This window comes from Oncorhynchus mykiss, chromosome 27 (assembly GCF_057628025.1).
Source record: "Oncorhynchus mykiss isolate SJ-2025 chromosome 27, ASM5762802v1, whole genome shotgun sequence".
NCBI lineage: Eukaryota > Metazoa > Chordata > Actinopteri > Salmoniformes > Salmonidae > Oncorhynchus > Oncorhynchus mykiss.
Window position 1 is genome coordinate 22,129,786 of NC_143048.1, and position 224,343 is coordinate 22,354,128.

At 44.1% G+C, this 224,343-nt stretch overlaps 4 protein-coding genes, 3 long non-coding RNA genes and 1 pseudogene across 45 annotated transcripts; 5 read left to right on the forward strand and 3 right to left on the reverse strand.

Moving 5' to 3' along the window:
• The first annotated feature begins 42,941 nt into the window (after window positions 1–42,941).
• LOC149971276 (uncharacterized) lies at window positions 42,942–53,808 on the forward strand. The gene is made up of 2 exons (XR_016492453.1): window positions 42,942–43,130; window positions 49,595–53,808. It is a non-coding gene; the product is annotated as an uncharacterized LOC149971276 (long non-coding RNA).
• Window positions 53,809–76,321: 22,513 nt separating this feature from the next.
• On the forward strand, window positions 76,322–83,457 carry LOC149971277 (uncharacterized). 4 transcript variants are annotated; one of them, XR_016492496.1, is made up of 6 exons: window positions 76,350–76,552; window positions 77,567–77,656; window positions 77,790–77,884; window positions 79,465–79,511; window positions 82,713–82,856; window positions 83,141–83,457. It is a non-coding gene; the product is annotated as an uncharacterized LOC149971277 (long non-coding RNA). The 4 variants fall into 4 exon arrangements; XR_016492495.1 differs by lacking the exon at window positions 79,465–79,511 and having other exon boundaries at window positions 76,340–76,552; XR_016492498.1 differs by lacking the exon at window positions 77,567–77,656 and having other exon boundaries at window positions 76,340–76,552.
• A 1,655-nt stretch (window positions 83,458–85,112) lies between these two features.
• Window positions 85,113–89,119, forward strand: LOC110507758 (uncharacterized). 2 transcript variants are annotated; one of them, XR_002471180.3, is made up of 6 exons: window positions 85,113–85,415; window positions 87,283–87,375; window positions 87,523–87,629; window positions 87,726–87,769; window positions 88,111–88,253; window positions 88,752–89,119. It is a non-coding gene; the product is annotated as an uncharacterized LOC110507758 (long non-coding RNA). The 2 variants fall into 2 exon arrangements; XR_016492454.1 differs by lacking the exon at window positions 85,113–85,415 and adding an exon at window positions 86,703–86,779.
• A 7,269-nt stretch (window positions 89,120–96,388) lies between these two features.
• Window positions 96,389–108,576, forward strand: tada2a (transcriptional adaptor 2A). Its single transcript, XM_021587971.3, has 15 exons — window positions 96,389–96,873; window positions 97,783–97,889; window positions 98,008–98,067; window positions 98,205–98,296; window positions 100,041–100,198; window positions 100,750–100,838; window positions 101,158–101,230; window positions 101,360–101,423; window positions 103,674–103,717; window positions 105,592–105,702; window positions 106,263–106,334; window positions 106,525–106,657; window positions 107,103–107,146; window positions 107,522–107,601; window positions 107,951–108,576. Exons 1-15 carry the CDS (start codon window positions 96,849–96,851, stop codon window positions 108,134–108,136), a joined length of 1,338 nt encoding a protein of 445 aa, XP_021443646.1. The 5' UTR covers window positions 96,389–96,848; the 3' UTR covers window positions 108,137–108,576.
• On the reverse strand, window positions 97,380–97,718 carry LOC149971278 (cytochrome c oxidase copper chaperone pseudogene; annotated as a pseudogene).
• A 10,413-nt stretch (window positions 108,577–118,989) lies between the features above and the next one.
• Window positions 118,990–134,026, forward strand: dusp14 (dual specificity phosphatase 14). Its single transcript, XM_021587973.3, has 3 exons — window positions 118,990–119,201; window positions 119,457–119,587; window positions 131,852–134,026. Exon 3 carries the CDS (start codon window positions 131,974–131,976, stop codon window positions 132,604–132,606), a length of 633 nt encoding a protein of 210 aa, XP_021443648.1. The 5' UTR covers window positions 118,990–119,201; window positions 119,457–119,587; window positions 131,852–131,973; the 3' UTR covers window positions 132,607–134,026.
• A 5,754-nt stretch (window positions 134,027–139,780) lies between these two features.
• Window positions 139,781–185,731, reverse strand: synrg (synergin, gamma). Of its 26 annotated transcripts, none has more exons than XM_021587975.3 (24): window positions 185,646–185,731; window positions 173,356–173,396; window positions 172,350–172,486; window positions 171,488–171,615; window positions 171,226–171,331; window positions 170,948–171,062; window positions 170,025–170,285; window positions 168,625–168,903; window positions 166,176–166,253; window positions 165,815–166,011; window positions 164,616–164,870; window positions 164,319–164,455; window positions 161,837–161,952; window positions 161,526–161,591; window positions 161,271–161,303; window positions 159,716–160,711; window positions 152,817–153,389; window positions 151,549–151,715; window positions 151,271–151,324; window positions 151,069–151,165; window positions 149,771–149,919; window positions 146,646–146,756; window positions 142,244–142,276; window positions 139,781–140,958 (listed from the first exon to the last, which is right to left on the reverse strand). In XM_021587975.3, the coding sequence occupies exons 1-24, from the start codon at window positions 185,678–185,680 to the stop codon at window positions 140,827–140,829; spliced, it is 4,296 nt and encodes a 1,431-aa protein (XP_021443650.3). In that variant the 5' UTR covers window positions 185,681–185,731; the 3' UTR covers window positions 139,781–140,826. The 26 variants fall into 26 exon arrangements, with proteins under 26 accessions (XP_021443650.3, XP_021443649.3, XP_090079726.1 ...); XM_021587974.3 differs by having other exon boundaries at window positions 166,176–166,256; XM_090223600.1 differs by having other exon boundaries at window positions 170,025–170,160; window positions 185,646–185,728.
• Window positions 185,732–195,843: 10,112 nt separating this feature from the next.
• Window positions 195,844–220,279, reverse strand: hnf1ba (HNF1 homeobox Ba). 10 transcript variants are annotated; one of them, XM_090224064.1, is made up of 10 exons: window positions 219,595–220,279; window positions 216,756–216,955; window positions 216,152–216,422; window positions 215,559–215,794; window positions 204,179–204,330; window positions 202,500–202,626; window positions 202,027–202,203; window positions 201,593–201,711; window positions 199,820–199,864; window positions 195,844–198,136 (listed from the first exon to the last, which is right to left on the reverse strand). In XM_090224064.1, the coding sequence occupies exons 1-10, from the start codon at window positions 219,957–219,959 to the stop codon at window positions 198,116–198,118; spliced, it is 1,713 nt and encodes a 570-aa protein (XP_090080190.1). In that variant the 5' UTR covers window positions 219,960–220,279; the 3' UTR covers window positions 195,844–198,115. The 10 variants fall into 10 exon arrangements, with proteins under 10 accessions (XP_090080190.1, XP_021443661.2, XP_021443662.2 ...); XM_021587986.3 differs by having other exon boundaries at window positions 202,009–202,203; XM_021587987.3 differs by having other exon boundaries at window positions 215,547–215,794; window positions 219,595–220,265.
• Between the last annotated feature and the right edge of the window lie 4,064 nt (window positions 220,280–224,343).

Below are 224,343 nucleotides of genomic sequence, written 5' to 3' on the forward strand. Positions count from 1 at the left end.
CTCCGGTAGTCTACACCCAAGCTCTCACACTACAGTGTTGTTCCCTATAGGTTAGCTCAACCAGACTTTGGTCAACGTCAACGTGAGGAACATGAGTGGAGTGTCAGAGCAGGTTGGGTGAAAGGCTGAGTAAAGAGGGAGGACCCAGCACAGCCCATAAGGCTTTCCTCTGCCATAAAACACATCAAAGAGTTGTGGTGTGGGTTTGTGTAGCGATGCCATGCTGTCGTCTCCCTCATGTTGAAGTTAAACAATGACTGGTGTGGAGCAGGATAGAGGTTCAGTGGAGGGGTGTGTGGCTCTGCCCGGCTGTGTCCTCCAGCGGTGAGAAAACACATCCCCTGACTGATCAACATCTTAACTGAGAGGCTGAGGAAACAGCCCAGCACCGCAGTGGTCTCCTCAGAACTCTGACAGATGCCTTCCTCCTTGGCTACAGGCAATATGGTTGAAGACCTAGCTGATCCAACAGAGGTTTTCCAACTGTTTTTATATACAGTACTGTACTATACCCACAATGTCAAGTGCTGGTGCTGGTAATTTAAACAATCTAATTGTGGATATCATGCCACTTAACTCAAAATATGCATACAGCAGTTCATTCACTTTGACCTAAATTGATTCTTTCCTCCTCTGTCCCACATGTCAAATCTGTGATGTTCAGTGTTGTGGCTGACTGTCCTCATTAGCACACTGGCTCTTTTTCAGTTGCAGCTTTCAGATAGATCAGATAACTGCCCCAGGAGCACAGAGAGCAGCCCTCTCACTCTCTGCATACTGTAGCTGAGCAGAGCTCCCAAGACCAGAGACCTCGGGATAGACACTGCTTTGATTCAGGGAGTTATTCAATTGAAACGGCAATATCTTCTTGTTTCATACAGCACTACTGTTGTTGCTCAGTCATATTTATACAGTGCCTTGCGAAAGTATTCGGCCCCCTTGAACTTTGCGACCTTTTGCCACATTTCAGGCTTCAAACATAAAGATATAAAACTGTATTTTTTTGTGAAGAATCAACAAAAAGTGGGACACAATCATGAAGTGGAACGACATTTATTGGATATTTCAAACTTTTTTAACAAATCAAAAACTGAAAAATTGGGCGTGCAAAATTATTCAGCCTGTTTACTTTCAGTGCAGCAAACTCTCACCAGAAGTTCAGTGAGGATCTCTGAATGATCCAATGTTGACCTAAATTACTAATGAGGATAAATACAATCCACCTGTGTGTAATCAAGTCTCTGTGCAAAATTATTCAGCCCCCTTAAGTTAATACTTTGTAGCGCCACCTTTTGCTGCGATTACAGCTGTAAGTCGCTTGGGGTATGTCTCTATCAGTTTTGCACATCGAGAGACTGACATTTTTTCCCATTCCTCCTTGCAAAACAGCTCGAGCTCAGTGAGGTTGGATGGAGAGCATTTGTGAACAGCAGTTTTTAGTTCTTTCCACAGATTCTCGATTGGATTCAGGTCTGGACTTTGACTTGGCCATTCTAACATCTGGATATGTTTATTTTTGAACCATTCCATTGTAGATTTTGCTTTATGTTATGGATCATTGTCTTGTTGGAAGACAAATCTCCGTCCCAGTCTCAGGTCTTTTGCAGACTCCATCAGGTTTTCTTCCAGAATGGTCTTGTATTTGGCTCCATCCATCTTCCCATCAATTTTAACCATCTTCCCTGTCCCTGCTGAAGAAAAGCAGGCCCAAACCATGATGCTGCCACCACCATGTTTGACAGTGGGGATGGTGTGTTCAGGGTGATGAGCTGTGTTGCTTTTACGCCAAACATAACGTCTTGCATTGTTGCCAAAAAGTTCAATTTTGGTTTCATCTGACCAGAGCACCTTCTTCCACATGTTTGGTGTGTCTCCCAGGTGGCTTGTGGCAAACTTTAAACAACACTTTTTATGGATATCTTTAAGAAATGGCTTTCTTCTTGCCACTCCCCCATAAAGGCCAGATTTGTGCAATATACGACTGATTGTTGTCCTATGGACAGAGTCTCCCACCTCAGCTGTAGATCTCTGCAGTTCATCCAGAGTGATCATGGGCCTCTTGGCTGCATCTCTGATCAGTCTTCTCCTTGTATGAGCTGAAAGTTTAGAGGGACGGCCAGGTCTTGGTAGATTTGCAGTGGTCTGATACTCCTTCCATTTCAATATTATCGCTTGCACAGTGCTCCTTGGGATGTTTAAAGCTTGGGAAATCTTTTTGTATCCAAATCCGTCTTTAAACTTCTTCACAACAGTATCTCGGACCTGCCTGGTGTGTTCCTTGTTCTTCATGATGCTCTCTGCGCTTTTAACGGACCTCTGAGACTATCACAGTGCAGGTGCATTTATACGGAGACTTGATTACACACAGGTGGATTGTATTTATCATCATTAGTCATTTAGGTCAACATTGGATCATTCATAGATCCTCACTGAACTTCTGGAGAGAGTTTGCTGCACTGAAAGTAAAGGGGCTGAATAATTTTGCACGCCCAATTTTTCAGTTTTTGATTTGTTAAAAAAGTTTGAAATATCCAATAAATGTCGTTCCACTTCATGATTGTGTCCCACTTGTTGTTGATTCTTCACAAAAAAATACAGTTTTATATCTTTATGTTTGAAGCCTGAAATGTGGCAAAAGGTTGCAAAGTTCAAGGGGGCCGAATACTTTCGCAAGGCACTGCATATGGTTTTTTTTCAAGACAACCACAATTGTTGCTGCTCTCCTTACTTCAATGTGAAATAGTGAAACTACGATGAGAGATGGGGACATTGATAACCATCCAGGTGCTTTCACGTTGCCCTTGATCCCAAACAAACCAGACGACATGATGGTTATCTACAATGGACATTTTTTAAATTTTGTTTCACCTTTATTTAACCAGGTAGGCCAGTTGAGAACAAGTTCTCATTTACAACTGCGACCTGGTCAAGATAAAGCAAAGCAGTGTGACACAAACAACAACACAGAGTTACACATGGAATAAACAAACGTACAGTCAATAACACAATAGAAAAGTGTATATACAGTGTGTGCAAGTGAAGTAAGATTATGGTTGTAAGGAAATAAATAGGCCGTAGTGGCGAAGTAATTACAATTTAGCAATTAAACACTGGAGTGATAGATGTGCAGAAGATGAATGTGCAAGTAGACATACTGGGTTGCAAAGGAGCAAAAAAAATGGGGTGGGTGCTGCTATGGGTGGGTGCTGCTATGGTGACCAGTGAGCTGAGATAAGGCAAGGCTTTACCTAGCAAAGACTTATAGGTGACCTGGAGCCAGTGGGTTTAGCGACGAATATGAAGTGAGGGCCAGCCATCGAGAGCATACAGGACACAGTGGTGGGTAGTATATGGGGCTTTGGTGACAAAACACTGAATCAAAACAATAAAGCGACAACAAACGAAACAAAACAGTCGTGTACGGTGAATACACAAAACACAGAACAGAAAATAATCACCGAACTCAAGTGTGAAAACAGGCTACCTAAGTATGGTTCTCAATCAGGGACAACAATTGACAGCTGCCTCTGATTGAGAACCATACCAGGCCAAACACAGAAATCACAAATCACAGAAAAAAGAACATAGACTGCCAACCTCAACTCACGCCCTGACCATACTAAAACAAAGACAAAACAAAGGAACCAAGGTCAGAACGTGACAACAACAAAACACTTTTATCATGCCAACTGGTTTGATACATTCACCTCTGAAGGTAAATCATATTTTCATTTAGTAATCGTGCTCTGAGGGTCCCAGAGATATAATGTAGCATAAAATAAATTTGTATATTTATATTTGATAAATGTAGGAGCTTGATGCAAAATATTGTGAAGTGAGGTAAGTCTTCACTGGATCAGTCTGAAACTTTGCACACACACTGCTGCCATCTTGTGGACAAAATCTCAATTCTACCTAGGATCCTATGTTAATGTAAGGCCTTTCTCTTGCACTTCAAAGATGATGGAACAAAACAAAAAAATAGAAAACGCATTGTTTTTTTGTTTGTATTATCTTTTACCTGATCTAATCTGTTATATTGTCCTACATTAGTTTCACATTTCCACAAACTTCAAAGTGTTTCCTTTCAAATGGTATCAAGATTATGCATATGCTTGCTTCAGGTCCTGAGCTACAGGCAGTTAGATTTGGGAATGTCATTTTAGGTGAAAATGTAAAAAAAGAGTCCCATCCTTAAGAGGTTTTAAGCTAAAGGAGAGGGCTACTGCACACAGAGCTATCGCAGACAACCCTAAGACTACAGCTGAAGACAGGAACAAATACAAGAAGTCCCGCTATGGCCTTTGCAGAGTCATCAAATGAGCAAAGGGACAATATAGGAATAAGGTAGAATCATATTACACAGGTTCCGACACCCATCACATGTCAGGAGCTACAATCCATTACAGATTAAAATGGATGACCCAGACGTGATCTGCCCAACAATGCCTCTCATATTATGCATGCTTCAACCTTGCCGGGTGTGAGGGCCCCCACTGACCAGAGGACTGAGTGATCTCGCTCTCTGAGGAAAATATGATTAAGGTCTTTAATTAGGTCCCTCGCAAGGCCGAAGGGCCTGACAGTATTCCTCAGAGCATGCGCAGAACAGCTGACAGGCATATTAACGATAATTTTCTACCTCTCTTTTAACCAATCTGTAATCCCCACATGTTTTAAGATGACCACCATCATTCCTGTTCCAAAGAACTCTAAGGACTCCCACAATGACTACCGTCCTGTAGCACTCACATCTGTAATCATGAAGTGCTTTGAAAGGCTGGTCATGGCACACATCAACTCCATCATCCCAGACACCCATGACCCACTCCAAATGCATACCGCCCCAATGGATCCATAGATGACACAATCTCAATTGCACACCACTCTGCCCTCACCCACCTAGATAAGAAGAATACCTATGTGAGAATGCTGTTCGATGACTACAGCTCAGCATACAACACCATTGTCCCCTTCAAGCTCGTCACCAAGCATAGGAACCTGGGTCTGAACATCTCCCTCTGCAACTGGACCTTGAACTTCCTGACGGGCCGACCCCAGGTGGTAAGGGTAGGCAACATCACCACTGCTACGCTGACCCTCAACACGGGTGCCCCACTGGGGTGTGTGCTTAGTCCCCTCCTGTACTCTCTGTTCACTCATCACTGTGTGGCTACGCATGACTCCAGCACCATCATCAAGTTTGCTTATGACCCAAGGGTGGTAGGGCTGATCACCAGCAACGCCAAGACAATCTACAGGGAGGAGATCAGTGACCTGGCAGTGTGGTGCCGGGACAACAACCTCTCTGTCAACGTCAGTAAGATCAAGGAGCTGATCATGGACTACATGAAATGGGGGTGTCGAGCATCCACATTGATGGGGCTGCAGTGGAGCAGGTCGAGAGCTTCAAGTTCCTCTGTGTCCAAATCAGTAAGGACTTAAAATGGTCCACGCGTTTAGTTGTGAAGAAGGCATGACAGGGATTCGTCCCCCTGGGAGTCTGCCTGTAGATGGTAAATCGTTTAAAGCCCTCTGACCGAACATGGGAGTTGGGAACGGTAGCCTGTAGCCTCTGATGTATTGATCTCCCTAGGCAGACTGCGATACATCCAGCCAATGAGTGGTTGACCTGCTGTTTTCTACCTCTCAACAGCCAGCCGAGCAGGACCAGAGACAGTGACCTGGAACCAGAGGCCACGTGTGCATCCCAAATGACATCCTTTTGTCAAAAGTAGGTCACTAAATAGGGAATAGGTTGCCATTTGGGACACGTCCCAGGGCCTCCCTGACGGCCTCTCCTCTCAGTAAGGCCTGCCTGGATCAATGACTGACCTGCTTTACCCATTGGGGATAGGGTTGGGAGAGGAGGCTGTGAGAGGGAGGGGAGAGCTCTGAGGCCTCCCACTCCCTACCTCCCACTCCCTCCTGATTTCAATCAATATACTGCAAATTGTGTTCTGAGGTTTGGGTCTGCATGACAGGTTAGGCGGGGGATTTGTGAAAATACACATGCAGTGGGTGCAGTGTGTGATTAGGATTTTAAAAAGCATTTGTTTGTGTTTTTAAGTGCATAATGCGATGAATGATACTCTTCATTCCTGGGTGGAACATGTTTTGTGGGCTCTAAATTCCCTTGTATTTTGCAAATATCTGCATTAACAGCCATAGGGGCAAGATGTGCGGGGCAAGGCTGGGTGGTAGTCAATGTGTAAACAAACATCTTATATATGCTACTTGTCCTCCCGACCTCACACTAAACTGTTAAAACTTGAAACTTATGTTAGAACTTGCCTCTGTTCTTGCCCCATTTGGAAACACTAAAACATATTACTAAAGTTTTGTCCTCTCACTTGCCCTCTGTACAAAGGCAGCGCATACATACAGAGGTCAGGACCTAGGTCACCTGCTCCTAGTCTGCTCCGGGTACTGGGTGGTCAATGGCAAACATTAGGGAAAAAGGACATCCAGCTCAGGCCTTCCCTCCCACGCCTCACTGACAGTCCGGTGGATTGAAGGCTGTGAGAGGTGCTTGCTTTCTGTCTCCTGTATGGGGGTCAGATTAACCAGTATCTAACACCTCTATGAGGATTCCCCAACGACTCAGATGCAAACAAGCAGTACAGTGTCTAACTGGAAAGAAGCCATTCAGCCCATCAGGTTTAGAGATAGACAGGACTGGAGAGAGCAGGGTAGATAGATATATACTGCATATGATTGGGAATACATTTGGAAACTATGTCATATCCTCATAATGCCCTGGTTGGTTAAACAATTTAATCCATAATGTTTTTGGATGTGAATATTTAAGTGAGTCTCTTTGAGAGAGGGAACAAAATAATTGCATAACAAAAAACAAACAGAAAAACAACAATTTGGAATACATCATGATCCATGCTACTACAGCTGCATCATGATCCATGCTACTACAGCTGCATCATGAGCCATCCTACTAGAGCTGCATCATGGTCCATGCTGCTACAGCTGCATCATGATCCATGCTACTACAGCTGCATAATGATCCATCCTACTACAGCTGCATCATGGTCCATGCTGCTACAGCTGCATCATGATCCATGCTGCTACAGCTGCATCATGGTCCATGCTACTACAGCTGCATCATGATCCATGCTGCTACAGCTGCATCATGATCCATGCTACTACAGCTGCATAATGATCCATGCTGCTACAGCTGCATCATGATCCATGCTATTACAGCTGCATCATGATCCATGCTACTACAGCTGCATCATGGTCCATCCTACTACAGCTGCATCATGATCCATCCTACTACAGCTGCATAATGATCCATCCTACTACAGCTGCATCAACATCCATGCTACTACAGCTGCATCATGGTCCATGCTACTACAGCTGCATCATGGTCCATGCTACTACAGCTGCATCATGATCCATGCTACTACAGCTGCATCATGATCCATGCTGCTACAGCTGCATCATGGTCCATGCTACTACAGCTGCATCATGATCCATGCTGCTACAGCTGCATCATGATCCATGCTACTACAGCTGCATAATGATCCATGCTGCTACAGCTGCATCAACATCCATGCTGCTACAGCTGCATCATGATCCATGCTGCTACAGCTGCATCATGATCCATGCTATTACAGCTGCATCATGATCCATGCTATTACAGCTGCATCATGATCCATGCTATTACAGCTGCATAATGATCCATCCTACTACAGCTGCATCATGATTCATGCTGCTACAGCTGCATAATGATCCATGCTACTACAGCTGCATCATGATCCATGCTGCTACAGCTGCATCATGATCCATCCTACTACAGCTGCATAAACATCCATGCTACTACAGCTGCATCATGATCCATGCTACTACAGCTGCATCAACATCCATGCTACTACAGCTGCATCATGATCCATGCTACTACAGCTGCATCATGATTCATGCTGCTACAGCTGCATAATGATCCATGCTACTACAGCTGCATCATGATCCATGCTACTACAGCTGCATCATGATCCATGCTACTACAGCTGCATCAACATCCATGTTACTACAGCTGCATCATGATCCATGCTGCTACAGCTGCATCAACATCCATGTTACTACAGCTGCATAATGATCCATGCTACTACAGCTGCATCAACATCCATGTTACTACAGCTGCATAATGATCCATGCTACTACAGCTGCATCCACATCCATGCTACTACCGCTGCATCATGATCCATCCAACTACAGCTGCATCAACACCCATGCTGCTACAGCTGCATCAACATCCATGTTACTACAGCTGCATAATGATCCATGCTGCTACAGCTGCATCAACATCCATGTTACTACAGCTGCATAATGATCCATGCTACTACAGCTGCATCCACATCCATGCTACTACAGCTGCATAATGATCCATGCTGCTACAGCTGCATCAACATCCATGTTACTACAGCGGCATAATGATCCATGCTACTACAGCTGCATCCACATCCATGCTACTACAGCTGCATAATGATCCATGCTACTACAGCTGCATCAACATCCATGTTACTACAGCTGCATAATGATCCATGCTACTACAGCTGCATCAACATCCATGTTACTACAGCTGCATAATGATCCATGCTGCTACAGCTGCATCAACATCCATGTTACTACAGCTGCATAATGATCCATGCTACTACAGCTGCATCCACATCCATGCTACTACCGCTGCATCATGATCCATCCAACTACAGCTGCATCAACACCCATGCTGCTACAGCTGCATCAACATCCATGCTACTACAGCTGCATCAACATCCATGCTGCTACAGCTGCATCATGATCCATGCTACTACAGCTGCATCCTGATCCATGCTACTACAGCTGCATCATGATCCATCCTACTACAGCTGCGTCAACATCCATGCTGCTACAGCTGCATCAACATCCATGCTACTACAGCTGCATCAACATCCATGCTGCTACAGCTGCATCAACATCCATGCTACTACAGCTGCATCATAATCCATGCTAGTACAGCTGCATCATGATCCATCCTACTACAGCTGCATCATGATCCATGCTACTACAGCTGCATCATGATCCATGCTACTACAGCTGCATAATGATCCATCCTACTACAGCTGCATCATAATCCATGCTAGTACAGCTGCATCATGATCCATGCTACTACAGCTGCATCATGGTCCATGCTGCTACAGCTGCATCATGATCCATGCTACTACAGCTGCATAATGATCCATCCTACTACAGCTGCATCATGATCCATACAACTACAGCTGCATAAACATCCATGCTGCTACAGATGCATCAACATCCATGCTACTACAGCTGCATTAACATCCATGCTACTACAGCTGCATCAACATCCATGCTGCTACAGCTGCATCAACATCCATGCTATTACAGCTGCATCATGACCCATGCTACTACAGCTGCATCATGATCCATGCTGCTACAGCTGCATCATGATCCATGCTGCTACAGCTGCATCATGATCCATGCTACTACAGCTGCATAATGATCCATCCTACTACAGCTGCATCATGATCCATACAACTACAGCTGCATAAACATCCATGCTGCTACAGATGCATCAACATCCATGCTACTACAGCTGCATTAACATCCATGCTACTACAGCTGCATCAACATCCATGCTGCTACAGCTGCATCAACATCCATGCTATTACAGCTGCATCATGACCCATGCTACTACAGCTGCATCATGATCCATGCTGCTACAGCTGCATAATGATCCATGCTGCTACAGCTGCATCATGATCCATGCTACTACAGCTGCATCACGAGTCATGCTGCTACAGCTGCATAATGATCCATCCTACTACAGCTGCATCATGATCCATACTACTACAGCTGCATCAACATCCATGCTGCTACAGCTGCATCAACATCCATGCTGCTACAGCTGCATCATGATCCATGCTACTACAGCTGCATCAACATCCATGCTGCTACAGCTGCATCATGATCCATGCTACTACAGCTGCATCAACATCCATGCTACTACAGCTGCATCATGATCCATCCTACTACAGCTGCATCATGAGCCATCCTACTACAGCTGCATCATGATCCATCTTACTACAGCTGCGTCAACATCCATGCTACTACAGCTGCATCCACATCCATGCTACTACCGCTGCATCATGATCCATCCTACTACAGCTGCATCAACATCCATGCTGCTACAGCTGCATCAACATCCATGCTGCTACAGCTGCATCAACATCCATGCTACTACAGCTGCATCATGATCCATCCTACTACAGCTGCATCAACATCCATGCTGCTACAGCTGCATCAACATCCATGCTACTACAGCTGCATCAACATCCATGCTGCTACAGCTGCATCAACATCCATGCTACTACAGCTGCATCAACATCCATGCTACTACAGCTGCATCATGATCCATCCTACTACAGCTGCATCAACATCCATGCTGCTACAGCTGCATCAACATCCATCCTACTACAGCTGCATCAACATCCATGCTGCTACAGCTGCATCAACATCCATGCTACTACAGCTGCATCAACATCCATGCTACTACCGCTGCATCATGATCCATCCTACTACATCTGCATCATCATCCATGCTGCTACAGCTGCATCAACATCCATGCTACTACAGCTGCGTCAACATCCATGCTGCTACAGCTGCATCAACATCCATGCTACTACAGCTGCATCATGATCCATGCTACTACAGCTGCATCATGATCCATCCTACTACAGCTGCGTCAACATCCATGCTGCTACAGCTGCATCAACATCCATGCTACTACAGCTGCATCATGATCCATCCTACTACAGCTGCATCATGATCCATCATACTACAGCTGCATCAACATCCATGCTACTACAGCTGCATCATGATCCATGCTACTACAGCTGCATCAACATCCATGCTACTACAGCTGCATCAACATCCATGCTACTACAGCTGCATCAACATCCATGCTACTACAGCTGCATCATGACCCATGCTACTACAGCTGCATCATGATCCATCCTACTACAGCTGCATCAACATCCATGCTGCTACAGCTGCATCATGGTCCATGCTACTACAGCTGCATAATAATCCATGCTGCTACAGCTGCATCATGATCCATGCTACTACAGCTGCATCATGAGCCATGCAGCTACAGCTGCATAATGATCCATCCTACTACAGCTGCATCATGATCCATACAACTACAGATGCATCAACATCCATGCTACTACAGCTGCATTAACATCCATGCTACTACAGCTTCATCAACATCCATGCTGCTACAGCTGCATCAACATCCATGCTACTACAGCTGCATCATGATCCATGCTACTACAGCTGCATCCACATCCATGCTACTACAGCTGCATCATGATCCATCCTACTACAGCTGCATCATGATCCATGCTACTACAGCTGCATCCACATCCATGCTACTACAGCTGCATCATGATCCATCCTACTACAGCTGCGTCAACATCCATGCTGCTACAGCTGCATCAACATCCATGCTACTACAGCTGCATCAACATCCATGCTGCTACAGCTGCATCATGATCCATGCTACTACAGCTGCATCATGATCCATCCTACTACAGCTGCATCAACATCCATGCTGCTACAGCTGCATCAACATCCATGCTACTACAGCTGCATCAACATCCATGCTGCTACAGCTGCATCATGATCCATCCTACTACAGCTGCATCATGATCCATGCTACTACAGCTGCATCCACATCCATGCTACTACAGCTGCATCATGATCCATCCTACTACAGCTGCGTCAACATCCATGCTGCTACAGCTGCATCAACATCCATGCTACTACAGCTGCATCAACATCCATGCTGCTACAGCTGCATCATGATCCATGCTACTACAGCTGCATCATGATCCATCCTACTACAGCTGCATCAACATCCATGCTACTACAGCTGCATCATGATCCATCCTACTACAGCTGCATCATGAGCCATCCTACTACAGCTGCATCATGATCCATCTTACTACAGCTGCGTCAACATCCATGCTACTACAGCTGCATCCACATCCATGCTACTACCGCTGCATCATGATCCATCCTACTACAGCTGCATCAACATCCATGCTGCTACAGCTGCATCAACATCCATGCTGCTACAGCTGCATCAACATCCATGCTACTACAGCTGCATCATGATCCATCCTACTACAGCTGCATCAACATCCATGCTGCTACAGCTGCATCAACATCCATGCTACTACAGCTGCATCAACATCCATGCTGCTACAGCTGCATCAACATCCATGCTACTACAGCTGCATCAACATCCATGCTACTACAGCTGCATCATGATCCATCCTACTACAGCTGCATCAACATCCATGCTGCTACAGCTGCATCAACATCCATCCTACTACAGCTGCATCAACATCCATGCTGCTACAGCTGCATCAACATCCATGCTACTACAGCTGCATCAACATCCATGCTACTACCGCTGCATCATGATCCATCCTACTACATCTGCATCATCATCCATGCTGCTACAGCTGCATCAACATCCATGCTACTACAGCTGCGTCAACATCCATGCTGCTACAGCTGCATCAACATCCATGCTACTACAGCTGCATCATGATCCATGCTACTACAGCTGCATCATGATCCATCCTACTACAGCTGCGTCAACATCCATGCTGCTACAGCTGCATCAACATCCATGCTACTACAGCTGCATCATGATCCATCCTACTACAGCTGCATCATGATCCATCATACTACAGCTGCATCAACATCCATGCTACTACAGCTGCATCATGATCCATGCTACTACAGCTGCATCAACATCCATGCTACTACAGCTGCATCAACATCCATGCTACTACAGCTGCATCAACATCCATGCTACTACAGCTGCATCATGACCCATGCTACTACAGCTGCATCATGATCCATCCTACTACAGCTGCATCAACATCCATGCTGCTACAGCTGCATCATGGTCCATGCTACTACAGCTGCATAATAATCCATGCTGCTACAGCTGCATCATGATCCATGCTACTACAGCTGCATCATGAGCCATGCAGCTACAGCTGCATAATGATCCATCCTACTACAGCTGCATCATGATCCATGCTACTACAGCTGCATCAACATCCATGCTACTACAGCTGCATTAACATCCATGCTACTACAGCTTCATCAACATCCATGCTGCTACAGCTGCATCAACATCCATGCTACTACAGCTGCATCATGATCCATCCTACTACAGCTGCATCAACATCCATGCTGCTACAGCTGCATCAACATCCATCCTACTACAGCTGCATCAACATCCATGCTGCTACAGCTGCATCAACATCCATGCTACTACAGCTGCATCAACATCCATGCTACTACCGCTGCATCATGATCCATCCTACTACATCTGCATCATCATCCATGCTGCTACAGCTGCATCAACATCCATGCTACTACAGCTGCGTCAACATCCATGCTGCTACAGCTGCATCAACATCCATGCTACTACAGCTGCATCATGATCCATGCTACTACAGCTGCATCATGATCCATCCTACTACAGCTGCGTCAACATCCATGCTGCTACAGCTGCATCAACATCCATGCTACTACAGCTGCATCATGATCCATCCTACTACAGCTGCATCATGATCCATCATACTACAGCTGCATCAACATCCATGCTACTACAGCTGCATCATGATCCATGCTACTACAGCTGCATCAACATCCATGCTACTACAGCTGCATCAACATCCATGCTACTACAGCTGCATCAACATCCATGCTACTACAGCTGCATCATGACCCATGCTACTACAGCTGCATCATGATCCATCCTACTACAGCTGCATCAACATCCATGCTGCTACAGCTGCATCATGGTCCATGCTACTACAGCTGCATAATAATCCATGCTGCTACAGCTGCATCATGATCCATGCTACTACAGCTGCATCATGAGCCATGCAGCTACAGCTGCATAATGATCCATCCTACTACAGCTGCATCATGATCCATACAACTACAGATGCATCAACATCCATGCTACTACAGCTGCATTAACATCCATGCTACTACAGCTTCATCAACATCCATGCTGCTACAGCTGCATCAACATCCATGCTACTACAGCTGCATCATGATCCATGCTACTACAGCTGCATCCACATCCATGCTACTACAGCTGCATCATGATCCATCCTACTACAGCTGCATCATGATCCATGCTACTACAGCTGCATCCACATCCATGCTACTACAGCTGCATCATGATCCATCCTACTACAGCTGCGTCAACATCCATGCTGCTACAGCTGCATCAACATCCATGCTACTACAGCTGCATCAACATCCATGCTGCTACAGCTGCATCATGATCCATGCTACTACAGCTGCATCATGATCCATCCTACTACAGCTGCATCAACATCCATGCTATTACAGCTGCATCATGATCCATCCTACTATAGCTGCATCAACACCCATGCTGCTACAGCTGCATCATGATCCATGCTACTACAGCTGCATCATGATCCATCCTACTACAGCTGCGTCAACATCCATGCTGCTACAGCTGCATCAACATCCATGCTACTACAGCTGCATCAACATCCATGCTGCTACAGCTGCATCATGATCCATGCTACTACAGCTGCATCATGATCCATCCTACTACAGCTGCATCAACATCCATGCTGCTACAGCTGCATCAACATCCATGCTACTACAGCTGCATCAACATCCATGCTGCTACAGCTGCATCATGATCCATCCTACTACAGCTGCATCATGATCCATGCTACTACAGCTGCATCCACATCCATGCTACTACAGCTGCATCATGATCCATCCTACTACAGCTGCGTCAACATCCATGCTGCTACAGCTGCATCAACATCCATGCTACTACAGCTGCATCAACATCCATGCTGCTACAGCTGCATCATGATCCATCCTACTACAGCTGCATCAACATCCATCCTACTACAGCTGCATGAACATCCATGCTACTACAGCTGCATCAACATCCATCCTATTACAGCTGCATGAACATCCATGCTGCTACAGCTGCATCAACATCCATGCTGCTACAGCTGCAGCATGATCCATCCTACTACAGCTGCATCATGAGCCATCCTACTACAGCTGCATCATGATCCATCCTACTACAGCCGCATTATGATCCATCCTACTACAGCTGCATCATGAGCCATCCTACTACAGCTGCATCATGAGCCATCCTACTACAGCTGCATTATGATCCATCCTACTACAGCTGCAGCATGATCCATCCTACTACAGCTGCATCATGAGCCATCCTACTACAGCTGCATTATGATCCATCCTACTACAGCTGCAGCATGATCCATCCTACTACAGCTGCATCATGAGCCATCCTACTACAGCTGCATCAACATCCATGCTGCTACAGCTGCATCATGATCCATCCTACTACAGCTGCATCATGATCCATCCTACTACAGCTGCATCATGATCCATCCTACTACAGCTGCATCATGATCCATCCTACTACAACTGCTTCATGATCCATCCTACTACAGCTGCATCATGATCCATCCTACTACAGCTGCATCATGACCCATGCTACTACAGCTGCATCAACATCCATGCTGCTACAGCTGCATCATGATCCATCCTACTACAGCTGCATCATGATCCATCCTACTACAGCTGCATCATGATCCATCCTACTACAGCTGCATCAACATCCATGCTACTATAGCTGCATCAACATCCATGCTGCTACAGCTGCATCATGATCCATGCTACTACAGCTGCATCATGATCCATCCTACTACAGCTGCATCATGACCCATGCTACTTCAGCTGCATCAACATCCATGCTGCTACACCTGCATCAACATCCATGCTACTACAGCTGCATCAACATCCATGCTGCTACAGCTGCATTTCAATCCATGCTACTACAGCTGCATCAACATCCATGCTATTACAGCTGCATCATGATCCATGCTACTACAGCTTCATCAACATCCATGCTACTACAGCTGCATCAACATCCATGCTACTACAGCTGCATCATGAGCCATCCTACTACAGCTGCATCATGATCCATCCTACTACAGCTGCATCATGAGCCATCCTACTACAGCTGCATCATGATCCATCCTACTACAGCTGCATCATGAGCCATCCTACTACAGCTACATCATGATCTATCCTACTACAGCTGCATCAACATCCATGCTACTACAGCTGCATCAACATCCATGCTACTACAGCTGCGTCAACATCCATGCTACTACAGCTGCATCAACATCCATGCTATTACAGCTGCATCATGATCCATGCTACTACAGCTGCATCATGACCCATGCTACTACAGCTGCATCATGATCCATCCTACTACAGCTGCATCAACATCCATCCTACTACAGCTGCATCAACATCCATGCTACTACAGCTGCATCATGATCCATCCTACTACAGCTGCATCAACATCCATCCTACTACAGCTGCATCAACATCCATGCTGCTACAGCTGCATCAACATCCATCCTACTATAGCTGCATCAACATCCATGCTGCTACAGCTGCATCATGATCCATCCTACTACATCCGCATCATGGTCCATCCTACTACAGCTGCATCATGAGCCATCCTACTACAGCTGCATCATGAGCCATCCTACTACAGCTGCATTATGATCCATCCTAGTACAGCTGCATCATGAGCCATCCTACTACAGCTGCATCATGAGCCATCATACTACAGCTGCCTCATGATCCATGCTACTACAGCTGCATCATGATCCATCCTACTACAGCTGCAGCATGATCCATCCTACTGCAGCTGCATCATGAGCCATCCTACTACAGCTGCATCATGATCCATCCTACTACAGCTGCATCATGATCCATCCTACTACAGCTGCATCATGAGCCATCCTACTACAGCTGCAGCATGATCCATCCTACTACAGCTGCATCATGAGCCATCCTACTACAGCTGCATCATGATCCATGCTACTACAGCTGCATCATGAGCCATCCTACTCCAGCTGCATCAACATCCATCCTACTACAGCTGCATCAACATCCATGCTACTACAGCTGCATCATGATCCATCCTACTACAGCTGCATCAACATCCATCCTACTACAGCTGCATCAACATCCATGCTGCTACAGCTGCATCAACATCCATCCTACTATAGCTGCATCAACATCCATGCTGCTACAGCTGCATCATGATCCATCCTACTACATCCGCATCATGGTCCATCCTACTACAGCTGCATCATGAGCCATCCTACTACAGCTGCATCATGAGCCATCCTACTACAGCTGCATTATGATCCATCCTAGTACAGCTGCATCATGAGCCATCCTACTACAGCTGCATCATGAGCCATCATACTACAGCTGCCTCATGATCCATGCTACTACAGCTGCATCATGATCCATCCTACTACAGCTGCAGCATGATCCATCCTACTGCAGCTGCATCATGAGCCATCCTACTACAGCTGCATCATGATCCATCCTACTACAGCTGCATCATGATCCATCCTACTACAGCTGCATCATGAGCCATCCTACTACAGCTGCAGCATGATCCATCCTACTACAGCTGCATCATGAGCCATCCTACTACAGCTGCATCATGATCCATGCTACTACAGCTGCATCATGAGCCATCCTACTACAGCTGCATCATGATCCATGCTACTACAGCTGCATCATGATCCATGCTACTACAGCTGCATCATGAGCCATCCTACTAGAGCTGCATCATGAGCCATCCTACTACAGCTGCATCATGAGCCATCCTACTCCAGCTGCATCATGAGCCATCCTACTACAGCTGCATCATAATCCATGCTACTTACATATTTCATACCGTTTAGTTTATTGGAGAATAATGTTTTATTCACACCATAAACAATGAACAGTTACATACTGTACTGTACATTCTCTGCACATGCAAGAGAGTCCGTACCCCCCAGATATATAAAGACTGACTCTCTATCTCACAGTAATTAACATAGAAGCTAAAGCCCCACAAAACTGACAATGGTGGGATTAAGGACCCCTCTGTGGAAGACAATAAGGCTGTGAATCGGAGGGGATGGTGTGTGTGCTGAGATAACAGGCAGGCTCTGAGAGATCCTTACAGTAGAGTGAGTGTCACTTTCAGAGGAGACGGCCTTGGCTGTCATAGTCAGGGAGGACTGACTGCATTGTACTCCATAGAGAGAACACTTCATCTCAGTAGAGAGAAGGGTTGTTTCCCAAATGGCACCCTATTTCTTATACTGTATAGTGCACTACTTTGTATAGTGTATAGTGTATAGTGTATAGTGTATAGTGTATAGTGTATACTACATAGTGCACTTCCATCCCCCCACCCCAAGTGCACTGCATGATAGAACCAATGGAAAATAATCTCTCAGGGCCTCTGTGCAACCTGGCTAGCATGGTGATGAATGTTTTGCTCCATGTTAAACAGAAAGCTATTCCTCCTGAGCCAGGAAAGGTTTGGTCTGGGACTACATGAGGGGTATGACATAAAAGGCACCCTATTCATTAGTGCCTTCAGAAAGTATTCACACTGCTTGTTGTGTTACAGCCTGAGTAAAAAAATCAAACATTGAATATCCCTTTGAGCATGGTGAAGTTATTCATTAATCATTGGATGGTATATCAATACACCCAGTCACTACAAAGATACATGCGTCCTTCGTAACTCAGTTTCCAGAGAGAAAGGAAACCGCTCAGAGATTTCACCATGAGGTCAATGGTGACTTTAAAACAGTTACATGGCTGTGTTAGGAGAAAACTGAGGATGGATAAACATTGTCATTACTCCACAATACTAACCTAGACAACAGAGTGAAAAGAAGGAAGACTTTGCAGAATAAAAATAATCCAAAACATGCATCTTGTTTGCAGTAACGCACTAAAGTAAAACTGTGGAAAATAAATTTAATTATGCCCTGAATATAAAGAGTTATGTTCAGCGAAAATCCAACACAACACATCACTGAGTACCACTCTTTATATTTTCAAGAATGGTGGTGGCTGCATCATGTTATGGGTATGTTTGTCATCAGGCAAAGACTAAGGAGTATTTTGGGGGATAAAAATAAATGGAATAGACCTAAGCACAGGAAAAATCCTAAAGGAAAACCTGGTTCAGTCTGCTTTCCAACAGACACCGGGAGACAAATTCACCTTTAAGCAGAACAATAACCTTAAACACAAGGCAAAATACACGGGAGTTGCTTACCAAGATGACATTGAACATTCCTAAGTGGCCTAGTTACAGTTTTGACTGAAATCGGCTTGAAAATCTATGGTAAGACTGGAAAATGGCTGTCTAGCAATATATAAATGTAAACATTATTTGAAAACAATTTACATATAGTATATCGAAATGTTGTGGGACTATTGTAGATGAAGAATCAATATTTTTTAGATTTAGTATTTATTGGGTCATTATGCTAGTATATTATGTATGTTTGTAATAGTGTGTTATATGTGAAAGTGTGTTTGTATTATAAATTGTATATCAATGTTTAAGGACTCTTAGAAGATTAGTCGAAATGGGGACTAAAAGACATCCAAATAAAATCAAGATCAAAATCAACAACCAACTTGACAGAGACTGAAGAATTAAAAAAATATATAAAGTGCAAATATTGTACAATCCAGGTGTGCAAAGCTCTTAGCAACCTACCCAGAAAGACTCACAACTGTTATCGCTTTAAAAGGTGATTCTCAATCAATCTATCAATCAAATGTATTTACAAAGCGCTCTTTACATCAGCCGATGTCACAAAGTGCTATACAGAAACCCAGCCTAAAACCCCGAACAGCAAGCAATGGAGATGTAGAAGCACAGTGGCTAGGAAAAACTCCCTAGAAAGGCAGGAACCTAGGAAGAAACCTAGAGAGCTGAACCAGGCTATGAGGGGTGGCCAGTCCTCTTCTGGCTGTGCAGGGTGGAGATTATAACAGTACATGGCCAAGATCGTCAAACGTTCATAGATGACCAGCAGGGTCAAATATTAACAATCGCAGTGGTTGTAGAGGGTGCAGCAGGTCAGCACCTCAGGAGTAAGTGTCAGTTGGCTTTTCATAGCCGATCATTCAGTGTTAGAGACAGCAGGTGCAGTAGAGAGAGTCGAAAACAGCAGGTCCGGGACAAGGTAGCACGTCCGGTGAACAGGTCAGGGTTCCATAGCCGCAGGCAGAACAGTTGAAACTGGAGCAGCAGCAGGTGGACTGGGGTGGACTGGGGACAGCAGGTTGACTGGGGACAGCAAGGAGTAATCGGGCCAGGTAGTCCTGAGGCATGGTCCTAGGGCTCAGGTCCTCAGAGAGAGAAAAGAGAGAGAGAAAGAGTTAGAGGGAGCATACTTAAATTCATACAGGACACCGGATAAGACAGGAGAAATACTCCAGATATAGCAGACTGATCCTAGCCCCCCGACACAAACTATTGCAGCATAAATACTGGAGGCTGAGACAGGAGGGGTCGGGAGACACTGTGGCCCTATCCGGACGATACCCCCGGACAGGGCCAAACAGGCAGGATTTAACCCCACCCACTTTGCCAAAGCACAGCCCCCACACCACTAGAGGAATATCTTCAAACCACTAACTTACTACCCTGAGACAAGGCCGAGTATAGCCCACGAAGATCTCCCCCAAACCGGACAGGAAGGTCACGTCAGTGACTCAACCCACTCAAGTGACACACCCCTCCTAGGGACGGCATGGAAGAGCACCAGTAAGCCAGTGACTCAGTCCCCGTAATAGGGTTAGAGGCAGAGAATCCCAGTGGAGAGAGGGGAACCGGCCAAGCAGAGACAGCAAGGGCGGTTCGTCGCTCCAGTGCCTTTCCGTTCACTTTCACACCCCTGGGCCAGACTACACTCAATCATAGGACCTACTGAAGAGATGAGTCTTCAATAAAGACTTAAAGGTCGAGACCGAGTCAGCGTCTCTCACATGGATAGGCAGACCATTCCATAAAAATAGGAGAAAGCCCTGCCTCCAGCTGTTTGCTTAGAAATTCTAGGGATAATAAGGAGGCCTGCGTCTTGTGACCGTAGCGAATGTGTAGGTATGTATGGCAGGACCAAATCAGAAAGATCGGTAGGAGCAAGCCCATGTAATGCTTTGTAGGTTAGCAGTAAAACCTTGAAATCAGCCCTTGCCTTAACAGGAAGCCAGTGTAGAGAGGCTAGCACTGAAGTAATATGATACATTTTTTGGGTTCTAGTCAAGAATCTAGCAGCCGTGTTTAGCACTAACTGAAGTTTATTTAGTGCTTTATCCGGGTAGCCGGAAAGTAGAGCATTGCAGTAGTGTAAACCTAGAAGTGACAAAAGCATTGATACATTTTTCTGCATAATTTTTGCATTTTTGCAATGTTACGTAGATGGAAAAAAGCTATCCTTGAAACAGTCTTGATATGTTCGTCAAATGAAAGATCAGGGTCCAGAGTTACGCCGAGGTCCTTCACTGTTTTATTTGAGACGATTGTACAACAATCAAGATTAATTGTCAGATCCAACAGAAGATCCCTTTGTTTCTTGGGATCTAGAACTAGCATCTCTGTTTTGTTTAAAAGTAAAACAGTTGCCCTATCCACTTCCTTATAAACACAGGCTTCCAGGGAGGGCAATTTTGGGGCTTCACCATGTTTCATTGAAATATACAGCTGTGTATCGTCCGCATAGCAGTGAAAGTTAACATTATGTTTCCGAATGACATCACCAAGAGGTAAAATATATGGTGAAAACAATAGTGGTCCTAACACCGAACCTTGGGGAACATCGAAATTAATTTGTCAGAGGACAAACCCTCCACAGAGACAAACTGATATCTTTCCAACAGATAAGATCTAAACCAGGCCAGAACTTGTCCATGTAGACCAATTTGGGTGTCCAATCTCTCTAAAAGAATGTGGTGATCAATGTTATCAAAAGCAGCACTAAGGTCGAGGAGCACGAGGACCGATGCAGAGCCTTGGTCTGAAGCCATTAAAAGGTAATTTACCACCTTAACGAGTGCAGTCTCAGTGCAATGATGGGGTCTAAAACCAGACTGAAGCGTTTCGTATACATTGTTTGTCTTCAATACATTCTAACATGTATTGACTCAGTAGTGTGAATACTTATGTCAATTAGATATTTCATTTTCAATAGATAAAAACTAGATTAAAACATGTTTACACTGTCATTATGGGCTGTTGTGTGTAGATGGGTGAGAAAAATATATTTAATCCATTTTGAATTCAGGCTGTAACTCAACAAAATGTGGAATAAGTCAAGGGATATGAATACTTTCTGAAGGCACTATAGTAGACTACTTTTGACCAGGGCCATGCAGCCAGATCAAAGGTAGTGCACTACGTAGGTAATTAGAGTGCCATTTGGGACACAAACGAGGTCGAAGGGGGGAAATTACCTTCAGTGCCGGTGTACGATGAGGATGCATACATGATTGTTTGACAGGGAGATGGGAGAAGATGTGGAGGGTGGGGATGATGTTTACACAGTACTGTACAAGCAGCATAATAACATAACATGACTGAGTAATGTTGTGTCTATTGCCTACTCGACTGCACACATCAATTCACAGTTGTCTGAAAGTGATATGCCCCCCACTGTGTCCCTGTTCCGTTCACTCTACTAAGAAAGGCAGAAATGGCAATGAATATAGTTTGTTTAAATAGGCTGTAATGCCATTGAAACTAGCATTAGCCATTAACACTAAACTGTTACTCTGTAATATACCTGGGTTGGTTGATGGATTTTGGTTGCATCCCAATTGGCACCCTATTCCCTATAGAGTGCACTACTTTTGACCAGGGCCCTTATAGCTCTGGTCAAAAGTAGTGCACTGTATAGGGAATATGATACCATTTGGGATGCAGCCATAGGCTGTGAGAATCCTATGGTTTTGAGGTCATGATTAACGACAGTAATAATATTCTCCAGTCTGTACACTCAGTACTGTACTGTCTATCTATTTATATATATGGTCTGCTACAGCATGACTGCATGGGATGCCCTTGAAATGCTTCTCATCCTGCATTAGCTCTTGTGTCTGTAATCTGTGTGTTTGGGTTTAACCATTGTCCCTCTAGAATCCACAACAGCAGTGTTGTGCCTGCTGTGTAGGATAAATCTCTTTGGGTGGAAGTCAGTCGTCCTATAGTCAGTTAATCTAGACTCTGGGCTTTAGCCTTTAAGTGACTGCTCTGTAGTTCTGACCAGGGCTGGCAATAACCTTTTGGGGGCCCCCCACTTTGCGGAAAAACATTGTAGTGGCCCTCTTGACAGTGAAGAGAAAAGTACATGTTTAAAAGTAAATTTCCTGCATTTCTACACATTTGCCATGGGTTTTAGTTAAAATGTTTCAGTTTTAAAGCAAGTTTCCTGAAATTCTGCACATTTTGCAATGGGGCAGAGAGGAAACTTTTATAACACATTTCATGCAATTCTACTAATTTTGCAATGGGGCAGCAAGAACAAATGTGCAGTTTTACAGTTGATTTCCTGTGAATTTACCTATTTTGCCATGGGGTGGATAGACATTTTCCATGCAATTCTACACATTTTGTAATGACGTATGACATGTTAATATGATATCTAAGTGAGAATGACTAACAAGATTAATGGTGGCCCTCTGGAGGTCAGGGCCCCTGGACACATGCCCTGCGTGCCCGGTCGGTATTCGGCCATGATTAATACAAGTTTAGATAGCTGGCTAGACTAACTACCAATCTAAAAAAATGGCTAATTGAGTGACTGTCAGTGATTGACATAACAAGAGAAAACTGCTGATGCACAACCACATTTCAAAATTGCACCTGGTGTATTCTACTATTCATTATTTTTTTTATTTTTTTTTGGGGGGGGGGGGGCCTTAAGTGACCACTTATGCCTGGAACTCCCCCTGTTCTGACCTCACAACCCATAATCTGGCATTATGGGGAAGACAGAGCAGCATGAGGACACAGAGAACAGACACACAGCAGATATTTTACAACTCAAGATAAGCAGCAGCTAGCAGTAGCATAATATTGATGCATAGTGTTCACTCCAGACAAAACATAACTACTTCCCAAATGGCACCCTATATCCTACATAGTGCCCATAGTGCACTGGTCAAAAGTAGTGCGCTACAGAGGGAAATGTGATGCCATTTGGGATGCAACTTTGAGATGCTCTAAGGCCTCTATTGTAACTGTCTCTATACCAGATTATGTTTTGTCTCATTGTTTCTCTTTCAAAAAGCCTAAAATGACAGGATGAATTATTTAGGCCCTATTTGTTAAAGGTGCAATTTCCTGGTTGCGACAATTCTAATAGTTCGCCTAATTTCAGTTTATGTGATAAAAATATAATTGTGCTGTGAAATACATTTTCAATAACGAAAAAGTAAAATATGTTTGAAGCTGTGTACAAAACCAAAAGACGCAAAAATGTTACTTAAGAACTGGAAGCATAAAAATAGCGCACATAGAACAGATCTACCACTTTTTAGACTTGCTTTCAATAAAAATGACAGATCTATAACTCACATTTCTATGTGAATTTGGTCTCTCTCTCTTTTCTCTCTCTCTCTCACTCTCTCTATGCACACAAACACTCACTGACACCACAAAGCCTGTTCTATGCTCATTACAAATGTTTTCATGCTCTTTGAGTTTATTACACTCCTGCTGTCAAGAGGAGGTTAATCCTATTATAGCCACTTTCATCATAACCATAACATCTACAGTAGATTTCCCTGTCTCTCCACACTGCACCTAAACACACACACACCCACACGTTTGTTTTACTATACTTGTGGGGACCAAACAATTGATTCCCAATCAAAATCCTATTTTCCTGAACCAATCTCTAACTCTAACCTTAACCGCAAAACCCTAACCCTAAAACTAAACCTAAACCCTAACCTTTACCCTAATTCTAACCCTAATTGTAACCTTAACCCTAAACCCTAAGCCTAAATAAGCTTTTTTCCTTGTAGAGACTGGTCGAAATGTCCCAACTTGTCCAACTTGATTTACTATCCTTGTGAGAACTTCTGGTCCCCACAAGGATAGTGAAACCAAACCACACACACAACCGTCTATGTAACGTATTAGAGAGGAGCTATCTGTAACTAACCTATGACACTAATATGATATGATATCACAGTACAGTATACGTCTGGGACTCTCCGCCTACAGCCAGCCAGTGGTGTGACATGTTCAGTATGCCACCAGTGGAACTGAGAGCTATCCAACCTGTTCTCCCACCCTGTCTGCCTCAATTTCACTTTCAATTTCAACTGTCCCAAATGTTATGGTTGTTCTCCTGCAACGATAGGAAGAAGAGGTCAATCTCCGCGAGCACTTGAAATAGTTTCAAATTGCTGTCAGTGATTACAAAAGGAACATTTGATTTTCATTTAGAAAAAAGGGAGGAAACCAGAAATACAGAGAAAATAGAAAATCTTGAGCAGATGGTCAGAGGAAGATTATCCACTGAACATGGCCTGCCTGGCTCTGAGCCCCTAATGGGAATACTGTCATTTAAAGCAGAGATGTGCAAACTTTGATCGGGTGGGGGCCACAAAAAATCTGAACTCACAGTTTACGTACCCACATTCACACTATTCTAACTCGCAACAGTACGCTGTGATCCCGACAGAGTTTCTTTTCCAAGGGCCTTCAAAAAGGGGGCCAGTTGCCCATCCCTGATTTAGAGTAATCAGTAGAGGAACATACAATAGATGAACAGCCCACTCCATCATTGCCAACAACGAAGAGATGGCTCAGTGCATGTTATGTCTGTTTGTCTGTGTGTGTGTTTGGATCCATGTGTGGAATGCATGTGTGGGCGTATGTGTTGGAGTGCTTAGACCGTTGTGTGTGTGTACGTGTGGGCGCGTGTGTATGGTAAGGGAGCTGGTATATCAGAAAAGAGGGATTTGATGTTTTGATGTATTGAAACATGCAGCACCACCCATACTTGTCTTAAACAGTTTTCCTACATCTTTGCTGAGGCTAAAATGTCACAGCTTCCCCCATGAGCATCTGCTACAGGCACTGAACCCACCCAGGCCTGTGTGAATCTGCCTCACACCTCACACTATCTCACAGTATCAGTCTGAAGCCGAAAACAAAGTAAAACAAATAAAATAGTGGGGATTATGTATAATATAGTTTTCCGGTGGATGACATATAAAAATATCCATCTTAACTGTAAATATACAGTCATACAATGTGGGTAAGAAAAAAAGCTTACATTTTCACCGGGGGGTGGGGGTTGCCATAGTCTTCATAAAAGGGTTCATTCAATGGTAAATACTGTATACTGCCCACTCTGCCACATAACCTGCCCTCCAGGGTCGCTATGCTATATGAATCGGTCTCCTGCTCCCTCCCCTGCCAGCTCTTCCTTCAGGGGGAAAATCAGGTGGGTTTACCTGAGGAATGACCAGTTTCGGTTGGCCGGTGGGTGTCGATTTTGACCATCTGACAGAGGGAGTGGACTGACTGACTGTGTGAGAAGAGAACACATCAGCTGGGAAAAGGTAGAGTGGAGTGAGTGGTTGCCAGGGTGAGCATATTCTGTTCCACTAAATTGGCCTCTGATAGGCCAGAGCTGCCACTGAGAGAATGAAATCCAGCCAATTGAAAACAATTGATGTTTTGTTGCCGGTCCAAGCTGTCACGACAAAAAGCTGACTTTTGTTGGCAACAGGACTTGCCTTCAGGTTAAAAAGGTGACACTTCAAAAACAACACTGGTCATTCAGCTCATTAGTTAACTCTGTGACAAGCAGACAGCCTTTTCTCCACAGAAACTGCACAGTTACCGGTGTCATCTTCTTAGAATGGACTGGGCACCATTTACAACCTCCCAGTAGCCAGCAGCCAATGTTAGTAGAAAAAGGAGATTGTGGATATTATTACTTATTTAACAAGAGCCTGATCAAATTCTAATTGAGTCGCTGCTTGTGAAAAGGATGTAGCTGGAGCTCCTTCAACCTCAGTGTGCTCTTCTTTGGCTCTATTTACATATTTTATTGAATCAGAGCCACTTCGCAGACAGACCTCCTTTCTCACCTCATCTAGAAAATAATTAGATATCCCCCCTACAATATCCCCCCTTTGATTTTCTGCTTTTTGAAGTCACAGGACTTTTCTTAGGGCGCTATTCAATCCGTATCGGGGAAGTTCAGCGTTACAGACTGATTGAAATTTAAAGGCAATGTTCCCACGTTAGCGGACCCTGCATTCATGCCAAATACTACATATGTCGGCTCAATCGGAAATTACCATTACATTTCTAACGCGATACAGAGCGAATAGAGACCTTATTCTAGTCAGTGAGTGAATCCAATTGCAGAACACTGTGGCATTGGGACTTGTACAAAGCAGGTGAAACAATACAGTTAGCACGTTCCTCTCTGAGCTTGGTATCCATCAGCCTTTTTCAGTTTTGCTTCTATAAATGTCTCACCCAAAAACAGTTAAAGAGGATGCAAAGACAGACTTTGATTTCCTTCTTGTGGTGAGAAACTCTAGAGAGAGTTTGTTGTACGTAGCTTACTTCTGCGTGCAATCGCCAGTAGCTGTACTGTAGCACTGTTCAAATGCTCTATGCTACTCATCCATGTCACATTCTCATTACAGCGCGATGCTAGCTGACATTAGTAGAGAGAACATCAAAGCCAACCAACACCAAAGGGAGCTCTTTCTCTCTCTCTCTCTGATAATGATCCTCAGTACACACATGACAACACCCAAATACATTACACTATCTCTCATGTAATTGACCTCCTGATAATGAGCAGTTGTATTTTAATGAATATATCGGCTAACGACCCTAATCTTAGTTTTTTTGGAGGATTTTTTATGATTATGCAGATAAGACAGAACAGGTAGAGGGCAGAACACACACGGATCCCCTACCAAATCAAACCTACACCCCCCCCCCCCATGCTCTAACTGATCTCCACCCCAAAACCAGACTTAAAGCAGGCTTGATATACAATAACAACCCTAATCTAACACGAGGTGGCAGTGCATCCTGATTTGTGCATCTCAAATAGCCAGACGTTAATTGTCAGCTGCGCATGAGTAATTGAATTGAGCAGGCACACTTAAACAATGGGCTTTAATTGCATTACTCTGTTGGGCCATGACAACAATGGGTAGGCTGAAACCTGCCCCCTCAGAAGTGCTAATTGAATATGTAAATCAGTCATATTTGGCCTTAACGAGGGGGGAGAATGAATGTCCTGTAGTCAGACTACTCTGATCCATGTAAAGCAGGATTGGGAAGCTTTCCTTTCACTGGCATTTAGTGTGAGACTGAGGTTGAGCCCCATCCAGTTCCAGCTATCATCTGTGGGGACTGGATCTGATTGCCACATACATCGCCACAGAGCATGATGATATTATGGGCTCCATTTTGAATGATTTAGTGAACTAATCCAAACTTCCCAGGTTTTACTGGCTCATATGTCTGAGTAATGTGTCACGCTGGGTGGAGAGAGTGAGAGAGTGGAGGACCATGGGTAGTAAGAGGTCACAGCTCTCCATGAATTCCCCATAGGAGTTCAACCTCTCTCTCTTCCTCCTCCCTCATTTTTCCCATTCTCCTTCTCCTTTCAGCGCTGCTTGGAGCCAGCACCACATGCAATACACACACGTCACATGACCCACAAGTCACTGATGCTACATGGAGGTGACGTTGACTGGTTGGGTTACCATCCACAACATTATTACGTCCCAAATGGTACCCTGTTCCTTATGTAGTGCACTACTTTTGTAGGGAATATAGGGATATACAGTATATGGAACATGGTGCATATGCTCGTGTCTCTGGTGTAGTAGATACAGGATCTGCATCCCAAATGGCACCCTATTGCCTATAGTGTACTACCTTTGGCCAGAGCCTATAGGGAATATAGTGTGGGAGAGTCTTTGGCTTGTGGGATTCAACACCATTGTCTTGGTGGACTGCCTGACTGAATCCTCCCTCCTTTCCACAGAGCTGTGATTACTGCTAATTCGCTGTACAGAAATAATACATGGTGAAGATCACTCTGTAATTAGCCCTGTGGAAAGATGGATGGAATTTTCCCTTTTCAAGAGAATACATTGGAAGTTGACAGTGCATTTTTATGGCACTTGCAGCTCTAGGCTTTCAGACACCTCCCGAAATCCTCAACGCCATTTGGAAATGAAACATATTTGTCAGTTGAAATGTTAGTGTCCATGTCAATCTGTGCCTTTTTTATCAGCATTTCATTTGGAATGCCATTAGAAACTAAAGAGAAGGGAAGATTGCATTCTGTGCTACAAAACAACAAAACTGCCATAGAGATGTGTCTCTGTGTCTCTGTGTCCCAGAAGCCTCTACAGAACCACAAATCATGTTTCCCAACCCTCCCACTCCCTGACAGTCAGTGTCCCAATGGAAGAACATTGAGGAGACACAAGAGAAAGCCACAAGGAGGGAGAATACACAGCCCTCTGTCCCCCCAGCCAAGAGTCTTGTCTTTTACAGCCCATTTTACAGTTAATTTGGCTGTGGTGCAGTCCAGACAGACGGCTCTGAATCCGGGCTCTCTGCTGTCCCCCTACCTAGTCCCTACCTACATCCCAAATGGCACCCTATTCCCTATATGGTAGTGCACTATATAGGGAATAGGTGTCATTTGGGAAGCAACCCCTGTGTTTATGGGTACAGGGTAGCGTAGTGGGTGCTAGAGGCTGGATCAGACAAGGCTGCGGGAGGACAGAGGGGTAGGGGGGATGGATACGGGGACAGGGAGGTTAAGCAGTGGCTAGCGGTTCTCAGGGCTGATGGGACACCAGGGAGCCCTCCATCACTAACATGGCTCCCCATCCTGTTGTGCCTCAGCGCTCCCTCCCTCCCTCACCCAGTGTCTGTGTGTGTCAGGTTTCAAGCACATGGAGGACATTATCTGTGTGCTGCTAACAGGGCGTCCACTACACACACACTCACCGTGCCCTATCTGAGCCCTGAGCCCGGGCCTCCCAGCGCCTGGTCTGACGACCCCCTGGGTGTGAGGATGTCCCTCTCTGTTTTCTCTACAAACACAGAGTAGATTTAAGACTTGTTGTTGCAGGACACGGCAGGTTTACTACCGCTCAAACCCGTGTTGTAAAAATCAATTAACCGGTTAAGGAATGTTACTGGAATGTGGAGACACTTGTTAATAATGGTCAACTGTTGCATTTGGAGTAAACATCTCTAATTGAGTACAGTTGTGATGGATATTTTCATCAAATACTCTGACTCTGAGGTCAGTTAATTTGGCTAACCAAACGTCAAAAGACAACCAAAACCACAGCTGTGGACAAAAGGAATGAGCTCAAAACTCCTCGTTGGATTCGCTTGTCAGTTTTTTATGTCATAACAAGGAAATCCCTTCTGATTCCTGTCGCATATCAGCCATGTTCATCTCACTGTATCAACAGGGACTGAAGCACCACTCCCTCTCCCTCTCCTTGGCCCACAGGGCTCCCACAGGGCTCTGGTCAAAAGTAATGTACTATATAGGGAATAGGGTTCCATTTGGGACGAATGCCTTGAGTCTAATGTAATTGAATAACTCTCCAATGTCCTCCCCTTTTCCTGAATAAGCTGCCGTCACCACACTCAGTAAGCCAACGGAGGAGAGCAAAGCACTGTAACATGTGGTTCACTCCTCAATTACTCTGTACATTACTCATATATTGATTTAGGATTTTATTAGTGGAGGGAAAAATACGAAGGTGTATCCATCTATCAAGTTGGATTGTTCCCAACATTCTCACTCTTTAGCTAATGACTTCACTGTTCTTCGTTGTATACTCTCACCTTGATTCCCACATTCCATCTGCATAGACTCACACTTCATCAGCAGGAGAACAGTTAAACATTAAACAACGTTAAACTTAACAGGGAAAATCAGGGACTTTTCTGCTCGTCAGCCACCCTGAACTTGATGGACACCTATTATCTCACATCATTACATCAGTGACCCTCTTCCTCTGTATTCAAATGCTTGGCATGAACCTCAGGTACCTCACTATTCTTGGCTCTGGTCAAAAGTAGTGTACAATATTGGGAATATGGTGGCATTTGGAACTCAGCTTGTACCTGTAGCTGAAAAAGCAGCAAGGTGCCCTTCCACTTTAGCAGTGCATTATGAAGTGGTTGAGACAGGAATATGAGAGCTCAGTCAGCTTACACAGGAGGTAGCACCTGTTCCCCTGGTCTACAGCACTGAGAGAGGAGGGGGTGGAGGGATGTGTGACTTTGAGAGAGAGGCCATTGTGTTCCAACCCAAACGCCTGCAGTGTAACGCTAGGTGTCCAATTTCATGCTGTAATCAGTGTGCAGCTGAACACAACCCGTCGCTGCCTTGGGAGTTAAACGAAGGGAGGAAGCGGTCTTATGAATGCTGTAAGGGGTTTTACTCCAGTAATGTGTAAAAAGCACCACGAAGCCATCTTGTCATTAACAGAAGGGAGAGGAGGGCAGAATTCATAAGTGTAAGAAGGGGGACTAGACCTCGGCAAGTGACAAAGTACTGCAATTATATCAGCATCCTGCACATGTCCGACTGCTCCTGTTTAGCTGCCTGCCTGGCTGTAATCTTTGTCATGGTAGAGGAAGACAGTGTAGTGATCTGATCTCACCTGAGAGGAAAACTGATCAGACTTCTCCTATTCTGCACCCTGGAGCGGAGAGCTGTGTCTCTGACACATTTCTTCCGCCTGCCTAGACAGATCCCTGTCTCTCTCTCCGTCTCCTGTCTGCCTGCCTTTCTCCTCTCCTCCGCATCTCCGCTGTAAATGCATAATCATAGGGTGGCTTATGCAGAGCCCGCTCAAAATAGATAATGATGTGTAATCTCTGTCGTGATGGGCACCTCAGCAACAATGTACATAATGATGCCAGTGCCTACTGGGAACGTGGGTGAGGCTGGCTGACTGGCTATCTTCATGCATGTTCTTTTCCGTAAAGCTGCCTTTTTTAGGTCTTCCCTTCTCCTAACAACGTCTCCTCCTATGTCACAGTGAAGGGCTGTAGGTGTGCAGGAGGACAGAGCTAATAAGGTTGGCGTGGGACATCGGGACTTGAATGACGCAGACAATGTTATCTTTAGTCTGACACGCAGTGCTGTGGATGAGGTCACCATATATTCTCTCTCTGCTCATTCTCTAACACTTTCTTCTGCAACAATGAGTCTGTGTATGACTTTTGTTTGCCATGTGAGATATGGGGACTTGCATTTGTTTTTCATTTCTTGGATTGATGATTAAGAAGTGCTGCATGCATACATCATGAGGTTTGTTTTGTCAAGTGTTGAAAATGTTCCAGTATTTTTCCTGGACAGAAACAAACTACCATGTTGCTTTCATACCAATTGTAACTGTGTTGTTCATGGGCCAATAATAGTTACTTGGAACTTAATCCAAAGTTAGTAATACCAGGGTGTGCTATAACATTGGTATCATCTTACAGCTAGTAAAATATAGTAGATTTTTAGGACCTCAAAGGGACAGTTAAAATGCCCACCACCCCATGCTATAGAGTGGAGAGACACGAGGGTCTGTGCAGGGCAGCAACCATCCAATTAAATCACCCTGCATATTTTTGGGAGGCAGTTGTTGTTAAATTTGATAGCTTTTCTTGAACACAAGTTATAACAGACAAATCAAAGGGGATTAATCTAGCTATTATGCTTACTGCCCTATGCTTTTTCAGATACCTCATAGTATATATTTTAAAGGTCCCACGGTTTCATTTTATTTCTCACTCAGATATTCAGTCACAAAGCCAACTTGACAAGCAGTATTGTCTGGAAACTGTGCTATTTCAGAAATCAATATACAACAGGCAATACATTTCTATGCATTTCAATAGAAAAGGTTGGTGTCAGTAGAGAGAGATTGAGAGAAAGAGGAAGGGAACATATCATGTACGGCTCTATTAACAGCTGCAGTCCCTGAGCCCTTTTCAATATAGCTACAGCTTTTCCTACTACCAAACCCACAACTGAATTCAGTTGCATTTTTACTGATCGTTATTATTGTGGAAGCTTCAATTACTCTGGGAGGAAATGCAATACCTTGACCTTTTATTTCACACTGCCACCTCCCGTATGTTTCTCTCTCACGTCAACGTCTCTTTTCACACAGAGATAATCTATGTTCTCACTGTAATCATGATACAGGTAGCCTAGTGGTCAAGGGCTTTGGGCCAGTAACCGAGCAGACTAGGTGAAAAATGCTCCTGTAAGTCGCTCTAGATAAGACCGTCTGCTAAATGACTCAAATGTAAATACACCAATCTCTCAGACATAGGCGCTCCATGATGATGAGACAAAGTTCGGAAGAATGTGAGAACGAGAGAGAAAGAGACAGACAGGGAGAGAGAAGAGAGAGAGAGAGTGGCTGGTTGAGGAAATAGACTTGTGTGGTCAAACAAAGAGAATGAGAATCGTCGAACGAGGTTAGAGAGAGGGAACATCGAGAGAAGTGCCCCCATGTGCTCAGTTACTGCTGGGTGATTGACTCAATAAGTAATATGTCAAGAGGCAGTGAGAGATTGGACAATAATGGTGTAATGACCTTGAGTGGGCATAAAACTGAGGCAGCGAGGCCTCCTGCAGACAGCTGAGGATGAAGGAACTGGGGTGGTGAGGTTGTGAACTGTCTTTATGAACCTGCTGGTGACAACTGGAAAAAAGATGAATGGAGGCTACAGGAGGTGGCACTGTCCTATGCCCCTCCCCCTATCCAACATCTCCTCTGTCAGCGGCCCTACTACTCCCCCACACAGATACAATAGGACAGGTACTACTCCCCCCACACAGATACAATAGGACAGGTACTACTCCCCCCACACAGATACAATAGGACAGGTACTATTCCCCCCACACAGATACAATATGACAGGTACTATTCCCCCCACACAGATATACAGGGAAAGGTACTACTCCCCCCACACAGATACAATAGGACAGGTACTATTCCCCCCACACAGATATAAAGGGAAAGGTACTACTCCCCCCCCACAGAGATAAAAGGAATGGTACTACTCCCCCCACACAGATATAAAGGGAAAGGTACTACTCCCCCCACACAGATATAAAGGGAAAGGTACTACTCCCCCCACACAGATATAAAGGGAAAGGTACTACTCCCCCCACACAGATATAAAGGGAAAGGTACTACTCCCCCCACACAGATATAAAGGGAAAGGTACTACTCCCCCCACACAGATATAAAGGGAAAGGTACTACTCCCCCCACACAGATATAAAGGGAAAGGTACTACTCCCCCCACAAAGATATAAAGGGAAAGGTACTACTCCCCCCACACAGATATAAAGGGAAAGGTACTACTCCCCCAACACAGATATAAAGGGAGAGGTACTACTCCCCCAACAAAGATATAAAGGGAAAGGTACTACTCCCCCCACACAGATATAAAGGGAAAGGTACTACTCCCCCCACACATATATAAAGGGAGAGGTACTACTCCCCCAACACAGATATAAAGGGAAAGGTACTACTCCCCCAACACAGATATAATAGGACAGGTACTACAGCCCCACACAGATATAATAGGACAGGTACTACTGCCCACACAGATATAATAGGAAAGGTACTACTACCCCACACAGATATAATAGGACAGGTACTACTGCCCCACACAGATACAATAGGAAAGGTACTACTCCCCCCACACAGATATAAAAAGAACGGTACTACTCCCCCCACACAGACACAATAGGAAAGGTACTACTCCCCCCACACAGATATAAGAGGACAGGTACAACTTCCCCCACACAGATATAAAAAGAATGGTACTACTCCCCCCACACAGACACAATAGGAAAGGTACTACTCCCCCCACACAGATATAAAGGGAAAGGTACTACTCCCCCCACACAGACACAATAGGAAAGGTACTACTCCCCCCACACAGACACAATAGGAAAGGTACAACTCCCCCACACAGATATAAGAGGACAGGTACAACTTCCCCCACACAGATATAAAAAGAATGGTACTACTCCCCCCACACAGACACAATAGGAAAGGTACTACTCCCCCCACACAGATATAAAAAGAGCGGTACTACTCCCCCCACACAGACACAATAGGAAAGGTACTACTCCCCCCACACAGATATAAGAGGACAGGTACAACTTCCCCCACACAGATATAAAAAGAACGGTACTACTCCCCCCACACAGATATAAGAGGACAGGTACAACTTCCCCCACACAGATATAAAAAGAACGGTACTACTCCCCCCACACAGGTATAAAAAGAACGGTACTACTCCCCCCACACAGACACAATAGGAAAGGTACTACTCCCCCCACACAGATATAAAGGGAAAGGTACTACTCCCCCCACACAGATACAATAGGAAAGGTACTACTCCCCCAACACAGATATAAATGGAAAGGTACTACTCCCCCAACACAGATATAAAGGGAAAGGTACTACTCCCCCCACACAGATACAATAGGAAAGGTACTACTCCCCCCACACAGATATAAAGGGAAAGGTACTACTCCCCCCACACAGATACAATAGGAAAGGTACTACTCCCCCCACACAGATATAAATGGAAAGGTACTACTCCCCCCACACAGATATAAATGGAAAGGTACTACTCCCCCCACACAGATACAATAGGAAAGGTACTACTCCCCCCACACAGATATAAATGGAAAGGTACTACTCCCCCCACACAGATACAATAGGAAAGGTACTACTCCCCCCACACAGATATAAAGGGAAAGGTACTACTCCCCCCACACAGATACAATAGGAAAGGTACTACTCCCCCCACACAGATATAAATGGAAAGGTACTACTCCCCCCACACAGATACAATAGGAAATGTACTACTCCCCCCACACAGATATAAATGGAAAGGTACTACTCCCCCCACACAGATATAAAGGGAAAGGTACTACTCCCCCCACACAGATACAATAGGAAAGGTACTACTCCCCCCACACAGATATAAATGGAAAGGTACTACTCCCCCCACACAGATATAAAGGGAAAGGTACTACTCCCCCAACACAGATATAAAGGGAAAGGTACTACTCCCCCCACACATATATAAAGGGAAAGGTACTACTCACCCCACACAGATATAAAGGGAAAGGTACTATTCCCCCCACACAGATATAAAGGGAAAGGTACTACTCCCCCCACACAGACACAATAGGAAAGGTACTACTCCCCCCACACAGATATAAAGGGAAAGGTACTACTCCCCCCACACAGCTTTAAAGGGAAAGGTACTACTCCCCCCACACAGATATAAAGGGAAAGGTACTACTCCCCCAACACAGATATAAAGGGAAAGGTACTACTCCCCCCACACAGATATAAAGGGAAAGGTACTACTCCCCCCACACAGATATAAAGGGAAAGGTACTACTCCCCCCACACAGATATAAAGGGAAAGGTACTACTCCCCCCACACAGATATAAAGGGAAAGGTACTACTCCCCCCACACAGATATAAAGGGAAAGGTACTACTCCCCCCACACAGATATAAAGGGAAATGTACTATTCCCCCCCACACAGATATAAAGGGAAAGGTACTACTCCCCCCACACAGACACAATAGGAAAGGTACTACTCCCCCCACACAGATATAAAGGGAAAGGTACTACTCCCCCCTCACAGATATAAAGGGAAATGTACTACTCCCCCCACAATAGGAGAGGTACTACTCCCCCCACACAGATATAAAGGGAAAGGTACTACTCCCCCCACACAGATATAAATGGAAAGGTACTACTCCCCCCACACAGATACAATAGGAAAGGTACTACTCCCCCCACACAGACATAAATGGAAAGGTCCTACTCCCCCCACACAGATATAAAGGGAAAGGTACTACTCCCCCCACACAGATATAAAGGGAAAGGTACTACTCCCCCCACACAGATATAAATGGAAAGGTCCTACTCCCCCCACACAGATATAAAGGGAAAGGTACTACTCCCCCCACACAGATATAAATGGAAAGGTACTACTCCCCCCACACAGATACAATAGGAAAGGTACTACTCCCCCCACACAGACATAAAGGGAAAGGTACTACTCCCCCCACACAGATATAAAGGGAAAGGTACTACTCCCCCCACACAGATATAAAGGGAAAGGTACTACTCCCCCCACACAGATATAAAGGGAAAGGTACTACTCCCCCCACACAGATATAAAGGGAAAGGTACTACTCCCCCAACACAGATACAATAGGAAAGGTACTACTCCCCCCACACAGATATAAAGGGAAAGGTACTACTCCCCCCACACAGATATAAAGGGAAAGGTACTACTCACCCCACACAGATATAAATGGAAAGGTACTACTCCCCCCACACAGATACAATAGGAAAGGTACTACTCCCCCCACACAGATATAAAGGGAAAGGTACTACTCCCCCCACACAGATATAAATGGAAAGGTCCTACTCCCCCCACACAGATATAAATGGAAAGGTACTACTCCCCCCACACATATATAAAGGGAAAGGTACTACTCCCCCCACACAGATATAAAGGGAAAGGTACTACTCCCCCCACACAGATATAAATGGAAAGGTACTACTCCCCCCACACAGATATAAATGGAAAGGTACTACTCCCCCCACACAGATATAAAGGGAAAGGTACTACTCCCCCCACACAGATATAAATGGAAAGGTACTACTCCCCCCACACAGATATAAATGGAAAGGTACTACTCCCCCCACACAGATATAAATGGAAAGGTACTACTCCCCCCACACAGATATAAAGGGAAAGGTACTACTCCCCCCACACAGATATAAATGGAATGGTACTACTCCCCCCACACAGATATAAATGGAAAGGTACTACTCCCCCCACACAGATATAAATGGAAAGGTACTACTCCCCCCACACAGATATAAATGGAAAGGTACTACTCCCCCCACACAGATATAAAGGGAAAGGTACTACTCCCCCCACACAGATATAAAGGGAAATGTACTACTCCCCCCACACAGATACAATAGGAAAGGTACTACTCCCCCCACACAGACACAATAGGAAAGGTACTACTCCCCCCACACAGATATAAATGGAAAGGTACTACTCCCCCCACACAGATATAAAGGGAAAGGTACTACTCCCCCCACACAGATACAATAGGAAAGGTACTACTCCCCCCACACAGACACAATAGGAAAGGTACTACTCCCCCCACACAGACACAATAGGAAAGGTACTACTCCCCCCACACAGACACAATAGGAAAGGTACTACTCCCCCCACACAGACACAATAGGAAAGGTACTACTCCCTCCACACAAATACAATAGGACAGTTGATTTTTTATGTTTTATTTTTTAACCTTTATTTAACCAGGTTTGCTAGTTGAGAACAAGGTCTCATTTACAACTGGGACCTGACCAAGATAAAGCATTGCAGTGTGAACAGACAACAACACAGAGTTACACATGGAGTAAACAATTAACAAGTCAATAACACAGTATAAAAAAAATAGTCTATATACATTGTGTGCAAAAGGCATGAGGAGGTAGGCAATAAATAGGCCATAGGAGCGAATAATACAAATTTAGAGTGAGTGATGAATGATCAGATGATCATGTGCAAGTAGAGATACTGGTGTGCAAAAGAGCAGAAAAGTAAATAAATAAAAACAGTATGGGGATGAGGTAGGTAAATTGGGTGGGCTATTTACAGATGGACTATGTACAGCTGCAGCGATCGGTTAGCTGCTCAGATAGCAGATGTTTAAAGTTGGTGAGGGAAATAAAAGTCCCCAACTTAAGCGATTTGCGATTCGTTCCAGTCACAGGCAGCAGAGAACTGGAAGGAAAGGCGGCCAAATGAGGTGTTGGTTTTAGGGATGATCAGTGAGATACACCTGCTGGAGCGCGTGATACTCGTAATACTCGTGATACTCCTCCCACACGGATGCAATAGGACAAGGACTACTCCACCACACAGTAACAATACAATCGAAGGCTTTCACTAGTTTTACAACAAACCAGGGGACTCTATCATGGCAACCCAACCTAGACATGCTCTCAATGATTTCCAAATGTCACACACTGAAACCACTTGTAATAACAACAACCAGCAACCTCCACACAGGAGGATCTTCTTGTGGATGATCTCTCTCTGTGTCTTAGCCCCACTGGACAAAAACAGCAAACAGCAAACTGGGACAGAGTGGAAGCGTTGTGAAAACAGGGCCTCTCTCTCACCACCCACAAAGCTTGCACAGTAAACAAGCATCCATGTTTGAACTGCAGGAGCCAGAGAGGAGAGGAGGAGCTTGTCTGCATTTGAAATGGTACCCTTTTTCCCTATATAGTGCACTACTTTTGACCTCTGGTTCCATTTGGGATGTAAGCCCATCGCTCTGCCAATACATACATTTAATTCAACGTCTGACAGATGTCGTAAAGCTCTCAGAATAATCAATATTGTGTCCAGCCAGGCAGGTTCTGTGGGTGGGCGGGGGTTTTGCAACTTGTGACGAGCTGACGGCAGATGAAGACATTAGGTATTTCCTGTGTGATCTGGACATTTTGAAGACAGATGGCCGTTCTCCCGGTGTTCCTCATGTTGTCCAAACAGCAGTGTGGTAGCAGCAGGGGGATGAAGGGGGAGAGGGGGTTGGTGGCAGGAGAGCGTCCCAGGATGGAGGCGTCCTGCTGGGGTGAAAGGTTAGGGCACTACCTGCCAGTCTGCCTGGTGGGAGGAAAGGGGTCTGTGTTGACTGAGCACTGTGTCCATCTGCAGGCTGAACTCAATCTGCTAACAGGCTGCAGGGTTGTATAGGGAGCTCACGTTACATACGTGGGATGCATCCCAAATGTCACCCTTTTCCTTTTATAGTGCACTACATTTGACCAGGACCCATAGTGCACTATATAGGGAATAGGGTGTCATTTGGGATGCAAACATGGTCACAGGGGTGAATTAACCCCCTCTGCCCTGGTATGTTGATGAATACATGAATACAATACAAGTGAAGGATGTCTAATGGGTCCCTGTAATCCCCAGGTGAAATGTTGAACATTGTCATTGTGAGGATGGGATGGGTCAGGCAGATAATGTCATTGTGAGGATGGGATGGGACAGGCAGATAATGACATTGTGAGGATGGGATGGGGCAGGCAGATAATGACATTGTGAGGATGGGGTGGGGAAGGCAGATAATGACATTGTGAGGATGGGATGGGACAGGCAGATAATGACATTGTGAGGATGGGATGGGGCAGGCAGATAATGTCATTGTGAGGATGGGATGGGACAGGCAGATAATGACATTGTGAGGATGGGATGGGGCAGGCAGATAATGTCATTGTGAGGATGGGATGGGACAGGCAGATAATGACATTGTGAGGATGGGATGGGGCAGGCAGATAATGTCATTGTGAGGATGGGATGGGACAGGCAGATAATGACATTGTGAGGATGGGATGGGACAGGCAGATAATGACATTGTGAGGATGGGATGGGGCAGGCAGATAATGTCATTGTGAGGATGGGATGGGGCAGGCAGATAATGACATTGTGAGGATGGGATGAGGCAGGCAGATAATGACATTGTGAGGATGGGGTGGGGAAGGCAGATAATGACATTGTGAGGATGGGATGGGACAGGCAGATAATGACATTGTGAGGATGGGATGGGGCAGGCAGATAATGTCATTGTGAGGATGGGATGGGACAGGCAGATAATGACATTGTGAGGATGGGATGGGGCAGGCAGATAATGTCATTGTGAGGATGGGATGGGACAGGCAGATAATGACATTGTGAGGATGGGATGGGGCAGGCAGATAATGTCATTGTGAGGATGGGATGGGACAGGCAGATAATGACATTGTGAGGATGGGATGGGACAGGCAGATAATGACATTGTGAGGATGGGATGGGGCAGGCAGATAATGTCATTGTGAGGATGGGATGGGGCAGGCAGATAATGACATTGTGAGGATGGGATGGGACAGGCAGATAATGACATTGTGAGGATGGGATGGGGCAGGCAGATAATGACATTGTGAGGATGGGATGAGGCAGGCAGATAATGCCACTGTGAGTAATAATCTAATCCCCACCTGTAATGAATGCACTGGGATCTCAGTAATCCAGGATCTGCTGTGCAAAAGCATGTTCATACACACAAATTATGGTAAAACTACTGAACAGGCTTCCAATAAAGGACAAAACACACCGTGCCAATAAAGGACAAAACACACCGTACCAATAAAGGACAAAACACACCGTGCCATTAAAGGACAAAACACACCGTGCCATTAAAGGACAAAACACACCGTGCCATTAAAGGACAAAACACACCGTGCCAATAAAGGACAAAACACACCGTGCCAATAAAGGACAAAACACACCGTGCCATTAAAGGACTAAACACACCGTGCCATTAAAGGACAAAACACACCGTGCCATTAAAGGACTAAGCAGCGTGCCGTGTTAGAGATCACCTGCTGGGTGTCAACGAACAGTGGCCATTCAACATGTAGAATCATCGGGAAATGAACAGAAAAGGATGGCCGATGTTCTAGTCAGAGGCGAAGGGACAGCCACCAGCAGCTGTTAACTGTTTGTTGACACAGTGTGTTTGGTCTTTAAGCCCTCATTCTGACCCATATAGTCATTGTCGAACAGGTCCCACAGCACTCTTTGAATGACTTACAGTCTAAATGAATGATCAGTGATTCATGGACTGGCTATGCCCTGGGAGAGAGTACTTTGATCATCTCTCTATCGGTATTAGGGGGACTCTGGGATGACCGACTGCCTCACTGAATGGGGCATCACTTCACATGCACTGTGGATATGTGGTTTCCAGTTCACACAGAGTCGGTGGGTGATGTGCTCGTCTACGGAGCCTGACCAGAAGACCGCTCCGTCTGCCCCTTCGGCGGCGCCGCTGTTTTAGCTCGCTGGCTGGGATCCGATTCATTGTCCTGGGTGGTGGACCAAACAGAGGATCTGCTTCGGGAAAGTCGTATTCCTGGTCGTAATGTTGGTGAGTTGATGTTGCTCTTATATCCAATAGTTCCTCTAGACTGTATGTAATAAAACCTACGATTTCCTGGGGTAACAATGTAAGAAATAACACGTAAAAAAACAGAATACTGCATAGTTTCCTAGGAACGCGAAGCGAGGTGGCCATCTCTGTCTGCGCCGGAAGCCAGATATGCCCACAGAGAGGGTTACTTCATTATCCAACAGCATGGAACATTTAGTAGATAACAGTACTTACTGGGCTGTGTGTGTGCATGCACATGCACTGTAGTAGCCCACACAGACTTAGCATTAATACACTTACCTCACCACACTGCAATAACAGTCTCACAAAGTACATTATTATATCCAGGGGTTAGAGCTATGGTAAGGGTTAAGCCAGAGTTGAACGTAAGGCTAGGGTTAGGTTTATGCCAATATTAGGGTTAGGGTTAGTACTTTTATTTTACATTCTGTCCAGCAGATGTCGGACATTAATTTGACCAGTATTGTTGTAGGAAAAATAATCCTGCCGCAATAGGATTTTATCATTTAGTCCATAGTGTTGCTTGATTGGTGGTAATGCTATTAGTTGGATTGTAGTAGGCTACATGAAAAGTGCAATACTGTTAATATAACCATGTTAATAACCCTCAGTAATGGCACATAGACAACCCTGGCTCATTTAAAACACTGAGCTTAACAGGCAACCTCAGCACTTCCCCCAAAATTGTTAACATACAGTATCGGCATTTTTTCACCAAACGTCTTTCTTTCCTCCCCATTCTTTCCTCTGCTCTGAGAGTGGGTTGTGCCAGAGTTTACAACGAGCGACGCTGCTTGTGGTCTTGGCAGGCCCGCCAGGGATTCCTGATGCCCAGGGAGGTCTGACAGGATGCTTAACAGGGGAGGTCAAACGATCACAGAGGGGCTGGGAATGAGGAACGAGATGAACCAGTGTCCTCGGTCTGCAGAGGCCTTTCATCAGGGAGGTAATATGTCACTGTCACCACCAGAGTACCAGGAAGTATATGTTGCATCCAAAATGACACCATATTCCCTATATAGCCAATGACTGGAACGAACTGCAAAAATCACTGAAGCTGAAGACTCATATCTCCCTCACTAGCTTTAAGTACCGCTGTCAGAGCACCTCACGGATCACTGCACCTGTACATAGCCTATCTGTAAATAGCCCATCCAACTACCTCCTCCCCATTCTGTTATCTATGTTATTTATTTTTGCTCCTTTGCACCCCAGTATCTCTACTATTACACTCATCTTCTGCTCATCTATCACTCCAGTGTTTAATTGCTATATTGTAATTATTTCGCCAATATGGCCTATTTACCCCTGTTATCCTACCTCATTTGCACACACTGTATATATACTTTTTCTACTGTATTATTGACTGTATGTTTGTTAATTCCTGTCACGGCCGTTGAAAGAACTGGACCAAGGTGCAGCGTGGTGAGCGTACATTTTCTTTATTAGCATGAAAAGACGCCGAACAAAACAATAAAAACTACAAAACAAACCGTGAAGCTACAGGCTGTGTGCCATAAACAAAGTCAACCTCCCACAAAGACAGGTGGGAAAAGGGCTACCTAAGTATGGTTCTCAATCAGAGACAACGGTAGACAGCTATCCCTGATTGAGAACCCTACCCGGCCAAACATAGAAATACAAATAATAGAACATAGAATACCCACCCCAAATCACACCCTGACCAAACCAGATAGAGGCATAAAAAGGTCAGGGCGTGACAATTCCATGTGTAACTCTGTGTTGTTGTTTGTGTTCCACTGCTTTGCTTTATCTTGGCCAGGTCACAGTTGTAAATGAGAACTCAACTAGCCTACCTGGTTAAATAAAGTTGAGAAAAAAATAGCCTATAGACCTCTGGTCGAAAGTAGAGCACTATGTACTGTAGGGAATAAGGTGCCAGTTGCAACACAGACATAGTGATCAAGTCAGGGTGTGAGGAGGTGAGGAGAGGCAAGCCAAGCAGGGTATCATCAGAAAGAGCTGAGTATTCTGTTTGGATGTTTTCCTTTGTAGTCTGTCCTTGTGGGCTCTGTTGTTTTTGGGCAATATGGTAACTAATTGCTACAACACCACATTTACATTGGAAAGCAACAGAGTATTTGAAGGTGCTGCTAGATCTAGCTTTCTCCACATGTCTAGCATGTACTGGCATGTACTGTATATAACCAATCCAACTGCTTCAGAGTATCAGCAGCTATAAGGTACAGTGGCTTGTGAAAGTATGCACCCCCCTTGACATTTTTCCTATTTTGTTGCCTTACAACCTGGAATTAAAATGTAGTTTTTGGGGGGGTTGTATCATCTGATTTACACAACATGCCTACCACAAAATATTTTTTATTATGAAACAAACAAGAAATAACACAAAAAAATTGAAAGCTTGATCATGCATAACTATTCACCCCCCCCCCCCCCCCCCCCCCCCCCCAAAGTCAATACTTTGTAGAGCCACCTTTTGCAGTAATTACAGCTGCAAGTCTCTTGGGGTATGTCTCTATAAAACTTGACACATCCAGCCACTGGGATTTTTGCCCATTCTTCAAGGCAAAACTGCTCTAGCTCCTTCAAGTTGGAAGGGTTCTGCTGGTGTACAGCAATCTTTAAGTCATACTACAGATTCTCAATTGGATTGAGGTCTGGGATTTGACTAGGCCATTCCAAGACATTTAAATGTTTTCCCTTAAACCACTCGAGGGTTGCTTCAGCAGTATGCTTAGGGTCATTGTCCTGCTGGAAGTTGAACCTCCGTCCTAGTCTCAAATCTCTGGAAGACTGAAGAATTTCCCTGTATTTAGCGCTATCCATCATTCCTTCAATTCTGAACAGTTTCCCAGTCCCTGCTGATGAAAAACATCCCCACAGCATGATGCTGACACCACCATGCTTCACAGTGAGGATGGTATTCTCAGGGTGATGAGAGGTGTTGGGTTTGTGCCAGACATAACGTTTTCCTTAATGGCCAAAAAGCTAAATTTTAGTCTCATCTGACCAGAGTACCTTCTTCCATATGTTTGGGGAGTCTCCCACATGCCTTTTGGCAAACTCCAAACGTGTTTGCTTATTTTTTTCTTTAAGCAATGGCTTTTTTCTGGCCACTCTTCCGTAAAGCCCAGCTCTGTGGAGTGTACGGCTTAAAGTGGTCCTATGGACAGATACACCAATCTCCGCTGTGGAGCTTTTCTGCTCCTTCAGGGTTATCTTTGGTCTCTTTGTTGCCTCTCTGATTAATGCCCTCCTTGCCTGGTCTGTGAGTTTTGTTGGGCGGCCCTCTCTTGGCAGGTTTGTTGTGGTGCCATATTCTTTCCATTTTTGAATAATGGATTTAATGGTGCTCCTTGGGATGTTCAAAGTTTATGATATTTTTTCGAACTCAATCCTGATCTGTACTTCTCCACAACTTTGTCCCTGACCTGTTTGGAGAGCTCCTTGGTCGTCATGATGCCGCTTGCTTGGTGGTTCCCCTTGCTTAGTGGTGTTGCAGACTCTGGGACCTTTTATATATATACTGAGATCATGTGACACTTAGATTGCACACAGGTGGACTTTATTTAACTAATTATGTGACTTCTGAAGGTAATTGGTTGCACCAGATCTAATTTAGGGGATTCATTGCAAATGGGGTGAACACATATCCACATCCACATCCACATATTTCAGTTTGACATTTTTTTTAATTTTTTGAAACAAGTAATTTTTTAAATCTCACTTCACCAATTTGGACAATTTTGTGTATGTCCATTACATGAAATAAAAATAAAAATTAATTTAAATTACAGGTTTTAATGCAACAAAATAGGAAAAACGCATGAATGGATGAATATTTTTGCAAAGCACTGTATAGAGACAGGGGCACAACACTATGTGACATCTCTGTTGCGGGTCCATAAAAAAATGGACGCTGTACGTGGTGCTGTAGGGTGGAATTGGTCGCTGGGCAGGCTGCCTCAGGAAGCATTTGGAGGAGAATCCTCTGCATCCCAAATGGCACCCTATTCCCTATATATTGTACTATTTTCAACCAGGGCCCTACGTAGTGTACTACTTTGACCAGGGACCATAGTGCTTTGGTCAAAAGTACTGCACTATATAGGCAATAAGGTGACATTTTGGACTGTATGTGTCTGGAAAAGGCGTCTCTCGCTGCCAGATAACAGCATGGCTAATGAGCTCATAATAAACTCAACCTGAGCCCATGCCAGCAGCCTTGGCAGGAGGAATTACTCAGTCAGAGTTTACAGTGTGTCCAGTGTCAGCCCTGCTACTGCTCCCCAAACAGACTGCTCAATTAAAACACAACAACTCTCTAACAGTAAACATACATTCCGGGTGCATTCTGGTTGGTGGTCAAGAGGCCTAGCGGTTATTGTTCAAACCAATGGCGCCTCGCCAGCTCGATAAGATAGTGTTGGGGTGTTAGACACCACATACTCACTTACTACAGTTTGTAAACACCTCTGTCTGTGTGTGTGTGTGTGTGTGTGTGTGTGTGTGTGTGTGTGTGTGTGTGTGTGTGTGTGTGTGTGTGTGTGTGTGTGTGTGTGTGTGTGTTAGAAACAGAAAGCAATAGCCTCCTGGATGTGCGTGTGCCTCGCTGTGTGTCCCTCTGTGTGTTTTGTGAGATAAATATGTTGTCCAAAACCTTGCCCCAACCAGGGGGCCATGCCGGCAGGAAGTCCTAGCCCACATGCAGGAAGTGTGTAAACTAATCTGAGACAGTGGGAACAGGAGTGAGTGATGGATTACAGGTTGTCTGTGATGGAAAGAGGGTGCTTGCTTCCCAAACCAAATCAAATTGTATATCCCCTAGAACAATCCGAAATTCCTTTTTGATACTGTCGCAAAGCTAGCTAAAAAGCAGCATTCCCCAAGAGAGGATGGATTTCACTTCAGCAGTGATACTTCTTTGAGGAAAAGATCATGATTATTAGAAAGCAAATTACGGACTCCTCTTTAAATCTGCGTATTCCTTCAAAGCTCAGTTGTCCTGAGTCTGCACAACTCTGCCAGGACATAGGATCAAGAGAGACGCTCAAGTGTTTTAGTACTATATCTCTTGACACAATGCTGAAAATAATCATGGCCTCTAAACCTTCAAGCTGCGTACTGGACCCTATTCCAACTAAACTACTGAAAGAGCTGCTTCCTGTGCTTGGTGTAACAGTATAACTTTAGACCGTCCCCTCGCCCATACCCGGGCACGAACCAGGGACCCTCTCAACAACAGTCACCCCACATCAACAACAGTCACCCCTCGAAGCATCGTTACCCATCGCTCCACAAAAGCCACGGCCCTTGCAGAGCAAGGGGAACTACTACTTCAAGGTCTCAGAGCAAGTGACGTCACCGATTGAAACGCTATTTAGCGCGCACCGCTAACTAAGCTAGCCGTTTCACATCCGTTACATTGGCACTCCTATGTTGAACATAATAAAAGGATCTCTATACAACGGATGTGTACTAAACTCACTAAAAGTGGCAGTAATAAAGCCTCTCTTGAAAAAGCCAAACCTTGACCCAGAAAATATAAAAAACTATCGGCCTATATCGAATCTTCCATTCCTCTCAAAAAAATTTGAAAAGGCAGCAACTCACTGCCTTCCTGAAGACAAACAATGTATACAAAATGCTTCAGTCTGGTTTTAGACCCCATCATAGCACTGAGACTGCACTTGTGAAGGTGGTAAATTACCTTTTAATGGCATCAGACCGAGGCTCTGCATCTGTCCTCGTGCTCCTAGACCTTAGTGCTGCTTTTGATACCATCGATCACCACATTCTTTTGGAGAGATTGGAAAACCAAATTGGTCTACACGGACAAGTTCTGGCCTGGTTTAGATCTTATCTGTCGGAAAGATATCAGTTTGTCCTCTGTTTGTCCTCAACTGTAAATATCGGTGTTCCTCAAGGTTCTGTTTTAGGACCACTATTGTTTTCACTATATATTTTACCTCTTGGGGATGTCATTCGAAAACATAATGTTAACTTTCACTGCTATGCGGATGACACACAGCTGTACATTTCAATGAAACATGGTGAAGCCCCAAAATTGCCCTCGCTAGAAGCATGTGTTTCAGACATAAGGAAGTGGATGGCTGCAAACTTTCTACTTTTAAACTCGGACAAAACGGAGATGCTTGTTCTAGGTCCCAAGAAACAAAGAGATCTTCTGTTGAATCTGACAATTAATCTTAATGGTTGTACAGTCGTCTCAAATAAAAGGACCTCGGCGTTACTCTGGACCCTGATCTCTCTTTTGAAGAACATATCAATCATATATTTTTTCCATCTACGTAACATTGCAAAAATCAGAAACTTTCTGTCCAAAAATGATGCAGAAAATCCATGCTTTTGTCACTTCTAGGTTAGACTACTGCAATGCTCTACTTTCCGGCTACCCGGATAAAGCACTAAATAAACTTCAGTTAGTGCTAAATACGGCTGCTAGAATCCTGACTAGAACCAAAAAATGTGATCATATTACTCCAGTGCTAGCCTCCCTACACTGGCTTCCTGTCAAGGCAAGGGCTGATTTCAAGGTTTTACTGCTAACCTACAAAGAATTACATGGGCTTGCTCCTACCTATCTCTCTGATTTGGTCCTGCCGTACATACCTACACGTACGCTACGGTCACAAAACGCAGGTCTCCTAATTGTCCCTAGAATTTCTAAGCAAACAGCTGGAGGCAGGGCTTTCTCCTATAGAGCTCCATTTTCATGGAATGGTCTGCCTACCCATGTAAGAGATGCAAACTCGGTCTCAACCTTTAAGTCTTTACTGAAGACTCATCTCTTCAGTGGGTCATATTATTGAGTGTAGTCTGGCCCAGGAGTGGGAAGGTGAACGGAAAGGCTCTGGAGCAACGAACCGCCCTTGCTGTCTCTGCCTGGCCGGTTCCCCTCTTTCCACTGGGATTCTCTGCCTCTAACCCTATTACAGGGGCTGAGTCACTGGCTTACTGGGGCTCTTTCATACCGTCCCTGCGAGGGGTGCGTCACTTGAGTGGGTTGAGTCACTGATGTGATCTTCCTGTCTGGGTTGGCGCCCCCCCTTGGGTTGTGCCGTGGCGGAGATCTTCGTGGGCTATACTCGGCCTTGTCTCAGGATGGTAAGTTGGTGGTTGAAGATATCCCTCTAGTGGTGTGGGGGCTGTGCTTTGGCAAAGTGGGTGGGGTTATATTCTTCCTGTTTGGCCCTGTCCGGGGGTGTCCTCGGATGGGGCCACAGTGTCTCCTGACCCCTCCTGTCTCAGCCTCCAGTATTTATGCTGCAGTAGTTTATGTGTCATGGGGCTAGGATCAGTTTGTTACATCTGGAGTACTTCTCCTGCCCTATTCGGTGTCCTGTGTGAATTTAAGTGTGCTCTCTCTAATTATCTCTTTCTCTCTTTCTTTCTCTCTCTTGGAAGACCTGAACCCTAGGACCATGCCTCAGGACTACCTGACATGATGACTCCTTGCTGTCCCCAGTCCACCTGGCCGTGCTGCTGCTCCAGTTTCAACTGTTCTGCCTTATTATTATTTGACCATGCTGGTCATTTATGAACATTTGAACATCTTGGCCATGTTCTGTTATAATCTCCACCCGGCACAGCCAGAAGAGGACTGGCCACCCTACATAGCCTGGTTCCTCTCTAGGTTTCTTCCTAGGTTTTGGCCTTTCTAGGGAGTTTTTTCTAGCCACTGTGCTTCTACACCTGCATTGCTTGCTGTTTGGGGTTTTAGGCTGGGTTTCTGTACAGCACTTAATGCAATAAATTTGATTTGATTTGATTTGGTCACATACACATATTTAGCAGATGTTATTGGCGATGTAGCAAAATGTTTGTGTTCCTAGCTCCAAAAGTGCAGTAGTATCTAACAATTCACAACAATACACACATACTGTATCTAAAAGTAAAATAATGATTTAAGAAATATATAGTGTCAGTCAAAAGTTTGGACAAACATACCCATTCAATGTTGTTGTTTTTTTTATTTCTATTTTCTACATTGTAGGACAAGGGAAAGGGAGTGTGGACCGATAAAGGAGCGGGAAAGACAAAATGGCTTCACTACACAGTGGATAATTATATTCATTGAAATGCTAATCCTTTGCACATGAACTCTCGCTCATTCGGGAATAATTGCAATCAATATATTTACACCTATATGTTGTTGTTGTCTTCTCTGTTGGAGTCGTTGGTCCGTCTGCTGGAGAGTCAGTTCATCAGAGAGTGATTGTAGGTCTATCTGCAGCTCCTGATAGTGTCTGTTGTTTTGGATACCTCAGGCGTCCATTGTTCTTAGAATATATGTTTCGGCGGTTGTCGGTATTCGCATCCCAGGTTCACATCATTTCTAGCTGCAGACTAGTTATTAGTATCTAAGATTTGCTTTTATTCTGTAGGGATCGATAGTCTCAGAGTTTAACCATTGTAGTTAATGTGCCACGTGATGTGGTTTTCTAGTCTTGGTACTCAACTATTTGCAATCACAGCTCATGCTGTGGGTTTGCTTAGTCTTGGTACTCAAACCTGTGCCACCTCAGTTTACACTGAGGTATGCGTGGTCTGAAGAGGATTTCCTCAGAAGGGGGTTTTATTTGTAAAAATAGAAAAGGCTCCATGACGCCAGATCATGTCTGTGCTCATGGGGGTGTGGCCGGTAATTAGTTAAACTTTACAGGGAATAGAATTCTCTCAAAATTAAAGGTTAACATCACATTACATCATTTCACAAATAGTTTCATCTATACTCATTCATTTTATACAAGAATTAGATGCAAAACCCAATAATTGAGAAATGTACACATTCAGAGATATAGTTATGTGTGTTTCCTGTCAATCATGAGGTCACAAAATTAAACACACTCAACATAACTGTGTCCACGGACCATTCCCATACTCTCAAAGGTATTGTTTAAAACTCCCATTTTGGGGATTTAGTAGTTTGGCCAAGTGAAATCCCTTGTTCACTCTGTGGTCTCTGTCTCTGCATGAGAAGGGGGAGAGAGTCTCCGCCAGGAATTTATGACCTGAGATAACAGAACCTGGGTGTAGGAGAGAGTTTTTTTTATTTATTTTACCTTTATTTAACTAGGCAAGTCAGTTAAGAACAAATTCTAATTATCAATGACGGCCTAGGAAAACTGGGTTAACTGCCTGTTCAGGGGCAGAATGACAGATTTGTAGCTTGTCAGCTCAGGGATTTGAACTTGCAACCTTTCAGTTACTAGTCCAACACTCTAACCACTAGGCTACCCTGCCGCCCCAAGAGAGGGTTAATAAGCCACAATCTACACCCAGAAAGGGCCACGTCATGACAGTAGCCACCCTTGGCCTTGGTGACAGCTTTGCACACTCTTGGTATTCTCTCAACCAGCTCCACCTGGAAGGCTTTTCAAACAGTCTTGAAGGAGTTCCCACATATGCTGAGCACTTATTGGCTGCTTTTCCTTCACTCTGCGATCCAAATCATCCCAAACCATCTCAATTGGGTTAAGGTTGGGTGACTGTGGAGGCCAGGTCATCTGATTCAGCACTCCATCACTCTCCTTCTTGATCAAATAGCCCTTACACAGCCTGGAGGTGTGTGGGTCATTATCATGTTGAAAAACAAATGATAGTCCCACTAAGCCCAAACCAGATGGGATGGCATATCTTTGCAGAATGCTGTGGTAGCCATGCTGGTTAAGTGTGCTTTGAATTCTAAATAAATCACTGACAGTGTCACCAGCAAAGCACCCCCACATCATCACACCTCCTTCTCCATGCATCACGCTGGGAACCACACATGTGGAGGTCATCCATTCACCTACTCTGCGTCTTATAAAGACACCGCGATTGGAACCACAAATCTCACATTTGGACTCATCAGACCAAGGACAGATTTCCACCGGTCTGATGTCCATTGCTAGTGTTTCTTGGCCCAAGCAAGTCTCTTCTTCTTATTGGTGTCCTTTAGTAGTGGTTTCTTTGCAGCAATTCGACCATGAAGGCCTGATTCACGCAGTCTCCTCTGAACAGTTGATGTTGAGATGTCTGTGAATAATTCATTTCTGACGCTGGCAACTCTAATAAACTTATCCTCTGCAGCAGGGGTAATTCTGCGTCTTCCTTTCCTGTGGCGGTCCTCATGAGAGCCAGTTTCATCATAGCGCTGGATGATTTTTGCTCCTGCACATGAAGAAACTTTCAAAGTTCTTGACATTTTCTGGATTAACTGACCATTCATGTCTTAAAGTAATGATGGACTGTAATTTATCTTTGCTTAAAATGGAGTTGTGATCTGATTTGCCGAAGGGAGGCGGGGGAGGGCCTTGTAGGCATCCCGGAAGGGGGAGTAACAGTGGTTAAAAAAAATTCTACGTGAGTACTATAGTCAATGTGTTGATAGAACTTCAGGAGAGTTTTCCTCAAATTTGCTTAATTAAAATCCCCAGATACAATAAACACGGCCTCAGGATATGTGGTTTCAAGTTTGCATAAAGTCCAGGTGTAGTTCCTTGAGGGCCGTCATGGTATCGACTTGAGTGAGAATATACACGGCTGTGACTATAACCGAATTGATATATCTTGGGAGGTAATATGGTTGGCATTTGATTGTGAAGTATTCACAATCAAATGGACTTGAGCTTCTGTACATTCTCACAATCACACCATGAGTAGTTAATCATGAAACATACACCCCCGACTTTCTTCTTCCCGAAGAGTTCTTTAATCCTGTCTGCACGAATAAAGCCCAGGTCAAAAGTAGTGTACAATATAGGGAATAGGGTGTCATTTGGGATACAGAGCAGACAAGGTATATACTGCATCCCCCACTCAATCAGGCACATGGTCTCCCAGCGTTTATACACTGTGGATGGGGCAAGACAGGAAGAAGAGTTGCTGTGGCCACATTGGTGCAGTCAGTTCATCTGGCTTTTTTAACTGGTTTGGAGAGTCACCAAACAATGTGTGGTGTGGAATTGTAATTACAAAACATTTTCCAAATAAAATGTGCAAGATTTCCCTTTGTTTTTTGCCAGGAATAATTTTGCATATTGATATTCTGAAATGTCAAGGAAATAATTGTCTCAGAGTGCAACCGAAAGTTTGGAGTTCAATAGCTTGAAGCTCTATTACTTTGAATTAGTCAAAGACTTTTAATTTTCATCCACCAAATGACTCCAGAATGTTCTGTTCTCATTATATTGACATATATTTAATCTTAAATCTATTGAAATCTTTACTTTGCTGAAAAAAAACATTGATCTGTCTGTACTGCATGTCTATAGGCATTATTCTAGTCAACAAGCTCAACCTTTCTGTAGCCCTTAACACTCGTACCGGTATACAGATTGAAAATGGCAGATTTGGGTATTTATAAGCGCCTAAATTGGAATGTAGTGGCTTTACAGTAACATGCTATATATGATGTTAGAGCTCTGTTTCTGCGCTTAACAGCGCTGTATGGGTTTTGAATGACAGTCATTCTGAATTTGCACACCGCGCGCAACAAGAAGTTGCCCCTATCCCTCGCGGTAATTGGGCAACGTGTGCACATTTTTTTTGTCCGCTTTGATATCATATAAGCAAGCCAAACACCTGTGAGTCCAAATGTGCACTTCACATTTCCAAATAAAAAAACTCACGTCATATACATCGTCAACGTTTCTGTTTCTCCAAATTTCCTTGTAAAAGCCTAACACTGTAAGATTGTATAGTATAATTTAGCTAGCCATTTTGGCAATAGAACAAGCTTTTAAATCATGCCCGAACATTTTGGGATTGCGTAAGCAGTAATTGTGTGATTGTGGGGAAGCAGAGTTGTGTTCCAAATGAAATAACTACAAGTGTGCTTGCTTTAGTTCCTCAACTGCACAGCTAGGAAAGCTCAAAAATGGTCCTTATAGTTGAAAAATCTTCTTTGAGTCATAAAGTTTCATTAAAATTGCTTAGGATGTGTGCACACTTTGGAGAGGTGTATGGCCACTTGGAGACGCCAGTTAGTCCTCTCACCTTTGTCATTTTTTTGTCTTATGTTGCACCTATCCCACATTTTCCAGAAATAGTATTATCATGTTACCGAATGTATCCAGAATATTTTCAGATTTCATTATCAACAAATGTAGCAAAAAGTACAGTAAATGTAAAATACACATAAAATCAACAGTGTAATGTTGTGTTAATTTTTATTTTAACTAGGCAAGTCAGTTAATATGAACAAATTCTTATTTTCAATGACGGCCTAGGAACAGTGGGTTGACTGCCTGTTCAGGGGCAGAACGACAGATTTGTACTTTGTCAGCTCTGGGGTTTGAACTTGCAACCTTCCAGTCCAACGCTCAAACCACTAGGCTACCCTGCCGTTTCAGTCTTGTGTCAGGTGAAAAGTTGTCTACTCACCTTTTGTCTAATAATTTCCACATCTCCAAACGGTTCCCTTTCAATTGCTACCATGCTTATGCATATGCTTTTCATATCTCTTCTGTAAGAAACATTTCAATTTTCAATTTTCATTGGTTCAAACAGGTCATCCTAACTCTGTGAAACAGTAACAGTTTCCCAGACCATGGTGGTCTGATGCCTAGGTCATGGCTACTTGTGCTGCTCAATAAAGACAGGTGCCACTGCTGGCTGCCACATTTATCTAAAGACAGTGCACCTGCTGCTGACAGGACAGGACAGGAGACCTAGCAGGCTGTTTCAGTCAACTGCCTCATAGAGACCCAGTCTTGTCCAAAAATGCACCCTATTCCCTATATAGTTCACTACTTAGGGAATAGGGTGCAATTCAATTAACACCGACAAGAGAGATTCCACACAGGAAGTGAGTGATGGATGACAGGTTATTCCACACTCATAGAGGTCTGTTTCCGTGTCAAGAAGATCCTGGCCAAACATAGCCTCATGGACAATCGATTCCTCAATGTCGAAAAGGTCTTATTACAATAAAGAACACACATGATGCAGTGCTTCATGAGCAGCATGCTCTGAAATACAGACTGTAAGCTTCAGGCTGTAGTCTTAAAAGTGGTGTTGAAAAATACTGTTGCTCCATTTTGAAGTTGTACGTGTTTCTTGCTGGTATAATATTAGGGCATACGGTCCAAGCAGCAAAACATAAACTCTTCTATGATAGTTTAACAATTGTTTCTAAGACCTACTGTAGGGACATAGAACGCAGGAATAATGCTTTGTTTATATAACCCCAGAGAATTTGCATTAACAATTTAGCCATAATACTCTCAGTATACATTAAAACCTGCTCATTAAATGTGTCATACAAGGGCTAAATGTGTCAATACAGGCAGTATTCTAAGTTGACACTTGACATAAACCATCTAGTTGGCAAATAAGCCACCTGACCACCCTGCTGGGTTTTGGTTAAAAAGGAAAATACAATTTGCATGTTCAAAAGATGTATACCAATATTGTGCCAAGTTGCCCCCCTCCAACTGCAGAGAATGGATTGTTCATAATTAATTTGGGAGTTAATTAAATATGGTTTGGGCGGGTCTGGGAGGGAAGAAGGGAGAGGGACAATGGGTGGAAGTGGCATGGTGCCTGTCCCTAGCTGTGCTATGCTGTGCTTTCTGTCTGTCTGGCAGCAAGTGGGGGTCTTAATGAGCTCTCTGCTTCAGAGAGATAACCCTGTTACAATTACCTCAATTAACAAGTCAGTCCATACCTGCTGATGGGACTGATACACCAGTGACTGAGCTGGCTGGCTGGCTGGCTGGCTGGCTGGCTGGCTGACTGGCTGAGCTGACTGAGCTGATTGGCTGGCTGGCTGGCTGACTGGCTGGCGGATTGGCCAATAGTTTCTCTAATCAAATCACATTTTATTGGTCACGAACACATACATTATTTAGCAGATGTTATTACGGGTGTAGCGAAATGCTTGTGTTCCTACCATATATACATATGAGATGAGTAAATATGTATGTAAAGATTATTAAAGTGACTAGTGTTCCATTATTAAAGTGGCCCGTGATTCCATGTCTATGTGTATAGGGCAGCAGCCTCTAAGGTGCAGGGTTGAGTAGCCGGGTGGTAGCCATCTATGCAAGAATATCCCGCAATAAATTACACACACATTTCCAAATGCAGATCTCTGTTTTCCTCAGTCTTTCAACAGCATTAACACACATCTATGATGTCACACATGAACAGTATTACCACAGCTGCAACACCAGTACGATTTCAGTTGATGGAAGCATTGATTCACCATGTTGTGTTTGGTAATCTGATGTTGAAAATAGACAATCAGTTTCACGAAGCCATCTGCTGGATTAGAGTGCACAACAACTGTCTTTTCAACCATTGCAATTGTTAATGACACACTGCCAAAATAAATTATGGTAAAATGATTATCTGTATATAGACACAGTAGACAATGCCACAGTAGACAAAGCTGTTTCACAACCCCACAGCTGTGTGTGCGTATGCATGTGTGTGAGTTCATGGTATGAACTGTCCATTAACTGTACTGATATACTCCTCAGGCTGTGTTCTAACATGCCTTTATGTGTATGTGCCTGGGGCTCCTAACCATCAAAGTTTACAAAAGGAAAGCCTGCCACATCGCGGTCACCAACGCCACCATACCGGATGAGTTAAATAACTTTTCTCAAGATTCGAGCACAATGACCCTGAGCTGCCGAAGAGAGCCCCCGATGACAGGGTGGGCTACACACTCAGTCGCCACTGAGGACGTACAGTACCAGTCAAAAGTTTGGACACACCTACTGATTCAAGGGTTTTTGCTTTATTTTTTTACTATTTTCTACAATTTTCATCCACCAAATTAAAGAACACATATGGAATCATGTAGTCACCAAAAAAAGTGTTAAACAAATCAAAATATCCATAGGATGTAGTGATCACAATATAGTAGCAATATTTCGGAAAACCAAAGGTCCAAAGACCGGGCCCAATATAATGTATAAGAAAGAGGTCATACAATAACTTTTATAGTGATTCATATGTTGATGATGTAAAGAATATTTGCTGGTCTGTGGTGTGTAATGAGGAGCAAGCAGACGCTGCACTTGACACATGCTTTTTCCAGTTACTAATAAGCACACACCCATTAATAAAATGACTGTAAAAATCCCCTTGGATTGATGAGGAATTGAAAAATTGTATTGTTGAGAGGGATGAGGCAAAAGGTATGGCAAATAAATCTGGCAGCCCAACTGATTGGCAAATTATGAAATAATTTGACTAAACTAAATAAAAATAAACTATACTATGAAACAAAGATTAATGACATAAAGAATAATAGTAAAAAGCTTTGGGGCACCTTAAATAACATTTTGGGGAAAAAAGCCAACTCGGCTCCATTTCATCACAAAGCCCACTGATGATGCCAACTACTTTAATGACTTTTTCATTGGCAAGATAAGCAAACTTAGGGATGACATGCCAGCAACAAACGCTGACACTACACATCCAAGTATATCAGACCAAATTAAGAAAGACAAGAATTATACTTTTGAATTCCGTAAAGTCAGTGTGGCAGAGGTAAAAAAAAATAATAATAGTTGTCTATCAACAATGACAAGCCACCGGGGTCTGACAATCTGGATATAACATTTCTGAGGATAATAGCAGACGATATTGCCACTCCTATTGGTCACATCTTCAATTTAAGCCTACTAGAAGGTGTGTGCCCTTAGGCCTGGAGGGAAGCAAAAGTCATTCCGCAACACAAGAATAGTAGAGCCCCCTTTACTGGCTCAAATAGAAGACCAATCAGCCTGTTGCCAACCCTTAATAAACTTCTGGAAAAAATTGTGTTTGACCAGATACAATGCTATTTCACAGAAAACAAATTGACAATGGACTTTCAGCACGCTTATAGGGAAGGACACTCAACAAGCACAGCACTTACATAACTGAAATTGATGATCAAATCAAATCCAATTGTATTTGTCACATGTGCCAAATACAACAGGTGTTAGAGTGAAATTCTTACTTACAAGCCCTTAACCAACAATGCACTTTTAGGAAAATACCTAAAAAATTAAAATAAAAAAATAAAATAAAATAAAAGTAACAAATAACTAAAGAGCAGCAGTAAAATAACAATAGTGAGGCTATATACAGGTGGTACCTGTGTCAATTTACAGGGGCAACGGTTAGTCAAGTTTATTGAGGAAATATGTACATGCATAGATAATAACAGAGAGTAGCAGCAGCGTAAAAGAGGGGGGGGGGTGCAAATAGTCTGGGTAGCCATTTGATTAGATGTTCAGGAGTCTTATGGGTTGGGGGTAGAAGCTGTTGAGAAGCCTCTTGGACCTGGACTTGGCTCTCCGGTACAGCTTGCCGTGTGGTAGCAGAGAGAACGGTCTTGACTAGGGTGGCTGGAGTCTTTGACCATTTTTAGGGCTTTCCTCTGACACCTCCTAGTATAAAGGTCCTGGATAGCAGGAAGATTGGCTCCAGTGATGTACTGGGCCGTACGCAGTATCCACTGTAGTGCCTGAGGATCTGAGGACCCATGCCAAATCTTTTCAGTCTCCTGAGGGGGTACAGGTTTTGTTGTGCCCTCATCACGACTGTTTTGGTGTGCTTGGACCATATTAGTTTGTTGGTGATGTGGACGCCAAGGAACTTGCGACCCTTCACACCCTACAGATTCCATTTCTCTTGCAGAGGAAAAACATAAGTAGTGCATAGGGCACCATTTTGGATTTTCATGAGTGCATGAGCTGTGCTCCAGCTCATGCTCCAGCTCTATATTATTCCAGTTCATTATAAAATAATGAAACATTCTAGAATCAAGGAAGCAGCAGGAAAATTGTTTCTTAAGGCTATGCCAGTTTATTACCAATAGGGTCCACAAAATAAGAAAAACTTCACACTAAGCCTGAGAGTACACTGTTCAACTGACGACCGAGTCACCTAGAGTGTGAATAGCCAAGTAAAGCCCCCACAGCCAAAACCTCTCCTATCCCAGATGACGCTAGGCTGATTGTGCGCCGCCCTATGGGACTCCCGGTCATTGCCGGTTGTGACATAGCCTGGGATCGAACCCAGGTCTGTAGTGACGCCTCTAACACTGCTAAGCAGTGTCTTAGACCCCTGCACCACTCGGGAGGCCCCACATAATTCATTTCTAACTGCGTTTGGAATATTTTCCCCAAGCACTATTTTTGTCAAAGTTAGGAAACCCCTCTCCTCTCTTTCCTATACCATACAATACATTTGAACTGAGTCAGCTCATGTGTTAGTTCTGTATTGCATAAGGCATTTGAAAAAGCCCAGGCCATTGAAACGTGCAGTGATCTGGTCCAAAGAGGTGCACTTTATAGGGAATAGGGTTCCATTTAGGACTCAGCTAGGGCCTGGATGTTCTGCAGCCATGCAGTGTTCCATCTTTATGGGCCGTCAGACACAATCACACTGGAACATGTGTTTCTGATCTGCTCATGTGCAAGGCTGCAGCCAGTTAAAGCCCCTATACACAATGATTATTCTCTCCACTGTGTGCCACGGCAATCACAACCACATGCCTCTCTCTGTCTGTCTCAACCCAAACGCCCCAACCAACCCCCATCAGTCCCTGCCTGCTCTGTTTACGATCCTGTCCCAAAGGTATTCTGTTCCTACACTCAATGCCTGCATATTCATTACATTCTAAAGCAGTTATGGGCCTGCCTTGTTCATTGTCATATTGGATTTTATTGGGTTTATGTTTATGTATAAATTGTTCTGGTTATAAAGAATTCGTAGGCTTGCTGTGAGAGTTTGTTACTAGCACTCGCTGCAGTTAGTATATATAGAGAGAGCTGTTATGTGATCTGCTATCCAATAGCTTTTACAGTGTTCATCTGTCAGATTGTATTTTCCCGCCCTTTCTCCCTAAGGAGAATGAGGGAGAATAATTTGTTGCGGTTGGATGTGTCGATATTTTACACTGTTAGATATGGGGTGTGAGACTGGGCATGTTGAATCTAAATCTGTTCAGGCTTCGTGAACTCCTCTTTCTCTTCCGCTCATCTGTTTATCCCCATATCGCCTAGTCCTCTCTCACAGATGCTCTGATTTCATCAGCACTAGTTCAGTATACACACTTCTCTCTCTGTCATTCTGTTCAAATCTCTATACAAAATCTCCATGCAATTAACTTGTCAATCTTCAGCAATGTTGATCATAAACCACTGATAGTGCTGGTTTATCCCAACTCACTGGCAGTTCCCGTTATCTGCTTAAATCTGTGAAGTCACCCTGGTCCCCCATCTCTCCCTGTCTGGACTGAGGCATCTGAGTCAGCGCGACAACATGTCGGCTGTTATGCTCTGCCAGCGCATTGATCAGCACTCGGATTGAGGTGCTCTAATTTAGTGCTGGGCTCATTGACCACCGCTAACAGTCTGTTATTAGCACTCTTTGTACTCCAGTGAACAAACACACCTTACCAAATAGAGAAATAAAACGGCTCTCTAAGGTCAGGGCGTGACAGTGGGTTGAATGCTGTAACAACACAGAATGAAAACAATTAACAAAAGTCTCATTATCGTAGTGACTGCCTATTACTGCTCATCACTTATTACTGCATCATTTATACACATTACTTTAATTAGATAAAATATGGGTTTCATTTGATGACTTTATTATTTCATTCCAAGTCATCATCTCATCTCTGTAGAGTTGCTGCCTATGCTGTCTGACAAAATCACTATTTTAGTAGTTCTTCAAAGTAAATAAGACATACTTTTATGACTGCTGAATACCAACTATCAATCATTTGGATCATGTATTTTCAGGCATGCGAAGCAACTGCTTTCTATCCCTCTCTGATTGAGCTGTCTCCCTTCTCTGTCTCTGTGTCTGCTCCGCACAGACCGTACAAGTTTAAGCGGGTGTGCAATGGATTATGGTCATTGTAGTTAATTACCATGTGTTCTGAGCTAAACTAAGTAGAATATTGGCCTGTTGGAAACTACAACTCCCTACGACATCGCACAGTTCAAGCTTGGCCTTATTTGTCTTTACAGAAACTGCACATTTTCAATGAATGGAATTCAAATAATTGAACCAACTTTGGTCAATTAGTTGTTTAAAAACGAAGAATAACAGACATGTTGGTTAATCGCTCAGCGGTAATGGAGAGTGCTGTGCCTGTGCTCCCTTGCTAGTGTTGCACATTTCTGCTGTGTGGTAGAAAGTGATAGGGTGGACAGGTCATGACCCCTAACTGGTGGCCTATGGGAAGGTGGGAGAGAGATGGGGCCTGTCCCTGTCAGCCTCACACTTGTGTGAGAGTCTGTCTGTGTACAAAATGGCACCCTATTCCCTTCATAGTGCAATCCTTTTGACCAGAGCTTATAGGAAATAGGGTGCCATTGTGCTGAGTGCCAACTCTAATCTGTGGTTACATTCCAGCTCTGACCCTGAGCTTTCATTGGTCACTTCTACTCCTCAACACTCTATATACTCACTTCAGAAGAGCATGTGGCAACTAAGAATATGTGCTCTCTCGTGATAGGTTGCATTCCGCCAGAGGGAAGACCTGGTTGATGACATGACTGACATTTTTCTCTGCTTGTTGCCACAAGTCATCACTGTTGTTATTTGCAAGGTTAGCCATATTTCCGAATGAGGACATTTAATCAAGCATGAGATACATTGTCACATTCCACTACAGCCATAACTTCAGGCAGGGCACAAAGTTATCTCTGCTCAGTGCAACAGTTTATCCTTAAGCCTCCTTCACCCATGCTGCCAAACATACCCTCGTAAAACTGACTATCCTACCGATCCTTGACTTCGGCGATGTCATTTACAAAATAGCCTCCAACACTCTACTCAGCAAATTGGATGCAGTCTATCACAGTGCCATCCGTTTTGTCACCAAAGCCCCATATAGTACCCACCACTGCGGCCTGTATGCTCTCGTTGGCTGGCCCTCACTACATATTTGTCACCAAACCCACTGGCTACAGGTAATCTATAAGTCTTTGCTAGATAAGCCCCGCCTTATCTCAGCTCACTGGTCACCATAGCAACACCCACGCGTAGCACACGCTCCAGCAGGTATATGTCACTGGTCATCCCCAAAGCCAACACTTCCTTTGGCCGCCTTTCCTTCCAGTTCTCTGCTGCCAATGACTGGAAAGAATTGCAAAAATCACTGAAGCTGGAGTCTTATATCTCCCTCTCTAACTTTAAGCATCAGCTGTCAGAGCAGCTTACCAATCACTGTACCTGTACACAGCCAATCTGTAAATAGCACACCCAACTACCTCATCCCCATATTATTACTTACCCTCTTGCTCTTTTGCACCCCAGTATCTCTACTTGCACATCGTCATCTGCACATCTATCACTCCAGTGTTGATGCTAAATTGTAATTATTTTGCCTCTATGGCCTATTTATTGCCTTACCTCTCTACTCTTCTACATTTGCACACACTGTACATACATTTTTCTATTGTGTTATTGACTGTACGTTTGTTTATGTGTATTTCTGTGTTGTTGTTTTTGTCGCACTGCTTTGCTTTATCTTGGCCAGGTCGCAGTTGTAAATGAGAACTTGTTCTCAACTGGCCTACCTGGTAAAATAAAGGTCAAATAAAAAAAATCACAACTCTTACATTGTCCCAAATGACCATTTGCTGTTATTCCTATACAATCTGTCAGACCTCACCCTAGATAATACCCCATGCACATCACCATTCTTCCCTCAGATTAGTGTTAGGGGGATATTGTGTTAGAGAGTGCGCTGAGACCCGGTTTTCCCTTTATAGTGTACTATTTTTGACCAGGGCCCTGGTCAAGACTAATGCACTATAAAGACAATATGATGACATTTGGGACACAACCCCAGAGAGGGTCAATGGTCTGGTGGGACCAGGCTGTCTGTGGGAGAGCAGGAGTGTGGGAGTGATCAAGCCCTCCTCTACTGATGTGCTCTGACAGTGTTGTGGCAGAGCCGCTCTGCCGTGAGAGGTACAGAGAAAACAACAGGGCCACTCACATCGGGTACTCTCTCTGTCTCTACGGCTCCAGTTGTAGCTTAACCTCCGTGGGGTGGACTGTGTGTGTTTGTGTGTGTTGTGCACAAGCGAAAGGAACGCATTTCTTCTTTTCAGAAACACACATTATCCACCAGTCCCTTCTAGACTCTCTTCACATTTGTCTCACTCCTCTCTCTCTGTGTTTCACTTAACCCAATGGCTCCTCAAAAACTGTGGTTCATTGGATGCAGCCCCAGGGCAGCCCTTTGGCATTCCGGTCTGCTGGGCAGAGGCCCGTCACGTGTATTCTCAGAGCTTATGTGTATGTGGAGGTGATCACCGTGTGGGAAACGCGCACATTCCAAACTCACTTGTTGACCTTCCTGAACTCTCACTCTCACTGGACCGACTCACGCAGAGTCTTCAGGGCTACCTTGGCTGCGGGGAGAGGATGTCCATCCAGCACTCAGGATTCAACATATGCTAGCTCTCTCTGTGGTCAATGAGGCCCCCCCACACACACACACACACACACACACATACTGTAGGGAAAATAAACACACAACACATCTGTGTGGGAGACCATAGGTTTAGTTGGCTCGCTGTGGATATACCGTCCCCATATAACAATGCCTGCAGTAACGTTACGTCACTGTCTGTGTACGTAGGAGATCGACAGAGGACAGATCCCTAATGATATTAACATTGCACTGTAGTAGTTGTGCCTCAGGGAACTTCAGCCCCAATCTTTTATATCGTAAATTAATTAAAGGGCATGGCATTAAGGGGGCTTCAAACACCCTCCCAGGCTTTGTTCAAGAGGTAATTAGTGACATCAAGTGACATATGTCATTAACTCAAGTGCTCATTAGACTATTAAGCACATCTCACTTCCTCAGCAGCAGGAAATACTCTATGTCAGAATATCAGGATATTGACAGGAAGTTGAGTTGAAAGCAAACAAGTAAAGTTGAAAGCAAACAAGTAAAACAGGAAGTCTCCAGTAGAAACTCTCACTATTTTCAGACTTAAACGTCAGGGTTGTATTCACAAAGAATCACAGAGGAGTGCTGGTCTAGGCTCAGTTTAGTTTTTTAGATCATAATAAATATGATTATGGGGAACTGATCTTATATCAGCACTACTAATCTGAGATAAATTACAGGCAGTATGTATGAACTTATCGCTTATGAAAGAGTGATACAGGGAGGTAATACCTGCAGTTATTTTAATACATTTCTGTTTCAAAGGGTTTCGCTACGGTGTGCCTTAGTGAACACGACCTGGGCTCCCCCCCCCTTGGGTTGTGCCGTGGCAGAGGTCTTTGTGGGCTATACTCAGCCTTGTCTCAGGATGGTAAGGCTGTGCTTTGGCAAAGTGGGTGGGGTTATATCCTTCCTGTTTGGCCCTGTCCGGGGGTGTCCTCGGATGGGGCCACAGTGTCTCCTGACCCCTCCTGTCTCAGCCTCCAGTATTTATGCTGCAGTAGTTTATGTGTCGGGGGGGCTAGGGTCAGTTTGTTATATCTGGAGTACTTCTCCTGTCCTATTCGGTGTCCTGTGTGAATCTAAGTGTGCGTTCTCTAATTCTTTCCTTCTCTCTTTATTTCTCTCTCTCGGAGGACCTGAGCCCTAGGACCATGCCCCAGGACTACTTGACATGATGACTCCTTGCTGTCCCCAGTCCACCTGGCCGTGCTGCTGCTCCAGTTTCAACTGACCTGAGCCCTAGGACCATGCCCCAGGACTACCTGACATGATGACTCCTTGCTGTCCCCAGTCCACCTGACCGTGCTGCTGCTCCAGTTTCAACTGTTCTGCCTTATTATTATTCGACCATGCTGGTCATTTATGAACATTTGAACATCTTGGCCATGTTCTGTTATAATCTCCACCCGGCACAGCCAGAAGAGGACTGGCACACATACCATGTTAATCACACGGAGGTTAAGCTACTTCTTCAGCTGAAGAAGTCTTATGAAACAAAAGAAAGAAACGTGGTCAAAATGTCAGGGAAAGAGGCTGGGAAAGAGGCTGACATTCCAACAGTGACCCTGGGCATGGCAGGGTCACATGGCAGGGACCATCACATGTAGGAGCACCTCTCAGTCACACAATACACAGGGTATGGTTCCTCTCTAGGTTTCTTCCTAGGTTTTGGCCTTTCTAGGGAGTTTTTCCTAGCCACCGTGCTTCTACACCTGCATTGCTTGCTGTTTGGGGTTTTAGGCTGGGTTTCTGTACAGCACTTTGAGATATCAGCTATATAAATAAATTTGATTTGATCAAAATATGAAATACTAGTGCCACTGTGTGTACCCTGTGCCACCCTGTGTATTGTGTGACTGAGAGGTGCTCCTACATGTGATGGTCCCTGCCATGTGACCCTGCCATGCCCAGGGTCACTGTTGGAATGTCAGCCTCTTTCCCAGCCTCTTTCCCTGACATTTTGACCACGTTTCTTTCTTTTGTTTCATAAGACTTCTTCAGCTGAAGAAGTAGCTTAACCTCCGTGTGATTAACATGGTATGTGTCTGAAATGGCACCCTATTCCCTTTATAGTACATACCTTTTTTGTTGAATTTTTCCCCCTAATTTCATGGTATCCAATCCTATCTTGTCTCATCGCTACAACTCCCGTACGGGCTCGGGAGAGACGAAGGTTGAAAGTCATGCGTCCTCCGATACACAACCCAACCAAGCCGCACTGCTTCTTAACACAGCACACCCGGAAGCCAGCCGCACCAATGCACCGGAGGAAACAGTGCAGGCGCAGGCCACCTTGGTTAGCGTACACTGCTGGTGCGCACCCCTACCGACCAAGCCCTCCCTAACCCGGGCGACGCTAGGCCAATTGTGCATCGCCCCACGGACCTCCGGTCGCGGCCGGTTACGACAGAGCCTGGGCGCGAACCCAGGGACTCTGATGGCACAGCTGGCGCTGCAGTACAGCGCCCTTAACCACTGCGCCACCCGGGAGGCCAATAGTACATTACTTTTAACCAGGGTCCATGGTCAAAAGTAGTGCATAGGGTGCCATTTGGGAAGCATACATGGCCTTTAGGATAAACTCCCATCTTGTTTTAATAAAGCACATGGTGGGTCAATGCATCGGTTCAAAGAGGTCTGTTGATGTTCAACCTTTGCATTTGTTTTTTCTTTATTACATACTGGGCCAAATGTAGGACTTTCATTAAAACAACTAGCTAAAGGAAAACAGTGAGATTCATGCTGATTAATGAAGGGGTGTTTCACACACAGTGATTCAAGACTAATATTAAATCCCAAAAGAAATCTTTGTGGCTCTGGAGCCCATCCATCAGATTGGCCTGGGGTCATGACATGCACATTACCGTCTCCTCCACCCGGCCCCTCCCCCAGCCCCGAACAATCACCACCAGAGAGTAATGCAGAATCCCTATTCCTCTTCATTTCTCCCAAGCCATGTCTGACATCATACTATTCCCCATGTTATTGTGCTGCTTTTTGTTCATGAAATATTGACTCCTGTTCTTTTCATTTTAGATATTTGTTGTGATGTTTGATGTATTTTGATGGATGGCCTGCTTTATTACCATAATGTATCTTTCTGGAACTTTTTGATCGTTTTCAACATATGAATGATGTATTAGGAGTCAGATACAGGATCTATATGTGTTTTCACAATGAACACAAGCTGTATGTCTCAGGTGAAACTGATAAAAATGCATGGAAACAAATGTGGAAATGAACACCCTTGGACACTGTTGCTGGTTGGTCATGATGCACGAGGTAATGTAGATTTGCTGAGATTTTGAGAGGTAGAGAGGTAGAGAGAGGTAGAGAGAGACAGAGAGAGGTAGAGAGAGGTAGAGAGGTAGAGAGAGGTAGAGAGAGGTAGAGTGAGGTAGAGAGGTAGAGTGAGGTAGAGAGGTAGAGAGAGGTAGAGGAGAGGATCAGACTGCTGGTGGAGGAGAGGTTGAGGGGGATGGAGGAGAGGGTGAGGGGGACGGAGGAGAGGTTGAGGGGGACAACGTGTGTCAGAGAGCATAACCCACTACAGAGGTGGTCACCCCCACAGAGAAGTCAGCAGAACAGGCCACCTCAGCACCCGACAAAAGTCTCGACACCACAGCAGAACAGTCCACACCAGACCCTGACCATAGAGTTGACATCACAGCAGAACAGACAAATGAAGAACCCCAAGCCCAGTGGCTCTCACCCCCTCTGAGCACCCCACCTGTCAGCCACCCTGATAGCCCTTCTGACAACCCCCCCACACCCACTGAGGACAAACACAAGACACAGATTGTACTACTTATGGACTCAAATGGGAAATATAGAAATAAGAAAAAAAAACTTTTCCCAAACACAGTGTGTCTAAACTCTGGTGTCCAAACACCCAGCGCGCCCTCGACCTTCTGTCTGAGGACCAACTAGGCTCACCTAGCCACATAATAATACACACAGGCACAAACGACCTGAGAGCACAGCAGGAAAGGGTGGCCACAGCACTGAAGGGAGTGACTGAAAAGGCTTCTTCTACTTTCCCCAACACACAAGTGGTTATCTCCACCCTGCTACCACAAAAAGACTTCCACCCTGCCACAATACAGCGGGTAAACGCAAGTATTTCCCGTGACTGTGCCTCAAAACCAAATGTTTTCCTGGCCCACCACTCCACCCTAGACTTGAACAGCCTCTATGACCAGGTCCACCTCTACAAGGCAGCAGTGCCCACCTTTGCCCGAACCCTAAAGGACATCGCTCTCAAACGTATCCCCAACACTTCACACAGGAGTAACAGATCAATAGACACCCCACCCAGACCAGCGAGACACCCTCCCAGACCTGCAGGACCCCCCCCTGGACCTACACATAGAGGACCCACGCCAAGAGGAATTACATCCAGACCACAGCACCCCCAGACACATCCACACCCCCACCCCAACCAATCAACACCCCCCCACGTCAACCATGCCCACACCCCATTTAGGCCCCCTCAGATCAGACCTATGCCACTCCTGCCCACCCCATGCACCCCACCCCCGCAAAGAGGGCCTCAACATGGAAGCCACACATACGCCCAGGTAGTGAGCGGGCAAACAGTCCCAACCCCCACTCTCACACTCGCCCAAGCCAATGGCATGTACCAGATGCTCAGCAGGCTCTGCTCACACTTACTGGCCTGAGGCCAAACCACAACCAACAACATTGGACACTCTATGGAACAAAAAGCCTTCACTATATCATCCTGGAATATCCAAGGCCTGAGGTCATCTGCCTTTGGCCTAAAGAGCATGAACCCGGACTTCACCCAATAAATCGGTAATACAGACATTGTCATCCTGCAAGAAACCTGGTATAGAGGAGACGGACCCACTGGTTGCCCTCTAGGTTACAGAGAGCTGGTAGTCCCATCCACCAAACTACCAGATGTGAAACAGGGAAGGGCTAATTTGGTATAGAGCAGACCTAACTCACTCCATTAAATTAATCAAAACAGGAACATTCTACATTTGTCTAGAAATTCAAAAGGAAATTATCCTAACAGAGAAAAATGTCCTCCTGTGTGCTACCTATATCCCCCCACTAGAATCCCCATACTTTAATGAAGACAGCTTTTCCATCCTGGAGGGGGAAATCAATCATTTCCAGGCCCAGGGACATGTACTAGTCTGTGGCGACCTAAATGCCAGAACCGGACAAGAACCTGACACCCTCAGCACACAGGGGGACAAACACCTGCCTGGAGGTGACAGCATTCCCTCCCACATATGCCCCCCTAGGCACAACTATGACAACATAACCAACAAAAATGGGTCACAACTCCTGCAGCTCTGTCGCATGATGGGTATGTACATAGTCAATGGTAGGCTTCGAGGGGACTCCTATGGTAGGTACACATATAGCTCATCTCTTGGCAGTAGTACTGTAGACTACTTTATCACTGACCTCAACCCAGAGTCTCTCAGAGCGTTCAGAGTCAGCCCACTGACACCCCTATCAGACCACAGCAAAATCACAGTCTACTTAAACAGAGCAATACTCAATCATGAGGCATCAAAGCCAAAGGAACTGAGTAACAGAAATGCTATAGATGGAAGGAATGCAGTTTGGAAACCTACCAAAAAACAATTAAGCAACAACAAATTTAATCCCTTTTAGACAATTTCCAAGGTAAAACGTTCCACTGTAATAGTGAAGGTGTAAAATCTTAACAGTATATTTGACCTCTCAGCTTCCCTATCAAATCTAAAAATCTCAAATAGAAAACCGAAGAAAATTAACAACAATGACAAATGGTTTGATGAAGAATGGAAAAATCTAAGAAAGAAATTGAGAAACCTGTCCAACCAAAAACATAGAGACCTGGAAAACCTGAGTCTACGCCTTCACTATGGTGAATCACTAAAACAATACAGAAATACACTACGGAAAAAGAAGGAACAGCATGTCAGAAATCAGCTCAATGTAATTGAAGAATCCATAGACTCTAACCACTTCTGGGAAAATTGGAAAACACTAAACAAACAACAACACGAAGAATTATCTATCCAAAATGGAGATATATGGGTTAACCACTTCTCCAATCTTTTTGGCTCTATAACAAAGAATAAAGAGCAAAAACATATACATGATCAAATACAGATCTTAGAATCAACTATTAAAGACTACCAGAACCCACTGGATTCTCCAATTACATTGAATGAGTTACAGGGCAAAATAAAAATCCTCCAACCCAAAAAGGCCTGTGGTGATGATGGTATCCTCAATGAAATGATCAAATATACAGACAACAAATTCCAATTGTCTATACTAAAACTCTTTAACATCATCCTTAGCTCTGGCATCTTCCCCAATATTTGGAACCAAGGACTGATCACCCCAATCCACAAAAGTGGAGACAAATTTGACCCCAATAACTACTGTGGAATATGCGTCAACAGTAACCTTGGGAAAAACTTCTGCATTATCATTAACAGCAGACTTGTACATTTCCTCAATGAAAACAATGTACTGAGCAAATGTCAAATTGGCTTTTTACCAAATTACTGTACAACAGACCATGTATTCACTGCACACCCTAATTGACAACCAAACCAACCAAAACAAAGGCAAAGTCTTCTCATGCTTTGTTGATTTCAAAAAAGCCTTTGACTCAATTTGGCATGAGGCTATGCTATACAAACTGATGGAAAGTGGTGTTTGGGGTAAAACATACGACATTATAAAATCCATGTACACAAACAACAAGTGTGCGGTTAAAATTGGCAAAAAACACACACATTTCTTCACACAGGGTCGTGGGGTGAGACAGGGATGCAGCTTAAGCCCCACCCTCTTCAACATATATATCAACGAATTGGCGCGGGCACTAGAAAAGTCTGCAGCACCCGGTCTCACCCTACTAGAATCCGAAGTCAAATGTCTGCTGTTTGCTGAAGATCTGGTGCTTCTGTCACCAACCAAGGAGGGCCTACAGCAGCACCTAGATCTTATGCACAGATTCTGTCAGACCAGGGCCCTGACAGTAAATCTCAGTAAGACCAAAATAATGGTGTTCCAAAAAAGGTCCAGTCACCAGTCACCAGGACCACAAATACAAAATCCATCTAGACACTGTTGCCCTAGAGCACACAAAAAAACTGTACATACCTTGGCCTAAACATCAGCGCCACAGGTAACTTCCACAAAGCTGTGAACGATCTGAGAGACAAGGCAAGAAGGGCATTCTATGCCATCAAAAGGAACATAAATTTCAACATACCAATTGGGATTTGGCTAAAAATACTTGAATCAGTCATAGAGCCCATTGCCCTTTATGGTTGTGAGGTCTGGGGTCCGCTCACCAATCAAGACTTCACAAAATGGGACAAACACCAAATTGAGACTCTGCACGCAGAATTCTGCAAAAATATCCTCCGTGTACAACGTAGAACACCAAATAATGCATGCAGAGCAGAATAAGGCTGATACCCACTAATTATCAAAATCCAGAAAAGAGACGTTAAATTCTATAACAACCTAAAAGGAAGCGATTCCCAAACCTTCCATAACAAAGCCATCACCTACAGAGAGATGAACCTGGAGAAGAGTCCCCTAAGCAAGCTGGTCCTGGGGCTCTGTTCGCAAACACAAACACACCCTACAGAGCCCCAGGACAGCAGCACAATTAGACCCAACCAAATCATGAGAAAACAAAAAGATAATTACTTGACACACTGGAAAGAATTAACAAAAAAACAGAGCAAACTAGAATGCTATTTGGCCCTAAACAGAGAGTACATAGCGGCAGAATACCTGACCACTGTGACTGACCCAAAATTAAAGAAAGCTTTGACTATGTACAGACTCAGTGAGCATAGCCTTGCTATTGAGAAAGGCCGCCGTAGGCAGACATGGCTCTCAAGAGAAGACAGGCTATGTGCTCACTGCCCACAAAATGAGGTGGAAACTGAGCTGCACTTCCTAACCTCCTGCCCAATGTATGACCATATTAGAGAGACATATTTCCCTCAGATTACACAGATCCACAAAGAATTTGAAAACAAATCCAATTTTGATAAACTCCCATATCTACTGGGTGAAATTCCAGTGTGTAATCACAGCAGCAAGATTTGTGACCTGTTGCCACGAGAAAAGGGCAACCAGTGAAGAACAAACACCATTGTAAATACAACCCATATTTATGCATATTTTTTTTATCTTGTGTCCTTTAACCATTTGTACATTGTTAAAACACTGTATATATATAATATGACATTTGTAATGTCTTTATTGTTTTGAAACTTCTGTATGTGTAATGTTTACTGTTAATTTCTATTGTTTATTTCACTTTATATATTCACTTTATATATTATCTACCTCACTTTCTTTGGCAATGTTAACACATGTTTCCCATGCCAATAAAGCCCTTGAATTGAATTGAATTGAATTGGTAGAGAGGTAGAGAGAGGTAGAGAGAGACATACTGAACCCTCTCCTGCCTGCATACATGTAGCTAGTTAAGCAGCAGCTGTGTGTTAATTAGAGCAAATGGGCAGGTATCTTAATTAATCAGAGGTGAAAGCAGCCTTTACAGAGGGATTACACATTTACTGCCAACATATCATTAGCTTAATCCTAAATTAAAGAAATGAAGACAAAAAGGGTTTTGGAGATAACCTTACTGTTTCATCCATTAAACACAGGATGTTGTGTTTGTAAACACAGGGATGATAGATCCATCTGTATAGCCACAGTGGGGTGATCATTTTGATCCCCTCCACACTAATCAAAGTGTATAGGGGAAACTCAACATCCACTGAACACTATGACCTCCAATAGAGCTGGTCATTAGGCCACATTTCCGAAGAGGCTAGTGGGAGGAGCTATAGGAGGACAGGCTCATTGTAATGGCTGGAATGGAATTAATGGAACAGAGTCAAACATGTGGTTTCCATATGTTTGACGTGTTTGATACCATTCCATTGATTATATTACAGCCATTACAACGAGCTCCATCCTCCTATTGCTCCTCCCACCATCCTCCTCTGATGCATTTGCTTCTCATGGTTTATTATGAGTCTGGATTAGAGGGTAGGTAGGCTTTTCTAGGCACTCTCAACCACTCAACCACTCTGTTAAACTGGTCTGATCTGATTGGCAGATGCCGTACTGATCAGAGACCCAGATATTGCTCGAGCTTCAGTCTGATAGAATAATTTGTATATTTAAGATAATGACTAAAGTATTCCACCCTGAAACCATATAATTGTATGAAATGTGTTAAGTGTGTTAAGAGTCATAATTCAATAATGTGTGTGACTAGGCCTTTGTGTTACTATTTCACAATATAAGCTGGGTATAGTTGAGACATTCAAGGCCAACTGAACTGTCGACTTGTGATAACTAACTGTTAGAAATGGCTAGGCTTGCAGAAGATTATAAGAAACTATGTGTTAGTATTGTGGAAATATACAGCCCCCCTAAAGAGAGGTGGAGTTTCTACTGATGTGAGTTCATCTGTGTGTGTGTGTGTGGGGGTGTGTGTGTGTGTGTGTGTGTGTGTGTGTGTGTGTGTGTGTGTGTGTGTGTGTGTGTGTGTCACGTCCTGACCTTAGTTCCTTTTTTATGTCCCTATTTTAGTTTGGTCAGGGAGTGAGTTTGGGTGGGCATTCCATGTGTTCTATGTTTTTGTATTTCTGTGTTTGGCCTGGTATGGTTCCCAGTCAGAGGCAGCTGTTTATCGTTGTCTCTGATTGAGAACCATACTTAGACAGCGTGTTTTCCCACTATGGGTTGTGGGTAGTTGTTTTCTGTTTTCTGTTGCTGCACCTTACAGGACTGCTTTGTTATTTTGATTAGTGTTTCTGTTCTAATGCATATAACATGAACACTTACCACGCTGCGCATTGGTCCGATCCATCCTATTCCTCATCAGAAGAGGAAGACAATCGTTGTGCCGTAGACCGCTGTGCCACTCTCTGACTGGCTGGTGCATTAATGCAGTGGTGAGGTTGTAACGCCATGCCATGCTCATCATCATTAAGAGACTGCATTGCTGTGAGGGACTGTAAAAGCAGAAAAGCATAATGGACCATATATGACCAGAGAGAGGAGAGATAATGAGATCTTTGTTAGTGCTATCCGGCTTCCTTGGGACGTCCCTACCCTAAACACTAACCCCTACCCTAATCTTAACCATAACTCTTACCTTAACCATTTGAAATGTCAACTTCAATGGGGTGGGGATGTCCAAAGGTACCGGATAGCAAGGACCATGAGATCATGGCAATGGGAAAGACTATTAATGATTGAACACATCATCCCTCTCTCTCAGCTGAATTGATATAAAACATTACCATACATACAGAACTTGTTCCAGGTACTTAACAAATTCAGTATTCAGTGCAGTGCTGTACACACTTCAAATATGGTTTCAGGACACTTGGTTTTGATCTTCTAGTTGTTTTGTTTTTTCAGCTGCCCTAACACAGCTCCATATCTAATCTATCATTTGGGGGGTAATGACGATCACATGACCCAGGTGTCTTTTGCTGCCATCCCTGTCCTAAAGCTTCAGCTCCAATTCAAACATATATGCACCCATCCATTCCGTTTTAGCCCACTACTTTTTCAAATGACTTAATCTTGTTACAGGACATCTCCATGAGAGGGACGCCTTTTTCTCTGAGGCGAGGCTCTTGGGCATGTGGCAGATGCCCTCCTTTCTTCATGGGGCCCTCATTTAAATCACAGCAGCTGGGTAGTGCAGGGGTGAGGGGAGACAGTAGGGAGGGATGGGGAGTGATGGGGGGTGGAGGAGGGGAATGTGGAGTGATGGGGGGTGGAGGGGGGGAATGGGGAGTGGGGGGCATCTGTTTGGCTAGTGCATAATTTGGCACACTTCTATACACTGGAACCCCAAGGCTTTGCATCCTTTGATCCACAAAGGTGCCTGCAGGCTGGGGCAGGGGTGTGCCTGGTCTGTCTTACCTTTCCCCAGGGCTCGGAGGCAGGGAGTGGGAGCCACAGGGTAGGGGCGGGGGGGGCATGGATGGAGAGATGGCAGGTAGTCTGCTCACAGACAGAGATGCTGCCGCGGGGGGTGTACAGAAGCACACGTGTCAGTCTGTGTGATGCTCACTTTATTCCCTTTGTTAGCCCACGCTGCACTCTCTAGATGTGATTTTATATGCCACCACATATGGTAACCCTGGCATGAGTAACGGAGAACTGAAGTGGCAATTTCATTTATTTTCTGAATAGGTTGACGCATGGTGAGTGCGTGCTCTCCTGAGGCAGATAGTAGGCTAGACTACATGTCAGGTTCCTGCAGCTTGTCTTTGTTATTTGTCCGTTGTAGCAGCATTTAAGCAGGCTTAGAAGGATTCAGGCATCTCACAAATAGTTGTATGAGTTCCAGTGCGCAGGAGCAATACTTCATGATCACAGAGAAAAACCATTGTAAACAATTGAGTGCCACAACATGCCACTTTTTAATTTAAGTATGCTCTCTAAAAGGTATTTAGTCTGTTATTTAGTCTGTCTCTGAAGGATAAATTGATCATGTGTTCTGAGAGGGTCGTTCAACACACTGAGGTCTATCAGAAAGTGGTTATCCCAGTGAAATTGTAAGTGCTATTGTCCTTTTTATTGTGCTCAATCTGTTGGGAGCCTTTTCTTGATGGTATAGGATGGCTCTAGGCACTCCCGTCCTGTTGCAGCTGGTAAGACGCTGAAGAGGTCTTGCCCCCCAGATTTGCATTTTTTGTACCAGAGGGGCTGTTAAAGTGGTAGAGGGGCTCAGGGACCCACTTGTCAGTGTTTGTCCCCTTGGTCTCAGTGCTGCCTCGGGGGGAAAGAAGAGGAGCCTCTCATCCTTGAGGGGCCTTTATTTTGCCTTGACGGCTACACTGCACCCATCGTAATGGGATTATGGCTCCTACTGGAGTAGATTTTATATATATAAAAGAGAGAGAGATGGGAGAGAGACAGAAGAGAGAAGAGAGATGAGAGAGAGATAGAGAGCGAGAGACTGGTTGAGGAAATAGACTTGTGTGGTCGAACAAAGAGAATGAGAATCCTCGAACGAGGTTAGAGATGGAACCTTGAGAGAAGAGTGAGAGGGAGCGAGAGAGAGAGAGAGAGAGTTGTAGTTCACCGCTCTCTGACTGGTGAGATAACTTGTGCACCATCAGAAAATGACTGGTGCAGTATCATCACCTTGTGGTAAGAAAGAGAATGGCCAGAAAGAACGTCAGGGACAACCAGGCTCAGTGGTCTCCCATTCCTAGTATTTACATTCTTTGTTCACGAAAACTAAAAGTCACCAAGTTTCCCACTGCTTTGCCATTATGATCAAGCGGAATGCCATAGTTTGACAAGGCAGTGTAGCTTGTGGACAATGGTCTCAATCAGTCTAAATTATACATTTAAGCCAGCCTTCTTTTTTATTATTTTTTATTTTACCTTTATTTAACTAGGCAAGTCAGTTAAGAACACATTCTTATTTTCAATGACGGCCTAGGAACAGTGGGTTAACTACCTGTTCAGGGGCAGAACGACAGATTTGTACCTTGTCAGCTCGGGGGTTTTGAATGTCCTACAGTCTAACCACTAGGCTACCCTGCCGCCCCATTCTGACCATATGTAAGAGTTACTGTATAAACAAGCCCATACATTCTGCAGTGAGCAATCTAATTATGTAACCACGTCCATGATAAGTATCTGTTCCTCTTCTTTAAGTATCTGTTCCTGGACACTCCTTGGAATTCAGAGTATGAAAAGGAAGTCTTGAAAATCTTTCGATCAACAGGCTCATGATCTCAAGCTTTGTTTAACCGGAGAAAAGGAACCTGAACAACATTTGGATAGATAATAATAATGTTTGACTGAGTCCGTGTGAACTGAAAGGTCATCTATGCAATAACTAGTGGAGTTTTATTCAAGGGCACTATTCTAAGGTAAGAAAACTGTGGTTACATACCATCTTCATTTTCAGCATTGGTGACACTTTATTTGGATAGTCTCAAGTAGACGATTTGTAGACGTTCGGTAGATGTTCAATAACTGTCAACAACATTTCTACTAACTATCCACTAACCCTAGCCCTAACCCTAACCTTCACCCTTAGCCAAACCAAGTGTCGCCTCAGCATTTCTTGAATAATTAATTCAACCGAACACTTATCTTATGGCCAAATTCAAAACAGGTACATTTTATTTATAAATATACACTTTTCAGCTTTTGAAAAAAATTACAAATTAGTATGGAGTTCAGACTACAGTAGTGGCATTGATGACGTAGGTCACAGTGACACTTTCATAGTGACACCATTTTGCATCCGCCAACAAAGAATGGCGGACGAGAGTGTTCTTGAAGAAATGGTAAAGTTTTGATTTTGAAGTATTATGCTTATTTTGGTCACTAAATGAATGAAAAATGAGGCAGAACAGGTTAACCTACTAGATTGTACATTATTGGAACACAGGTGTACATTATGGTGCCCCTAGAGCTCATCCTCTCAAACCTAAATCTACCGTAATGGCGGCAATACATAGTTGAATAAACCACTAATAAGCAGCTTGATAATAACATGACTATGTTCACTATAGTGCACTGCAAACATCAGTTTAGTCATTACAATCAATAATGACTCAAATATACTAGGCATATTTGTTCTTAGAATAATGTCTTGAGGACAACAACAGCAAAAGTAGGAAGTGGTGCCGATCGTGAATTATCTTAATTTTCCCAGTGTGACTTTAATATAACAGTTCAATTACACTGTGAGTGGCGCAATATGCTGTGAAACCAACCGCTTCAGACTCCCGAATGATACTATGATATTATTGCTCAGTTGTATTACTACCTTTTCGTTAGATTGGAAGCATAGCTATTTACTCCTTCGATCCTTCTTTTAAAAAACACCAGGTATTGTCTATATATAATTATGGATACATTGTGGCATATTACAGGACCCTACCCAGTGTGTGGACAATGCAGTGGCCTATTCATATGTAGTAGTTATTGAAACTGACACCTACCATTACTCACGAGATGCACTGGTATGTTTGTTTTACTTTGATGTATCATATACTTACTGAAAGAAGCTTGTAAAATACTTTCTTTGAATGACCGTAATGTCAGGACACTAAATATTGAACTAAAGATGGTTATGTTTTATACGTTTCATTGCAGTGTGAGGATGACCCATTTGGTTTCAATGGGGTTGTGGTTACAGAAGAGGTGTCTTTTCCAATACGGAGATGTACTCCATTTCTAAGCCATAACAGGTGAGTTGTCTGTACATTATTGTCACGTTCTGACCTTAGTTCCTTTGTTTTGTCTTTGTTTGTTTTTTTGTTGTTGAATTTTACCCCGTTTTCTCCCCAATTTCGTGGTATCCAATTGTTTTAGTAGCTACTATCTTGTCTCATGGCTACAACTCCCGTACGGGCTCGGGAGAGACGAAGGTTGAAAGTCATGCGTCCTCCGATGCACAACCCAACCAAGCCGCACTGCTTCTTAACACAGCGCGCATTCAACCCGGAAGCCAGCCGCAAATCAAATCGAATCAAATCAAATGTATTTATATAGCCCTTCGTACATCAGCTGATATCTCAAAGTGCTGTACAGAAACCCAGCCTAAAACCCCAAACAGCAAGCAATGCAGGTGTAGAAGCACGGTGGCTAGGAAAAACTCCCTAGAAAGGCCAAAACCTAGGAAGAAACCTAGAGAGGAACCAGGCAATGTGGGGTGGTCAGTCCTCTTCTGACTGTGCCGGGTGGAGATTATAACAGGACATGGCCAAGATGTTCAAATGTTCATTAATGACCAGCATGGTCCAATAATAATAAGGCAGAAAAGTTTAAACTGGAGCAGCAGCACGGCCAGGGGACTGGGGACAGCAAGGAGTCAGGTAGTCCTGAGGCATGGTCCTAGGGCTCAGGTCCTCCGAGAGAGTGAAAGAAAGAGAGAAAGAGAGAATTAGAGAGAGCACACAAATTGGCCTTGATATGTTCTTCAAAAGAGAGATCAGGGTCCAGAGTAATGCCGAGGTCCTTCACAGTTTTATATGAGACACACCAATGTGTTGGAGGAAACACAGTGCACCTGCCAACCTTGGTTAGCGCGCACTGCGCCCGGCGTCGCTGGTGTGTGATGAGACAAGGACATCCCTACCGTCCAACCCCTCCCTAACCCGGGTGACCTCCCGGTCGGTTACGACAGAGCCTGGGCGCGAACCCAGAGTCTCTGATGGCACAGCTGGCGCTGCAGTACAGCACCCTTAACCACTGCTCCACCCAGGAGGCCCTTTTGTCTTTGTTTTAGTATGGTCAGGGTGTGAGTTGGGGTGGGCAGTCTATGTTCTTTTTTCTATGAATTGGGATTTCTGAGTTTGGCCTGGTATGGTTCTCAATCAGAGGCAGCTGTCAATCGTTGTCCCTGATTGAGAACCATACTTAGGTAGCCTGTTTTCACCCTTGAGTTGTGGGTGATTATTTTCTGTATCCTGTGTTAGTGGTTTCACCAAGGGGACTGTTTTGGTTGGTTGGTTGGTTGGTTGGTTGGTTGGTTGGTTGGTTGGTTGGTTGGTTGGTTGGTTGGTTGGTTGTACTTTTGTTATTTTGTATTTCAGTGTTCAGTTTGATTAATTAAATATTAACATCATGAACACATACCACGCTGAGCTTTGGTCCTCACCTTCTTCCATTACAGACGAGCGTTACAATTATATTTTAATGACCAGGTAACTAAAAGATCTATGAGGTTTGTTCAACTTGGAGGGAAACAGCGATGAGCAGGTAGGAAGGACTGTGTGGTCCTGCTTTTATAAGCATATGGAAATGAAAGGTCGTTTATTTTTTTTAGGCCAAACAACCTTGCAGAAGCAGACAGAGGTCTGTCTGGAAATAATGGTGAGTTTACCAATTATCAGGAAACAGTTGTGTGTGTGTGATAGATATAGATATATATCCTATCTATCTCTCTCAAACCAATATTTGGCAAGACATGGATTCTTATAAAGCACTTTTTTTTCACCTGGAACTGCATTATGAATTCATGATAAATTCCTATGGTATTCCTCAAATCTAATTCATAAGAAGGTTTATGCTTGATCATTGAGATTTGATCTTCCCTCATATTCCGGAGAAATGTTAGATCTGGTGGCAGTAAATGAACAATCTTTTCCAAACTTCACTCCAAGACCATCTGACCATGTGCATCTAACTCATATATATCCTAGTGTGAACAGCTACCTCACTCAAGGTAAGGGGCATGGGAACTTCAATAAGCACATACAGTACAGCCAGAAGAATAGCTGTGTACTTAACAATCTTTGTCAGAATTATGTGACACAATATACAGTACCAGTCAAGTTTGGACACACCTACTCATTCAAGGGTTTTTCTTTATTTTACTATTTTCTACACTGTAGAATAGTAGTGAAGACATCAAAACTATGAAATAACACATGGAATCAGGTAGTAACCAAAAAAGAGTTAAACATATCAAAATATATTTGAGATCTGAGATTCTTCAAAGTAGCCACCCTTTGCCATGATGACAGCTTTACACACTCTTGACATTCTCTCAACCAGCATTTTAAAAAAAATGTTTAATTGAACCTTTATTTAACTGGGCAAGTCAGTTAAGAACAAATTCTTATTTACAATGACGGCCTACGAAAAGGGCAAAAGGCCTCCCACGGGGACGGGTGCTGGGATTTTTTATTTAAAAAAAATTGAAATATTGGACAAAACACACAGCACGACAAGAGAGACAACACTACATAAAGAGAGACCTAAGACAACAACATAGCAAGGCAGCAACACATGACAACACAACATGGTAGCAACACAACATGGTAGCAGCACAAAACATGGTACAAACATTATTGGGCAAAGTCAACAGCATAAAGGCAAGAATGTAGAGACAACAATACATCATACAAAGCAGCCACAACAGTCAGTGTCTATGACTGAGTCTTTGAATGACGAGATGGAGATAAAACTGTCCAGTTTGAGTGTTTGTTGCTGATAGTCACCTGGTTCATTATGTAGTCACCATACATTATGTAGTCACAATACATTTCAATTAACAGGTGTGCCTTGTTAAAAGTTAATTTGTGGAATTTCTTTCCTTCTTAATGCATTTGAGACAATCAGTTGTGTTGTGACAAGGTAGGGGTGGTATACAGAAGACAGCCCTATTTGGTAAAGTACCAAGTCCATATTATGGAAAGAACAGTTCAAATAAGCATAGAGAAACAACAGTCCATCATTACTTTAAGACATGAAGGTCAGTCAAACTCGAACATTTCAAGAACTTTAAAGGTTCCTTAGAGTGGGGTCGCAAAAACCATCAAGCGCTATGATGAAACTTACCCTCATGAGTAAGGAAGACCCAGAGATACTTCTGCTGCAGAGGATAAGATCATTAGAGTTACAAGCCTCAGAAATGGCAAAATAAATGCTTCACAGAGTTCAAGAAACAGACACATCTCTGAGACGCAGAGTAGGTGAACGGATGATCTCTGCATGTGTGGTTCCCACCGTGAAGCAAGGAGGAGGGTGTGTTATGGTGTGGGGGTGCTTTGCTGGTGACACTATGATTTATTTAGAATTCAAGGCATACTTAACCAGCATGGCTACCACAGCATTCTGCAGCAATACGTCCTCCCAAGTGCTCAGCATATGTGGGAACTCCTTCAAGACTGTTGGAAAAGCATTACAGGAGAAGCTGGTTGAGAGAATGCCAAGAGCGTGCCAAGCTGACACAAAGGCAAAGGGTAGCTACTTTGAAGAATGTCAAATATAAAATGTATTGATTTGTTTATAACCCTTTTGGTTACTACATGATTCCATATGTGTTATTTCATAGTTTTGATTTCTTGACTATTATTCTACAATGTAGAAAATAGTCTAAATAAATAAAACCCTTGAATGAGTAGATGTGTCCAAACTTTTGACTGGTACTGTACATTCACAGCCAGTTTATTAGGTACACCACCACGGTCATGAAAATTGAACGCTCCTACAGACAGTGAGTCACGTGGCCACCGCTTGCTATATAAAGCAGACAGACAGGCGTCGAGGAATTCAGACACTGTTCAATTGAATGATAGAATGGACAAAATGAGTGAACTAAGCAACTTTGAGCTAGAGCATTGTATGATCGTCGGTGCCAAGTGCACCGGTGGCCAGTATCTCAGAAACGGCTGGCCTCCTGGGCTTCACACACCATAGTGTCTAGGGTTTACAGAGAATGGTGCGACAAACACCATCCAGTCAGCGGCAGTCCTGTGGGCAAAAACAGCTTGTTGATGAGAGAGGTCAAAGGAGAATGGCAAGGCCATGCGGGCCACAAATAGAAAAATAACGGGGTAGTACAACAGTGGTAAGCAGAATGGCATCTCAGAACACACAACTTGTTGATCCTTGTTACGGATGAGCTATTGCAGCAGACGACCACACCGGGTTTCACTCCTATCAGCTAAAAACAAGAAGAAGCGGCTCCAGTGGACAAGCGATGACCAACGCTGGATAATAGAGGAGTGGGAAAACATTGCCTGGTCCGACGAATCTCGGTTCCTGTTGCGTCATGCTGATGACAGTCAGGATTTGGCATAAGCAGCATGAGTCCATGGACCCATCCTGCCTGGTACAGGCTGGTGGTGGTGGTGTACTGGTGTGGGGAATGTTTTCCTGGCACATGTTAGGGCCTTTGATACCAATTGAGCAACAATGTTTCCGACATTTTGTATAATCCATGCCCCGAAGAATTCCGGCTGTTTTGGAGGCAAAGGGGGGTCTGACCCAGTACTATATACCTATGTACCTAATAAACTGACCAGTGAGTGTAATTAGCTATGCTTTTCATCTTCAGGTGTTGGAGCTGTCCAGACTGCAGTACAAATAACTAGAGCAGTTGTATGTCATGGTAAATGAGAAGCATTTGATCAAGCATGATTGACCCCCCCAAAAAAACATTTTGCCCAATGTCTGCACTATTTCCTATGCATTCTTCTTAAATGTAGTTAACATAGTTTATATGAGAAGGTATTATGCTGTACCAGATTTGTGTTTGATCATCAAGCTTTTTCATCTCCCCTCCAGAAATAGTGGATCTGGTGGCAGTAGAAGAACAATCCTTTCCAAACTTCACTCCAAGACCTTCTCACCATGTGCATCTACCTCATATACATCCTACTGTGACCAACTATCTCACTCAAGGTCAAGGGCATGGCTCACTACAACAAGGTACATACAGCCACATATCTGTGCTCTAAATAAACAATCATTGACCTATAACTGTTACTACGAATGATGCCTGAAATATCTAAACATATAGTAAACCAAATGACTTAATCATTTGTGCTGTTATACAATCCAATACAGAGAAGCTAAATGGTCCACTGAGCAATCAGTCCAAATTATGTCAAGCAATATATGTAGCTAAACTCTGCATTTTCATTAGCTTTGACGCTGTCCAGAGAACAAATAACTAAAGCCAACCTGCTATGTCTGGTTGCATGTCTTGTTAGATATGGAGCCCTCAGGACTGATCGAGCGTTGGTATGAAGAATCGAACACGGTGGACGATGACAAACAGGATCGGGAGGAATACTGAGCTAACGTGGCATGATGTTGTCTGAGCATCAGAATAACGTAACATCACAGACAGCAAAATTATGTTAATCAGCAAAGGGGGTCATGAAGTTAAACATTTGACCTTAGCAAACACATACTGTAACCTTCCTGTTTGCTTTGCTTCCAGCTCCTGTGTTTGTATTGTACAGTTTAACGTTCCTGTAAATAATTAAACAACTATTGTAAGTTTAATAAAGAACAAAAATGTGAATGTTTTGTCCCTCTGGTTCCTAGGAATAGCTGTCAGTAGATCTGTAAAGTAATTTGATCATTTTACTCACCACCCCTAATAACTCTTGCCAAACATGATGTTTATTCATAAGTAAACAGTTAACAGCATATACAGTTGGAGTCGGAAGTTTACGTACACTTGAGACAAATACATTTAAACTCAGTTTTTCACAATTCCTGACATTTAGTCCTAGTAAAAATACCCTGTCTTAGGTCAGTTAGGATCACTACTTTATTTTAAGAATGTGAAATGTCAGAATAATAGTAGAGAGATGATTTATTTCAGCTTTTATTTATTTCATCACATTCCCAGTGGGTCAGAAGTTTACATACATTCAATTAGTATTTGCCTTTAAATTGTTTAACTTGCGTCAAATGTTTTGGGTAGCCTTCCACAAGCTTCCCACAATAAGTTAGGTGAATTTTGGCCCATTCCTCCTGACAGAGCTGGTGTAACTGAGTCAGGTTTGAGGGAAAAACTATTGTTTTTACAGATGAACGTGGTACCTTCAGGCGCTTGGAAATTGCTCCCAAGGATGAACCAGACTTATGGAGGTCTACACATTTTTTTCTGAGGTCTTGGCTGATTTCTTTTGATTTTCCCATGATGTCAAGCAAGTTGGAAGTTGGAAGGTAGGCCTGGAACTACATCCACAGGTACACCTCCAATTGACTCAAATTATGTCAATTAGCCTATCAGAAGCATCTAAAGCCATGACATAATTTTCTGGAATTTTCCAAGCTGTTTAAAGGCACAGTCAACTTGGTGTATGTAAACTTCTGACCCACTGGAATTGTGATACAGTGAATTATAAGTGAAATAATCTGTCTGTAAACAATTGTTGGAAAAATTATTGTGCACAAAGTAGATGTCCTAACCGACCTCCCAAAACTTTAGTTTGTTAACAAGAAATTTGTGGAGTGGTTGAAAAATGAGTTTTAATGACTCCAACCTAAGTGTATGTAAACTTCCAACTTCAACTGTAGCTATTCTGGATACCAGTCTGTTTAGCTATCATTCCACTCTTTGCAACTAACATACAGCATATGACACTGAATACAAGGAGTAGAATGTTAGCTAAACAGATTGGTACCTAGGCTAGCATATTGCATTATACGTCAGACGATTGTGAAATAGCAGACTCGGGCATAATGCAATGTCAGTGTGGGTCTAGAGTACAACTTCAGGGGAAAGGAGGGGAGCCTCTCACGCTAAACCTGGGTCTTTATTTAGCTTTTGAGTGAGTTTGAGCGTGAGCATGTTCGTTAGACCACCACTGTGCTGTGCCATTTTCTCATTTGACTTCAAGAGTGGCGAGAACAAGAATGGTCACATAAAGCTTGACAAGTAGTTCCCGCCAAGGTTGGAGTTGGAGTTAGTTATGTATGTTAACTTAATATGAATAGTTTCCCATGGCTTCTTATTGACATTATAACAAATACGTGGAGTCTTACCAATCAAGTCAAATTAAACAATTAATGATGATCAGCAAAATGTTGGTGGATCCACAGTTCTCCTCTGCTCCCACAATCATAGTCTATACAACCCAGTTTCTTTTAAATAACAAAGTAAGCCTAAAACCCGTTTGTTTCTCAATAATGCTGACCATAGTAGTTTACTTCTGAACAAGTTTCATTTCCTCTTGTAAAATAACTAGCTACAGATTTAACTCAATCATTACATGAATGGGAACTAAGCAGCATCGCACAGAGCACAGTCTATGTTATAAAACCAGAACATATTTTTGGCAAGAGTTAATTAGTGCAGTATTACCTATGTAGGCCTTTGAACATGCCTTCCAGGTTTTTATATATCGATCTATGAAGGAGGACACTAAAACAGGTTTTAGTTGGAAGAATACTTTTTCAAAAGCTCCCTGACAGCATATTAAGCCTTTATTTGACTTTGGAATTGGACAATGAACAACATTTGGCACAGTAAGTAACTTATACAAGGATTCATGTCAATGAGACTAAGTTTTCAGACGGGATCAACCCCGCGGTAAGGAAGCGATTGTATTGCATGGTTTCAATCAGTTTCATCTTGAATATTCAAAATACTGAAATTTCTTCAAAAAATCAAAATCAAATCAAATCAAATCAAATCAAATTTTATTTGTCACATACACATGGTTAGCAGATGTTAATGCGAGTGTAGCGAAATGCTTGTGCTTCTAGTTCCGACAATGCAGTAATAACCAACAAGTAATCTAACTAACAATTCCAAAACTACTGTCTTGTACACAGTGTAAGGGGATAAAGAATATGTACATAAGGATATATGAATGAGTGATGGTACAGAGCAGCATAGGCAAGATACAGTAGATGGTATCGAGAACAGTATGTACAAATGAGATGAGTATGTAAACAAAGTGGCATAGTTTAAAGTGGCTAGTGATACATGTATTACATAAGGATACAGTCGATGATATAGAGTACAGTATATACGTATGCATATGAGATGAATAATGTAGGGTAAGTAACATTATATAAGGTAGCATTGTTTAAAGTGGCTAGTGATATATTTACATCATTTCCCATCAATTCCCATTATTAAAGTGGCTGGAGTTGAGTCAGTGTCAGTGTGTTGGCAGCAGCCACTCAATGTTAGTGGTGGCTGTTTAACAGTCTGATGGCCTTGAGATAGAAGCTGTTTTTCAGTCTCTCGGTCCCAGCTTTGATGCACCTGTACTGACCTCGCCTTCTGGATGATAGCGGGGTGAACAGGCAGTGGCTCGGGTGGTTGATGTCCTTGATGATCTTTATGGCCTTCCTGTGACATCGGGTGGTGTAGGTGTCCTGGAGGGCAAGTAGTTTGCCCCCGGTGATGCGTTGTGCAGACCTCACCACCCTCTGGAGAGCCTTACGGTTGAGGGCGGAGCAGTTGCCGTACCAGGCGGTGATACAGCCCGCCAGGATGCTCTCGATTGTGCATCTGTAGAAGTTTGTGAGTGCTTTTGGTGACAAGCCAAATTTCTTCAGCCTCCTGAGGTTGAAGAGGCGCTGCTGCGCCTTCTTCACAATGCTGTCTGTGTGAGTGGACCAATTCAGTTTGTCTGTGATGTGTATGCCGAGGAACTTAAAACTTGCTACCCTCTCCACTACTGTTCCATCGATGTGGATAGGGGGGTGTTTATTCTTTAGTTACTAAAAACTAATACAAAGAGTTATGATTATGTAAATGAGGCACAGTGGCGCCAAACGTACAGTCACAGTACTTACGTAGGTTAGTGGGCGGAACCTTTCTTCATCCACAAACAACGACTGCAAACATGACGATAAAACATTTTGATGCCGAAAAGGTAGTGTTTCGTGTTTAAAACTCTTCTTCTTTTTTTTTTCTCTATACATATGGAAATGAAGAATGTTAATCTACATTAAACATAGACTATGTGCATACATGCGTGTAGATTTTTGGCAAGATAGAGGTCAACAACATATTGTGTGTGCTATGCTACTCAACAAGTGCAATATAATTACGTAACTGTATATAATTTTTTCTATAATTTCACAAGATATTTGGTAATTTTGCACAATAGTGTAGATGGGAGATTTGACCAAATTTTAGTCTATAGGGATCATTCGTCCCTCAGGGCATGGCACAGGAAACAGCCTCGGAGACGACAGTCAAAGTCAGTTTTGGTGAGGGTAGCACATGCTGACCTACTACAATATCTATTGAGTTCCAAATGAGTAAACTACAACAATTAAACTATATGATAAAGAAAATGAACTTCTTCACTTTATTATGTTTCATTCAGTACAGTGGTTATTAAAGTTATGAATGCATTTTGTGATATTGCAGACCCAGAGTGAGGCTCCGAATGAGGACAATCCAGGCGTCAGCCCCTCTGAGGTTGAGAATTGTGATGAACGGCATCCTCACCAACCTCTAACGGTATTGGTTTCAACTGCTAAACTACTGAACTGTCCAAGTACTTATCATTGAATTTCAAATGTTACAATAACAAATGAATTGAATGTGTAAATAAATTAGCACATATTTTCTGTAACATCAAATAACTGGCTATGACTATTTTTCTAGATCTCACAACAATGTGAAGAAAACCCATTTGCTTTCAATATAGAAGTGTATTATGAAAATCTGCACTTTCCTCGGAAGAGGTGTACTCCATTTAACATCCCAGCCATGTGAGTTGTCTGTGTATTTGTTTTATGACTGGAATTAACCAAAAATGTATAAATGAACTAATGTTTTATACCAAGGTCTACTTTTTTTCTTTTTAGAATTCAGAACAACCATATGGAGTCAACCATGCTTGAAAACAGCAGTGAGTAAACCTAGTGGAATTAAAATAGCCTACTGGGGTGGCAGGGTAGCCTAGTGGTTAGAGCATTGGACTAGTAATGGAAGGTTGCAAGTTCAAACCCCTGAGCTGACAAGGTACAAATCTGTTGTTCTGAAAATAAGAATGTGTTCTTAACTGACTTGCCTGGTTAAATAAAAAATACTAGAAAGTATTCTGTCTACTAGTATGTCTTAAAAAATATTTAGATTTCAAAATCTTATCAATTGCCCGTGTGAACATTGTATGATATCATATTACATACTGTTATCACTTTACCTTTAATTTCTTCTAATCAACTCACAACAACAGTGGTCCCATTTCAGACTGGGGTGGCTGCTGTGAATATACCTCCTCATCTAGGCTTCATCGCATTAGAACCATCTCCAGACTGTGTCCAGGCAGCTCGACCTCATAACGAAGGCTCTTCGTCACAGCATTCACCTCAACACCAGCTATGTTGATGATGGTAGGGTTTCACTATAGTTGAAAGTATGGTTGCACTAAAGCACAACCATACCTTCTATCAAGCAAGGTGTCTAGTTATAGCTTAAACAGCATGGAGGCACACAGAGCAGCAACATTAATGAACACAAGAATAACCAAATGTGTATTCACAGCTACCGCTACATGAAATGATACCACACAGAAAGCACACCATCATGTTACGACTGACCTATCATAGATCTAAAATTGAGATAAAACTGTGGTGGTGTTTAATATATGCATGGAGTCACTCTCAATTAGACATAAGCAGCTGTCATGTCATGAGGGCTTCTACCCCGTTCAGTCCTGTTGCTTCAGCAGTCAAAACACATCAGAGATAAAGAGATCCATTATCCCTGGAAGAAGAGATGAAGTGAAGGAAAAGGCTGCTTTTTACAGCATTTTCTGCTAATAATATGTATAAAACCGTCACACACTGATCTGTTTCATCTGTCTTTGTGATTGTCTCCACCCCCTCCAGGTGTTGCCCATCTTCCCCATCATCCCCCGTGTATTTATACCTGTGTTCTGTCTGTCTGTTGCCAGTTCGTCTTGTTTGTCAAGCCTGCCAGCGTTTTTCGTCTCATCTACTGCTTCTCCCCAGTCTCTGATTTTGACCCTTGCCTGTCCCATCTCCGAGCCCGCCTGCCTGACCACTCTGCCTGCCCCTGAGCCTGCCTGCCGTCCTGTACCTTTGCCCCACCTCTGGATTACCAACCTCTGCCTGACCTGACCCTGAGCCTGCCTGCCGTCCTGTACCTTTCCTCCACTACTCTGGTTATCGACCCCTGCCTGCCTTGACCTGTCGTTTGCCTGCCCTGTGGCCGTAATAAACATTGTTACTTCGACCGTCTGTATCTGGGTCTTACCTTGGTTCCTGATAAAAACACCAAGAGTGCTTTGCTTTGGTGGTGGGTCATTCCTACGTTGCGGTGCCTTTTGGACCACATACATTTTGTGAAAAAAAGTATATATTTTTCATTTGTTTTGAATTCGATCAGAAAAAAGACGTTTGACTTTCAGAAAAAGCTCAGGCACTTAAATCCTAATAAATATGGGCATGTTGTTCACACATGGACCATGGAATATTTCCACCTGTTAGGGACAAACACATAACTGTCTGAAAGTGCTATCAATGCATGTATATACATAGATTTAGATGTTCTAAGACATCAGATGTGCCTTACTCTATTGCTTTAATTTACTTCCTTCAAATAATTATATATTTGAAAAAAAAAAATGTTTAACTAGGCAAGTTATTTAACTAGCAACTAAATCAATGATTATTGAGAGAAACGTGTGTTATTTTCAGAACCAAAGCTTCATTTGCGCCACATTCTTCCTAATAAGAGTGAATAACAACAGAATTTGGTCACCATTTTTGCATTTGTAATTGATCCCATCTATCTCTACAAGTTACCACAAAGATATACATAACAGTTGATGGAATTGTTCAATTATGATTTTTAAAACACTGACCTAACAGGGTGGAATGAAGCATAACAGGGTGGAACTAACACCAGTAATGAGCAAAATATTTAAACAATTAAAGATATTTTATGAACTTTGACATCTGTGAAATGTAAAAAAAAATATGTTTTTAATTTAATTTCACTTCATCTTTTTAAAACATTGTCAACCTAAGTTTGTTAAACAACTGAAAAAGAGATTTTTAAAACACGAGTACTGCATTAGAAAAACAAAGCAAGATGTAAAACAATTAGATTGTTTTGAAAATCATTGTTGGTTCAAGTTTAATAACACTAATCAGGCATTTTATGATAAACAGTCCTACTCATTTTGCTCTTAATAATTCTGGGCTCACGGTTCACGCTTAATAAAATGGTTATTCAAAAAGTTTATAAAATATGTTATACATATAAGGATACATGAACCTTTAATAAGTGCCGTCATGTGGGCTTGGCCAGAATGATTTGTTTATTCCATTACGGTGCATGCACTTGACCTGGATGTTATCCTTCTCCACATCTGTTATGATTCCTGGGTATGGCTCATCGTCGTAGGACACCTCACACTAATGACCAATATGCTGAGAGTGAATGGCCTCTGGTCGCCACAGTGTTTCAATGGTGCACACAGATCTTGGCGCCTCGGCAGCTTCTAGAGTTGATCTTGGAGCCTTAGGAGCTTCTAGAGTTGATATTGGAGCCTCAGCAGCTTCTAGAGTTGATATTGGAGACTCAATAGCTTCTAGATTTGATATTGGAGTCTCAACAGCTGCTAAAGTTGCTTCTTTTAACTCAAAGCAGGGACAGGCCATGACCCCCTCATCTATTTTGGCAGGAACTGTCACGTTCTGACCTTTATTTCCTTTGTTTTGTATTTATTTAGTATGGTCAGGGCATGAGTTGGGTGGGCAGTCTATGTTTAATTTTCTATGATTTGGGGATTTCTATGTTTCGGCCTATTATGGTTCTCAATCAGAGGCAGGTGTCATTAGTTGTCTCTGATTGAGAATCATACTTAGATAGCCTGGTTGCGCTGTTTGTTTGTGGGTGATTGTCTATGTTAGTGGCTTGTGTTCAGCACAGGTCTCATTTGTAGCGTCACGGTCGTCATTGGTTTATTGTTTTTGTATAGTGTTGCAGTGTTCGATGTTTTCGTTATTAAAATTCACTATGAACACATACCATGTAGCATTTTGGTCCTCTGATCCTTCTCGCCTCTCCTCTTCAGATGAAGAGGAGGAAGACCGTGACAGGAACATAGTTTTGATGTCTTCACTATTAATCTACAATGTAGAAAACAGTAAAAATATAGAAAAACCTTTGACTGGGTAGGTGTTCTAAAACTTTTACACGGTAGTGTAAATATATATATATATATATATATATATATATATATATATATATATATATAGTAAAAAAAAGAAACGTCCTCTCACTGTCAACTGCGTTTATTTTCAGCAAAATTAACATTTGTAAATAGTTGTATGAACATAACAAAATTCAACAACTGAGACATAAACTGAACAAGTTAAACAGACATGTGACTAACAGAAATTTAATAATGTGTCCCTGAACAAAGGGGGTCAAAATCAAAAGTAACAGTCAGTATTTGGTGTGGCCACGAGCTGCATTAAGTTACTGCAGTGCATCTCCTCCTCATGAACTGCACCAGATTTGCCAGTTCTTGCTGTGAGATGTTACCCCCCCTCTTCCACCAAGGCACCTGCAAGTTCCCGGACATTTCTGGGGGGAATGGCCCTAGCGTGCTCAATGGGATTAAGATCCAGGCTCTTTGCTGGCAATGGCAGAACACTGACATTCCTTTCTTGCAGGAAATCACGCACAGAACGAGCAGTATGGCTGGTGGCATTGTCATGCTGGACGGTCATGTCAGGATAAGCCTGCAGGAAGGGTACCACCTGAGGGAGGAGGATGTCTTCCCTGTAACGCACAGCGTTGAGATTGCCTGCAATGACAACAAGCTCAGTCCGATGATGCTGTGACACACTGCCCCAGACCATGACGGACCCTCCACCTCCAAATTGATCCAGCTCCAGAGTACAAGCCTTGGTGTAACGCTCATTCCTTCGACGATAAACGTGAATCCGACCATCACCCCTGGTGAGACAAAACCTTGATTTGTCAGTGAAGAGCACTTTTTGCCAGTTCTGTCTGGTCCAGCGACGGTGGGTTTGTGCCCATAGGCGATGTTGTTTCCGGTGATGTCTTGTGGGGACCTGCCTTACAACAGGCCTACAAGCCCTCAGTCCAACCTCTCTCAGCCTATTGAGCACTGATGGAGGGATTGTGTGTTCCTGGTATAACTCGGGCAGTTGTTGTTGACATCCTGTACCTGTCCCGCAGGTATGATGTTTGGATGTACAGATCCTGTGCAGGTGTTGTTACATGTGGTCTGAAGCTGCAAGGACAATCACCTACACCGTCCAGTCTCCCTTAGGAGTCTCACAGTAGGAGTCCCTTAGGAGTCTCACAGTACAGACATTGCAATTTATTGCCCTGACCACATCTGCAGTCCTCATGCTTCCTTTCAGCATGCCTAAGGCTTGTTGACGCAGATGAGCAGGGACCCTGGGCATTTTTCTTTTGGTGTTTTCCAGAGTCACTAGAAAGTCCTCTTTAGTGTCCTAAATTTTAATAACTGTGACCTTAATTGCCTACCTTCTGTAAGCTGTTAGTGCCTTAACGACCGTTCCACAGGTGCATGTTCATTAATTGTTTATGGTTCATTGAACAAGCATGCAAAACAGTGTTTAAACCCTTTACAATGAAGATCTGTGAAGTTATTTGGATGTTTACGAATTATCTTTGAAAGACAGGGTCCTGAAAAAAGGACGTTTCTTTTTTTGATGAGTTTATATACACTACCGTTCAAAAGTTTTGGGCCACTTAGAAATGTCCTTGTTTTTGGAGAAAAAAAACTATTTTTTTTGTCCATTAAAATAACATCAAATTGATCAGCAATACAGTGTAGACATTGTTAATGTTGTAAATGACTATTGTAGCTGGAAACGGCAGATTTTTTGGGAATATCTACATAGGCATACAGAGGCCCATTATCAGCAACCATAACTCCTGTGTTCTAATGGTACGTTGTGTTAGCTAATTCATGTTTATCATTTTAAAAGGCTAATTGATCATTAGAAAACACTTTTGCAATTATATTAGCACAGCTGAACTGTTGTTTTGATTAAAGAAGCAATAAAACGGGCCTTCTTCAGACTAATTGAGTTTCTAGATCATCGGCATTTGTGGGTTTGATTACAGGCTCAAAATGGCCAGAAACAAAGAACTTTGTCCCTGAAACTCATCAGTCTATTCTTGTTCTGAGAAATGAAGGCTATTCCATGTGAGACATTACCAAGAAACTGAAGATCTCGTACAACACTGTGTACTACTCCCTTCACAGAACAGCGCAAACTGGCTCTAACCAGAATAGAAAGAGGAGTGGGAGGCCCCGGTGCTCAACTGAGCAAGAGGACAAGTACATTAGAGTGTCTAGTTTGAGAAACAGATGTCTCAAAAGTCCTCAACTGGCAGCTTCATTAAATAGTACCCACAAAACATCAGTCTCAAAGTCAACAGTGAAGAGGCAACTACAGGATGCCATAGCTCTGACTCAGAGATATATAAATATATATATATATATGCCTAGTCATTGTAAAGTAATTGGAAACAAATATGTATCTAATTATACTGTACATAACGTAGAAATGTATAATGTAAATGGTGATATATCATCACACACACAAAGGAGGCTGCTGAGGGGAGGGTGGCTCACAATAGTGGCTGGAATAGAGTGAAAGGAATGGTATCAACCACATGTAAAACATGTTTGATGTGTTTGATGCCATTCCATTATTCCGTTTTAGCCATTACTATGAGCCCGTCCTCCCCAATTAAGGTGCCACCAGCAACCTGTGATACACACATATTGTTGCTAATTACATTACTAATTATACATCATAATGACTAAATAAATGTGATATGTAATTGTATATATCACATTTAAGTAAATGTAAATAGGCCTAGTGTAATTAGAAACAAATATGTATCTAAATATACTGTACATAAAATATAAATGCATTATGTAAATGCTAATAAATATTTACATAAGTAAATCCTTTTCTATCTTTTCTGACAAAATGTCCTCCCTGATAGGTGTATGTTCCACCCTGTTAGGTGCATACAGTGCATTTGGAAAGTAAACCGACCCCTTGACTTTTTCCATATTTTGTTAGGTTACAGCCTTATTCTAAAATTGATTAAATGTTTTTTTTTCCTCATCAATCTACACACAATACCCCATAATGACAAAGCAAAACCAGATGCTTTAGAAATGTTTGCAAATGTATTTAAAAAAAACAGAAATATTACATTTACATTAGTATTCAGACTCAGTACTTTTTTGAAGCACCTTTGGCAGTGATTGCAGCGTCGAGTCTTCCTGGGTATGATGCTACAAGCTTGGCACACCTGTATTTGGGGAGTTTCTCCCATTCTCCTCTGCAGATCCTCTCAAGCTGTCAGGTTGGATGGTGAGCATCGCTGCACAGCTATTTCCGGGTCTCTCCAGAAATGTTAAATCGGGTTCAAGTCTAGGCTCTGGCTGGGCCACTCAAGGACATTCAGAGACTTGTCTCAAAGCCACTACTGCGTTGTCTTGACTGTGTGCTTAGGGTCGTTGTTCTGTTGGAAGGGGAACCTTCACCCCAGTCTGAGGTCCTGAGCAGGTTTTCATCAAGGATCCCTCTGAACTTTGCTCCGTTAATCTTTCCCTCGATCCCCTGACTAGTTTCCCAGTCCATGCCGCTGAAAAATCAAATCAAATGCTATTGGTCACATACACATGGTTAGCAGATGTTATTGCGAGTGCAGCGAAATGTTTGTGCTTCTAGTGCAGCAATATCTAACAATTCCACAACAAATACCTAATGGAATAAGGAATTGAATGGAATAAGAATATATAAATATATGGATGAGCAATGACAGAGCGGCATAGGCTAATATGCAATAGATGGTAAAGAATACAGTATATACATATGAGATGAGTAATACAATATATGTAAACATTAAAGTGGCATTATTCAAGTGACTAGTGTTCCATTTATTAAAGTGACCAATGATTTCAAGTCTATCTTTTTGACCTTCCCGTGACATCGGGTGCCGTAGGTGTCCTGGAGGGCAGGTAGTTTGCCCCCGGTGATGCGTTGTGCAGACCACACCACCCTCGGTTGTGGGTGGTGCAGTTGCAGTACCATGACAGGATGCTCTCAATTGTGTATCGGTTAAAGTTAGAGTTTTTTTTGGTAATCAAGCCTACTACTGTTGTGTCGTCTGCAAAACATCCCCACAGTATGATGCTGCCACCACACTTCACCGTAGGAATGGTGTCAGGTTTCCTCCAGACATGACAATTGGCATTCAGGCCAAAAAGTTCAATCTTTGTTTCATCAGACCAGAGAATGTTGTTTCTCGTGGTCTGAGAGTCCTTTAAGTGCCTTTACAGAGGAGTGGCTTCCATCTGGCTACTCTACCATAAAGGCCTGATTGGTGGAGTGCTGCAGAGATGGTTCTCCCATCTCCACAGAGGAACTCTGGAGCTCTTTCAGAGTGACCATCAGGTCCTTGGTCACCTCCCTGACCAAGGCCCTTCTCCCCCGAATGCTGTTTGGCCAGGCAGCCAGCTCTAGGAAGAGCGTTGGTGGTTCCAAACTTCTTCCATTTAAAAATGATGGAGGCCTCTGTGTTCTGGGGGACTTTCAATGCTGCAGACATATTTTTAGTACCCTTCCCCAGATCTGTGCCTCGTCACAATCCAGCCTCTGCGCTCTACGGACAATTCCTTTGACCACATGGCTGGGGTTTTTTCTCTGACATGCACTGCCAACTGTGGGACCTTATATAGACAATGTCCAATCAATTAAATTTACCACAGGTGGACTCCAATCAACTTAACAGGATGGAAATTTGGAGGCTAAGTTAGCCATAGCACTGTGAGTGATCAAGATCCAGCTAGCATAATGGGGAACACTTGAAGAGAATTTAAACTTTTATGTCAAACATAATTTGCCTAGTTAAATAAAGGTCAAATAACAAATACAAATATTTTGAAATTCAAAATTTTTATAACATGTTCATCTAATGTGGACTAACAGGGTGGAAATGTAAGAGTGAGACATACTGACTAACATCATGAAACATTAAAATATAGATTAAAATCGGGTGTTGATAATTGACACTTCCTGAACGTGATATCATTGTGGGAAGGGGCTGTTTTTTAAAGGAGTATTACTGCAAACTAACAGGGTGGAAAGTGACATCAGGGACACACAGGAAGAAATAATACTAATAATAATAATAATGAGAGAATTCTTTTTTATAGATGACAGATATTTTACGTAGGACTACAAAATAATGAATACATATTTGGAATATTTTATTGTTTAATTGCTTATATTTCTCGTTTAAATTGATGAATTAGCAACTGGGGACATGTCAAAAACGCCAACATACACTGAAAACAAAATGGTCAAAATGAATAAAATTCCCTTTGAGATCCATATCTTTGTATTTTTATTTCAAAGGACATCTAACTTTACATTTTACACTAAATAAGGTACCGCATAACACTAATGACCCTGGTAGTCCCCACTCTGGTTGCAGATACATGAGTTAGCCTTCAATTTGATTTATTTTTGAGCATGAACGGTGCAGCATTTGCGCGAATGCTGTGCATTGATCTACCCATATTTCCCCTCGATCATACCGACAGTGTTTGCGTATTGGTACACCAAAAGTAACGTTACATCAACTTGCAGCGCGTTCGGATTTTATCGAACAAATGCATCAAATTGAATGCGTAGACGGGTTTACAGAAATGGTAGCAGAAGATGAATGTTGAAGTTTTGTTGCACGCATATCAAGATGACGCTGCGTACCATTTTTCTCAAAACAGTGTAGGTGTGTTCCATGTGTAGAATCAACAAAGTTGCGCCAACGCTGCGTTTTCAGACACGCTTAATCGAACGCGAAGCAATACACATTGGTAACAAACAACAAATCCAGGCTTCAGCTGTTTGGTTGATCTTATGGACCACTTGGCATCTTTTGGAAGTAAGTGTTGACTAAAATGCACATTTAAAAACAGCGTACAAATACGGCTTAAATAGTTTGCACGAAATATCGGCATCCATCTAACTAGCTTATTGCTCAGCTCGTCGTGCTACATAGCTAGCTAACGTTAGCTAGGTAGAAGGCAGCTCAGCTAGCGAGATTTCTAACAATTAGCTTAGAGTTAGCCATTTAGCTAGCTAAACTATATGTATCAGTTTCTTTCATGTAATCCATTCAATCGGCTAACTAATCCATCATTTAATTGTCTCCTAGCTTCCGACTTGAAGTACCTAGCTAGCTACATTATCTAGCCAACGTTAACTGTGTTGTTAGCTACTGCTAAATTTGATGCTGGCTTTAAATCTGACCAATAACACATTTTAAGAGGATTTACAGTATCTAAAGTCTACATATTCTTACCAGTAAAACTGGCAAGTTTTGCGACATAACGCGGATTTATTTTCAGATAACCCTTTTTAAAATGATTATTCATAGGACATGCATTTAATTCTAATTAGCAGAACAAGTGCCAGCGCATTTCTCTCAGTGGAACATCATCATTACAGCGATCACATCTTCCATTCAGGTTGCAGTATAAATGAGGAATATCCCAGGTCTCCTTCCGGACAGCCGGCCACCAACGACACACTTATTATATGGAGTTTTATTGATTTCAAGCGCCTTCATACAATCCTTATGTGCCTCGATGAGATCTGTCCAACTTTCTTCACCCTTCTCAATGATGCAAACATTCCTGACTTCGTCTCAGGGCACACAACAGAGTTTCAGTGGTTTCTTCCCTGTGCCCTTAATGGCCCGACGCTGGCAGCATACACTGAGGACATTTTTCAGGTTAGCTAGCTAGCTGTTACGCCTTCATGCGCATGGATGCCGATTTATGTCTTTCAGATGACCCTTCTGACAAGCCCCCATGTCGAGGTTGCTCATCTAACCTGGTGGAACCCTATATAAAATGTGCGGAGTGTGGACCCTCACCTTTCCTTCTCTGTCTCCAGGTGAGGGGTGCACATTGCTTCCTCGGGCATGCACATAAAACTGTTTATACATTTTGCCTAGCTTGATAACTTTGCATCTCTGCTGACACTTGAATTGTTTAATCCAAATATGTTACAGTGTTTTACCAGAGGGTTTGAGTTCAAGAAACATGAGAGTAATCACAAGTATGAAATCATGGTAAGACATTGGAAATTGTGGTGTCCATTCTGATTAACATATATAATATTGACTCTTTAGTTATCCATTATTTACCAAAAGTATGCTTCTGGCAAGCTATTGTGATCATGCTCAATACCATGCCTCCTCCCTCACAGACATCAGACTTCCCTGTGCTGGAACCTAGCTGGACAGCACAGGAGGAGATGGCCCTTCTGGAAGCAGTCATGGACTGTGGCTTTGGGAACTGGTAAGTAGACACACACATTCTCTGACTCTCTCACTCTTGTCATATACAGTTGAAATCGGAAGTTTGCATACACCTTAGCCAAATACATTTAAACTCAGTTTTTCACAATTCCTGACACTTAATCCTAATACAAATTCCCTGTCTTAGGTCAGTTAGGATCACCAGAGAGAATGATTTTATTTCTTTCATCACATTCCCAGTGGGTCAGAAATTTACATCTACTCAATTAGTATTTGGTAGCATTGTTTAACTTGGGTCAAACGTTTTGGGTAGCCTTCCACAAGCTTCCCACAATAAGTTGGGTGAATTTTGACCCATTCCTCCTGACAGAGCTGGTGTAACTGAGTCAGGTTTGTAGGCCTCCTTGCTCGCACACACTTTTTCAGTTCTGGCCAAACATTTACTATGGGATTGAGGTCAGGGCTTTGTGATGGCCACTCCAATACCTTGACTTGGTTGTCCTTAAGCCATTTTGCCACAACTTTGGAAGTATGCTTGAGGTCATTGTCCATTTATTTGGAAGGCTCATTTGCGACCAAGCTGCCGCCTACTTCCTGACTGATGTCTTGAGATGTTGCTTCAATATACCCACATAATTTTCCTGTCTCATGATGCCATCTATTTTGTGAAGTGCACCAGTCCCTCCTGCAGCAAAGCACCCCCACGACATGATGCTGCCACCCCCGTGCTTCACGGTTGGGATGGTGTTCTTTGGCTTGCAAGCCTCTCCTTTTTTCCTCCAAACATAATGATGGTCATTATGGCCAAACAGTTCTATTTTTGTTTCATCAGACCAGAGGACATTTCTCCAAAAAGCACAATCTTTGTCCCCATGTGCAGTTGCAAACCGTAGTCTGGCTTTTTTTATGGCGGTTTTGGAGCAGTGGCTTCTTCCTTGCTGAGCGGCCTTTCAGGTGATGTCGATATAGGACTTGTTTTACTGTGGATATAGACACTTTTGTACCTGTTTCCTCCAGCATCTTCACAAGGTCCTTTGCTGTTGTTCTGGGATTAATTTGCACTTTACGCGCTAAAGTACGTTCATCTCTAGGAGACAGAACGCGTCTCCTTCCTGAGCGGTATGACGGCTGCGTGTTCCCATGGTGTTTATACTTGCGTACTATTGTTTATACAGATGAATGAGGTACTTTCAAGCGTTTGGAAATTGCTCCCAAGGATTAACCAGACTTGTGGTCTACAATTTATTTTCTGAGGTCTTGATTTCCCCTTGATGTCAAGCAAAAAGGCACTGAGTTTGAAGGTAGGCCTTGAAATACATCCCCAGGTACACCTCCAATTGACTCAAATTATGTAAACTAGCCTATCAGAAGCTTCTAAAGCAATGACATAATTTTCCAAGCTGTTTAAAGGCACAGTCAACTTAGTTTATGTAAACTTCTGACCCACTGGAATTGTGATACAGTGAAATAATCTGTCTGTAAACAATTGTTGGAAAAATGAATTGTGTCATGCACAAAGTAAATGTCCTAACCGACTTGCCAAAACTATAGTTTGTTAACAAGGAATTTGTGGAGTTGTTGAAAAACAAGTTTTAATGACTCCAACCTAAGTGTATGTAAACTTCCTTACTTCAACTGTATTACAAACTTGCAGACTAGTTGCCATTTGCAGTCTGATTTGTTCTGTAACATCACTCACTTGTACTGTCTGCCCATATCAATATAAACACGTTCAAGTTGATAACAAAAACATAACTGTCACTTTCCTGTTTGACTCTGCACAGGCAGGATGTGGCGTATCAGATGCGCACCAAAAACAAGGAGGAGTGTGAAGCCCACTACATGAAGAACTTCATCAACAATCCCCTGTTCTCCTCCACCCTGCTCAACCTCAGACAGATAGAGGAGGCTCGTACTGCAGACACAGCCATTCCCTTCAAACGTCAGTATACACACCACACACCTACTCCTCTGGACTTCTCCCTTCATAGTAATAAGGAGAGTTTGTTTGTCACACAAGTTATAGTAGAATTCTTAAGCCACACAACAAATACGATTTAGGATATGCTTTTGTGTATGACCTCGACTAACCTGTACCCCTGCACATTGACTCGGTACTGGTACCCCTTGTGTATATAGCCTCAGTATTGTTATTTTGTGTTACTTAATATTTTTGAACTTTAGTTTATTTAGTAAATATTTTCATAACTCTATTTCTTGAAATGCATTGTTGGTTAAGGCCATGTAAGTAAAGCATTTCACGGTAAGGTCTACCTACACCTGTTGTATTCAGCACGCATTTAATTTGATGTCCAGCTGATAAAGGCAGGGAGGAATACATGGCTTTTTTCATTTATCTGATATGCAACTACATCGTTCCTCATTTATGCTTTATTTCTTACACAGTAATAACTTGATTACTGTACTGTCATGTTTGTCATGAGGGACTTTTCAGATCACTAGGTAAAAATACTCTGTTGGTTTTCCTCCCAGCCACTGACGACCCCCCCAGGCCCACCTTTGACTCCCTGTTGTCTCGAGACATGGCTGGATACATGCCTGCCAGAGCAGACTTCATGGAGGTGAGAGGAACTAGGGTCTTAAAGCGTCCATGCCTTTAGTAGTTCCAATCACATAGTCGGACATAGACGTTCCGTTTTTCTGTTCTGCATGTTCAAAGAACATATCCCTATGTCATAATGAGTATGTTCTCATAATCTTGGCATATTATGATTGGAATCATAGGAAGTACTTAAAGATCACCAAGACAGAACCCTTGCCACCCATGTATGAATGAAGATATTAATTCTCCTGATGGCCGCCTCACTGCAGTCTTATTGTACTCTGACTCATCTCCTTGTACCTCTGTGATTCTTTCCTGCTATTTGTCATCCTGTCTAGGAATTTGACAACTATGCTGAGTGGGATCTGAAAGACATTGATTTTGTGGATGATGACTCAGACATACTACATGGTGAGTTGAAAGTGCTATCATTGTATTTGAATTGAGAGAAAAGTCCAACCCTGCTTATGTTTATTGTACATGTACTGTGTTTTAATATCATCATTGCCTTGTCTGACACATTTGTCTGGTTCTTTCTAGCGCTGAAGATTGCCGTTGTTGACATATACCATTCAAGGTTAAAGGAGAGAGGAAGAAGAAAGAAGTAAGTTGAAATATTTTGCGTTTAACTATAAAGATGTAATGGACTTATTCAGCTCAATTCTTAGAAGCTTTGCCCTTTATCATATGCCTGTAATACTCTGCAAATGTTGCCACAATAACATTTGGCTTTCCAAAATCAGTAATGTGATACCTACACAAGTAACATAACACTCTACACTAGCCTGTTCAGAATCACCGGTTGCTATTAATGCTGAAAGGCTTAAACATTACACAACTCAAATTTGAGTATTGTTTGACCTGGCCACCCTTTTAAATGAATTTGAGATGTTCATGGATTGTCACATTCCGTCCACTGCCCCGTTCAGTGTGTGTCAGTACTGGTCTTGGCCACGGTGGTCAGTCCATTCATGTGGTAATACATCCATCATTAAATCGGACTTAACGAATTGCTGCTCCCCTAACTCTGTGGAATGGCATGTGGGGCAGGTATGGTATGTTAGCTGGCCAGAGCTCCCAGGACCATGCATGCATGTGTGTCCCAAATGGCATCCTATTCCCTACATAGTGCACTACTTTTGGTGGGCCCTGGTCAAAAGTAGTGCATTATGTAGGGAATAGTGTGCCATTTGGGATGCAAACACTGCTAGCCTACCCCCAGCTGGTGACATATATTTTTATTTTATTTAACCTTTATTTAACTAGGCAAGTCAGTTAATAACAAATTCTTATTTACAATGACAGCCTACCCCAGCTAAACCCTAACCTGGACAACGCTGGGCCAATTGTGCGCCGCCCTATGGGACTCAATCACGGCTGGTTGAATAGAACCAGGGTCTGTAATGACGCCTCTAGCACTGAGATGCAGTGCCTTACACGGAACCCAAACCGGCTGCGTGCGTGCGCTATTGTGCATACATTTATTTTGTCCCCCTACACCAAACGCGATCCCGACATGCAGGTTAAAATATCAAAACAAACTCTGAACCGATGACATTCATTTGGGGACAGGTCAAAAATAATTAAACATGTATGGGAATTTAGCTAGTTAGCTTGCACTTGCTAGCTAATGTGTCCCATTTAGCTAGCTTGCTGTTGCTAGCAAATTATTATTTTTTATAAAAATGTTGGTATCCAATTGTTAGTAGTTACTATCTTGTCTCATCGCTACAACTCCCGTACGGGCTCGGGAGAGACGAAGGTCGAAAGCCATGCGTCCTCCGAAACACAACCCAACCAAGCTGCACTGCTTCTTAACACAGCGTGCATCCAACCCGGAAGTCAGAGGAAAAACCGTGCACCTGGCGACCTGGTTAGCGTGCACTGCGCCCGGCCCGCCACTGGAGTCGCTAGTGCGCGATGAGACAAGGATATCCCTACCGGCCAAACCCTCCTTAACCCGGACGCTGCGCCCGGCCCGCCACTGGAGTCGCTAGTGCGCGATGAGACAAGGATATCCCTACCGGCCAAACCCTCCTTAACCCGGACGACGCTAGGCCAATTGTGCGTCGCCCCACAGACCTCCTGGTCGCCCTGTTGCTAGCTCATTTGTCCTGGGATATAAACATTGAGTTGTTATTTTACCTGAAATGCACAAGGTCCTCTACTCCGACAATTAATCCACACATAAAACAGCCAACCGAATCGTTTCTAGTCATCTTTCCTCCTTCCAGGCTTTTTCATCTTTGAACTTTATATGGTGATTGGCATCTACACATTCACAGTATTACCACGACAACCGGCAAAATATTCAATCACCCATATGGGTATAACCAATGAGGAGATGGCTTCTATAAACCAATAAGGAGATGGGAGAGGCAGGACTTGCAGCGCGATCTGCGTCAGAAAAATTTTGGCCCTTGGCGTTGCAGACGCTCGTTGGCGTGCGCGAGCAGTGTGAGTGCAGTAATTGAATAACATGGATTTCTACATTTATTTTGTGGCGCACGTGACGTGTTCGGTCTGGTCAGCATGTTAGTCCGCTGCGCCACTTGGGAGTGGTCTAATGGCAAAGGCCCAAGGCAGTGACCTGCAGGCCACAGAGTTCAGACGCAGTAGGCCTCACTGTCCGGTCCTGTTTAACATCACAGGAAGGCTACTTGTTGCAAAGCTGTTCTATATCACAATCACAACTTCAAGCTATGTGGTTCAGGTTCAACAGCTATATGGTACCATCACTCATTCAATTAATGTCAGTCTAAACCCACTGCTGTTTTCATTCACTCTACCAGCCTGAGAGTTTGCTGGTATTTACCAATGGACGGTGTCCATATTAATGTTGTGTGTCTTCCAGGATAATCCGGGACCATGGACTGATCAACCTGAGGAAGTTCCAAAGTAAGTGCTCTCCTAACAGATTAGAGCTGGGTTGCATAACCACCAGCAAACCAGGCATTAATATAACACCCAGACTGAATATGCATTATGTATCCATGGTTGCAATAATGATCAACAGTAACCTGTGATCCCGGAGGCACTGCCAGTGCTCTTATTTACGATGAACGCTGAGACCAGTGCGACGAGTGCCAGAGTGCCACAGCATAATTATTGCTCCACTATGAATAGATGCCTATGAAATGAACACTGCAGGTCTAATGACCAACTGTATTGGAGCTTTGAGCTCTTATTGATCCCCTCTCCATGGGCAGCGTTTCATCTAGCTTGGTAATATAATCGATGTTCATGTCCCACTTTTTATTCATGGAAGATGGGAAGGCAAGAGACTCCCTGAATAGATGTGTCCAATCAGTCCTCTTTTTCCTTTACTGCCCAGTGCAGTACTATATCCAGGTCATGCCCTGGGAAATTGGCTGTAGTTTTATGGGTGGAGGAGGACACCCTTACGTTTTATTTATTATTTACCAGCCTCCAGTCACTACCACCCACCTCCTCCCCCTCTCTCCTCTTATCTCTAGTCTTTCAAGACAAAAGAGAACCCAGAGTTGCCGTGGAGCTGCAGCCTGGTTGTCATGGAGACTGTCAAAGTGTGTGTGTCACGGTAATAGAAGCAGTTTCCAAGCCTGGGTGGCTCAGTGTCGTGCCTGGTCTGATCATGCTGTTGCTCCAGGCAGTTTGACCAACAGTCTCACTCCCCTTATAGACATCAGGACCACCAGTCCATTCCTGTTATGGAGTGTTTCAAATCTTTGACTTCGCTCAGCAGGACATTGACTCTACCTGTGTGTGTTTTGCTGCTATCTATACGTTGCTATCACTGTACAGCCTCCAAATAAATGAGGAACTCAGCTGCCAGCTTGAAGACAGACACAGATGTGCGGGGCACCAGCCTTGAGCTGCTGTCATACTACTACCCCACATTCACTGTGAACAGAATATAGAACTATCCAAGAAATTGTCATGTCTGCAAAGCCACCAGAGTCCACTCAATATATACCATAGGTATACAGGTAGATTCTTACGGCACAAAGTATGAAGTGGCTTTGACTAAATAGGTAATATGCTGCCGTTTGGGACACAAACACTAGCAATGATTTGAAAGAAGAGCAGCAGCAGCCCTTGAAGGGGGGTGAGGTGAGTAGGGTGGTATGGGGTGACCTGCCCATCGGGGGAGCTTTTACATCGGCCATGGCAGGGTATCTCATTGATGCAAGGGGGTCACTCCATGTGCGATGTCTGGACATTTCCTCCTCTGGTGTTCCGCAAAAGCCTCTAATCTAACAATATTGAATGTGATACAGATCTCCAATACAGATCACTGCTGTCATATTCTCTACAACATGGCTGCCAGCCCCTTTTCCTGGAGATCTACCAAGTTTACAGTCCAACTCTAATTTACCAACTCATTCTAGTTATTAACTGCTCACCAAGACCTTAACTGGCTGAGTCCGGTATGTAGGGTTGGACTGAACCTACAGGGCGGTAAGATCTCCAGGAAGAGGGTTGGACTGAACCTACAGGACGGTAGATCTCCAGGAGGAGGGTTAGACTGAACCTACAGGACGGTAGATCTCCAGGAAGAGGGTTAGACTGAACCTACAGGACGGTAAGATCTCCAGGAAGAGGGTTGGACTGAACCTACAGGACGGTAGATCTCCAGGAGGAGGGTTAGACTGAACCTACAGGACGGTAGATCTCCAGGAAGAGGGTTAGACTGAACCTACAGGACGGTAGATCTCCAGGAAGAGGGTTGGGCAGCCCTGCTCTACAATAACAGCTACATATCACATGACCATTGTGTTTTTGTCTTCCAGTTCTGGAGCGTCGCTACCCTAAGGAGGTACAGGATCTGTATGATGCTATGAGACGTTTTGCCAGGGTGGTGGGCCCCATCGAACACGACAAGTTCATAGAGAGTCATGCATGTGAGTTTAACATTATGATATTGTACATGCACACACAGTAGACATGTTGATGTTAACACCAATATAATTGTTTCTTCCAACCCCTCCCCCTCTGGTCTACACAGAGAGCAGTCACACATCCAGTGTTCCCCTGTGTTTAATATTGTGGGTAACACTACGGTCATCAGCGTGGTAATGAGCCAGTCAGATTATCTCCTGTCCCTACGCAGCAGCAGACCCCAACGGGGTGACTGGATGTGTGAACTCCCTTTTGAGTGAGAGGCGTGTGTCTGTGCGTTTGTGTCTGGGGATGAGACATCATCTCGTTCTAATTAAAGGGCTGGGGCTTCAGAATAGCATGGCGCTACTCCATTGTTGTGTCAGAGAGAACAGCCGTAGAGTCTGCCTGAGCTACAACTCTGGTCTGATCAGCTCTGATGTTGGGAAGCACAGATCTGAGGGGTAAAGTGTTTCTCACTCTGTCTGCCTTTCTGTTCGTCCGTCTGTCCGCCTGTCTACAGTAGAGACCGTTGAGGTGAGTGTGGACAGGCCTCATTGACCTCGTCCTCCTTGTCTTTCAGTGGAGTTTGAGCTGAGGAGAGAGATCGGCAGGCTACAGGAGTACAGGAGAGCAGGCATCCAGTCTTTCTGCAGTGAGTCCAGTCTACCCATCTAACCCCATCACCAAGGCCCATACAGCTCTAAAAAGTAGTACAATTTGTAGGAAAATTGTGCATTTTGGGACATAGCCAGAGCCTCATTAGTAACTCCCTTGTGTCAGCCAGGACCCAGGGCTGACTGACTGCCCCAGTAACCCCCTCACTCCTCTATGTCCCCCTGCAGGTGCCAAGGTGTATGAGCGTGTGAAGCAGGTGAGGGAGGATGAGCGGAGGAAGAGGACCATGCTAGTTGATGTGCTGCAGTACATTCAGGACGGACGGGCCTGCCAGCAGTGGCTCAGCAAACAGGCTGCCATGTAATCCTTCCTCCTTACTCTTGTGTGGTGTTTCACTATCCATTGCTCTGGATCCTGTGGTTGTACATTCATGTTCAAGTCAATCACTAGCCCACCTGATTCCACTAATCAAGGGCTTGATAAGTTGACTAGTTGAATTAGGGGTGCTAGCACCGGACTATAACTGAGGTACCACCCACCTACTCTGTAGTTTATTACTGTGTGCTTGGCTCTAACGGCAACAAGTAGTGCTTGATTGTAAAAAAAAATTAAACAACAAGAATAGCAATACTTATCTTAAGCCCATCTCTTGGGTATTCTCCAAGTTCTGATAATTATTCTTCATGAAGAAAAAGAACAAAACTGCTAGTGTGTGTGATGATTCATTCTCTCTCTGGACGAGGGTCCCAGAGAGTGAGAATTGTGTGTGTGCTGCTTGTAGTGACGCTATTATCTCACTTCACAGTGACGCTGGTATCACTCCTGTTGTCACCACCATCACCACATCAGGTAAGGACTCTTCATCTCCCACTCCCTCTCCTTCTCTCCGACTTTTCTTGTCATGGCAACAGGTGGAGTCACGTTAATGCATTCTCAGAGATGCTCATTCAGAAATACGCTCGACAAACAGGACGAATATGTGTTTTTGTCTCTAGCTTTATCTTTCCGTTGTCATTCTGTAACCTCCAGTGCACAAGTAGGACACATCTATGTACACTCAGTCATTTCCATCCATTTACACTAATTTGCCTATTGTAAATATTTGTCTTTATTTTCCAACAAAACGGATTACCTGGATTCATCAACCTGTCAGGTTGTCATTTAAAACAACAGAACAGTCAGGTTTTACGTCGGTTTAAATGTGTGTGATTAATTGTTCCACAGCAACAGGCAGGAGATGCGCCCCTCCTCTCAACCTGACTGGCCTGCCAGGGACAGAGAAGCTCAACGACAGGGAGAAAGAGGTACAAATAGAATTGCATATAAAATACATTCTATTACATATGAATTCTAGGATCTTTATGGATGTAAGGCTCTCAGCCCCACCAGGAAAGTACATGCATTCCCTACATAGTGCACTACTTTTAGTAGTACACTCTAACCCGAGTTGTGACTAACCTGATTCACCTTATTGGCCAGCTAGATTAGGTTTGGTGCAAAAATCAATATTACATTAGCTCTCCGGGAACAGGTTTGGGGAACACAGTGGAATTTGGGACGCAGGCTTAAACAGCGGGTTGGGGTCATAGTGGGTCATGGTGACTGGTATTGTGTTGATGTAACATGGCGTCTCTGTCCTGTGGCTGTCTGCAGTTGTGCCAGGTGGTGCGTCTGGTGCCAGGTGCCTACCTGGAGTACAAGCAGGCTCTGCTGAACGAGTGCAGGCGGCAGGGTGGTCTACGGCTGGCACAGGCCCGGGCACTCATCAAGATCGACGTCAACAAGACACGCAAGATCTACGACTTCCTGATCAAGGAGGGCTACATCAACAAAGCCTAGGCCAGCCTGAGAGACAGGTTGTGTCCTAAATGGGACCATTTTCCCTATATAGTGCACTACTTTTGACCAGAGCCAGGTGTAATTTGGGACCCATTCAGAGTCAGGACTGTTCCAGCAGGGATCATGGCTGGACTGGACACTAACTGATACATTTTATACTCATGTTGTTTTGGTGAAATGATGTTGTCACGTGCTGTGAGAACTAAGTTTCAATGGCCCTCCTTTGTTTGAATGTTTGTTTTCCTATCGTATCTCTAAATTTGTCATCAACTTCAGGTCCTACATTTTGCATCAGTCTTGCCTTGTATATGTTCTAACTTCTAACCAAACTGACATACCTTCCTATTTGTACAGTACTTTATTGTCAGTGACACAGCAGCAGATAAGAAAATAACAGTGTATTTATTTCTCCTGTAATAAAATGTTTTATGTAAAAAGTATTACAGTATATGGTGTAGTATTTTACTTATTATTGTGTAATAGCAGTTACCTGTTTATTAATGCTATTACATGATAACCAACTTTCCATCATAGCATCAGTGCTGAGTTGCTTTATGTAAGCAGGTCCTGTTAGTGACACCTCTCCCAGACTCCCAGTTTGACAATGGGCTCCATCTCTGATTTGATTAATTCTCTGCCAGTGTAGTGGGTCTGGGGGTCGTATACATAAAGCGTTTCAGACCCCCTCCCCCATCCATATAACCTTATTCTTTAAGATGTAAAACTGATCCTTGAATCGGCGCTCTTACTTGGATGTTAAATGAATATACGTTTTGGTGTGACGAGGGAGAGCTAACTACCACCTAGATCCAGTCAGCCAGCTAGCCCAGCGGCCTCTCCCTCCTCTCTCTACTCTGATGGCATTATCAGAGCAGTGGCGTCACGTCAGAGCAGCGCTTACAATCTGATTACTGCCCCAGATCCCTCCTTTGATGATAAGGAGGAGGCTGCTTCCTGAAATGGAGGCCTTGGGCCTGGAAATGTGCTCCGCTTACAGGGAGGAAGAAGCCACACAGTCTGTTTTGCAACCTAATATTATTTCTCGTGAGGTTGTAGGTGTATGGGAGAGTTTTAAAAAAGGTGTCAGCATTTATTTAACCTTCTTTCTGCTGCAGGGCATGTTGGTGTAAGCGCTGCCTCCCAGGTACAATGTCTGGGCTCTCGATCAATGTGACTGCGGGGCAACGTGAGCCCTTATCTGCCTTCCAAGTGGGCCCAGGTTAAAAATAGTGCATTATATAGGGAACAGGGTGTCATTTTGGACATACACACTGCCACCCGCCTACCTCCTGGTGAAAAGATTGAGTGTGAAACAGGAAAGAGAGACTGTGTCCGAAATGGTACATTATTCTCTATTAAGTGCTCTACTTTTGACCAGAGCCCATAGGCCAGGCCTGGTCAAAAGTAGTGCACTATAAAGTGAATAGGGTGTCGTTTGGGGCGTAGATAGAGTCAGGTGTCATGGGAGGAAATCAGGATGAGGTTCTGTGGGCGAGAGAATATTTATCAGGCAGTAAGAAGCTCTGGGACATTCATTTTGAAACCAGGGTCTCATGGCCAGGTAAACAAGTTCATTTGTTGGGTTGTCTGGAGTTCTCTCTGGATTTATTGCAGCAGTTGAGTTAGATGAGTGCTGTATACCAGGGTTTCCTAAACTCGATCCTGGGGCCCACTGTGTGCACTACACAGCTGATTCAAATAACCAACTCATCATCAAGCTTCAATTATTTGAATACGCTGTGTAGTGCTGGGGGGGGGGGGGGAATGTGCCCCCAAGGGAGGCCCCAGGACCAAGTTTGGGAAACCCTTCGGTATACAACGGCTAGATGTTATTTGGAATAAAAAACTCATCAGTAAGTTTAGTTGTTCAAATTACAACAAAAGCTGTTGACAACGAGCTGTTGCTTGTCTTGGGGGGAGTGTAAAACCAAGCCTGCTGGGCCCAGCTACAGTGTAAAACCAAGCTGGCTGGGTTTAACTACAGTGTAAAACCAAGCCTGCTGGGCCCAGCTACAGTGTAAAACCAAGCTGGCTGGGTTTAACTACAGTGTATAACCAAGCTGGTAGGGTTTATCGACAGTATAAAACCAAGCAGGCTGGGCCCAGCTACAGTGTAAAACCAAGCTGGCTGGGTTTAACTACAGTGTAAAACCAAGCTGGCTGGGTTTAGCTACAGTATAAAACCAAGCTGGCAAGGTTTAGCTACAGTATAAAACCAAGCTGACAGGGTTTAGCTACAGTACAAAACCAAGCTGGCAGGGTTTAGCTACAGTATAAAGCCAAGCTGGCAGGGTTTAGCTACAGTATAAAACCAAGCTGGCAGGGTTTAGCTACAGTATAAAACCAAGCTGGCAGGGTTTAGCTACAGTGTAAAACCAAGCTGGCAGGGTTTAGATACAGTATACAACCAAGCTGGCAGGGTTTAGCTACAGTATAAAACCAAGCTGGCTGGGTTTAGCTACAGTGTAAAACCAAGCTGACAGGGTTTAGCTACAGTATAAAACCAAGCTGGCTGGGTTTAGCTACAGTGTAAAACCAAGCTGGCAGGGTTTAGCTACAGTATACAACCAAGCTGGCTGGGTTTAGCTACAGTATAATACCAAGCTGTCTGGGTTTAGCTACAGTATAATACCAAGCTGGCTGGGTTTAGCTACAGTGTGAAACCAAGCTGGCTGGGTTTAGCTACAGTATTAAACCAAGCTGGCAGGGTTTAGCTACAGTGTAAAACCAAGCTGGCTGGGTTTAGCTACAGTATTAAACCAAGCTGGCAGGGTTTAGCTACAGTGTAAAACCAAGCTGGCTGGGTTTAGCTACAGTGTAAAACCAAGCTGGCTGGGTTTAGCTACAGTATCAAACCAAGCTGGCAGGGTTTAGCTACAGTATAAAACCAAGCTGGCTGGGTTTAGCTACAGTATAAAACCAAGCTGGCAGGGTTTAGCTACAGTATAAAACCAAGCTGGCTGGGTTTAGCTACAGTATAAAACCAAGCTGGCAGGGTTTAGCTACAGTATAAAACCAAGCTGGCAGGGTTTAGCTACAGTATAAAACCAAGCTGGCTGGGTTTAGCTACAGTATAAAACCTAGCTGGTAGTGTTTAGCTACAGTATAAAACCAAGCTGGCTGGGTTTAGCTACAGTATAAAACTAAGCTGGCAGGGTTTAGCTACAGTATAAAACCTAGCTGGTAGGGTTTAGCTACAGTGTAAAACCAAGCTGGCTGGGTTTAGCTACAGTATAAAACCACGCTGGCTGGGTTTAGCTACAGTGTAAAACCAAGATGGCTGGGTTTAGCTACAGTATAATACCAAGCTGGCAGGCGCAGCAGGCAGATGGAGCAGATGTTAGTGTCAGTGCTCTGTGTGTGGAGATCTGCCATTTCTCTCTTCACCCACACACTGTCTGTTCATATGCACTCACCATCCCTCCCTTCCCCCGTCCATCCCTTCATCCCTCCCTACAAAGGTGAAGTGGTACTGACTTCCTTTTTGGGAAACTCTACTCTGTACATCCATTGAAGCTAAAGTGCATGTGATAGCTCCACTTTCTGCATTTTGCATAAAGCACAGAATGCAAGTGGAACCTGTTTTCCCCAGCACACAGTACTGTTGTTTTTCATTTTGCAGCTGTTAATATACACTATATATACAAAAGTATGTGGACACCCCTCAAATTTGTGGATTTGGCTATAAAATTGAGCACACAGCCATGCAATCTCCATAGAGAAACATTAGCTGTAGAATGGCCTTACTGAAGAGATCAGTGATTTTCAACGTGGCACCGTCATAGGATTCCATCTCTCCAACAAGTCAGTTCGTCAAATTTCGGCCCAGCTGAAGCTGCCCGGTCAACTGTGAGTGCTGTTATTGTGAAGTGGATACGTCTAGGAGGAACAACGGCTCAGCTGCGAAGTGGTAGACCACACAATCTCACAGAACAGTACCATTGAGTACTGAAGCACGTAGCGCGTAAGAATTGTCTGACCTCGGTTGCAGCACTTACTACCGAGTTCCAAACTGCCTCTGGAAGCAACATCAGCACAAGAACTGTTCATCAGGAGTTTCATGAAATTGATTTCCATGGCCGAGCAGCTGCACACAAGCCTAAGATCACCATGAACAACTTTGTGGCAACAGTTTGGGGAAGGCCCTTTCCTCTTTCAGCATGACAATGCCCCCGTGCACAAAGCGAGGTCCATACATGATTTGTGGAAGAATTTCACTGGCCTGCACAGAGCCCTGACTTCAACCCCATTGAACACCGTTGGGATGAATTGGAACGCCAACTGCGAGCCAGGCCTAATCGCCCAACATTCTAAGCTCAATAATTCTCCTGTGGCTAAATGGAAGCAAGTCCCGGTAGCAATGTTCCAACATCTAGTGGAATGCCTTCCCAGAAGTGTGGAGGCTGTTATAGCAGCAAAGGGTGGACCAACTCCATATTAATTCCCATTGCTTTGGCATGTGATGTTCGACAATCAGGTGTCCACATACGCTTGGTCATGTAGTGTATGAGATGGATTGAAATGGATGGCATCAGTGCCCTTGTTCTAGTAGTCTCAACTACTAGATTAATCAGTTAAATTCTGTCTGCCTATGTTCAGTCATCAAGGAAATATGATCAATCAATAGCTTGCAATACATCTGACAAACATATATTTGGATGAATAGCACTCACAGCTCTGTTGTGTACGCATACACAGTAAGCACAAGACACTGTAAGATAAGATAAATTGACTCTTCAGGATCATGCACAGGAAGTAATGTTTATTTGCTGATATTTTGAGTCATCATTCAGTGCCTGTCAGGTCTCACCTCACATGATCTCGTTCTGTGCAGTTCTCAGTGTTGAAGTGAGGAAGCATTTTACAAAGCCATAAGTATTGTGTAAACTCTGAAGAGACATTGGATAAAAACACAGCTCTCCTAAAGAAATGGGCATCTTGGTTTTAAAGCATCCCCCGTCTTCCTCAGTATCGATTTTCAACTTTGCTTTGAACTGCAGTGTTATTCGGTGAAAAGGGAAGAGAGATATTTCCTTCCAGTTGGTTGAATAAACAAGCACTCTTGGCTTTTTTTTCTGGTCAGTGGAGTCCTAGGCTGTGTGCCAAATGACACACTATTCCATATATAGTATACTACTTTTAACCAGGACCACTAGGGTCCTAAATCCTATATAGTATCCCACTATTTAGGGAACAGAGTGCCATTTGGGACATACAGTGCATTCGGGAAGTATTCAGACCCCTTCCCTTTTTCAAAAATCCTCATCAATCTATACACAACACCACATAATGACAAAGTGAAAACAGCTTTTTAGAATTTTTGAAAATGCATTAAAAATAAAAAACTAGGGCCACAAAGTATTCAGACACTTAGCAATGAGACTCGAAATTGAGCTCAGGTGCATCCTGTTTCCAATGATCATCCTTGAGATGTTTCTACAACATGACTAGAGTCCACCTGTGGTAAATTCAGTTGATTTGACATGATTTGGAAAGGCACACACCTGTCTATGTAAGGTCCCACAGTTGACAGCGCATGTCAGAGCATAAACCAAGCCATGAGGTCGAAGGAATTGTCCTGAGAGCTACAAGACAGGATTGTGTCGAGGCACAGACCTGGGGAAGGGTACCAAAAAATGTCTGCAGCAATGAAGATCCCCAAGAACACAGTGGCCTCCATCATTCTTAAATGGAAGAAGTTTGGAACCACCAAGATTCTTCCTAGAGCTGGCCGCCCGGCCAAACTGAGCAATCTGGGGAGAAGGGCCTTGGTCAGTGAGATGACCAAGAACCCGATGGTCACTCTGACTGAGCTCCAGTTCCTGTGGAGATGGAAGAACCCTCCAGGACAACCATCTCCGCAGCACTCCACCAATCTAGGTGTTTATGGTAGAGTGGACAGATGGAAGCCACTCCTCAGTAAAAGGCACATGACAGCCCGCTTGGGGTTTGCCAAAAGGCACCTAAAGGACTCTCAGACCATGAGAAACAACATTCTTTGGTCTGATGAAAACAAGATTGAACTCTTTGGTATGAATGCCAAGTGTCACATCTGTAGGAAACCTGGCACCATCCCTACGATGAAGCATGGTGGTGACAGCCCTGAATTGAACCTGATCAAACATCTCTGGAGAGATCTGAAAATAGATGTGCAGGACACTTCCCATCCAACCTGATAGAGTTTGAGAGGATCTGCAGAGAATAATGGGAGAAACCCCCTAAATACAGGTGTGCCAAGCTTGTAGCATCATACCCAAGAAGACTCGAGGCTGTAATCGCTGCGAAAGGTGCTTCAACAAAGTACTGAGTAAAGGGTCTGTATACTTATGTAAATGTGATATTTTCGTTTTTGCTTTGTCATTATGGGGTATTGTGTGTAGATTGATGAGAGAAAAAATACATTTTAGAATAAGGCTGTAACATAATAAAATGTGTAAAAAGTCAAGGGGTCTGAATACTTTCTGAATGCACTGTAACCCTGCTTCTGTTCCTGCTGAAAGGAAAACCTCCCTGCTCCCTTCTGCCAGGACCCTTTCCACCATTATTACTAGGCAGTGATTAACACAGAGGTGAACATGTCTGCCATTGTCAACACGCTGGGTTCCCTTGGCAACCAGGTCTCAGGCAATGAGGGGAGCTGTGTTGATAGCCACATACTCGTATATGCACAGCCACACACACACACGCACGCACGCACGCACGCACGCACGCACGCACGCACGCACGCACGCACACACACACACACACACACACACACACACACACACACACACACACACACACACACACACACACACACACACACACACACACACACACTCTTTCTCTCTTGCCCTGTTGCTCATGCTCATCTGCTGGGCAAAAGAGTCGTGACTAACCAAAGCAGAATTGGAGTCTGCTGTAGCACCCCCCCCCCCCCCCCCCCATCCCTGTCCGTGTTTCTCCTCACTAGCTGAGTCTGTAACCAAAGCCGAAGAGCAAGCAGCTGCATTCCATTAAACACATAACACAGTGTTTTTACACTCAATGTGGCACGCTTATTGAAGACATTTACTCTCAAGCATATTAATTATCAATCAGTCAAATCGTTATCCTATTAGGACAAAGAGCAACAACGAAGCTTGCAACCTCCCTCCTTTAGAGCTCTTTGATGCTCTGGCATCACTGGTTCTGCATGGTTTTCTTTGCAGTAGCTAGCAGCAGGTAAATGTGTTGTTTGAGATGGGAGTAGTCCTGGTCACAGTGACAGGGAGACACCATGCTGAGCCCAGACTTTCCTGCTCTGTTGCCAATGCAAACACTTACGATCCCAGGTCTATTTACTGCGGTTACAGCTGGAGCAATACTGGGAGGGAGGCGTCTGCGGGATCAATGGCAGCAGCCAGGGCTTAATTTAGACCGCCAGCCAAGTCCAGCACATCTACTCTCCATCGCTGACCACAAAACACTTTCCACACGCCTCGTCTTACCACCTCCCTGCCAAGGAGGATAATGCGTCAATGGCAGTCCCAAAATAAATGACAGAACAATCCGCAAGTGGCTCTTCCCTTTTGGTTGAGATAGTGTTGCAGCAAGGCTATGTGACAGAGCAGAGGATCAGGGTGGATCAGACTGTATTTTCTCAGATATCATAGTATTATCAGAGTATCAGGTGCTGTCTGAACTTTGTCCTACTAAATCATCTTTACACAGGCCTTTAATTCCACTATAGAGACTGTACTGTACCGACGTAAAACTCTGTGGAAAGATGCCATGCTGTCTAGAGACATGCCCACCTAAACCATTGAAGCTCCCTGGCAGACCCCCATACCCAAAGCCAGTCTCCTCTCACTCTAACCCATCTGGAAGTCTCTCTTTGTGGGAAAGCCACTCAGCTTAGAAAAGAAAGGTGCTATGTAGAACCTAAAAGGGTTCCTTGGCTGTCCCCATAGGAGAACCCTTTGAAGAACCCTTTTTGGTTGTAGGTAGAACCTTTTTGGGTTCCAAGTAGAACCATTTCAACAGATGTTTCTACATGGAACCCAAAAGGGTTCTAGCTGTAAACAAAACAGGTGCTCCTATGGAGACAGCCGAATAATGCTTTTTTCTAAGAGTGTACTAACGTCTCTTAAGGGGCAGATCTCTCTCAGCTCCTGCCAATGCTTCTGGAATAACACTTCTATTTCTTCTGTAGCGCTCTCTCTCACTGGGACACTAAAATGGGTTAGCTATCACGTCCAACATTCTTCCTAAATGATTAAATTGAACCTGGCTATCATGCCATGTTTTAATGTTCTTAATTTATTAGTGGGATTCAAGGTTCTCTGTATGAGCCATTGATAAGCCATAGAGAAACAAACTGCATTGTTATCTAGTAGTTATACCCCACCAGTCTTCATTATTTACGTGGTTACATACTACAATGTTATGTGAAAAGACGCCTGTGTGTGAAATGTTTGACACTCCAGCAAGTGTGACAGACGTCACTGTGCATGCTTAACAGCTTTGCTTCCACAAGTCTGCTACAAACAAACTCTGTTATATACAGTAGGCAGCCGGATTCAAGTCATTGTGGCCCTAGTGCAACCTGAACCCTACGACTCATCTGAGCACTTCTCTGAGTAGCGGGCAGTGGTACCGCCCACCCATTTGGACCAGACAGCTCCATTGAAATGAGGTTGCAGGTGCTTGTTGTTTTGGGGTGACAGTGAGTGTACATTCTTAGCCTCCATTGCAGAAGGCTCTGGAACCCTATTAAACCACCTCACCATCTCACCGCAATGCTTGTGACACATCTGACATTTCTGTCTCAATCGAGTCTCTCTCCCCCTCTCTGCAGCCTCCAGCACTCATACATGCTTTCCTCTCTGTGACTCTCTGTCTCTGTCCCCAATGGCACCCTATTCCTGATATAGTGCACTAAATAAGGAATAGGGTTCCATTAGGGATGCATACCCTGTCACTCTCCCTCTATCTTTTTTCAGTGTTGTCCTCCCCCTCTGTCCAAACACTCCTTATTAAATCTTACTGCTGGCTTGTATTTCCTTCATTCTATTGGCAGACATTACTATTTGCTCTGCTATCACAATTAGCTCCTTTCCAATGCATTTCTCTTGTGATTCTTTGATTAGCACGGACATGTAGCATGAGTTAATACCTGTCTCCTGCACCTCGTCCTGCCCTGTTCAATGAAATATGACATGACAATATAGAAAGAGGAACAATGTATGACTAGCTTTCAGCACCCTGTGTGTGTCCCAAATTGCACCCTATTCCTTATATAGTGCAATACTTTTGACCAGGGCCCATAGGGAATAGGGGACGTACAAAGCTTTTCACTCCCCCCTCCTCCCTCCCCCTTGTTTCTTTGCCGTCCTGCCCATCCAATCTAGCCAGGCAGCCAGCTCTAAATCACCAGTGTTGTGTTGTGTTGTGGCTGCACAGTCAGGTAGACAGACCACTGTTTGTTTCACAGTTGATTGACTTTGGTGATTATCAGCATTGAAGGTAATTAGGAGGGACTTAGAGCAGGGACCATGCTTGGGTTTATGGCTAGGATAAAACCCCCCTCAGGATCTCTTTAAATAACATTAACTTTGACTGCATCCCAAATGGCACCCTATTCCATACATAGTGCAATACTTCACCAATAAGGCTCTGGTCAAAAGTAGTACACTTTATAGGAATTACGGTCCCACATGGGACGCAGACTTTGGCATGCAGCAGCCCTGATATAGGCTGTGTATGGATGTAGTGAAGACAGTATAAATCGCAATGGCTTTATGGAAAGCCGTACAGGGGCAGCTTTTCTGCCTGGTCTCTGAGCTGTGCCATGGGTCATGTACGGTCATCTCACCCAGCCAGCAGACTGCCTCAGCACAGCTCACAGCTTGGGCTGCCCCCGTCTGCTCCGCTCTACAAGGAAATCAAACAGATTACTCACAGGATAGGGCCTATAGTAACAGGCCTATGGAGTCCAGTCTTTGTGAAATAAATGTACCTCATTGCTTGCAGTTATTGTGTGTTTGTTGTTACGTTTCCTGAATCACATAATTCAAATGTAATGTGAAGAATGAAAGGATACCCAAAGGCAGAATAAGGTCAAGCAGTACACTGTAGTGCATGGAATTCTCCATCCTGTGTTCATTCTCTGAGCCTTTCGTTCAATCCCCTAATGAGACCAGCCAGACCTTCACAAGGGCTTGGTAACTGTCCAACAGCAGTCATAGAACTGGGATGTCTATGGTTGTGTGCATTCCAAATGGCACCCGTTTCCTAATGTAGTGCACTACTTTTGACCAGGACCCACAGGACTCTGGTCAAAAGGAGTGCACTATGTAGGGAATAGGGTGCCATTTGGGATATAACATAGACATCACAGATCTGATTCCTGCTAAAGGTATCAGGTTTTCCTCTAATCTTTTCTCTTTGTTTTCTTTGACTCCTTCAAACTCCGACCATGAGGGCCACTGGCTGTTCTTACAAACAGCAAACACTGGCATTGTGTCTTGGTTTGGAAAGTTTCAAGTTCAAGTATGCTTCCTTGTAGTTATATTAGTAGACATCGGTCAACTATGGCAGCCACAGGCATGAAAGATTATGGCAAAGATTGTGACATTTTTTAAAAGATGCAGTTGTTCCTGTCTATGTTTTCAAAGGGAACTTCCTTTTGGAGAGATGTCCCATGTGACCAGCTATGTGATGCAATTTAGGTGAAGTTCTGTAGACTACCTAGTAGCAAGTCAGATTTCACCACCATTTCATGAAAAATAATGTGTGGTACTCCCAACCTATTGTACCCTATCCATTGCAGGTTACACTGCACTAGATTATCTCTGCCTGTATCAAAGGCAATCATCTGGAACTAGCCAGCCATTTTGTTTTTCCCCCTAAAGCTGATGAGACTGAGTGAGGACATTTGCCCCATCTCAATGAAGACAATTCTGATGGAAAAACTGATGTTTTTGCAATAGACAAGAATAACATTTCAGCATTATGCCCACAACCAAAGCATGTATTTCAGTGGTCCAAACTCTACGTTTCCTTACTGTAGCCTAATTCACAATCATGAGTCCGAGATTAGATGGTGAGTGTAAACATCTCTTTCTAGCTGTCTGACAGCTTCTTCGACTGCGTTGTTTAGAGGGGAGGCGCTTCATATCTACCACCTAGGTTTTTGCTTCAGTACCGAATGTTTTCCTGCGCGACACAGTTGCTGCGCAAACGTTGGAGAGCTGGCTGAAAACATTTCATTCGCATGGAGTTCTCTCTCTGCTCACTTTGACGTTTTAGTGATATTGTTACATAATAATTCATTAATATTCTATTTATTTCCCACAAGGCTACGACTGTGAATTCTCTGCTTTGCCTAATGTTCAGAGTTTTAATCATCTGCAACCGCATGCCTGGAGTGGTTGGTGTGTTAGCAACGCGCTTGGAAAATCACCGCCTCAGGCAAAGTAAAGTGGTTTGGTAAGTTGGTTTTATACTCTATGCTATCAAATTTCTAGATTTTGTTTTATTCTTGTGAAGATAATATTTTATGTAAAACTCACATATTATGCAAAGCATAGCCTATGCATGTCTTTCTGAATGATTTTCTACAATATCTTATAGGAAACAGAGAAGGTAGGATATACTGCTTATCAAAGCCTGACAGTAGCCTATTAGTCAAGAGACCAAAACATGTTATCAAGCCTATATCGCTCTATATATATTCGCAATTCATTTGCATAATTTGTAGTTATTTTATTATATCCTGCTCATTTGGTGTGTGACTAAAAGGGGAATAATGTGTTTGCCCTTCAATCAAATAGACTACTGTGTGATTTACAGGACATTACAGAAATCACAAGTCCTTGTATTCTTGTTGTCTACTGGAATACTGTTCAACACATGGCATACACGCACACCTATTCACTTTGCGCGCACACACACGAGCGTGCACACACACGCGCACGTACACAAACAAACTGTAACAGGTTGAGGTTTCCACTCTATGAAAGTAGAAGGGATGAAAAGGAGAAGACTACTCAATGAAACAACCTTCCATAAGAAATACAGTTTCCTCTTTTCCATGTATTTCCAACCTCTTTTTTAATACTGTACAATGTCATAGTCTGATCATCACAGGTAATACTATACCTGTGACATAAATAGTAGGAGATTGTACAATACTCACTCACTCACTCACTCACCCCCATCGTGCCAGCTGGCCATAGGGCAGCAACAAAGGCTCTCCATGTTAGCAAATGCATTATAAATAAAGTGATACCTATCATATCATTTATACGGTATATTTTGCCACAACACCAATGTGTTCATTCTTTGTGTCTGTATCGACTAGAGAGAGAGAGGGATCAAATGATATACATTGAACAAATCAAACAGCATAGGCAAAAAAACAACAACAACATTTAAACATAGCCTTATCTTATGGTCACTCCTCCATAATGTCCTGTCATTAAATGAGCTGGTGCTGCAGGTGGCTGTAGTCCACTTCTCTACCTGGGAGAGAGAGGGACTTTAAAACCCCAGGGCTGGACTCCCTGTGTAGCCAGTTACACGGCAGCTTCCACAGACAAGCGACAAATTGGTGGTGTGAATGAGCAGCACCCAGTCGATGGTGTCACAGGGAGGTGGTACTCTGCTCAGACAGGTGCCAAGATAGCCTAACCCTGACCTCAAGTGTGAGGTGTCATCTCTGATATACTGGAAAACATACATAACCAACCAGACCAGATTCTCATCTAGCACTTCAAGTTAGGCTGAAGAGGTTCACTAATCGATGGCTGACCCGGTGAAACAACACATTTCTATGCATCTATCTGGTGTAAGTAACAACAATATATCATCTTTAAAAAAATATCAGAATCAGCTAAACGTATAAGTGCAGAGCCCTTTATTGTACATAGAAGGCTCTGGGTAGGTGTACAGTTTCTCACAGCTCCCATTTAGCGATAGAATAAAGAGTAACTCTGTGGGAACACTGTCTATGAGGGTGATGAGGGTAATATGGATTGCATTGTGGGAAAACAGCACACTGCTGCTTACATCCCTTTTTGTTCCATTCAGACAGCCACTTGTTGATTCAGGAATTTTCAGTGTTTTCAAACACGTCTTGTCCGGTGGGTGTGATTGTCATTGAGCTGCTAAGCTAGCTGCACATGCCCAGTTCAGATCTGGTTTTGAATGTCCACATTTGGTGTGGGAGAAGAGCCAATTTATGAGGCTCCATTTTCTCTGCAATGTCGCTCACATTCCCCATTCGTGCTGTCGGAGGTGGAACCAGACCTGCGCGAAATCTCCCCATGCAGAGAGAGAGAGAGTCGAGATGTGCATCAGAGAATCTGTGATGGGCCCTGTGTTGACAGGCCCTGAAACGCACACTGAGTGATGGGCTGTGTGTTTGCAATGCAGATGTAGGAGAGCCAAGTAAAGTCAAGCACCAGCCACATGGCAGGCCCGTGTGGTGAGAACGGGCCCTGATGTGCCTCCAAAGCGGATGGACAGATAGATATTAATGTTAACACTGTGGAAGGTGCTAACCACTTGTATAAGCATCCTGTAAATGTGTCTCAAGCTGCTCCCTCTCTCAGCTCTATTTTCCGCTGACATATTTATTCTGGAGAATTAAACGACAGAGCAGATTCGATTGACAGAGAGACATCTCTTTGCCAACATATAGTAGGCTCATTTCTGTGATAGCCCCTGCATAGTCTCCTTCTCTCCTCTTCTCCACTCCCTGCCTCCTCAGCCCCTCTGCCCAGGCCAAGCCAGATATAAATAGCCATGTGGATGGAGAGAATGTCAGCAAAGCCAGTGCCATGGCACATCAGCACTTTGGAAGAGCCAGGCAGGAGTTTTGTGCTTATTTCCTGTTTTTTCATTCCCTCCATTGCCCTGTTTTTGGCCGGCAGGTACTGCCTCACGCTGGTCACATGAGCTCTGTTTATACCTAGTTCTAACATGCAGCCTTTGTCCTGATCTTCAGGTGTTGATGATTAAAAGACGCATTTCGATCTGATTGTGATGAGATCTTATAAGTGTAAACAGACAAGATCAGGTCATGACAAAGGACGGATGTTAACCGCAGGTATAAACAGGGCTTGGGTCACTGCAGCAAAACAGTTAGCCTTTATTCTGACTATGGACTAAACTTAGCCTTAAAAAAGACGCACAAAATGAATCTCAGGCCAGTCGGTGTGTGTGGTATGTCCCAGGGGAGTCATGTACCTCAAAAATCTGAGGGCACACAACGTACGTAAGCATGCCGAGGGGGTGGTTTGATAATTTTGCTTTTTCAAACACCTGAAACAGCTTTTTCCTGCAATCTAGAGCCAATACTCATATCATACTATGTCAAAAATGTATTTTTCTGCATATCTAAGCATACCTCATATCTCAGCATACTTCCTGTTTGTATCCTCCTGACTGGTGCTTATTATGCTTCTCTCCATCTCTTCTAAAAATCTGGTAAAAGATTGAAAGGAATGTGAGTCTTATTCAGTACATTCAGTAATGCTTCAAAGGTCTACCAGCCTTGCCAGCAGGCATGCAAGATAAGATAAGATAAGCTAGCTACTCTAACTTGATTGACAGCCTGAAAGGTTGGGAGATTGGGAACCTATCTGGGTTAGCTAAAGCCAACTTCATAAAATTGCTCGGTGGACAGAAGTATTACAGAGAAACAATTTTTTTTCTGTTCATAAAGATAAAATAAATTAAAAGAAGAGGACAAATCTGAGGGGACACGTGCCTCTGTGCCCCCTATGGGCATATCCTGTCCACTTTCTCCCATTAAATGTAATTTTGAATCAGTCACTATCTGTCTATACACAGTCATAAACTGCTCCTAGTATTGCTGTCACTGCAGGTATTTTATCACCAGCGGCAACTGTGAGAAAGATTGTGGTCAGCTGCACCTAAGTGTTTCATGGCAACCACTGCATGTGTGAGCAGGCAAGGTGCAGACCAGAGTGAATGGTAGCTCGGGAACCGGGCTGAGAAGATTTCTATGCCGTTAGCATCGGAGGGGAATAGGATAGCAGGATGTGTATTAGTCCTGGGGAGGGAGAGAAGGCAGTGGGATAAGGGAGACAAACAACTTGCTCAAACTGGGCCATATAGGTTCATTGATGGGAATGCAGCCTCAGCCCCCAGGCAGAATGACATTCCTGTGCTGTGCACTAAAGCAGAAGGATATTCCTGTTACTACCATTAAAACTAAGCTCTCTGGTAGACAGCAGGCGCTATCTGTCCTGGTTAGTGGCATTATGATATGTGTGTGTGTCATACAGAGAGAACCTCAAAAAACAACCACATTGAGGTGGAGGGTGACATGGGGTGTGCAGGTGCTTCCAGCACAGACGGCAGATTTAATTCCTATTTAATGTGTTTGATTTGATCCGTGTGGCTTGTTAACCAGACTGTGGCAGAGAGGGAGAGAGACAGCTCCCCCGGCTAGTGTGCAAGGTGTGGATGGGATGGCGCACAACGGTGCAACAGTGTGTGAAGTAGTGCCTTAAGCTCTGTGCTCCCCCAGATAACTAACTTCAATTTAAATGCAGATGGATGAAGGGTCCTACTCATCAGAGACTGGAGCGATATGATCTGTATGTAGGAGATCTGGAGGAGCTGGTGTTGTGTATCTGCCTCCAGAGGACTAATGTCCATATGGTAGGTGGAGGCAGGGGGAGAGAGACAGACAGAGGGAGATATAGAGGGTCAGAGAGAAACAGGGGGAGTCAGAGAAAGACAGAGAGAGGCGGAGAGAAACAAGGAAGAGGGAGGCCAACCGAGTCAGGGGGAGACAGGAAGACAGGGGGAGACAGGGGGAGACAGGAAGACAGGAAGACAGGAAGACAGAGGAAGACAGAGGAAGACAGAGGGAGATAGGGAGAGACAGGAAGAGACATAGGAAGACAGAGGAAGACAGAGGAAGACAGAGGGAGATAGGGAGAGACAGGAAGACGGAGGGAGACAGGAAGAGACATAGGAAGACAGGAAGACAGAGGGAGACATAGGGAGATACGGGGAGACAGGGAGACAGGAAGACAGAGGGAGATAGGGAGAGGCATAGAGAGGCATAGGGAGACAGGGGGAGATGGGGAGAAACATAGGAAGACAGGGGGAGATAGGGAGACAGGAAGACATAGAGAGGCATAGGGATACTTTATTTTCTATTTTTATTTTACCTTTATTTAACTAGGCAAGTCAGTTAAAAACAAATTCTTATTTACAATGACGGCCTACCAAAAGGCAAAAAGCATCCTGTGGGGACAGGGGCCTGGGATTTAATTTTTAAAATAAATACAATATAAATATAGGACAAAACACACATCGCAAATAGAGAGACAACACAATTCTACATAAAGAGAGACCTTCGACAACAACATAGCAAGGCAGCAACACATGACAACACAGCATGTTAGCAACACAACATGACAACAACATGGTAGCAACACATGGTAGCAGCACAAAACATGGTACAAACGTTATTGGGTATAGTCAACAGCATAAAGGACAAGAAGGTAGAGACAACAATACATCACAGAAAGCAGCCACAACTGTCAGTAAGAGTGTCCATGATTGAGTCTTTGAAAGAAGAGATTGAGATAAAACTGTCCAGTTTTCAGTGTTTGTTGCAGCTCGTTCCAGTCGCTAGCTGCAGTGACCTGAAAAGAGGAGCGACCCAGGGATGTGTGTGCTTTGGGGACCTTTAGCAGAATGTGACTGGCAGAACGGGTGTTGTATGTGGAGGATGTGGGCTGCAGTAGATATCTCAGATAGGGGGAAGTGAGGCCTAAGAGGGTTTTATAAATGAGCATCAACCAGTGGGTCTTGCGACAGGTATACAGAGATGACCAGTTTACAGAGGAGTATAGAGTGCAGTGATGTGTCCTACAAGGAGCATTGGTGGCAAATCTGATGCCGAATGGCAAAGAACATCTAGCCGCTCGAGAGCACCCTTACCTGCCAATCTATAAATGATGTCTCCGTAATCTAGCATGGGTAGGATGGTCATCTGAATCAGGGTTAGCTTGGCAGCTGGGGTGAAAGAGGAGCGATTACGATAGAGGAAACCAAGTCTAGATTTAACTTTAGCCTGCAGCTTTGATATGTGCAAAGAGAAGGACAGTGCACCCTCTAGCCATACTCCCAAGTACTTGTGTGAGGTGACTACCTCAAGCTCTAAACCCTCAGAGGTAGTAATAACACATGTGTACACCATAGGGAGACAGGGAGAGAAAGGGGAAGACATAGGGAGACAGGGAGAGACCGAGGGAGACAGGGAGAGACCGAGGGAGACAGGGAGAGACCGAGGGAGACAGGGAGAGATCGAGGGAGACAGGGAGAGATCGAGGGAGACAGGGAGAGACCGAGGGAGACAGGGAGAGACCGAGGGAGACAGGGAGAGACCGAGGGAGACAGGGAGAGAAAGGGGAAGACATAGGGAGAGACCGAGGGAGAGACAGAGGAAGACGGGGAGAGACAGAGGAAGACGGGGAGAGACAGAGGAAGACGGGGAGAGACATAGGGAGACGGGGAGAGACATAGGGAGACGGGGAGAGACATAGGGAGACAGGGAGAGAAAGGGGAAGACATGGAGGGACCGAGGGAGACCGAGGGAGACAGGGAGAGACCGAGGGAGACAGGGAGAGACCGAGGGAGACAGGGAGAGACAGGGAGAGACAGAGGGAGACAGGGGGAGACAGGGGGAGACAGGGAGAGACAGGGGGAGACAGGGGGAGACAGGGAGAGACAGGGAGAGACAGGGAGAGACAGGGAGAGACAGGGAGAGACAGATGAAGACAGGGAGAGACAGAGGAAGACGGGGAGAGACAGAGGAAGACGGGGAGAGACAGAGGAAGACGGGGAGAGACAGAGGAAGACGGGGAGAGACAGGGGAAGACGGGGAAGACGGGGAGAGACAGAGGAAGACGGGGAGAGACGGGGGAAGACGGGGAGAGACGGGGGAAGACGGGGAGAGACGGAGGAAGACGGGGAGAGACGGAGGAAGACGGGGAGAGACGGAGGAAGACGGGGAGAGACGGAGGAAGACGGGGAGAGACGGAGGAAGACGGGGAGAGACGGAGGAAGACGGGGAGAGACGGAGGGAGACGAGGAAGACGGGGAGAGACGGAGGAAGACGGGGAGAGACGGAGGAAGACGGGGAGAGACGGAGGAAGACGGGGAGAGACGGAGGAAGACGGGGAGAGACAGAGGAAGACAGGGAGAGACAGGGGAAGACAGGGAGAGACAGGGGAAGACAGGGAGAGACGGGAAGACAGGGAGAGACAGAGGAAGACAGGGAGAGACAGAGGAAGACAGGGAGAGACAGAGGAAGACAGGGAGAGACAGAGGAAGACAGGGAGAGACAGAGGAAGACAGGGAGAGACAGAGGAAGACAGGGAGAGACAGAGGAAGACAGGGAGAGACAGAGGAAGACAGGGAGAGACAGGGAGAGACAGGGAGAGACAGGGAGAGACAGGGGAAGACAGGGAGAGACAGGGGAAGACAGGGAGAGAAAGGCGAAGACAGGGAGAGACAGAGGAAGACAGGGAGAGACAGAGGAAGACAGAGGAAGACAGGGAGAGACAGAGGAAGACAGGGAGAGACAGGGAGAGACAGAGGAAGACGGGGAGAGACAGAGGAAGACGGGGAGAGAAAGGGGAAGACGGGGAGAGACAGAGGAAGACGGGGAGAGACAGAGGAAGACGGGGAGAGACAGAGGAAGACGGGGAGAGACAGAGGAAGACGGGGAGAGACAGAGGAAGACACGGAGAGACAGAGGAAGACGGGGAGAGACAGGGAGAGACAGGGGAAGACAGGGAGAGACAGAGGAAGACAGGGAGAGACAGAGGAAGACAGGGAGAGACAGAGGAAGACAGGGAGAGACAGGGGAAGACAGGGAGAGACAGGGGAAGACAGGGAGAGACGGGAAGACAGGGAGAGAAAGGCGAAGACAGGGAGAGACAGAGGAAGACAGGGAGAGACGGAGGAAGACAGGGAGAGACGGAGGAAGACGGGGAGAGACGGAGGAAGACGGGGAGAGACGGAGGAAGACGGGGAGAGACGGAGGAAGACGGGGAGAGACGGAGGAAGACGGGGAGAGACGGAGGAAGACGGGGAGAGACGGAGGAAGACGGGGAGAGACGGAGGGAGACGGAGGGAGACGGAGGGAGACAGGGAGAGACGGAGAAAGACAGAGGAAGACAGGGAGAGACAGAGGAAGACAGGGAGAGACAGAGGAAGACAGGGAGAGACAGAGGAAGACAGGGAGAGACAGAGGAAGACAGGGAGAGACAGGGAGAGACAGGGGAAGACAGGGAGAGACAGGGGAAGACAGGGAGAGAAAGGCGAAGACAGGGAGAGACAGAGGAAGACAGGGAGAGACAGAGGGAGACACGGAGAGACAGAGGAAGACAGGGAGAGACAGAGGAAGACAGAGGAAGACAGGGAGAGACAGAGGAAGACAGGGAGAGACAGAGAGAGACAGAGGAAGACGGGGAGAGAAAGGGGAAGACGGGGAGAGACAGAGGAAGACGGGGAGAGACAGAGGAAGACGGGGAGAGACAGAGGAAGACGGGGAGAGACAGAGGAAGACGGGGAGAGACAGAGGAAGACGGGGAGAGACAGAGGAAGACGGGGAGAGACAGAGGAAGACGGGGAGAGACAGAGGAAGACAGAGACAGAGGAAGACAGGGAGAGACAGAGGAAGACAGGGAGAGACAGAGGAAGACAGGGAGAGACAGGGGAAGACAGGGAGAGACAGAGGAAGACAGGGAGAGACAGGGAGAGACAGAGGAAGACGGGGAGAGACAGAGGAAGACAGGGAGAGACAGAGGAAGACAGGGAGAGACAGAGGAAGACAGGGAGAGACAGAGGAAGACAGGGAGAGACAGGGGAAGACAGGGAGAGAAAGGCGAAGACAGGGAGAGACAGAGGAAGACAGGGAGAGACAGAGGAAGACACGGAGAGACAGAGGAAGACAGGGAGAGACAGAGGAAGACAGGGAGAGACAGAGGAAGACAGAGGAAGACAGGGAGAGACAGAGGAAGACAGGGAGAGACAGAGGAAGACAGAGGAAGACAGGGAGAGACAGAGGAAGACAGGGAGAGACAGAGGAAGACAGGGAGAGACAGAGGAAGACAGGGAGAGACAGGGGAAGACAGGGAGAGACAGGGGAAGACAGGGAGAGACAGGGGAAGACAGGGAGAGACAGGGGAAGACAGGGAGAGAAAGGCGAAGACAGGGAGAGACAGAGGAAGACAGGGAGAGACAGAGGAAGACAGGGAGAGACAGAGGAAGACAGGGAGAGACAGAGGAAGACAGGGAGAGACAGAGGAAGACACGGAGAGACAGAGGAAGACGGGGAGAGACAGAGGAAGACGGGGAGAGACAGAGGAAGACGGGGAGAGACAGAGGAAGACGGGGAGAGACAGAGGAAGACGGGGAGAGACAGAGGAAGACAGGGAGAGACAGAGGAAGACAGGGAGAGACAGAGGAAGACACGGAGAGACAGAGGAAGACGGGGAGAGACAGAGGAAGACGGGGAGAGACAGAGGAAGACGGGGAGAGACAGAGGAAGACGGGGAGAGACAGAGGAAGACGGGGAGAGACAGAGGAAGACGGGGAGAGACAGAGGAAGACGGGGAGAGACAGAGGAAGACGGGGAGAGACAGAGGAAGACGGGGAGAGACAGAGGAAGACGGGGAGAGACAGAGGAAGACAGAGGAAGACAGGGAGAGACAGAGAGAGACAGAGGAAGACCGGGAGAGACAGGGAGAGACAGGGAGAGAAATGGGAAGACAGGGAGAGACAGGGGAAGACAGGGAGAGACAGAGGAAGACAGGGAGAGACAGGGAGAGACAGAGGAAGACGGGGAGAGACAGAGGAAGACGGGGAGAGACAGGGAAGACGGGGAGAGACAGAGGAAGACGGGGAGAGACAGAGGAAGACGGGGAGAGACAGAGGAAGACGGGGAGAGACAGAGGAAGACGGGGAGAGACAGAGGAAGACGGGGAGAGACAGAGGAAGACGGGGAGAGACAGAGGAAGACGGGGAGAGACAGAGGAAGACGGGGAGAGACAGAGGAAGACGGGGAGAGACAGAGGAAGACGGGGAGAGACAGAGGAAGACAGGGAGAGACAGAGGAAGACAGAGGAAGACAGGGAGAGACAGAGAGAGACAGAGGAAGACAGGGAGAGACAGGGAGAGACAGGGAGAGAAATGGGAAGACAGGGAGAGACAGGGGAAGACAGGGAGAGACAGAGGAAGACAGGGAGAGACAGGGAGAGACAGAGGAAGACGGGGAGAGACAGAGGAAGACAGGGAGAGACAGGGAAGACGGGGAGAGACAGAGGAAGACGGGGAGAGACAGAGGAAGACAGGGAGAGACAGAGAGAGACAGAGGAAGACAGGGAGAGACAGGGAGAGACAGGGGAAGACAGGGAGAGACAGAGGAAGACAGGGAGAGACAGGGAGAGACAGAGGAAGACGGGGAGAGACAGAGGAAGACGGGGAGAGACAGGGAAGACGGGGAGAGACAGAGGAAGACGGGGAGAGACAGAGGAAGACGGGGAGAGACAGAGGAAGACGGGGAGAAACAGAGGAAGACGGGGAGAGACAGAGGAAGACGGTGAGAGACAGAGGAAGACGGGGAGAGACAGAGGAAGACAGGGAGAGACAGAGGAAGACAGGGAGAGACAGAGGAAGACAGGGAGAGACAGAGGAAGACAGAGGAAGACAGGGAGAGACAGAGAGAGACAGAGGAAGACAGGGAGAGACAGGGAGAGACAGAGGAAGACAGGGAGAGACAGGGAGAGAAATGGGAAGACAGGGGGAGACAGGGAGAGACAGAGGAAGACAGGGAGAGACAGGGAGAGACAGAGGAAGACGGGGAGAGACAGGGGAAGACAGAGGAAGACAGGGAGAGACAGAGGAAGACAGGGAGAGACGGAGGAAGACGGGGAGAGACGGAGGAAGACGGGGAGAGACGGAGGAAGACGGGGAGAGACGGAGGAAGACGGGGAGAGACGGAGGAAGACGGGGAGAGACGGAGGAAGACGGGGAGAGACGGAGGAAGACGGGGAGAGACGGAGGAAGACGGGGAGAGACGGGGAGAGACGGAGGGAGACGGAGGGAGACGGAGGGAGACAGGGAGAGACGGAGAAAGACAGAGGAAGACAGGGAGAGACAGAGGAAGACAGGGAGAGACAGAGGAAGACAGGGAGAGACAGGGGAAGACAGGGAGAGACAGGGGAAGACAGGGAGAGACAGGGGAAGACAGGGAGAGAAAGGCAAAGACAGGGAGAGACAGAGGAAGACAGGGAGAGACAGAGGAAGACACGGAGAGACAGAGGAAGACAGGGAGAGACAGAGGAAGACGGGGAGAGACAGAGGAAGACAGAGGAAGACAGGGAGAGACAGAGGAAGACAGGGAGAGACAGAGGAAGACGGGGAGAGACAGAGGAAGACGGGGAGAGACAGAGGAAGACGGGGAGAGACAGAGGAAGACGGGGAGAGACAGAGGAAGACGGGGAGAGACAGTGAGAGACAGAGGAAGACAGGGAGAGACAGAGGAAGACAGAGGAAGACAGGGAGAGACATAGGGAGACACATAGGGAGAAACAGAGGAAGACAGGGAGAGAAAGGGGAAGACAGGGAGAGACAGAGGAAGACAGGGAGAGACAGAGGAAGACAGTAACAATCTTCTGGTTCCACTTACTGGAAGCCACTGTGTGACCTGTTACAGGAATAAGTCCCCAGCCCAGTGCATATTTTTAGTTTGCTGTGTTGTTCAGTTTGTTCTTGTTAGCCTCTCCTGTGCTGTGATGGGGCATCTGGCTCTCTAGCTCCAATCCATAAATGCCTTCGAGGCGTTTTACAGCCACTGACCCACCACCATACCTTCCCTGAGGGGGTAAAAAGACCCTGGCTGGTACTGGCACTGCAGGCCACACACCCATCTCTCTCTCCTGGAAAAGCGATGGATGACTTGGCGCAACATTTGCCATAGACAGAACTGTTCTGTCACAGCACAAGGTCATCCAAAAAGATCAATATACCTAATTTGATGAGTCATTGCAAATAGCTTTAATGGCACCATCCGATGTAATTGTGTAGGTAACTTCCAAAATAATGGAAACATTTGAGTAAATGAGGGATACCAAGTATATTGAAAGCAGATGCTTCCACATAGGTGTGGTTCCTGAGTTAATTAAGAAATTAACATCCCATCATGCTTAGGGTCATGTATAAAACATGTATAAAACATGCTGGGCAGGCCATTATTTTGATCCCCATAGGATGACAATGCCTCCATTCACAGGGCACAAATGGTCACTGAATGGTTTGAGGAGCATTCAAATGTCAACCATATGCCATGGCTGTCTCAGTCACCAGATCTCAACCCAATTGAACACTTATGAGAGATTCTGGAGTGGCGCCTGAGACAGCATTTTTCCATCATCAACAAAACACCAAGTGATGAATGGTGTCGCATCCCTCCAATAGAGTTCCAGACACTTGTAGAATCTATGCCAAAGTGCATTGAAGCTGTTCTGGCTCATGGTGGCACAACGCCCTATTAAGACACTATATGTTGCTGTTTCCTTTATTTTGACAGTTACCTGTATGTTTGCCAGTTGAATAATTTATTTTTATATATAAATGGAAAAAACTGATGCCCAATTTGGTCTGAAATTGGGATGTGTGCCTTTGTTGTTTCAGGTGAATCTCCTGCTGTCTGCTTCTGCTGTTCCAACATGACCTCAGGCCTCTGAAGACCTTTCTGTTATTCATCCTCCTGCTCTCTCTGTACCAATCTCCTGTCACTCTTACTCTATTCTACAATGGGTTCCCGCAGTCAAGGCAGCTTTTTCCACCATCACCACCACCACCACAGCTCGGTGGTGCCTACGGCCGTGCCAAGGCTTCTCACAGAGAACAGCAGTCTGCTAGGGGGCATCGCCCAGATCACCCCCAACCTCTTCCTGAGCCGGGGAAACGTGGCGTCCAACCGCAGCCTGCTGCTGTCCAAGGGCATCACCTGCGTGGTCAACGCCACTATCGAGCTGCCCAACTTCAACTGGCCCCACGTGGAGTATGTAAAGGTACCCCTGGCGGACATGCCCCACTCCCCCCTCTCCCTGTACTTCGACAGCATAGCTGATAAGATCCACAGTGTGGGGAGAAAGCGGGGGGCCGTGTTGGTGCATTGTGCTGCAGGGGTGAGCCGCTCAGCCTCCCTGTGCCTGGCCTACCTGATGAAGTACCACCGTGTGTCTCTGGCCGAGGCCCACGCTTGGGTCAAGTCCCGCCGGCCAGTCATCCGGCCCAACGGGGGCTTCTGGCGTCAGCTCATCGACTACGAAAGGAAGCTGTTTGGCAGGAACTCTGTGAAAATGGTACAGACACCTTACGGGGTGATACCTGACGTCTACGAGCGGGAGCGCAGGAATCTGGCACCCTACTGGGGCCTGTAGAGGAGAGCTGGGGCCTCGCCAATGGGAGGGAAGGAGACTGAGATTAGAGTGAGCAGGGCGGATGACCGACTCTGTTGCATCCCAGTCCTTCTCCCCTCCAGTCCTCCAGGGCTGCCGGTTCATGCATGTTCCCCCAGCCAGAGATGCAGAGTGAGATGAAGCGTGTGACTGTCTGTCTTTGTGAAGCTTAATTAATGAATGCATTGGGATGTAGGGAGTCTTAGTAATCAGTCACTACACTGCAGACTGGTTACTGGTGGGTGATGCTACACTACACTGCATCAACCCCCATCTGTCTGTCTCTGAGAGGGAGCAAGCCCTCCTCAAGTCTGGAATCCTCAGGACCAAAGGAGTAACAGAACCACGACCAAGCCAGACCCCAGATCAGCTGAAATGGCCAGACCCAGACTGTGACTTTGGAGTCTAGCTTGACTCCCCAGACTCCAAAGAACAAGAGCATTCTGGGAAGGTGTAGGTGGTGCTTTAGACTCAGCAATTCTGACAGGCAGCGGTGTGACTCACTGAAGTCCAGTCCCGACGTAAAGTCATGTGATAGTTTTGTGCCAGTTTTGCTGTTGTCTTTAATGTGAGAACTAGCAGCAGTCCTGTTCTGAGTTTAAAACTGTACAGAAATGTTTTGACAAATTGAATTATGCTCTTGGGAGATATTTGAAATCAAGAAAATAAAATATATGGTGCCCAATGAATATTTAAAGCTGTTAGTGTATACACATTTTTAATCAATACATCTAAGGTTTAGTGTATACACTTAAAGGTCCCTATTTACTATGGGGATGATATTGCAGAATATACTGTACTGGTACTAATATTGTACAATATTATGCTGTTTTAGAATGTCACCACCCTCTGTTAAGAGGAAGACAGTACTGTGTTAGAGACTTGGGAGAAACACTTTCTATTTCCCTCTTTTTGCCTCATATTGATGTTTAAGTGAAAAGAGGTCCTAGAAAGAATACAACCAGAGAGTCCTGGCCTTAACTGGTGTACTGTCATTGATAAACCTTCCTCTTTTTGGGGTTTTGGAAGAAGTCTATACTCTATACATGAAAAGATTTTAGATAAAATACTAATATTACTGTAGCAAGTGAACAATGCCCTTGTCACAGGTGTAAGCAGAAAGCCAAGTTTACATGAATTTAGTGCTCCATTCAATCTATCGCTGAAGCGTTACAGATTGTGCAATAGAAATGTAAAGGTCATTTCCGAATATGCAGCGTTTACCGTGAATGCAGTCTCTGCGGACATTGCCTTTACATTTGTATTACGCTGTAACTCTGAACTTCCACGATACGGATTGAATAGAGCCCTTAGTTTCATACCCTAAGGCATTGAATGATTGACAAGCTAATGTAACTGTTTGTGTTTGAAATTTATGACAAAATAAAATAAATTACTGATATGCATTGTCAGTTTATACTTTGCCTTGTAAATATGGAATAATACTGAAGCAGAGTAACATAATGGATCCAGATACAGTGTGACTGCACTAGTGTATATACAAAATATAATATATACACTGGGATTACCAAACATTAGGAACTAATATTGAGTTGCCTTTTGCCCTCAGAACAGCCTCAATTCGTCGGGGCATGGACTCTACAAGGTGTCGAAAGCATTCCACAGGGATGCTCCTCCCCTTCATCTACACTGATTGAAGTGGATTTAACAAGGGATCATAACTTTCACCTGGATCCACCTGGTAAGTCTATGTCATGGAAAGAGCAGGTGTTCTCAATGTTTTGTTTATGGAATGTTTCGGTAAGAATTTGGGGGACATTTTCAAGTCCCTTACTCAAGCACCTGATTCCTTTTTTGTTTTAGCTGGGCTCTTATTTTTTTATTTGATTGATAATGGTCAATATTCATCCTTGGTGTTGGTAAAGTCATCATCAGTTTGAGAGCTAATCAGTTAATTGTAACTGACCATGTAGATACTCATTGTAATATTCATAGTGATACTCACGGCCATGACATTGTTTGTCAGGTTTATTATTCAGACCAGTGGCGAATAAAGACGTAGTGAGGTTAACAGGACAATCAGTTTAGAATAATTGCAGCATTTTTCACTTTTGATAGATCCTGTTAAAGTCCTGCTATCCAGCCGTGCCAACAGTGAGGTTGGAATGATTATAACGTGGCTCTCTATAGCAACAAGAAGTTGCTGTAAAACATGATTGAATTTCATGGCTAATTTCAAAATGTACATTCCTACAACTTAACCGTGTGCTCTCTGTGTTTCTGTGACTTTAAATGTCTTTAATAGAGAGGTTGATATAAAAGTACTCTGTACAGCAGCCCCTTCAACAGAAGACCATGGGTGCATCCCAAATGGCACCCTTATCCCTATATAGTGCACTTTGTTTGACCAGAGCCCGATGGTGTCTGTTCGCAAGTAGTGCTCTAGAAGGGGAATAGGGTGTCATTTGATTTGGGATGCAAACTATTGATGTTACTCACAACCATTTCCCCACAGAAGTCTTCAGATGGCACAGAAACGGTCTTCATTTGGCATGGCCACAGAGAACCAGACAGACAGTGATGGGGACTGTCTTGTGGCCCATTCTACTGAGGGATCTCCAGAATGGCCTACACAATAAACACCATTAACCACCCAGACACTGCCTCCATCAGATGACAGGCCAGGCATGATGAAGATGCAGGAGGGATGGATCCAAGTGATACATTTCTGTACCCGCTTGCTTTCCCCAATGGATTGACGCTCTGTGTGTGTGTGTGCGTGTGTGTGTGTGTGTGTGTCTCTGATTCTCAGGGAATAGTTAGACATCCTAGAGTAAACACATCTTTCATTAGCAGAATATGACTATTAATCAGGAAACCAGTAAGCAGAGCGATCTACATCACCCTGAACATCAAAGGCAGTAGACTGGGCAACAGTGCCGTAGTGTGGGCCATGCGGAACAAACTGCTGTGATGAACTTGGATGAGATGTCATTAGGCTGTAGGAAGGAGATGTGACCTGCCTGCCTGCAGATTATTTTGCTCTGCAGAGCTTGGAAGGTTGCACCCACACTGAATTTGTCTCTTAGAAGATCCTCCATTTTAAATTAGAATATGATTAAATGCAAACGATGTGAACAAGCAAATAATATTTCTCATGACACTAACATAGCAGTAATAGTAGTTATGTTATGTTGCATCGCCTCTCTGTAAAAAAGGAAAGCGTTCCTATTCCATCAACCTTGAACTTGAATTGATGCCCTGAACACTACAGATGTAGAATCTTAATTTGAGACAGTTTGTTACAGCAGGAAATGTGAATTAATTAATTATGTGCATTACAATTCATGGATATTTTTTGTAGAGGTTGATATTTACGTTAGGGAACATCAAGTGTCAAATGTTAGTGTAAATTACAAACTCTAGAAGCCTTTTAAAACCTTGATTTCACGACAAGTTTGCATTTCCTGCTGTGCAAGTAAATTCTCAAAATAGTGATCAAATTAAGATCCTACATCTGTATAATTCGATTTAGTGTTTTAATTCATTTTAATTAAAGCAGCTTATACTGTTTTTTTCCTGGTATATATCATGCTTTTCTATTTACTAACCAGGTACAGACGAGAGCATAGCCACAATATTCGGACAAATAATAATCACGCTTGTCACACCATTGATGGCATAAGAGAAGACTGCCTAAAAGGGACATGATCTAAAAGGGGTCACTTTGTGTGACAATACCTTGACAGTGAATTAAAACTACAGTAACCTTGGTAACCATCACCAATGGCAACGGTGCTGTTAGCGATGAATATTAACACTTAATCAATGCCTGGGCACAGTAATCAATTGCTGTGGCAAGTGGGCGTTGTGGAGGAAAAAATGGTGGAAGAGGAAGAGGAAGAGAGAGAGAGAGTGTATTGTATGAATGATAGACTGAGTTCATGTGCATTTGAAATTGAAAGTCAATAAAAAAAATTGAGACAGAATGTGATGGGTGAGGAATAGCTCAAGCATCATCAAAGCACTGTGACAAATACAATTTGATTGGATATATTTGTCCATTACGAAACACTCTCTGTGTGTTCATTCCAAAACCATTTGGTACAACGACAATCATGGATGTTTCGGGAACCGATCAAAGAATTCTTGCTCCTTCTCCATAGTCATATAGTTAAAGATTGAAGTTCAATCGAGAGAGAGACTAAGTAATTCAATTTAAGCAGGGTTGGATAAAGTCATTCTTTATCAGTCAGCGTTTGACTGTGATTCTAGCCTCTCTTCGAGACTGCCTTTCACTCCTCTATCCATTCCCTTTTAGAATGAACTCACTGGGTTGTCTGGTTCCAACTATAGAAAGGACATAGATGCTGAATACTGCTATCTATTTGAAAGAAAACATTTATAATAAATGAATGATTAATACATAGTAAGGAATTCTAATAGTTCCATCTTGTTATAGTTAAACTGAACAATTGAAAGTGTCTATAGGAGATATGACAAATCTTGTCCGTGCTTTCTTCAAATACCCATATTTGACCAGACTTGGTCAACTGAACAGGGGTTTCAAATCATTCATTTCAAAGTACAAGATCTTGGACACTCAAGTGAAAATATTCACAGATCTCAAGCCCTTTATGCCTCAAGCCTTTGAACATCTGCAAAACTACAGCTTAGTCTAAATTACACCCAGATTAGGCTGTGAACACTAGCTTTTATGGCCAATAGGATTACAAAGACAACAAAAATTATCTAGGGACATCAAAGTAATAAAAATACTCGCTAGAGAATTAACGATAAAGGCAATTATTTATATCAGGTGACTGACAATGGGCAGAAAATATGAAAGAGCCTGAGGCTGAAGAATAGCAGTCAACACAGTAGGGTAGCACTCCCATTCTCCCGAGGTGATCCTCTGAGGCACAGCCCAGCAGACAATACTAGGCATGAAGACAGGACATGGGGAGAGACGGGTGGATATGCATTTCAAATTTACACAGCCTTATTATTCAATAATTGATTTGTAATTTTCTGTAATCCAACAGCTCACAGTGAGTAGAGGACACGACAGAGAGAGGAATTCATTTTCAGCAGGATGTTCAATTAGGGAATGGTGAGAGATAAAATGTATGTTGGAGAACACACACACACACCTGTCCTGGACACACGAGACAGAATGATAATGAGACTGGTTCCATACATGGTGCCACTGTAGGCATCTTTTTCATTTGATTGTTTTAGCGCGCTGTCCTCCAGCAATGGCCCAGCAGGCTTGTCTGATGATAATGTACACTGCTCAAAAAAATAAAGGGAACACTTAAACAACACAATGTAACTCCAAGTCAATCACACTTCTGTGAAATCAAACTGTCCACTTAGGAAGCAACACTGATTGACAATACATTTCACATGCGGTTGTGCAAATGGAATAGACAACAGGTGGAAATTATAGGCAATTAGCAAGACACCCCCAATAAAGGAGTGGTTCTGCAGGTGGTGACCACAGACCACTTCTCAGTTCCTATGCTTCTTGGCTGATGTTTTGGTCACCTTTGAATGCTGGTGGTGCTTTCACTCTAGTGGTAGCATGAGACGGAGTCTACAACCCACACAAGTGGCTCAGGTAGTGCAGCTCATCCAGGATGGCACATCAATGCGAGCTGTGGCAAGGTTTGCTGTGTCTGTCAGCGTAGTGTCCAGAGCATGGAGGCGCTACCAGGAGACAGGCCAATACATCAGGAGACGTGGAGGAGCCCGTAGGAGGGCAACAACCCAGCAGCAGGACCGCTACCTCCACCTTTGTGCAAGGAGGAGCACTGCCAGAGCCCTGCAAAATGACCTCCAGCAGGCCACAAATGTGCATGTGTCTGCTCAAATGGTCAGAAAGACTCCATGAGGGTGGTATGAGGGCCCGACGTCCACAGGTGGACACACCGTGCAGGACGTTTGGCATTTGCCAGAGAACACCAAGATTGGCAAATTCGCCACTGGAGCCCTGTGCTCTTCACAGATGAAAGCAGGTTCACACTGAGCACATGTGACAGACGTGACAGAGTCTGGAGACGCCGTGGAGAACGTTCTGCTGCCTGCAACATCCTCCAGCATAACCGGTTTGACGGTGGGTCAGTCATAGTGTGGGGTGGCATTTCTTTGGGGGGCCGCACAGCCCTCCATGTGCTCGCCAGAGGTAGCCTGACTGCCATTAGGTACCGAGATGAGATCCTCAGACCCCTTGTGAGAACATATGCTGGTGCGGTTGGCCCTGGGTTCCTCCTAATGCAAGACAATGCTAGACCTCATGTGGCTGGAGTGTGTCAGCAGTTCCTGCAAGAGGAAGGCATTGATGCTATGGACTGGCCCGCCTGTTCCCCAGACCTGAATCCAATTGAGCACATCTGGGACATCATGTCTCGCTCCATCTACCAACGCCACGTTGCACCACAGACTGTCCAGGAGTTGGCGGATGCTTTAGTCCAGGTCTGGGAGGAGATCCCTCAGGAGACCATCCGCCACCTCATCAGGAGCATGCCCAGGCGTTGTAGGGAGGTCATACAGGCACGTGGAGGCCACACACACTACTGAGCCTCATTTTGACTTGTTTTAAGGACATTACATCAAAGTTGGATCAGCCTGTAGTGTGGTTTTCCACTTTAATTTTGAGTGTGACTCCAAATCCAGACCTCCATGGGTTGATAAATTTGATTTCCATTGATCATTTTTGTGATTTTGTTGTCAGCACATTCAACTATGTAAAGAAAAAAGTATTTAATAAGAATATTTCATTCATTCAGATCTAGGATGTGTTATTTTAGTGTTCCCTTTATTTTTTTGAGCAGTGTATTTCATTTGGTCACAAAGTGATAGAGATGAAGTCTCTCTGGTCTCAGAAAAAGCGTGCTACTGAGTGAAATAGAAAAGGTGAGAATCTCAATCCATTTGGCATTTTAGAAGTACTGCTTATATATTGCTGCAATAGACTCTGAACATAATTGGTCCAGATTAAACGACTGGTGATATTGGGACAATAGAATGCCTTCAGGATTCATGTTGACATTCAAACCAACCTTCTCAATTATATCAGAAAAGATTAGTAACAAAAAACAATTCGGCCGAATTGTGTAATACTCTGTAAATTGATTAGTATGGTAATAGGCTTCCAGGTAATACATTAATTGATCAATGACCATGAAAAGTATTGAATTTATGCATCAATGTATTATTTATGTAAATATCATCACATCCCCATCATCAGAGGGAGTATATATACACTGGCACAGCAAGACAGAAAAACAAAACCTACAGCCAACAATCTTTAAGAGTCAAGACTCCCTTTCAAGTCCCAATGTCACAAAAACGTTCAAAACAGCACATGAACATTAATTTAGATAAAGCAGTCCTTATCAAACAATACAAAGACATTAAAAAGCAGTCAATGTCACACATACTTAAAATGGTAAATATAAATTAAAATGTTAACAGCCATGGACTATGCTTTTAGAGACCCGACCATCAAAGTGATTCAGTACCAGCAGTGTAATCAAGTGACATCAAGGCAAACAACAGATCGCTTTATATCTCAGTCTGTCTCCATGTTCCTTCAGTCTTCAATGTTAGTATATTGCAGTTTTAATAGTTTGGTATGGACTTGTTGAGAACAGAAAGAGTGCATTACAGAAAGTGTTGAGAGACCCACAATCATATTCATATAACTGTCCACATTTTCTCCTGCTGACATAGGGACTAGACCTCCATTGGGTTAACATAGCACAACATTGGTTAACTATCTGAATACTGTTTGCTGAAATAAATCAAGCCTGCCAAAGAAGTCACAAACATCAATGCTAAAAGGCTTCCTGTAACTTATATTGCATTATACTGTATATGAGACCAGACAAAGGAAAAAAGTAGCAATGACACCATTAATAAAGTACAATTGTACAATACATTATGATACAGAATAGGCTTTACTGTGTCAAGCCTTGAATTTGTACAAACTAGCAGATTTGCACTTCTTCACCACTGCAAAGAGCATGGAGACTCCCTCAGAGAGAGAAGGAAAAGGAGAGAATAGAAGGCTAATAAATAAGAGAATTCCAGTGACTTCTGAGGTCTCTCTCGCTCTGATCTCTGCGCTCGCAGCCCAAGGTGAGAGGCTGTGCGGTGTGCAGGGAGAACCCGGCTGCTGAACCTCGTCGGTGTTGATTACTCGGCGCCCGTTGCCATGGCAATGGTGTCCAGCACTCAGAGCAGGTCGGGCAGAATGAGGCCCGGTGGTTTGGGCTCCACGCAGTTAATCCAAAAATTGGCACAGCTGGCGTGGTACTGGTGGCCCCCGTACAGCAGCTTGAAGTTGTCTGTCTCTGAGTTGAAAGCCTGGCGGAAGGGTCAAATAAGGGCGAAATGGGGGTGATGGTTAGGACAACAAGGTTCAACTGAATAGTTAATAAACAGATGAACCTGGCAGGAGCTCTGGCTAACAAATAGAAAGCAGTGGTAGAGATAAATCAACAGGAACTAAATAATTCATCTATGAGAGTAACGCTAGAAGCAGGGATTTGTGGGCAGCTTAACCTGCATATCTCCACTGTGGCACACAAACAAGAGGTCAACAAAAACTGACCCTTTGAAAAAATATGACTCATGTTTGGCACAATGCTCGGTCTACTGATCAATAAGAGTGTTGCTCATTGCTCGATCTCCTGACAGTTAGTTGAATCTATCGAGATAGCTGAATGGCACTCCCACATAACATCTGAATATAGCCGTTGAGAAAATTGAGTGAACTGAGAGGGACAGAGAGCTGTTATGTGAGCTTGCATTTAGTTAGCTGAGCCCAGGTTGGTGATAAGGAGGAGATGCTAATGTTGGTGTTGTGCAGTTTAAGAGTTTGCATCCCTGATGAAATTTCCGAGCTAAAGCATGAAAGAGAATGTGGTGAATCATATCCTCCCACAGACAGACTGCATATACAACAACCTGGGAACACACACACACACATTATAGTATACTCATACCTGTCCACATGCTCACAAACCATTTACAGTACATTTACTATGCTGCGCACATCTGTTGCCTTTCTCACATACTCTGACACACACTCAGGTTTCACAACGTATTCTCGTTTCATCTGCCTCATCCAACTTCTTTCCTACAACCTTTATTTAGCCCGCCTGCCAAAGCCTGGTCTGTTGGAGAGGGAGTGGGTAAAAACAGAACACAAAGGCATAACCCCTTGTCTCCTTCTCCTCTCTCTTCTTCAATCCCACCCCCTCTCCCTCCCCAGTCCTTGCCTGCATAACCGGGATTATGTGCAATTTACCCATCAAACATGATTGTGCCAACAGACATGTAATATGGGAGAGACATAACAGAAGTAGAAAGTGCTGGAGAGAGGATATGCTTGGAAGAGTTAGACCATTGGATGGTAGAATAAAACCAAAATGAAAGGTCAGCATGATTAATCCTAGGTGTTAATTCTAACTGTAATCTAAAGGTTAATGACCCTCCATTAGGAAACCAAGACGACAGTGCTGCTCATGGTGCTATAGGGCTACAGACTAGAAACACCACCTGTTAATGCGAGGGGCATCATGCATAAAGGTGGAGGCTACAGTCTACTGCTGCTTAAGAGGCGAAAATAAGTGAAGCATACCCTTACCCTTAACCTCTTGTCATGGTCTTTAGCCAGTGCCTGTAAGTAGCACAAGAGGTGTCAGCATTTTTCTGGTTTCATGCATTGTCCTGAGTAAGCAAAGTGAAACTGTACAGTAACTGAGTCCGTCAGTATGAACGTAACCAAAGGAACAGAAAAAGCAACCCGTCTCCAGAACATTCCAAGAGCCCCAAAGTGAAAGAATCTAAAGTACCACCCTACGATCATCCATCTCATTTTCCAATAAACATCAAACAGGGATGGGCATCTTTGAAGCAGGATTCCAGACTCTGCAATAGATTTGAGAGAAATACTGTGCAGTCTGCAAACCCATTGAATTAGGCACCCACTGCCAAGTAAACTTCATTTAATGTTATCGGCCTTTTCCAGAGAAAGCCATAACCAAATTAAACTAAAAGATCACTTCAAATCCTTGAGATATTTCAGAATCTGACATTTATGAATAATAATGCAACATGCTGCATAAATTATTATTCTGAAAAAAACGTCACTTCTACTTTTAGGAATAATTACACTCATTAGCATTTATTATTGGGAGAAAATAGCAATACTTCATTAAACTCAAACGATCACAGAGTTTTATAGCTTGCTGCAGTCTCCAAGTTTATTTTTCATGTATTTATTTAACCTTTATTTAACTCGGCAGTCAGTTAAGAACAAATTCTTATTTACAACGACGGCCTATGGGACTCCCAATCGCGGCCGGATATGATAGAATCTGGATTCGAACCAGGGACTGTAGTGACGCCTCTTGCACTGAGATGCAGTGCCTTAGACAGCTGTGCCACTCGGGAGCCCAAGTAACAAACTATGTTTAGATCCAGATGCTATCGGTTGCTTAGCCTGATAGCAGATACACTACATGTCCAAAAGTATGTGGACACCTACTCGTCAAACATCTCATTCCAAAATCATGGGCATTAATATGAAGTTGGTCCTCCCTTTGCTGCTATAACAGTCTCTACTCTTCTGTGAAGGCTTTCAACTAGATGTTGGAACATTTCTGCGGGGACTTGCTTCCATCCAGCCACAAGAGTATTAGTGAGGTCGGCACTGATGTTGGGCGATTAGGCCTGGCTCACAGTCATCCCAAAGGTGTTCGATGGGGTTGAGGTCAGGGCTCTGTGCAGGCCAGTCAAGTTCTTCCACATCGATCTCGACAAACCATTTCTGTATGGACTTCGCTTTGTGCTCGGAGGCATTGTCATGATGAAACAGAAAAGGGCCTTCCCCAAACTGTTGCCACAAAGTTGGAAGCACAGAATTGTCTAGAATGTCATTGTATGCTGTAGTGTTAAGATTCCCTTCACTGGAACTAAGGGGCCTAGACCGAACCATGAAAAACAGCCCCAGACCATTATTCCTCGCCCACCAAACTTTACAGTTGGCACTACGCATTGGGGCAGGTAGCATTCTCCTGACATCCGCCAAATCCAGATTAGTCCGTCGGCCAGCCAAACGGTGAAGCATGATTCATCACTCCAGAAACCGCGTTTCCACTCCTCCAGAGTCCACTCCAGCCTACGCTTTGCATTGTGCATGGTGATCTTTGGCTTGTGTGCAGCTGCTTGGCCATGGAAACCTATTTCATGATATCCTGACGAACAGTTCTTGTGCTGACGTTGCTTCCAGAGGCAGTTTAGAACTTAGTAGTGAGTGTTGCAACCGAGGAGAGACGATTTTTTACACGCTACGAGCTCCAGCACTGGGGCGCTCCCATTCTATGAGCTTGTGTGGCCTACCACTTCACGGCCTAGCCGTTGTTACTAGATGTTTCTACCTCACAATAACGCCACTTACAGTTGACCAGGGCAGCTCTAGCAGCGCAGAAATTTGATGAACTGACTAGTTGGATAGGTGGCATCCTATGACGGTGCCATATTGAAAGTCTGAGTTCTTCAGTAAGGTCATTCAACTGCCAATGTTTGTCTATGGAGATTGCATGGATGTGTGCTCAATTTTATACACCTGTCAGCAACGTGTGGCTGAAATAGCCAAATCCACTCATTTGAAGGGGTGTCCACATACTTTTGTATATATAGTATATTTATGTGCTTTAGCCAACCCCTTTGTCATGCCATGACGTCAAACATGACTTAGCAGACCAGTCTGGGTTTTAGCTAACAGGCTACATGTGTAGCTGTTGCCCATCCCTGACTCAACATATGAGGATGATTGGACGAAGAACATGGAGACAGGCCTCCAATGGATAAGATAAAACCCAGACCCGAGTCAGCAGTATCAAAGACCAACAACCTAGCTCCAGTCTCTCAATGGTGCCCATCATAATATTATGCCAGTGATGCCATCACCACCACATGCCTATCTCTAGTTGGTAGACAGACAGAACCTACCTGTACTCTGAAGGACAATAGTATTATCGGCTTCTGTATTAAAATGCTTTCTGTGATTTCATTATTCTCAGAGGGGATGCTATTCTGTGTTTAGCTTTTATGCTTTCTTACGAATGCTCCTCTAGACAAAAATGTAATTAAAAGGTGAGTTATTCATCTGATGTCAGGGGAATACAAAAAAACAACAACTATTATTTAGCCTGACTCACTCCACACGAGAGAGCGAGAAAAGCACAGAGTGTGTGAGAAAGATAAGATAGAGAAACAGAATGATAGAGAGAAATTGCATTAGACAGACAGACAGACAGACAGGCAGGCAGAGAGAGAGAAATACCCTAACCCTCAGCAGATTTCTTAGCACCTAAGCTCCCGGCTCCTGCCTGGTCTGATGCGTGAGGCTGTGAGCCACATCTGCTGTCTAAACTCAGTCCAGACTCCAGAGTCACATCCCTCTCAGCCATCCTCCCTCTGCCTCGCCTCCTCAATCTATCTGGCTAAATGATGCAGGGGAACAACGCAAGAAACAATCAAAGCAATCTTGCCCTGCAGACCGTACAGTCAAACTATATTATAAATGGTCCCCAATTTGACACCTAGTTACTGATGATCAGGTTTTGACAAGTGGAAAAGAAAGTGTTACAATAAACACATTTTAAGCCATAGTAGAACTCAAATGATGAGATGAGTAGTTAGAACACACAGATATTGATGCGTATGGCATAGACTTGCTGTTAGTAGCTGGTAAGAGGTGAAGTGAAAGGTGGCCGTCAGATGAAGGCATGACCCTCCAGAAACCTACCAACAATTCCCTCAGCCCAACCAGAGGTGCCAAAAGTACAACTTTACTCTTATCCCGTCTGTCTCCTCTAACTCTATTTTTACCTCCCTCTTTTTCAATTCAATTCAATTCAAGGGCTTTATTGGCATGGGAAACATGTGTTAACATTGCCAAAGCAAGTTTTTCTCCTTCTCTCCCTTCCAGCAGAGTTATCATCTTAACAGTTATCATCATCTCGAATAGGACTCAGAAATGAAGATGACCTGAAATTATTGTGGAGTGGAATTTGGTGTAATAGGATAGCCTGGTCATTTCTAATGCGTCTGTGCATGAGCACAGTGCTGCGTCTGTGCATGAGCACAGTGCTGCGTCTGTGCATGAGCACAGTGCTGCGTCTGTGCATGAGCACAGTGCTGCGTCTGTGCATGAGCACAGTGCTGCGTCTGTGCATGAGCACAGTGCTGCGTCTGTGCATGAGCACAGTGCTGCGTCTGTGCATGAGCACAGTGCTGCGTCTGTGCATGAGCACAGTGCTGCGTCTGTGCATGAACACAGTGCTGCGTCTGTGCATGAACACAGTGCTGCGTCTGTGCATGAACACAGTGCTGCGTCTGTGCATGAACACAGTGCTGCGTCTGTGCATGAACACAGTGCTGCGTCTGTGCATGAACACAGTGCTGCAGCTGTCGGCACTGGTAACGTCTCAAATGGCACTCTATTCTCTAAACAGTGCACTACATTTGACCAGGGCCCATTGGGAATAGGGTGCCATTTGGGATGCAGACAGTGTGAAGGGAGGGGGCTGTGAGAAGAAAAAAGTCATTTTGGCACCCCATCGCCTGTCTGTCAGTGGCGAATTTGGCCCCCAGGCCCCCAGTAGGAGAGACTGAAGTGAGATTCAGTTGACAGTTCACTGCATCATACTCTTTTAAACAGACATCCAATAGTTGTCTCTTCTTTGCTCTGCAAAATGTTCAAAGTCAAAGAAATGATCATTTAGTTATTATTAGTTATTATGCGTCATCCACTAGTTTAAAAACAACTGGCAAAATGATTCATGGTTTATTCAACTTGAGAAATGTGTTGGAACATATTTGTAATCAAATGTTTCAACAGTTGTTGGGTCCATCTGTTGAGGGATTGAGGGTGTGTTGGTTGGCAATCGTGATTGTGTGTTGACTGAGAATTAGTGTATGTTTACAGTATATGTGTTGACTTGACACAAGTGTGTGTCTGTACATGAGTGTGTGCAGACCTTGCTGCGTGAGTCCACGTTGAGCAGGCACACCCCACAGGCCAGCTCTTTGGCGTTCTTGATGCCGTGTCTCAGGATACAGGAGGAGAAGTCCAGCGAGCTCTCATCAGGCTGTACAGAGAAACACACAGATGCACACACATTTTAAATACTTTATTTGAATCCACAAATCAAATTACATTCAAGAAGGATTCAAAACATTTCAAAGGTCTTTGTATGCATGGACACTTAAGGACAGCTGAATAACAGAGCCATTTTTTTTTGCTTTAGGCAGGCCTGCAATCTGGAGGCCACGTACTGTAAGCCTATATTTGTGATTGAGACACACACACAGGTTGGTGTCAGATTGATCACCTGATCATAGGAATCTGCTGTAGGGCACACTATGTTGCTATGCCTCACATCAAGAACCATTTGTTACTTCACAAAACACTGCATGAAATGAGGGATCTATGGTTGAAATTTGAGGAAATGTACCATATGTGCAAGGATTTTAGTCGGGTGCCAACCAATTTACATTTAAAAAACAAGTTATTTAAGCAATAAGGCCCGAGGGGGTGTGGTATATGGCCAATATGTCATGGCTAAGGGCTGTTCTTAGGCACGGCACAACGCATCAGGGCGCAACGTGTTCAGGGCGCGAACGACCCGGTTTATACCTGGATACAGACCACAGTACACATGGATTTTGTGTTGTAGATACAGTGGGGCAAAAAAGTATTTAGTCAGCCACCAATTGTGCAAGTTCTCCCACTTAAAAAGATGAGAGAGGCCTGTAATTTTCATCATAGGTACACTTAAACTATGAAAAAAAAATCCAGAAAATCATGGTGGAAAATAAGATTTGGTCAATAACAAAAGTTTATCTCAATACTTTGTTATATACCCTTTGTTGGCAATGACAGAGGTCAAACGTTTTCTGTAAGTCTTCACAAGGTTTTCACACACTGTTGCTGGTATTTTGGCCAATTCCTCCATGCAGATCTCCTCTAGAGCAGTGATGTTTTGGGGCAGTTGCAGGGCAACACGGACATTCAACTCCCTCCAAAGATTTTCTATGGGGTTGAGATCTGGAGACTGGCTAGGCCACTCCACGACCTTGAAATGCTTCTTACGAAGCCACTCCTTCGTTGCCCGGGCGGTGTGTTTGGGATCATTGTCATGCTGAAAGAACCAGCCACGTTTCATCTTCAATGCCCTTGCTGATGGAAGTAAGTTTTCACTCAAAATCTCACAATACATAGCCCCATTCATTCATTCATTCATTCCTTTACACGGATCAGTCCTGGTCCCTTTGCAGGAAAACAGCCCCAAAGCATGATGTTTCCACCCCCATGCTTCACAGTAGGTATGGTGTTCTTTGGATGGAATTCTTTGGCCTCCAAACACGACGAGTTGAGTTTTTACCAAAAAGTTATATTTTGGTTTCATCTGACCATATGACATTCTCCCAATCTTCTTCTGGATCATCCAAATGCTCTCTAGCAAACTTCAGATGGGCCTGGACATGTACTGGCTTAAGCAGGGGGACACGTCTGGCACTGCAGGATTTGAGTCCCTGGCGACGTAGTGTGTTACTGATGGTAGGCTTTGTTACTTTGGTCCCAGCTCTCTGCAGGTCATTCACTAGGTCCCCCCGTGTGGTTCTGGGATTTTTGCTCACCATTCTTGTGATCATTTTGACCCCACGGGGTGAGATCTTGCGTGGAGCCCCAGATCGAGGGAGATTATCAGTGGTCTTGTATGTCTTCCATTTCCTAATAATTGCTCCCACAGTTGATTTCTTCAAACCAAGCTGCTTACCTATTGCAGATTCAGTCTTCCCAGCCTGGTGCAGGTCTACAATTTTGTTTCTGGTGTCCTTTGACAGCTCTTTGGTCTTGGCCATAGTGGAGTTTGGAGTGTGACTGTTTGAGGTTGTGGACAGGTGTCTTTTATACTGATAACAAGTTCAAACAGGTGCCATTAATACAGGTAACGAGTGGAGGACAGAGGAGCCTCTTAAAGAAGAAGTTACAGGTCTGTGAGAGCCAGAAATCTTGCTTGTTTGTAGGTGACCAAATATTTATTTTCCACCATAATTTGCAAATAAATTAATAAAAAATCTTACAATGTAATTTTCTGGATTTTTTCTCTAATTTTGTCTGTCATAGTTGAAGTGTACCTATGATGAAAATTACAGGCCTCTCTCATCTTTTTAAGTGGGAGAACTTGCACAATTGGTGGCTGACTAAATACTTTTTTGCCCCACTGTATGTGGTAGTAGAGTGGTGGCCTGAGGGCACACACTTCATGTGTAATATTTTTAAAATCGCATAACTGCCTTCATTTTGCTGGACCCCAGGAAGAGGAGCTGCTGCCTTGGCAGAACACTGCTCTAAGGAATACACATTTCTCTTTTCATTTATTCATTAACCAGCTTAATAAACTGAAGTAGAAATGTGTCTTTAATCTGGGAAATGAAATGAAATACAGTCCATTAGTCTGTTGGCAGCAGAGCTGTGTGAACAGGTGAGTGTGCCCAGACAGCTCCTCTCTCTCTCTCTCTCTCTGAGGGCAGAGCCTGCAGAATCAGAAAGCAGCTGTGGGTCTACGGTCTGAGATAACTCAGATTACTACTCACTCACTCCGTCTCCCTCTACCTTCCCCTGTCCCTCTTCCTCTTTGCTTCACTAATTCTCTCTCTTTCTGTACTGACATTATCTCGAGTCAGGAGATGGCCAGTCTGTTTTATCTGCTGGCATTTGAGAAGCAATGTTCTTTGTGAGGCTGACTGAGGCAGTGAACTGTCAACTGAATCTCACTGCCTCTGTTCTCCACACATCACTACAGCCTACAACAGACTGCTCTACACTCCCCATCCACACAGCTACACACACTAACAAGTACCACCATAGGGCTTGGTTTAGTACACTGTCACACAATCAAGGTTTCATTGACAATCCTACTTTGCATGAGTCAATGGTAATCCACTCAACATTTCATCAGGAACATTTTCTAGACAAAGCAGTTAGTTACAATTAAGTGTCAATTTCTCAGGTCTATGTGTAGCCTAACCCACTGCATTGGAGGAAGGGAGGTCTGTGTGTGTGTGTGTGTGTGTGTGTGTTGACTGTGTTTCTTACCGCCAGGTTGGCCAGGGACATGAAGCCCATGAGGTTGTTCCAGACGCGGCTGATGTCCTTCAGCAGCTGCTGCAACTTCTCAGAACACACGGCTGTGGCCTTGATACCCAGCTCCACACGCTTGGTCACGCGGTACACCTCCACCACACCTGCCACATAAACACACTTCGACGTTAACACACAACCTTAACACACCTGCACCCTGTTCTTTCCCACAGCCAGCTCCAACATCAGCCAAGGTTAGACAGTGAGAAATACAACAGGGACAATAAAAAAACGTTTCCAGGAAAACAGCTAACAGGTCTACAGTCCCCTATGTTGAAACATGCTCTGAAGTTGTATCATTAGACTTTTGGCAGTGCCATGAGAAATACCTGGAGTATAACAGCAGCAAACATATTAAAATAGCCCTCTGAAGCTGGATCAACCTGACATAATGTTGGCTGTAACACTACGCTCTCTCTAAGGGTTAACATGGAACGGTGATTGACAGAGTTGTTGTTCTCCGTTGAAAGGGGGACAGCTCAGAGTTTTATAATGGTGTGTTTTTGGAAGAAGACTCACAGCAGTGGTGGTACACTGTGTTCTGTTCTCAGCCCCTCACAATGGTATGTGTGCCTGTACCAATCTCACAGCTCATTAAAAAGAGACACCGCTGTCTGTTTGTCTGTGCGTACCAAATGACACCCTATTCCCTACAAAGTGCACTACCTTTGACCAGAGCCCTATGGGGCCCAGTCTAAATGAATAAGGTGCCATTTGGGATGCATCCACAGTTAGGCCGAGCACAGATAAGCCATCACTAGTATCCACAGTGTGTCAGGCCAGCGAAGATAAGCCATCACTAGTACCCACAGTGTGTCAGGCCAGCAAAGATAAGCCATCACTAGTATCCACAGTGTGTCAGGCCAGCGAAGATAAGCCATCACTAGTACCCACAGTGTGTCAGGCCAGCAAAGATAAGCCATCACTAGTATCCACAGTCTGTCAGGCCAGCGAAGATAAGCCATCACTAGTATCCACAGTCTGTCAGGCCAGCGAAGATAAGCCATCACTAGTATCCACAGTCTGTCAGGCCAGCAAAGATAAGCCCCCACAAGGATCCGCAGTCAACTCTGTAGTGCTGGACAAATCTGCCAGAGGGGATCAGGCAGTGTTTGGGGTTCTAGCTGAAGACTGTTGGGCCTTTTTAAAGCTCAGGACCTCCCTGTCGGCGGGTGTCGGTGTGTGTGTCAGTGATGTATGTGTGTCAGTGTTGTGAGTTTGTCAGTGTGGTGTGTGGTGTGTGTGTGTCTCACCCAGCAGGTACTCCATGCCCTGAGCAGACTGGATGACCTCAGTGCAAACAGTAGAGCTGCTGATGCTGTTCAGGGTGTTGTTGGCTTTAGTGATGACCTGGGGACAGAGACGGACAGCAGAGTGGGTTAGGGTTACACACACAAACACATGTGCGGATATAGCAAAAAAGGAGAGGGGGAACATTCCTGTACAATATCTTACCTGTAGAGCACTCACCAGACACCTCTGCCACTCATATGCATAGCGCTCACTCTCCTGAAACAACATGCAATAGTTGTTAGAATGAGTTCAGATATATGAGAAACATTTATACATTTCCATTAAAAAATACAAAAAAACAAAGTTATTAAGGCCAAAGCCTCTGTGGTTTGCTACTGAAATCAATGTCTACTGAATATGTAAACCCTCCACAGAGCATCTGGATAATTGGCAAATGTAGTTAACATGTCTGGGATAGTGTGACTGTGTGTGGGTCTCACCTCCACCTCCCCAGTCAGGTCCTTGTACTTGTCTCTGATGACGGGCAGGGCAGGCTTCTTCTCACTCAGGGTGCTGGAGCGGTCTCTGAAGGGCTGCTCCGGGGCCGGGGAGGGGGGCGAGCGCCCAATCTCCTTCTCCCCCAAACTGTGGCTACGCTTGTGGGAGCCTGAGGCAAGGACAAGAGTAGCGAGTGTCTTGATACGTACATAAATAATATATACAGGCAATGTCTGGCATACATACAGTACATACAAATGCCCTTTTAAATGGTCACTTATACCAACCCAGAGATGTTGGCTAATTCCAGATATGCACCTGTTTGTTTACTATGGCATAATTGGGACTTTTTACCCAAGCTCATATTCTGTTGTGGCTAATTACTTCCGGACAAGGACACAGACGACAAACACTTCATTTACAACAAATGATAATTATGTACAAAACAGCGCCACGGCACCCAACGCAAGTATGAATAATTAATGAGGGCTCACTCGCTCAAACACACAGAAAAAATGGACATATACATACACACAAACACGAAAATAGACAGGCACACGAAAAAAGACAAACACACAGTCACATGCTGAGCCCAAACTATTCAACACGGGCTTTGTCTGTCTGAGTCTGTGTGTGTGTGAGAACCAGGTAATCTTCTCCTGCAGAGACATGCATCATCTTCCCCACAATATGACAGCACTAATACATTCCCCCACTACCACACACACCGATCAGATAACCATTCAATAAGGACAGGGGAATAACAACTGAAAATTAATTACATTTAACACTGGGAGAGAAATCAATGAGGCAAATTAGCTTTTATCACTTTGGAGGTAGAAAAAGCTAATGAACTATGCATGAAAAGTAACACTGGAAAACGACAGTGAAAAATGAACACCCAAGGAGTGAATACAGTTAATTTCGTATAGGCACGGATTTCTGGGCTGTGTTGTTAATTCATCTCATCTGCCAGTGTACCAAGAATGTCCACAACACTGCCATCTATTGTCTGACAGTGGAACTGCACTGAGCTGCCGGAGGGGCCACAGATGCTCCAATAAGAGGTGATGAAAGTCCTGACATCCGGGCCAGCTGATCTGATTCACACCACTACATCAGAACTAGAAGGCATGTTGTAACTGGATACAATTTACATTTTGAAACCAGCATTTACTGACTGAGGATCAGAAAATTAATGTATATCTACTTATCAGTTGACTTCCAAAAATAAATCATTGAGAGAGAGAGTACAGGTCAGATGACTCACCTTGTACAGAGAGGTCAAAGGTGGCGAGTTCGCTCTTGATCATCTCTTCACTGGACTTGACCTTGGTCTGAGAGCTGGCCTTCAGAAAGTCTGACTTCCCAAACTTGGCCTTGTCCCCATGAAAGGCCCCGAACTCATCTGAGGCCTCGTTCAGGTTCACCTCAGAGCCTGGCTCAGCCGCGGGGGAGTCTGACTTCTCCGACACAGTGCTGGCAAAGTCCCCAAAGTCATCATCTTCATCCCCACCCAAACCTACTGGCTCACAAGATCCAAAGTCAGCAAAGGCCTCAAACTTGCTGTCGGTCAACACACTATCGTCTGTTGAGAAGGTGGTGATCTTCGTCTGGCAGGTGTGTGTGATGGGGATGTTTTCTGTGCTGCCGAACGGCGTCTCCTTCCTGTGGACTACGTCTGAGGAAGGGAAAGAGGAGGAAACACCAACACCGTCCAGGACCAGATGCTTCTTGGCCTGACCCTGAGCAGACAGGCATTCCTCTCTTTCTGACCAATCATAGCTGGCCAGCCTGCTGACTGCTGACGTTCCGAAGGGGTCAAACTTCATGTCGTCTCCTTCTGTAATGACAACACAAAATACACACTGGTGGCTCTAAGTGGGAAAAGCATAGTGTGCTGAAATGATAGCAACTAGTCAGTCAGCCATGATAGAGTGACAAGGCATCTGGCGAAGCTTTGATATGTTATACAAAACATACTTACTGTGGAAGCCATATTCTGTTTCTGATGCTGAATTTGTGTTACTTTGGTCAGAGTAACACCCCATCTACCCTACATTGTGACAGTGAGATCATATGCACTGCATTTAATCTAGTGCTGCACTATAGTGTGTGTAAGGGTTCACTTATTAGGATGTGATCACCAGATTAAAGGAGGGATAAAAAGCTGAAATTGATTGTGTTCTAAAAATGTCTATTTCCAATTGGTGACATAGATGACAGAAAATATAGGGGTACACCATACGTCGCTCACATACAGATACAGACTCACTTGATCTGTACAGTCGTGGGCAAAAGTTGAGAATGGCACAAATATTAATTTTCAAAGTTTGCTGCTTCAGTGTCTTTAGATATTTTTGTCAGATGTTACTATGAAATACTGAAGTATAATTACAAGCATTTCATACGTGTCAAAGGCTTTTATTGACAATTACATGAAGTTGATGCAAAGAGTCAATATTTGCAGTGTTGACCCTTCTTTTTCAAGACCTCTGCAATCCGCCCTGGCATGCTGTCAATTAACTTCTGGGCCACATCCTGACTGATGGCAGCCCATTCTTGCATAATCAATGCTTGGAGTTTGTCAGAATTTGTGGGGTGTTGTTTGACCACCCGCCTCTTGAGGATTGACCACAAGTTCTCAATGGGATTAAGGTCTGGGTGGTTTCCTGGCCATGGACCCAAAATATCGATGTTTTGTTCCCCGAGCCACTTAGTTATCACTTTTGCCTTATGGCAAGGTGCTCCATCATGCTGGAAAAGGCATTGTTCGTCACCAAACTGTTCCTGGATGGTTGGGAGAAGTTGCTCTCGGAGGATGTGTTGGCAACATTCTTTATTCATGGCTGTGTTCTTAGGCAAAATTGTGAGTGAGCCCACTCCCTCGGCTGAGAAGCAACCCCACACATGAATGGTCTCAGGATGCTTTATTGTTGGCATAACACAGGACTGATGGTAGCGCTCACCTTGTCTTCTCCGGACAAGCTTTTTTCCAGATGCCCAAAAAATTGGAAAGGGGATTCATCAGAGAAAATGACTTTACCCCAGTCCTCAGCAGTCCAATCCCTGTACCTTTTGCAGAATATCAGTCTGTCCCTGATGTTTTTCCTGGAGAGAAGTGGCTTCTTTGCTGCCCTTCTTGACACCAGGCCATCCTCCAAAAGTCTTCGCCTCACTGTGCGTGCAGATGCACTCACACCTGCTTCACAACAATTGAACCGCTCTCTTTGAAGTTCTTGATGAACCGATAAATAGTTTATTTAGGTGCAATCTTACTGGCAGCAATATCCTTGCCTGTGAAGCCCTTTTTGTGCAAAGCAATGATGACGGCACGTTTTTCCTTCCAGGTAACCATGGTTGACAGAGGAAGAACAATGATTCCAAGCACCGCCCTCCTTTTGAAGCTTCCAGTCTGTTATTCGAACTCAATCAGCATGACAGAATGATCTCCAGCCTTGTCCTCGTCAACACTCACACCTGTGTTAACGAGAGAATCACTGACATTATGTCAGCTGGTCCTTTTGTGGCAGGGCTGAAATACAGTGGAAATGTTTCTTGGGGATTCAGTTCATTTGCAAGGCAAAGAGGGACTTTGCAATTCATTGCAATTCATCTGATCACTCTTCATAACATTCTGGAGTGTATGCAAATTGCCATCATACAAACTGAGGCAGCAGACTGAAAATTAATATTTGTGTCATTCTCAAAACTTTTGGCCACGACTGTAATTGTGACAGTGGAATATTTGTTTTGATAATACCAATAGGTTTAGGCTAAAGGGATACTTCGGTATTTTGGCAATGAGGCCCTTTATCTACTTCCCCAGAATCAGATGAACTTGTGGATACCATTTTTATGTTTCTGTGTCCAGTATGAAGGATGTTAGAGGTAGTATGGTGAGCCAATGCTAACTAGCGTTAGCACAACGACTGGAAGTCCATGGGTATCTGCTAGCATGCAGATAGCGCAATGACTGGAGGTCTATGGGTAACGCTAGTTAGCAATTGCACTAGCTAGCAACTTCCTTCAAACCATATGCCGAGACATAAAAATGGTTCATCTGACTCTGGGGAAGTAGATAAAGGGCATCATTGCCAAACTCCCAAAGTATCCCTTTAATTGCTACTGAAAAGGAGAACATAGCATTGACCTCTATTCATTTGATGTGTCACATGTAAATTAACCAAGGGTTGAGTTAGCTATCCTCTGATACAAATTAATTAGATGTCCTGAGAGGGTTGGCTGCTGGGGCTGAGGTAGATTGGAGATCAGACAGTTCTGAGGCAGATAAGACAGGACATGAGGCCCTGCTGTAGAAAACCTCTCCGTGGTTTTATCTAGGTGTGTGACAATACTGTAGCACAAACTATTAGGAGCAGACAGTTCTGCTAACATGACGATACAAAATGACATCCATTTCATGAGATTGCCATGGCAACGTCAGTCGTGGAGTGGAGCAGTTCTGTCTGTATTGATTATCTACCCCACAAACTGTGTTGTACAAGCAGAACACTGTTCAATTTGGAACATATCAGGCAGGAATTATAATTACTGGCAACACAAACAAGCACACATTCTTACAAGTGCTCACAGTCACACACTCAGAGATACACACACTTCTAAGATATAGTATAACCTGCAGGCACGTGTGGACCCCCGTCAGCGTAGCCTAATGCGTGACACAACCCTTGCACACAAAAAAGCAATTTGTGAAATTGACAAGGAACTAGTGTAGTAGTAAGCCGAATGTAGATAGATCATAATCTGCCCTCAGGATAGGGAAGGGAGAAAATAAGACGGTACGCATTTCAGCAATACCAATAGCAATATTTATTACGACAACATGGGTAAAGAGAGAAAGATCACAAAATACTCTGAGAGGTCTATTGTTACAAGAGGTTTGTCAAACTAACACTTGTAAAAGTATATTTGAATCATTTAGAATACTACGGCATGCAGAGTCAGAAAAGAAGAAAAACAAACGGTAAAAGAAAGAAAAGCCCCAGAAGAATATAGATGCAGAATGAGAAGGCACAGTTACAGACTAAAATGAGTAAATCTCGGTAGAAGACGACACACTGTAGTTGTACTAATAGGGTGGAAAGCAACAGGTTGATTGATAGAAAGATAATTGAATACAGAACACTTGAAAAGCCAAGGTGATTTAAAGGACAGGTTCAAGGCAGGAGAGTGATTAACCCTTTGAGGACCTGAATGCTTCTCTACTGTTCTCGCCATGATAGTAACTCAAATGTCAACAGCAGACTTTTGAGATAAAATAAATAAGGGTTTTGTCATTTTTACATCACAACTGTTTGTGTCTTACTACAATTACATAACGTCAACATCATATACATAGGATATATTTCAATGGTCTAATACATTCCATTGCTGAGAATTTGGAGGAGAGGTACGGACCTCCAAATCCATTATTTAGCACATGTAAACTTGTCAAGTGATCCAGCTACATTTCTCTCCATTTGTGTTTTTTGCATGATTCTTTATAAAACCATTCTGCTCAAGCTCTCAAAGGGTTAAATAAAACAAGTGGACTATCCTACCACAAGACCTTAGAGAGAGTATTCATCTTGTCCAATCACATGTGACAAAATAGATTTAAAGAGACAGTATCATTTTTCTCTCGCTACCTGTTAGTTCTAGGCTCCTGTGTACAAGCTCTTAATAGTAGCCATTCAATCACTAACAACAAGATGGGGTTTCTCAAGACAACAATCTGAACCAACCTAAAATATTTTCCATAACTTGCCTATCCTCATATATACATTTAATATTCAAATAGTTTACACAACACATTGTTTAAAATAATATCAGGAAGTCTATCTAGTTTGAAAATAAATATGAATTTTCCTGTAATAAAAATACACTATTAAATCTGTATACATAGTATTTTTTTTTTTTCTTAATAAAAAACAACTCGTAATACTGTTATGCATAAAAATGTCATCCTATAATATGTTCTTGTCAATTTCACAAATTGAACAGGCAGGCAAAAAAAAGCAAGGCAGGGAGGGTATCACTAACTTCAGTGTGTTCTCAGAGAGCCTGTTCGTAGACCAACACATAACAAAACATACCTGAATATCAAAGACAAATGAAAAGGCTTCCTTTTGAGCTGCTCTGACCCAAAGGAGCACCGGGTGGGGAAAATAGATACTGTCTCTTTAAGGTTGGTTACATTTTCTCCAGGATTGAACACAGTGCAAGCATGGTGAGGCTTTCACACTCCAAGGCCTGCTACTGTACACTTTCTCAGCGATGAAATTTGATTGGTGCTGTCCAAGAACAACAATACTGATTGGATGAACGTGGGTCAGAATAAAAGGAAAAGCAATTAACAGGTTCTGGGGAATGTTTTCAATGCTCCACTACACTATCTTCATCATATTAATGGCAACCATTTTGCTGCAGCTCTGGGATCAGTTGCCATTGGTTATTGTCTTACTCTCTCCTTCGAGAGTAGCCTAACCATTTCAGTTAAACTGAAAGTTGATTTATTCTGATGTGCAATAAAACTGAAACAAATAAATTGGCATCATTACATCGATAATTTCCGATTTAGAATAACTCAAATGGTCAATTCCTAGATGAAATTTGATTGAGATGCCCCTTGCCCAAACTGATAAAACCAATGAACTGATATGTCGGCTAGTGTTGAAATATTATAGTTTATATAATAAGGACATCTCACTGCAAACTGGGTGCTAAAAGGAGTGTGCTGCTCAAACACAGAGGCTGTAAGGAGAGACCTTGAACTTGAAGGAATATATAAGACATGACATGGAAGATGAGATGCTTGGTAAATTAATTATGATCATGGGAAGGGAGGGGAGAGGGTGCTGATATGGACAATGCCTGGACATTAAGGCTAATTAGATTCAATGAGAGTGTTTCCATTTAGAGGTTCAGGGCAGGGCAGACCCTGAGAGCAGTGCCTTTGTGCCTCTGTCTGCTATGCCGACCTTTGACCTCTTTGTAGTGATGTGGGTTGTGTGAGACCACTTAGGTTAAGGGAGTTGGAACAAAAGCACTAAGGGAGATTGGATATCAACACTGGGAGTGCCAAGGTATACTATATGGGTACTCTCACACACTGTAGGAACAAAAAAAAAAAAAAATCACTCGTACACATACAAACACAATCAACCAATCACAATCACACATACCAACACACAATGAGCAATCAAAACAATTTTCTCAATGCAATATTAAACTGTAGAGGTTGAGGTGATTTCTGCCATTCATAAATACATTCTGCCTTTTCCTAAATACTTTCTTTTCACATAATAAGTATGTCCACTATCAGGGAACATCTTTACACATGTTTCTTGTACGCCTCGTATTATCATCATGCTTGATTTGATAACTGAGCATTAAGCGTCAACATAATATAATCAATCTGAGGAAGAATCTGGCTTGCTGTGATTAAAATGAAAGCCTATTGCAGCATACAGGAACTGGCCATTCTGAAAGTGATGAGAATATATAACATCTCCTGGTACAAAGGCCCATCACCATTACATGGCCCTGTGTTCATCTGCATTCAGCTATTTTAGTCTCATCACTCAACACACACATAATCACGACTGGGGAGACAACAGGTGCATTGAGGTGATGAGCAATGTGGGCTATGACAGCACAGACAGGGAATGAAGGCCAGTGGTAGCATAGAGCAGACTGACTACATCACATCAACCTGACTGTCTCTCATCAACTCTATATGAATGGAGCTAAGAGGAGGCAGAGAGGCTTGTGCTTTGTGTCTGTGCTACAAACGCTAAACAAATTAACAATAAATTAATTAATCTAAAGTACCTTAATATGTTTAATAAATAATAAATAAATATTAAGTGAATAAATACGCTGAAATGAATACCAGGTAATGATGGGTTTGGGAATGAATGAATGACTGGTGGGTGTGATGAGATGATATGATAATAGTGTGTGGCGTTTGACTGTCTCATCATGATTCAGCAGTGATGTGGATGAGCTAGCTCACTGCTTTGCCTTCTAGTCTAACTCCTGGTTTAGTGCGAGCTAAGGGGCATTGAGGGGGGTGGAGACAAAGGGGCCACCGCCAGGGCTACGATTGGTTCTTTATGTGTGACTGGGCGGGGTCTCACCAGAGGAGGCGCACTAGTTCCTCACCTGTGGCGGGGGGTTGGTGGGCCGAGAGGCCCGGCAGATCCAGAGAGCTGTCTGACATCACGTGCTTCAGGTCTCCACCCATGTCTGACAGCTTCATGTCCAGCTGCACTGACAGAGCGTCCTCAGAGTCCTCCTTGCCCACGCTGCTGCCCCCGATGGATGGGAGGTCTAGGGACTTGACTGAAGCAGAGTCCTCCTTGCCTCCTTGTTTGAAGGCTGCCACCTTATCCACCAGGCTCTTCTCCGAGGCCCCCAGCGCTGTGCAGAACTTGGACGACTGGAAGTCGGTGAAGTCATCTGCTTCGCTCCTAAGGGAAGAGAACGAGCCGCCGGCGCTGTGCTTGTTGTCGTCATATGCCAGGCCTCCTTCCTGAGACAGCTGCTTGAACACGTCATACTTGTCAGAGCCCTGCTGGGGGCGCTGTGGAGTGGTGGTGGTCTCTCCTCTCCCCCGTGCCCTCCCCTCTCCAGACCTCAACCCCTCACCCTTGGCCTCCCCCCCAGAGCTGCCGAAAGCCATGAAGTCTGCAAAGTCATCATGAGACGCTGCCACACCCCCTCCTACATCAGGGCCAATAGGAGCAGCCTCCGAAGAGGAGGTGGGGCCAAAAAGGGAAAAGTCACCAAAGTCCTCGGCCCCACCCCCGGGTGGCTTGGCCCTGCCTGGTGGGAGCACTAGGGAGGGGGGCACAGAGGGGAAGGGGCTGGGCTTGATCTCAGCAGGGGTGGGGGCTGTGGGAGCCATAGAGAAGAGATCCAGGTCAGCCATGTTGAGAGGGTTTTTAGGCTGAGAGAGAGAGACTGCTGGTTGTTGTTGTTGATGTAGCTGGTGTTGTAGTTGCGGTAGAGACTGAGAGTTCGGGAAAGCAGGAGGGAATGCTGGCTGAAACATTTTGGCCTGGTCTGAAGGTTCTAGTGGAGAGATGCTGTCGGCGGTTTTAAAGTCTGTGAAGCCATCATCCACACTGACAGACTTGAAATCGGCAAATCCTTCCCCTGCGAAACAAACAGAACAATTGAAAGGCATTGCAAAAGCATTTAACACAGCAGCCAGACAGGGAGGACATTGGCATGACACAAAGTAACATCAGTCGCCTCACTTCCAGTTTTTTTCTAATTTCACAATCCTACAAGAAAGAGAGGGGATTAGTTACGCGTCTGTCACATAGCGGAGGCTCGTGGTGAATTTCAAGCTGTGGAGAGACCTGCGCTGGGCTGTAGTCCGAGACACTGCTAAGAGAGAACAGCAGCAGCAGACATCAGTGCACAAACCAGGCTAGGCTGTCTACAGAGACAACACCACCACATGCACTTGCCATCTGTCAGTCCCTAACTGGGACAGCACATGATTAAGCTGCGACTTCAGAGGAAAGAAGTCCCTTCCTACAATCTACAAAGACTTCCTCAGTACGTTTTTAGATTTTTAGAACCACACAATCATGACAGGAGGGCTATAAGAAAATCCACAAAGGAACTAATGGGCTCACTATGGAGAGTGAGCCTGGCAGGCAACACACAGGAAAGGTCACTGCAATCAGACTCAGGCAGGACTTACTGGAGTCGTGGGAGCTGCTGTCCCCATCAGAAACTGTTCTAGTGAAACAGGGAACAGCAGGAAACAGACCAACATCAGGGATACTGCTGAATGTACTGAGTACTCTGGAAATGTGTGCAACATAAAAGCACACAGACCACTCAGATATTATACAAACAGCATTCTTCTTGGTACACAGTCTCTCTCCAACCTATTTCTGTCTACCTACAAAAACAAGTCATCCAAATTATTAGGAGGAGGGAGAGCTCTACTTACCTACTGGTTTCCTGTCACCTGGTGGCTCTAGCTGTCGGAACACACTGTATTTGTCTCCGTCAAAATCTGGGTCAAACGAGATAAACAAAACAGGTACGCTTTCAACTGAATGATAAATGACAGCATATTTGGCAGGCAGGCAAATGTACTGTACTACAATACCACTCAAATACTATTAGGCAAGTATTCTACGACAAACATCAGAAATGTCTTCTATTTTCTACACATCTGTTAGTTGTGGTGGAGGATGTGTATCAGTAGTGATTAGTTGTTGAGGTGTGTGTGTGTTGTAGGGCCAGGTGAGTGTGTACCTGAGGCAGGCTGAGTGGGCTCTGGAGGCTCCTCCACAGAGAGCTGCTTGAAGACAGCATACTTATCAGAGGATGACGAGGAGGAGCCAGAGACCGGTGTCAGAATGGCAGGAGCACTGCAGACAGACAACACACCATGCTCAGTCCACAGGGGAGTCTGGGGCTGTGTCCCAAATGGCACCCCATTCCCTACATAGTGCACTACTTTTGACCAGGGTCCTGGTCAAAAGTACTGCACTATGTATGTAGGGAATAGGGTGCCATTGGGGACACACCCTGGGGTCAATGCTGCGCCCATCTCCTCTACCTTAATCCCCTTAAGCTGCCTGAGCTGATTGGACACATACAATGGTGAAATTCCACTGCAGTTGTACACCATACTGGACCGCAGATAAGACCCAGGAATCAAAAGCCTGGAGGGAATGAGGGATCTCTCCTGAAGCCTTCCACTGAACATCATCTCGTTAAGAGCCATTGTACTGCTGCTGTCAGAGTACACCTTTCTATCCTGACTGGCTGAAGATTCAGCATGGGGCTTCCTTTAAATTAGAAAGGGATCTGAAACCAGGGGGATTGGAGATACGCAGGAGGAAACAATTAAGCTTTTGTTTTTGAGGAAGTGGAAGGGGATTGTAAGTGACTATGCCACTCAGGCGTTAGATCCTTTATTTCCACATTCTCTTTGTCTTATAAAATAACGGGCTTTGGGCTGCCTCTCCCTGAGAGACAGACTCCCCACGCAGGGATTGAAAAGTAATATTAAGCAACTCTACTGTCCATTGAAATGGATTCATTAAGAGATGGCGAGGTGCAATTGTTATGCTGGAGAAACTACTACAAGCAACTAAGTGACCATGTACTTGTTACCCACAATACCTGTATAAGATGTAGAATTCAGCTTTACTTCCATACAGAATGTGTAATCTGATTTAAAGTAATACCAAACACTGATCCAGCCACTGAAGTCAGTCACTCCAGTCAGTCAGTCACTCAAGTCACTCCAGTCAGTCACTCACTCCAGTCAGTCACTCACTCCAGTCACGTCAGTCAGTCAATCCAGTCAGTCACTCCAGTCAGTCAGTCAGTCACTCCAGTCAGTCAGTCAGTCAGTCACTCCAGTCAGTCAGTCCGTCACTCACTCCAGTCAGTCACTCCAGTCAGTCACTCCAGTCAGTCCAGTCAGTCAGTCAGTCACTCCAGTCAGTCAGTCAGTCAGTCCGTCACTCCAGTCAGTCAGTCAGTCCATCACTCCAGTCAGTCAGTCCGTCACTCCAGTCAGTCAGTCCGTCACTCCAGTCAGTCAGTCCGTCACTCAGTCCGTCACATCAGTCAGTCAGTCACTCACTAAAGTCACTCACTCACTCCAGTCACTCACTAAAGTCACTCACTCGTCAGTCCGTCAGTCCGTCACTCCAGTCAGTCCGTCACTCGAGTCAGTCAGTCAGTCCGTCACTCACTCACTCCAGTCAGTCACTCCAGTCAGTCAGTCAGTCCGTCACTCCAGTCAGTCAGTCCGTCACTCCAGTCAGTCACTCCAGTCAGTCACTCCAGTCAGTCACTCCAGTCAGTCAGTCAGTCCGTCACTCCAGTCAGTCAGTCAGTCCGTCACTCAGTCAGTCAGTCAGTCCGTCACTCCAGTCAGTCAGTCAGTCAGTCCGTCCGTCACTCCAGTCAGTCCGTCCGTCACTCCAGTCAGTCAGTTCGTCCGTCACTCCAGTCAGTCAGTCCGTCCGTCACTCCAGTCAGTCCGTCCGTCACTCCAGTCAGTCAGTTCGTCCGTCACTCCAGTCAGTCAGTCCGTCAGTCCGTCACTCACTCACTCCAGTCACTCAGTCAGTCCGTCACTCCGTCCGTCCGTCACTCAGTCAATCAGTCCGTCTGTCACTCCAGTCCGTCACTCCAGTCCGTCACTCCAGTCCGTCACTCCAGTCCGTCACTCCAGTCCGTCACTCCAGTCCGTCAGTCAGTCCAGTCAGTCCGTCAGTCCGTCACTCCAGTCAGTCAGTCCGTCCGTCACTCCAGTCAGTCAGTCCGTCCGTCACTCCAGTCAGTCAGTCCGTCCGTCACTCCAGTCAGTCCGTCCGTCAGTCACTCCCCCAGTCAGTTAGTCAGTCACTCCCTCCAGTCAGTCAGTCAGTCAGTCACTCCCCCAGTCAGTCAGTCAGTCACTCCCTCCAGTCAGTCAGTCACTAGCTCCAGTCAGTCAGTCAGTCAGTCACTAGCTCCAGTCAGTCAGTCAGTCAGTCACTCCCTCCAGTCAGTCAGTCAGTCAGTCACTCCCTCCAGTCAGTCAGTCACTCCCTCCAGTCAGTCAGTCACTCCCTCCAGTCAGTCAGTCACTCCCTCCAGTCAGTCAGTCAGTCAGTCACTCCCTCCAGTCAGTCAGTCAGTCACTCCAGTCAGTCAGTCAGTCACTCCAGTCAGTCAGTCAGTCACTCCAGTCAGTCAGTCAGTCACTCCAGTCAGTCAGTCAGCACTGTACCTGTTCTGGTGCAGAGAGGATGTGGTGGTGGGGAAGGTTTCCCCTGACTCCCCCTGGAACTCAGTGAAGGGCTGATCCCCTCCTCCTGCCCTGGGGGCCTCCTGGAAGTCCTGGAAGTCATCATCGTCTGCTTTCCCCTAAACACACCACCAAGACGATGGACACATGAGTGTCTACTAAAAGTGTCTACTAAATGGCATAAATTAAACATACTATTATAAATAATGTGAAATGAAACCACATGTATCTGTATATACTATGGAGAGGCTTGGTTGGCCCATTGGCTGGATGTGTTACCTGTACATGTGGGAAGTTGGTGATGAAGTTGGTGGGTGGTTGGGCGGAGGGTAAAGGAGCAGCAGGAGGAGCCCTGCCCATGACTGTTGTTGCAGGCATGGCCATGGACACAGGGACAGGGGGCTGAGTCATCATGGGCTGCTGGTGTTGGTGCTGGATGACAGGGGCCATAGCCATGGCCAGGGCAGGCAGGTTGGGCACCGGGGGAGAGGGGAACTGGCTCAGGATCTCCACATTCATGGCTGGAAGACCACTCTGCAGGGGAGGGATGAACAGGGATCAGTGGTCAGGTTCAGATGAGGCTGCATCTCTAGAATGATGGACTGTTAGTGTGACATCACTGAAAGTCCAAGTTAATGTGCTTAATGCGTTAATGTGGATTTTCATATGTTAGACATTTACAAAGTTACTTAAACGGGTGCATTAAACATCGCAAAGTCACCGTGATCATATATTATACAGACAATACTGTCAGTATGAGTGCATCGTTATTATAAAGCAGTGATGCTGGAAAATGTTGATTTTTCTTTCATCCAACTCAATCATCCATTAACATTCTATTCCATCCAGCAGGAGATGGAAAAACAGATGTTTTGCTGAAATAAATAATTCATTAAAGTCAAGTTCCATTTTAACAGCCTCCACTGGCGCGGCTTCCCAAACCTTTTCATCACTCTACAAAGGATGCAGCTCATGGCGGCACTACCTCAAGGCTCTTACATTTACATAACTAAATAAGTGTTATTATTCTCGCTGTGGCAGGTGGAGTGCAGATTGAGTTGTGAGGTGCCTGGGATTGTCAGTCTCCCAGGGGTGCTGGTGAGCGGCAGGGCAGATAAGAGGTCTGCTGTCACACTAGGCTGAGAGGAGATCCAGTCACCTTCACCTGGCTGCCTGAGCTCAGTCACACCACCACCACCACCCTCCCAGAGCAGAGATTCAGCACAGTCACTCACTATCAGTCTCAACTGCACACGTCATAGCATGTCTCAACTGCACACGTCATAGCATGCAGTAGGCCTAACTACTGAAGTAAGGTGCAATGAAACATAATATTAGAGACTGTCCTTTACTTCACATGAAGAAAATATCACAGTGAAGGATGGTCTTATGTCCCCACTGACAGAAAAACACCTCAAATCTTTCTGTTGTTAATAACTCCGACTCTTTAAAAAACACAAGGTGATGCAAATGCCTACCTGTGCCACACCAATCAGAGCAAGGACTGTGTAGAGCTCCTCCTTGGTCAGCATGCCAGGCGTGGTGCGATTGGCTGAGGCCCAGATCTGGCCCAGTGCTTCCCTGGGCAGGCCTGAGGACATCAGGATGGGGTAGAGCTTGGCTGTGTCGATACCCCCCGGAGTCATGGTGAACTGCAGGACCTTTTTGAACATCTCTGGAAAGGAGAAAGAGAAGGCATAGCAACAGATCAAACATATTACAGAAAGAATGGGTAGAACTAGGAAGTTATCTGATTGACTTGTTGGAAAGGATCTGAGTAGACACGATAGACCATAATACATAAGTGGTAGAAATCTATTCAAAAACGTAGGCGTTTACCTGGGATGAGGCTGTCGTTGTAGAGCCAGCCTGGAACCATGGGCTGGATGTGCTCTTGTTGAGGGTAACCACCAACACCTGCTGTCAGCAACACAGGGACAGTTGGGTTAGGAGCTGAAGCAGAGACTTAGGGCTGGGTGTACTACCTGCTCTGCATCTCACCAGACCAGAGCCTGCCTGTATAGTATTCTCCACCTGTCTGGAGATCTAAGTAGAAGTGTAATGCTGCTCTGCACTGATTCACTAAGGATGCATCCCAAATGGCACCCTAGTGCATTACCTTTGACCAGGGCCCATATGGATCTGGTCAAAAGTAGTGCACTATAACGGGAATCAGGTGCCATTTGGGATGCCACATCCTAAGCTTCCTGGTGCTTCATACAACTATTCATCTTTCCTTGGACCAGAACCAACTACTCCAACAGCTCCTGAGAGGGAAGAGAGGGTTGGATTTGGGTTGTCAAACAAAATAAATTAGCCTGTCTCTTCAATTCATACCAACATTGATCTAAATCTTCTGTGCAACCATGAGGTCATTTTTTCATTAGTGTACTAGGGTGGAGTTAGTGTAAAAGCAGGTGTAAAAGCAGCTCCTAAAATACACTTAACAATGTGCATTTGGAGAGGAAGATGCCTCAATGGAAGCCTCAGACTAGTACGTCGAAATGACAAATGTTGACTCAAGCAGCAAATCCTCTCATCAGACCTCTATGATGAGGAACCTCCACATTTCCCTGGGACAGACAGCGAGCGACTGAGGAGAAAGACAAACAAACGAGAGAAAATAGATAGTAGCAGAGTGTCAGAGCGGCAGAAAGGCTGAGCGGCAGAAAGGCAGGGCGGCAGAAAGGCAGGGCGGCAGAAAGGCTGAGCGGCTGAAAGGCTGAGCGGCAGAAAGGCTGAGCGGCTGAGTGGCAGAGCAGCAGAAAGGCAGGGCGGCTGAGTGGCAGAGCAGCAGAAAGGCTGAGCGGCAGAAAGGCTGAGCAGCAGAAAGGCAGAGCGGCTGAGTGGCAGAGCAGCAGAAAGGCAGGGCGGCTGAGTGGCAGAGCAGCAGAAAGGCTGAGCGGCAGAAAGGCTGAGCAGCAGAAAGGCAGAGCGGCTGAGTGGCAGAGCAGCAGAAAGGCAGGGCGGCTGAGTGGCAGAGCAGCAGAAAGGCAGGGCGGCTGAGTGGCAGAGCAGCAGAAAGGCAGGGCGGCTGAGTGGCAGAGCGGCAGAAAGGCTGAGCAGCAGAGGGGCTGAGTGGCAGAGCAGCAGAAACGCAGAGAGGCTGAGTGGCAGAAACGCAGAGTGGCTGAGTGGCAGAGCAGCAGAAAGGCAGAGCGGCTGAGTGGCAGAGCAGCAGAAAGGCAGAGCGGCTGAGTGGCAGAGCAGCAGAAAGGCAGAGCGGCTGAGTGGCAGAGCAGCAGAAAGGCAGAGTGGCTGAGTGGCAGAGCAGCAGAAACGCAGAGCGGCTGAGTGGCAGAGCAGCAGAAAGGCAGAGCAGCTAAGTGGCAGAGCAGCAGAAAGGCAGAGCGGCTGAGTGGCAGAGCAGCAGAAAGGCAGAGCGGCTGAGTGGCAGAGCAGCAGAAACGCAGAGCGGCTGAGTGGCAGAGCAGCAGAAAGGCAGAGCGGCTGAGTGGCAGAGCAGCAGAAAGGCAGAGCGGCTGAGTGGCAGAGCAGCAGAAAGGCAGAGCGGCTGAGTGGCAGAGCAGCAGAAAGGCAGAGCGGCTGAGTGGCAGAGCAGCAGAAAGGCAGAGGGGCTGAGTGGCAGAGCAGCAGAAAGGCAGAGCGGCTGAGTGGCAGAGCAGCAGAAAGGCAGAACGGCTGAGTGGCAGAGCAGCAGAAACGCAGAGTGGCTGAGTGGCAGAGCAGCAGAAACGCAGAGCGGCTGAGTGGCAGAGCAGCAGAAACGCAGAGTGGCTGAGTGGCAGAGCAGCAGAAAGGCAGAGCGGCATGCAGAATCCGACTGAGGCACCAGCTCTAGACCCACGGGACTCCAGTAGGTATGGGTCAATCCAAGCGTAGCATCTCATCCATGTTAAACCCAAGCAGTCAGCAGCACGCGTGAGTCTCTCTCTGACGGCGTCAAATGACACCGATTCCCTACAGAGCTCTATTTAGGGAATAGGGGCCAAGCAGAAAGATTCCTCAGCTATATAGGAGAGTCCCGAAGCACTTACTCAACAAAACAGGATGAATGACATCAAGAGCTTTTAGGGTTGGTTAGTATGATTTCCATTACAGATAGGACAATCAAGAGAAGCATCAGGGGTAGAGACAGTAAAATCACATTGTCTCAAGTCTTATTAGTCAACGTTGAAGTGTTTGCTGCAAAATAAGAGAGAGTAATCAGGGGCATTCAACCATTCGCTTGAAAAAACAGGCCCCATGCTCTGCGCTGATTGTGTGTTAATTCTGCAGTGATCGAAGGCAGAGAAAGAGACTGTTAATAAATGGTTTATTTTCTCACCACCATCACTACTGGTTTGGGGAGGAGGGGGGTCGGCTGCTGGTGAGGGGGCTGTGGGCCCCAGTGCTGGTGCCTCTGGTTGTGGTGTTTCTATAGTGAAAGCAGAAATCAGGTCCCCAGGAGCCTCAGCCCAGTTCCGGGCCTTGGTGCTGGAATGAAACTGGGCCGAGACTGTAGCTCGGTTAGGGGCCAGGGTCCTCTGGGACTTAAAGCTAACCTGGGCCTTCTTTTCAGCCGTTAAATCACACGAGGAGAACAGTTTCTCTTCCAGGGACGGGCCTAGAGAGGTGAGTGAGGAGGAACACAGCTGATTGATATCACAACCATTCATAATGCCCGTTTCTTAGTTCTATTGGCCCCTCCTCAGTAATGAGGGTAGAGCGAATTTGGATTCAACAGAAACTGACCATCATTACTTTACAGCTGTCAGTCAGTGTGTACATCTCAACTCAGGGACACTTTAAGAGTGTAGAAATGTAGTGCTTCAGCAGCTTCACACATTACATGACAAATATGTTCAACTTCTGCACCTAGGTGGAGCTACTGGCTACTTATTGAATGCTACTGATAGGCTAGGCTAGGCTATCACTTTCCAAATCGGTGGCACTGGCAGCATATCAAAGAGCTAGAGCAGTGGTGTCAAACTAATTTTGCCCCAGAAACCGCATTAGGCCTTCAGCGAGGTCCGGAGGGCTGCACTAAAAATTGGTTGGAATTTTTGATGGTCCATGTCTGTTTAGCTTTCATTTCGGTGATTATAAGCGAGCTGGAAACAGTCAAGAAACTGTAGGAATATAGGTCCATTATAATTTCTACAGTTTCTACCTGGTTTTAGTCATTTAAAAATGACCACCCGCGGACAGGATTGGACACCCTCGCAGGCCGGATCCAGCCGTATGTTTGACACCCCTGTGCTAGAGCAGGTTTGCGCCATCTAATTGTCTCATGACAGACGGGAGACAAGTACCAGCTCTGTCTCCTGTCCTCCTGATGTGTTTACTGTCTGTCAGAGTCTTCCATCTCTTCCTCACTAGAACTGGCTTATCAGGGCCTCTGCCAGCCAGAGTGAGCAGTGACACTGGGAGTATTCTACTAAATGTCAGTACTGATTTTAATGGAGGCAGAACTGGTTGTTGGGTACAGCACTCACACGGTTTACTTTGTAGTGTGCGTTAACTTAAAGGCTGAAGCGATCTGACCATCTGTCGTGCCGTCTGTATGCTTACACACAGTAAACTGACTACAAACCGAGTCTGACGCTAGAGAGCCTTCAACACCACGATGCGGTACGGCTTATTGTCTCATCAGCAGCACTGGTCACAATTTCCAAACTGTGTTATTGGTTGATTATGAACATTAAAGACTGACTTAAGAGGTTGATGTGAACGAAAAACAGTTACCTTGAAATGCAGATGGGGAGCTGGAGTTGACAGTAGAGTGTTGGGTGGCAGTAAGAATGGACATAGAGGCAGGGAGGGACTGGGGGAAGGGGGCAGAGGAGGGTCTCTGACCAGGACCTGGGTCTAAAGAATGGGCCTGGGAGGAGGGGGGGAAGGAGGAAGAAGCATCTAAGGGACCCTGCATAAAGTCACTAAACTCGTCATCGGGGAAAGCAGGGGGGAGGGAGTGAGAGGTGACAGAAGAGTGGGATGGCGATGAGTCTGTAAAAATTGAGAAATAATAATAATGGCAGAACAAGACAACACAGGCTACGATGACGGGAGGTGGACACGGTGCACAGTGCTATAGTAGTGAAACAAAGGCTAGTTTGTGCAGGATCAGAAAATGTATCACACATTTTTAAGATAATTAAAAAATATATATGTTTATCATATGAAATAATAAATATGATAATGTCCATAGTTAGTATGAACTAAGGATGTCAGATCAGTTAATACTAAATAAATAAGGTGGTTAGTTTGATGTTTGCTAATAGACAACATTCTGTAACGCACAAGGTAATCACAGTGAGACACAGTAGGTCAAGTTTTTTAAAATAAATTACAAGTGAAACGTGACAGAAAAACAGAAGATTATGTTGGTCTCCTACTAAGTATGATATAATATTTGTGAGAGACAGAGGCAGATACAGACTGCTCTGTCCATTGCAACTGCTGCTGTCACATAGGCTGGCAGGCACCAGCCTGTCTGTCTCGTCTGTCTGTCTGTCTGTGTGTGTGCCTACACCCCAGAGGCAGCCTTATCATTCTCAGGGGTGGCTGTTCAGTCAGGCAGCAGGGGAGTGGAGCTGTGTCCTGACTCCTGGAAGACAGATAAGGAGGAAACACAGAGTGAAGGACAATGACTGTACTGATGAGTGTACCTGGCTTCTTGGGGTGTGAGGATGGCGTGGGGTGCATCTTGGCGTCTCTGCTGAACCCGTCCAGGTTGCCTTTGATGGCCTCCAGCGCGTCGTCCCGACTCGCCCCCATCTGTCCCTGTGGATGGGACAAAGCAGGGCTCAGGAGGGGAATGTGTCTAGACTGACAGCATGGATGCATTCTACATTGCACCCCATGTGTCTTTATCACACTGTGGGAACTAGGACAGAACGAGGGCAGTACTGAGGCAGTAGCCAGGCATGATGATGATGTGGCTCACCTTGGGTTTGACGCTGCTCAGCAGCCTCAGCTTCTGTTTCTGCTCCTCAAACTGCCTCCTCTTCCTGTCCTCCTCCAGCATCCGCTGCTGCTGCTCTAGACGCTTCCTACACAACATAACACATAGAGAGCATACAACTAACACACACTGACCACATAGACAGACAGAACAACATGTAAAGAGAAAAACAGAGGGGGGAGAGAGAGGGAGGGAGGGAGAGTAAGGGAGAGCAAGACAGACAGAGACAGAGAATGGCCCTTACTGGTGTTCCTCGGCCATCTGTTTCTGCATGTCGGCAGTGTACTGGGGCCCGGGGCCCCTCATGCTCATGAACTGTGGCTGGCCCATGAACTGCATCCCAGGGGCCTGCATTCCCATGGCCATCCCACCCTGCACAAAATGAACGCACACACACACAAAGCGGAGGCCTCGTTAGCAATCATAGCATTCAATATTATCACAGCAGTAGCAGGAAACCAATGCATTTCTAAAGTGGTTGTCATACAGCAGTCACTGCATAACTACAACCACTTAGACTGGGAAAAATGTGTGCTATTAACACTATGCAATGCAGAGATGTCCTAACATGACAGCAGTGAATAGAGGAAAAGTTGTCATTTGATAAAAGAAAGAGCAAAGAGACCGAGATAAAGGCAGAGGATTTGGTAAGGATGAGGCAATACCCTGCAAAGGGCTCCTTCTTCTAAATGTCTAGCCTGAATGAGAGAGGTAGCTTGAGGCAGTCTGCTCTCTTATAAAGAGCAGCATTACAGGAGAGATGGTCTTGCCCTTCTTCTTTTGGCTTATTTAAAACCTCAGAGGACCACATTGCCTGTAATGTAAAACAGAGTACCTTCACTCTAGAGTAGGGGTGTCAAACTCATTCCACGGAGGGCCGAGTGTCTGCAGGTTTTTGGTTTTTCCTTTCAATTAATACCTAGACAACCAGGTGAGGGGAGTTCTTTACTAATTAGTTAACTTAATTAATCAATCAAGTACAAGGGAGGAGTGAAAACCCGCAGACACTCGGCCCTCAGTTGAATAAGTTTGACACGTGCTCTAGAGTAATATGTTGTGGCCATTGCCTTCAAATACACACACTCGTACACGCACACACAAACCACCTGCATAGGCATGGCACCAGGAGGCATCTGGCCTCCGAAGTTCATTCCCATCATTCCTTGCATGTTGGGCTGCATTTGGACTTGAACCATACCAGGGAATCCCTGTTGTTGCTGCTGCTGCTGCATGGGCATCATACCTGGAAGAAAACACACAACAAATGTCCAGTCAATCATAAGCTCTGCAAATGGCTATACTGACAAAGGGTTGTTGCAAACCGTAAAGATAACATGTAGTCATTAAAGCGTGAACATGTACTATATAAGTAGAGTTGGCCTAACTGGACTGGAGTGTGCTATTGGAACTCCCCCAGACATAGGCTAGATGAGCATTGTGCCAGTGAATTATTATTGCTAACACATTTCCTGGACAGCGAAGAGTAAACAGAGGCTTGGAAACAACCCAATCTGTTTTGCCTGTGTGAGTGGAGTGCTGTGACAGCTCAGAGTAAAACAGAGGAGTACTAGGGAATAGAACTAGAGAGTGCGTTTGTTTGCACAGATGCTCTGGCTGACAGTCCCCCTGGAGCCTCCACATGATTTACCATATAACGCCCCAACCGGGCTGAATAATGGGTTATGGCTCATCCAAACAAAGTGCTGCATGCATTCTGATGCGTATTGAAACATCTAACGACCCCCAACACAGCCACAAGGGTGTGTGTGTGTATGTTTACCTAATAAACTATCAATAACAGATAGGACATAAGCCTAGGCCCTATGTATTGTATTTGACTGATGGTGTTGTTGATAGTGCACAATGCACATCTGAACTGACTTCACTCTGATAGAAAAACATCCTTATGAGTTATTGGTTAGGTCTATTTACTGAATTCAAAAATGTCTCAAGAAACCAGGGCACATAGGAGAGTGAAGTGCCTGAGGAGATTTGGAAAAGTAGTGCTGACTGACAGGACACGTCACACTATTCCCTATATAGTGCACAACTGGTCAAAAGTACTGCACTAAATAGGGAGCCATTTGGGTTGCAGAGTGTAGGATGACTCACCTTGTGGCGGTCCCAGGCCCCCTCCAACAGGATAAATAAAACTGCAGGAGAGAAGGAAAAACACAGGTCAATAAACACAGCTAGAGACAAGCCTAAAGGGAAGACTAATGGAGAACATCTAGGCTGAAATCATTCAACTGTCACTCATATAGGTTCAGAGATGTTAGAAATCAAACTGGATGGACAACAAATTTCTAGTTAACAAACTATAGTTTTGGCATGTCGGTTAGGACATCTACTTTGTGCATGACACAAGTAATTTTTCCAACAATTGTTTAGACAGATGATTTCATTTATAATTCACTGTATCACAATTCCAGTGGGTCAGAAGTTTACATACACCAAGTTGACTGTGCCTTTAAACAGCTTGGAAAATTACAGAAAACTATGTCATGGCTTTAGAAGCTTCTGATAGGCTAATTGACATCATTTGAGTCAATTGGAGGTGTACCTGTGGATGTATTTCAAGGCCTACTTTCAAACTCAGTGGCTCTTTGCTAGACATTATGGGAAAATCAAAAGAAATCAGCCAAGACCTCAGAAACAAAATGGTAGACCTCCACAAGTCTGGTTCATCCTTTCCAAACGCCTGAAGGTACCACGTTCATCTGTACAAACACTGACTCAGTTACACCAGCTCTGTCAGGAGGAATGAGCCAACATTCACCCAACTTATTGTGGGAAGCTTGAGGAAGGCTACCCGAAACGTTTGATCAAAGTTAAACAATTTATAAGGCAATGCTACCAATACTAATTGAGTGTATGTAAACTTCTGACCCACTGGGAATGTGATGAAAGAAATCAAATCTGAAATAAATCATGCCCTCTACTATTATTCTGACATTTCACATCCTTAAAATAAAGTGGTGATTCTAACTGACCTAAGACAGGGAATTTTTACTACGATTAAATGTCAGGAATTGTGAAAAACTGAGTTTAAATGAATTTGGCTACGATGTATGCAAACGCCTGACTTCAACTGTATACAGTGCCTTGCGAAAGTATTCGGCCCCCTTGAACTTTGCGACCTTTTGCCACATTTCAGGCTTCAAACATAAAGATATAAAACTTTATTTTCAACAACAAGTGGGACACAATCATGAAGTGGAACGACATTTATTGGATATTTCAAACTTTTTTAACAAAACAAAAACTGAAAAATTGGGCGTGCAAAATTATTCAGCCCCCTTAAGTTAATACTTTGTAGCGCCACCTTTTGCTGCGATTACAGCTGTAAGTCGCTTGGGGTATGTCTCTATCAGTTTTGCACATCGAGAGACTGACATTTTTTCCCATTCCTCCTTGCAAAACAGCTCGAGCTCAGTGAGGTTGGATGGAGAGCATTTGTGAACAGCAGTTTTCAGTTCTTTCCACAGATTCTCGATTGGATTCAGGTCTGGACTTTGACTTGGCCATTCTTTTTGAACCATTCCATTGTAGATTTTGCTTTATGTTTTGGATCATTGTCTTGTTGGAAGACAAATCTCCATCCCAGTCTCAGGTCTTTTGCAGACTCCATCAGGTTTTCTTCCAGAATGGTCCTGTATTTGGCTCCATCCATCTTCCCATCAATTTTAACCATCTTCCCTGTCCCTGCTGAAGAAAAGCAGGCCCAAAACATGATGCTGCCACCACCATGTTTGACAGTGGGGATGGTGTGTTCAGGGTGATGAGCTGTGTTGCTTTGACGCCAAACAATGTTTTGCATTGTTACCAAAAGTTCAATTTTGGTTTCATCTGACCAGAGCACCTTCTTCCACATGTTTGGTGTGTCTCCCAGGTGGCTTGTGGCAAACTTTAAACAACACTTTTTATGGATATCTTTAAGAAATGGCTTTCTTCTTGCCACTCTTCCATAAAGGCCAGATTTGTGCAATATACGACTGATTGTTGTCCTATGGACAGAGTCTCCCACCTCAGCTGTAGATCTCTGCAGTTCATCCAGAGTGATCATGGGCCTCTTGGCTGCATCTCTGATCAGTCTTCTCCATGTATGAGCTGAAAGTTTAGAGGGACGGCCAGGTCTTGGTAGATTTGCAGTGGTCTGATACTCCTTCCATTTCAATATTATCGCTTGCACAGTGCTCCTTGGGATGTTTAAAGCTTGGGAAATCTTTTTGTATCCAAATCCGGCTTTAAACTTCTTCACAACAGTATCTCGGACCTGCCTGGTGTGTTCCTTGTTCTTCATGATGCTCTCTGCGCTTTTAACGGACCTCTGAGACTATCACAGTGCAGGTGCATTTATACGGAGACTTGATTACACACAGGTGGATTGTATTTATCATCATTAGTCATTTAGGTCAACATTGGATCATTCAGAGATCCTCACTGAACTTCTGGAAAGAGTTTGCTGCACTGAAAGTAAAGGGGCTGAATAATTTTGCACGCCCAATTTTTCAGTTTTTGATTTGTTAAAAAAGTTTGAAATATCCAATAAATGTCGTTCCACTTCATGATTGTGTCCCACTTGTTGTTGATTCTTCACAAAAAAATACAGTTTTATATCTTTATGTTTGAAGCCTGAAATGTGGCAAAAGGTCGCAAAGTTCAAGGGGGCCGAATACTTTCGCAAGGCACTGTGTGTGTATATATATATATATATATATATATATATATATATATATATATATATGTATATATACATACATACCCATATACACATATATATATATATATATTTACCCCAAAAATATATGGGGGATTGGAAATTACATTGATGGAAGCCACAATCTATCCTCAATATTAAAGCTGATCCACCCCCTAAAAAACTATAAATAAACAAAAACTGTCTCTCATAATAGGCTATGGCATAAAGCTAGGAAAGATTGAGCTATTCATCAAACATCATTCAGCAAATGGATCATTATCAGTTCACACACCAATAATTTGTCAGACTTTAGGCAATGTGACACAATAGCTATCATTTTAATCATTCACGTTACAAAGCATTGCCAAAACTGGAGATTGGATATGATTTCCTTACAATGGCACGGAGACCATTGTAAGGAAGTAAAATAATAAACATGCAACTGTATGGTGATGTGGCAGCACCTAACCTCCCTTTCTCTGTTCCGTCTTTTTATTTCGGGCACTTTTCTGTTCGGCTAGGCAGCCTGGACTTCAGTGTGGCCCTTACTGTTCTAGCTCACCGCTTTCCAGGGAATGCATGAATGAATATTGCATTGATCGCGAGGACTAAACTTGACAAGCAGGAAGAAAAATGTATCAAATAACACTTGGCTGTTGCTCAGAACAACATTTATCGATCAGGGAATGAGCTCCTCTGACAACAGCCATTACGGAATTCTTCTCCTAGTGTATCCATGCTCTAATTTGCCATAATGGTTAAGTAAAAACAGCCAGACATATGGTTTTAATGGGATGCACATCAGTGCACATCAGTGGTTGTTTCATGTGCTGTAATTGATGGAGACTATGTCTAGATCAAATTCAGACAGACAGGAATCTATAGAAACTTTTTTATCTATAGAAACACAAAATGTAGGCTAAATTCTAAGAGCAGACAGTCAGAGAATGAGGTAAGAGACAGAGGGATAAAGAGTGAACAAGGCCAGCTTGGCACTATGACGCAGTCTGCTTCTTCTCTGACGCCTCCTCTCATTGGTTCTGTGGTCACACTGATGCTGGAGGAGAAAAGAGATGGATGAGGATACAAGAAGACAGCACTAGCCTACCTGGGCCCATCATAACACCTGAGACTACCAATACCCAGCTAAGCCCACTAGCCCAGTCCATCCTACAGAGCAGTACACTGGACAATGAGGCTTCACTTCACAACTGCCATTTCAGGCAAATCTGAGTTCGCGCCCAGGCTCTGTCGCAGCCGGCCACGACCGGGAGGTCCGTGGGGCGACGCACAATTGGCCTAGCGTCGTCCGGGTTAGGGAGGCCGGTAGGGATATCCTTGTCTCATCGCGCACCAGCGACTCCTGTGGCGGGCAGGGCGCAGTGCGCGCTAACCAAGGTCGCCAGGTGCACAGTGTTTCCTCCGACACATTGGTGCGGAGGATGCGGAGGATCCGGGTTGGATGCGCACTCGGTTAAGAAGCAGTGCAGCTTGGATGGGTTGTGTTTCGGAGGACGCATGGCTTTCGACCTTCGTCTCTCCCGAGCCCGTACGGGAGTCTGTTTTTCTATTTTAGAATTCCCAGAATCATAAAATGATCATTTGAAAAAAACGTAACATTCCTTTGTTTACAAATGCAATAACAATACCAGGACGCTTTCCCTTGACCTGGGCTTGATGTGGAGTGAGAGATTCTGGCTCACATCTGTTCTCCCTCAGATTTAGCCTGTAGCTTTACAGAGCTTTAATAGCAGTGCTATGCTACGCAACCACAGCAATTGAAACCCCCTGGAATAACAGTGCAGATTAACCCAGAGTGAGATCAGCAGTGCCAGTGATGCGAGCTGTGGGCTCTGTATAGGCCATCGTAGGACTAATTTAAGGCTTGAGCCATGCCACCAGGTGCTTCTACCACAGTAACTAGCGTACCAGATCCTTATCTATTATTAGGCCTAATGTGCTTACTCCTTTTCACTCTGGTAACAAATTTCAACAAAAGCACTGATCATTCAACATTAATGAACACCTCATATGAGCCTTAAATTATGTAGTGCATCTATCTATTGCAATGTGCACTCACTGCACTGTAACCTAATGTAAACCATACTTTTGAAGCCTTTCATACTTTAAATTCTCTTGGCATTTTGGACACAATTAATGAATAATGTGCACACTGAAAGTTCTGGAAGCACCAATTGTCCTATTAGCTAGGTTGTTGTCCTACATCTTAGTCATGTACCCTCCCAAAATCAGATTAAACAGCTCAGCTTTAAAACATTAATATGACACTTAACTATGAACCTATTTATTATACTGTATAACCATTTAACCTGTCTTGAGCAATTCATCCAAGTACAATTTCTCAGTCTCACTCATCCAACCACTTTGAATGAAGATTAATGCTACATATAGCTGAGGTTTTCCCACAAGCTCAACAGAACTCCAAAAGTGATCTAGTACCTGTTGCTATAGTACAGCTCTCCTATCGCAACTCCCTGTAGGCCTAGTGGTGTGCTAGTCAAATCATTCTTTATTTGCCACATGCGCTGAATACAACAAGTGTCAATGGGTCAATGTAGGGTCAATGTAAATTGTCCGGTGGTGATTTTTATGAGTTGTTCAGCAGTCTAATGGCTTGGGGGTAGAAGCTGTTGAGGAGCCTTTTGGTCCTAGACTTGGCTGACAATTTTATGGGCTTTCCACTGACACTGCCTATTATATAGGTCCTGGATTGCAGGAAGATTGGCCCCAGTGATGCACTGGGTTGTTCGCACTACCCTCTAGCGCCTTACAGTCAGATGCCGAGCAGTTTCCATACCTGGCGGTGATGCAACCGGTCAGGATGTTCACGATGGTGCAGCTGTAGTACCTTTTGAGGATCTGGGGGCCGATGACAAATCTTTTCAGTCTCCTGAGGGGGAAATGGTTTTGTTGTGCCCTCTTCACGACTGTCTTGACTATGTTTGGACCATAATGATGTGGACACCACGGAACTTGAAACTCTCGACCCGCTCCACTACAGCCCCTTCGATGTTAATGGGGGCCTGTTCGGCCCGCCTTTTCCTGTAGTCCACGATCAGCTCCATTGTCTTGCTCACATTGAGGGAGAGGTTGTTGTCCTGGCACCGTACTGCCAGTTCTCTGACCTCCTCCCTATAGGCCGTCTCATCGTTGTCGGTGATCAGGCCTACCACTGTTGTGTCGTCAGCAAACCTAATGATGGTGTTGGAGTCGTGTTTGGCCACGCAGTCGTGGGTGAACAGGGAATACAGGAGGGGACTAAGTACACACCCCTGAGGGGACCCAGTGTTAAGGATCAGCGTGTGACAGAGTCATGTTGCCTACTCTTACCACCTGGGGGCAGCCCATCAGGAAGTCCAGGATCCAGATGCAGAGTGAGGTATTCAGTTCCAGTGTCCTTAGCTTAGTGATGAGCTTCATGGGTACTGTGGTGTTGAACGCTGAGCTGTAGTCGATGACCAGCATTCTCACATAGCTGTACCTTTTGTCCAGGTGAGAAAAGGCAGTGTTGAATGCCATTGAGATTGTGTCATCTGTGGATCTGTTGGGACGGTATGTGAATTGGAGTGGGTCTAGGGTGTCCGGGAGGATGCTGTTGATGTGAGCCATGACCAGCCTTTCAAAGTACTTCATGGCTACCGACGTGAGTGCCACAGGGCGGTAATCATTTAGGCAGGTTACCTTCACTTCCTTGGGCACAGGGACTATGGTGGTCTGCTTGAACCATGTAAGTATTACAGCCTCAGAGAAAATGTCAGTGAAGACACTTGACAGTTGGTCCACGCATGCTTTGAGTATACGTCCTGGTAATCCGTCTGGCCCAATGGCTTTGTGAATGTTGACCTGTTTAAAGGTTGTTCACATCGGCTACCGAGAGCATTATCACACAGTCATCCAGAACAGATGGTGCTTTCGTGCATGCTTCAGTGTTGCTTGCCTCGAAGTGAGCATAAAAGGCATTTAGCCTGTCTGGTAGACTCACATCACTGGGCAGCTCGCATCTGGGTTTCCCTTTGTAGTCTGTAATAGTTTTCAAGCCCTGTCACATCCAACAAGCGTCAGAGCTGGTGAAGTAGGATTCAATCTTAATCCTGTATTGACACTTTGCTTGTTTGATGGTTCGTCTGAGGGCATAGCGGGATTCCTTATAAGCGTCCGGATGAGTCTCCCGCTACTTGATGCGGATGTTGCCTGTAATCCATGGCTTCTGGTTGGAATATGTATTGACGTCATTGATGCACTTATTGATGAAGCCGATGACTGAGGTGGTGTATTCTTCAATGCCATTGGAGGAATCCCGGAACATATTCCAGTCTGTTTTCTAACAATTGCTAGTAAAACAGTCCTGTAGCTACGAATAATACAGATGATAACTCTCTTGGTAGATATTGTGGTCGACAACTTAACATAAGGTACTCTACCTCAGGCGAGCAATACCTCGAGACTTCCTTAATATTAGACATCACGCACCAGCTGTTATTGACAAAAAGACACACCCTCCTACCCCTCGTCTTACCAGAGGTAGCGTCTCTGTTCTGCCGGTGCATGGAAAATCCCGCCAGTTCTATATTGTCTGCTTCTTCGTTCAGCCACGTCTCCGCGAAACATAAGATGTTACAGTCCCGTTGGTAGGATAATCTTAATAGTAGGTCATCAATTTTATTTTATAACGATTGAGCGTTAGCAAGGAGAATGGAAGGCATTGGGAGCTTATTCGCTTGCCTCCGGCTTCTCAGAAGGTTCCCCTATCTGCGTCTCCTTTCCCGGCGTCTTTTCTTCACACAAAAGGCGTGGATCTGGGCCCGTTCCAGTGAAAGCATGATATCCTCCTCGTCGGACTCGTTAAAGGAAAATGTTCTTCCATTCCGCGGTGAGAAATCGCTTTTCTGATGTCCAGAAGCTATTTTCGGTCATAAGAGACGGTAGCAGCAACATTATGTACACAATACGATACAAAATAAGTTACACAAAATGCTAAAAAAAATTGCAAAATTGTTTGGGAGAATGTAAAACGTCAGCCATGTTCTTCGGCGCCATCTTTTCTTTTCTTAGACCCATGATATGTCAGACTTTCTGGTCAAAAGTAGTGCACTGCATAGATGATAGGGTGCCATTTGGGACATAACATCAGTGCTATGCCAGGCAGCAGGGCCAATGAAGAGTAGATTCATGCCTCTGGCTCCTGTTGACAGCCTGGTATCAGGATGGGTTTCATTATTTCCAGGCTTGCTGCCAGCACATCGCCTGCCTGCTCCTCTTCCCTGGCTCAGTGTGCCACATTCTGTCATCAAGTACACCACACACTATCAGTCATACACAACACGGCAAAGCTATACACAGCTAGCCCCGGTCACGTTCGCTGATCTGAGACCACTCTTCTTGAACTGCACTGTTGATTAAGGGCCTGTAAGTAAGAATTTCATGGTAAAGTCAACACTTGTTGTATTCGGCGCATGTGACAAATAAAGTTTGATTTGATTTTATAGACTCCTCACTAATAGGGAAGGGGGAGAGGCCTGAATAATACCTATAGAACCAGAGAAAGTATTCTCTACAGATCTTAGATTTCAATATGGATGAGTTCAGCTGCTCAGCACTCTAAATCAGCACTTCACCTATATCTGACCCCCACCAATGGTCTTAATGTACACCAATGTCAGGACAAGAAATGTCTCCAGAACATTTGTTAGCCAGAGACAAACATCACCTGTTATTTTCTATGAGACCATATGTGAGATAGGCTACTCTGGCCAGCCTAATCTGTAAACCTAATCTTAAACTATTTGGTTTCCTCAGCTGCAGTATCTGTATCACCTGGCTGGTCGGGTTCAGAGGCAAGTAGCAGGCAGACATTCATTATTCACACTGCTCAGCTCAGGCCCAAGCTGGTGATGAAAAAGTCATGGGGCTAGCCTTTTCATCTCCACTATAGGACGAGCTGCTGCTTCACCTATATCAACAGGCTCATGCAGGAGTCAGCAGGACTCAAGATTTAACTAAATATTTACCATTTATCATAGACCTCTACACCAATCACTAATAACTGAGAGGAGATTTAAAACCAAGGCCTTATTTCACTACAACAGCTCAGGTTTAACACTTGAACTGCCTGGCCTTCAGCCTAGAAGTACGCTGGTGATTCGCTGATCCACCTCTACGCAGAAAACACCATTCTGTATACATCTGGCCCTTCTTTGGACTCTCTGTTAACAAACCTCCAAACGAGCTTCAATGCCATGCAACACTCCTTCCGTGGCCTCCAACTGCACTTTAATGCTAGTAACCAATTGCTCTTCAACCAATTGTTGCCCGCCCGACTAGCATCACTACTCTGGACGGTTCTGACTTAAAATATGTGGACAACTACAAATACCTAGGTTAGACTGTAAACTCTCCTTCCAGACTCACATTAAGCATCTCCAATCCAAAATTAAATCTAGAATCGGCTTCCTTTTTCGCAACAAAGCCTCCTTCACTCATGCTGCCAAACATACCCTCATAAAACTGACTATCCTACCGATCCTTGGCTTTGCGATGTCATTTACAAAATAGCCCCCCACACTCTACTCAGGAAACTGGATGTAGTCTATCACAGTGCGATCCGTTTTGTCACCAAAGCGCCATATACTACCCACCACTGCGACCTGTACGCTCTCGTTGGCTGGTCCTCACTACATATTCGTCTATAAGTCTTTGCTAGGTAAAGCCACACCTTCTCTCAGCTCACTGGTCACCATAGCAACACCCACCCGTAGCACACGCTCCAGCAGGTATATTTCACTGGTCATCCCCAAAGCCAACACTCCCTTTGGCCGCCTTTCCTTCCAGTTCTCTGCTGCCAATGACTGAAACTAATTGCAAAAATCACTGAAGCTGGAGTCTTATATCTCCATCTCTAACTTTAAGAATCAGCTGTCAGAGCAGCTAACCGATCACTGTACTTGTACACAGCCAATCTGTAAATAGCACACCCAACTACCTCATCCCCATATTGTTATTTATCCTCTTGCTCTTTTGCACCCCAGAATCTCTACTTGCACATCGTCATCTGCACATCACTCCAGTGTTAACGCTAAATTGTAATTATTTCACCTCTATGTCCTATTTATTGCCTTACCTCCCTACTCTTCTATATTTGCACACACCGTACATAGATTTTTCTATTGTGTTATTGACTGTACGTTTGTTTATGTGTAACTCTGTGTTGTTGTCTTTGTCGCACTGCTTTGCTTTATCTTGGCCAGGTCGCAGTTGTAAATGAGAACTTGTTCTCAACTGACCTACCTGGTTAAATAAAGGTGAAATATATATATTTTTTAAACACACTAGAGAACGTTGAGAACTTAACTGGGCATCCCTTTTAGGATATTCATCAGATTCATAAAGCACCTAGACTTGAATAATCGCGCATAAACAATTGTAAAGCATGAATTGCATGAAGAAATATTGGTGAAAATATATGACTAAATATAACAATAAAAAAACGTAGGCCTAAAGTAAATTCGACACTTCCAGCAAATGCCACATTAACATTTTAAAAGTCTAATAAATACATTTCATATATGCTTTCGGAAGAATAATCATTTGGTTGTGCTTTTAAAGGTCTTAGGTCACATTAGAAAACTAAAAAACTATTATTTCAAAGAACATAATAGCATTTTCATTAGTTTGTTATTTTAGGCTATAAGTAAGTCCATCACAAAGAAGTCTATTATAATTTTGTTTTGGTAGGTCTATAGAAACATTGCAGAAATAAGAAAAAGCATTTAAAAGAAAATAGAATAGCATATTTTACATTTATTATGTTACTAGTCTTTGCTTAGTTGCCAGAGCAATGTTGAACGCATGGATAACACAAATATTCTTGGAAAAAGTGACGTTCGAAAATAGAGCTGCACCTCTTGAATTGAGAGTTATTTGACAAAGGTGTCATAGAAACTGCAGAATATGTCTTTCTGATACTATATAGAAAGCAAAAAAAATGTACACACATGTGACTCTGAAGATGCACCCACCCATCTCTTCATTGTACAATTTGACAACTGATAATATTATCACTCAGACTATTGTCAATTTAATCTTGTCTATAGGCTATGTCTGTCTATAGGCTATGTCTACAGGCTAACTCTTATTGTGCGTGAAATTAGTTTTGGTATAGTTTAGGTGTAGCTTCGATGGGCCGGCTACGCAGGCTGACTGGCATCGTTTGTTTCTCCTTGCTCGTCAACTTGGATAGCCACGGACAAGTTTTGCATTATTCTCAAGGACTAGTGCAGCACATAGCATGTTTTCGTTTCCCTTACAATAAATGTGATTAAAAATATAGTTAAATAAATAAATCAGTACTGTAACAGCTTCTTTTTAGCAAAGTAAAACATCCAAAGAAAATTAAATTAACCTGCTGTGCCCGGTCAAATTATTTGCCATAAACATGAGCGCCAACGCTGATAAATAGGCGTAACACAAACTTATCATTACAATATTGTCTTTCTAAATTAAATCAACCTCTTCACCCTCCTTATCATTCAGTTAGGCCTAATTTTTAATTAAATTGTGAAGTAAGGTGCACAATTATCACCCATTCATCCAGTAAGGAGAGATACACATTAGCGCCTGGGTGGGTACCAACAGCAAAAAAAAATTATACAAAATCAAACCTCAGTGTTTGTCAGCCTATGGTGGTTCTAGTGTTAAGACATGAATGATAGAGCTGACTGACTGAACTACAATAGATGTATTATAATATCAGACCAGAAGCAAAGATCAGAAAAGCAACGTTTTTAGTCTGAGCATGGATTTATCTTTCATGGGGGAGATCTAGGCTATAAGCAGGTGAGAGAAGATCATGATAAAGCCTAGATTTGGCCACTGAAAGTATAAGGCCATGGCAGCGTGCACGTCATGTCATCCCACATCTGATCAAACATCAACTTTGTCCAGGAAGATTCACCATGGCAGCACAGGTTAGCTGCTTTAGTGCTTGAACATTTAGGGATAACATCTCATGGGATTTGACCTCGGTTTTTTACGAGTTCCCAGTTGTCTTGAAAGCACCATCACCATTGAAGGAGGTTGGAGAGAATGTGTGGATGCTCTGATGTAACGTTAGTTGCTACCTTATTAGTTCGGGCTATATGTTATCTCACCACCTTGTCAGCTCAATCCAACAATCTGAAAATCACTGTGTTTAGGTATCGAATCATCTTAGCACAGGTATGGGCTGGCAGGCTGTTTGCACAAGCTAGTTAGCGTTACAGTAACGTTAGCTAGCAAACAACATCTGACAACTCAGCTGACCTGGCTACTAGCTAACGTTAGCTGGATGGTTAGTTAGAAAACTACATTACCGTGCTGCAAATACGCCTTATATCAGCTATAACATATTGTTCATGTTGTTATTGGCTATTATTATTCGACAGCCAGCAAAGATGTGACACAGTACAGCTACCGTTAGCACTTCCCCAAAGCTACATTCCTATGATAGTTAGCTAATTTAGGTAAGGTAACATTATTAGCTGTCTGGCTAGCCTGTCTCGCCTACCAGAAACGCTCATTCTTCACTCGCTATTCCGTGTGTAAATAGAATTTTCGAACAATTTAAACCACAGCGGTCAAGTGCAGAATACCGTCAGACAAATAATTGACTCGTTTCTTTTTTTTACACACATAAAATAAGTACCTGCCACCTCCCCCAGATCCTGGCCGTAACGCCATCTTGATAACAGTGGTCTGTGACAAAAAAAATCGTCGGCAGTGACGGATCTTCCGGGTCACAGTTTTTTCTTCTTCACAAGATGTCGCTGTTGTGCTTCTGTCAAACTCAAAATGTTTAGCCTTGCATCCATGGAACATGATGCCAAGACTTGGCAGGTTTACCGTAAGTATGTCAATTGTGTACCTGTCTTCATTATATGGAGAAGATGCTTCTCATATCATGAAGGGTCTAGTAGAAATAATTAAAATCACAAGACTAACCTTATCAAATAGTCCCACATTTCTCAGTTATTTTAGATTTGAGATAAATTAATTTCACTAAGTCACTGTTGATGATTAATTGTCCTAGGACTGTTCCGTATCACTGACATTATAACCCTCTCCTGGGCTCTATTGGATTAAACCTGCCTATGCAAGGTTTGCAATATGTGTGTTTTACACAAATACTGTCAGTTCAACACATGCATCAATCATGGTGTTTTTTCAGTCGCTCAAACACATGGGAAAAGTTCTCTTCATGGGTAGGCCTACTGCAACATGAGTTCAATTGACTTGACCCCTCAGTCTTACTAATTGATAAGATTAAATTTCCCTAATACATATGTAGGATCTTAATTTGATCAACCTGTTGCAGGAGAACTTTCCTGCCATGGAGGACATTTTAAACATTTAGTGTATTTGAGGTTTAAAAAGGTTTCTGAAGTTTGTCATTTCCACTTTGACATGTCATACTTTATTTTCCATTTTGAAATGTTTTATCAACCCCTACAAAAAAATGTTGATTAAATATAATCCACATAATAATGAACATTTCCTGTTGCTGCATTATTATTATTTTATGTAGCAAACTGGCTCAAATTAATATTCTACATCTGTATAACTGTTATCAGCATGTCAAATAAACAGATATTCTTTACAGATTGTTGTATTTCATGGCACCTGCATTTGTCCCATGAAGGATTTGTCTAACATTTATACAGGATGAATGAGGTATTGAGGCTATTTTGTGGACCCTCACATAAATGTTTTCAGCAAGCATCTTCATTGTTGCACCAGGTAGAGTTACAAGGATGAGCCCTTCTCCCATTGTTCTGTGGGTGTTGTTGTGAAAGATTTACAGTTTAATGAGGGTAGGGTGAGGCATAAGATGACAGGCCCCTCTGCTATCCATCACCCGGTCTGCCTCACACCCAGCCTCTGCCCCAGATCTATTCAAAAGATACATTCACAGTCATATCCACAACAGAAAGAGCAAAGCCACCAGCTAGGATTGACTGCATTTATATAATTTTTACTCTGAATGCATCTGATGCTCTCAGCAGTTCACAGTTCAGGGTAGATCCTGATTGTGTAGAATAATACCCAGATATGCAAAGAAGGATATTGCATATTTATACCTTTGTGTATACCAGTGTGCATCCACATTGGTATACTGTACTTTCTGACAGAAGCTACCATTGCTAGGATATAAATTGCTACGGGTAAATGACTGCACTACAAATATAAACAAATGACTTAACCCCTCAGTCCACATTGAATCCATATTAGTACACTGACACATGGCCAATGACACAAATTTAACTGATACTTGGTGCAATACATTCTTTGAAATAAAATACTAACTACTCTTTACTAAACTCTTATTACAGATACACTTATTAGCAGTTGTCCTATCCTGTGATTTGTTTTATTGTGAAGTGCTGATTTATATAATATATTTTGAAGTAATTTAACTTTGTTTGCTACTTTTTCCTCCTTGTGAATCTTCTCAGCAGCTCCTCATCAGTCTCCTCAGTCCCTCCTACACAGCTCTTTGAATCCATTCACAGGCCTTGAAGAGAGCATGGGTCTCCTACCCTGCTGGGAACCAAGAGTTTAGCTGGAGGCCAGCAGAGTCAGGCAGGTCCCCCTACCGTGGAGCTGCCTGGGCAGGCTGTGGGCAGGCAGACCCCAGAAGTAGCCCTGTGAGAGAGGTGGACATTAACCAAGGCCCACTCTGGGCATCCCACCATTCTCCATAAATCATTAACCTCTTCAGCACCAGGCCAGTGACAGCATCAGCATGACAACTGCAATCTGTCAGGATCCTTCTGTACTGTATATGATCTGTCTCTGACAGGAGAAGACGAGATGAGACACATCTCATTTACTATCCATTTAGGAACAATGGGCCAAAAAGAGCCCTCATTCTTATTCTGCCTTATTCCTCTGATGGCCTGCTAGTAAGATTGATTCCCTCAGGCTGTGAAAGGACTCCCTATTGGACTCATGTATCCTTTAACAATGTAATGTATCACATCTGATGGTTTATGGCCTACTGGATAAGATCATTTGTTGATATTTGTAGGGCAGTAATTTACTTGGAGCAATTTGTATCCTGGGAATGGTTATTTCTGTCAGAAAGTTTAGTATAAGCTACTCTGACAATAACTCTCAGAAGTATAGCACTTACGTAGCTCTATTGACTGTTTGTTTCTCCACTTCAGTTGTGTTGTCTCCTGTGTTTATGATACACTACTGTCAGGCTCTCTACTAAATTATGGCTTATAATAGATAGACCATCTACCAGGAGGATTTGTCCCACTTTTTCCATGTTAATTGATCCCTTTGTGTTGACCTGGACAACTACTTTTTCATTCAGTATGGTATAAGGATGTATATACTTGCACGCTGAAGGCAATAAAGTAATTCCACAACAATGACTGAGCAGGTTACATCCACTTACAGTACTATACATTTTTACTTGAAGTAGGAATTTCTGTCAGTTTAATTGCTAAGAAAAATGACTGCATATTAATTATATGCCGAGGAAAAAAGGAGATAAAATGGTTTAAAAATATCACAAAAGCAAAAGTGTTTTCAAATGTAATCTGAACCTACAACAACAAGGAATTGCATTGAAATGCGTATGTAAGAAAGAACCAAAGGCCTCCTATACTGTCTATACTTGTCAAACTACATCTCTGTAGGTGGTAGTGAGGGAGATGTACGGTGAAGGGCTATGATTGTTCTAATTCAGGCCTGTCTGAGAACAGAAGCACAACAGAGGAGCTCTCTCTCAGTCAGATCAAGGGCTTTGATGGAAGACGCCTCTATCAAAGCTGCTGTATACATGTGTATGTACTTCTCCATGGAGGGCCGGCCGGTGGGCCTGAACTCTGTTCGCTGTGGCCAATTAGCCCTGGTGGAGAGTGGCCTCCTGACCCATAACCCCTGCTGGGCAGTCTTATCCATTAACCTCTTGGGCCCCAGCTGGAGTTGATGTAGTACCCATTCTTTTGGGACTGCTAAACACACGGCCACATTCACCCTGCCGCTTCCACTTTCCGTGCCTTTGTCCAATCCCTCTGTTCCCCACGTGTCCATCTCGCTCCTTGCGTTGACCTCTGGGTCCCCACTGGAAATGAAGATTCCCTCCTCTCTCATGGCAATACACCAGTGAACAAGTGTAAACTCTCCGGGTGGTGAAACCTATCCTTACATGTTCTACTCTCTTATTACAATTTAGACATGTTGTAATTGGTATCTGCATGGCTTTTCTCTTTCCGGCTTAACTTTCTCCTCTACCTCCCTTTATCACCAACTCCACATCTTCTTTCTTTTTCACATTGTGGTCAATGACATGAATGACGACAACACCATGTCGGTGATTAACTTGAGCTTTCTCGCTAGAGATTCCATAACAGAGACAGACTGGATGACAAATGGGGACAGAAGTCGGGGAAGAGACTGTAGGTTCATTTGTTTAACAATGGTTGATGGATCAACATCACACCAAATACTATTGAAACAAAAACAATGATGTAAGACTAAAATAAATGCACAAGTAAAATCACTAGATTCTATGTTCAGATATTACAAGCTGCATTTAGATTGCCCACCAATTTTAGTTAGGATATAATATTTAAAGATAGACAGTCAAATATTTCCTCTCACAGAGCCAAAATGCAAACGTTGCCAAAATGTTGCAATAAAACACACAATGACAATGTACAATATTACATATTCAGTCCAATGCTATTGTCAATATCTGCTCACATGCGCAAACATAATCTGTGATTTCAATTGTAAATCAGATGAGCCCCAGAAAAATTTTACTATTTATTGAATTATAATTTTATTGAAATAGTTGTGTTAGCCAATAGGCTATTGGGTGACTTTAGTGCTGTATAATATAGCATTGTAAACTGCATTTTCCAAAAGGATGCAAATGAGTATAGTTCTCTTTCTTCTATAACCTGTGTTTCTTTCAGTGAAAAGTAGTAAAAGAGCAGAAGTCAGATCTTTAGTGGCTCCCTGGGCCTAAAATCAAAGGGCTCATTGATAACCAAACAAAGCAACATCATTGGATTACAAGGGTTTCCCCAGCATGACTCCTCCTCTTAGAACTATGGAGGACAGTCTCTTTCAGGGTCTTTCAGTTCTCTTTAAACTCAAGATAGAATAGCTCAGACAGAGTATTACTAGAGTAATTTTTCATCACATTACATGAACTCTCACAAGAAATATCCAATCACCCTCCTGTATATTGCTGTCCCTCATTGTGTATTCAGGTTTTCTTGGACAGCACAAAATAAATTGCATTGTAACACTTCGTAAAATAACATGCTCACTGACTCACAGATTAATTTATCAAAGTTGTCCCCTTCCAGAGAACAAAAAAACATGGGGGCTAATCTTGAACGTTGCTTTTTGTATGGCTGAGATGAGATCCTGTCATAAACAAATAATATGCAAAGCACTCACTGGTGTCAGTGGGGGAGAGCCGACCTTGAGAGTTGGACACTATAAACTGGATGAATGCTATACTTAAACCATATCATATTACTCCACAGAGGATGCGGTTTAAGTTCAGACTTGAGACACTATATGTTTGTTTTAGTTTTGAGAAAATGTTGTTGTATTGTACAGGTGAATTAGTTTTGTCTAACTCTGACTCCCACTATAACTGTGTTTTCAAAACAGTTTCTACATATGAATATTTCCATCCTCCCCATGTGTCATCCTCCCCGTGTGTCATCCTCCCCATGTGTCATCCTCCCCATGTGTCATCCTCCCCATGTGTCATCCTCCCCATTTTCAACGTTTGTAATAAAATTTGCATGAAGGAAAGACCCTTGGTTATTCAAGCAAAGAAATTATAAACTAACCTGTTAATGATTCACTCATTTCAAGTGCAAGACATTTCCAAATAATTTCTTTCTCAACCATAACAAGTAAAATGTAGTATTACTTTGATAAGGAAATAGTGTATACCAATTGGTTTTATATTTGTAAGTATAATCAAGTAATGATCAAGTTATCAGGGGCCTCATTTTTTTTTTAAATTGCTTAATTACAAGCAAATCTGCACCTATGAACGTTTTTGGAATGAGGCCCCTTGGAATGTCAGGATATTACAGTATGTGCAAGTCAAACATTTGCACATTCAAATATACACACACACAAATTTCTCAACAGCAGTCAGGTCCTCATTAATTAGTCCATCATAAAACAGCTGAATTCTCACCTGGAGACCTAAAAGCCTGAAGGCAATAAAGGATCTATAAATAATCATACATTTTCTTCAAAATATCCACATACAGTTGAAGTCGGAAGTTTACATACACTTAAGTTGGAATCATTAAAACTAGTTTTTCACTCCACAATTTCTTGTTAACAGACTATAGTTTTGGCAAGTCGGTTAGGACATCTACTTTGTGCATGACACAAGTAATTTTTCCAACAATTGTTTACAGACAGATGATTTCACTTATAATTCACTGTATCACAATTCCAGTGGGTCAGAAGTTTACGTACACTAAGTTGACTGTGCCTTTAAACAGCTTGGAAAATTCCAGAAAATGATGTCATGGCTTTAGAAGCATCTGATAGGCTAATTGACATAATTTGAGTCAATTGGAGGTGTACCTGTAGATGTATTTCAAGGCCTACCTTCAAACTCAGTGCCTCTTTGCTTGACATCATGGGAAAATCAAAAGAAATCAGCCAAGACCTCAGAAAAAATATTGTAGACCTCCAGAAGTCTGGTTCATCCTTGAGAGCAATTTCCAAACACCTTAAGGTACCACGTTCATCTGTACAAACAATAGTACACAAGTATAAACACTATGGGACCACGCATCCGTTGTATCGCTCAGGAAGGAGACACATTCTGTGTCCTAGAGATGAACGTACTTTGGTGCAAATCGATCTCAGGGCAACAGCAAAGGACCTTGTGAAGATGCTGGAGGAAACAGGTACACAAGTATCTATATCCACAGTAAAACAAGTCCTATATCGACATAACCTGAGAGGCCGCTCAGCAAGGAAGAAGCCACTGCTCCAAAACTGCCATAAAAAAACAGACTACGGTTTGCAACTGCAAATGGGGACAAAGATCGTACTTTTTGGAGAAATGTCCTCTGGTCTGATGAAACAAAAATAGAACTGTTTGGCCATAATCACCATCGTTATGTTTGGAGGAAAAAGGGGGAGGCTTGCAAGCCGAAAAACAACATCCCAACCGTGAAGCATAGGAGTGGCAGCATCATGTTGTGGGGGTGCTTTGCTGCAGGAGGAACTGGTGCACTTCACAAAATAGATGGCTTCATGAGAAGGAAAATGATGTGGATATATTGAAGCAACATCTCAAGACATAGGTCAGGAAGTTAAAGCTTGGTGAAAAATGGGTCTTCCAAATGGACAGTGACCCCAGGAATACTTCCAAAGTTGTGGCAAAATGGCTTAAGGACAACAAAGTCAAGATATCGGAGTGGCCATCACAAAGCCCTGACCTCAATCCTATAGAATATTTGTGAGCAGAACTTGTCACGCCCTGGCCATAGAGAGGCTTTTATTCTATTTTGGGTAGGCCAGGGTGTGACTAGGGTGGGCATTCTAGTTTCTTTATTTCTATGTTTTCTGTTTCTATGTTTTGGCCTGGTATGGTTCTCAATCAGGGACAGCTGTCTATCGTTGTCTCTGATTGGGAATCATACTTAGGCAGCCTTTTTTCCTTTGTATTTTGTGAGTAGTTATCTTTGTTAGTGGCACTATAGCCCTAGTAAGCTTCACGGTAATTTCTTTGTTTCTTGTTTTGTTGGCGACATTTACATAAATAAAGGAAAATGTACGCTCAACACGCTGCACCTTGGTCCGGTCATTTCCACCACGACGGCCATGACAGAACTGAAAGTGTGTGCGAGCAAGGTGGCCTACAAACCTGACTCAGTTACACCAGCTCTGTCAGGAGGAATGGGCCAAAATTCACCCAACTTATTGTGGGAAGCTTGTGGAAGGCTACCCAAAACATTTGACCCAAGTTAAACAATTTAAAGGCAATGCTACCAAATACTAATTGATTGTATGTAAACATCTGACCCACTGGGAATGTGATGAAAGAAAAAAAAGCTGAAATAAATCATTCTCTCTACTGTTATTCTGACATTTCCCATTCTTAAAATAAAGTGGTGATCCTAACTGATCTAAGACAGGTAATTTTTACTAGGATTAAATGTCAGGAATTGTGAAAAACTGAGTTTAAATGTATTTAGCTAAGGTGTATGTAAACTTCCGACTTCAACTGTACATACCCACCACCCCTCCACTGTCCTCTTCTGTAGGCAGCATAGGTTATCGATTGATATGGGACTAAATGTATACTTATGACTTAGCAGCAGAGGAAGGTCAGAGGCAGAGCTATAGAGATATACTGTCTAGTTCTGGACAGAGACACCCAAGAGGGCCCTGTGCAGCCTCTCACATGGCCTCTCACATAGCAACACAATCATGCTTAACCTCAGCTGAGCAATGTGAGAGACGGTGTACAGGGTGTATGAATTACACGTCATACATGTTGTTAGCGGTGGCGTGCCCTCTAAGGACCTAGCCACCCATAATAACAATGTGAGACTCCCAATATGGTGCTTACCGAGACACCAGACTGGGCCTTTCAAGTTGTTCTTTCTGAGGGCTTTTCAGTTGTTATTCCAGACAAGTGGGAGAGGTCTTCCACTGACTCCCTGTACTGTTGGTCTGTCTGTCGCACAGGGAAGGAATGAAAATAATTCTCTGCAGTGACAATATTATGGTTTAATATGTGGACGTTTTCATGTCTTTGTTCAGATCATAAGAAATGTACTGATGATGCTTAGAGCACACCATGGTAGGTGCACTTTAGGCTCTGTCGTCTTATCACATAGCAATACAACAGATCTTTGTAGAGGGCGCTGTCGTCTTATCACATAGCAATACAACAGATCTTTGTAGAGGGCGCTGTCGTCTTATCACATAGCAATACAACAGATCTTTGTAGAGGGCGCTGTCGTCTTATCACATAGCAATACAACAGATCTTTGTAGAGGGCGTTGTCGTTTTATCACATAGCAATACAACAGATCTTTGTAGAGGGCGCTGTCGTCTTATCACATAGCAATACAACAGATCTTTGTAGAGGGCGCTGTCGTCTTATCACATAGCAATACAACAGATCTTTGTAGAGGGCTCTGTCATCTTATCACATAGCAATACAACAGATCTTTGTAGAGGGCTCTGTCGTCTTATCACATAGCAATACAACAGATCTTTGTAGAGGGCGCTGTCGTCTTATCACATAGCAATACAACATATCTTTGTAGAGGGCGCTGTCGTCTTATCACACAGGAATACTACACATCTTTGTAGAGGGCGCTGTCGTCTTATCACATAGCAATACAACAGATCTTTGTAGAGGGCGCTGTCGTCTTATCACATAGCAATACAACAGATCTTTGTAGAGGGCGCTGTCGTCTTATCACATAGCAATACAACAGATCTTTGTAGAGGGCTCTGTCGTCTTATCACATAGCAATACAACAGATCTTTGTAGAGGGCTCTGTCGTCTTATCACATAGCAATACAACAGATCTTTGTAGAGGGCGCTGTCGTCTTATCACATAGCAATACAACAGATCTTTGTAGAGGGCGCTGTCGTCTTATCACATCGAAATACTACAGATCTTTGTAGAGGGCACTGTCATCTTATCACATTGAATACTACAGATCTTTGTAGAGGGCGCTGTCGTCTTATCACATTGAATACTACAGATCTTTGTAGAGGGCGCTGTCGTCTTATCACATTGAATACTACAGATCTTTGTAGAGGGCGCTGTCGTCTTATCACATTGAATACTACAGATCTTTGTAGAGGGCGCTGTCTTCTTATCACGCAGGAATACTACAGATCTTTGTAGAGGGCCATAAACACAGAAATTGACCAACAGGGCTCACTGCGTCAAGGGTTATGTGCATTGTGTTACACATTGCTCCAACTGGCAAGGGGCACGCACGCACACACGCACCCGCACACACACACACACACACACATACACACACACACACACACACACACACACACACACACACACACACACACACACACACACACACATATACACACACACACACACACACACACACACACACACACACACACACACACACACACACACACACACACACACACACACACACACACAGGGACAATGTGACAATGTGTACTCCTGGGAATTCAGTGTGTCAATCAGATAGCTTGAATAAACATGATTTGCAAAGGCATGAGGTGTGTGGGGTCATCTGGTCGATAGGAATACATTCCTTTCACACTTCTCATAAGGAAACGGTCAGGTGAAAAGGTAACACTAGGGAAGGCTAATGTTGTCAAATGCCATGAAAGTTTTGGCTATGGTTAGGGTGATAACCATTTCCCTCAAGGTCCCTCATGAGTCATGACTAAGTATACATTTAACAAGGTAGGAAGAATCAATGTATTGCAAAATCTGTTTACCACTCTTCCCACTGGGCAAAATCTGGTTGAATCAATGTTGTTTCCACATCATTTTAACAAGAAAATGAAATGTGATGACATTGAATCATTGTGGAAAACTGATTGGATTAGAAAAAAGTCATCAATTTAAGGGAATTCAGTCTTTTTTTCACACAACTTTGAACATAAATCCAATGACATTGGTGAAATTGTTTGTTGATTTCATGTTGAATTCAGGTTAGTTGACAACTCAACCAAAAGTAAATCAAAACTAGATGTTGAACTGATATCTGTGCCCAGTGGGTTATTATGTCATCAAAAAATAGAACCTTTCTGTAAATACACATGAAAACAGAAAACACTGACCAACACTGATTCATTCATTTTGAAAAAAAGCTTTACTTGAATATCGACATTTTCTCAGAAAGAATAAATAATGATTTTAAAAGATTGATTTCCATTTAATACAAAAATAATACATTAAAGAGAAAATCACGTTGTCTGTCATCTACAGTTGAAGGTGGCCCTGCATTCCCTCTGGTTAGATGGCAGTGGGTATGTTTAGAACAAATTGAAACAAGGTAGTACACAATAATAACAAGGTAGTGACCTATTGAAAGGGAGTCTCTATGTGCCTACACCAGAATATGGAGGTGGAGAGGGTATGACTTCCATTTACAAAATATAATATCAAAATTATTATTCAGAAAACAAACAGACAGTCAAATGCAGGCTACACAAATACTCATGATAAAAACCTGATTGTTTGTAACCTCTGGTTGTTTTTTCTGGACGCCCCTGGTGGACTGGGATTGCAAAAGTAACTAATATTGTTTGTGTGGCTGGCTGTCCAACTCTCCATAACATTCCTTAACCTCTGTGGAATCCAGCCTGATTACAAAGGTTACTGTCACAACAAGAGGCACTTTCATCTTCCACCCCTTCACAAATTGCAAGACCCATATCACTGTTTTGCTTGCAAATACTTGTAAATACTGTCATTATCACAGGGGGGAGTCCCTGTTATGATTTATGACGGAGAATATATGTTTTTAAAACGCTCCAATTCCATATGTGTCTTTAAATGAGGAAACGTTGGGAATGAGGAAGTGGAAGGAGAGGGGATGGAGCCTGGGAAGGCTAAAGTCCCATTCCTGAAGTTCACCTGAACCCTATGAGCAAACATCAGTCAGAGAGAGGTCTCCCAGGAAGGCAGGCAGGCAGGCAAGGGATTGGGACTATGTGTGTATCCTAAATGGCACCCTATTCCTATTTTGTGCAAAACTTTTTTACCGAAAATAGTGGATTATACAGGGAATAGGGTTTGGGACAAAGCTATAACTAGGTTTGAAGGCATACAGTGAATATTTGAGTCAACCCTCCCTCAAGGCAGACTTTGTTTATGATGTCATGGCACGCTGACTCTCAGTTCAGAACGAAACATGGGAAATGGGTGAAAGAAAAACACCCAAAGTTTCCAACTGATTTTCTGGCTACTGTATATACAGGATGTACTGTACATGTATATAAAAACAAAATAAAACTTTGGTGTAATGTTTTGTGTCGTGTTGTGGGCAGCTCTGACAACAGAAACAACATGGTGGTCATTAAGTTCATAGAGTAATGGTGCGTCTCATAAATTCCTCTGTCTAAGTGTGGAGAACTGTACACGTTTCAGTCTTCTGGGGCTTCATATGCACTTCATATGCACATTGCATAGTCCTTAAAAATTCTAAAGATTGTCATATCTTTCAATCACAGTTTAAAAATGGAACCAAATAAAAAATACAAGTATATTGTCTATTATATTTCCCCCGTGTTGGGAAATAACAAATGTTGAAATCCTTTAGACACATAAACAAAGTTCTAATTATTGGCACTATTTACTGTTCAGTACAGAAAATGGCATTGTGAAAAAACAACATGGAAGACTCCTTCAAACAGAACAGGTATGTATGTATATGAAATATCTACAAAAAACTATACAGTTGCTCAGGACAAAGTTAATATGATTGTCATCCAGTAGTTCTGATAGTTGTGCATGGATGTTGATAATATACAGTATAGTGGGGAACAGATTATTCAGATCTGCTACTATGAGTGGGCACTTGGCTAGATGGAATCACTCAGTCCCTCATACACTCCTTCCCCACCACAGCCCAAAATAGCTGTGCCGACTGAGGCTGATTGTGTCCTCTCAACTCAGCATCCATATGTCTTCATCTTTCCACATCAGATCACAGTATCATGTTAGTTCTTCATGGACATCTACTCCACCAGTCTTATTCTTACATACCACAGTGTGTCAGGCATAATGTGAAGATCCATTTGTTTTGTTAGAGAAATGAATACTGTTTTCACAAAATTGGTTGTAGTGAAAAATCATACATCCTTGTTGATCCTCTGTATGTCAGAGGAAATTCAGTTCCTCCTCCCTTCATTTAGGTGTCTATTAATGCAAACCTGCAGTGTTTGTTTCTCTCCCCATCTCTCACTCCTCCCGCCCTCCACCTCCGCCACTCTGGATTTGTTGACTGACTCATTGTCCAGTGCACTGTTGACAGTTATTAGGAGTTGTCACAGTTACCGCAGTGAGAGGGTGGAAAAATGTGCTCCTGTTGCTAGGCACCAAGGAAGTCAGGTGCGTACTCTCACCAGGCTTGAAGAGGACACTGCAAAAAGAGAGAGCGAGAGAAAGGGGAAACAAACGTCAGAGTGAGTACATCACACAAATAAATTAAGAAAATCTATTCAAAAACACAAGAACCATTTTCTGGTGAGGATGTTTATAATATGTGGTGTCATGATAATAGGTCCCATTTCTAAAGTCCCCTGGGTATCAGATTCAGATAGGATGTAAACGGCCTACCTACGCCACACCTGACCAAATACATTCCACATTCTTCTTCCGCTTCACTCTGAAAAGCCTTGTTTACATTCAAATGGCCTTTTGGAGATTGTTTGTGGAATTTATTTTTTCCTTTCTCTCAAGGGGTGGAGGCAGTTGACCAGCAAACAGCCCTACCTGATAAAGGTGGACAGCTGCTCAGACCACAGTCTTTAGACACTGTGCTCTAAGTGGAGGTAAGTTTAACATGGGGTGAGAGGAGAGGGGGGTCCTCAGCAAATACGAGAGTTATAAAGCCTCAGCATGTTGTTCATGTCATAAGAAGAGCCTACTGGTCTCTCTGCACCACCAAGTACAAATAAAGGCCTGATAATGTAGAACAATGGGTCCTACATATATCAAACCAAAGGCAGCCAGTCAGTATCTAGTTAAACCACTCTATCAAGGGAACAGGTAGGTTTCAAGCCAATCGGAGCATCTGCCACATCTCAGCCCATCAACCCAATGAGCAGTGACAGTGCTGCGGCCCGGGCGACGTAGAGTCCTCTGTCTCAGGCAGCGTGGGAAATTGAGCGTGTGAAAGCAAAACACAGAGGAAGGCATTTCAGGCTAGAGCGATCACTGAGACAGGGAGAAGTAGGAAAGAGGAAGAGCTGTAATTACAAAAAAAGACCCCCCATAATAGACCACCCCCCACAATAGCAGGGAAGTAAGTAGCAGGACACAAGCCTCCTGAACTTTGATTACCAGTGGGTTTCATTTCCTGATCAGGGGACTAGGTCTGGCCAGGGATCGGCCAGCCTTCTCTCTCCCCAATGGAGAGGAAAGCGAAAGGAGGCATCGTTAATCAATTTAAGTTCAGGATGAGGGCACAGGTGATTGATTGGTCCGGCCTTTCAAAGGAAATAGGAATTCTGAGGAGTGTCCATACACCCGACTCCTTGGTCCAATGATTGAGATTTGTGGTCCACATGCTCTGACAAAATCAGAGTGAACTGAGTACTAGCGTCAAACCCAGCATCAAAGACAGAGCCAGGCAAAAACATTAGCTGTGAAACCGTTAAGTAAATAAATAAAAGTTGCATTAATCCAAATCTCATTGGTCTGATCTCATATTGCCATTCATTGACTTTACATGCATAAGAAGGGTAGTGTGTCTTGATTATGTGAGTTAAGGTTCCTGTATCAGTCTGTATAAACATTAATTTATGCCTATAAAGTAATGGAAAGCACACACATTTACTACGCAAAATATGGTATATTGCACACAAATATTCAGTAGAATGGTCTTGGCTTTGGGACAACAACACATCCCATTTGGATGAATTCACTGAGCCAGTCCAGTTAAACTAAGTTAGCCTGGTCCCAGATCAGTTTGTGCTCTTGCCAACTCCATTGCTGTCATTTTCAAGACAAACATAGTTGGCATGATGGCACAAACAGACTGGCACTCAGGCTAAAACTAAGTGATTTTATTAAGTGACCGTACTAAGAAAATAGTATTTACCCAGGAGAGACCCCCCAGTTGCACCATCTTGTTTACGGTAGAATCCTAATGTAACAGGGATTAAACAAGTCAACACACAATCACAACTCACACATCTAGTGTGCGTTCCAAAAGGAACCCTATTCCCTTTTGCCACTGGTCAAAAGTAGTGCACTAAGTAGGGAATAAGGTGCAATTTCAGACAGCCCTACTGTATCTATCCTAGTCTATCAGCCTACTGTATCTATCCTAGTCTATCAGCCTACTGTATCTATTCTAGTCTATCAGCCTACCATATCTATCTTATTCTATCAGCCTGCTGTATTTTTCCTTTAATTAACTAGGCAAGTCAGTTAAGAACAAATTCTTATTCTCAATGATGGCCTAGTGGGTTAACTGCCTTGTTCAGGCGCAGAATGACAGATGTGTACCTTGTCAGCTCAGGGATTCAATCTTGCAACCTTTCGGTTACTAGTCCAACGCTCTAACCACTAGGCTACGCTGCCGCCCGAGTCCTAGTCTATCAGCCTACTGTATCTATCCTAGTCCATCAGCCTACCGTATCTATCCTAGTCTATCAGCCTACTGTCTCTATCCTAGTCTATCAGCCTACTGTATCTATCCTAGACTATCAGCCTACTGTATCTATCCTAGTTTATCAACCTACTGTATCTATCCTAGTTTATCAACCTACTGTATCTATCCTCGTCTATCAGCCTACTGTATCTATCCTAGTCTATCAACTTACTGTATCTATCCTAGTTTATCAGCATACTGTATCTATCCTAGTCTATCAACCTACTGTATCTATCCTAGTCTATCAACCTACTGTATCTATCCTAGTCTATCAGCCTACTGTATCTATCCTAGTCTATCAGCCTACTGTATCTATCCTAGTTTATCGACCTACTGTATCTATCCTAGTCTATCAGCCTACTGTATCTATCCTAGTTTATCAACCTACTGCATCTATCCTAGTCTATCAGCCTACTGTATCTATCCTAGTTTATCAGCCTACTGTATCTATCCTAGTTTATCAGCCTACTGTATCTATCCTAGTTTATCGACCTACTGTATCTATCCTAGTCTATCAGCCTACTGTATCTATCCTAGTCTATCAGCCTACTGCATCTATCCTAGTCTGTCAGCCTACTGTATCTATCCTAGTCCATCAGCCTACCGTATCTATCCTAGTCTATCAGCCTGTATCTATCCTAGACTATCAGCCTACTGTATCTATCCTAGTCTATCAGCCTACTGTATCTACCCTAGTCTGTCAGCCTACCGTATCTATCCTAGTCTATCAGCCTACCATATCTATCCTAGTCTATCAGCCTACTGTTAGTGAGTGCTCAGTTTGGGGAGGGGGTTGTGTGTCGGTTGTGAGGAAGATGTGGTGTGTTAGTAGATAAAGAAATTGATCAATCAAATCTCTAATTGAAGGCTTGCACAAGATACAGTACAAAGCCTCAGCAAGCTGGGAATTCATTTTCAAGCTTTCCAACTTACATTTACAACCAACTATCTTAGTTTAAATGTAGCTTATGACCGAAATTTATGCAAACATCTCCCAGAGAGCAGCAAAAGGGATTATTACAAACATTATACATGCACATGCTCTAATACACTGAGGACAGACACTGAGGACAGACAGAGAGGACAGACACTGAGGACAGACACTGAGGACAGACAGAGAGGGGAGACTGTATTGACTGAGTCAGGGCCAGGGTAGAGGGGGGGGGGGGCCTGATTGTGGCCTGTGTTAGGTGAGACTGAGTCATGTTATTGACTGACCTGTTTGCTGGATGACATGGAGCTGAGAGTACTGAGGCTGTTGGCGTCTGTCACCACCATGGTTGAGGGAAACCGTGACTGGTGAGAATACTGCGGTGGCTCCTGCTTATGAGGGTACACTGCCAAAGACAAAGACATAGAGAGAACGTCTCATTGTTAATTTTACCCCAATAGATTCACTTTTATTAATGGGTTAGCAATAGGTTTATGATTAGGGTTAGGATTAGGCTACATATGTACATGCTGAAATGTAGTTTTAAGATCTCTTGTCAACTCCTTATGGAATTGTCACGCTAAACATGACGTGTCAATGAGTGAAAAGGTGTTGGCAAGACAGCCGACAAATATCTGGGACAAGACTATATTGGCATTATATCCCATCTATGACATGGCATTAGCAACCGTTTAGTGCTTACTAAGAGGCAGGTACTGACTGTGTGAATGAGTCACGGTGGCCATGAAGGGCTGCTGGTTCATGTGGCTGGGAGACTGCTGCATCAGGCCATGCTGGTGGGGACTGTGGAGCTGCTGGGAGAACTGCACCGGCTGCAGAGCTGCAAGGCTCCCCGCCACGCTGTTGATCACAGGCACTGACTGCGACGTGTTCAGACCTACAACCACATAGAACTTAAGTTATTTGTCTCATATCTAAAGCATGACAATACAAGCATAACTACATTCGCAATGTAGTGCATTACTTTTGACAACTATGGGGCGTGGTTAAAAGCATTGCACTATATAGTGATTCAGGTGCCAATTGGAGCTCAACCATTGTGAGCATAGAGGTCATACGAGAATATGTGCATAAAGAGAGGAGAATAAATGGACAGTTGTTATATTAAGAGAATCATTTGTGGAGACATGGGTAACACAGAGCACTGGCTGGTTGGTTGATTGGTTGACTCACTCTGTGCGATGGTCATGACTCCAGAGAGAGGCATGATGAGGTTCTGTGTCTGCTGGTGTGTGTGGTGGGAGCTGTGGATGTTGGTCAGCGTGCTCACAGGTGGCAGGCCTCCACCTGACGCAGACATCTAGAGAGAGAGACACACTAAGAAACTTAGTGACACCATTCTGGACCAAGAATGAAGTCATGTACTGACAATATCCTAAATCTAACATGCTAACTGAATATAAGGATGGTTAAATCAGGGTATATAGTAAAGCATGGCGATCACTTTAGAAGTGAAACCAGATGCTCTCAGCAATGCAGCTCACACAGATAAATGTTGAGTTAGTTCTGCTGCTTTTGTCTAACACTGTGCTTGTGTAACTCCAGTCATCTATACCAAGCAAACAATGAGGAGAAAATAAATACAAAATAATCCAATAATGAAGCGTAAAAGCACAGATTGAAAGTAGTAGTGTGTATGCATGTGTGTGTGTGCGCGTGTGGGTGTGTATGCATGTGTGTGTGTGCGCGTGCTCGTGTGGGTGTGTATGCATATGTGTGTGTGCACGTGTGGGTGTGTATGCATGTGTGTGTGTGCGCGTGTGGGTGTGTGTGTTGTGTGTGTGTTCATGCACTGTTTTCACATTTCCTGCCAGCTGCTCTGAGAGGAGGGGATGGTCAGACAGTGGATTCGTCTCAAATGGCACTATATTCCCTATATAGTCCACTACTTTTGACCAGAGCCCTATGGGTCTTGGTTAAAAATAGTGCACTATATAGGGATTAGGGTTGCATTTGGGATTTAGACAGTCATCTGTACGGTGCCCATAGATAACAACCTGTCTGCTCTGACCTTTTCCACAGTATACTGACCGGCACTCCCTACAAAAATCTAACTTCCTACTGACAAGAGATAATGATAAATGCACTATGAATCATCAGGGATATTCTCACTAAATAAAGATTGTGATGTTCATCTTTGTTGGATTTAAACAACACAAATCTGGTTAGTGCCATAATATCGTTATTATTCTGATCCTAAGAATACGATATAATTTTTTTTTGGGACCAGCGTTCAAGAGTTAGAAATGTCTGCATGTACGGTACTGGCCAAGTTTCGCTTTCACCAATCAAATATTGGAATAGGACAGAGGGCTGAGTTTCTCCCCTCTAGCTCCCTTTTCTGAAGGTAGAAAAAACATTGAGCATAATCAAGTGCTATCGTCATTTCCCAGGCAGAGCAAGCAGTGCTGAGCGCTCCACCCTCCACTTCTCTTTACAGGGCATTTAATCAATAAGCTCAGAATGCTTCTTTGTCAAGTTTATTGGCTCAGCTCTGGACCTGCCCAGTTCACTATGGTGGTGAAGGCTGTACTGTATGTTAGGCCTCAGCCATGGCCTGCCACCTGTCTCCACTTTCCACTGAGAGCAGCACAATGCTCTAACTGTTGTTCCCTATAGACTGTTCCATGGGAGTCTGGCTCAGGGACCTGCTTTATATGTCTATGGTTGCGTTCCAAATGTCACCCCATTGCCTTATGTAGTGCACTACTTTTGACCAGGGCCCATAGGACTCTGGTCAAAAGTAATGCAGTACAGAGGGAATAGGGTGCCATTTGGAACGTACCTCATGTTAAACGCAGCCCTGGTCCTTATCTAATCAGAGGCTAGGAGGGCCCAGGTGTGTTACTCACCATCTTGGCGTCAGGTGACAGCAGACTGTGGCTGGGGTCCAAGCCTCCCGGAGACACCTGCTGTAACACCGACTGGCTGGTCGCCATGCTGCCGTGGTGACTGATGGTCGTCGAGGAGCTGACCTCACCGGGTCCCTGTTGGCTGTACCGCACTGGAGAGAGAGAGGGAGGGAAAAAGAGAGAGAGAGAAAGAGAGAGAGAGGGAGGGGAAGAGAGATAGGGAGGGAGAGAGAGGGGGATGGTGGGGAAGAGAGAGGGAGGGAGAGAGAGAGAGGGATGGTGGGGAAGAGAGAGAGGGAGGGAGAGAGATAGGGGGATGGTGGGGAAGAGAGAGAGGGATGGAGGGGAAGAGAGAGGGGGAGGGAGACAAGGAGACAAGAGAAAGAGTGAGAGAAATTTAGAGTTTGTTTCTTGAACTAACAACATCTGTGTCACACAGGATAACAGTATATAGGGCAGAGAGACGGTAGCAGGCCTCTCAGTATGACTAAGTGTGTTGTGTCCAAGCAGTCGCTCCAACCCACCAGACTCACCTGCTCTTTGACTCAGACAGGGAGAGCAGAGCAAACAAACACACTGACCCCTCCACTGGTGCTATCAGCCCAGCTCAGCCAAGGCTATTCAGTGTTTACAATACACCGTACACCAGCCCCCCATAACCCCAGTCCTAGACTTTATGAACTCATGCACCATTTTTTTATTTAGGGGAACCCATTTATAATGGTACCCGGAGGACAATAATACAATAAACAAAATATCATCAATAAAAACAAAATAAACTACAAATTAGAGACTCAACGCTACAGCTTCAAACATCACAAATACAATTATTTACATTCAATCCAAACAGTTGCAATTCTCATTAAATTCATTCAACATTCAAGTCCTAAACTGCCCTAGAGGCACCAGAGAGTCAAAATGTAGGGAGTTTTGTAGGCTATACCAAAAAATGGGGGGCACTAAAACTGAAAGCAGATGTACCTAAATCGGTGCGTACTAGAGGAACCTTGAAAGATAACCATCCCTGTGAACGGGTTTGGTGTCTCGTGTTTTTTATTTTAACAGTGAAGTAGGTTGGAAGCTTAACAGTTTAACAGTGAAGTGAGCTAGGTTGGAAGCTTGTGTAGTAGATATTTTAAACAAAAAGGGTGTAATGAACTTTAACGAGGACCAGTCAACCTTTTGATACAGGATGCAGTAATTAGTATTAAAACTGTCATGTGATAAAGCAAAGGGCACTATGGTAGATGGCCTCCATAAATTGAAGAGTAGTGGCTGTTGCATTCTGATAAATGGTGTCACCATAGTCAAGAACTGTCAGGAAAGTTGACTACAATCTGCTTCCTGCTGTTTAGGGAGAGGTATGATCTGTTTCTTTAAAAGAAGCCTACTTTACATCTCAGCTTCTTAACTAGCTCATCTGTATGTTTTTTAAATGTCAAATTATTGTCAATCCAAAAGGCCATATATTTTTTTTATAAGCGGGAACCTTTTTTCAGATGGACCAATATTATTTATATAAATAGTAAAGAGGACAGGTCCCAAAATCGACCCATGACGGGTACCTTTAATAATATCGAGACACCTTGACACCAGCAGAAAGCACACATTGTGTTCTGTCTGGCAGATAGTTCTAAAACCACTTGCAAGACACCTGGTCGAGGCCCATTTCAGACAACCTTTAAATGAGTAGGAGATGGTCAACAGTACCAAAGGCCTTGGATAGGTCTATAAATATGGCAGCACAGTGATTCCTACCCAGCATGGAAAGGATCTCTCTGTGCCCAGGTAAAGGTATGGAAGTGAAGAAATGCCTTCTACGTACAGTATGTCATCAATAGGGAACCCTGTCATGTTCTCACCTATCCTTCCACTCTCCAAACACTTAGTCACTGAATTCTGTGACATCACTGAATGACCCATCATCTCTTAATCCCGTGTCTAGACCCCTTGTTGTCTCCCACCTCCATTCGCCACCGGGGGCCAAAGGAATGCTGCTCTCCTCCTGTCAAATGGATGTTTGCCAATCTTGGCCCCCTTTGATACCAACAGAGCAAACATTACACAATTACAACCAATGTCAAACACATTCTTATCCTGTAGTCTCAGTCTCACACAGAGACTCCCTCCCTCCCCCCTGCAGAGCAGAGCAGTGGGCTGTGACACTGGGCCAGTCCCAAATGGCACCCTACTCCCTATATAGTGCACTATTTTAGACCAGGGCCCATAGTAGTGCACTATGTAGGGAATAGGGTGCCATTTAGGACAGTGTTTACTCTCAGATCCCAGATCATCCCTGGGCCCTCTGTCCCTGACCCACGCATGTCACACTGAGCGCCCTGGCTGCCACTGTCCCAGATAGTCACAGACAGTCACAGACAGTCACAGACCGGGGACACCAAGCACCATATGTCTGCCATAAAATAATGGAACATCATATCTCACCCAAAATAAAGTTTATCCTTAGCAAAAACATGATCTACTGCCTGGGGAATACAACTAAATCAGACCAAAGAATTGATCATTTTCATCTTGACTGTATTTCATCCACTAACAACTAACATGTTGTCCAGTCTTTCCAGGCAGACCACAAGAGAACCACAGACAGAGCTCATATTCTCCTGAACAACACACCAGCAACCCCACAGCACTCCACAGTGTCTTATTAACACCGCTACAGGACAATAATGCACTCCATTGGGCCCATAACCACCATAGCCTCACAATGGCAGAGGACTCATAAACAGGCATTTATCTCCAAGCTGGGCAACCTGTAAAGTGTCAAGGGAGTGAGGTGCTATTCTAGCCAGTTTTGTCTCCCTGTGTCAGGCAGTAATTCTGGCTGCAGAGAACCCTAATCCCATTAAGGAAGGCTTCCGTCGTCTAGTTGGTGTGAGGCTATTGGTAATTTGGACGGAGGAGAAGGGCTCCATTTCTGGGATACCAGTGGGGCGGCCAGCAGTGTTATTGGGATATTATAAAGATGCTCTCAATATAGCTTGAGATTAAGAAATCTTTCTTCCTCAGGATTTTTTATTTTATTTTTAAATTTCACCTTTATTTAACCAGGTAGGCTGGTTGAGAACAAGTTCTCATTTGCAACTGCGACCTGGCCAAGATAAAGCATAACAGTGTGAACAGACAACAACACAGAGTTACACATGGAGTAAACAATAAACAATAAACAAGTCAATAACATAGTAGAAAAAAAATAATCTATATACATTGTGTGCAAAAGGCATGAGGAGGTAGGCAATAAATAGGCCATAGGAGTGAATGATTACAATTTAGCAGATAAACACTGGAGTGATAAATGATCAGATGAACATGTGCAGGTAGACATACTGGTGTGCAAAAGAGCAGAAAAGTAAATAAAATAAAAAACAGTATGGGGATGTGGTAGGTCAATTGGGTGGGCTATATACCGATGGACTATGTACAACTGCAGCGATCGGTTAGCTGCTCAGATAGCAGATGTTTAAAGTTGGTGAGGGAGATAAAAGTCTCCAACTTCAGAGATTTTTGCAATTCGTTCCAGTCGCAGGCAGCAGAGAACTGGAAGGAAAGGCGGCCAAATGGGGGTTTGGCTTTAGGGATGATCAGTGAGATACACCTGCTGGAGCGCGTGCTACGGGTGGGTGTTGCCATCGTGACCAGTGAACTGAGATAAGGCAGAGCTTTACCTAGCATAGACTTGTAGATGACCTGGAACCAGTGGGTCTGGCGACGAACATGTAGCGAGGGCCAGCCGACTAGAGCATACAGGTCGCAGTGGTGGGTGGTATAAGGTGCTTTAGTAACAAAACGGATGGCACTGTGATAAACTGCATCCAGTTGAGTAGAGTAGAGTAGGAAACTATTTTGTAGATGAATTTGCCGAAGTCGAGGATCGGTAGGATAGTCAGTTTTACTAGGGTAAGTTTTGCGGCGTGAGTGAAGGAGGCTTTGTTGCGAAATAGAAAGCCGACTCTAGATTTGATTTTGTATTGGAGATGTTTGATATGAGTCTGGAAGGAGAGTTTGCAGTCTAACCAGACACCTAGGTCCACATATTCTAGGTCGGAACCATCCAGGGCGGTGATGCTAGTCGGGCTTGCGGGTGCAGGCAGCGAAAGGTTGAAAAGCATGCATTTGGTTTTACTACCGTTTAAGAGCAGTTGGAGGCCACGGAATGAGTGTTGTATGGCATTGAAGCTCGTTTGGAGGTTAGATAGCACAGTGTCCAAGGAAGGGCCAGAAGTATACAGAATGGTGTCGTCTGCGTAGAGGTGGATCAGGGAATCGCCCGCAGCAAGAGCAACATCATTGATATATACAGAGAAAAGAGTCGGCCCGAGAATAGAACCCTGTGGTACCCCCATAGAGACTGCCAGAGGACCGGACAACATGCCCTCCGATTTGACACACTGAACTTTGTCTGCAAAGTAGTTGGTGAACCAGGCAAGGCAGTCATTAGAAAAACCGAGGCTACGGACTCTGCCGATAAGAATATGGTGATTGACAGAGTCGAAAGCCTTGGCCAGGTCGATGAAGATGGCTGCACAGTACTGTCTTTTATCGATGGCGGTTATGATATCGTTTAGTACCTTGAGCGTGGCTGAGGTGCACCCGTGACCGGCTCAGAAACCGGATTGCACAGCGGAGAAGGTACGGTGGGATCCGAGATGGTCAGTGATCTGTTTGTTGACTTGGCTTTCGAAGACCTTAGATAAGCAGGGCAGGATGGATTTAGGTCTGTAACAGTTTGGGTCCAGGGTGTTTCCCCCTTTAAAGAGGGGGATGACCGCGGCAGCTTTCCAATCCTTGGGGATCTCAGATGATACTAAGGAGAGGTTGAACAGGCTGGTAATAGGGGTTGCGACAATGGCGGCGGACAGTTTCAGAAATAGAGGGTCCAGATTGTCAAGCCCAGCTTATTTGTACGGATCCAGGTTTTGCAGCTCTTTCAGAACATCTGCTATCTGGATTTTGGTAAAGGAGAAGCTGGGGAGGCGTGGGCGGGTAGCTGCGGAGGGGCGGAGCTGTTGGCCGAGTAGCCAGGAGGAAGGCATGGCCAGCCGTTGAGAAATGCTTGTTGAAGTTTTTGATTATCACGGATTTATCGGTGGTGACCGTGTTACCTAGCCTCAGTGCAGTGGGCAGCTGGGAGGAGGTGCTCTTGTTCTCCATGGACTTTACAGTGTCCCAGAACTTTTTGGAGTTAGAGCTACAGGATGCAAATTTCTGCTTGAAACTGACTGCGTGTTATGGTTCCTGACTTCCCTGAACAGTTGCATATCGCGGGGACTATTCGATGCTATTGCAGTCCGCCACAGGATGTTTTTGTGATGGTTGAGGTCAATCAGGTCTGGAGTGAACCAAGGGCTATATCTGTTCTTAGTTCTGCATCTTTTGAACGGAGCATGCTTGTCTAAGATGGTGAGGAAGTTACTTTTAAAGAATGACCAGGCATCCTCAACTGACGGGATGAGGTCAATATCCTTCCAGGATACCCGGGCCAGGTCGATTAGAAAGGCCTGCTCGCAGAAGTGTTTTAGGGAGCGTTTGACAGTGATGAGGGGTGGTTGTTTGACCGCGGACCCGTAGCGGATACAGGCAATGAGGCAGTGATCGTTGAGATCCTTATTGAAGACAGCAGAGGTGTATTTGGAGGGCAAGTTGGTCAGGATAATGTAATTAGGGTGCCCATGTTTACAGATTTAGGGTTGTAGCTGGTGGGTTCCTTGATGATTTGTGTGAGATTGAGAACATCTAGCTTAGATTGTAGGACTGCCGGGGTTAAGCATATCCCAGTTTAGGTCACCTAACAGAACAAACTCTGAAGCTAGATGGGGAGCGATCAATTCACAGATGGTGTCCGAACTGTTCGAACTGTTTGTGCATAGACCTGGAAAGTATGACAGAACTTTGCAGGCTATCTCTGCAGTAGATTGCAACTTCTCCCCCTTTGGCAGTTCTATCTTGACGGAAAGTGTCATAGTTGGGTATGGAAATCTCAGAATTGTTGGTGGCCTTCCTAAGCCAGGATTCAGACACGGCAAGGACATCGGGGTTGGCAGAGTGTGCTAAAGCAGTGAGTAAAACAAACTTAGGGAGGAGGCTTTTGATGTTGACATGCATGAAACCAAGGCTTTTCGATCACAGAAGTCAACAAATGAGGGTGCCTGGGGACATGCAGGGCCTGGGTTTACCTCCACATCACCCGAGGAACAGAGGAGGAGTAGGATGAGGGTGCGGCTAACGGAGCAGATGTAAACTAAAACAATGATAACTAACCTGAGCAACAGTATACAAGGCATATTGATATTTGAGAGAGACATACAGCAAGGCATAAAGTAATCGCAGGTCTTGATTGGGAGAGCTTGCTAAAACAACAGGTGAGACAACAACAGCTAGTCAGCTAACACAACAACAGCAGGTAAAATGGTGATGACTAGGCAGAGAGGGTCGGATTAACTACACACAGAGCCTGAGTTCGCAGCTGGGGCCGACAGATAAAACATAAATAAACAGAATGGAGTACCGTTATAAATGGACAGTCCAGCAGGCATCAGCTATGTAGCCAAGTGATCATAGTGTCCAGGGGGCAGCAGTAGATGGAACAGAGAAGCCGGTCCAGAGTTTACAGCAAGGATCCGGTGGAGTATTGGGCTCTAGCCGTGTATGAGTGGGGTTCGGGTGAACAGCTGAGTAGGCCGGAGGTGGGCCTCAGGGATAGCTTCGGTACTGGGTGCAAGCTAGCTGTGAAGATCAGAAGTAGTGGTCCAGGGATTACGGCAGGAATCCGGCGTTGTTGTGGAGAGACAGTTCGATACTGGTAGACTGGCGAGTATTATCCAGGCTAAAAACAGGGCTGGCTGTGCAGAAGGTAAAAGCCGCTAGCAGTGGCTAACAATGACTAAACAGCTTGTAGCTAATTAGCTGGCTAGCTTCTGGAGGTTCTTGAATGTATTCTAAAATTAAAAATAATAGCGATTCCGTATCACATTGGGTGAGGCAGGTTACCGGAAGGTATAATCAAATAAAAAATTGAAAAGAGATTGAAAATAAATATGGGTCCAGTGAATGGTTGGGCTGGCTGGGGACACGGCGATTCAGACAGTTAGCAGGCCTGTGCTAACAAGCTAACAATTAGTAGGCTGGGGCTAAACAAGCTAGCAGTTAGCAGACCGGTGCTAAACAAGCTAGCAGTTAGTAGACCGGGGCAGGCTAGCAGCTAGCAGGCCGGGTTAGCAAGCAAGCAGATAGCAGGGGCTAGAAAGTTAGCCATTGGGGAACATCGCGATGGGGTTAAGTCTGTTTTTACCTCTTCATACGATGACGTCGATAGACCGGTCGTGGAATTAACAGGGTTCCAAGTAGCTCTAGGTAGCTAGCAGGCCTAGCTGGTTAGTATAATGGGCCTTCAGCGGGCGTCACGCCTGAGGGGCCTGTTGGAGTCTTCGGGCAGATTATGTCGGTATTCCAGTCGTAGGGGATCTGCGGGGTTCCATGCCCCATACCGGCTGTAGAAGGGGTCCGGATATTGTAGCCCAGGAGTATGCTTCGGTGGTAGCACATGAGCTCTGGCCGGGCTAGCTTCAAGCTAAGTGGATGGAAACGCTAGCCAGGAGTAGTCATCCGGGGTTGCGGTTAGCTAGTTGTGAAGATCCAGATGAAAATTTTCAGATTGCGGTGGGAATCCGGGGATAAAAATAATAGGTCCGTTATGCTCTGGTTAGAGTCACGTTGTTCTAACTGGCAAGAGCTATTCGAGCTGAAGGTTAGCTGATGACCGCTGGCAATGGTTTGCTGACTGATAGCTGGTAGTTAGCTGGCTAGCTTCAGTTGAGGGATTCCAGATCCGAATTAAATATAGATACTTTAGGGGGAAAAAAGCAGATCCACGCTACATTGGGTGAGGTGGGATGCAGGAGAGTATTTAGATGTTGAGGTTTAGCAAAAATATTTTAAAAGATATGCGAAGAAAAATATGTAAAAAACGATATATACAAGGGACACGACAGGACAAAGACGTCTGACTGCTACGCCATCTTGGATAACTGACAGGATGACATTATATTGCAGAAAAAAGCAACTCAAAATTGTACTTTCTGACATTTGACCATTTGACATTTGACATTCTAAAAAAGGTAGCTATCTCCCCTCTATCACTCTCTAAATTGTCATCTTAAATAGTGTTTGAGCTAAATCAACCCCAATACCCAAGCACTCTGAGTATTGGACCAGGGGTGACTAGAAGTAGACCAGGGGGAGGGTGAGAACCCTGTGAAGGGGAGTGATAGCGTAGGCAGCAGGGAGTTACAGCAGGTTTAAAAGGCTTCAGTGCTCTGTGTGACGCATGTAATATCAAAGCCTCTCTCCTCATCCCCAGGCACTGGTAATTGTAGCTCCAGTGCATACGAGAGACCTCCCGGGTCTCTGCAGGACGTAGCAGGCCTTTGTACCTCTCTGACCAGGCTGGGGCTCCCAGTGGACAGAGCAAGGCCAGGCATAGGGCAGGCCTTGCCTCTCTATCCCTCGGCCAGGCCAACTCCCCACATAGCCTGGGGTGACACAAGGCATTGAGGCAACACAACCTGCTCACTGTTTTTCCCTCCTATAATATATGATGTTTAACTCTCACTGTTGTTAAATCAAATCACACTGTTTCCAGTCTACCAGATATTGAACCACACTCCCCTCACTGCCGTCTTAATCTTACAGCTAAAACCTTTCCAGTGTGTCAGATTAGGTGGGAGATTCATGAATCAGCAGGCTTTGCCGTGTGAGAGGAGGGAATAGTCTTCAGACAAATGAGATATCAGCAGGTTATCAGGCGTTCAACTCAATCTCTTAGCACATTCTGGTGAAAAAGATGCTACTGTTGCTGAATTATTTGTGCTGATTGGCCCGTCAACGTTTCTATCTGAACTTTGATGCAGGTCAACATAAAGAGATTTAGAACCCCAGACAGAAACAACAAAAAAGAAAAGCCTCCCACCTCTATACTTTGTTGAGAGATGTATGAAACTTGCTCCCCATGCTCAGCTTTCAGATTCACCCTCAAAGTGGCCGAAACATTCATCTTTTAACTTAAAATAAAACAATGACTTTTTAATGGTCACTGAGCGTTACGCCTTTTCCTTTTCAATGATAATCACATTTTTAGGTTGCACCTCGACTCACGTTGGTTAAGCACCCTCCACTTCTTTCAAAGAAATAAACCTGACAACTATAAACAACAGAACTGTATGGTCACGTCATCCTTCTCTCATGAAGTATGGTAAAACACACAGACACACACGTATTGGCATCTGTTTGTAATAGAACAGGGTTGAATTCCAATTGCCTGTTCTCATCTTTTCTATAAAAGCACAGGTTGTATGGTTAAGTGAATGATCCAAGGGGAAACTACGGCCCTAAAAGTATCATGGCTTCAGACACAATGGATCATTCAGCTGATGAAACAGTTCGATCAGACCAACAGTGTGTGTGCATCACCTATTTACATTTTGAGACGTGACTAGTAACAGAAGGCATCTATACATTTGTTTTGTTTGGTCTTTTGCCAAACACTGACGATGGAATAACCTCGTCTGTCCCCCAAAAATACTATTTGACCGTTTTGGCCAATCAAGTTACCTCACCTTTATCAACAGAAGTAAGAGAATCAATGAAAACTCCAGGAGTAAGAGGTTTTCTTTGATGTGACACTTTAGTGACCTCCCACACATAACTATTGTAGTGGCGATAGCTGGAGGAGGGGGTTACCCACACACACCTCTCTATAGGCTGGAGCACATGGGGTCATCAGTCCTGTCTGGCCAGAAAAGAGCCAATACCCCAGAGGACAGCTCCTGCTGCTCTGGTCTGCAGAGCACCCAGCCTCCCTCGGCCACTATACTGCCGCCCCATAAAGGTAAGGAGAGCTTTAAAACAGACCCTACCCAAGGCCCAGCTGAGATAGAATAACCTAGGTTACAGTCACTGCAGTCTTCTAATACACCACAGACAATAGGAACCCCTGCCAGGCTGGGGTATAGAGAGGAGAAGTCAGGGGAGCCCCTTATCGAAGGCCTGGGAGATGTAGTAGCCAAGGATTTTAATTGTCCATTCAAGCATGCATAATACAGGCCGTGGCCTAGCAACACGATGAGGCAACCTGCTGGGGTGCTATTGTCAGGCCAGGGGCTGACAGTGAAAAACAGCTGATGCTGTCGGCAGGACGCCGGCAGGACACCTTGTAAGCAAGCAACCGAGGACTAGGGGGAGCAAAGTACCTTCTGCTTCTGACCCTTACCCTCGCCCTCTCTACAACCAGCCCCTTCTCCCTCACCTCCACACAAGCCTACCACTGAACCTACCTCCTTACTTTGCAACCTGAGGTCAAAGCTTGGTCAGGTGTGCTGGGAAAAACCACAAGCAAACAGAGCATGGGCCAATGGGCCCCAGTATAACCAAAGGTAAAAGAGCAACCCGAGGCAAACGGCTTGTTTTTCTAGAGAGTTGACCTCGTGTTCTAACGTGAAAAAACAACACGAGGCTTTGTTTCTTCAATCATTGCTTTTATGGTGGTAAGCGATGGCACTGAGGATAATACTATGCCAAGATATCAGCTCCATTTTATGTCTTATAGAGGCGAAGGTAGACGCCTAAATTGCACTGAGTGCAAACAGCATTATGATATCAAATGGTCAGTTCATTGGATCCCCCAAAAAGTCACAAGCAACCGACCGACCTTATGCTTTTATGAATGTGGAAGTAATGGTTGTAGGTTCAGCTACTGCTGAATCCCTCCGTGACCCTGTCCTGACCCTGGCCTGTCACAGGACTGCTGCTCTTTGTGCCACTCTCCTGCTCCTGCCTGCCTGCCTGCCTGCCTGCCTGCCTGCCTGCCTGCCTGCCTGCCTGCCTGCCTGCCTGCCTGCCTGCCTGCCTGCCTGCCTGCCTGCAGGCCTGCCTGCCTGCCTGCCTGCTGACTTTGGAGTGGAGATTTCAGGTACAATGTGGATTGTTCTCAGTGTGTTTTTAAAGATCATAATAACAATGACATTTGCTCAGCTCCCTAAGTCACTCTTATTGATCACTTGCCCTCTCTCTTCTCTCTCACTGATGTCATCAACTGTTTTTCTTGCCACTTTTCACCCTCTCTTGGGGATGGAAATAAAATCATCCAAAGCTTTTGCCAACCATTGTTCTTTAACTGTCAAAGGCATATATATCCCTGATCAAGATGCCATAGTGATTACATGCACTCAGATCATGGATGAGACAGGTACAGCAAGAGGAAAGACCACATTTGAATGATTCCATTGTTGTGTAGTATTATATTAGATATAATAGCAGAGTAATGTGCTGTGATATGCATGTGGTGTGGAGACGCTACCTTGCATCTTACTAGGGGGGGATGCGCTGATCTGGGAGCTGTGGTGGTGTGGGGAGTTGTGGCTGTGAGACAGGAGAGGGTTCATGCTGTGGGTGGGTATGGGATAGGCGTCCATCGCCAGCTTCTGACGGAAGGCCTCCTCCTTACGCCGGTTGGCAAACCAGTTATAGACCCGTACCTCAGTGACCAAGTTAGAGCCCAGCCCATGAGCTTTAGACGGAGAGACCCCTCTCTGAAGACACTCAGCCCTATAGGAGGAGAGATTGAAATAGTATCAATGGAATACAATGGAAAAGAACAAAGGGAAAACATAATGATAGTTGCATTGGAAGATAGTTGGATAGTGTAAACAAAGAGAGACATTAAAACCTGTCAAAATCATTCTAAGCTAAGGCCATGTGCTGCAGTAATGATGGCGTTAGTATCAAATAAGATGTGCCAAACATTCAATTATTCAATGAGAGAACAAAACTGTATCCCAAGTGGAACCCTATTTCCTCTATAGTGCACTACTTTTGACCAGAAACATATTGGCAACAGTGCACTAAATAGGGAATAGGGTGGCATTTGGGACTTTCTCATTCTCCAAAGCCTCCTCCCCTCACCTGTTGCACTCCTCCACCAGCGCCTCCCGCTCCTCTTTGCTGGGGTTCTTCTGTCTTTCATAGGCCTGGTAGAGGATCTGTTGGGATGCAGGCCCCCATTTAAAACGGTTCCGTCTCATTTTCTTGCAGGAGGGTTCAGAGCCCACCTCCTCCCCTTGTTGCCCCATACCCTGACCAGGAGGGTTGAACTCTGGGAAGAAAAACAGCACCTGATCCTGACTGCCTTTGTCGGTCATATTGCTGTCAGAACCTTGCACTGCCTGGTTGAATTCTGAAAAATAAGAACAAGGTCACATAAAATATTGTATTGGGGGGAATGGAGACAAAATAAACCAATAACACAATAAGAAGAAATAAGACATAATTTAATGAGGGACAATTGCACAATACAGTATGTAGCCTAGGCGATAATGATAAATCAGACACTTTTGTGGCATAGGCTTACTGCAATATGTTTCTTACCATATGCATAGCCGAGATATGACATTTATGTTCATGCACATTGTGTTGTGGATGGCCATTAGAATTATGTCGCCCAGGCCAACACACCTCTGTGCCTCTAACTGTATCGAAGGCTGTGTGAGAAACTCAAATATTAACTTACGTCTGAGAACTTCCCGCTGTTTCCTGACATACCAGGTGTAGAGCGCCGCTCGCTTCTGAGTTTTCATGGGCGTGCCTTTGTTGAGGTGCTGTGAGAGGTGAGACTGATTTAGCCCGGTTACATCCACCACCTCACGTTGTGGTATGTTGTGCTGTTGCATGTAGCCTTTGATCATGCGGGCGGCACGCCAGGGGTCCTCACTGCGGTTACATAAAACACATAGAACCTAAATACATGTTATTCGTTCTATTAGAACCCCAATAGCGTTATGTGTATAATGGTATATAGGTTGTGGTGCTACATTAGCACTCACACTAATAGAACCAGTTATCTAACGTATTATTCATCGGCCAAATAAGTTCCGAACCAATCTACAGCACCTAGCTACAGCACAAGCATGTATTTCCCTTGGTTTATTCTATTAGGCTTCTTCGCCTGATGCTATCCGTGTTATCCCCAAGTTTTGGACAATTGTTAAGTACCCTAATAAATGACTGTTAATCATTATAAAATAATGTACTTTTTACTCCATACATTTTCCCTTACACCCAAAAGTACTCTCGAATGCATTTGGAATGCTTAGCAGGACAGGGAAATGGTCCAATTCACGCAATTATAAAGAGAACATCCCTGGTCATCCCTATACTGCCTCTGATCTGGAGGACTCACTAAACACACATACTTTGTTTGTAAATTATGTCTGAGTGTTGGAGTGTGCCCCTGGCTATCCATAAAACTTTTTTTTGTTTTTAAATAAGTTTTGCTTAATAAGAAATTTGAAACGATTTATACTTTTACTCTTAAGTATATTTGAGCAATTATTTTTTACTTTTGATACTTAAGTATATTTACAACCAAATACTTTAAGATGTTTACTCAAGTAGTATTTTACTGGGTGACTTTCACTTTTACTTGAGTCATGTTTTATTAAGGTATCTTTACTTTTACTCAAGTATGACAATTGGGCACTTTTTCCAACGCCGGTGGTTTCATAATACATTCAATAACCTGAAAATACTCCGAATCAGGCCTATTTTCAATTCAGTGTTTTGACTGTAGCTAAGAGGCAAAACTGAGAAATTAGGAAATCTAAATCCTAGACCTTGGCCTATAACTGATCCACAGTTTTTGAAACGTCAATATTTCATAGCGAATGTGAGATATCAAGGATATAGGATACAGAAATATATTACAAATGTTACCAAATTAGGTTATCAAATAATCTAAACTCCACGAATTGGAAGGGCCTAGAGTACATTGGTTTAGAAGTGCAGAATTTTATGTCAGCTGAGTCTGACACACACTGACGTTATAGCCTGCTTTTTCCTATTTGGACAATAAACCCATAGGCCTAATTAAATTCAGACTAAATAATCCCAGAATCGAGTATGAATCAAATCAAATAAATAAGTTATTTGGTAAAATAAATTCAAGTTGTTTGGTTAAATGCAGGAAATTGATAATACATTGATAAGAAATTGAAGAAATTGATCAGTTCAAGGCTTCCATCCAAAATTGCATTCAATTATCGAAGAATACATTTGCCCATGGGGTAAAATCATCTGAATTATTCCAATGCTTCAATTATATCAATAATAAACACAACTGAATTGCACCCATCGATGACAACGCAATAGGACGCTTTATGTCGATAAAGAAAATGTATTTCAAACGATTTAAAAGGCCTAGCCTATGTGCGCAGCGTGCTCTAAAATAGTAAAACTACACTTACTTAGCCTATACCATCACAGACATCTCAGATTAAGTATGGACTTCACATGGGTAATTGTTTCAAATCTACACACAACTGTTTGTTTTGGAGAATTAAGTCTGTGGGTTTATACGTTGGTTTAGATGTTGGTTTATAACTTTCGACAATGAATAACCAGATCTCCATTCACTCTAATCATACGACACTGTGTATCTTTCAGTTGATGATTTATAGAATACAATTAATAATAACTTAACTACACGTGGGTTAGTTTTGATTTTCTGCTGGCCAGTTGATCATGTTACTAGCGTAATGAATGAACATTTATAAATGTCTTTTAGAAGATAAATTAAGACAATATGAACATTTACAAAGAGTAAGGCCTTTATAGACTACATTCATAAAACAAAATAATATTTGCTTTAAGAAATGTTGCAATATTTCGCCAGAACATTATTATTATTAGTGGAGCCTATATCTAGTGCAACATTGAATCCTACGTAATAAACAAATACGTTGATATGAATTAACTTTCTTGCATTGCATTGCCAGATATAATCTAAGTGAGAGAGATCGAGTAAGTTAAATATAAATAGATCTCGTTAAGTTTATAGTTTGCGAAGGGAAAAAAATAATAACCCGTGTGGATAATTAATAACTAAAACGCGAAAAGTACTATTGGCGCGTTATTTTAATTTGTTAACACAAGGAACATTGAGACCTATTGCCAAGCGCTTGACATGTACATTAAAATACGTTTTTACACTAATTTTGTCATCATTCTAAAATACAGACACAATGCAGATACACTTCTGAGTATTGCGGTCAGGCAAGTAGGCTGTAGTTTTCATGGGCCACACGTCTGAAAATTATTCCTGGAAGAAATAACTTTAACAGGCAGATAACCCTAATTGTTGTCCTAATTTACCCTAATTGTTGTCCTAATTTGTCAGACAATGTTAAATATAAAACGCTTTAAATACACTGAAATTACTCCTACATCTAAAATAAGTAGCCAGATAAATAATACAATATTATTTTGGTTATGCGCCTATACCCTACACATTCATTCGGTAATGAACATCCCTAAATGTGTGAAATGAAACATTTAAAGTTCTATTCACTTACGCTAATATTCGGTCAACTTCTTCCCTCTGTTCCGCTGCTTCCTCCGTGTTAAGTGACTGGAGTTCTTTCAGTATCGGTGGGGTATCGAAATCGTCCCCGTCCTCGGACCCCTCATCTCCCGACAGTTTGCCCTTACTATGCCCATTGGTCAACGTAAGAAATACCGGCTTCGAATCATTTCCGTTCATTTTAGAACTTGGTGGAGACATCTGTAGATTCTCCAACTTAACTCCAAAGCCATTCGGGCTGGGGTCCATATCGTCCAACGCTTGGATCAGAACATCTTTGGTAACTCCGGAATCTAACAAGGCGCTCAAGAGCTCCTGTTGGAGAGATGTCAACTTGGACACCATTTTCGAGAACATTAAAAAAAGTTATATTCTGAACTAAAAGGGAAAGGAAGGTTGTGGAGAAGAAAGATCTAAAAAAAATACTAAAAAAGTCCGTTCTACCCTCCTCTCCTGCTCCAGTGTTTATGTGAATTCCCTACTCCTGACACCTGCTCGGAGAATCTGGTTCACTTCCCAGTTGAGAAGAGTGATATAATTTGCCATGATGCTTTCGGAGGGCAAGGAATATACAACATGGTAATTTGTGGGCTGGCTGATGGGGCCTTTATGCAAATCATAAGAAGAAGGTTGCACTGACTAACTGAAGCAGGTAGACCTGACAGTGTTTACACTGCAGAGCTGTTGCTTTTATTGGCTCTGCTTATCAGCAGCAAAACTTTCATGAACTTCGGACTGTTGTATAAAGACTTTGGTGAAAGAGGAGGGGTAGTATGCTTGTGATAATAATAATAATAATAATAATAATAATAATAATAATAATAGTGATAATAATAATACATTGTAATTATAATAATATTGTATAGACAATATAGGATATTATTAATTAGAGCATTTATCTTATCAACTTTGTTTATTTTAGTGGTTCTCTTTAAATTCAACAGAAAAACATGCAAAGTGACAAATTCAAAATTATTCACCTACTGTATAAAAGGTCTGTCAGTCTTGGGCTTGTGTTTTTGTTTTCTATATCTTTCTCATAGGCTTTATAGTCTATAATAATATCTGACCCTTTTAAACCTCTTTTACAGTGAGTTCTTTTTCCATATATATCAGAATAAACATTAGAGGAGGAGGAGCCCTTCCGTGAACAGATCAGCGCTGTGATCATCGCCATAGTTCAAACGCTCCAGAGGCACAATGGCACGCTGGGGGACGCACGAGATTCACGGGGCGAACAAGCAGGTGCTGCTGATTATCATAGTGGGCCTACATCATGGGGCAGGTTCGGTGACCTGTAGGACGGGGTGAGCTAAACAAAGTAAATAGGCTACTAGAGAAGAGTTGGTCGGTACAGTCATAAGAACAAAATGTCGCCTGATATTATTTTATTTTTAATGTAAATTTAATGAATGTATTAACATTGTTCAACAAATTGGTTAACCATATGTGCATTTTATCATATCTGATACAGTGGTATTACCTGACAATAATTATACAGCCCTTACTGTCAGTGTAGTATCAATACTCGTGGTTGATCATTATATGACCAGAGGACAGAGCTAATCTACAGGAATTTGTCTGCAAATAATGTTTACATTATGCCTATGTTATGCCCCATGTCATGTAAGGATAACGCTCATAAACTAAGACTGTATTGAATTGTATTACTTAGGCAATTCCTAAATGTATACACATTTTCTTTATAAATATCAATTCATTATTGTAAGTCTAGGCCTATACACTATATATACACAAGTATGTGGACACCACTTCAAATGAGTGGATTCAGATTTTTCAGTTGACACAGCTGTTGTTGGCAGGTTGAAAAAAATTGAGCACACAGCCATGCAATCTCCATAGACAAACATTGGCAGTAGAATGGCCTTACTGAAGAGGTCAGTTACTTTCAATGTGGCACAGTCATAGGATGCCATCTTTCCAACAAGTCAGTTCATAACATTTTTGCCCTGATAGAACTGCCCCAGTCAACTGTAAGTGCTGCTATTGTTAAGTGGAAACATCTAGGAGCAACAATAGCTCAGCCATGAAGTGGTAAGCCACACAAGCTCACAGAACAGAACCACCAAGTGCTGAAGCACATAGGGCATAAAAATTGTCTGTGCTTGGTTGCAACACTCACTACCTAGTTCCAAACGGCCTCTTGAAGCAACGTCAGTAAAATAACTGTTCATCGGGCGCTTCATGAAATGGATTTCCATGCCAAGCATCCACACACAAGCCATGCACAATGCCAAGAGTCGGCTGGAGTGGTGTAAAGCATGTTGCCATTGGACTCTGGAGAAAACGCTGCCTGCCCGAATGCATAGTGCCAACTGTAAAGTTTGGTGGAGGAGGAATGATGGACTGGAGCTGTTTTTCATGGTTCGCACTACACCCCTTATTTCCAGTGAATGGAAATCGTAACTCTACAGCATTCAATGACATTTTTGATTATTCTGTGCTTCCAACTTTGTGGCAACAGTTTGGGGAAGGCCCTTTCCTGTTTCAGAATGACAATAACCCCATGTATACAGAGATGGTTTGTTGAGATCGGTGTGGAAGAACTTGACTGGCTTGCACAGAGCCCTAACCTCAACCCCATCGAACACCTTTGGGATGAATTGGAACACAGACTGCGAGCCAGGCCTAATCGCCCAAGATCAGTTCCCAACCTCACTAATGCTCTTGTGGCTGAATTGAAGCAAGTCCCTGCAGCAATGTTCCAACATCTAGAGGAAAGCCTTCCCAGAAGAGTGGAGGCTGTTATAGCAGCAAAGGGGGGACCAACTCCATGATTTTGGAATGAGATGTTCGACAAACAGTTGTCCACATACTTTTGGTCATGTTGTGTATCTTGTAGAATCTATATCATGTTGTTTGGTGGAAATTCACAATGTCCACATACTTTTGGACATGTAGATTACTTTATAATTTACCATTGTATATTGTAATATTATAATATAAACTGTATAAAGGTGGTAATGTGGGAATGGGTCATGTCCTCATTGAATGTAATTTTGTCTGACGGTTTTGATATCTGTTCATCATGATCCATTACACCATTACAACAAACGTAATACTAATATAGAAATATAGTTTTGTTTCTTCAAACATGGATATGTCATGTGAAAGAATATAAGTATTATTGTTTTAATTACCCACAATCTTCTAAAATCAGAGTCACGTGCCAAGATATATGAAATTAAAGATGATTAAAACCAAAGACATCAAATGAGTTCAATCACTCCATTGTCTCTCTCTTTGGTTATCCACATGAAAGATACTTACATTTTGAGCAACATATTTAGTTCGATTTATTCTAAAATAGTTTTTGGTAAAACGAAATTAACAAATAATTTAAACAATTTGCATACATTAAAAATATATCTATTTTGGGGGTATCTTGACCCTTTATTGAGACAATGATGAAATGACAAAGAGATAGGTGGGAGAAACAGGCTGGGTTGGAGGGTTGGAGCGGGGAATTTAACCACTGTCTTCGATGGGAAGAGGGGTAACGTGTCTAATCCGGGTGCGTTATCACTAGACCAAGGGCTCTGCACGACCTGCGTTCATTTTTATTAAGTATATGTTGGTTGTTTTTTTTGTTGTCAATTTCAATTCACCCCTGAATAATTTCTTACAGTGTGGTTAACTGGGTAAAATTCCACCGAAATGTGCCGTTTTACTGCCTAAATACTATCTTAATCTGTCTAAATAAAGCATTGAAAAAATAAAGGTGAAGTTCCACAAAAAATATTCTCCATTGACCCTTATCATGAATCAATATTTAGGCAATAAACCATTTGCATTTCCAAACCATTGATTGTATGGGAAACACAGTTTTTGTGTTTTGGTGCTGCCATTTACATGTACTGAAACCCTCAAAAAGTGTTTTCATGACACTCTCTTAAAAACACCAATATTAAGGTTGAAAAACCACTTTGGATGTTTCAGTTTTAAAACATTTAACTTCAGTTTTAAAACACATTCTGTGAATTAAAACACTTACATTGGGTTTACGTTTAAACACTATCCAAACATCAGATCTCAGCTTAGGTGCACTACTTCATAGTTTCATTACACAATCATGGTGTTTTGAGACTTTATATTTTGACATTATCATCCATTCATGATTTGTCTTTGTTTTTCAAAATTGCATGCCTTTTTTCTGCTTTAAAGTGCTATAAAGTGCTATAAAAGTTGAATACATTTTTATTATTATTAGTGTAAAAAATAACTCAATAGGAAAATAAAAACAGGTATGATTGTAACATTTCCTTAAAGTCATTAGTGAAGTGATTCATGTTTGTAGATGCTGGAAATGACTACGGTGCAGGTTCCTGTTATTTTCACATGCCTCCAAAAGATCTGTCAACTATTAACAACAAATAATAATAAGCAGTAAAAACTGTTTATCCAAAACACAGTGCATCATCTGGCTTGGCTGTTGTGAAAGAAGCAGACTGTGTGTTGGAGCATAGCGGATAACACTGACGGACACAGGATTCTCATATGAGTTAGTGACACAGGCAGGGACAGTTGGGAAACAGAGACAGGGACCATGTCTGTGTCCCAAATGGCACTGTATTCCCTATATAGTGCACTACGTTTGACTACACTGCACTACTATGAGGCCTTGTCAAAAGTGGTGCACTCTATAGGGAATAGGGTGTCATTTGGGATGAAGACCATCAGAGGACGTCAGCAGTAGTCCTATTACAACCTCAGTCATATG

Bases quoted from the DNA above. Each gene is read 5' to 3' on its own strand.
- tada2a (XM_021587971.3), top strand. From the start codon at position 96,849: ATGGACCACTTGGCATCTTTTGGAA. The intron at 96,874-97,782 runs GTAAGTGTTGAC...TATGTCTTTCAG, and splicing joins CCACTTGGCATCTTTTGGAA to ATGACCCTTCTGACAAGCCC. The intron at 107,602-107,950 runs GTACAAATAGAA...GGCTGTCTGCAG, and splicing joins TCAACGACAGGGAGAAAGAG to TTGTGCCAGGTGGTGCGTCT.
- dusp14 (XM_021587973.3), top strand. From the start codon at position 131,974: ATGGGTTCCCGCAGTCAAGGCAGCTTTTTCCACCATCACCACCACCAC.
- synrg (XM_021587974.3), bottom strand. From the start codon at position 185,680: ATGGCGTTACGGCCAGGATCTGGGGGAGGTGGCAG. The intron at 170,286-170,947 runs GTACACTCATCA...CAATTTTTACAG, and splicing joins CTCACACCCCAAGAAGCCAG to ACTCATCGCCATCCCACTCT. The intron at 161,304-161,525 runs GTAAGTAGAGCT...TCACTAGAACAG, and splicing joins AGGTGACAGGAAACCAGTAG to TTTCTGATGGGGACAGCAGC.
- hnf1ba (XM_021587985.3), bottom strand. From the start codon at position 219,959: ATGTTCTCGAAAATGGTGTCCAAGTTGACATCTCTCCAACAGGAGCTC. The intron at 204,331-215,546 runs GTAGCGTCTCCA...CTCTCTCTCCAG, and splicing joins CCCCCCTAGTAAGATGCAAG to TGCGGTACAGCCAACAGGGA. The intron at 202,627-204,178 runs GTGAGTAACACA...CTCTCTCTCTAG, and splicing joins TGTCACCTGACGCCAAGATG to ATGTCTGCGTCAGGTGGAGG.